Source organism: Vanessa cardui, chromosome 17, assembly GCF_905220365.1.
Source record: "Vanessa cardui chromosome 17, ilVanCard2.1, whole genome shotgun sequence".
In the NCBI taxonomy this organism is placed as follows: Eukaryota; Metazoa; Arthropoda; class Insecta; order Lepidoptera; family Nymphalidae; genus Vanessa; species Vanessa cardui.
The window spans coordinates 715391-964799 of record NC_061139.1 but is presented as its reverse complement, the minus strand read 5'-3'; the positions used below and the strand labels follow the sequence as shown (position 1 = coordinate 964799).

General features: G+C 34.9%; 10 protein-coding genes across 12 annotated transcripts; 5 read left to right on the top strand and 5 right to left on the bottom strand.

Moving 5' to 3' along the window:
• Positions 1-11350: 11350 nt before the first annotated feature.
• On the bottom strand, positions 11351-21108 carry LOC124536872 (toll-like receptor 2). Of its 2 annotated transcripts, none has more exons than XM_047113519.1 (3): positions 20807-21108; positions 16393-16657; positions 11351-13719 (listed from the first exon to the last, which is right to left on the bottom strand). In XM_047113519.1, exons 2-3 carry the CDS (start codon positions 16630-16632, stop codon positions 11383-11385), a joined length of 2577 nt encoding a protein of 858 aa, XP_046969475.1. In that variant the 5' UTR covers positions 16633-16657; positions 20807-21108; the 3' UTR covers positions 11351-11382. The 2 variants fall into 2 exon arrangements, with proteins under 2 accessions (XP_046969475.1, XP_046969474.1); XM_047113518.1 differs by having other exon boundaries at positions 20879-21107.
• A 4005-nt stretch (positions 21109-25113) lies between these two features.
• LOC124537101 (SET domain-containing protein SmydA-8) lies at positions 25114-34327 on the bottom strand. Its single transcript, XM_047113821.1, has 10 exons — positions 34208-34327; positions 33668-33918; positions 29687-29842; positions 29309-29563; positions 28761-28883; positions 28127-28314; positions 27503-27718; positions 26928-27115; positions 25674-25786; positions 25114-25280 (listed from the first exon to the last, which is right to left on the bottom strand). The coding sequence occupies exons 2-10, from the start codon at positions 33911-33913 to the stop codon at positions 25125-25127; spliced, it is 1641 nt and encodes a 546-aa protein (XP_046969777.1). The 5' UTR covers positions 33914-33918; positions 34208-34327; the 3' UTR covers positions 25114-25124.
• A 3890-nt stretch (positions 34328-38217) lies between these two features.
• On the bottom strand, positions 38218-62719 carry LOC124536640 (SET domain-containing protein SmydA-8). The gene is made up of 11 exons (XM_047113168.1): positions 62667-62719; positions 54265-54310; positions 43817-43971; positions 42924-43061; positions 42143-42304; positions 40736-40925; positions 40444-40644; positions 39885-40111; positions 39186-39445; positions 38727-38830; positions 38218-38465 (listed from the first exon to the last, which is right to left on the bottom strand). The coding sequence occupies exons 1-11, from the start codon at positions 62717-62719 to the stop codon at positions 38325-38327; spliced, it is 1677 nt and encodes a 558-aa protein (XP_046969124.1). The 3' UTR covers positions 38218-38324.
• A 2671-nt stretch (positions 62720-65390) lies between these two features.
• On the bottom strand, positions 65391-66799 carry LOC124536639 (protein aveugle). The gene is made up of 3 exons (XM_047113167.1): positions 66653-66799; positions 66438-66551; positions 65391-65803 (listed from the first exon to the last, which is right to left on the bottom strand). Exons 1-3 carry the CDS (start codon positions 66689-66691, stop codon positions 65621-65623), a joined length of 336 nt encoding a protein of 111 aa, XP_046969123.1. The 5' UTR covers positions 66692-66799; the 3' UTR covers positions 65391-65620.
• A 267-nt stretch (positions 66800-67066) lies between these two features.
• LOC124536638 (protein phosphatase inhibitor 2-like) lies at positions 67067-71254 on the top strand. Its single transcript, XM_047113166.1, has 3 exons — positions 67067-67555; positions 68510-68631; positions 69826-71254. Exons 1-2 carry the CDS (start codon positions 67157-67159, stop codon positions 68588-68590), a joined length of 480 nt encoding a protein of 159 aa, XP_046969122.1. The 5' UTR covers positions 67067-67156; the 3' UTR covers positions 68591-68631; positions 69826-71254.
• A 4166-nt stretch (positions 71255-75420) lies between these two features.
• Positions 75421-136140, top strand: LOC124537023 (pericentrin-like). The gene is made up of 36 exons (XM_047113732.1): positions 75421-75586; positions 75832-76893; positions 77571-78295; positions 78657-78786; positions 79346-79489; positions 79986-80078; positions 81686-81751; positions 91106-91201; positions 103195-103304; positions 103858-103992; positions 104858-105120; positions 105259-105371; positions 105500-105624; positions 105691-105826; positions 106425-106592; positions 108086-108445; positions 108530-108820; positions 121544-121708; positions 122307-122424; positions 122640-122819; positions 123148-124859; positions 125095-125291; positions 125440-125550; positions 125945-126041; positions 126205-126266; positions 126465-126605; positions 126680-126803; positions 126877-127038; positions 127312-127496; positions 127572-127698; positions 127900-128088; positions 130654-130820; positions 131386-131505; positions 132012-132112; positions 132470-132536; positions 134085-136140. The coding sequence occupies exons 1-36, from the start codon at positions 75542-75544 to the stop codon at positions 134179-134181; spliced, it is 8184 nt and encodes a 2727-aa protein (XP_046969688.1). The 5' UTR covers positions 75421-75541; the 3' UTR covers positions 134182-136140.
• LOC124537022 (trichohyalin-like) lies at positions 136138-151027 on the bottom strand. The gene is made up of 12 exons (XM_047113731.1): positions 150871-151027; positions 150107-150282; positions 147689-147892; positions 147143-147263; positions 140294-140464; positions 139538-139659; positions 139256-139399; positions 138884-138983; positions 138252-138428; positions 137741-137854; positions 137231-137320; positions 136138-136191 (listed from the first exon to the last, which is right to left on the bottom strand). The coding sequence occupies exons 1-12, from the start codon at positions 151024-151026 to the stop codon at positions 136138-136140; spliced, it is 1629 nt and encodes a 542-aa protein (XP_046969687.1). The 5' UTR covers position 151027.
• Positions 151028-152205: 1178 nt separating this feature from the next.
• Positions 152206-168498, top strand: LOC124536699 (protein transport protein Sec31A). 2 transcript variants are annotated; one of them, XM_047113260.1, is made up of 26 exons: positions 152206-152308; positions 152487-152714; positions 152895-153031; positions 154206-154375; positions 154548-154630; positions 154737-154853; positions 155577-155721; positions 155822-155968; positions 156218-156382; positions 156917-156991; positions 157075-157175; positions 157892-158004; positions 159189-159277; positions 159979-160035; positions 160362-160446; positions 160565-160675; positions 160769-160966; positions 161033-161238; positions 161357-161503; positions 161663-161780; positions 162003-162089; positions 162197-162675; positions 165954-166247; positions 166628-166753; positions 166991-167062; positions 167491-168498. In XM_047113260.1, exons 2-26 carry the CDS (start codon positions 152512-152514, stop codon positions 167683-167685), a joined length of 3720 nt encoding a protein of 1239 aa, XP_046969216.1. In that variant the 5' UTR covers positions 152206-152308; positions 152487-152511; the 3' UTR covers positions 167686-168498. The 2 variants fall into 2 exon arrangements, with proteins under 2 accessions (XP_046969216.1, XP_046969217.1); XM_047113261.1 differs by lacking the exon at positions 159979-160035.
• Positions 168499-191398: 22900 nt separating this feature from the next.
• LOC124537009 (calexcitin-2-like) lies at positions 191399-192215 on the top strand. Its single transcript, XM_047113715.1, has one exon. The coding sequence runs from the start codon at positions 191445-191447 to the stop codon at positions 191994-191996; it is 552 nt and encodes a 183-aa protein (XP_046969671.1). The 5' UTR covers positions 191399-191444; the 3' UTR covers positions 191997-192215.
• Positions 192216-194027: 1812 nt separating this feature from the next.
• Positions 194028-194719, top strand: LOC124536789 (calexcitin-2-like). The gene has a single exon (XM_047113389.1). It carries the CDS (start codon positions 194079-194081, stop codon positions 194628-194630), a length of 552 nt encoding a protein of 183 aa, XP_046969345.1. The 5' UTR covers positions 194028-194078; the 3' UTR covers positions 194631-194719.
• Positions 194720-249409: the final 54690 nt, after the last annotated feature.

Sequence of the window (249409 nt, the reverse complement as noted above, 5' to 3'; positions counted from 1 at the left end):
TTTGATCTTTCTATTATTGTTAATGTGTCTGCATGTTTATTAATAACCGCAATTACTTATGTCCGTGCCCGTACGTGTTAGTGATACGTCCGTGGATTTCATATCAACTATGGCTACGTTAAGGGGATAAAAAATAATTTGCAGTCTTATAATTCTGTCTAATTTTACTTGGTGGTAGGGCTTTGTGCCAGCCCGTCTGGGTAGGTACCAACCACTCATCAGTTATCCTACCGCCAAATAACAGTACTCAGTATTGTTGTGTTCCGGCTTGAAGGGTGAGTGAGTCAATGTAACTACAGGCACAAGGGACATAACATCTCACTTCCCAAGTTTGGTGGCACATTGACGATGTAAGGAATAGTTAATATTTCTTACAGCGTCATTGTCTGTGGGTGATGGTGAGCACTTAACATCAGGTGGCCCATATGCTCGTCCTTCAATCTATACCATAAAAAAAAATCCTAGCACATCGTAAATGATTGCACTTTATCTATGAATTTCCTGATAAAACTTTTTGTTTTGTGTTTAACAGGCCATATGTAGCTATTTCTGCTCGCCTCTTGAGTTTCTCTACCCTCATTTACTTTTAACATTATCATAAAAATATAAAAAATGTGTTTATCATTGGTACTATTTGCATTGATCTACTTAATTAATATAACCGACTGATATACATCGGATAGTCTAAAAGTAAAATAGTAAAAAGTAAATTAACAGCCTGTAAATTTCCCACTGCTGAGATAAGACCTCCTCTACCATTAAGGAGAGGGTTTGGAACATATTCCACCACGCTATTCCAATGCGGGTTGGTGGCACATGTGGCAGAATTTCGATGAAATTAGACACATATGCAGGTTTCCTCACGATGTTTTCCTTCACGAGATGAATTATAAGCACATCTATATATTATATACATAGTGGTGCTTGCCTGGATTTGAACCCGCAATCATCGGTTAAGATGCACGCGTTTTAACCACTGGGCCATCTCAGCTCATCAGATAGCCTAACTGGATAATATTGTGTACAGAAATTTCTTAAGGGAGGTACATGAGCATTAAGTGAGAAGTTTTTGAAATTCGATATTCCTGATGTAAGTCACATGAAAAGTGGTATTTAAGGCTATGTTAATACGTTAATGAAGCTAACCAATTATTGAAAATTCATTCGCTTCCCCAATTCTATCCAAGTGCATGAAATAGGGGTGATAAGACGTAAAGAAGTTCGTTTTGATGTTAAATTACAGATAAATATATATTATTTATATAGCATATTTCATCGGATACTCGACTACTAAAATTAATTAAATAATTTAAAGTTTTTAATTAACGTTGGATCAGCTTCATCTTTCATCTTCAACTTCATCATATAAAAAGAATAAATTTGTAATTATTGTAGAAATCAAATCAAATCAAAATAAACTTTATTCAAGTTACAGTATACAAGCACTTTTGAATCGTCATTTTACAATTAAGTGAAGATGCCACCGGTTCGGAAAGTAGATTCTACCGAGATAGAACTGGCAAGAAACTCAGTAGTTACTCTTTTTCAACATTTAAAAAATACATAGTAAAAATTTGAAAAACAAAGCGGAGCACAAGTCTTTATCATAAAGATCATTATGAAGCATGATCTATGGCAGTACGTATATTTATTACTTAAATAGTATATAGTTCTGCGATATATTACACAAACGGATCTCTAATGGATGTCTCACAGGAATATTTCTATCAGTTCAGAACCGAATAAACCGCATTGGGTACCGAGAAAATGCACAGTAATCACCTCTTTTACCCTTTCTAGCTCTCTAATTTTCTGACTTATTTACAATGACGACAGTCACTAAGACAGTAAAGTATCCCAATTTATGGTTTGCCTTGGGCTTGAAATCGATGCGATCTAAGATCAAGGCTTAGAAACATATCCATTGTACCTGTAATCACACTGGCTCACGTGTCATTAGTAATGCGGAGACAGGATACTGACGACAATGCTGACTGGAGCCATGAGTTGACCAGTGAAGTTCTCTGAGGAACGGTACAAGATAATAGAGGTAATTTTCAAGCAATATGATAAATGTAGTTAATGATATCTTATTATACACGTGACTTTTTCTTCACTTTTTAATAATTAAAACGTCAATTTTATATAATTGTGCGTAGTTCGTGAAGACTCAATACGATAAAATGTAGATAATACATTTTTCGAAAAAGTCATTCGGTGGAAAGAAAATGTGGGTTCGTTTTACAGAGTTCTCAGAGAGTCGCTTCACATCGTCGGTGAATTCGCACCTAACTTACATTGCTTTATTACGAACATTTCATATGCGCTGCGCGGGCGCCGGACTTGTTTCCGAGAAGGACGGCGAATACGTTTTAAATGATACAGAATATTAGTGACACTTGCAAGTATGAGCATATGATGTTGGACCTGATTTTATTTGGCCAATACAAGACAATACGAAAATAAGTCTTACATTAAAAGGTATTCCGATCTAGATCAAAAGATCACTAAAGTATACATATATGGCCAGTCAAAGCCGCAAAAGGGCGTCAATAAAAATCAACATTGGGTTTCCAAATCCAAATGTATTGCCCACTTGTTTAACACAGCTAAGATTAGATATATGTACGTTGCAATATAATTTTGGTTTTAAAATTTGTTTTTTTACGAAATTAAATTCGGTCCCGTCTGTTTTTATGTTTCATATTTTCTATAATTATCAGTATTTTTGGGAATCTTATATCTGTGATATCTACTATACATATAATAAAATTGAAGTGTCTGTTTGTAATATTAAAATAACCATATTTTATTAAATGCACATGCATACACGGTACGTATACCAATAGCAACATTTTTTTTTCTATTTTTGTCCATCTGTCTGTCTGTCTGTTTGTTCAGTGTGTCTGGAACGGCTGAAGCGATTTCGATTAGCTGATGTAATAAGGAGTAACATATGTGGGTTACAATAATAACAATTTGATAAAATCAAACGCATCCAAAATCAAGGACATAATTAGTTGTAAATAAATATATACTTATTGTTATTAATTTAATGTCGTTTCATACTTCTCAGGTTTAGAGGAAAGCTCGGCGGCGACTAAATGCCACGCTTCCTACACATTAGCAAACTGTCAGATCTGGATTAGAATAGCAAGCAGAAAACAATTCCGGGTAAACGCTAGGAAGCAAAAGTTACGGAATAATTGCGTTGTTAGCTTTGAATAAATTTACAGAACAAACACTCGTCTCAACTATAAAACATATTTAATTTTACATACACTTTACCACATTACGAACACGTGCATCTTAACCGATGATTGCGGGTTGAAAACCAGACAAGCACCACTGAATATTCGTGTACTTAATTTTTGTTTATAATTGATCTCTTGGCGGTGAAGGATAAAATCGTGAGGAAACCTGAATGTGACTAATTTCATAGAAATTCTGGCAGATGTCTATCCACTATGTCCACCAACCCGCCCAAAGGGAGAGGTGGTCTCAGCCCAGCAGTGGGAAATTTACAGGCTGTTGTTGTTGTTGTACCATAACTTTCTGTATGTTTTAATAATATATTGAAATCTCCAAATTCCCTTATAAGGAGGTTGTAGGTACTTTCACCACTTTCGTGTTATTGGTAATCATGACATTTGTTAGTAAGGTTTGGTTTAGAATATTTAAGGTAATCTTCGTTACAAAAGAAACTCTTCTAGAATAATAAAGAAACAATAGATCACATCACACCGGTATGATGTGATCGTTCTTTGACCATATACCTATTAGTTTTGAGTCAATGATATATCAACATTTATTGTGAAGCCATTGAAACAAGTAAAGGAAAACAGAATAAAAAAACAAGTGTAAAATCGATCAGATACTTAATACCCTAGCCTTTTTAAATAAAAATACCGATTGCTTGCGTCTATATTCCGATTTTCCGATTTGTAAGGTAAATGAGCCAGTCTAATTACACAAGGTATATAATATCTTCTGAGCGGAATAAAGAGTTGTCTGTAATTTTTGCAGTGTCAGTATAAATATGATAGAATACTTATAAAATAAATATATACTACATATAACGTACAATAACATTAAATGATTATGATATTTTATAATAAAATCTCATGTCGTTGTAAGTTCTGAACCTTTTCTAAATAATAAACATTCACTCCAACTTTCAAAATAAGATGTGCTATATAGTTTCTTCGATGCAATCACTAATATATCAAATAATAATAATTTCCTCATAAAAATTAACTCAGATTAAGCGTAAATTATGATCAATTCTAAATATATATTTATAACGATAATGATAATCTTGCCGTTTAATTTCGACTATTTCTTACAAAAAATAACTTGGGATTGTATTTTATTAAATTTATATAATATATAACAGAATTCAGTATTGTTGTGTTCCGGTTTGAAGGGTGAATGAGCCACTGTAACTACAGGCACAAGGGACACAACATCTTAGTTCCCAAGGTTGGTGGCACATTGACGATATAAGGAATAGTTAATATTTCTTACAGCGTTATTGTCTATGGGTGACCTGATGGTAAATGGTCACCCAATTACCATCAGGTGGCCCATATGCTCGTCTGCCAACCTATACTATAAAAAAAATTTACATCTAATACCTACACTATTATTTCGATTATATTTCGGTCTGTGTGTTAATAAAATAGGAAATCGGCTGAACGGCAGCCATATTTCGATTCGATAGCGAAAAAATATTAATGTGTTCGTAGAATTGAAGCTCCGGCATTATCATCGTCACAGCTAACAAATTAAACGAATGTCGTCATTAGATAACAATAAGAAAGTGTCGATCCTTGGGAGACTTAAATATTGAGTGAGAATGCATTAGCGGCGCTGTGCTCGGCGTCGACGCGAGCGCGACCACAGCTTTCTACTCGGGGAGACACTGCATCTCACAAGTGGGACGCGACGTGACCCACGTGCTAACAACTTCATTTTACCAATACCGATATCATAAAATTGCAATTATTTAAACAAACGCGTATACGGACTCGGTGAGCGATTGCTCGACGCGCGTTTTCTTTTTAATGGATCGTTTGTACACCGTTTTGATTTACTCTTGAGTCTCGATGTATTATTATATTAACAAAGTGCTATTAACAAGAACATTATTATAAATATGTACTTATTACGTATTTTTTTATGTTATACCTTAGCTAAAAAGAACTCTTACAACCAAAGAAATATTTTTACTCACTGAAAAAGAGCTTTAGCTACAAGAGCTTTGCGTTAGCCCATCTGGGTAGACACGACCATCATCATAATAAGACAATGGCATATATACACTTGTCCACCTTACTACCTTATATATATGAGATAACATCACATACATTACTCTGATCCCAATGTAAGTAGCTAAAGCACTTGTGTTATGGAAAATCAGAAGTAACGACGGTACCACAAATACCCAGACCTAAGACAACATAGAAAACTAATGATAATCTACCTTGACGTATGTGGCGTACCCATGAAAACCAGTGTACACACCACTCGACCACGGAGGTCGTCATTGTTATAAACATAATGATGTTGATAGGAATGCTTTTAATATCAATACAAGCTTAATTGTACAAATATCAACATAAATTCTGCTAATATTAAAAAGAGAAAAGTTTTATTAATAGGTTATCCGTAACTGTTTATACATAAAACTTTCGTAATTCGATTAACGCTTAAATGGAAATAGGATATGTTTATATATTATAAATTATATTGGAAATAGTTAATTATGCAAATGTTATAAAAGAGAAAATTGTGTAATCATACGGCGAACGCAGTTATTAATAATAAAAGCCGGGCAAGTGTGATGCGGACCTGCGCTCTGAGGGTCCCGTAGTACCAGACATTTTTTTTCAAATGTAATATTAGCTTTAGCTAAATTTCATGGATCTAGGTCAACAGAAGGCACTCTACATGTTTTATCTCCCCTTTGCTAAAATGAAAAGGCTATATTTATTTATTGCTTAATTAAATTATTTACATAATCTCAACATCATGTATTACTGAAATGTTCTCCTTAAAATTATATACAAAATATCCCATGACAGCCTATGTCTATCTTTTATGGTTGACACACAATAACACGTGACACTCCCAATAGCTTAGTAGTTCGAAGCTTTCTGATTATATTTGTCTATTCCTACGTTTATAACACTCTCAATCATCCCACATTAAAAAAGTTAACTGAAAGAACAGGAAAAACATGTGCTTACGCAAATCATAGGCTATCTATATATACAAAAGTGGATGTGTTTGTATTATGAAAATTGGTATGTATATCTACTGTTTTATGGAGAAAGTGATTATGACCCCATCGATGTAACTCACCACCAGGTGGCGCTGCGATATAAAAATTTCTACACCATTCAAAAGATTGTCATGAAAATAATGAACGTACAAGTATTTTTTTATGGAGAAAGTGATTATTTCATCCGTAACATTAAAAATAACCAACAGATGGCCCTTACTTGTATCACGATGCACTTCTATAATTATGAAAAGGATGATCAACGATTGAAATAGACTAAGTCAAGAACTAGAACTAATCTCAATAAATCAGCCTAAACTGCTGGTATGTGCTACTCCACTGGCAAAATGTATTTATCACAACTGGTTGAACCACCAGAATCTCTTCTTATCTACGTTATTGGAACTACTAAGGAGTCTCAATATTTCCTTCAGTATATTACAATTCATGCTTTCAAATGACATCATTTGGAGCAACAAATATTGTACAATACTATAATTTCGTGTCTACGTTTAAAGTTTATCATAGATTGGTTCATTTCTGCCAGTATCTAAATAAAATCCCCAGTTTCTGGACATTTATTTAATGGACAACGTAGAAAAAGATTGATCTTCGATGCATGTTCAGTACCACAACTAATCGAGAAATCATCGCTAAATTTAGGATTATGCTTTAAGAAAATAATTGTTTAGTTAAAGATTTTAAAACTGTTCTAGAAGGTGAAACAACAAATGATCATGATCATGAGTCATTATCAATGCAGAGAGAACGCCATTAAATGCAAAGCATGAAAGGCATTTTAATGCTCTTCTCATAGCCCCTGAACTCACAGTTGTAATTGTCGGTACAGAAACTACAAAACGAGGTAATGTTATCTCACTAACCGATACAAAAACAATCAAGGTGTCGCTGAAACACATCAATCGTATGACAATTATTACGATTATACAATTCTGTTTCTGCGAGCAGAAGATGGATATCATCTCGGACTGTATCAAAATAATCTCACGACAGGCTCTTCGTACAGATCTGCGTACAGTGGAAGTCCAAAACATATGCACGAATATGCTCAGGATGCTTTGACGTACGTTCGAAAGTATTGAGAAGGTGGTAAATGTACCGGATTAAAGAGGACGTGTTGGTGTGACGCAAACTTTTACAGACTATAGAAATTTAATTAAAATTTTCATCGTACCAACTTTACATCGAGATTATACCATCAAAAACATTTTCATAAATCATATCTGTTTCCGGATTCAACAAAAAGACGATCTGATCTTGACAAATAAGTTTATGGATGTTATGACCTCATGAATCTGCAGCCCATCGAGAACATCATTGAAGAAGATGAAATAGATGACGAATATTAAATGAATTAGATCTCGCATGTTTCTTGAGTTGTTTCTTTATTATTTGTTCATTGTTGATGATCAGTAATTAATTACGAAATTAAAAATTAAAAATGTATTTTTCTGCGACTAATGCCCAGCGAAGCGGGCGGGTATAGCTAGTTCTTGAATAAATTATAACACTATGTACATTGAAGACTAAAGAAAATATTATTCAAAAATAGAAATCTGAATACCTTAAAACTGTTCTTAGTTTAGGTAGTTAGATTTTTTTTACTTGTAAAAGCCCGTGTAGAGGGTAAAATATTTATAAGCTCAGATGTCAAAGATGAGTGAGCCAAATATTTATATATAGCCCATAACGTATACAAAAGTGTTAGCAAAACCTTTTACCTTAAGGTTAAGATGACCACGAATAGCCCGTGACCCATTTTTTTTATAGTATAGTATTGTATAGTTAGACAAGATTGTTGTACATGCTGTTGTTGTTGTCGTAAGCAAGATTGGCAAATGGCTCCCCTAATGGTAAGTGCTAAGATGTTCCTTAATAGCTGAAGTTACACTGATTCACTCATACCTCAAACCGGGTGAGAATAATGCTAAGTAATGCTGATTATTTGGAAAAAATATCTGTTGTTTGGGTGGTACCCTCACGGGCTAGCACAGTGCATTATCATCAAGACAACCACGTACTTTATTTGTCTACCAAAGTAAATAAAATATTGTTAAAGATTAAGCGAAACAGAAAGTACAATCATTAAAGATCTTGTAAATCGTTGAGATAAAATTAAACGTTGGAAAGATTCGATATTAAGCTACTTTCACATGTTTTCACTCGAGCAGTTTCTGTATTTAATATTATTGCAGTAATGCCATGATTACATTTGATTAGCTTTCAGAATTTCAACTGTGTTATTGGCTTTTACGAGTAATAATAAACTTAAATGAAGATTTGATTGGGAAAGTCGAGAATTGCGATTTTTTTTTTAAATAGTTGTTCATTTTTTTTTTCTTAAAAATCATTGCTATGAAAAGTCATTAGTAGTTCTGTTACAATTTGAATAACAATTAGACCATGATCTGTAAATAAAATCAACAAAATAAGAAAACCGTTGCTCAGCATATTCTAGGTAATTTGAAATCTCTTAATTTACATTTTTGAAACCAAGAAATGATAATATTTAATTGAACACACTTTTTAAACATACAAGTTTGGTGTATGTACTGGCATATAATATTTATTCTAAATATTATTGCAAAAAGGACTAAATCAGTAGAAAAACTAATTATAAAAACTCAGTTCAACGAGCAGTCTAAAATTCAGTTACAAAACCTTAAAGTCACATACTAACAGAATTTTAAAAAATGGTTTCGCTGAGTTTCTTTCGCTGGTCTTTTGGTTCTACTCAGATCTTAGGTCTATGTTTCCCATCTTATCTTAATGTTAAATAAAGATTTCTGACTTTAACAATGACGTTTGACTCATGTACCGTACAAGTAAATTAAAAAAAGTAAAATAACTAACTCGAGTGAACCAGCAACATCCGATAGAATGTTATTTGATAGCTTTTAATTTGCATATATGACCATAATTGTCCTTTAGTTGGCGTCTGGTGTCAAAAGTTTTAGGTCACATTTGTGTATAAATGGCTGACACAAACGGACTGCTTTGACAAGTTAGGATAATGCCCGACAGGCCTTTCATTTAAATGTTCCTGGTCGTGACACGTCTGAAGGCATTATTTATATGCACAATGAAGTTACAAACTTATATAAGGGTATTCTATTTCTAATAAAAATAAACCGTCTTATTGTCTCTATTGGAGATAGGAGTGCTGTTTTATTATTTATCTATGAAAAGAAATATATATTTGTATTTCTTATAACGAGATAAAATTATTTTTAATTTTCTTATAGTGTCTAAAAAGTTTATTTCTTCATGAGTCATATGCGTATAATTAAATTACAAATATTAACCAGTGTAATCGGAACAGTTTGTTATAAACGGACAAACAAACACAAGTGATTGTATTTTTTTTTCTAACCAATTTCATTAATGCAAAGTCACGGGTCTATTTTTATAAACAAAGTATAAATGTAAGCAAGCCTTATTGGGAATTTTTTAAATAAACGCTAAATAAATTAGCAATCAAGTGTGGTAACATTGGTTTAACTTGTCAAAACTCTAGAAATAGCTAAGTTTCAAATGCATTTAAACAAACGTCAACTACAGAGATTGAATTATTAAAAAAAAAAAACATTAATTTGTTGCTTTGTTTGTGTGTCCTAGCTGTGCTCGCGACTTCGTAAGTATTTTTGTAGTTTAAGTTATTCCTCATTACAACAGCTATCTGCCAATGAAAGTCCCATGATAATTGGTCCAGAGATTAGCCAGAACAAACAGACGGACAGGCAGACAGATAAAATTGTTAATTTGGTACATGTACAGAATATACATACATATGCATTTAGTAAAAAGCGGTTATTTTAATACTACAAACAGACAATCCAATTTTATTATATGTATACATATATTTATTTATTAATAAACAAGATTATGTGTAAGTACATTCAAAATTATCATTTAAATTTTTCCATCGCCAAATAAAATGTTTTCAAATAAACAAAATGGCAGTTGAAGATGTTTTAACAATTTAAAGTTACAGCGCACGTTTTCCATACGTCGTTGTTAATTTCCCTTAAGTTAATTATAAACACTAAGTACACTGCTTGCTTATTTACATTAAAACCGTTATAAAATACAATTTATATTACGTTAAACAATACAATATTAGTTTTGTATTAGGAAAACCCCAGGCTGTTTACACACAGGCCGGAGAACGCCCATGAGATTGAATACAGGCGTTTTATGAGACTTATCTTTTCGACTTTTTTGTTAAAAAAATCTTTCTATATATTACTTTACATGTTTTTCGTTTAAAGATAATTAAGCGTGTGTAAATTAGGCATAATTTTCTGTACTAAAATATTTATTTTGCCCGCTAATCTAACAAAATCAAAATAAACTTTATTCAAGTAGGCTTTTACAAGCACTTTTGAATCGTCATTTTACAATTAAGTGAAGCTACCTGTTCGGAAAGTAGATTCTACCGAGAAGAACCGACAAGAAACTCAAAGTAGTTACTTGCTCTTTTTTAACATTTGAAAAATACAAAGTCATGTTATTTAAAAAAAATTATTTAAATTAACATACCGTGCTTGGAAGACATCAGGTATTTATCATTTAACAGACTAAATTGTTCGTAGTGAGTGAAGTATTTTTTAGAATAGTCCTTGAGTTCTTAATTTTATACCTATAGTGATAATTAGAAATATGTATAAATTAAAATATAATATATATTTTTTGGATGTGTGATGTGATGTCGGCTTACAGCCTCCGTGTTAAATTTATTAACTTTACAAATATATCTTATATCTATTATTATATATATAATTCTAATAATTAAAACAAATATAACCACAACTTATATGTGAAATCAATTTAACCGATTAGTTACAGAGCGTGCCAAAGAATTATATACTTACACACGAAAATCTTTGCAGTCCTTAGGCAGTACTACTATTCCAAAGTACAGATAAAAAAATCATGTTTTTTTATGTGTTATAACCTCTTTGACGTTATATTATAACAGTAATATATCTAAATTACCAGTAGAATTCTTAATTATGGGTAAAGGTATTTAAAATAAATAAGTCATTTTATAAAACATTTATTATAAAAAAACATCAATTTTTGACGATCACGTTCCTTAATTTCATCCAAAATTCGTCCGATCGCCGCTCGTCCCATGACAAATATATCTTGGTCTTCAGTAAGAACTTTAACGTCGTCGTTAAATATTTACTCTCGACGTTGCCTATTCTTATTAGCACTAATGGATCGTACGAAGTGCCGTCCTCAAGAAACAACCTGTGATACTCAGCCAACTGTGTCTCCCATCGACACCATTGAGATTTTGCAAAATTATTACTAATAATTAAAATTATATATCTACTTTCTTTAATACTACCTAATATTGCTTCAGAGATGAACGAACCTATTTCAAAATCTCTTTCGTAAATACATAGCTTTAAGCAAGGAGGAGAGCGTTCTAATTGATTCACCATTTCTGAGACAAACTCCCTGTCTTCGCTACAATATGACACGAAAGCATCGTACTTAGGACAGATCCCCTGTAAGCCTTCGGTTTTAGAAGAATGCTTTAGAAATTTTCTTCCTAACGCTAGTTTTGCTAAAAATAACCAATATGTTATGTACAGTTTATATTTATATACACATACTACAACTAAAGCTAAAAATATAAGAGTTACTATTGATGGAGCAGTCCAAACCAACAACATCATACTTGAAATTTTCTCATACATCAAGCAACGCATATTCTTGATAGACGAGAAATAGTCCGCAACTCTTCTATCTTCCCATTGATCTGGACTGCTGCATAGGAAATTGGACTGCCTAAAGTATTCCTTCAACGCGGCAGACCCATTTACTTGCAGCCAGGCGTAGGATTGGTACATAGAAGCACAGTCACAAATAAATACGTTATCCAGTAGGTCTATTTCAATTGTAAAATTTCCTTTATTTTCAAATAGTAAATTCATGTCCTGAATCATGGCCAGAGTGAAATGCGAAATTTTATTATCGGTTAAATAAAGACTACGAGGTTTTAATTCTGTACCCACGAATAAAGGTTTCCACCAAGATATTAGAAGATTCTCACTCAAATCTAACACTTGTAAATTTTTTAATGGTTTCAATAATTCAGAAGTGATATAGTACATTTCGTTGTTCCTCAGTGTCAAATGTGTAAGATTCGGCATCATTTTGAAGATATTGTCCTCGACGTAAAAATGTTTTATACCACAGTTCTTTAATATTAATATTTTCAGTTCATTTAAACCTTCAAACATAGCACTCGTTAGATTCTCATTCGCAGTCAAAGGATTATTGGCTAAATTAAGGATCTCCAAATGCCTCATAGGCTTAAATGTTCCGTCGCCGATGTGAAATATTGTACCATTTTCTAGATTTAACATCTTTAACTTTTCTAATCCAACAAATGTATAGTCAAATATTGATTTCATCCTATTAAAAGCTAGATTAAGAACTCTCAATTCTCGACAATCTAAAAACGCTCCTCTGTCGATTTCAAAATACATAGGATTCAAAGTAGTACCTTTGTTTAGAGATAAATCTAATAGGACGAGTTGTTGATTCGATATATGCTTCCAATGTATTCCAGGTAAATTATTTGCACTTAACAAGAGAATTCGAAGATCTGGAAATTTTTTGGGTTCGAAAGCATTCGGTCCAATAGATAAAGCGCTAACACCACGCAATTCTAAAACCTTTATATTTGTCATAGTTGGAAATGTATCATCAGATATAATTTCAAATTGATTATAAGATAAAGTTAATCTTTTAATTGTTGTGTTCGCAATAATCTCCATTAAATGTCTTGGTGGGTGTTTTCGAAAACCCATACTGTTCAAATCAAGATGGGTGAGGTTTCTGTTATTTTTCTTTAAGCTCATTAGAAAATCTCCTATTATTGACGAATTTAAATCATTCTCACCTATACTTAGTTCTTGAAGCATCTCTAAGTGTAGGAAGCTATCAGGATGTATAAAGTCAAGGCGACATAAATTAATATCGAGTCTCCTCAATGGAGAACCTCTCATAGATTTAAATGCATTTTCTGGAATCATTTCAAATGAGTTCTCCGACAAATCCAACTTACGTAGTGACGGTAACTTCGTAGGTTGGAAAGCTGGAGTTACGCGTAGTATATTCGAGAAGCCATTGTTTACTAAGATCAACTCTCGAAGGTTCTTTAGGCCATCAAACGTGCCTTCGAGTATCACGTGAAGCGCAGTGTTGTATGATATAGAGAGTTGGTGTAATGTAGTAAGATTACGAAACAATCCTGGTTGTAAATACTTCAATTGATGATTCGCTTCAATCCGTAGTGCCTTCAAGTAGTACAGTGAATCTAACTCACCGACTCGTACTTCTGGTAAAACTGTGGTCCTGACAACGAGCATTTCGCTTTGTCTGTTTACCTGAAAATAAAATCATAAATTAATCATGGTACAAATTTTGTGGCATTAATATATTAAAAGTAATTTTTACATACTTTATAAACATAAAATAGGGTATGATAAATAAATTTACTCGTATTGTAGAATTTTCTATAGATATTATGATTACCTATAAAGCCTTTATACATTTATTATGTTGTTTTTATTGTTTTTAGTAAGTTAGTAAGTTTTTTTTTAGCTTTTGGACTGAAGAAAAACTCTCATCAGCAAGCTATGAACTTATAACTAAGACCGTGCTGAAAGTTTAAATAATTAAAATTTTCAAATTGTTTAAGGCTTCAAGACGAGAGGACATATATTGCCTTACAAAAAGTATAAACCACCAAGGAGTCTCAAATACAATAACTTGTATGCCTGTAGACACCAAGCGGTATTCAAATATATGCATAATATATGAGTATGGTGGCCACCCAGTTGGGCCCGCACAAAGCCCTATATTTACCCATTTAAATACGAATAATCCCACATCAATCCTACGTAAACGGTAAGACAAATAAACAAAACTTATCTAATATAGTAGTATAACTATTTATTATTATATCAAAATTCTAATTTTCTAGTCTACAAATTTCACTTATACCAACTTGTAAGCTGTAACGTGTGAGCTGAGCGTGCATCTTAACCGATGATTTCGGGTTCAAACCCAGGCAAGCACCACTATATATATTTTATATGCTTAATTTGCTCGTGCTCGGCGGTAAAGGAAAACATCATGAGGAAACCTGTATGTGTTTAATTTCATCGAAATTCTGCCACATGTGCATTCCACCAGCCCGAATTGGAACAGCTTGGTGTTATATGTTCCAAAACTCTCTCCTTAATGGGAGAGGAGGCCTTAGCCCAGCAGTGGGAAATTTACGGGCTGTTACTGTTACATCTTGTAAATAACCCTATTTACAAGATGTAATGTGTGTGTATAAATAACCTGAACAATTATGGACAACTTAACATACATGTACATACAATAAGAACTAAAAGTCACCCTTAGTTTTATGTTCAGCGATCTGAAAACACGCGTAGTTGATTAATAATATATGACGCAATATGTTTGTAAGATGATAATTCCGTCTCTCTATAACTAAGATAACATTAGATTCACGAAGTTACTACTAGCCATTGTGTGATAATAATAGAATTTTAAATTGTGATTTCGAGGAATTCCGCTGTAGAATTATGTGTGTTAAATTTACTTTATAGTTACATCATCTTTCTAAACCTCAAGCTGAGATTTAATTCAGTAACGTTATTTATCGTTAAAAAATGTTTCTCCAGATTTTGAATCGGAGTCGGTAGCCTCGAAAATATATGAAAAATGGCGGGTATAGCTAGTTATATATAATAAGTCTCGAGCAGTAACGGTTAGTTTTGTTAATTTAGTAGGTCGTGATAATAAATGGGTTGACATTGAAAACATCTTCTTAAGAAGGTGTCGAAATGCAGAGCATATTCATTTGGTTTCATACCCGTTCCATAATCTAATACCAAGGAGGTGTTACCTATGAAATAATACGAATAAAAGACAAGTAAAAGGAATATCAATTGTAGCCTGTAACAGTCACGGTATTAAATATGCCAGATCGTATCTTACGATACTTAAATTAACTGTATAATCAAAGTTAGTCTAACAAATATCAAGATTTGAAAATGTTTGCACAGAATGCACACAGTAAACTCATGAAAGCGAAAGTAATTACGTTAAGTAATAAAAGATTTTATTATCACAACAAGGATCAAGATCGTTCAGAATTTTCCATTACATCTATTATCTTGTGTGAAATATTTTGGGTCAGACAAGTTATTGTATGAAATTATGATAAAGTTTGTATTATTAGTAGCAATTATAACAATGGGGTATTTTTGGTGGTAAAAATTAATATATATCTAAAAATATACCTAAATATTTTGATTTTGAGTCATAAAAATGCAAAAGTGCAAAAACTGTCAATGTCATCTGGCACTTTGATAAACAATTTTTCTGGAGTTTTAATGCTAGTATTTTTACATGACATACCTATGGTAGCTGTTGTAATTGATTATGTTCCAAAAAACACCAAATATTCATAGCGTTTACTTTGAATGTGTCCCAGAGGTACATACATATTTTGCCGAAATATATATTTTTGTGGTTTTTATTACGAATCATTTTTTTATGGTATAGGTTGGCGGATGAGCATATGGGTCACCTGATGGTAAGTGGTCATCATCACCCATAGACAATGACGCTGTAAGAAATATTAACTATTCTTTACATCGTCAATGTGCCATCAACCTTGGGAAATAAGACGTTATGTCCCTTGTGCCTGTAGTTACACTGGCTCACTCACCCTTCAAACCGGAACACAACAATACTGAGTACTGTTATTTGGCGGCAGAATAACTGATGAGTGGGTGGCAGCTACCCAGACGGGCTTGCACAAAGCCCTACCACCAAGTAAATAAATAAATCATAATTTTGAATGGTCTATTAAAAAAATCCAGTATTTTTTATTATCCCTTACCGTACCCGTGGAGCAAGGGGATGAATGAGCATTACGCATATATTTTTTAATCTAATTAATAAAGAATATTTCGGTGCATAAATACTAACTCCTTATATTATAGAACCTGGTAATGACATAAAATTATTTTATTTACCTTTGGGAATTTCTTGCATTCGTAGTTCCCAAAACACACTATAACTTTACGGTTCTTGGTGCTTCTGCAGATGCACCCGGACGATCGGTCCTTTCCTAATTCTATGGGTAGAGCATTAGCTGTTATATCCTCTGGGGGATAGAGAATATTACGCGATATATCTTCGTATTCTTCTAGGATGTTGCACTTAATATATTGGACGTAACATAACAACAGCCATAGAGTATGACCTAACCACATCTCTTGACAGCTCGCGCAAAATAATCTGGAATAGAAAATTAAAATAATTATTATACTATTAGAATTCTAGATTTTAAGATTCAATAGTAAAGTAGTAAAGTAACAGCCTGTAAATTTCCCACTGCTGGCATAAGGCCTCCACTTCCATTAAGCAGAGGATATATTATATATTAATTTAATAATTGTATTAACTAACATGACTGTATTTTTTTAAATGTTGAAAAAGAGTAACTACTGAGTTTCTTGCCGGTTCTTCTCGGTAGAATCTACTTTCCGAACCGGTGGTAGCGTCACTTAATTGTTAAATGACGATTCAAAAGTGCTTGTAAAAGCCCACTTGAATAAAGTATACTTTGTTTTTTTTTGGAACATATTCCACCACGCTTTTCCAATGCGGGTTGGTGGAATGCACAGGTGGCAGAATTTCGATGAAATTAGACACATGCAGGTTTTCTCTAGATGTTTTCCTTCACCACCGAGCACAAGACGATTATAAAAACAAATTAAGCAATCATCTGTTAAGATGCACGCGTTCTAACCACTGGACCATCTCAGCATAATAATCATATAAATAATCATCTCAGCATCTTAGTATAATGTCCTACGGTATTATGCTTTGGGGTAACGCAGCCGCTATCCAAACTATATTTGTGCTGCAGAAGAGGGCTATTCGCGCAATCTATAACCTAGGAGCCAAGGAATCATTAAGGCATAGATTTAAAGAAATTAAGATATTGACTGTTGCTTCTCAATACATATTTTGTAATGTTTTGTATGTACGGAAAAATATTAATGTTTTTATGAGAAAATGTGATTCTCATAACATTGGTACAAGGAACAAACACAATCTTGTTACTCCTGTTACTCGACTGCATAGAGTCAGTAACTCTTTTGTGGGGCAATGTATACGCTTCTACAACAGGATCCCAGAAAGCGTTCAAAATGCTTCTGTTGCCAAATTTAAAAAAATTGTTAAGGAACGCTTGTGTGCAAAAGGTTACTATACAATTAGCGAGTTTATGTTTGATAGCACACCTTGGGAATGAAACGATCGCCTTCTGGCTATTTCTAATCATATACTACTATGTACCTTATAAATTTGACAAAAAAAAAAAAAAAAAAAAAACAAAAAAAAAAAGGCCCGCTGAGTTTCTTTCGCCGGTTCTTCTCAGGTCAGGGTGTTCCTTTTTCCGAACCGGTGGTAGTGTTTATTTGACTATCAATAAGTAAGTGTAATGCTTTTATATTGAATAAAGGAATTTGAGTTTGAGTTTGAGTTTCAGCTCAAGATTCAATAGGGTCAGTTTTATTTCGATGACCTACGAAGTGTTAAGCTCTGAATACCTAGTTGAATAATAGACGATCGTGTGATTTACAGAGAAATGTGTGATAGGAATACTTTTATAGTTGAGTGTATTTAAGTAGATCGAACTGGTTACACACATCCTGTGCTTAGTACAACCAGTTCAATCTTCTAAGGACCAGTCCACGCAGGTAAGATTGTATTTAACACATGTAATCGTGTGTGTACACTTAAAAATTTACTTTGACTAATGCGTTACATAAAAAAAACTGATATAAATATAATGTGATGCGAATTTGAATAGAAAAAATAAAAATTAAAGTGATTACCAATTGCGGCCTGGCCAAAACTAAAATAATAGTTGACAGGAATGGCAATATATCGCAATCTCTTTGTTTCTTGTAGTTTTAAAAAACATATTTGATTATTATAATTTACAATTTTCTTTAAGACTTTTTTTTAAATGTTGTGTATTTGTAAGGCCGTCTTGATTGTCCTCATTATATATTCCATCCCAGCAGTATGTACTAGTATTGGTGTACCATTTTAAAGTATGTGTGTCCTAGGGTAACACCATCGCAGTTCCCAATGCTATTGATGTAAGCAATTGTTAAAACACGTCGCGACTATCTTTACCAGTCCAGCACGTGGCTGATGACAAGTAAATTGAATGCCGATGTGCGTATCACATTCAATCTTAAACTTTAAAATATATTTCAGAGAACGGGAAAATCTTGTATGGATGAAGCTATTCTTATCAATTGTTGTGTTTGATACAAATTAATTGACTTACAAATAACCGAAATTCTAATGTCTTAAACATATTAAGGTACAATTAATCAATGGTTGGAAATGATCTTTTTGGTTTTACCGTTTATGTAACCGATTATTACCAAAAAAGTAATCATAACATTTAGAGCATGCTTGATGTTAGTCCGTACAGCGTGTCGTGTCCACGTGTTAAGCACTAAGACAAATATTTTGTTAGCAATTCCTATTCAAATAGCTGAAAAAGTATTTACGTCTTTACAACGATTATTCGAATCCAATGATGTCACTATATAATGATATAATTTATTATCTATAATAACATTTTGTTGTCTTCGTCATAATTCTTCTCAAACTAACTAGTAAACTCCCTTGAAGATTAGACTTAGCCATTGTATATCAATGTAGACATATTCTATTCATCGCAAGACCAACGGTTTTACGTGCTCCATAAGTACGAAAGTGTAACATTTCCTACACTGGCTACTGAGAATTCAGAGGGACATTACATTAGTTCCAATCTCAAGTAACTATTTTTGATAAAATAGCTATAGTCAGATATGAAAATCAGTCACATTATGGTTTATATGCTCATCAACTTGTAACCTGTTGCGTTGTAGGGAATACAACAGTAAAATAATGGCCTGTACATACATTCGCAAGGCTAAGGCGTCATCTCCCTATCAGGAGAAGTTTTGGACCGTATTGTACCACGATATTCCAATGCGGGTTTTGATACAAATGTGGATAACCAAGCAGTTTGGCTTCATTAATGTCTCAAGAGTTATATATATGGATGTAAATATATTAACAAATATTATGAAAAGATTTCCACCGACCCGTATTGGAACAGCGTGTTGGGATATGTTCCAAACCCTCTTCTTAATGGAAGAGAAGGCTTTGGCCCAGCAGTAGGAAATTTACAGGCTGTTACTTTACTATGAAAAGATTTGGGATTTGTTTCATTTAAATAACGCAAAATTAACGACCATTTATTTACTAAAACAACTCACGTGACTAGAGCAGTGGCGTAACTATCGTAGGGCAGGTGGTGCTGTGCACCAGGGCCCCGGAGTTCAGGGGGCCCTCTAAACTAAACCTTAAGCTTCTGAAGCTAGGAAAACACGACCCCGCGCAGAAGACTTCTTATTTGGTATCTATAATTTTAAAGGGTAATTATTCGTTAAAGGAGGATGGAGAAGAAGACCGGGGCCCGTATTCGCCTAGCTACGCTACTGGACTAGTGTATATAACGTCAAATACGTATGGATATTTATTTATTTATTTATTAAATCGATACACCACAGTATTTGGAATATAACACTTAAAACAAGAATACAGAAAAAAGACACATACAAGTTCAAACACTTAATAGGTATATACAGTAAATAAATATATATAAATATATAAATATATATATATATATATATATATGGATATGATATAATAATATTAAGATATGGTGAAATTGTCAATATACACAAACTTTTGGTTTTGGTATACCAGACCTTCAGCTCTGGAAATGTTTGCCACAAAATAGTCTCTCCTTTTGTCTCATGTCATAAAGTTCCTTTAATCGAATTTCTGCATATTCTGGATATATATCCACAGTCTTTTATTTCGATGGGAGGCAATAATATAACATAACAACAAAACAACACTAGAAATTATGGCTATAGATGGCTATCAAAAATCAGAATGAAGTATCTCATTAAATCTCGGATAGCTTAGACCTGTCTCAATAAATAAACAGTTTTCAGTTAACGTATATACATTTTCTAAATTAATATATAACTAGAATGAAATGGAAAAATTATTTCAAAAATGACGATTTGTGTCAATTAGAATAGAACTACGTAGCAAAAACCTCACATAGCTTATGTATTTTTAAATAGTTAGTTGTAAATCTACTGCTTTTTTGGTGTCTTTTTTTAGTCTAGGATATATTTTGTCGTTAAACATCAATACGTACATATTGCTTCATATCAGTTTAGGAGAGATTGAGAAAATGTAATTACAGGCACAATGGATATAGATTCCATAGCTAGAAACGCAATGATGGGGTAAAGTATTGTTTAAATTTCTTACAGTATAAGCAATTACCATGGGCTACCACTTCAGCATACGTTCGTCAACCACCGTAAAATACACACAAAAACTAGTTTTCCAACTAACCTCAAGTCAAAATCTTGTGAAAATTAAAATAGCACGAACATTCTCTGCAATGAAAACTATAACATCACTATATTTTCAATAACCAAGGAAACCCTTGAGCGTCTCTTACTGTGTAAACACGGTGTATAACTTAACCCATTTTTTATGTTTAACAATAATTCGCACGCGTCGCCGCGTGAGGTATACTTCTGATCTGACACTCGACTGTAATTTCATATAAACCTAAACGTGTCATTGGTCGTTCTCGTATTTACATGTGATAATTTCATTACGATAGAGCACTAACATCGTGATTTGGAAATCTTTTCATTCTCCCGCGTGAGATGCTTGTTCGGCTATGACGTTACTGCACATTTTTTTATCACCTATTATTGTATTTAACATAAGTTTTGACGGTATGCTATGACAACATATTTATTGATGACAACATTTTTTTAAATTTAACTGCGGAGAAAACCCTTTAAAACAGTAAATAAAACAAATGTGACGTCTGCAGTGACGCAATTAATTACGTTCTTGTAAATTTGGTCTGAATAAGAGTGCCTTGATTTAGATTACGATTACAATATAAACTACTACTTTTGATTTAATACTCAATTTAGTTTATTTTACTCATTTTGGATATTGACTGTAAGAGATGTAAAAATAAACGATTTGTAAGATTGGGATAAGGGCGATTGGTTCGTTAAAACTGGATACATCGAACACTCATATAGTTTATTATTAAAAAAAAATCAATTTGTTTGTCACAGTTATAATCTTAATATTACAAAAAAAATGACACAGGTATTTCGGCTTCACCATTTTTTTCGTGATTGTTTTCAGTCGCTATTCTTGACTTAAGCATTATTTTTGACAGCCCGTTGCGATCTGATAAGCATATTTCACAGAAATTACTTAAGTACTTTAATTTTGCAGAGGCATTCCAAATCTATATTAATATTAGAAATGTGAAAGTAGCTCTATCTGTCTGTTGCTCTTCCACGACGAAACCGCTGAATCGAATTTGATGAAATTTGGTTCGAAGCAAACTTGAACTCTAAGAAAGGACATAGACTACTTTTTTGCCTAAAACATGACAACCAACACCCTAAACGCGAGCTGAGTTGCGGGCGACCACTAGTAATCAAATAAAGAATCAATATAACTACTATACACCAGAACAAAAGCTGAGATCAGTCTTTAATTTCTTAAAATTCAATCAGTATAGGTACATATGTATGTATATTCGCAGTTCTTTCCTTGAAACAAAGTTTCTTCAGTCATATATTTTGGCTTTCGTGAGTGTACTAACAATTAATTGGGTTTTATTATTCACAATGAAATGAGTAAGATAATTATGAAATGAGTAACTTATATATCGCTATGAGTTAGTTCTTTTACTAAGTTTAGAAACAATTAACTTCATATACCTAATACAAAGTTATGTAATGAAAACCAACGGGAACTAAGATTGCGGAGTGAAAGACACAAAAACTTTGTCTTGTGAGTTTGTTTTTAATTCATTGATTCGACGTCATAGATGATTCATTAAGTTTATCTATTTTAATTATTTGTTAAACTTTTTTGTTCTTGAAATAAACGTTCCATTTACAACATTAAGATTTGGGATTACAATCTCCAGGTGCGCAAATATAAGAATTTATCAGATAACAGATTGTGAGGATCAGGATTTATAGAACTAATATAGAGAATAACTAGCAATACTATTTATAAGATTTATATAAATACAAAATTCGACTTATTACTATATAAACATGAATTAAAAATACTTACTATATAACTCTTAACCGCGTGGGATGGTGCAAGCATGCTCTTTTATATTTAAAAACTATGTATATACTTATTACTATATTTATATAATAATATATAACCTTAAAACCTTTGTTAAATGGTAACGGAAAGCTAATATCTCGTAATTTAATATTTACTTAAAATGAACGCTTCCATCCGATAAAAGATACCATCAGTAATTAAAGATAGTGCGGATATACGACCCCGAATCCTTAAAGCCTCAAACCAGTTGTCTTACGAGACAAGAATTGACGAGTGAGGGCATGTCGTAATTGGGCCAGAACTGATTCTCAGAAACAGACCAGTCGACCAGTTCCTTTACTAAGCTTCGATGCTCGACATTTCAATGTACAAATAGACGCAACGCACGTTTTTGATAAGTAAATTATTCGTTATCTTATAATGTAAGCATTAGCCCATATGTACAATACCCCCTAAAGTCTTAGAGATAACAGATTTTGACAAAAATGTCGGTAGGCTATCGTAGGGTAACAGGTAAGTTTTATATCTTCATCACTGTTTCACTAAAATGTTAATGTATTTTTCAGCAATAGAATAAATTATCAAATAATACCTAATATTATACATATAACTTTAGGAAGTGAATACTAAAATATCGCTGTCTCTTTCTATCGAATATCAAATCCATGTTGATAGAAAGAGATAAGTTATTGTTTATCTAAACAATGTTTATAGCTAAGCCGTAACAATTAGCGTGAAATAACAACTAATATAAAAGTCTTAATTGAATGAACTCATTATCATTTCATTATCATTTGATAATTGTTTACTTATAAAATGGTTTTTGTTTCATTTTTTGTAATCTACAATTTTTAACTGTTATGTATGAACTCTTGAACATGTTTGTTTATTTTTGAACAGTTACATAAGGTAAATAAAAATATAAATGATATAATTGTGATAGTAACAAAGCAACTGTTACTAAAAATCTGTGTTTTATATTTGCAGTCATGGAATTCGAAAAGTTTAATTTTTATAATATTTTCTTTTAGTAAGCATCACTGAATATATTATGTGCTTAATTTGTGTTTGTAATTCATCTCGTGCTCCGTGGTGAAGGAAAACATCGTGAGGAAACCTGCATGTACCTGATTTAAAAAAAAATCTGCCACATGTGTGTTTCACCAACCAGCATTCGAACAGCGTGGTGGAACATATTCCAAACCTTCTCCTCAAAGGGCGAGGAGGCCTTAGCCCAGAAGTGGGAAATTTACAAGCTGTAGTTATTGTTTCAATATGAAGATAAGCTGATACAATATGAAACTAAATTTTACAAATGAGGTTCATTACATTACTTACATTGAAATCATTTACCAATATTTGTTTTATGAGTGATTTAAGAAAATCAGTGTTTTCAAAACAATCTGATGCATTTTCACTAGAAGTATATGGAAGCTATAGAATTTATCTCTCGTCTCATAAACAAAAACAAGTTCTCACGTATATTTGTTAAGTATTAAGGACGCGTTTTATTGTGTTGTTTTGAAGTTACCGTGGAATAACAACATAATTAATCGATGCATTTCCTTTAAAACTTAAGCACTATATCAAACATGATTTGTTCAACTGTGTTTCCGTCTCTCTATCTGTGTGTGTATGTGTGTGTGTGTGTGTGTGTGTGGATGGAACTTCATTCTCGATGATCGGACATTAGGTTAATATTCCTAGTCACCCCTAAAATCATAACGTGAAGTTATATATACTGTAAGAAGTTTTCATGCAGCTGTAAGAAGTTTTCATGCATCTGTAAGAAGTTTCCATGCATCATCATTAAGTACCTGACGAAAACTAACTCAGAAGTAACATTTGCTTGTCATCTGTGGTTTGGTGCAGACGATGGTGACATGAGGAGTTGGTCACGACCCATTTTCATTTTACTGGAGATTATTTTACTATTGAAATTTTCAGTATTGTTTTGTGATATTCATTTGTGAGATATATATATGTATATATATATGTATGTGTATATATATATCTTCCTGGTTATCGGCTATAGCTATGTTCTTTTAAGGGGTTGGTTGGCAGGTTTTAGGAATGAAAGAGTAGCCAATGATCTTCTTTTGAGTTCAAGCTTGCTCATAAATTTCATCAAATTTGGTTTACTGGATTAGCCGTAAAAGACATAAAGAGAGTCAGACAAACGAATGTGATTTCGAATTTATTCGTATAATATTATTATAGATAAACGTCCTCATAGAAGACTATCTGCCGCATAAGGGTTCTCAAATTAGACAATCATTTACTTATACTAATCCGTTCAAACCTATACAGTCTCCAGTTTTGTTGTATTAGTATAGTATATTTAACAAATATATAAATGTCAGTTATTTTATTTCAAAACAATACTCTATCCAGTCAATACAGGCAGTACAAAAAAATACCTATATGATATATAAAATAAAACAACTTTATAAACGTCATCAAGTTTATTCTACAATGGCGAAGGGAGGGCAGCTGAAAGATTCTTGATGAGCTCATCCATTTGCAAGAGATTAATCTTTGCCTGGCGACCGAGTCGACCTTCGGGTAGCTCTGGCGGCTCGTGCGCCAAAAGTTCTGCCGACTCTTGAAGTATCTTTCGTGATTCCTGGAGTATTCAGAAAAATCTTATATACCTTTCATAGAATAAAGTTCAATCAAGAGAATTATTAATTTACATCGCTTGATATTCAGACAGTGTTTTAACTATTCTACACACCGACGATGCCCGGCCAACCTTGGCAACTAAGATGTTATGTCCCCGTGGCCTCTAGTTGCACTCAACTCTCTCACCATTCAAACTTGAACACAGTAATACTAAATATTGCTGTTTAGAGAAGTGTGTGTGTAGAATATGTGTTATAAGCGAGTGATATCCAAACGGGCTCCACAAAGTCTTACCACTAAGTGTCACAGTCGGACTTGGTAGGTATGTATTCAATCAGTTTGAGAACAAAAAATATTATCACAATTCTAAAGATACAAATTCAACCATAATTACCGTTACATATCCTAACATGACCATCGGTCCGTCGGTTAGAGATTTCCTGCGACCGGTCTCTGCGATGGCAGCGTGTAATTCAAATAGCAACGAACCGCGCAGGCGTGTTTCAGCTACAACATGAGTATACACATGAAGAAAACAACAGGATATAAAATTCTAAGCCTATTTTTGATTTTAACCAATAAGGCCAATATTATATTCTATCCACTGATTTACATCTGTACAATTATTGTCGCCATTATTATTTGGTTTTTGCGATTACTTATCGATATGGTTTATGAAATTACTAAAAACCACTAAAATTGTCTACGTCTAAAGTTTTAATCTCATAGTTTACTTTTATTAGTATTAAATTTATAGAATGTTGCTTAAAGACAGTACGTCGGATAAAAGGCTGTAACGTAGTCTATACTGAATTATATTCATTAATAACGTTATTTGTAAATGTTTAAATAATACTAGTAAATTAATAGCGATTGTAGAGTATAAGAAGCTGAGAACGATGATGATGGTGATGGCATCAATGATTGGCATCTAAGATAACCTTCACATAATGTTGTCTTAAATTTTCGCGATTATTACACATTTAAATAAAACTAATTATAACGGATGAATCGCGTATATTAATTATTTTTTTTTTTTTTGTTCTTCAAATAGACGAATGTCATCTTAGTCTACCCGTGACCACGAACACTGCAAAGTGCTCGAAACGTCGGGATGTTTAAAAAATAATTAATATACGCGATTCATCCGTTATAATTAGTTTTATTTAAATCTAAGATAACCATCAGCATCATTGACTCGGTACGACGAAATACTTGTACTTGCATAAAAGTTGTACTAAACTACGACACGTCTATACAATTTGACTATCTTTGAAATTATGTATTATTAACATATATTACGAGCCGAGATGGCCCAGTGGTTAGAACGCGTGTACATTAACCGATGATTGCAAGTGTTTATAATTCATCTCGTGCTTGGCGCTGAAGGAAAATATCGTGAGGAAACTTGCACGTGTATAATTTCATAGAAATTCTACTACGTGTGTATTCCACCAACCCGTTTTGGAATAGCGTGTTGGAATATGTTGCAAACCTTCTCTTCAAAGGGAGAGGAGGCCTTAAGCCAACGGTGGCAAATTTACAGGCTGTTGTTGTTGTTCTTGTAACATATATTAGCCGTATGATCTTAAAGTATATAAATGCAAAAGTTCATAAAAGACTTTAAAAGCAAACAATCTCAAAGTACCTGGCGCTAAGATTTCCAACAAATCCGTAATTTTCCGGGACAACTGTGTCTTTAGTAGCAGCCGGTCATCAGTGATACCCGCTAACCCCAGTCGGTCTTGCTGACCGATCATCTGCGCGAGCGCAAGGCTGATATCCGTCATGTAGTAATGTGATGGGTGCAAATAGTTACAGCAGTGGCTGATGAATCTGTTGACATAGAAAAAAGATTAAGTAATTACAGCGTATTAACATAAAGATGGAATTTGTATATGTTTTTGATGCTTCATTTTAATGTCTCATATGCTCCAACTGTTCATTTTATAATCTGAGGACAATGTTTAATCTTAAAATCCATATGACCACTTTTTTTACTTTGAAAAAAATTAAATATTAGATTAGTTGATTATGACATTTTAAAGAGCCGATTGATTCAAAATTAAAGTTCTCCAAGTTGTTGACGCTTGTAAGAAATTTAGTTTTCTTACTGTACCAATTATCTTTGCCAATGCCCTATCTACCTGTATAGATAAATAAAGATTTAAAAATATGATGGTCATTACAATTTGGTTTCTAAGGTTTTGAATAACATGTTACCTTTCACAAGCATCCGGATCCCCTTTGGGCATGGCGCTCAACTCTCTGCCGATGTCCTGCAGTAATTGCTGAATGATCGCGTCCGACACTTCATCCTTGCAAGCGTTGCATTTCCAAAACTTATTATCCAAGCCTCGGGTATTTGGATCGGGAGATTTCGTTTTATGCAGAATTGGAAGGACGAACGTATCCGGTAGTAAATAACCCTTACATCCCCTGAAAATTCAGAGGTATTATCAGATTGGTATGTATTAAGAAAATTCATAAAAATTCAAAATGTTATTAATTATACCGTAAACATTACTTATACCTACATTATTTATCGATAATTTCAACAAAACAAAATGCAATTAAATATTCTACTATATCATCCACCTACATTTTACCAGAAATTAGTAACAGAAAGATAATTAAATAACAATTAGCAATCTGCAAATCTCCAGATGAGGCTATCTACCAATAAGACATTTCTTGACGTGGACACTCTCACATATAATAAGAGCAATAGGGTAAGTAATACGGCCTAAGATGTCTATATAGGACATATTTTTTAGAATAAGAACTTTGAATCTGGATTGTACAAGTATTTGAATTTAGAAGCATAAAATATTTATGAAATCTTACTTCTTTTTACATTTAACAGCGCTGAACATGGTCCCAAATTCCGTGACGTCAGAGCACCGCTCACAAGAACACTCGAAGAACTTTGAATCAGACAAATGGTGACGACGAGCTTCGGTGCCCCACAGCGGGTCCGTGTAGCACACTGATATGTGTGACCCTGGTGTTATACTGACGCCTGCAGAGAGGATCTGTAAAATTATATCACGAGTTTCAAGTACACCAACTCAATAGTTTTATTTCACATTTATTTATGTACTTATATACAAGTAAGTTATCTCATTTCAAACCGACTTCAAAAAGGAGGAGGTTGTCAATTCGTCTGTATTTTTTTGTTAAATGTAATCGAAAGATGTATATTTTTTTTTAATATAAAATTATTACACGTAACATCAGATCAGAGACTCCAAAAACGGGGAAAATACAGCGGTAAAATATTTTTTTTTTCAAAATTGCTTTCTTCTCACTTTAAAAAAAAAATTTATGTAAAATAAGCCAATGGTAATTATTTCATTCCAAATAACTTCTATAATTTAAAATACTCTAGAACTAAAATGGGAAACTAGGCTAAGTTTGTCTCCCATAATATTCCTGTTTTGTACATACAGAATGTAAAAAAAGAAAAGCCGTATCTTACAATGTTCCCGTCAGATGTAAAACTCTTATTGCAGTTGGCACGACAATTGTGTTCTACCATCGATATCTTGTCAAACACCGCCACGTACTCCGGCTCCAGGAGAGGTACCTCGTGACCGTTGATCTGAAATTAATTCCTTAATTAATTTTACTTTATCATATGTCAAAAGAGGAAAATTTTTGTTGTTGTTGTTGTTGTACATGTTACCTTATTTTTTAATGTATATTTTATTCCAAATTTCTGAGTGTTATATGTATGTGTATTGGTTCACTAAGAAAAAAATTAATTTATCATAATAATCATTATCAATAAAAAAAAATGTTTTTATTCAATGGTAACATAATGATTTAAATGCATTTCAAATCTATTAAGTATGCATAAAAAGTCGAACTACACACGCGTAAATACGGTTTCCATTTTTATAAGCAAAACCTTTTTATTTACGTTGGCGGCCGAGTAAATGAGCCATATTATGGTAAGTGGTCACCATTTACCATGGTGGTGTAAAAAATATTAAACTTCAATGCAAAGTTAAAATAAATACATGCCTGCACTATGCCACAGCACTGCATGATTTCATCCTCGTTGAAGACTCCATCTAACTTAAAGAACTTCCAAATGAACTCCGCTACCAACTTCCTGTCGTTTTCCCATTTTTCCGTGCCCTTGCGGTCTTCGTTATGAGACTCCAGTGCCTGAAGCTTAGCCCATAGCTTCTGGTTATGATCCCGTTGATACAGGCACCGCAAGACGGTGATGCATTGGTAATTTGGATGTGGAATTCCATACGTAGATATTGACACCTGTAATCAGAAATTGTTAACATTACTTTATATTTTTAATTTTTCCTTTGTTGCCACGAATAATCGTTTCACTTTTTTCATGCCCTTTGAAATATCTATAAGCATATATTAATCTGTATTCACCTTTTCTCCTCTTTGCTGAGTATAGTAACATTCAGGTGTATGTACTGCGTTTTTTGTACAAGCTTCCGAACAGAAAGGCCAGCCACACTTCTGACAAGTTACAATTGCTCCTTCTTCCAACAATTGATAACATCCCAAGCAAACTGGTGGAGTTACCTGAAAAATATACTCATGATAAATTATTGCTTTCAATTCCTATCTAAAATCAACTTCTCCTTGTTTTGTCCACATGTTTTCTGGTGAATTCTTTTTAAAGTACATTTAAGGTATTTTCTTACGATAACTGAACGTCTTACGATACTATACGTGTGCATAGTATCTACTACAAAACTGAACGAGAACCATAAGTATTGATTAAGATTCAAAGAAAAATTACATCGGATATTATAACTAAGAAATTAAAGTTCTGCTTTTTGTCATTAAAATAATACACCCTTTTAACTGATTTTCTAATCAGCCCATCACTTCTGGAAAAGGCTACTAGTTTTCTCCAATATTTATTTACATTATTAAACAAAGTCTATATTGCGTTACCAGAGAAAATTATTTAAAAAATGTTTAAAAAATCTATATATATAAAAATGAATTGCTGTTCGTTAGTCTCGCTAAAACTCGAGAACGGCTGGACCGATTTGGCTAATTTTGGTCTTGAATTATTTGTGGAAGTCCAGGGAAGGTTTATAAGGTGATTAAGTATGATAAAAATGCTAGGAATATAATAAAAAAAAAACAAATTTGTTTTTCCTTAGAAATAGATTTATTAGAGAATTATCATTGATTTTCTATGATTATTGATGTTAGACAATAAAAAATTGATGTTTAAAAATAGATTTTGCATTATTTAAAACATCGTTACATCTATTTTTCGAATCTATATATATAAAAATAAGTGGTTTTTTTCGATGTGACTTTATAACTCAAGAACGGCCTCACCTATCCAAACCAAATTTTCAGGGTTTGTTCGGACTATTTAGTAGATGGTTTATGTGAAGTTTGCACAAAATCGGTCGAGTGGTTCTTCATTTATTACATTTTTTGTGACAAATGAATTCAATAAATGGAGGGTCATTTTGTTAATAGAGAATTTTTAGACGAGGAATCGTACTTTCAAATTAAAAGCAAGTATTAATTAAATAAGTACACTCATCCACCAGTTTCAATAGGCAATACGTCTTATTTTAATTTATTAATTCCAAAAAAACATTTAAAAGTACGTAAGTACGTACTTTAGACATACTTTACACACAGAAAAAAGTTAGTGCCATTAATTTTTATTCGTATCGAATGATGGTTCGTCCACAAGCACAAAATTATATCTCAAACTGGTAAACTACATCATCAGTACATCGTTGATATGTATGCCAAAATAGAAACTGATCTTCTTAATTTTTCACATTTCAACCAAGCAATATTAATATCCGAAGAATATATTCATTTGCAAGATGCGATAGCGAATGATGCTAATGTAAATGACATCGGGCGATTGACTATATTGCCATCTTCGTTTATTGGTTGCCCATCGCATATGAACGTATATGCACAAGACGCAATTTCTTATGTACGAAAATTGGTCGACCGGAATGGTCGATCTGTTCATTACATTTAAATGTAATCCTCAGTGAGATAATATTAAAAACAATTTATTCGAAGAACAGTCGACAACTGATCGCTATGTCATCACAGCACGTGTTTTTCGGCAAAAATTGAAAGCACTTATGGATTTAATTGTAGAATTATGTATATTTGGAGAGGTGCGTTGCCATATGTACTCCACTGAATGGCAAAAAAGTAGATTTCCGCATGCACATGTATTAATTTGACTGGTACATAAAATAACTCCGGAACAAATTGATAACGTTATATTAGCTGAAATTCCCGATCAAACTCTTGATCCAGAATCCAGAACGACAAAGTGAAATAATTCACGTTGTCACTAATATAACTCACAACAACAACAACAACAACAGCCTCTAAATTCCCACTGCTGGGTTAAAGGCCTCCTCTCCCTTAAAGGAGAAGGTTTGGAACATACGTATTCCACCACGCTGTTCCAATGCGGGTTGGTGGAATACACATGTGGCAGAATTTCTATGAAATTTGTCACATGCAGGTTTCCTCACGATGTTTTCCTTCACCGCTGAGCACGAGATGAATTATAAAGACAAATTAAGCACACGAATCAGCGGTGCTTGCCTGGGTTTGAACCCGCAATCATCGGTTAAGATGCACACGTTCTAACTACTGGGCCATCTCGATTCACTCTACATACGTATATATATAACTCACGTGAACTACATATGAGTTTGTTACATCTATTTCGCGATGTTTAGAACTCCATAAACATCAAGTATCAATGTTCGGTATTAATGTCATTATTAACGCCATAATCATGTTTTTGTAACATGGGTAATCCCTACTTTGTCAAATATTTGATGTTGCCCCCGTTATTCAGAAATCAAATTGAAAGAATAGTTATATCTTTATAACTACATATTATTTCACATGAGGTACAAAAAGAACCTTAATTTTAACTAACTTCAATTGTTTACTGTCTATCAGATCATTTTTATGTACATAGATTGTTTGATAAATCTTAGTCATCGATATAGCCCACCGGATTAGTAAGGCCTGGCCATATTCGTCGCAAAACCGATTACCGTTGGGTAAAAAGTGTTCTAGACTGGAGACCGCGTCTCGGCAATCGTAGTGTAGGACGTCCTCGGGCGCGGTGGAGTGACGGCTTACGCAAGACGACTGGCAGGAGCTGGATGTGAGTAGCCTAAGAACGATCACAGTGGCGTGCAATTGGAGAGGCCTATGTCCAGCAGTGGACGAAAATGGGCTGATTGATTGATTGAAGTTTTGTCACATATTACATTTATGAACGCAACCATAATATTTGACATTTTACAACCAATAAACAGATCAATCCTTTAACGGCTATCGATTCCTCTTAAGGCAAAGATTGCATCTTATTATCCCCCTAAACATTATTATACTCTTTGCTTCTATCTTTATGAGTTGACGGTTACGGATATTACAAGTTACTTTCTATTTTTTTATCTTTAGTTATAATGCCACTTTACCGAAAAAAGCGCGAGAATTTTCTTTACTTTGTTTACGATGCCGAGGAGAACACGACCTGACTAAGGTCGTCACAGCCAATCAAGTATGCGTAGAGCTACTTCACGTGCTAACCGCACTGATGACCAGAGAGAGACAGATCGAGAAATCGAGAAAATAGTTGTATTGCTATGTTACAATTGCGTTATTTAGTGAGTGACAATGAAATAGGCTTAGGCGAGCACATCGAATGCAACAAAAGCGAGCACGACTTAATTATATTGAGAGACCCCGCAGGCGCAGTGCTCCTGTGATCCTGGAACGGGCTACATTTTCACTATGATCCGGCAATAGATTATTGTGCCGACAAATCGGTAACAATTGGGGAAATGACAATAATTTGTAAATATCGTAAGGCGTTAAAATACAGTGGTGAAAATACTGGATTATGTTGTGCTAGAGGCAAAGTAAAATTACCGCAATTGCTCCCACCACCAGATCCCTTACGCTCTTTAGTTTCTGGGATGGGAAATGATTCTTAACATTTCTTGGCCAACATTAAAGAATAACACTTGTTTCCAGATGATATCATTTGGCGCAACACATATTGTTCAGGAAAATTTTATGCCCACTTTCAAGGTATTATACCACAATAGTTTTTTTTATTATGTTAAAGTTTGTAATGGAATATGTATCAGAAATATTTATTAAACAAATCTTTAAAAAAATCAGTTACAGTTTCGCTGCGTGCAATGGTTTCTATGCACATCACATTTGGACTAATTTAAGCATTTCGATTATGGCAGTACGGAGTTTGCCGGGTCAGCTAGTGTTTAAATAAATGTTTGTCACCATAATTTCTCCTAATTTACAAAACTAAAATTATTTAACATTTTCCAAACTCGCACTGTAACTCACCTGCGATGGGCCGGTTATGAGGGGCGCTTCCTTCATAATAACATCTCCAGCTTTAATACTCCTTGTTGCTTCGAGGTACCTTCCGTATTTTGCATCTTGCTTGATTCTGGCAGGAATGCACTCATATTTATGTTGTTTCCAGTGTTGCTTCTGGTGGTCCCTTGAGCAGTAGTGAACCACTTGGCAGCTTGAACATTTATGCTCAGTGGGAGTTGAGCAGACTATACACGGCTCTTGAGCTGTCATGGTTCCTGAAAAAGCCATTCTATAAAATGTAGTTTAAAAACTAAAACTAAATTTATTTTTTATCTTCTCAGATCACTCAAATAAGAAACTTCTCTAACAAAAATGTTGTAATAATTTTAAATAAAATTGTGTTTTTTTGTTGTTAAATGATCGATTATATGAAATAACATTATATTTAAATATAAAAAGACGCTCATGTGCCCTGTAAATCACTGAATATTAATCCAAAACTCTGTACAAACGCCGATAGCCTAAAAATATAAGTTTAAATGGCATTATTATTAAAACCCTTACCTTAAAAACACATAGGTTTATCCTAGTTTAAAAAAAAGTGATGAAATTTCACGATACTATTAAATTACATTTATATTCGTAAATACAAAAGACGAGGAACGAGGCGAGACTGCGCTCGCGCACACGGAATTGCGGTAAAAATAAACTGCTAGCGATCTGAAACATGAGGCGATGTATACATAGATATACCGTTCATCGTGCATTTCCGATAGCATACCGAAACATTTCTATATAAACCAATATAACATCAAAATCCCTTATAAAATAAATACTAGATCAGGCTCGAATAAAAATATTACTATTTTTAAATATATTATTTTTAGGGTTGTCAGGATTGAATTCTTGCCAATGTAGGTCGATAATCTTTTAATGCACATACATTACCAAGTTTCATTCAAGAATAAATAAGTTAGCTGAGTTTCTTTCGCCGGTTCTTCTCAGGTCAGGGTATTTTCTTTTCCGAACCGGTGGTAGTGTTTCAATTGACCATCCATAAGAAAGTGTAATGCTTCTACATTGAATAAAGTTATTTGAGTTTGAGTTAGGTTTTATCATTATTGTATAATTTAATTAGCTTCAATAATTAATAAATATAGAATAACATTATATTCATTGCTCTGATCTCAAATAAGTAGCTAAAGCACTTGTGTTATGAAGAATCAGAAGTACGATGGCACCACAAACACCCAGATCGAAGAAAACATAGAAAATTAATGAACTTTTTCTACATCGACTCGGTCAGGAATAGAACCCGGGAGTGGCGTATCCATGAAAACCGGTGTACACACTACTCGACCACGGAGGTCGTCAAAATTACTAACTATATTACCAAAAAAAAAATAGGCCCCGACGAATTGAGAACCTCCTCCTTTTTTTGAAGTCGGTTAAAAAGCAATGTGAATGTCGTAGTTTCGGTCTGAATCCCATTGTTTTTTGCCATATTCTCATTATAAGCTCCATGTATAATTTGAAGGCGAAATAAAGCTGGATTCAGAAAATATTTATCCGCTGAGAGCTCTATCCTGACACTCAAGCAGACTGTCAAGTGGTGCTTGGATAGAAATACATCAGTTTATACGGCTTTTCTGACATTTCCAAGGCTCTTGACCTTGTTCGCTATGAAATGTTATGATTGAGCAGCCTGTCACAAGAATTGATTAATACATATTCAGATAGTTAACGCAGGCGGCTTTCCTCACCTTGTCTTCAAGTATTTTGCATTAAAGTAGTAATGTGGTTAGATCGTGAAAGACTTTTGAATTTATAATTTTATAGAATATATTAATATTTATTTATTTATTTATTTAATAAGTACACTAACAATATACATATTAATTAATGGCTTACACAACATCCAAAAAAAGAAAAACAACTTCTGATATGTACATCGATTACAAATGTACATAACATTCATAGTATATCGTATATACAACAGGAATTTAACGCACTATTTAGCTAACAAAAAGTAATCGATAAGCTTTTTTTTAAAAGTAATGAAGCTATCATGAAAGATGTCAACGCCATGTATAACTTTTGTCAATTCATAATGTCGAGCACATATGCGCACTATCGGAGCCAGTTTTCCAAGACGAGTTTTCGTGATAGGAGTATGGAATATTTTTGTTATGTATCTTCGGGGATGTTTGCGAGGAACAGCAAGAGATATTCGATGTAAATGGTCGCAGCACTTAACCTTGTTGTGTATAATTTTATGCAAAAAACATTGATCGAGAATATCCCGCCTATTGCGAAGAGACATTAATTTATATTCAGCTAGTCGCTGATTGTATGGCTGCCTGTGTGAGAAACCGCTGGCTTGGAAGGCCAAATGTCGAGTAAATGCACGTTGTATTCCTTCAACGCGTTGAGAGTTTGAACTGTAAAAAGGATTCCAAATGACGCCGGCGAATTCAAGATGACTTCTTACGAAAGCTTTATATAAAATAATTTATTAAATTATTATTATAAATATTCATACAGTGAGTAGGTTCTATTCACTCTGATGCTCATAAATGCAGTTTCAAAATGTCAATTTCAATTTTCGCGCGTAAACAGATGTATATTTCGTATGACGTCACTGCTGTCTATCACTGATCCACTGATCGTACTTCTCCTCACAGGCGTTAATGCTAATACATTTTTTCTTGATGTTTGAGATACTTTTTAATAAAAAATTAAAACTTACAATCGATACTCCGAAAAAAAGTTTTGTAGACGTATGTTTTGTGCCGATGTTTTCACCTACATCAACAAAGTTTTCAAATAAACGCTCTTTGACTCTACATTCTGCTCATTGACACAAAACTAAGTCAAAAGAGGTTTTAAGCTGAAAAGAATAAATCTGGAGCTTTGACAAACCCAACTCCCATTTTAATTCGAAGAACGCAATTAATTTTCGTTTCAATGTTCACTTTTTTACAAGTATAACCTCAAATAAGTAGTCATAACAGAAATGACGTCATTGAACACTAATTAGTTTAACACTAATTGTTTCTCAATATGCTTACAATATTATGTTGGTACATTCACAATAATATAGGTAGATCGTTTAGAAAGAATCTGTGACAATCATTTTAGAGAAGCGTTGACGGAAAAGCACTTCGCAAAGTCCAAACACCTTACTTGCGGCACGTAGTATCATTTTTATCTGTAATAAGATTCTACGGTGATTTTTAACTTACTTAGTTTACTAAGAAAATTAAATATCATGTCAGAAAACCTTCTCAATACAAGATAAATCAATTTCAAAAAGCGTGGACATATTTGTTGATTTCAAGACATTATAAATATCTATTTGTTCTTTATTGATATACTCTGTCATTAAAATTATATTTAATTATAGATGAAAGGTAAAAGTAACTACCCAGTATCTTCCAGTTTCTCCTCGACAGACCTTTCTTTCCAAATTGGTAGTTAACCTTACATTAAATAAAAGTATAGAATGACGATCCCGAAGTGTTTTGATATTGATTTTAAGTAGAACTGGGCAAACAAGGCAGTTTGAAATTATAACATATTTTCAGCTACAATAGTTAGATCAGTCAGGACGCTGATCCAGGTCAAGGACATTTGTTTGACTCTGAGACCAGCTTCACCGTGTTTTAGTAAATATTTTAAATGATCAAGTCAACCAATGGTATGTTTTTGATTCTCTCGTAGGTCTAGCGGTTATGTTAGTTCAAACCCTAGGTCAGACCAATAAGTTATTGGGGTATTTTCTTCAAAATTCTCAGTAACAGTCTGGAACTTAATAAAACATGTAAATCATTGTACACGCAACATAGTACTCATAACATCACAGTAAGGGATTAAAATGTGTATGTGTGTTTGCAAATACTATAGTATATGCTGCGTAGTTAACCAGTTTCCCTCAATATTAGCTGCCGTGGCTGAAGACGGCCATGATGATAGCATTATGATGAGTTATTGATTATTGATAAACAATAAGTGTAATTGTTGAGTAAAGATTTGGAGTTTTGACCTCCATGTTAGTCAGTTATACGATTTTTTAAAAAGGAAAAATAGGTTACTATTTTGGATTTTAGGAAGTAGGTAGGTATAAATGCTTTCAACTATTCATTACAAAGATATTAAATTTTAACTTTATGTACAAAATAATGATAGCATTGAAGTCACACTGATACAATTGATTTCAGACCAATTCTTGCTCTTTTCGATTTGTGTGAACATTTTTGACATATCATTAAGGAATAATACATAAAAGCCTCAGATCTTGGTGGTAGGGCTTTCAGGCTGAGTAATAACTAATAATTAGTTCCGTTGTATGCCAATGCGAGAATAAGTAGGCTTTTGTTGTGTTACGTGGGAAGATTTAGTAAGAAACCTACAGCGCAAGGGTCATAGTATTTTAGTTTTCAATGTTGATGGCGAATGGGCCATTTAAAAACGAGTCAAAAGTTGAATATGGGCGGATGTGATAAATTAACATAAGGTGGCTAATTTGCTCGTCCGGATAGCTGTGTTAAAATAGGTATAAGAAAAAATTGTACAAATATTTAACGATTACAAAATGAACACCAATAAAAATATTAAAAATAGTGTTAAAAATATCTTTATTATAATCACAATAAATAAATATTATTCATTAGAGTAGTATTCATGATATCTTCCCAATGATGTGTTCCCATGTTTTGATCTTGCTGAGCGCATGTCTGGCCGCGCCCGCCATCAGCCCCTCAGGCGAGTGGCGCGGCTCGAAGCCCAAGATCAGAGCAGACTCTGTCAGGTAGCTCACGATCTGCAACATATGTACATGTTTTGAGTTTATTTATCAAATGGTAAACACTTTGACTTGGAACTTGGACTTTGGAATTGTAAGTAACAAATTTATGTATTCCAGAGTATAGGTAAATGGCAGTAAATTTAATGATGAGTCCCTGTCATGACGCCAAACTGATAGCTCTTGGTGTTGATAATAATAATATTTGATATTGACTCCTGAGTTAAGTATACCTGTTGAAAATTTTTATTTGACTTTAATATATTGGTTTATAGTTACCTCTTTTAATCGATTTCGTAAGTTTTCTTTTGTGATGGCTTTCCTTTCAAAGTCTCTTGTAGTCAGTACCATGAGTGGAGCGTGGAGTTCGTACAAAGTGATTCCTATAAATAAAACAAATTTAAGTTATGGTTAAAGAAAAGTTTAATTTACAGCTGAGCTGCCGCTCACGCTGTATTGCTAATTGACCACGATAGCATTGATTATACTTGAGGTTACTGATACTGATAGTGAAACCAGAGTTCAATTCTGCGAACAGATTGCAACGTTATCGTAATCGAAAATCGAAACCGAATCGTTGTTGTTTAGCTGTTTTCCATTTCTCCTAATACAACCATCTGGTTGCGAGAACCTTTTACCCAGTAGATATTGTCACCATAATAAATTAGTAGTATCGACCTCGAAATCTGTCAAACCAGTACAAATAAGAAATTACATTATTATTATATGTTCGCTCACCTCGTAATCTCGAGTACCCCGGCTCAATGACGTCGAAGACCTTCATCAAGTCCCTGCATATTTCGACCTTCCTGTTCAGCTGTTCCTCGGACATCTCGTGTATCATGAAGTCCGACACCTTTCCGTAGAGCTGGCTCAGCGAGTGCTTCGCCGAGAGGAACAGGTAGTGGCTGTCGTGGAGCACGTTCCTATATTTCGTGAGGAAGCTCTCGAAGCCTGCGACGTCGTTGGCATCAATCTGTTCATATTCGTCCGTTAATCTGAAACATTGTTTTCAATCATTTTATTAAAAATATATTTTTATTTATTTTATAAAGGCGGCTACTCGATAGTAAGTGCAGCATTCCGCACACATCACTCTACAAGAAGTATTCCGCTAATTTAATTAATATTCCATTTACAGCCGAGTGACATTAACTTTGGGAACTTAGATGTGACGTCCATTGTACATGATTGCTGCTCTTGCTGAATACTTCATATATGTGAGGTGGTCAGGAGCGTTATCACAAGCTATTTCACTAATTATTCAAATGTATACTACATAAAATACTTTAAACAATCTAATATACAAATTTTGCGTAAGCCTAGAAAAAGCGTTAAATTTTTGCTTATTTTTACACGCAATCTAACGTTCATGATAAGGTATTAAGTCATATACTTTTAGTCGAGCACTGGGTTAGTGTGCGTGCGGATGCTCACCGCTGCAGCAGCAGCACGACGGCGGCCGCCGGCATCTCGTAGTGACACTGTGCGCAGCGCCAGGGCGCGGGCGCGCGCAGCGGGTCGCAGGGCAGCACGCGCGCGCCGCAGCGCGGGCAGCGGAACGCGCTCGCCGCCGTGCCCAGCTCCGTGGGGTCCGCGCAGCGCAGGCACGAGCACTCGAAGAACTTGCTCAGGCGCAGGTGCTCGCGCCGCTTCAGCGTGCCCTGGGTAGACAATCGGTGTCGTTCATTGTTAAGATTGTAGCAGAATAAAATATTGTATTGTGTTATGCTTACATATTATATTATAAGCAAATACCACTGTCCATATTTGGCACCTAGAAACAGATCGATATTCGATTTATGCTATATACTAAGTTAATAAATCATTGAGTTCTGTAGATAATCTCCATCCAAGCTTCGCATTGTAATATCGTCGCAATAATTAAATACTGTCAAATTATAATACTGCAGTACATATGAACATCGTTACTTAATTGCCTATCATTTCATTGACAACAAATAAGAAACAGGCAAAGTGTGTTTTGCGACCGCACCTGGAGCGTATAGGCGTAGCACAGTGATATGATATCTCCCGCCTTGTGTGGTATGGAGGCTCGTACGGTGAGGGGTCGAGTGGCTTTGCCCTCGGCATCGGTGTGCGTGGTGGAGGGCGTGCAGTCGTGCGCGAGCAGGTAGGCCTCGTCGTACAGCGCGCGGGCATTGGCGCCACTTACGCCCACTTCGAACGCGTTTACCTAGAAAATCATCAAATATGTTTAATATGCGAAACTAATCCACTTATTTTATATTTGCTTCTGAGTCAAATTTTCGAACCGAGGAACTGACCTCTAATATGCCACAAACGGTGTGTATCTCCTCTTCGTCGTATTCCAAACCCCATTTCTTAAGTCGCTGCACGACGTTCCTGTCGTTCATCGGAAAGATGTCGCCCCTTGCACGACGAATGTCGTTGTGAGCCTCCATCGCAGAGAGAGCAGCCCATTTATCGGGATCTTCCTTTTTTAAAAGTAAACACCTGGAAAGTGAAATATGATATTAAGCAACAAGACAATACAGCGAATACCTTGAAAAAAAATCCATGACATAAAAACAAAGATATACGGATATCTTCACACCGAATCCCATCACCAAGATAGCTAGGGTTTCCGAAAGTATTCATGTAACTAAATAACATAGCATAGAAAAAGAATTTTATATTACTAAAAAAAAATTACGACGGAAGCAATACGTCTTAAATTTCCTATGATTTTGTGTATTTCAAAATAAATCTTACGGTGTTTATACATAAAATCCATTATTTGGAAATGGAGTAGATTTATTACTGTACACTTATATACAATTTAACGTCTTAAACAATATCCGCGATAATATAATGCTCCGTGTTAGTTAAACAGTATTTTTTTTAAACTTTATTCTGCGGGGAAAATATTTCATATTTAGCATAAAAATGTTATTCCGGAAAAGAAGTTTATAAACAGTAAACTCACAATGTACAACAATAAACTTGGAATGTGATTGATTAAGTTTTATTATAATCGAATACTTTTCTTACATTCAAAGTACTTCCTAAGGGTTAGAGTTAGCTTAGGTTAGAGTTCATTTAAAGTTAATTTCGACGCACTCCTTGAGAGAAAATGAAAAAAAAAAACTTTTCTTATTAAGTAACTTTATTCCAAAAGAGTATGTACAATTTCAAGTCAATTTGACCAATACTTTCGGAGATTTCGTAATGAAATAATTAATGGCGTTTCGCTTACATATTAAAGATTGGAAGACCTGATTAAAATAACCCAATGAATGAATCGAGATAACCCACTGGGTATTCTAACTGGGATCTTAACCGTAGAACGTGGGTTCAAACCCAGGCAAGCACCACTGGATATTCATGGGCTTAACTTACGTTTATATTACATCTCGAGCTCGGCGGTGAAAGAAAACATAGCGAGGAAACCTGCACGTGTCTAATTTCAACGATATTCTGTCAAATGTGAACCCAACAACCTCCATTGGAGCATCGTGGTGGTATATGCCACTAACCTTCTCAAAGGGAAAGGAGGCCTTTGCCCAGCCGTGAGAAATTTATAGGCTGTTAATATTATTATTTTAATAAATGAACTTGTATATCTTAATTAAAGGTAGCGAATTTAACTTGGTGATACTGAGATTTCATTTGCTCAAAATATTTCATATAATAAGTTTTATAAAGGTAAATGATAAATGAACATTAGTTACCTTAACGGTGCAAGAGCTTGATAGGAATCTTTCAAGTCTTCAATGTTGCTGTAGTCTGGTGTGACCGATTTCAAAGTTTCACATTCGTACGTCGAATGGCCGGTGTACCTCCCGAGACCCTTGCACGAGCTGCTGCAGACTGGCCATTTGCAGCCGACGCATCTTTACACGGAAATGCAATTGATATATTAGCTTTTTACGACTTCGCAGTGTTTAAGAATGAAATATATACTTTTGGTAGGAATTCAACGAAAATAATTGATAAAACGATATCCTTAAAATTTGTATTTCGTAATATGTATCACATATAATACCGCGAATGATAACAGTAAAACCGCATACAATATTATTTTAAGTTATAATTTAAAAACAACTTAAAATATTATTTTATGTTATAATTTAAACACAAATTGAAACTTAGAATAATATGCTTACTACTATATATTAAATACTTAGAATACTTAAATAGTTTTTATTTACATGGAAATAAATAATTACATTAATATTATAATTATAATTATTATAACCTACTTCATGAATTTTCTTCTTTTGTCATCACTACGATGATTAAAATTGAAACATTTTTAGCATGCAACTTCATCATGTATTTGTAAAAAGTTCCTCTTGGCACAAATAATAAAAAAATAACTTCTTCATTTATATAAATATAATACAAATAAAGTCGTATATGTTGTTTTTTTAAGTTGAGTCTTGGATCTACGATGTGGTTTAGTATTTTGTCAAATGCGCTACAAACATTTTAACCCTGTATTGTTCTTACTTTGTTAAACTAGTCTCATCTAATTCCCTGTAGCAGCCGAGGCAAATGAGCCCGCAGCCGGAACACGGCCCCACGACGACCGCCGGCGCTTCTATGATCACCTCGCCAGGTTTGATATCGCGAGTAGCGACCACGTATCTGAAAATTAAATAAATATGATAATAAAGGATGAAATTGCTTTGTTTAACATTACCGAAACAGTAATCCATTGAATTGAAAAACCTAAACAAACAAACAAACAAAACTAAACACACCAAAGGTCCATTAAAATCCAAAATAAAATGGTATAAAAAAAACTAAAAACTGTAAAAAATATACTTTAAATATTTATATTTCACTATTTTCAGTAGTTGACCAGTTATTTTTGGAGTCGGTGATAATATTCAAAAAGATTTGCTTTGCCTTGTTAACAACGACTCCAAAAATAGCTGATTAAGAATTACAAATAGATATTTATATACCGCCTGGGACCAAGTGGAATAAGATTTTTTTTATTCCCGATCATAACGCTTCCATTCCATTTAAACCTTCCAGGGACCACTCAAATACAGACAGACAATATCATCGAAATCGATACAACGGTAGTAAAAGTTCAGGTAAATGTACTGAAGATGTATTTAAATATAGATAATATTATAAAATTTATTTTTTTAGTGTACACTTGAATGGATGATATTAGAATGTGTTTTTAAGAAACTTACAATTACAGTTCTGTTGCATTAGACAATACTATCTAAATAGTACAAGCAGAAAAAAATGGCAGAATAGTTTAAAGACCTCTAGAAAAGTCATATGTTATGCGCTTGGAGGCAACGTAAGAACGTAAGAGTTCCACGAGGGAAATAGAATATATTCCATCTCAAGAAGTATTGCACAAGTATATATCGACTCACCTTCCCATAACATCTGAATGTTTGATCTCATAACACAACTCCTTAGGTTTGTCTCGTTCAATTTGAGGTTCCTTTGCATCTCCCTTTTTATTCGCAACATCTGCTTCGATAATGTTCTCCTTGTTCCTTCCATCGTTGCGATTCCGACGTTTCTGCTACAAAATAAAATATCAATTAATTACATAGAAATATAACGTTCATAAATAACTTTTTGAATTATCAGCGTTACATCTTACGCATATGATGCATCGTAACATTGGAGGCGAGTGAAAATAAGTCACGATTTATTTCAAATGTACGAATAATGTTATATATTTTTATGAATGGTTTCCACGTCTGCGAACCGTGAACTGTGACGTATAAGTGTTATGAATGAGTATTTGGTAGGCGATCTCTAGGTGTATTTCTGTTTGCCACTTGATTCTGCCGTGCCAATGGCTCCATGTAAAAATCAGTTTCGTAACCCTGCCAATGATTTATACGACCGTGAAGTGTAAACTAAAGCCCCGTTTACAGGGATTGAAAAGATTCTGCGACAGGAATTTATTTTCGGACTAAGCAATGAGCAAAACATGCATCTCAATTAAAATAGATGTACACCAGGAAACAGTAATTATGTGAAATTTTGAATTACTAAAAAAATATATATTTTATTTTTTATTTTAGGGAATTATTTGAAATCCCGTAAGTCTATTTAGAACTCCTATTTTTTATTATTGTCAGAAAGCAATAAGGTAAGGAAAATATAAATGATATTATATTAATTTCGTTTTTTTTTATTAAAATATTATTTAGTATTTAACAGTATTTGACATTTTTTTAACGCAGAGGCGTTCTTTACGAGAGGAAATAGACCTATTGTTAAAGTCATTTATACAGCATTTAAAAACAAGTTCTGCGGTTTATGCTTGTATCCGCAATTAAGTATCTCATATAGATCATTCTACATTATTATTTTTTTATTTATTAGGTTTACAAATATATTTTTAATGAATACTTAATATTATGTCTCTCTTTGATCGCAACTTTAGTTTGGCACGCAAGGGTTTTATTGATACTTGAGAAATATTAATATAACTTTACAGTTTAAAACTACCTAAAATATACATATATCAGCACATATACAGTGTACCTTTTTTAAATAGTTTTTTTGAAAAGTGGAAGAATCTAGATCCTTATACAAGTAAAATCGTCGGCATCCGTTATCCTAAAGCATTGTCTTTGATTAGTTATAATATTTGACAGCACAACATAAGACTTTGTCAGGGGTCTATGCCGAGAGACTCCATAGGAAAAGTCAGTATATAATGAAAATAGTAAATACATAAATACGACTCGGAACTCCAAATTGAAGACTATACACTATTTAATTTCGAATATATTAGACTGTGACAGTGTTTTACCGCAATTAACATTACAAGAAAAAATATCTGGTCTCGTAAATGCTAAGATGAAAATAAACTCATGGACTATTGTTATAACTGGGCATAATCTTATACGTACATTATAAGTTTATAATTGTCGCCAACAACTTCGCTCGAGTTTCAGAAAGAAGTCCTTAGGTGTTAGAAACAAAAGGTAGAATATGTCCATCTTCGGGATTCAAGTTTTCTTCATACCACATTCCATTTAATGGTTTAATTGTTAGACGTGAAAGTACAACATTCAAACAGAATAGTTAATTAGAGTTACTTTTTCATTACATAGACATGGAGGGTTTAAAAATCAGTGTGGAAATTCTGTCTTATCTTGTTGAACATCGGGCAGATGAAAATGAATTGTCCTGTAAATATTTAACTATCAAATTTCCACAGCTGTGTTGGTCGTCTATTGATAGCGCTAACATTTTTCTTGGCAATGGTTTAACAGATGTTTTTAAATGCGATGCGTGGCCATTGTTCACGTCGCGTCGTCAGTTCTTGGATTCAATTCAAAATGTTAATTTCATTAATTATTTATGATTACACGTATTAATTATTTTTAGTTTTGTATTCGTTTCTATTTTAAATTGAAAATACAGAATATACGAAACGAAATCTAAATTTCCATTACGCAAACCGCTTTTCACTTTATACAAAATTACAAAATGCTAAGCAAATGGGACCCTTGAATGAAAACCACATATATGATTACAAGTTAATAGGGATAAGGAGCCGAGTATCAGACAACGATTAATGTGAATGTGAAAACAGAGTGACAATACATTAAAGAAAATTTCAATATTCAGCTCGCGTTTTTTCTATAAAAATGTTGTTGAGGATTTAAGTTGTACACTTAATAATACGTGCCACTCAATGAAAAATATTAACTGCTTTCGAAAATATTAAACTTTCCTTACATTTCTAATACGCTGACAACCTTAGAATCTATGGAAACTATGATGTGGTACCTTGCGCCTGCCTTTACACTAGCTTGCTCAATATTCAATATTAAGTATTGTTGTATGCCATTAGAGTGAGCTGGTTATCATCAGATATCTACCAAGCTTACCCAGGTACCCAGCAAACACCAAGACCCTACCACCCAGTAAATGATGGTTGTCAAGGCTCTACTATGTAGACCATAGTCGCGTGTTGCTTTCTATACCCATAAAAATAGTATTTGAATAAACCGTCATGATTTAATCAATTTACAGTCCAGAGCATAGCAAACGAATACGCGCAATAAGAAGATAATTTTCTGTAGCCCAAACTGTGCCAGAAATTTTGTGCCAAGATTTTGTATGGAGATATCTTGGCATTGATTACTTAACACGTAACGAACTCTTATAGCACGATTTGATGTTGCCTAATAGGCTTACTGATAAACTAAAGTGATGTAAATATCACATAAATATATAATAAGAGAGATTGAACACGATGACGAGTACATAAATGATCTGTATAAAGTCTGAACCCTCGTGAATTTTTTTATTAAATAAGTTGCTTGTGACTTGTAAGGTAGTCTATTTTCCAATGTTAATTACAGCCAAAAAATGTGTAGAATTGTTGATACTGTTAATATTAATATAGAAATATCAAAATTCAAAGCATAACAGATTTTGGACATAATATATTTCCTTTGGCTCGTTCGTTCGGAAACGTACAAAATATAACGAGCATAGTCATAGCGTGCATGAATTTTTCCATGACAAAGACTAAAGTATGCAATGAACGATTTAAATTATCTGAGTAATATCGTAGAGTCATAAGTGGTAAAAATAATGAGGATTTTCTTTTACATGTACTCATCATAAAGATGACCCATTCGACCGCCCGCCTAGGACCGACCGATGGCGGATAGCCGGACGGTCTAATGGGTTATTTAATGGGAAGTGGTTACCACCATTAGATAACCAACCTTGTAAGTCAAAATGTAATATTCCTTGTGGCTGTGGACCACTGTATTTAATACCAAGCGTTGCTGTAGGGAATAGAATATCTAATTAGTGTGTTCCGCCATCCACCAATTAGCACTAAGACACATAAAATTCACAAAACAAATAGTTTCGGTGCTCATCATTGTTCTTTCGACATAATCAAACACTGCAAAGTTTTTTCATAAACAACTTCTAAATCCTTGCACTCGTTTATAAGTGGGGCGAGTTAAATCAGTAAAACTAATATTTCTATCTCCTCCGTATCGCAATGAATTCGAAAGAACAACATCTTTCTGTCTATTGAGACTTGTATATTGCACAAGCACATTTCGAAACGAAACGAGTGCGTGAAATCATAGAGAAGTCAGTGGCACCGAGTTAAATTAACGTACAAATATATTGCAATTCTCAAGATTGTTTGAAATTGTAACTGAAATAATTTCAATATGAGTATATGCATTGTACGTTTTATTCCTAGGATTTTATTTGTAAGTTAACCCCATCCAATATTTTTGATTGATTTTGATTGACATTGATTTGCATACACTTTTCATTCTCTTCACACCCTTAGTAAATAATCAGCTTTTATTTGGCTTGAGGGACAATCGATTGTCCAATATGCATTACTAGTAGTCGCCCGCAGATTCTCTCGCATTATAGGGCGTTGGTTGACATGTGTTAGGCTATGTCCTTTCTTGGAGTTCAAGTTTGCTTCATACCAAATATCATCAAAATCGCTTCAGCGGTTTGGTCGTGGAAGAGCGACAGAAAGTTACATTTATAATATTAATATAGATTGTTCATGAGAAAATTAACATAATAATAAAGATAGCAATAAAAATTACAAATTAAGTAATTACTTTTGTTTTAAAGTATTACGTGTCGTTTAACTATACCCCTGTTTGAACATAAGTTTGGAATTTTATCTTAGTAGAATCTACATTCCGAAACGGTGGTAAATTTACTTTTAATTCCAAAATGTGTCATGGTGTTTCAAAAATGTTTTTATGAGCTTTCTTTTATAAAGATTTTTTTAATACATTTTAATTATTATATGTCATGTAAGCGATCTAGTTATGTACACAAAGCTGGTTATGTGTTACTGTTCTAAATATAAAGCTCTATGACAGACTGACAGATGCTGGGTGTAAGATCAGTAATAGAATACGGAATCCAAATATTCACTATTAGGTCATGGAACACAAATATCGTCGGTTGGATGTTCTGATTGTCGCACAAATTCGATTCCATTCACTTATAATATCTTTTTTTCGTATTTTCAATTAGCATATTTGCTTTTTATTGCACTGATAAACAAACATAGACATTTTTAGCGTAATTTTTTCCATAGACAACATATCTCTGACTCGGATTTATGTTTTATCCGATTAATTTCCTTCGTGCCTTTTCCATCCCACATGAAATTGGCAAAATATATCTGTACCCGGTTGGCACTACCAAAATCCATCCATCTAAGAATGGATTAAAATTTTAAACTGTACACACGTTGGGGTAATAAATATTACGGAATTTAATAATAGGGCATCCAGCTATCCCTAAAAGTACTTCGGGCCATATTACCGATCATCTAAATAATAAAATTATAGATAAGTACCTATCAAGTGGCAATTGAGGAAGTACATGAATGTTTTTATGGTCTTGCTGAGATTCTTATGGCATTAGTGACACGTTGTTTGGTTTTTCGAATGAACTACGCGTCTTTAGGTAGCAGATACCAGATGTTTTACGGAGAACCCATTAATTTGTCATGAACTATAACGTAATTCACAAAACGAATAGTTCCCAATGAAGATAAATCCGAATGAAAATCAAGCCGTGAGAATAATCGGATTTTTTTTAATTAGCTCTCTAATGGAGTTGTATAAATGATTGTAAATCGAACGAATTGACTTTTAATACGAAACAATTTATTTATTTACTAAAAGTTACAATAAGATCTTACAGTTTATCTGATATTCATGAGTGTTGACTACTGACTTTCTTGCCGGTTCTTCTCGGTAGAATCTACTTTCCGAACCGGTGGTAGCTTCACTTAATTGATAAATGACGGTTCAAAAGTGCTTGTAAAAGCCTACTTGAATAAAGTTTATTTTGATTTATTGCTGGATAGCAGGAAATCAGTAAACATCCTCACTATTTGTGGCTCATATGAAAAAAAATTGTGTCTGTTTTCTGATAATAATATTGTATAAGTTTTGGTACCATTTGTAGTAATAAATTAAAACAGTTTAGTAGTTAGCTGTGTCACTTCAGATTTTAACAATAACAGACGTATACAATAGATTATTTATTAAATAGACGATGGTTTAATTCAATATAGGTACGTAACAGAAACAAAAAAAGTCTTTAAAGCCAATTTAAAAAATATTACTAATTAGAATTTAAAATTGAACTCCTTACATTAAGCAGCCTTTTCTGATATACAATTTATTTTTGTTAAAATTGTATTTTCATGGTCATAAGCCTCATCGTCATCATCATTACGATCTGGACGGAGGCCCCCCTCAAGGCGCGCCACTGAGCCCGATCTTCGGCCCTTATCATCCACATAAGTCTCATTCACACTTATTATTGCCCCAAAAAAACAAGTATCATGGTGACATTCCATGACGAGTGGAAATACGAATGCGAAATACTCGCTGAAAGTTTATTTTAAGGCCGTTAACAGATATCTTTACTGAAGTAATTTCTGTAAGATCTACAAACACATCCATCAGTACGTGACAAGGGCGATGACAGCCCGACGGGAAACTAGTTTAAACGTGACCCAATAACAGAAAGGGGTATAACTATGCGCACGAGGCTTATAAAACTAAACATTATTGACACGAAATGTCAAAATTCAAATACAATTGAAATAATATTTGATAGATAAAAACCGGATCTACTTAATAAAGTTTCAGAATTATTGCATAAACCGTGGAGTCTGACAGAATTAAATTTTGGACAAAGTTTCCTTATAGAATATAAGTGAGCACATAGAACGGGATTCTAACGGGATTAAATTGGGAATAAAGGTTTGGATAAAAATTTGCCCATTTGAGAGCAGAATAATAGTATATGTCATTAAGATTTTATTCATATGATTGATTACGTAGATAGAAAATACGTTATCTAGGAGGGTAAAATTGGGTATGCAAATTTTTATATGCAGGTTTTTCTTTCAATGTTTGTCATTATGCTTTTGTTTATGAGTAATAAAAAAATAAGCAGTGTTTTTCGTAATAAATCCTTTTCCGATGGGATATCAAAAACGGATAGACGGCTAGCCAATATTATACGAAAGGTCTGTCATTATCAAACACATATACAATCATTCCCTTAAAACTTTCCTGTAAGTAAAATAAATTTCAGCACACCCGCAGAAGAAGAAACATCTCTGTAGTTATGTGGTTCATAAATATTAAAATTAGATTTTGATTGAATTATTTTTCCATGTTTGTTTGTAAGTATATATGTAAGTACGAATAGGGTTGTTTATGTTTTATTTTCATACCTTGAATTGATATTGGCTCCAAACCAATTTCATTCGATGTACAATTGCATAATGGACTGATTCAGTTTCCCAATAATTCGATTTTAAAATTTAGTTTAAATTTAAATTTTAGCTAAATAAATAAATATTAATTATCTAGATAAATATGACATGTTAATAGTTTAGTTTAAAGATTAATACGGTACCGCCTTTGCCAGATTCTTCCAAGATAAATTCATTATTAGGTTTCAGCGTTTATTATATTTTTATTGGAAATTTTTGTACAGTTAAATACAAAGAGGTTTAATGCTTTTAAAAAAGTAACAAAATTGAAAAAATAATGGTTTGACTAGTAATAGGACTTTACAATTTTCTAGTAGTATACAGCTGGTTAACTGCACTAACGTTCCAAGGCATGCAGCAGCACCTACCATTAATCTGGCTAACTGTTCGAACGTATCTTGTTTATAAAACAAATATTATCAAAATTTAATGTTAGTCAAATAATGATTAACTCAGTGCCGAGCTGCTGCTGTTTGGGTGGTAATTAGACACGAGGAACATAACTTCTAGGTTTCCATGGTTGCACTCGCATTGACGATATTACGGATGGGTAATATTTCTTAAGAGTACTCAAGTACTCGCTAAACATCAGATGGATCAAAAATCCTCACGCCAATAATAATTATTTATTAAAATATATGGATTGTAACGACAAGCCTCTCAATAAATAATAATAGGTTAGTATAGTCGGATCCTTTGATCAATATGATCTTATTGCTTTATTTTCAAGAATATTGATGGTTCTATTTATAAGAGCGGGTTCATTAGATAATGGTATACGTGTACGAGTGTGGCAGGATTATTGGCGCGACTCCCGTTCGTCTGTGTAGGACATGACGTCGCGTCGATCGTCTGTCAGCGCGACAAATTGTCGACGCTTTGTCTCCATTATCAGAATTTTATAAGTTACCCACGTTTTCCGACTGATCAATCTTTTCTTCGACTTTTTAATGTTGCTTACATTCACATCAAATTGTAAATAAACATTAATATAATATGTACCCTCAATAACATTAAGCCGGGAGATTATAATTATATACTATCACAGTTAAAGATAACATAACAAAGTTGTACTTTTTTCTAATCTGTTTGTCAACCGATTTTCTTGTTCTAATTGGTATGAGTGTATGTGTTAGCACATAGTTATTAATATTGAATACTTCGTATTTGTAATAAATTAAATTTACTTTGTATTAACACTTTATACTGAACATTATTACAGATTTTCCCGGCATGGAACACTACTCTTATTTAGCCTTCTGCCTTTTGGCGTTCTATCAAATATTATATGTACAATTATATATACCATTCTAACAAACGATTTATACAAAGTAAATTTTACTAATATAATATATTCCTATCAACGAACTTTAGCTTTAATAATAAATATAGGAAGTACGCCAAGTTAATAGAAGTTCAAAATGTAAATTTACAATTGTTTTCCTTAAAATTTTTAATAACGGAAATTGCTTATTAATTTCATTGAGGTGAAATAACCGCTTAAATATTTGGACGTTTTCAAGTCGAAAATTTAGAGCAAGCACCGGCTTGACAATTAATTATAATTATCAGCAGTGTTAAACCAAAGGATCGTAAGGAAACCAACATCAATGCAAAAAAGTCGGTGTAAGAATTGTCGCACTTTACTTTAAACAGTGTTTCAGAACTCGATAGAGCGCCTTATATAAATCTTTACAGACTACCCGATTTAATTTTAAAGTATCTAATATAATTTCCATTGTAAAATCTTAAAATTTATAATGCATGAAAAATATATTAACAACATATATACAGTAGTAATTCTCTAATTAGGAATCATTAGGCAATTTTTAATGGTCATTGTAAAATCAATTTAATACTTTGGTCACTTTTGTAGCGTAATTTTACGCAAATTAAACGCGCTTTCGCGAATGCCAAAAACCTTGCCAACTAGAAATAGATGAACTTGCCATTTCAAATTCTCAATAATAACATGAAATATTACTGAAGTTCTAAATATTTAACAATAACAACATTTATAATATTTTTCAAACTCTGAGATTAGTGGGTTTTTCTAAGACAAATGGAATAAACATATTATGTGTATCATTCATCAGAACAATTTAATTTTACTCATAGAAAGTTCGTAAATAACTAAAATGTGAAGAATATTTCAATTCGATTTTTTATTAAAACGTTTGATTATAATACAGTCGGTAATAGTGGGGTAAATATTACAAGGGTAAGTTCTGAGTCTAATAAAAAAAGAAGATTCTGTCATATTTCTCGTACCTATACATTTAATAAATTTGTCAAAAAAAAAGATCCGCTGATTTTCTTTCACTGGTTCTTCTCAGATCAGGGTCTTTTTTGCGAACTGACAGTTTTATTTAATTTAACTATCGAAAAGTAAGTGATTACACTTACTTGACTTATGCTTCTATATTGAATAAATGAACTTCAGTGTGAGTATAATACTATTATATTAACATATTTGAAAGGTCATTGATGATTTTATATGGGAGGGTGTATAGAAACCAAACAGATTAGGGGGAACCTTTCATAGCTTTGAAATATCGCGGAAGGGAAAAAATATGCTCAAAAACGTTATATCGCAATTTTCTTATATTTTGTTGTGTTGTCGTGCAAATTAGTCATCTGATTAGGAATTGTCACAAGAAATTTGAAGCATTCCTTGCATGGCAACACGCCACCAGCTATTGGAACCAAGATAACGACAGTAAATATTGCTGTTATTGAAAAATTAATCGTAATGAAAAACAATACTTCTGCATAGCACTACAAAGCACGATATATATAAATAGATGTTAAAAAGTTGCACTGCGACCTCATTTGAAAGAAGGCAATCCAATCAATCAAGAATCGAAATAGTCCGCAGTGCCAACACAGTATGACGCCAGGAGGAGCCAACATGCCAGTAGTCGCTGGCACTTGAATCGCTTAAATCGTTACGGATGGATTATTTTAATTATCATGTTATTATTAAATAATTGCTTTCACTCACAGACGATGCATTTTTATTAGTTATCGTATACAAAACATCTGTCTTACCACATATGTTCAACTCAACCGCCATTTAAATTAACGTTGCTATTTTCTGCAGCCAGGAATCAATGTCGCGTAAAGAATTAATTACGTTAGATACCGTGGAACTCCCATGTTTTTAAAAATATATGTGTAAATAAATTATTATCACAAAAATCTGATTATATTTCGTCGATATTATTTATACATTTTGATGAATTTCCAAATGTCCTTTCTAAGCGCACCTACACTATCTACTTAGTGTGTTAAATATAGAACTTCCGCGCATAACTTCTCACATCTAGACCCAAGTCCTTAGACTGTTTTTGCCTATCTGTACATATATAAAAACAATTTCAATTCAGACCGACTAGCAATCATCTAACTTTAGCGTCAGTGGCGTTGCTTTTCAAATAAAGATAAAAAAATACTGAATTGTTAATACGATGCATCAAAGCATTCTGATATTCAGTTGGTTGACTTTTTTTCGTGTTTTCCGATACCAACCTTTTTTTTGTGGGACTTTTTGTTCATGACGTATTGCCGTTCGGACCTGAAACAAAACTCTATTTTAATCTAACTTCAAAGTGCAGAATACAAGGCGGCGCGTCTGTCCGCCACCAATACGACGTATAGCTCTACAATGTTTATCCTATCACAAACAATTACACAAACAACAAAATTAAAACCGATATTTTACTTGACAATATATCATACATTGAAATTGTAGTAAAACTTCAACTTTTTAACTTGTATCTGCGACTTTAAATGATAGCACATAATATGACTACGACACATACACATAATATAAACAAATACTCATCAAGAAACACTTGTTCATAGGTATATATTTTTTATTTCAACTAATAATTTCTAAACGATTGTCGAATTAGTAGTGACAGTAGTATTTAATGCTCCAATCAATTTTTCATTGAGTCATGGGCTATTTTTATTTTTATCACTTGTGTTTAAGTCACTATATTATTATTAAAATTGAAGGATACCTTCAATATCATTTTCTCCTTTGTATATTACAGTGATGTTAAAAATGAAAACGTACTTGTACGTTGTAAGTTTATGACAAGATTATTTATTTTTACATATTTATAATCCATGTCAACTTTTATTTGGTCAGACTTTGTTCAAGCTCGTTTGGATATCACGCAAGCATCAGATATTTTACCGCCAAACAGGAGCTCTCAGTATTGTTGTATTCCAGTTTCAAGGGTACACACCCTAAGCCAATGTAACGATAGGCACAAAGGACATAACATCTTAGTTCCCAAGTTTGCTGGTGTATTGGAGATGTAAGGAATTGTTAATATTTCAGGGAAATTGTCTAATGGCGATAACCTACCATCAGATAGGCCATTTGTTCGGCCGCCAACCTATAACATAAAAAACATATCTGAAAAAAACCTATTAGATAATACAACTAGATTAACCAGATCTTGTTTTCATTTAAATATTTTAATTTGTGTCGTTGGACCACTTTTCTTAGCTTCCACAATCCGTATCTCATCAAGAATTTTAATTAAACACGGCGCGTGCGTCGCTTTAAAAATCTGTGCCATCGTTTTTGAAACGTTGTGAAATACAGGAGATGAAGAATTGCGTTGTAAACAAATTTGTGTGAAACGCCCGTCTAATAATTTGTAGATCTAATTTTTCATCTTGAGCAAAACATGTTTTCTCTTGAAAATTTAACGCTGCGAAGTTTCTATATAATGATTACGGTAAAGATTTTTCATGATTATAATTAAAGAAGTATTCATATCACCTTTTTTACACATAAAACATTTTTTTAAACTAGATCTTAGAATAGTAGTGAAAAAAGTAAAAACTATAATATATACTTAAGACAATAGTGGGCATGCTCTGAAAAATAATAGGAAATTGTATAACAGTTACGAAAAAATTATAGTAAAAGAAAATTCGCAATTAAACTATTTTAAAATTTTGTAAATTGAAATCAAACTCTTTTATGATTTTTTTTTTTGTAATATAAGAGGCCTCTTTTAAAATTTCTTTATTATGTGTAGAAAAAAACAATAGAAAGCAAATATTAACTGTACTTCAAAATAGTTAAATCGTTCAGTTTTTGAAGCGATGTAACGCAGTCGTTCTAACCATCAATTGTTTTGACGTCTCCAAAATGGCCGCAGTTGTGCCATATTTTGGAACAGATCGGTTTATTTACATATTGGCAACTATTCAAAGCAGAATTTGATTTGAATTATCTGTGTTACTAAGCTACGATAACATATTCCTAAGATTACGCGAGATCTATTAAGATATTTGGAAATAGAACGAAGTGCTGAATTAATCCTGACTCTTCAATAGTCCACGTTTTCAGCAAACTCGATAATTTGCTGAAAACCTGCCTTAGCTTCGGCCTTGCAGCGGCTTGAAAGTAGAAAGATATATTACAGTAACGCGGATTCTTGTTTAAAACCATTGACAAACGATCCATTATTCGTGTGCTACATTGTTTTCATTTAAACTTATCATCTTGCATACAGCAATAAAAAGTAATGACCGCCCTGTGATTAGGATCATCACTGAATTTTGAAGTTCTTAATTGGTACTTATGATACATAAAAAATGTTGTACTTCGCGGTGAAAAAATGTGAGGATATGTCGAATGAAATTCTGCCACGATATACATATGTATATGCATTTCTAAAACATGGTGGACTAAGCTCACAACCTTCTACTTAAAGCAGAGGAAGCCTACGCAGGCAATGGAATGGTTGCATGCGCTTACCTTCGGCATGATTCTTTTTTAATTACTCACAAACACTATTAGAAAGTTTTATTACATAGTGACAATCATAAGTCTTGTATATATTGGATCACCCGTCATCATACACTGATATATGAGTAATATACATGAAAAAGCTATTATTAGAAGTTTTATATTGAAAACGTGGTGTTAAAATACGTCGTTACGACACCAAATTCAATTAAAGTGGGCGCAGTCTATCAATTATTTTGACTAAAACGAACGATGCGTCTCAAGTCCCGGATATGAGTATGTTTTGAAAAAATTCCATCTTTAAGAAGAACTTGCACGCTTTGCATTTTTCGGCGAATATTCCTGATTCATCCGCAGCTTTGGTAACATGAGCGTCACTCGATTAGGTGTTGGGAACAATGACGTCAAAATTGTAGTCGATTGAATTATTTTGTGCTATTCGATTTGTTTTCAGAAAAGATCTTAGTGAGATTTTATTTTAAGGCCTGTCTTATTCTAGGGTATAGGGCTGCAGAAGATGCTGATGGTGTCTAATTCTTGGTAAGGTGTGCCAGATATCTTAAAAAACCGAAACCATTTGAACCCACGCTTTTTTTGCTCAACACGGGGGTTGCTTACACGATTATCTTGTAATTTTAACGACATCGTTAATCTGCTTTATTTGCAGATTTTTAATTATTACTTTTATGCACAGTGTGACTAAATTTTCAAAGTTTAAATTGATTTCAACGTCTTCAATTAACCACGATGAGTTTGTATGATTATTTTGGTGTGTGTACAAGTAGGGAGTTGTATATAAATTGCATATGTTGATGTGGAATTTTTCGACATTATATGTTTAGATTATGCTGCGAAAAATATTAACCATTCATTACATCGCCAATCTTCCTTGGGAATCAAGATCTTATGTCCTTTGTTCCGCTGACTCACTCACCCTTCTAACCGGAATAGATCAATACTAAGTAGTACTGCTAGGCGATAGAATATCTTATTATTATTATTATATTCTTTAGTATTATTGTTTAGAAAACGATGAAGTCTGGAAAGGAAGGGATGATTTAAGTTGTAATATAGAGTTTCTACGTATCTTAAAAGATAAAGATAAAAAATAAAATCAGAAAAAGGACGAATAGACTGATGGTCATTTTGATTTTAAAGATAAAATGTAGCAATGGTTTTACATAGGATAGTCTTGATAGTGAAATTCTACACAAGTTGAACTAAAATGAAATATAATAGCTAACAAATTTATAATGTTATGTATATGTTGCTGTGAAAATGATTATCCGTCGATAGATTTATAACTTCGGAATAATACTGAGGTGTATGTAAAGTAAACAATTTTGCATTTTGTTAGTTTTACGATCTCGTAAAATATTACGCGTCCTCTGATGTTACTCGAAATTGTTTTAAATAAGTCTGAATATTTCGTTACAAGATAACGAGACAAGATAAAAAGAAACTTTGTATTATATTAAAATAGTATTATATCACGTATGAAGCCAGCACAAAAGCTATGAAGATACAGTCTATTATGAATTTTAAATTAAGTATACAAATACACTATTTTAAGGCTAAATTCAACAAAACTAAGCGTTGTACTTCGAACATTTTACACATGAAAAAGAACTAGTATATTTTTATTTAAGTATTGAACAACAATTGACAATTTTTGTAATACTATTAGTTATGCTTCAATTCTATGAAATATTTATATATAAAAATATGTAGAGTAATTTTTGTTATTAATTATAATGTAGTTTAGACCAATACAAGTGTGAAAGATAGAGATAGTGATGAGATACAAAAATCTAAGTGAGGATGGGCAAACAATTTACAACAATACAAAATATTGCTTTTTGTCGTTTTAATTAATTTAATTTACATTTGCTACTCATTCTCAAATCATGGCGATACAAAATGGGTGCTAGCTACAAAATATCTTGCATAAAGACCAATGAAATTATGTGGTTTATAATCTCTTTCAAAAGTGTCGTGAAAAATATTTGTTTTAATTAAATATTGATATGTTATAAGTATCTTCATAAACATAACTTAGTTCTTCTTAGTTTAATAGAACTTGAACTAATTAAAATTATTATTAAACAATTATTATAGTTATTATGCAAAATATAGTAAATTTGTATACTTGTACATTTTATATAAAAACTAAAATTATAATGATATGTTAATAACATGTTAAACGTTAACTAACAATTAAATAATTAACTTAATAAACTTTTAACAGTTAAATTATATATTCTTAGTAATGCAGTAATTTACAGTATCAAATGAAATGAATTATTCAAATCCGCCACAAGAGCTTTCTGGAGGGTCTGTGAGTCCGAAAGCGCGGCAATCTGTCACTCAAATAGAATAAACCAGTGTTTACACAAACGTTTGCACAGTACGCGTTTAACATGCAAATGTTTTCATCAACTAACAGATTAGCTAGCATAGAGTACCATCACTATTGAACCTATACTGAGAGTCTATTCAAACCAGAAGAGGACAAAAGCCAAATAAACATCATATTGAATTAATGCGATATCATGAGTCGAGAGCTTACTCTATTATTTATACATTATGGATTTTCTGTAGAGATATGTTTTAAAGCTGTATGTAACTGTTACCGGAATTTTGGAACTAAAATTAGTGGTTTAGTGGATAAAAGTACATTCAGTGTAATAGTGTTGTATTAAATAAATATATTGAAACTAGTTGTAGTCCACCGCTTTCTACGCGTTTTAAGGGGTCGTTTGTCATGTGTTCCTTGGAGTTCAAATTTACTTCACAACAAATTTCATCAAATTCGGTTCATTTGGAAGAAGATTTGTCTATCTTCATTATTTTCACTTGGAATACGCTGTACATATATATTTATAAGTATCATGTTATCTTTATGCATTGTCAGTTGGTCACAAAATTTTTAAAGTTGCCAACAAATAAATGTGCGAAACATATTCGAATGGAAACCTTATATATTTACTGCTATTTTTTATATCGTTACTTAGAAAATATAAGTAAGCGTAAAAACTTTTCATACCGTTTACCAAGGTGGCAGCTTTTCCTCGGCGTCAGTGGAAAACACTATACATATATTGTTAGAAAGACGAATAAGAAGAACTGATTTAGAGATCCATAAAATAGTATCTTGTTTTAAGCAAAACAGCACTTAAACTTTTAGTATCTTAAAGTCAAACTAGATATATATAGTAACTATACGTAATTATTGATTTAAAGTAGGTTTTATTTCTGTACTGCATTACATAGTCTGTTTCACTGAATGCACTGTTTCTATCCCCACTACACACTGACATAACAATGTTTGTTTTATTTATTCTCTATGTTGTCTTATGTACAGTCGGGGTAAAAGGTTCGTCACCTTAAGATCTATTTTCGCGTGCTCAGTATGAGCGATAATCTGCTTTACCGATCGAGAGTGACATATTGCGTCGCAATGATTCAATAGGTACTAAGAGTTTAAAGGAATTAATTTGAAAACTGACTAAGGTTTTGTTACTCTGACTGTACGTTCGACTGATCAGTGTTGTTGAAATCTGCACTCTAATGACACGATTCGACGATAATCATAAATCGCAAGGCATTCGACTGCGATGCAATCTCTTGGCAACAATAGCCTGTGCAGGGTACAGTCTACAAGAAAACATTTGCTTTATCTAATTTAATTAGATTGATGTTTTAATCGCGTATGGTTTGTTGTTGTAATCCCGGCTTTAGATACGAGTCGATGATCATAAATCGTAAGACATGCGTCCGATATGCACTCAACTGTCTGGACGAATGCCGTAGTTATGTACCGTTTGCAAAAGAAAACTTGTGAAATATTTTTATTTCTTTTAGTGACTGCGATGAGTGAGAGCACACTCGCCACCCACCCAACTTAACGCCTTACCGTTAAAAACTTTTTTGACAAACCCTAACCAAGATTGCTTTAATTTAGGTCAGGATAATTTTTTAATCATTAACAGAATTAATGGGAACTGAAAGTCAACGGAATGAAATGAATGAAATTGTTCATGTAAACAAACCACATTATTTTCGAAAAAGTATTAAAACCGTCTAATTACACTTAAAATGCTAAAGAAATCTTAAATCAAATTTAGAGTGTGTAAATGCCCCGAGTTAAGCGTTTGTTGCACGCATCATTCGTCAATAAATCACGAATGCGTCCAATCTGCAATCGACTTGGCATCTTCATGGCGTAACAGTTGAACGCGTTCAATACTACAATATGTATTAGAATGTATATTAATCACATATTAAAAAAAAAAACAAATTATTAGACATCAATTACAACTTATAATCATAAATAAACATTAATTTTATATCGTTATAAGTTTAATTATATAATAACCTACCAAATAAAAACTATTTTTAAAAGTTATTTAATAATCTTTCACTGTTGTATATTGATATAATTTTGCTGACTGTACTTTGCCACACAGCTGAAGCTGTCAATGCTATTTATGGTAGGTAATCAAAAAGTATTTTTATTATTTCAAACTACTCGTGGTCTCAAGATTTAAATCGATTAACTTAATTTACTTTTTTACGATGTATTTACAATCAGATCGAAAGACATTAAGAGCTACATTAAGTAATGTTTATTCTATCGTTTAATCGTCGGAAGTTAGGAAGTCGTAATGCTCGCTAACATCACATTTTATCTCATTTGACATGAAATTAATATAACTTTTTTAAATAGATTATGTCGTTTTCTATCTAAACATAATATTAGAGTAAATAAGCGTATTTATCCTTTAGTCCTCTATAATGTTACTGTGAAATAGTATCATATCTAATAATCACTTTTTTAAGTACATATATTTAAAATTACATATATTGACGTAAGTATCACGTTCATATGACAGTATTACTTTAATATATAACGAATTCCTTATTAAATAATGCAATAAATAATAAACAATAAAATAAAAAAGTTCACAGAACAAACCTTATTAAACTATTCACACGACCGATAAAGTAAAATCACTTTTATTAAAATCCTTATTAAAAGACAATTAAGACTTTTGGATGAAAAATAATTAAAAAAAAAAACACTAATGACAGCGAAAAGAAAGGCGGTATACTTTAAAAGATGGCGCGCACGACCGAATCGCGCGCACAACGGATAACTATGCCGAACTGGGGACTTGACACAATAAAGTTAAACATCCAAAAAGCTGGCCGACTCGTGCCGCGTAAATTTCATAATAACCATACGGGATTGCAATTTGCGAGACATTTCTTGGAGTTTGGCAACAGAAACATGCCAAATGGTTTAAAATTTAAATCCGCGAAGACATTTGCCGCTCATGCCTCTCAGTTCTTAGTACTCGTTATAATGCTGACGGAACGGTCATTTTCGATTTCCACTCTCAAATAATTGGTTGCTAAAATCATTAATCCTTAAAGTTGTAAATTTCTATAATTTATTACAAAACTTAAATTCAGTACTATTCTATGAGAACTCACGTCGTATCTTAGGCGTGAAACCTTAAAAACAAACTTATGTCGTATACGTATTTATGATAAGCTATTTTGATTCATATAATATTATTTAAATGTATTTTTATTCTTAATCACTCTCTGAAATTTCACGAACGTGGTCTGCGGTGAGTTTCGAGTTCTTATAGAATAGTTCCACTGTTTCAGTATTGGTAGAATGCGAATAAACAAGCATTAAATAATGGTACGGCAAACAAATCAGCTCCTGAACAGCAAATAATTTCGCGAAGGTGCAATTAACGTCTATTTAACGTGAAATATGGCAACAATTTATTAAATTATTATTTTAATCGCCCTACAGGTACTTCGTGGAAATAATCACACCTAATGAGATTGAAAATACATAAATCCAGCCTTCAATTTAGACCTAAAATTACATTTTCATCAGTTACTAAGTGACGATTAGTTAAAATTAGCTTTTAAATATGTACTGCTAATGGCTATAAGTTAAATAACAAATATTTATATTTTAATATATATTAGAGTAACACCAAATTATTGACTACCGTTCAGATATATTTTGTTGCTTAAAAAATTTTTTTTTTGTACTGTTGTCCTAATATCAAATGTCAAATTGATGTTAATGTTAAATTCGACGTAAAAATCTCCGTTATCTGACCTGACATTATATTTATCTCGACGTCCCGGTCGTCCCATAATAAACCCCTCCATCGGGCGGACGGCAGGAAGAATAATAAACAAAGGAGGGTCATTAAATGGCTATTTTGGATCGTCTGCTCAGCGCGACTAACTAGATATCCACTGGGTCTCATGGATGGCGCAATTCGAAAGAGAAATGCGCATTGATGCATACCACTATAGTTAAACTTCACTGATACACGCTTGCATACCGAATTTTAAAAAGCCGATCGAAACATTTTCCTTTATCTATACAAAATGTAGCAATGTATAATGTAAAACTAGTCTAAGCGCCGTTCCACAGGCTTCAAAATATTACTCAATAATAATAATAATTTTAAGCTTCTTGAGTTGGCATTTTGTTCGCAAGGAGATTCTGACATACCTGGGTCAAAGTTATATCAGTGATTGCCAATGTTATCGTTGACAGAAGTGGAAGCCAAAGACCTAAGTAGGTACAACTAAATTTTTTAAATATTTTTTCAATGTTTACATTAAATTTAGAATAACCCGGAACGTTTAGCTGAAGAATGACTAAAAATTAGAAATTATAATAATTCACGAAACGCTTTCAAGTTTTATTCACTTGTACCAAGACAAAACATTATTAGCACAACAATGAGATCGACGCATGCCACGTATCTAACAAAAAACAAAACAATTAACGGCAGTAAAATGGTCGTCAAACATTTATAGTTTCTACATTTTTATATCGAGTAATGAGTATAAATAAAGATTTAAAATTATTTGATAGCTGAATGTGAAACAAATCAATTAATTATATTTAATATATTTGACATCGTTTTCGGATATACTTATCATAAAATAATTGTAAATATCAAGAGAAGTGAACATTTTCAGCTTAAGAAAGAATTCTTCAATCTTCACATATCGCGTATGTTGTGTTTTTTTATATTTTCAGGTAGAAAATAATAATAACATAAAATAACTTTTTAAACGATTCTAGTGCACTTAAAAACCAGTAAGTAAATAAATTCTTACTTTACCGTCGTGTAAAATATTTATGGTTCCATAATGAAATAAAAATATTTTTTATAAATACCTACAACAAGTGAAGTGTTCCCCAATTTTCCTCATATAATACTGGGTTTTCAAACATAATTTATTGAACTCTATTCAATACATTATTTACATTCTCAATGCAAATTGCAATAAACCATTTGCCACATATAGAAAAAGAAATTGGCGGAGTTAATATCCTACATTTACTTCATCTTGAAGTTTAAAAATAGACAACACCGAATGTTCCCATTTTTATATATTTTAATATCAAATTTTAATATCAAAAATAGAATTCACCAGAACTTGATATCACACCCAAACCCTTGGTATAATACGGAATATTTATATCAAAATTAAATACCTGCAGCGTGTCAACTAATTAGTTAATTTTAATTTATTCACACTAATAAAATTAATGAAAATGTATTTTTTTTATAATTGATAATTACCTTCTGTTTTAAAAACTTAGTTATTTTAACTAGCACGCACCTCGGACTCCTCGTTTATAATTTACTTGTGATCTAATAGAACCAACAATTTCCGTGTAAGTGAATTATTGCATAGAAAAATAATGCTATATAAAGACAAGGAAAATGAAGCCCTATTAGTATCTTACATCAATGATTAGCTTAATCCTTTCAAGGCTAAGTAGAAAAATTACTCAAAGCCGGTACATTCTTCCAAGTTTAAGCACGATTACGTTGTGCAACTTATCAGTAAATGCGTAGTAAATAAGAACCAATATGCTTCAAGGCGGTGTTTCTTAGTTTGCGTGGAATTGGATCAACTCGCTCTTGTTGTAGAGATTTTCTGAACTTACGTATTTAAAGTGTGTTATATGAAGCCGATATACATAATATATTACATCATTTAAAAAGATTTATTATAGTTAACTTCGAAATTGCAAGGAAATATTTTAATGGTTCAATATTTGTGTATCACCACGAGCAGCTCCCGGTTTATTTGCATCCTTTAAGCAAAATAACGAGAAGGAAATGCGCTCAAGTATGCCACCCGGTCGGCGGACCGGGACGAGTAAGTCTCAACCGGGGCCATGAAGGCCCCGTGCCAGGGCCTAATGCCCTGTCCTACCCACTATAACCATCCTCGGGTTTCCACTATGCTGCCGAGTGGTGAAGTTAGGGCATGAAACCGCGAACCACCAGCGGCAGCCGCCGTAATGCAGCTGAATACATGGAAAGCGTGCCTAGTGCTCGCCTTACTCCTCATCCTCCATGTGCGAATGTGAGTACCTCCCCAGAGTCCACCACTGGAGGCTGACAGCTTCGCTGACGCCTTGCGGTGGATAAGATGGTCGGCTCTGCCGCTGTAAAACATTTGGAAACTCTGAGGCAATTCACACGGTCCATCCTAACACCAACCAAAGACGTACCAGGAGCAGCCACACGGCATCCCTCCCACTAGTCTTAGCCATGACCGACGAGCACCTGACGTGCACCCTGGACTAAGCTGCCTCTAACACTTGCTTATGCAATATATATTCATTCGTGAGGTATGTAATATATGTAAGGTTATATGGTTTAAATAAAGACCACTTAGCTAAAAGGATATGTTTCTATAATTTATTAATAAAAATAATACATACATTGTTTAAATTATTAAAAATATGCATTTTGACAAATATCTTTTTAAACTGAGTAAATAAAACAACATTTTAGTTATCTTTATACATATTTTGTGGATAATTGTATATTATTATATATCTCGCTTATAGTATATATATTTACTTTAATTATAACTAAATAATTAATAAAAAGCATTATTTTTAAAGGCACTAATTAACCATATCAGGATTGATACAAGTTACTTTTGAAGTATTAGTAAACTAATCTATCACTGAAATATTATGACTTAAGTTTATTTGTCAATTTTAGTAGTTATTTACTTTTGTCACAAATCATAGTTAAAGTAATAATGCCGTCTCTCCAAATCCCTTATTTCAACAATGTCAGTCTTCAGTCGTAGTTTCAGTATCTCCCTCCAAATAGCTTCCCTATGTTCTTTGTTAGTTATTCCCATTCTAAGTAATGTGTTGTCATTTATGCGGACCAATGCTCTGCCTGTTATATCATGCTGGAACAAAAAGTTTTTATTAAATTAGTATTTTGCAGAACCTAATTTAGCTGGCTTAGCACAAGGATTTTCCAAAAGTTCACACATAGAAGCTCACTAGACTAAATGTGTAATAGCACCAGTATCCTGATATCTGAACATTTTTTGTCAGTAATTTGTTTTGTTATTTTTTTTCCATGGTGTAACTTAAAATGTTGCATAATGAATGCCTAAGGTACTTTATAGTTTATGTTTTATTTTAGTAAGTTAAATCTTCTAAACATACTATCTACAATAAGGGCAATATACAGGATTGCTGTGCAATGCATTTGAAATTAGTTGCACTCACTATTGTCTCATCCTCATAAAGATAGGCAGGATAATACAATAGCATGGTGCAGGAACAACAGTCATGTTTTTTTCTATTTTACGACTACTTTCAAAACCAGACTTAGACTTTTCCGCTTACCAATACCGTCTGAGGTAGATCTTAGGGATTACAGTCTTGTAAGCTGTTCTCTACGCTGATTAAGCAGTCACAGATATGAGGGATACAAAAAAGTGAATATTTCATCCTAGCAAATTGGCAAAAATTGGCCATTTGACTACAGTACAATTTTTGTACCCAGAACATTTGTTATTAAATTGCTGTTACCTCATGAAATCTCTCCCAGTACAAATTATAGTAATCGCTACAGTGACGTCGTAACCACTTCTGTACGTCTGCTTCCGTCCACAAGTATACAGCTTTTGGACGAGTAGTTTTAGTCTAAAATTTTTAAATAGTGTTAAATATTTATACAAAGTAATATACAATGTATTTCAATGATAAAACTCATTAATACTGTGAATTGAAATTTGTGTTATAACCTTTGATTTATTGGAATTTAAACTGGAATCTTCAACCATTTTAAAACTTTTTAGGCTACATTAAGCAGATGAAGAAATAATACGATCATAAATTAATTCTAATATTATTTTGCTTTTATGTAAAATATTTAGTGTTTAATGGTGTTTAATGTTTATTTACAAGTTTAATGTCACATTTGAAAGATTACAGAAAGCACAGATTATATACTATAAAGATATGTAACTGAAAAATTACTATTTTAATAATAACCTAATTTCATATATATATTTTTAGTGGATGAATATAAAAAATATGTTTAAATTAAAATGTTCTTTCTGATTTTCTATCTGTAATTTCGTAACGACAGAATTATAGTCTGTTTTGCTTGCAGAGATGACGGCATCTGTCAAAATGGTAGAATTATAGAATCAGTGGGTGAATACTGAATTTGTCAGTTGTTAAAAATTGTTTTAAAAATTGTGTTGTTTAAGATTGTGCCAAAAATAATGTTTAATTAAATAAATATGGCTCAAAATTTGCAGAAGAAGCCCTCAAAGGGTATATTGAAAACATCTAGGAGTATTGACAATCAGGATGGGACGCCTTCAACTAGTAAACGAGCGAAGGAACAGAGATTTGATGAATTGAATATAATGGAAACATTTCATCCACCTAATAAGGATTACGGGCATATGAAAGTAGACGAACCAAAAACGCCTTACTCCGAACCCATAGATGGTGACTTAGAGCCAGTCGACGAGTTGGATGCGAATATTTTGGCAGCGAAATTAGCAGCGAGTATGAATAAGCCCCCTAAATGTGTAGAGGCATGTGACAGTGACGAAGAGGAAGAATCTGAGGAAGCACGGCAAAAACGGCTAGAATTTGAAAAGAAGAGAAAAATACATTATAATGAATTTCAGGTAATGTTTAATATTTTTATCTCTTTTCGAGCCTTACTTCGTGTGTCTAATTTGAATGGAAATTTGTAATGCTTGAATCGCAAATAAACTAATTTAAGAAGGGTAATATGTTGGTGTTGTATTGTTATACAAATACATATGAAAAGTAATTTTGCCTGTTAAAAGTATTAGCTTAATAAAATTGCACTTGTATGTTATCTATATTATTTATACACTTGAGTTTTATCAGATATTACGTTTCGATGTTTTATTAGTAATTACTGATTGCTGATTATTTAATAAATGATATAAGATGAGTTCTAGCTTGATAATATCAATATATTAAAAACCTAACAATATTGTATGGGTAAAATCCTACAGTTACCCTTTCCCTCATAAATAATACTAAATATTTAAGGTTGGTATTTACTTCTCTCATCAATGCTTAATAACAGTCTCCTTATTTTAAAAAGGCTACAAAAATAATGAGGCATATCACTCAACACGGGATAATATATAGGATAGAATTTAAAGGAGTTAGTATTTGTCCACTGTCAGGCAAAACATATTTAAATTTTTATTGCAATAACTTGGTAGAAAGTATAACTACTAATTTTCTTATTACTTAATTCTTCATATGTTTTATATACCTAATTCTTAATAATGATTTAAAGTTTTGTTATTTTGTATTATGACCATTGTTTTGTTTCTTTTGTATTACAACTGTTGTATTTTAATCTTTGACAAATTAAAAAATACACTAATAGAATAGTATAAATATGTTTAAAAAGAGCTACTTATACATCAGTTGGTAAGCAGTCTGTTGAATACCAAATTATTTGAAATAAAAAATATAATTTTTACCAAAAATTATTTGGAGTTGATTTAAAATAATATTTTATGGAATTGAAACATAAATATAGATTTGATGATAAAATATGTTTTGCATAAATAAATTTTGAAAATGTTTTTCAGGCCTTGCAGCTTGCTCGGCAATTAATGGCCCAGGAGGAGGAAGAGGAGGATGAAGACAAAGCTGAATCGACAGCCACTTGACTGCGTCAGCTGCTTCTATAAAACGCTAAGTGTTCCAGCTGGTTAGTTTTTAATGTTCTAAGTGTTCATTTATATACATTAATGTTAATTTATTTATAACAGATGTTTTGTGGTCAGTATATATTAATGTTAACCAAAGGTGTTTAATTTTTCTTCATGATTCTCATCTCATGCTCTGAAGGAAAACATTGTGAATAAATCTACATGTATTGAATGATAATCTGCCACAAACATATTCACCAGTCTATATTGGACTGCTGGTTTAAAGTACTCTCTTCAAAGATAAGAGAGAGGCACTCAGTACTGTAGCGCACAACTAAGGTTTTTTTTATTTTATTTTATTGTGGAATCATGTTATCATTTTGTTTTAATATTGAAATACACTAAATGATTCACTTCATTAATGTCCATAGTGATTAATGATTTGATTATAGATATAAACTATTTATATAACTGAAATAATGTATAGATTAAAATAAATTTTTATTTTTACATGAGTCTGAAATTAGATAAGTAAATGGCCATTGTAAAGTTAAATTTTATCTTTATCTTTCTTTTAATGGAAAATTAAAAAGTGTTATATTACTTAGCTTAGTAATAAAGTAATAGTTTATGTCATGGTGGTATAAATTAAAATTCTGTCAAATCTGTATCTAGAAATATGTAGTGGAATATTGTGTGAAAAATTTAAATTGGTTTCAAATAATCTTCAAATTATACCCTCGAAATGACACAATGTGCAGCTATCATCCCACAGTCACTGGGACAAAATCGTCTTACGCTATAAATATATAAGATAGCAGACATTTGGCTAGCAGCGGTACTCTTTCAATTGTTTTTTGTCTGTAATTTAGAGCAGTAAAACATCATACTGTAAAATAGCAATATGACTCATTCATATAAAGTTATATGGCAGTGTTAACTATTTAACTGGTCTAGTAACTAGCTTGCAGCTGTACTGCAGGAAATTGTCAGTTTTACTCTCCCCTAGCATGGGAAGAACATAGTTATTGGTGATTTCGATTTTTATTCCCATTTGTTTATCATACTGAGAAAACACGGTCAGTGCATATCTAATAGCGAGTATGCACTATAAAATATAATAAACTATCAATTGTTTTTAATAGATATGTGATATCCAAAGAGTTTTGCCTATAAATTGGCTGTAAAGGCAAAAAATCGCTAAGAAGAATTTACCTTATTAATATTAATGATAAACATAATTTCCTTTTCAGGGTTCGAGGGTATGACTTCCGGCTTAGCAGACAATATGATGGGACAAATTGTTAATTATTGCCCTAGGCATCCAGTGTTCCTGTACGGCTGTAACAAAATCATAAGTGCTTGCTATTTTATAGTTGATTATGAATATTTATGAAGATCAAGCCCACTAGCGTTTTATCCTTTTAAAAATCATATTTACTTTACCTTATCATTTAGTCAGATAAGTATGATTGCTATTGATATCTCATATTTTTATTAGAAGCTAGCTGTGTACCCTGGTTTTGGCCGCTTTAAATCTTCCAAATTATAGCAATAAGATTGAAAGATTGGGGTCATAGTGTATCAAATCAGTCAGACCATATAATTTAGTAATGCTTTTCATATTAGTTTGGTAAATCCTGAGGTCAGTGTGTTCAGCAATACAATTTCCAGCATAGAATATAGATTATAATAAACATTTATATCTGTTTGTAAATATGACAGTCTTCTCTCAAGATGGAGCTTGATCTTCATTTAATTTCATAGCATATTTTTTTACTATTGTGTATTGTAATTGAGTTAAATTAAATGAACACTAAGCATGAATAAAGTAACAAATAAATCAAAGTAAATTGGCAATAACCGTAATTTTAAATATTCAAGTTTTAATCGTGATCACAATTTATTTTGTTTTTTTTTTTATTGCCATTTAGCTGTCCCGTCGAGAGACGAAATCATCAGGTAATAAAAATAAAATGATCTCGGCTAAAATCCGAATGGAAGTTATAATAAATAAATATAGAGAAGTTTGAAGTAATTTTTTTTTTGTGATGAATTTTAAAAGTGAAATATCAAGTCGTAATGCATTCTTTAATACGTACATAAATTATATACAAGATGCGTCAGTCATTGTGTTCATACTTAGAGACTTGTAACATAATATTGTTAAAGAGACTTAGTATTGATATGCTCTTGCATAGTGTTGATTATATTCATAATTTATGTGTAGTATAACCTTGCTATGAAGTAATGGATGTGGGAATAACACAATCGTCTCTTAGTCACCATTCTCACGTTTACTAATGAATACCGATGTCATCGCGTGGTTGAGGATACTTCATATCGTTTTATTTTAACAATTGAATGCCATAAATATTTTTATTATTTACAAATATTTGTCTATGGTGTTTTGTCTATATAACAAAGGAAATAAAAATTTAATTCCTTCAACGTTTTATATTTCGAATACAATCACAATTCCTTGCTCAGATTATTCACATAGCATTAAAGTTAGGCAAAAAGCTAATTGTGTATGTAAAAAAATAATCTAATCTGAGAATAAAAAAAATATTGATAAAAAATTTCGATATAAATCTATATTAAGTAGAAAGAACTTTAGTCTTAACACTAGATACTACTAATTAACTCTAATACAATTTGTACGATATTAAATGAAACGTACGTGTATACGCATTCCATACGACGTGGAACCTTTTTTACGTCACACAAAAAATCGTCAATAATAACTATCCATTGAAATATTTTTCTGTTCATGTTCGTATTTCTGAAATTGTTCATAAAATCTATTTAAAAATAACATAGGCTTTAAACCTATGTGGGGTTGGTTGAAATCTACATTATTAATCTCCACTATATTCTTTGCATTGACATTTATATAACATCTTGGAACAAATTGTATTGGAGTTGTCTTTATGCTTAAAAGTTTCGAATTTATATTATAAAAAAATCTATCTTGGAAAATATTTTCTTATGCCATAAAACGCTATAAGTGTTTAGGAATAGTCGCAAAACGAATTGATGTTCTTTCTAGTATATTATAGATAATAGATTTGCTAGAATTATTAATGATTTTATTTGCTTTAATGCTGATAGGGTTCACGATTTTTTAATATAATAAAATTATAAATATGGCATTCATGTAGGCAACACCACTATAAAAATAAATTATTAAACTAACAAAATGTTAAATACGTTGAACTATATCGTCACTGTTTGTTTTTTTTAAATGGCAATATCTATACACTTTACATTTTTAGTAATATACTATGTGTTGGTCAGAAATAGGAGTCCTGATTAAGTTATTTTAAGTAAGTTATTTATTCGTTAAGCCCTTAAAAGCTTACATTCCTTCGCTTAAATTGCAATAAGCTTCCGACTTCTATAGTGTCACAGACTGAAACGAGGGCTTCGTTTTCTGACCAGAGACAAATTAGCAATATAGAGAAGTATTGAGTATCGATGTACAGACACCAAAAAACAGTTTTGCCCTAGAGTATTTTACACGAAATGCATTTTGGATTAGTCAGAGCTTAGAAAGGACTGTCAATTCTTTATATAGTATTAACCTTACTAATAAACAATGTATAAACATATACAATCTTTTACAGAATGTCTTTTGCATGCCAACGTCAAAGTACAGATGACAGAAAATTACTGTGCAACGTTTATTAGTAAGGTCGATTATAATAGATTATGTATAAAACAGTTATAACTAATATTACAGCACTTTATTTGTATTGAGACAATATTTTGAGTTTTGTAATACGATATAGAATAAGGACATAACATCGAGTCGTCTTATTTATTTGCGAGTGTGTTATTTTATTTTTCTATCGGTACCTTTTTTTAAATTTATTACTGTTTCTAGACAAAAATAAACAATATTAATGTTTCATTGTATTAATATATAATGAGACTAATTATAATTTGTTTATATTTTAAACTTCTTAGCGTGATACTTATATATAATGCCTTTTTATTCCCGATTTTTAACATTTCTTTCATATATATGTGTGAGTGAAAATTGTTTATTTTGTCTTGTCAACGTAGAGTGTAGATTGCTAATATTGGATTATTTTTGATACATAATTGTTATTGATCACTTAAGAGAGAGTATAAGAGACCTAAATTGTTAAATTAACATAGAATTATATTAAAAAATATATATTGTTGAAGTGCCAGATATGATTAATTATTATTATTATCGTAATAAAAACTATCATATTTATTATCACGCGTCGTCTTATTACAGAACTATTAAATAAAATATTTGACGCTTTATCTTTCTCGCTTCATTAACTGTTGTGTATATTTGATTTGTCAATATGTAGTCCATCGTCTACGAGGCCTGTTACATCAGGTATAATCTATTCAGCATACTATATTGAAACATTCTTAGATGAGATTCTGGAATCTAATCAACAGGCTCAGTCAGTCAGTTATTTGACAAATTGTAGGGCTTGCATTGCAGATAGTCTTAATATCACCTGATGTACATTCTATTAAGCCTTTGACATGGTATCTTGCTTTTATTTTTAACATTTAGATCATTAACATTTAAATAACTAAATTCACAATTGACCTTAAGCATAGTCTTCAAAGCGTTCAAAAGTTAAAAACATTGTAATGATCTTACGATACTCATTTCTCTTTTTCTATCATCATTGATTTTCCATTCATAAGAAGAAGACAGCATTGCTTAACTAAATGTCATGCAATATTTATATGTAAAGCTGATGTCGTTATTGATTGAGACTAATGCAAAAATTATAATGCCTTGGTAATTGGTTCAATTATAGGTACGCACAAATCTATGATAAACTATATAATTTAAATTTATGAAATGAAAAATCGGTAATTTATAAAGACATTACGAAGAAAAGGGTACATTTCAATTTGTTCATTTATTTTGTAAAACCTTACCACATAGCTGTATTAAAATTTGTTATTTTACTCAAATAAATTCTACTTTGAAATTGTGTTTACACGAAAGTGTAAAAAAGTTTTTCTTCAAATATGTGTATTTTGTAAATAGTAATAAAATTGTATGATACAGTGTTAGTTTATTTAAACCCCAAACTTCCCACAATGCGAACTGTATCGTACAGTCACATACTTTTTCTATGAAATTGTTGAGATATTGTAAACCTTATTTGCCGTGGCAATTCGTTGGTCCATTTCTGCTAGTGCTGTTTTGCGAAAGGAGCAACACTTGTAGGAAGTGTGATCAAGTGTGATTATAGTTGAAAAAATAAATATTTTTAAATTTGAAGGATATCAATATATTATTTAAATTGTGAAGTTTTGTTAGCCTATTGGTGTGGCTATGCCAATGTGGTCGCATGAGCGATAATCCAATGAAGCCGCGACGGACCACAGATATACATACCTACTCTTATTTCACAATACCTTTGGGAGGAGGGTTCTCATAAAATTTAAAAAACAAATGGAAGGGAAAGTTATCTTAGATTTTGGCACAAGTGTTTAAAACTGCATTATTTTTAAGGGGACCCAACGAATTTGGATCGCCCCTATGTTATCATTTCTGTCGAATGGTTAGAAGCTAAATTATTTTTATCTCTACCCGCTCTTGGTTCTTTCGTGAGAATGAAATGTCTAGAAGACCTTTGATTTCTTTTATGTCTCGTATGTATATACCTAGATTTAACATGCATTTTTTTATCTTTGTATGTGATATTTTCTTTGTTCTGATGTAAATATTATTTATTTTACTCAAGAAGTTAAGAATAGCCAGTAGTCATGCGAAAATGATTTAAACCTATGGCTCCTTTATTTTTTCACAAAGCCAAAATCAAAGCAATTATTTTTTAAATATTTTATCAATAAAGAGAGTAATCTAAAGGATCCACCTGTAGATAAATTTAAAAAGAAGTAAGCTGAAGCTTCTTTATAGTAATTCTTTATTTATTTTTACGACATATTATTGTAATCAGTGTATATTATGATTTTAAAAATGGTTATTTACTAACGAAACTTGAAAATAATACTTAATTTATTTATAAATCAATAAATAATAATGCATTTTTTCAAATGTTTCTCACGTGACATAAAACGCTCCTGATTGGCCGGGCTTATGATGAAGTCAGTTTCTTGTAAACCTTGCTTTTCTACTTTATATACCACATATTAAAATACCGAAAAGTGACGTCACCGACCCCATCGCAGCGCCTTATTGTCGAAGTACCGTTTACGGATTTACATAGGAATAGTGGCGTAGCTATCGTAGGGCAGGTGGCGCATTGGACCATGGCCCCGGAGTTCAGGGGGCCCTCTAAACTAAACCTTAAGCTTTGAAACCTAGAAAAACACGACCCTGCGCACAAGATTTCTTATTTGGTGTGTAAAAGAGTGACTAAAACCCTCACCCTCTTGGTGAGTATCAGGACTAACAGTCCAACACGTACTTTATATGATAAAGTAAGTAACATGTAATCTTTAAAGGGGTTAAGTGTTAAACGGGGACTAAAAAACAATATCGCTTTCTGTAATTTGTTTTTAATAAAGGGTTTCTAAATAATCCCCTTTTTTATTGTCTACCGTAATAATCTTGATCATATAACATCAACATTTTTTTCATTTCAATCACTATTAAAATTACTGCGCTTATGACGTCCCAGAATAGGATTTCAATAATTTATAAAATAATAAAAAAATATTAACATAGATTTGAAATAAAAAAAATAGAATTTATTTTTTCCTGTATATTAATGTCGATTTCAAAATATATTTTAAGAAAAACTAAGAATGCGTAAAAATATTTGGAAACAGTAAACTGTAAAGGAACGTTTACGTTTTTAAATGGCGGTGGCGCTTGTGTTGTTCTGTTGTGACTGTTGTATTTTGTTTGAAAAAACGTCGTCTTGACGACAGGTATACTGACTTTTATGAATTATTACAGTGTTGATTTTAATATGAATTTATTAAATTATGGATGAGAGTCAAAAAGATTTGTCGCAGTCGTCAGAATTCAAGGTAAGATAACATTTTTCTAGTCCTATGAAAGTTACGTCTAATAAGAGCGCGAATTATATTTTTACTGGAAAAGGAATCGCATTTAAAATTCTTTACGTATTTGAAACACAACTTTTAATCGCTTGTGTCGAGTATTTATAATTTAACATTAATCATTTAATTCAATTATACGCTTCTACTCTCTTCGAGTGTGTTTCGCAATACAGGAATTCTGTAGTTTTATTTATATTTTCGTATATTTTTAGAATGTCCTTCCGGATGTCGTTCATTCACAGCAAATCCCCACGCTAGAAACACTAGAAGACGTCGATGTAAACGAGACGACGCATGCGACGCAGGAAGAACAAAACACTCAAGATGCTGAGGATGTCAGTGGGACTGAGTCGATATCGGAACACATACCTTTTAAAGTGGAATACTCAATTACTGAGTCGGAACCTGGCCAGTCAGAATCTCATAACTTACTTAAAATCGAATCGAATAGTGAAAACATATCGAAACATAATTCTTTAAGCATTCCTTTATCAAACCACGAGATTTTAGCGAGCCCTAATCAGCAAGAAATTAGCCAACACAGTTCTTGGAATCTAGATGTAAACCAATCTGATATTCATATAAGTGAAGAAAGCCCAGTGATACTGGCTCTCTCCTCCGATACCTCTAAGGATGCACAAAAAAGTAAATCACCATTATCAGATAAACATGAAACACCCGAGGAATCTCCAAGAAGTGAGTATATTGATTCCCTAAATGATAATTCTAAAAACCAGTCAAGTGAAAGTAAAAATGACAGTAACAGAGAAAAATGTAATATATCCATTGATAATGAACCACAATCACTAGGACACAGCTCTGGATCGGAAGAGATAATAAAATTAGATATAAGGGGTCAAGCTGCCCCGAGATTCCCTTTACAATCTGCTAAAATAATTTTCGGACCACCACCTGATGGTAGTACAATTATTGGTCCAAATTTGGAGCCATTACCCATGTTTCACAACTTATTGTCTCCTTGTCTAGTTGTTGCAAATGACGAGGTTAAAGTTGAGGAAGTTTTCGAAGATAAACCACCATCGCCCAAGAAGGAAACTTTGGAATTATCTTTAACACCATCAGCGAGCTCTGCAAGTGATAAAATAGAGCAGGATGTTTTAGTTGAGGAATTAACAGTTGAAGATGAGGTTAAAGAACAGATTAAAGATGGAACAGGGACGGTCCCACCAAAATCTTTTGCTCCGGATGACACAATGTCTTTCAGTACACTGAGCACGGACTATAAGACAATTTGTGAAGAATATCACACAAAGGTATTAATTAGCTTCAGAGAGTTGGTGCCTGTGGCTAGTCGGAGTATTAATGGTTCTTTGCATGTTGTATGCCATTGATAATTGCATGTTATGTTCACAAATATTTCATGAATAAAATAAGAATAAATTGTTTATGTTAATTAATTCATAATATTATGAAAAAATATTTAAAATAAATGTTTTTAAAAGAGAATTTATGTTGTTTGCATGTCATCTGCATGTAGTCTGTGCATGTTTTGTATAATTTATAATAAATTATTTTATGGTAAATTCATCACTAATATTATTGCAATATATATAAACCAATACACACCTTTGCACTTTTGTTTTGTATTTATTATTAATCTACCTTACTGGCATGATAAAGTACCAATTGTTATTGGAATAAAATATGATTTTAATTAATTAAATTAATACTAACAAAATATGAATGAAACTGACACTAAAATTCATATCTTAGCCTCCTGAAATGTTTGAAAAAAAAAAACAAACTGTCATTAAAGTCATAAACATATTTGTGACAAGTTGTGACAATATTTCAATTTTTATATTTACTTTATTTCATATTATAATTCTTATCCAATGACGTCATTTGAATTAAAAGCAAGTTTATTATATGCTTTTTATTTCAGCTTTTTATGTGTACATACGTTTTATCAGCTTGTCTGTCCTTTCAGCTTGTGCACTTGGAAGAGGCTATATCCCACCGCGACCAACTAATCGAAGAACTAACGGTATCGTTGCAGCGATCACTTCGCGAGCGAGACGACCTCAAACACGACAATGAGCACCTCACGAATGAAGTACAAAACCTACAGCACCTCGCGGCCGAACGATCGCACTCTGACCATGACACTATAAAGGCACAGCTATCCGACTTCATGAAGTACCAAAACATGTTGAAAGACGACAGCACGAAGTTTTACTCAGCTCTCATGAGCGGAACGGCGTCCCTCCAAAGCTCCAACGGCGAGAAAGATATGGACCGGGAGGAGATCACAGTCAACTACTCGAAATCCGATCTGCGATCGTCGGGATCGTCGGAAGAATTTCAAACGGGCTTCGAGAATAAACTGACGCTGCTGTTGAATAAGTTCGAGGGATATATAGAAGAGAATTTGAGGAACAAACTACGCGAGAGTCTGATTCAAGTGCTCTGCGACGAAATCGGTAAAATGAGGGTCGAATACGATACAGATGTTAAAGAGGTGGAGACGCAAATCAAACGAGACAAGCTGGCTTACACGATAGAGACCCGTAAGCTCAGGGAGCTGCTGGCCTCCGTGAAGGCGGGCAACGTAGACATCGACGAATTGAGACTCGAACTAAATATTAAGCACGAAAAAGAAATGGAGAACCTGAGGACGTATTTCGAAAAGAAGTGCTCGGATATGGAACGGAGGTGAGTTGTATTTCGAATGTAAGAGATAAATAAATGGTCACTTAAAATGTAATGTATGTATGTAGTTTGTTACTAATATCTTTTCTTTTGTTACGCTGACCAGGAATAAAAGGTAAGTTGATGATTTAATTTTATTGGAATAGCAAAGCTACTCAATTGCTTGACTCTGGTCATATTAATAAATACCGCTTAATTTTTTAGTTGTAATGATAAACCATCTGATATAAGATGCTATATTCCATTTACCTTTACATGGCGGTAGAATCAAAATCATTGACGTGTGAGGTTCCCAGACCCACACATGGCATAGTTCTGTTAACAGCAGCCGCGGTGCGAGTAACTGACCTGATTGTTATGCTAGCTACTCGGAGGAGGTGTGGCGCGACCGCGCGTGCGCGTCGTGTTCCAGCTCGCCCGAGCCCGCGCCGGAGCCCCCCGCCGACGCCCCCGCCGACCCGGCCGCCGGCGACGCCGCACGCCCGCCCGTGCAGGTAGGCTCGACGTCGCGGAGACAACCATTAAGCACTATCCGAGAACAATCACTCACCAATTGGTCTTCCACTATCTTATGTTTTCGTCACGTTATAATCGACGATATATATTAAACTGTTATACTTAAGGAGGCATTTTTCCCGAGGTGGATGAGATTTATTTTACATATAACAGTTGTATCTGGATGCGCCAGCTGACTCGTTGAAGTAAGATATATAGGTTTGGATAAAATAAAAAGTAAAGTATTACAGATATATTATATGCATGAATCACTAAAATTTATAAATAATTTTCTTGAACGGTTTGACTCCATAGCCAAGATTTAACAACGTCAGTGCAGTCTTATTTTTAATCTACTGTATGTTGAAAATATGAGATCACCTAAAGCATCTCGTTTGTATCGTATATACTGGCTTACCGAAGGAACAAGTATATCTGCTATTAAAAATCTTTAGATAGATAGACGATGGTAAGCAAACAATTAACTGTATACAACGCCATCTATTAACAATATAATTATGTTAATTCATACTAATATGTTACATTATCCACCGACAGACAACGAATCTCGCGGAAAACACTTTGAAACAGGCGAACAAGAAGCTGGAAAAACAGCTGGAAGATATTAAAGCTGAACATATTACATACATAAACGAGCTGCACGCGAGACATAAGGAAACAATTGCTTCACTGGAAGAACAGGTACAGTTGCTACACAAATAACTTGTTTCTGAAATTATGAGAATAAAAAAAATTATATAGTTGATTCGAATGGTATTATCTATACATATAATAAAATTGTAGTGTCTATTTGTAATATTAAAATATACCAAAATAACATTTTTGTCTGTCTGTCTTTTTGTTCCGGCTATTCTCTGGAACGGCTGGACCGATTTTGACGGGAATTTCACTGGCAGATAACTGATATAAAATGGAGTAACAAGTAACAGTAGGCTACAATATATTTTTTTGCTAAATTCAAACGCGTACAAGGTCGCGGGCACAGCTAGTTTAACATTTAGTTTTTCTTAAACTCGGTTTAAAAAATATCCCAAACAATTACAATACTTATTAACCTTGGACGTTTATACAATCTGTCCAGAGATGTTTTAGGGAATAAGAGTATAATATTATTCTGGAAACAAAACACGGTGCATTACGAAAAATTGAAAAAAAATGTACCGACTTTTCTCTTCAGATAACAGAATTAAAAGCGCACATACAGACAGCGGAAAATACGGAGGGGAACGTTCCACTGTACCAGCAGGACATCGACCTTGAACTGGAAAAGGTCAGTAGCGCTTACAGTCTTGTCATGAGTGTGGTGACCCTGCATCTTACGGCACATTACGATTGTACACTCAACTGCAGAATATTGCTTAACTACTTTATAAACTACGAATTATTTGAATATAGCTGCATATATACATAGTTAGTAATTATTCTTCTGTTGACTGTACTAACGATTTCTTTGAAGGTACTTCCGATACTAAAATGTCTTCACTGTAAATATGTACAATATAATTTAACAAACTGTCCCACATGAAAGCTTATTCTAAATTCTTTGGTGTTAAATTCTATACAAATATATCTTCCCTTTCAGTAACGTCTGTACAAAGGTAAACAAAACGTATAAAAGGTACTTGAAATATTTAAAAAATGTATTTAAATCTTATTCGAGCGGTTCTCAAACTGTATTCAAAGAGAATATTCTGGAAAATTCAAGTATTTTTGTTTTGTTGATTAATCAAATCGCTTTTCAAAACGCTTAGTAAATATGTCATTGAAAGAGCTTTGAGAACCGCTGCGTTGTTCTATATACAAGTGACGTTTATAATGAATCAGTCATAACGAAGGTTAACAATTTATATTATATCTTATTTAATTATCTATATTTTTGTAAAAATATTATGTTGTTATCAAAAAATCCTGATAATCGAAAGTCATAATAGAATATGTTATTTTAAATTAAAGTTGTCGTTTCGAGAGTTAGTCGTCATCATAAAATACCCTTAGTGTTAATATCTCACAACTTGATGAGAGTTATGAAATAAAAAGAAAAATGTCATAAAATTATTTTAGGGAGTTGTAATTTTTTCTAAGGGACTCTAAATACATTCCAATTGAAAATAGATGTTTTTGTTTCGAAAAAATCAAAATGTTATTGTGTGTATATGTATTTATTATTTGAAGTCGTATTGTTCATCCTGTTGTTTGCTATAATTGAAGCTAACAACGACGATGTTCTACATAGGTCATTATAGTTACTAGTAATTGTTCCCTGAGGGGTTAGACAAAGTTCATTCGACGATTGTCGTAGTGATTATTCAATTTTTCAAACCTTGGAGATATTAACTATATTAATATTATTAATATGAAAGTAACTCTGTCTGTTTGTCTGTCGCTCTTTCTCGATCAAACCGCTGAACCGAATTTGATGAAATTTGCTGTGAAGCATAGGCTACTTTTTTGCCCCACACCCTAAAACGCGAGCGACTACTAGTATGTATATATAATTTCTAGGCATTATAGATACTTTGACAAACGACACCGACAATCGCCAAGTAACTCAGCAGTCTAGGCCCGCAGGACATTTGTCATTAGACTCATAAAATTATTAAAACTATATATATATTTTTGATTATACTTGACTTTCGCTACGACTGGTGTTTCGGATTAAAATCAGCATCGATGTTTTTAAGCTGTTTTGTTTACATTTGTACAGATTGTATTAAAACGAATTGTAAATAGTTTCATCTCCAACGAGCCGATCATAAACGTTACCGATGCGGTGCATTGCGCGTTCGGACGGCGCGGTCGTTTCTGGTGGGCTCGGCGGCGCGCGATGCATGTCGAATGCGACTAACGGCCCGTGTGTGACTAACGTGTGACGCGCAGGCGGCGGCGCGGCGCGACGAGCGCGTGCGGCGCGACGTGCTGCGACACATGCAGGACCAGCTGCAGGTAACGCGCACACACACGCGCTCACGCACACACCTCTATACACACACGCACACAAGCACACAGCTCTATACACACACACGCACACACATATCCTATAATCCCAATTGAACAAAGTGCCTTCGACTTGGAAATCATCTTCACGACAAACGGTAGATGTCCAACAAAACAAATTTAAATATTTCCTTAAAAATGAGCTTGTTTTTCTTGCTTTTTATGATTGTAGAATGTTATAAATGTGGTAGAGATTGCAAAATCTCCTAATATTTATTAATATTTTATATATATCTATAAAATTCTGTTTCTCCTTTATTAATCAATATGATAATGTCTTGGTTTAACCATATTCTTGCAATATGTAGCTAAACAACCAACTAGTGCGGAGTGGCATTGTTCACTCAATGTAAATATAATTTTAGTTTTAAGGTGTATGAAAGCATGCAAACTCTAAAACAAATTTTAAATATATTTATTTTTATTCAAAAAAAAAGGGCATTTTCGCACAAGCGAACATGCCGCCCTGGTTGAGAATTCTTAGGAGGTTACGAAAATAGAATATAATAAACTTAAAACTTAATTAAATCTTAATTAATCACAGGTCTATGACTTAATTAGAACAACCTTTTGCGATTTTTGACGTAGGATATGCCAGAATGACATTGCATTGTCCAACAGACTTTATATCTAAATGAAGTCTAGTTCTAACAGATTCGTTCTGAGCAAATTCCATCAATACGTGCGAAAAATCATCAGGTGCTTTACAGGGCACATACAATGCAAACTTATTGCATTGTATGTGCCCAGACCGAAGCCGCAGAATTAATTTCGTTTCATTAAAATTTATGTTACTATTCTCAATCCAAGGATATCTGCATGGATGAGGCTGGATCGTACCGTTTCCCTTCAAAACGTATAAATCTTTCGCCCTTTTTAAATTTTAAATATTATTTTAAAAAAATCTCATTAAATACGTAAAAGTCAGTAAAAGAATTAAGTAGGTATAAAAAATCGGATCAACGCGAACTAGCTGATAGCTCATAAATTTTACAGTCAATATATTAAAATTTAAGTGCAAAGTGATGACCGGCGTACCGATGTAGCGTAAACAGTACGAATTGGGGTGCCATCATATTTTGGTAATAAGTTTTCAGCACGAATTGGGATGCGAGAATTGCGCACGAGAGTCTTGACCCATTTCTTTTAAATTGTATGATAATATTCAATGAGGTCGAGTAAATATGGTGATCGTAGTGTTGTGTAAATCTTGTGTTGTATATCAGGTTAATATCGATAGGATTTGAAAATGATATTAAAAAAATCTTCTGTACTTACTGAATGCCTTTTAAATAGTTGAATTGATTTGCTTATATTTTTTCTGTTTAAGAGAGGTCTATCTCTATTTGTTTTCGATTGAACCCGGTAGGTGGCGTTTTGTATGAAGTTAGTATATAATTATATAAAGGGGAAGAGCTTTTTTTGTTCGCTCTGTGGAATATTCGAGATAGATTTTTTTAAAAAAAAAAAACGTTGCATAGTTTATTTGTTAAGATAGGTTTTTTAGTTTATAATCTGGATGTTTGTCATATTATTTTTGTAAAGGTCTTACTTTTCCATTATACATATATGAGGGATACATCTATAAGGTTTACCTATTCGACGCGTTACAGAGTCATTTGAACTATAATTCGATTCGATGTATCTTCAAACCACCGGTTCGTTCCACCCGGAACACTTAATGTTGCCAAGCGGATCGAGGCCGTGTAGCCTAATGTCGCTCGCTGACACCTAGGCAAGTGTTACGACGGATTACATTAAAACTAGCAAAATATTTACACACTGAGATCCATAATTGTCTGAAGCTAAATTGTTTTTCATTTCCCTTTAAAAGGCAGTTCATAGAAAAATAAGATTTACCTAAAATCGTGTTAAAAATTAATCTTGTTTTGTAAACTTAAACTTCCCATGACTACCCTTCGTCTCGTTTATATATACAAGTCCTATTGCTTCATTCCTTTACCGTTTGCATGGTCCCTATCGGCTTAGGTTTTGAAGGTTTCTGTTGACTTCCACGCAGGATATATTATTTTAAATAAATGTATTTAACTAACATGACTTTGTGTTTTTAAATGTTAAAAAAGAATAACTACTGAGTTTCTTGCCGGTTCTTATCGGTAGAATCTACTTTCCGAACCGGTGGTAGCTTCACTTAATTGTGAAATGACGATTTAAGAGTGCTTGTAAAAGCCTACTTGAATAAAGTTTATTCTGATTTGATTTGATTTGAGTATCACTATCTCGCTCTACTTATGGGAGCGTTAGCATAAAAATATTCGCGGTCACTTTTTACATGTGAAGTAAACTTGTATCACAATCACACATGACGGTGAATATTGATGCAATATACAGTCATTTTCAGATGATGCGTATTTTCTTGTCCTGAAGCTAATTTACTTATATAGATCGGAAATATACACCGGATGGGCGTTGGGCGCCTTTTTTGTTTGCATTTCCCTGGATCGCGCCGAAATTTTTATTACTTGTTAATGTCGTTACTAAATTTAATAGATCCGGTGTTAGAGTGATATATAATTATTATAAAATAACATCTTAATGCCCAAAACATAATATGGTATTAATGAGCTGATGATCAAATATATGCATGTAAATCACTTTGGTATAATGTTCCATGATTAAATATAATGTTAAGCTGTTACCGCTATAGAAATGAGATACTATTGAGAAGATTTGGAACCATTTTCTCTCTCGCTGGAATAACGCATTACGCGTTTCCCTTGAAGTGAGGAGATATGTGAGACTCGTCGGTGTTCATGACCGCTAGTGCGTTCTCGTACACCGGGGTACCAAATAAAATTCAATGGTAATCTTTCCTCCTTTGGTGGTCGCCACAAGGTCGTTTTCGCATGCTGCCGCAAAGCAGAATTTAAAAATCTAGGTACCCAAATGGAAAGAACAACAAAATTTGTCCATGTATATAAAAAAAACAAACCAATTTCATTAAAGTTCACAATTAATCGTTTTTGAAACCGGCATTATTTAAACATCACCACTGCTTCGAAAAGCAGCCTTCAGTGGTAGAAACGGCAAGACACTGGCATATCAACACTTAATATTTTTGTTTAGCTTACGTCCTTAATATCAAATATTTAATTTCATTCATCTCTTCTATGTTATGAATGAAAGTTTCCATTAATTTTATATAACGTCTAGTACTCAGTGATGACGTACGCTTCGGTGAGTGGATGGCGTACCTTAGTCTCGCCTTAAGCCTACGCTTGTAGTTTGGACAGGCGCCAGTGTCGAAAAAGTTCACCATTATTAAAATTGAGGTTCCCTTCGCCGTCCGATCGCTGAAATAGACCAAGGTCCGTTTTACTTTAGTTGTTGTGACGATTCCGTTTTGTATGTTTCATACACTTTCAAAGTCACGCTGTCTGAGATAAATACAGATTTTTTTTAAATATTGTGGATAATATTTGCCATATTTTATTGTTTATAAGTTTTGTGTTGTTCGTTATTGTGAGTGATTAAAATGTGATAAAGTTATGCCCGATAATAATCTTCATTCATATTCAAATCGAGTAAGACTTATTTTTTAGATTATCAACATTTTTAATGTGTACGCTAATGTGCTTTATGTATGTTCTAATATTGTTTGGTAATTAGTCATTAGTTAACAGAAGTTTAACATAACTAATTAAAAAATTAACAATTTTGTTTTCGTTTAAATATACTGTATGAGTCATATCTTTCGATTTTTCCCTATCGTTACTGATAGCAGTCAAATGCAAAATGCTACTCAAATCAATCAAACAATGTATAAAACTGTATGAATTATATATATTATATAGAAATAATATATATGATATAGAAATATTCTATATAACATTAAGATAAAATGACCTATTCTGTTATAGATAGTTAAAAGATGTGTAGTTAAAATTTTGAATATTAATTGGCATGTAGTCGAAATTTTTGGAACAGAATATTTTTTTTTTCTAGTGCATAATAACGGCATAGTACGTTTAGAACTGATCATTTCCCTCCTTTTGTAATCATGTTTTATCCAATGACTGCTGTCCCCGAGTTAATATATAGGTTAAATACTTATGTTCATTTCGTTCAATTATTTAGATACTCGAACGAATCGTTAGCGATTAAATTACATGAGCTGATTTTGAATGAATTGCACGTTTAATTCTCAGATTAAACATTATATATGTTTATCTCAACTTATATCTAATTTTAGTGCTGTTCCATTCGCTCATCGGCAAAGTGAACGCACTCGTTTTGAAATACAGTCGACATGAGCTGGCACTCTGCCAAAAACAAGTGACATTTTTCGCATGACTGACCTCGTTTTTGACCGCGCTGTCTCGAAACAATATTTTTTTCTAGGATAGACCTACTCTTGATAAGTTAATATATAATAAGTTCTTTTCTCTATCTTCTGTTTTCTTTTAATTCATATTCTATCTTGCTACTTCGCTTATGGACTTTTTAGTCTCATATAAGTCAATTATTTTATTTACAGTAAAATGAATGACAGTTTTTAAAATGGTCTTAATAAAATGCATCAGGATAATATGAAAAATAAGACAGTGTCTTCCTGAATTCATAAGGTAGATAATTATCAATAGGGCGAAGTATTTTTCATGTATTACGCGATATCTTTATATAATCACGTGGGAAAGCTTTGTCGAACAGCGCGTTTATTTATATAAATATATTAGGAAAATAATAAATAATATAAATTTGTACATTTATTTCTATTAATTCAGACATTCTGTTCAAGTATTAAAAATGTAATTAAAGTTTGTTTGACAAACTTAATTTACAATATACTTGGCGAAAATTATGTTAATTGCAATACCGAGCTAACCAAATTATTAAAAAAAAGTTTTTATTTATTCTCTTTATATTCATTTTTTCTCGAATCGATGTAAGATAAAACTGTACTATGAAAACCATACCAAGTAATCTAGGCGTTATAGTTAAGTACTTAAAAACTTTTCAAATATAAATCTTTCTATATAAACATAACATAACTTTATTAGGATGAGTTTTAAATGATTGAATATTATAAACAAGATGAATCCAAAATAGGTAGCTCACAAAATAAACACAGTCACTGATATTGTAGAATTAACAAGTTGAATCACGATCGTCGATGATCGACAGTCTATTAACATTCTATACACATGACTCTTGCGTATTTCAATACACGAAATAAACCTCCATATCAAACATCAATTTAGTTTTATATCACTTAGTGGCAAGGCTTTGTGCAAGCCCGCCTGGGTACGTACCACCCACTCATCAGATATTCTACCGCTAAACAACAACAGTACGCAGTATTGTTGTGTTCCGGTTGAGGGTGAGTGAGCCAGTTTAACTACAAGCACAAGGGACATAGCATCTTAGTTCCCAAGGTTGGTGGCGCATTGACGATACAAGGAATAGTTAATATTTCTTACAGCGTCATTGTCTATGGGTGATGGTGACCACTTACCGTCAGGTGGCCCATATGCCCTTCCGTCAACCTATTCCATGAAATATATATAATTCATAGTAAAACTCCCACTGATGTATTTAAGTAAGGCATATGTTATCATGCATATGAACAGCGTGGTTTTATAAGCTCTCAAGTCTTCAAAAGGAGTGTAGGATGTAGCCTCGTAGGAGGACATATGCAGGCTGTTACTTTACTTATTTTGAAATATGCATACACAACGTTAATCTATTAAATTAATAGAAAAGTTAAAAGATAGGGTTTTTACCATTACCTATAAAAACGGCAAAAAAATGATGTCCAATGTATTATGTATTATTTTTTCTGGTTTTAGTATTTGTTGTTATAGCGACAACAGAAATAAATAACCTGTAAAAAATCCAAGTAAATAATAATGACGATCTGTGAGATATAGCCTGGTGATATAATCAATTTACCATTTTCAAAATTTAAAAAGATTATTAAGACTAAAGTAATAAATAAATCATATTATTCATCCATCATAGGACACTAATTACAGTAAATAACAGCATTTTAAATCTGTTTATTTCGAAATAGCAACTATGCGAGTTTCTTGCCGTTCTTTGTCGCTAGAAGCTGCTTTCCGAAACGGTGGTAGTATTTAATTATTGACGATTCAAAAACGCTTTATTGTGAAGTTTCCTTGAATAAAATTGATTTGATTTGATTTGATTTGATTTGATGGACAGACAGATGTACGATCTGAAAATACTAAGTCTTAGTGATAGGGTTTTATCGTTTCAATTTGCTTACGGAACCCTAAAAAAAAGTACTTTCTCCAATATTTTCCAATTTGTCACGTTTCTATTAGAATGTTTTTATTTATAAACACGAATCAAAATAAACTCGTTAACAAATTAATATGTTAGCCAAAACTAATTTGTTAATTAGAACAAACATTAAAATTAAGTTCGTGTAATTAACGACTTCTTTATTTCTATGATCATAAGGTTCATTATTATTTATTATGAATTTGTTTGTTTTCATCACAATCGGCCGCTGATAATGGGTGGTGGGGGTCAAGCGATCTATACTAAGTTATATATTCCTTACACATTCAGTTGGATTGTATTTACATAAGTGACAATTATTTATTTTGTTGTAATAAGAAATTGAAGTTCTGTGAGTGAATAAGTGGATTTGATTGTGGAATGGCTGACATTATTGTAAGTACTGAAGCTTTGCTTATTTCTTGTGAATTAAACTGACTAAGCAGGATCGGATTAACTGTGTCAGGGCATCTAGTAAATGTCTCGAGACCTCTTGATCCTTAACTAACTTCCTCAAAGATACATATATTTCCTATCACAACACTAACGTTATATGTTATCACGATTATGATATTTTTGCTATATCAATTGGTAAGGTAAGGTAAATCAATTGGAGTAATCATGCCTTGCATGCCTTACATGATCATGCCTTACATGTTTACACAAATAGGGCACATATTTATCTATAACAATTTAATTAATGAATTTTAATTCCTAATAGTTTACTTTTTGGCCTGTCTTGAAACTTCTAGTCATTGCGGGGTTCCTAGGCAGTAGTGTAATGTAGGTAACATTGCCTGCTTAATAGATAATCCGGTCCCCTTTAAGTTTAATGCTATTGATAACCCTATTCATATACTGGATATTCTCACAGCTGTATATAATTACTTCGTTACTAGGCAGTCTGTGTTTATCTATATTTAACTTATATGTATCTGAAACAGACGTATATAATAATGTTAATATAGATTGAAGTGTAATTTGTTTTAATATACTTGATAAACTATAGAAGATATAAGTGTATGCAGTAATTTAAATATACATTGCATGTAATCTTTAATTTTCAAAAATAAAAACAAACATATGAGCCAAAATCGTTGATTAACTAAGCAAGATTTGTATTTTAAATGTTGAAAAACAGTAATTACTCAGTTACTTGTCGGATCTTCTAGGTAAGATCTATAATCCAAACCGGTGGTCGCTTCACTTACATGTTAAACTAGCGACCCGCCCCGGCTTCGCACGGGTGCAATACTCATACGAAATATACTACAGAATTTGTTTATTTACGACATCATATTAGAAACTTTTGAAAATATCAGTGTAACTATACAAAAACCTTCCTCTTGAATCACTCTATCTATTAAAAAGCCTCATCAAAATCCGTTGCTTAGTTTAAAAGATTTAAGCGTACAAAGGTATGTAGGGGCAGAAAAAGAGACTTTGTTTTATACCATGTAAAGATGACGATCAAAAGTGCTTGTGGCCTACTGAAATGATCTATATTTTTGTTTTGTTATCATTTTGTAAAGATTTCGCTTAACCATATGAATTCAAAATGTTTCTTATTATTATTGCAGGTATGGGAATACCTAGTCTTAATAAAATATTCTAGGTTATACCTACTCCAATTTATTCGGCTTTATAATCTAATTTAATGAAAATTTTCTACCCAAATATAATTGAACTATTAAAGAAAAAAATATGAGAAATATCTCATAAAATTGATTCAAACACAATTATTTTCTCATAAAATAATATAAATAAATAATAGTAAACATATAAACCCACGAACGTTTGATCTTCTTACAAATGGCTATAATCATAAACACCTTCCATGTATGCAATACAGTCCTTATATAACTATCGTTATTTTATACAGAGTGTACGTTATGCAGTTCTTTCCTAATGCTGTATCCAGTTTAATCTCGTATTTAGTTAAGTAATTTAAAAAACAGAATCAGGAGAATTCTACTAATAAATTGTCCCTATCACAATCGAATCGACTTCTCTTTGCCGATCAGTCGTTTATCTATTCTATTAACACAACGATTCAGTTTCGTTTCCGTCGAAATTGAGTCGGAATTTAATATGGATTGTATAGTACATTCTATATTCTTTATCTAAACAGCAACTTAGGATTGCAATATATCTACAGCCACATAGGATATACTTAGTTCCCAAGGTTGGTGGCGCATTGGAGATGGTTAAAATTTCCTTGGGCGATGGCTCAGGTGGCTCGCAAGCTTACCAATTTCATTATAAAAATACCAATATTAATCAGTAGAATTGGCCCTCGGCTACGATTACACTGAGGTGTATTTTTGCGAGTTTCGATTAGTTGTTCTTGGGTCGAAATAGAATAGAGAATTAAGCCCTCTTTTAATCATTGAACGTGCTTGAGTACATTTGTGATCGTTTGGGTGTATGCGTAAAATTAACTCACACTAACAGAACATTTACTCCAAAACACATACATACATACACTAGTTATGACACTGTGGACTATCAACGTAGACAATCCTTTACAAATATAGCCATGTTATATTTTTTGAGCATAAGCATATATTTTGCTTTTAAGTTCTGTTCAAACGATCGGTCACCCCGGCTCATGTGCCGGCCCTAATTGGTCTGTCATATCGTTTGTTTTCATTTGTTTCATCTTGAAAGTTAACACGTTATAATTATCATCAACATTTGGGTTCATCACATACAGACTCATCGGGATGGAAACTAACAATGGATGCTAAACAAATATTCAATTGCAACGAGTTTTGCTATATCAGACCGATAAATTCTAAGAGACAGGAATTTGTTAGTGTTTAACTCTTGTCTCGGAAAGCATGTGAAGTCGCTCAGACTGTGGTGGACTGATATCTTACAGATTGTAAAGGTGAGGGAATACAGATAACAGCTTACTTGCACACTTTTCTCTATAATATCTGTATAATAGTAACTTAATATAAGGTATTGTAACGACCAATGCTGTGCCTGTTTTATGTTAAAACAAAACGTTGATTGGTCGATATTCTCCAGGTATTGCTGTCGGACCCCGACGCGGAGCTGTCCAGTTGGCCGCTGGAGCTGGTGGCGCTCCGCGACCGCATATACGCCGAGAAGCCTCAGGATGAGGTATGTGAAACGTGATGCAATTAAATTACTGTACAGTGAATAAGTAACTCCTGATAAGCAGAAGACTATTTTGATTCAAATGTTTTATGTTTATTATCTTTCGCTGAATTATATATAAAACAGCCTGTAAATATCCCATTGCTGAACTAAGGTATTCTTTTCCTTTGATTAGACGGATTGCAACATATTCTACCACGCTTTTCCAACGCGGGTTGGCGGTATACACATGTAGTAGAATATCTATGAAATTAGGAACATGCAGGTTTCCTCACGATGTTTTCCTTCAACGCTTAGCACGAGATGAATTATAAACACAAAAGAAGTTACTGAGTATTCAGTGGTGCTTGCCTGGGTTTGAACCCGCAATCACCGGTTATGATGCACGTGTTCTAACCACTGGGACATTTCGGCTCCACTGGGTCGTCTCGGCTTCAATATAATGTATTTCTATACATTAACAAGTTTTAACTAGATAATACTAGCAAGTCATGCTCTGTGACAATAGTTTATGTTTTGCGGATCTCATATGTACTTTGTGTATTCTAGCACAGCCCAAATACCGTTGAGTGTAATAGTAATAAATTTATTTTCGTTGTGTCTCGACTTGATAATCCTGCGTGGCCTATATTCATATGATCACGAATCACTTCACATAGTAACCACATGTGACGGCGTTAACTAATTGTCTGGTAGATTCGATAAAAGTAGTAAAAGTAAACTAAAGTAACAGCCTGTACACTTCCCACTGCTGAGATAAGGCCTTCTCTTCCATTAAGGAGAGGCTTGGGAACATATTCCACCACGCTGTTCCAATGCGGGTTGGTGGAATGCACATGTGGCAGAATTTCGATGAAATTAGTCACATGCAGGTTTCTTCACGATGTTTTCCTTCACCGCCGAGCACGACGTGAATTATAAACACAAATTAAGCACGTATATATAGTGGTGCTTGCCTGGGTTTGAACCCGCAATCATCGGTTAAGATGCACGCGTTCTAACCACTGGTCCATCTCAGCTCTAGATTCGATAAAACATTACTAAACTAAATTCATTAAAAGTAAAACATTTAAAATGTCACAAGTGTGTTTACAAAACATATAGATATGTGTTAAATTCCGTTCACAAATCTGACACTCTGACCCAATCGTGTGACTTGATCAATCAAATGCGTCTCTAGCAATAAAACCCCGGCGACTCGTAAATACTGACGACTCAATTCACCGTCCGTTACTATAGATACGTGTGATAAATCTATGGCGTGCGTATAAATACCGCCACCCTCGCATTCCCCTTACATGAGTAAACCGTTAATCTAGATGGCGTCTGACGATGCTATGGATATTGATTTCTTGTTTTACCAAATAACTTTGTTTTATGGGTATTTATTACCGATTCAATTTTCAAATTCATTATAACGTTATAATGAATTTGTTTCTGAATATATTTTGTAAATTATGTTAGGTTTCATAACGTTATTGCCGTGCTATTTTCGATACAATAAATCACCTAGATGCACAATCTATTTCTATACTATAAAACTCGATTCTATGTTTCTCTCAAGAAGGACGAACGAATAAACGGTGTTTTCGATTAAAAACATATAGAAATATTGGCTGAGTAGCGAATTTGAAAATGTCCTTATATACATGTGATATTAATATTGATTTTAAGAGCATTTTTTTTAATAAGAATTTCAATTATTTTAAACTTTACTACCGTATGCGAAGACTATTAAAATATCTGCGAACAAATGTGTTTAGATAATAACCTCCCATATAATATACGATGTTCGCAAAATTTTGACGATTACTGGACCTATCACGGCGTAGACACAGAGCTGCGCCTGCGCGGGTTACTGAACTTGCGAGGCGTCTAATTATACGCTAGCATGTATTTACTACGCGTCGTCTAATCAAATGTCGCGATGCTGCGCCCGGTGCATTGAAATAATAGAGCTAATAACAGCATAGAAGTGGCAATGCGTTATGAAACTAATAATAAGTTGAAAACAAACCTGAAATGTTTTATTAATAAATATTATATATTTTATAACATAGAGTTTTAAAGGGAATTTTAGCAGGGTTATGAAAGTTAATATTAATTCATGCCATTTCTATTTTCTTTTGATATCTATGATGGGATTAAACCAACATCTGTCTAATGCTAGATCGTCTGGGTGGCCGGCATTACGCGCTACGTGATACGATTATATGTTTTAATTGAAGAAATAAGAACGGTAATACGTTTGATTTCGTTTTTTTTAACTCGATTTATTTAAAATGAACCTTTAGTATTAGAAAATATAGTATGTAATCTCGTGATACGTATTCTCGATAAAAATATATTTTATATAAATTGTCTCCTACGAGCACTTCTGCATCTTGATTTTAGAAATGCTATCAACATTTCGGATTATAGATTCAACTGAGAAGGAAATTCAGGTATTCTTTACTAATTAACCAATTAAATTACACAAATGTATTAATTCTGTACTATTACAATTTACACTGATAAGTTATCGAATCAAAAACATTAATTTATAAAAGCAGTACATCGTCTAATTCCATTATTAAAATTAACTAAAGCCGGATTACTAGGCATGCATATGCCTTTCCTTACGTAATTTATTTAATGTATCATAAGTGTATTCAAAAAATTAAAAAAAAAAAAACACATCTTTAGACGTTATCTGCCCTACCGTAGCCACGTGTTTACTCACATCGAAGGGATCCACGCATTAAGGCACTCCAGATAATGATTATAATTTTAAATTTATTCAATTGCAGTACATTCGGGTACAAAATTTATTTCGACTATAATATTGAGAAAACTAATACATTAAATTCTAATGATATAAGATATTGATTGATTCACATATTACCGATATAAAATATGTGTTCTTGTAATAATCATATATTGTACCGAAAATAACTGACTGGAACATATTAGTCGCCCATATCTTTCAAGTCAATAGCAGATGTACTTATGTAAAATGAATTTAAAAAGCCGACATAATTTCGTAGTTTATTTGGAAACAAAAATTGATATTGACTGGTAAATTAATATTGCATTAATTTAACAAATAATAATATATTTTGTAAAATGAATTTCTATTGACGACTGTATTACCTACTCGTCTTCTATTACGTGCGCATGACCTACTAATTGATATTTTATGCTCCGAATCGCATAGAATGGAGTGCTTTTAAGTATCGCTTTTAGTAAATCATAAGGAAACCAGAGCATTTTGTAATACTACTCGAGATCTAGGTTGAATACAATATTATTCAATATTCGTACAGTAGACCTCGCTCTCTTAAATTTGGAACGAAAAAAGCAGATTTCAATGTGTGGTATAGATTTTACGCGTCAAGTATTGTGTGCTTTTGCATTATAAAATACAGGACTATAGGTAAGTAAGCTGCCTTAGGTTTCTACTTTAATAATTTGGTAAACCAATCAAGATACTACGGTCAAATAATTTAGTGCGTCGTATGGGCGTTATTCCATAGATAAGCTGGCCATTTGTTTACCCAGATACATAAAAAGAACTGCTATCTATAAGTAAATTATATTGGTAGTAACTAATGTTAGACATCGCGATTTTAATTGTAAAAGTTCACGCTTGCCTATAAATATATTCTGTTTTGAACAGACGGACGTTTTCGTCGATAAAACATGAATACTGTATAAAATTTGTCGGTTTACAGCACGTTTAACGACGTTTACGCGTTTCTTCGAATCTTTCGACGCATTCCGTCCTCGTTGGATGCGCTTCCTAGTTACGCGAGTTAATGTATTAAAAGCTGTGCACGGATGATTTGTTAGATATTTGTGAAAGCAAAATTTAAAGGTTGAATCTCAGTGTCACACATATAACAGACATTTCTGCTATACAACATGAAACCCATATACACATATACAGATATTTTAACTTTTTTACAAATATTTAGACAGTTAGAATTGTTAGACAAAGCTTTTTATATGGTGTCCAAATGCCCAATAGGTTATTTTTATATGTACTTATATTCACGGAGTTTTATTTTTCCTCGTATTAAATAAATAACAGTTTAAGGGTGGCTATAGTGTATGTATATGTGGTTTTTTGAGAATACATATCGTATTAGTTAAATATTGTCAGAGGAATGTTTTTGTCCATACGCTTTCCAAGCGAACGATGTTAAGTTTTGGCGAAGTAGCAGACGTTCGTTTAGTAATAGATGCGTAAATATTTTGTATCTGATATTTGGAGTCAGTTAAATGAACACAAATATAAATCACAGTAATCAAAGTTACGTTTAAAGCAGGATGTACTCATTACATATAATCGTATAATAATATATCAAGTAATCGTTTGTGATATTTTTTATACATTTTTTTAACGACTTTCTATAGAAAATACTTTTTTTAGTTTTAAAGAGTCCTCCACAGCAGGATGTCGGAACAGCTCTCATCGTAGTTGCGACAATGGTTCTCACGTGACGCAGTGGAGAACACGTGTTCAGTCGTACACCCTTCGTCATAAACAGTGACGCTTCAATAGTCCTCGACTTAATTGTACTCTCGGCTTGAAACATGAATCTCGAGTAAAGTTGAATAAAATGAAAATTAAAAAGGTCTTTAAGCATATTTTCCAGGTCGTGTATTGATTTGTGTACTAGTGACCCGACCTGGCTTCGCACTGTTATAACTGTCAGTTTTTCACTACTATGTTGTGCATGTATTATAGATATAAACCTTCCTTGAATCAATCTATCTATTAAAAAAATCTAAGCATATATAGGGACAGACAGGCAGACAGCGGTGAGCGACTTTGTTTTATACTATGTAGTTAATTATCAGTAAAATCAAAATAGCATTGGTGGTAGGCACAGGTCAGGTCATTCGAACGTCAAAGGGAAATACAACATCTTTATTTTTTTCTATTACAACAGCCCTCTTCCGGTTAGAATACTTGGCATGATTACATACCCACGAGGGATTATAATTTCTTACAAAGTCGTAAGAAGTAGTTTATACGTCTAGCACTGCTAAAATCGAAGGTGACCACTTGCCGAATCTCACTTGGCAGTCTGCCTGTATAAATAAATTGCAATAATATGTAGAACTTTATTGTGAACTGTTTCGATTCGCATTCTAAATATATTGATCCGGCATAATACATATATTTTTAACGTTGTATAAATTTAGGTCAAGAACGTGAACACTTCGTTCAGTAATTAGTAAAGTGCAGTCTCAGACGTAGCGAATCGGTTATCCCTTACGACAGGATGTTCTTCGGTTATAATTAGACGCTAAACTTTTATGAAGCGTTCATCTTAAACCCTCTAAGATAACTTACGCTTTTTGCGGTTTAGAAGTTTATATTAGAACGAGATAATGTTTTTATGAATACATTTTTTAGTATAGGTATTATTAGTAATAATGAAATCGCGATATTTTTTTTTAAATAATAAAGTACATGTGTTTCACGAGAAGACTTCGTTATCATATATGTATTTTATATATTATACAATAGTTAGTGCGTCTGTAATCGTAACTCCACGACTCCGATTGAGGTCATATTCACATTATATATACGTCAATGTTTTGTCGCGACGATAGTTCATAGATAAGAATATATCGTCATCGATGCATAAATGGACCAAATTGTTTTAAATCCTATACCTAAAATATTTGATGTAAACTATAATCTTTAAATGTAACATATTTTGGTGGCAAAGGATGTAACGATACTCTGAGCCCAATTTAAAATAACCAAAGTGTATCGCCTACCCCCTTATAAATCAGAAGGAAGATGCGTAGATCCCTCCTCGCATTATTCCCTGTAAAATGGCAGACGACGTGTGTGTTCGTCTTTTTATAATGTGCCCGGATGTTTTGCTACGGCGAATCGAAAGTGTACGAAGAATTTCGTACAAAGGATTCGGACGCTGATTGACGAGTCTCGATTTTCAGAATGATATTCCTTTATAAGTTAAAAATAGTTAACAAAAGTAATCTTTTGAGACTTTAACACAACGTAACTGAATTATTTAGCGATTACATAAATCGTATAAAATGTATTGTTAAGTTTCAATTCAAACCCATATTCTAGTTGAAACGTCAATAATTTGTATTCAATACCAAATATGAAAATAACACCATTTTACTTAAAGAATCAACAGACTTACATTTGAGACTCCATATTTCATAGCGCCTGTTATCTTATCGACAACGTTGAACGACTGGCTTCGATTCAAACAAACAGCACTACATTTATTTGTAACTGCAAAACTTTATTTAGTTATCAACAATATAATTGTTCACTTCTTCGTTCTAGGTAAATATTCTATATGAGAATGGTCTATGCCACTCGAATGTTCCTAGTTTCATATTTCAGGTTCGCCAACGTCTCTGCGGCGAAAGCTACGACCGTTATCGTTTAACGTATATCCTTATTAACATTAATTCATCTTCCTTACGTAAATCAACTTGGATTACAACGGCGCTTATCTTTATTCTACATCCGATATGTTCTAAGTACAACCATTGTGCAGATTATGCTATAGCAATAACGGTTTTTTACCTCGTTCACCAACCAACGATCTTCTTAGGAGTGTACCCTTATCACGACATTTACACATTTCGATACAATGTAAGGATAATTATGTATCCTTTTTATTTATTTCATCATATAATTTGCGTCCACTTTCTGAGATTGTATTACGTTACGATTACAAAACTAATTTACACACTATTGTACACTGTTTAACTAAATAATTGATATGAGTTATTTCGGAAAAAGTGTTAAGGTAGTATTTTAGTCGTAGTATTTTAAAATTACCTATTCGTTGGCAGAATACGATTAAATAAGAGCTTTAGCACAGTTTTTATATGATTAAATTTTAGTGATTAGTTATCATTGATACGAAAACCACATGTCAGGCCCGAACGTATAACCATAGTAGGACTTATGACCTCACTATCTAAATTTTTATCAATGACTCTTTTATCGTACAAATGAGATTAAATAAAAATGTCTTATTTAAACAAAATCACATCTAAATATATGATAGATGCACTCATAAAAAGATAACATCGCTGCAACTTCTAACCGCCTAGGAGGATACAATTCCGTATTATAAACAAACAACTTCAGTTTGGCTCTGACCGTTGCTCGCGACGAACGCGTTACGAGCGCGTGACGTCACTGCGTGCACGAATACGAAACGACGCTAACTAGCCCATTGCATAGACCTATACATAAGGTCTAATTTGATATAACAGTTTAGTTATATTGTTTGATTATAGTGTTATAAGCAATAAAACAATCGGTGATAAGTGCTCATTAAGTTGAGAGGAGGCTGACCGTTATTCATTAACACTGTTATGATTAGTGCGGCGTCTAAAAATATTAGTGACTGTTAGTGACCACATGCGTTGTTTTACTTGTGTTTTGTTCAATGAAAGTCAGTGTTACAAAAAGTATCACTATATATAACAGTATTTAACTCCTTATGTGTTACACTAATTTATGAAATGTAGCAGAAAATGTGCGGATTGGCTAACTTGATGAGTGTAATATCGATATAATATAATATTTTGTAAAACAGATCTTTATCTTACTTAAAACAAGTAACCATTGCAAAAAATACAAATAAAAATACGTATTACGAACATAGAACTTGGCACCACTCATACGCGATTCCCTTTAAGCGGTCGCTGCTCCCAATCTCTGAAACTCTGGAAACAAAAAAAAAGTTTATTTTTAATTACAAAAGGGTCATTGAAATTATCTTTAGAATTTCGACTAATATACAAAGTTTCGCAAGAGAATTATTTCAATTTATTCAAACATAAAGCATGTCTCATCTCCCCATTATATTATTCTAAAGCGTCTGCATTTTGCATCCCATGAAGTCTGTACCCCTCGGGTGTTTATTGATTACGTATGGGGAAGAGGGGCTGAACTATCTAGAGCCGGATTTCAAATATCAAACAAATCAAATTGAGCTGTTTATATTTGAACACACGAAATACTGTTGTTGTTTGTAATTAATATTTTTAATAGTTACATATAAATTGAATAATTGCACTAAATAATTACGTTAGTAACCTACTTATAATATTGCAAAAACTACGTCCATTTATCTGTAATCTTATTGAAATTTTAGTTTGATAATCTTTCTATGCGTGTAGGATGTGTAGTCCATTCAAATCGAAGATATAATTGAAATAAACAAACCTTATATATACGTATCTCATGCAATTCTTTAATAACTCGGCTATATTGTGCACTACTGACTTCTTGATTAATATACCTTATTTTAAAAATACTGTTCTACTTAAATACTTGTATCTACTTTAATTTTCCAAAGCTTCGAAAACAGTTACGTCAACGTTCGTAACGCCATTTTTTCGCAGATGCATAGTACATGTCATAGATTATTCAAGGTCTCGATCAACGATTTTGCGTCAATTCGATGTCAAAATGTTTTTGTTTCGTTTTTGTCTTGTGGTCGGAATAGATTATATGCTTTTAGATAAACGTAACGTTTATGTCAAGCCAACTGTCTCCGTTCTTTTTTTAGAAAACATATTTTATTGATAAGGAGGAAATTACCGAGTTATAACTTTGGTAACGAAAATATATGTAATTTTTTGCATTTCATGTACATTTTGAGCTCGATATTTTGACTTGTTCTAGTCTATAATATTTTTTAAAAATCCATCTGAATATTTTATTAGGCATTCCTTTTTAATACGAGAGTCATTGATCTTCCATATTCAAAGAAAATTCCTCATTGTTTCATTACATTTATTTACACGTGTTTATTTTAAACACAAACCAAATCTCCTGTGATATAGCTATCATCGCTACGCTCTCCCCCTAAAGACACTGCAATCGAAAACAACCCTTAAAATTCCAGATATATGATCTAAAGTCGAACAATTGGATCAAAAAACAAGGGAAATGTCATGCGGGTACTATTTTAAACCTTATTGTTATTGGTAACAGAAAACTCGTAGATACATGCACATATGTTAACCCAAATTTGAAATCGTTTGCTAAAATTGTGCACATGATTTTATCGCTTATGTAATGGTGACAGATGCGTTATTAGCTTGAAGTAACAATGCGCCGTGGCACAGTTTATAGTACAGAGTGCATGACGGGCCACACATGGTATTTAGTTTTTTCCTCTGACTTTATTTCTGTTCGCAGCTGGATTTATTTTGTTACATGTTTATGTGTTTTAGTTTCCTGCTGGGTGAAGATAAAATGTTTGTACAAATTGCATTTAGCGTATAGTTATTTTATTGTGAACGACGTGATGGCAATTTATAGACATGAGAAATATAAGAAACAAAAATTAACCAATCATGCTCTTTGAAAATTTATATAGTATATTATATTTATATAGCCATTAAAACAAAGCTGTCTTAAATAACAAAAATCTGAATCGATGTAATGATATTCTTTACAGTTCACTGGCAACATGTGGGTCAACCACACGTACTGATAATGCGATATTCTATGGAAGTATTGAAATTGATTTATTCAGTAATAAAATAATATTAACGTAATATTAACTAAATTTAAAATAAAAATACATTATTATTTATAAAGGCATATTATTTTTAGTAGTAACATCAATTCTACTTTCATTGTCATTATAAATCTATAATCTGCGAATACCCTCACTTGATAAATTGTCAAAATCATAGTTCATTGCCTCTGTTATTATTTTTTTAAATATACGTAATAAAAGTCTATATATATTATTGGTAAGTGTACACAGTACCTAATCTGTCTTAATAGTACCTATAATTTGATAATCTTCTATATACATGTATACACATGTATATCAAAGATTATCAAATTATTACATCGGAATATTTGAACGTTAGGGTGCAAGTAATAAACACAAAATATAAGATTAAGATACCTATTTACTAATAATTCTTAACAATATTCTTTTAACGATTTACTCACATAGTGATTGAAACGGTGACTTGTATATTTGTACGTATTATTAAAGCTCGAACTAATAACTATAACTAAACAAAGTTAAACAAATATACCCTTACATAGCAGTACGATATTTAAATTTTTATATATAATAATTATAAATTTAAGTTCAATCTTATAAGAAAATTTTAATTGCTTCAAGTTATTGATTGAGTTATAGGGTCGGCATTAGAAATTCGCATCCCGAATTTGATGATAGTAGGGGTTGTTTCTTAAAGGGGTTGTTCCCCTCTCTCGAAATTTACCACTCCCAACCCGCGGAAATCCATAGTTTTTTTTTAATGTGCGTTTAAAGTTACGTGCAACGGATCGATATTTTACATTATAATTAACCTTAAATCATTATTTTTATGTTTATTAGCTTTTTCTGTATTATATTTTAACAAATACTATATTAATTTATAGTAAAAAAAACGTGTAAAAATTTAATTTAATTTTGTAGTAAAGCGATTCTTTTGTAAAGAAAATAATAATCACCCAGAAGATTTTACGAACATGATAATATAATACAATATAACATAAAATATAAAAAAGATCTATTTATCGCATTATTAAATTTAGTCAAGTATATATACAGATAAATGGTTCTTATAAATTTCTAAAATATACCTATTGTTGTTTCTATTTTTCACTCAAAATTAACAGCCCCCTCACAGGAGTGGCGAAGCCACTCCGGCAACAAAAATAGTAGATAGTTATAGTAGCTAAGGATAGGTTAGGTTAGGTTAGATTTTATGACCAAACGCTGCGCAAGCCGAGCGAGCGAAGCGAGCGTGCCGCGGCAGCGGCCGGCGCAGCGCCAGAAATCACATTGTATACCAATAATTGGAATTTTATATCTCTCCCCTTCTAAAATTTAACTAACAGTACGAATTTTGATGATTTTAGTATTGAAATTTAAAAATTGAAAAAAAAAAAAACTAATGATTTCCGCGCGGGGGGAGTGGTGGTGTAGGTACTACACCACGCCCCCTTACCCCCCACCCCTTCCCCAACCTTAAATTCGGGATGCGAATTTCTAATGCAATCCCGAGTTATATTATATTTTATAAGAATTTAAAACGTTTGATGATTTTTTTTAATTTATTTGAAAATGTTTCGTTAATCAAGTAAAGAAATATATGAATGTATTTGTTACGTATGTACATCAACGCTAGACTTAAACAAACATAATTTAAATTATTACAATTATATAACATATAACTTTGTATCTGAAAAGTTTTCCTCAAGTCTGTTCATTGCGGTTTTGCGTTGAATCATTTAATGGAATACTAGAACTAATTACTAAAATAATTCCAAGAGATATATATATATAAGTACTTATACTTATATATATATATATATGGAATGATTGTCAATTCGATATTTGTATCAATCGTCGATATCAGTTTGAATGATTTGAGTGAATTTAATTTGATAACCCGACGAGGATTTGAACTCATGACTTTCGTTGAGATAAAAATATTCTATATATACGATTTTCTATCGATTCCTTGTTGTAGTTTCGACTCATTACGAACAGACAGACTGGTTTTCCCGTAATCATCTTTGGTAAAAGTGCGCTTTATAAGATAGACTTAAAATTAAATGATTAATTTGGATGTAATAGTTATTACACTCATCAAGGGAGCCGGTTGCTCCAGTTTAAAGTACTTGACCTTGAGAGTGAAGTATTGAAAGCTTTATCTAATTATAACTATTAATTACGTATCACAGCTGATGTTTTCTATATAAATTTAAATCTTTTATCAAAGTTTTTGTAATTTGTATGATGACGATAGTGTGATGTTTAATCAGGACCAGGGTTAGTGAAGTGATGTTTTAATGATAGAATAAGTATCGTTTTCGATCATCGTCAAGATGTAAAGTGCAAAATGGTTATGTTGAGGAGGTTTTTGGTATGTTTTGTCTTGTATCGGTCGGTAAAGATTCTGAGTGTGTACGAATCCATGTAACAAAATGATATGATTGTTCACAGTTGCCGAGTGTCCGCGACGAGCTTTCGCCCGGCGAGGCGGACAAGCGGAGGCAAAGGCGGAACAACAGCTTTGATCAGAATAGACAGCTAGAAGAGGTCACTAAGGAAAGGTGTGTTACTCTCTATGTTTTATATTATATGTGTACTTAGCTAACGTTGTTAGGTTTCCTTTTAAATGCTATCTTCCAAAAAAAATTACACATAAATACTATACTTTTTCCATTCCATCAAACTTTGTCTGTAATAGATAAAGGATCGAAGACAGCACAATTATTCCTTTATACTTTTGTGTTAGTATTTTAATGTAACGTGCAATCTATACTATCTAATCTATTTATACTAATATTAATTTAAAATGTGAAAGTAACTCTGTCTGTCTGTCGCACTTACCAAACCAATTTTTATTCAATTCGTTAAATGCAATTGTCTAACCAAACCAATGATTCGAATTTGATGAAATTTGGTGTGAAGCAAATTTGAACTCCAACGAAAGGACATAGGCTACTTTTTTGCATAACACATGGTAGCCAAACCCTAAAACGCGAGCGAAGTCGCGGGCAACAACTAGTATAATATAATTAAGTAAATAAAATTACTATAATGGTAATTCAACTATCATGGATATTCCTCTTTGTGGATTTTGAAATGTATGAAATATTTCAGGGACGGTCTGAAACGCGTAGCCGTGACGCTGCAACGCGCTGTCACGCAACTGGTGGCGTACTGCGCCAGCGCAGAGGACGAACTCAACAAGACCGTGCTGGCGCATCTGCTGGGACAACTCTCTGTTCAGGACCAGTTAGTATACATTTATCCATACTTCCTAATATTACAAATTCGAATATAACTCTATCCATCTGTATGTCTCGTTTTCACGCCAAGACTACTGGACCGACTTAAATGAAATATGGTACACAAATAGTATTGAACCTGAAAAGGTATAGGCTACTTTTTAATTGGAAAAAAGTGTAACCAAAGTTACATCAATGTAACATTTTAGGTTAATTTGTGAATATATATGTATTTATATTATCAACGCGAGCAAAGCCGTAACAGCTAGTATATTAATAAGTTATTAAAAAACAAACGACTGAGTGTTGGATGTGTGTTTCAAATTAAGACTTCATTTGAAAACCGACACTAGTTCATTTATTTGTTAACTATAGACAGATACAGGTATATTTATTTTGGCAAATTATCCCTTCTATTAGCTTGTTATTGTTGAGCGCAGCGTAGAGTTGCACTTAATAACTCATTTCTGTATTTGGTTTGTTTTGATTTCAATACAAAACATCAGAGAGATTTATTGAAATGTAAATTAGTTGTCTTGCATCTTGACTCCTGTTATATCTCGCGCCGAGTTTCTAGGAAAGCCTGCATTATACGAGTTGCATAGGACTTGGCATGTAGCCAGTCTGACGGGTTATTAATTTTCTGCAACATCCTAACATGTAGATAGCATTAAGGAGACGAACGCGAATTCTATCTTTAGATGTCACCTACAAACACATTTAAAATTAATAATTTTGTGCGAATAACAGATGTGATGATGAGGCGAAACACTCAGACACAAACTCACACACCCACCCATACCTACACACACATACATACATACATACATTTTAATAAAGAAAAATTCTGATCAAATGATTCTATTTTCCAGAACATTGGATCTGGATTCTCGTGCGTCATCTCCGAACTTAACGGACTTGAACTCGAGCGTCGTGTCGCGCACTAAGCACGTGCACTTCGCGCCGGACTTGGACTCCATTCTCGTGTCTCTGGACGAGGAGGGCGTCGTCGGCTTCTTGCAGCAGCAGAGGGACCTCAGCGCGGACATCAAGAGGGAGCTCGAACACTCTCTGAAGAGGTTGAGGGATGAGGCGCACGAGCTGCTCGAGCTGTCCGCTCGATGTGCTACTGGTAGTGAGTTACGGTTTTTATGGATAAATTATAGGATATTGTTGAATTTACTTAAAAAAAACATCAAAGGAAGTCCCATTTCTGTTAAAACCTTGTATTGATAAAACAGAAAATTATATAAAATGAGTTGATCGATTGCAGGAGTTCGTCGAGAATCAAACATGCTGGAGTCAAGCGCGGTACAGATCACGGAGCTCGTGCAAGAGATGGATAACAATACGAAAACATGCGACAACTGCGAGCTGCAGAAAAAGGTTATTTTTCATTTTCCTTGCGATTTCAATACTTTACAATAACTGATTTTGACCGGTGGTGTATCGGTCGCTCCGTGAAAGATATAAAGGTCGACATCTAAAATATATCGTGCACGTTGTCACCGCAGATCCTGGAGGAGGCGCTGTCGGAGGGCTGCGAGCGCGAGGCCGCGCTGCGCGGCGAGCTCGAGAGCGCCGCCATGAGGCTCGCGCAGCTGCTGGCCGAGCGGCCGTCCGACGTCATCGCCGAGGGGTGAGTGCGTGCGAGGGCGTGGGGGGGGGGCACTGGCCGGCGCGTCCTCACGCAGCGCGTGCGCAGGTACGGCACGGGCGCGGGCACGCTGGCGGGCGCGTGCCGCTCGCTGGACGACGCCAGCTCGCCGCGCTCGCAGCTGGCGCGCGCGGCGCACGACCTGGACCTGGCGCTGCGCGAGCGCGACGACCTGCAGCAGCAGGTGACTGCCCATACTTGTTCTAGCATACGTTCGCTTTCTGCCGTTACATTGACTAGACTATCGGGGTTTCTGTCCTCGAAATGTAACTGCATTTATAATATCATCTCGTATGTCGCGATTAATATTACAGTATACGATCACCAAGCACCATAGTAGTTATATATATATAATAATAGTTCAGTGTATTATTATAATATATATTATTTCTGACACGCCTCACGCAGGATCGGGGAAATATATCCCCGTTGCACGGCGTTTGCTGTGAGAAGGTACATTAGGCTACTTAGGTTAATGTAATTAATATTCCTAGCTTGCTTTCATAATTTTATTTCGAATATAGACTTATATTTATGTATCATTTTGTATACAGTACTTAGTTTAGTAGCACCTACTCGTATTTTATTTTCTCCATGTTGTCACTCGATAACATGGCCGGAGCTCGTTAGTGGGTAATACTCGTTAGTTAAATAACGAGGCAGAATAAATAAGTCCGGACTCGGGAGGAGCGACTCGAACGAACCCGGAGGTACAGAGTACCTCTCTTGCGGGTCGAGTCGCGCCTCCCGCAGCCGGCCCGCACTGACCGGCGCGCCCGCAGCTGGAGGCGGCCAACCGGCAGCTGCGCGCCACGCGGCAGTTCGTGGAGGAGCAGGCGGGCGAGCGCGAGGCCGAGCGCGACGAGTTCGCGGCGCGCCTGCGCGCGCTGCGCGACGACAACGCGAGGCTCAGCGCGCGCCTGCTGGCCGGCGCGCGCGTGCTCTCTGAGGTGACGCCCCTCGTGCCCCGCTGGGACCTCTTAAACTAACTCAATTCAGCCGAATCGGTTCACTCGGTAGCCTACTGTGTTAAATGCAACATTTTCTTTAATTTTATTTTAAATATTATGTTATTACATATCCGTATCCGAGTGAGTTGATTTTGCTTCTTTGTACTTATTATTACTGAGTCACTAACGAAATATGTGCGAACGAAAATTTGACATTAACTAAAACTAGTAAGCGAATAATAGTGCTTTTAAATATCATGGGAGTATTCAACGACTAATTACTAGACGAGAAATAATGCTTTGATTAGCAAACAGTTGAAACTTCGTCAGCACATAGTACAATGGGAGTGGGTTGTGTCCAGATCCGCTGTTTGCGCCTTCCGCAATGCAACTGCCGAGAGCACAGTGCACATGTAAGTTCGCCTCGGTTCGCTCGCACCAGCTTCTCATGAAAATCTTTCATTAATAAAAATTGCTGTTTGAAACATTGTAATTAGTAAACATTTTTAATGTTAAAAAATTAGCGCTTGATTTTGTTCGTATACTATGCTTTACGCATCGATCATAAATTGTATCTTTGTAAATTTATCAGTAGCAGTTAGTAATCCCGCATCAGTAAGTTTAATCCGTCCGCGTTCAGAATGAAATGTAACCTTGTCAAAGGAAATTTAAAATGACAGTTCTAGAGTGCGGGAGCGTTAGCAAAGACAGTAAAGAATCATTATCCAACTTTGGCGAAGTAAAGTGGACATAATATAGGCAGATTTTTACGTGTAAACCTACGTAAGGTTTGTGTGAATGGTGTTTGTTTAACAGTCAAATCAAGTACGTTTAATTGACTTTTTAAAAGATTACTCTTCTCTTCTTAAGTCTTCTCTTCTTCTTTCTCTCGTTCTAATCACAAAAAAATCGCAGTCGCTACCAGGCGGACTATATGTTTATTATATCCAAAAGATTCCATCCCATTCTGAATGCGATCACTTTATAAAGTACCATTAATGTACTGTACGTGAGAGACGAGTCGTATAAAAATAATTTATAAAGGCAGTCATTGATCATTCACATTTCGCTGCTATCTTTGTTCCGACATTTGAGAAATTATGATCAGTACAGATTGTATCGTTAAGTAGAAAACGTATTACATGTAGAATTCTGATCTATAATGTTGTTAAGTAGTTTTGGATTACTGTTTTATTCGTACTATTAACACTTGTAACAAACTAATACTAAAAATATCTAAAATGCTAATCTTATATTGCAATTTGTATTAGTTTACGTAGTATGTAGATTTATAGATACATAGAGAGACCTTAGTACAATTTTATCAGCTAACATACCTCTGGTTATCTCACAGTGAGGATTTTCCGTTGTTGTTAAAGCCATTTGAATAAATATATTTCCTAAACACTTCAGTTTTTAGGTTGAAAACAAAAAGCTATTTGGAGAGGAAAGGTTTCTAGAACTTTTCGTTACTTGTCAATATTGCCACACAGGTGGAACAGCTAGAAGCACAAGCGCGCGATATGAATCAAATGATCGCGGACCTGGAGACGCGCAAAGCGGAGGCCGACGAGAGAGTCAAGGCGACCGAGGAGAAGGTATCGCTCCTGCGCGACATCATCGCCAACCTCGAGAGCCAGCTCGAGCAGAAGACGGCGCGCGAGGCCGACGTGCTGCAGCAGCTCGAGCAGATGCGCCGCGCCATCGACGAGCGCGACGGCAGCGTGCGCGCGCTGCTGCGCGAGCTCGACGAGCTGCGCGGCGAGCGGCGCGACCGCACGCCGCCGCTGTGCGAGCGCTGCGGCCAGGACCGGGAGCAGTACGCCGACCTGCTCGAGACGGTCAAGGAGCAGGTGCGCCTCCATTACTTACTATCGCGAATATGCCCGACGCGGGGCGCGGGGAGCGGTGGTACAATGTCGACGAGCTCCCGGCAGGCGCGGCTGCTGGAGGAGCGGCTGGCGCACCGCGCGCGGCGCCTGGAGCGCGCGTACGAGCGCGGCGCGGCGGGCGCGGAGGGCGCGGAGGGCGCGGGCGCGTCGGAGGACGTGTCGCTGCGCGAGCGGCTGGCGTCGCCGTGCAGCAGCCCCAGCCCGCGCGGCGGCGGCGCGGGTGCGCTGGGCGGCGCGTGGGAGCGCCTGCAGGCCGTGGTGCGCGCCGAGGACGCGGCGCTCAAGCGCATCGCCGACCTGGAGATGCAGCGCGCGCAGCTGGCCGACGTGGCGCAGGTACCGGCCCCTGGCCTATTTTTTTAGCTCGGGGACGATTTTTTTTTTTTTTTTTTTTTTTTTTTTTTTTATGGCATAGGTGGCAAACGAGCAGGAGGCTCACCTGATGGAAAGTGACTACCACCGCCCATGGACATCTGCAACACCCGGGGGCTTGCAGGTGCGTTGCCGGCCTTTGAGAAAGGAGTAGGCTCTTTTCTTGAAGGTTCCCATGTCGTATCGGTTCGGAAAAACCGCCGGCGAAAGCTGGTTCCACAAAGTGGTTGTGCGAGGCAGAAAATGTCTAAGAAATCGCGCTGTTGTGGATTTTCGGACATCAAGATGGTGCGGGTGAAACTTAGAATTTTGACGAGATGTCCGAAGGTGAAATTCAGCAGCCGGGATTAATCCGAACAATTCCTCGGAACATTCCCCGTGAAAAATTCGGTAGAAGATGCAGAGTGATCCGACATCTCTACGCAAAGCCAAAGGATCAAGGAGATCGGAAAGGGCTTGATCGTCGATAACTCGAGCCGCTCTACGTTGGATGTGGTCAAATGGAAGGAGCTGGTACTGGGGAGCACCCGCCCAGAGGTGAGAGCAGTACTCCATGTGAGGCCGAATTTGCGCCTTGTAAAGTTTTAGGCGATGGGCCGACGTGAAATACTGTCTCGCCTTGCTGAGCACGCCCAGCTTTTTTGAAGCCAATTTGGCTTTGCCTTCCAATTGACCGCGGAACTGAACGAGGCTCGAAATATCAACGCCAAGTATTCCGATACTACCTGTAGCGGCTATCGGAATGTTCTCAAATCGTGGAGATACGACAAATGGTGTTTTTTTAGCGGTTAACGCGCAAACTTGCGTCTTTTTGGGGTTGAAATGGACTAGATTTAGCCGGCCCCAATTCGAGACTTCGTTTAATGAAGACTCGATTTCAGACACAAGTTTGTTCCGGTTCTCTTCGACGTTTTCCCGAGAAATATTAGCGCGGCCGGTGTATAAGGTGTCAACGGTACTGTCGTCTGCATAGCAATGAATGTTCCCGATTTGCAACAAATCATTGATATGCAGAAGAAACAGAGTGGGTGATAGAACGCAGCCTTGTGGAACACCAGCATTGACGAATTGTAAGTCAGAGCATGCACCGTCGACAACGACCTTGATGCTCCGATCTGCCAAAAAGCTGGTAATCCAATTGCATAATTTCCCGGGAAGCCCATAGGAAGGAAGCTTCGAAAGAAGCGCTTTGTGCCATACGCGATCGAAGGCCTTCGCTATGTCCAAGCTGGCTGCTAATGCCTCCCCCTTGCTCTCAACTGCTTCAGCCCACCTATGAGTAAGGTAAACTAGAAGATCACCGGCTGAGCGACCCCGACGGAAACCGTACTGGCGGTCACTAATCAGCTGATTCTCCTCTAGGTACCGCAGGAGCTGGCAGTTAATAAGGGACTCCATTATCTTGGAGAGCAAGGAGGTGATGGCTATAGGCCTATAATTGGACGGGTCTGAGCGGTTGCCTTTTTTAGGGATCGGATGCACCAAAGCTGTCTTCCAGGAATTCGGGACGACGCCTAATGTGTAGGATTGCCGGAAAAGACGCGTTAAGACCGGTGCCAACTCGGGAGCACATGTCCGTAGCACGATTGGAGGGATACCATCGGGTCCGCTCGACTTATGAATGTCCAAGGAAAGAAGTGCTTTACGAACTGCACTTTGCCGGAATTTAACTTCCGGCATCGTGGTATCACACCGCGGAATTGTTGGTGGAGATTTTCCTTGGTCATCCAGAGTCGAGTTCGACGCGAAGAGAGAGCCTAAAAGATCAGCTTTCTCTTTCGCGGTATGGGCCAATGACTCACTGTCCCTGTGCAGAGATGGAAAAGAAGGCTGACAGAAATTCCCTAAGACAGCCTTAGCGAGAGACCAGAACGCTCGTGTTCCTGAAGGGAGACGGACCAGTCTCTCGCCAATTCTGCCAATGTACTCCGTCTTCGCCCTAGCAATCACGTTTTTGAGGGACCTAGAGGCAGAGTTATATTCCTTTTTGAATGCGCTGGTATTTACATCACGAGACGCAGATGCATTAGCCCAGGTTTGATAGCGTTCCCACTTTCGGCGTGATGCCGTTTTGCAGAAACGACCAAACCAAGGCTGGGACTTGCCACCGACGGGTACTGCAGAGTAAGGAATGAATAGTTCCATACCCTGAAGCACCACATCGGCAACAGAGTCAGCAGCAGCGTTCGGATCATCCGGCGAGAAACAAATCTGCCCCCATGGGTACGATGCAAAAAAAGACCGCATCCCATCCCAATCTGCTGACTTGTAGTGCCATACTCGGCGGCACCCAACAAAGCGAGGCCGTGAGTACCGCACAACCGGCACTGTACTCCGGACGAGACAGTGGTCAGACGAGCCCAGAGGGGGATCGACGATAACCTGATAGCCATCCGGATGCGAAGTCAGCAGAAGGTCCAACAGGGAAGGTGTATGATCCTCCACATCCGGTATTCGCGTTGGCGAGGTGACCAGTTGTGTCAGATCATATGCTAGAGCGAAGTCCAGAACAGATCTACCCGCATGATCGGTGGTGCGTGAGCCGAGCCATTCTGCGTGGTGAGCATTAAAGTCACCCAGAATAATGATCTCTGCGGATGGAATCTGCTGAAGCACGGAATCTGTAGCCATTTGGACGTGCTCAACCAGTCGGTCGGTTTCGGCATTACCGCTATGGGACCTATAAAGGCACGCATAGATTCGCGGATGATCATCGCAGTCTACACGTAGCCAGATAATCGATAGGTCCTGTCCTTCAAGGCTGCCGAGGCGTCGAGAACAGATATCATCTCTGACGTAAACGCATACCCCAGCTCGTGGTATAAAAGAATGTTCCAATTTGTACCCAGGGTACGAGAGAAAAGTTGTATCGGCAGGAGAAGATATCTGGGTCTCGGTTAGAAAGAGCAAGGCCGGCTTCGCCGTTTCCAGATGGTAGTGAACGGCGTTGAGGTTGGAGTTGAGTCCCCTTATGTTGCAGAAGTCCACAGCGAGGGTGGTAGGGGCTGCCTTATGATGCCTGCTCCGCTTGCCCCGAACAGTGGCGAGCGCAAAATTGCCCCCCCCAGAATTCGGAGGGCAGCCTGGGCATCCCTGCTCAGGCGGTGTATGTCCTGAGCATGGATGCCCAGAGAGGGATTCTCCACCGCTGTCGCTGATGGTACCCTCCTGGGGTAATTTAACCAAATTCTGCACAACCATCAAGTTTTGGGGGGGAGGGGGATTGGGCCTCCGGAACTCTCACTTACCGGACGAAACGCGGTAGCATAGCCACCACTTTACGCCGAAAGATGCATTGTTGTTGCATGTACGATGCATTTATTTCGCTGGTCCCTCCGAGATCCGAGCCGTATCTTCTTGATGCGGTGGTAGTCTAAACGATGCATTTATTTATTTCAAATCACTTAAAAATTCACCGAAATATGACGATTTTTTTAAACTTATTATTATTACTTCTCACGTAAAATAGAATTTTGTGCAGATCCTTGCACTTAGTGCAAAAACAAGTCAAAATGATAAAATCTAATATATAAATTTAGGACAAACGTCGCAGCCCCATATTAATGCCGATAAGTTGATTAAACGTTTATTTGGATGTTTCCATATACATTCTCAGATAAAAAAAAAAATTAGCTTTAAAAAAATACGGTTGAATTAACAACCTCCTTCTTTATTGAAGTCGGTTAAAAGTAAAATCACAACGCGACTAAAAAAATGAAACATGTCATATTTGAATAAAACATAATGCAGAAGGCAGTGGGCAGCGGCGCTCCAGCGACCTTGGCGGCGCTGGCAGCGCGCCAGCGCCGCCTGCCCGCGCGTAGACTCCGTCAGCTCCGCAAATACGCGGTCGTGTCGGAGCGTTTAATTCACTTCGGCGCCAGAGGGCCTGAAATAATTCGATGGAATTCTTCGCTTTTGTTTGTCGTTACGTTTTATTCTGGAGCACGACTTAAGTTATTTTGCGTCTATATTGGTCTGCTTCATAAATGGCAAAGTTTCTGTGAATACTTGAACTACTTAAGGGATTCGCTGGGATAGACATCGTATGCATAATATTAATACGGTAGTTAGTTATTTGTCTATTCCGGTAACGTTTTACGGGTTATAACTGGTAACTTAATTTAACTTTGTCAAATTTTTGATCAAATAATTTAAGGGGACATTTTGCCTAGTTTTTTTTTTTTTAATCAAACACAAATTCCTTTATTTAATGTAGAAGCATTACACTAACTATTGATGGTCAAATTAAACACCCACCGGTTCTGAAAAAGAAACATCCTTACCTACTAAAAAACTACTGCTCACAGTATAAACAATGCAGCAAGTACTACGCATACACTTAACCTGACCGTCACCAATTATTATAAGACTGAAGGTGTCGTGTCCTTTTTGCGTGTCATTAATCTCCCACTAGCCAGACAAGGCTTTGATGTTTAGCAGTAAAAACAAATGATAATACTTTGATAGCTACAATATATAAACGCATGCATGCGATTTTTTTTTTGGATGAAGATAAGGCTCTTTTATTGCAAACATTATTGGAATACTAATTCCAAACATCTTTCGCTTTATTTCTTGAAATTTTTTTTTTTGATGATTTTTGTCTATGCTATATTTTAAATCAATTAAAGTAAAGTGTGTTTTTGGTGACGCGATCGCTAACCTGATCTTCTAACATCAATTCATCTTAACTCGTGCCACAAATCCTATTAAGCAACTGACATTATTAGTTAACACGCAATACAATCAAACCAAACAATCCGTTTATAAAGTAGTTTAATGATCCCGATGGTTTTAACATTAACGTACAGTCTATTTAATTCAATGTACATACATTGAATAAAGTAATATGAAAAAATTATCGCGTTTATATTTAAAAAAATATAATGATGCGTAACTAAGTTTTTCAAAGTCAATGTATCTTTTTTGGGGCAAGAAATCGTCTATAATTAAACCCAGCTAACAATTTTAAGTTGTTTATATCTTACATTCAAAGTTCATAAAAAATTGTAAAAACATACTCCATAGCAATGTGAAATTTTGTCAAGTGTAAACTAGGCATCCAGTTTGTTGATAGCTTTCAGCAATCTTCGTGTCAGCCGTCGTAGAAATTGTATCAATTATCTTTTGCTTTGGAAGTATATAGAGTTGCTACAACTCTTTTTGTAATTGTAGTTGGAATCGAACTCGTTATAATAAACAGTAAACTATTAGGCTCTCATCAGGTGTGTGATGATAAGAGTAACTTAAGTCTTTCAAGGTTCAAACATGCGTTTCGTACTACATATTTAAGTAGATTCTGCTTAGTGGGTTGATTATACCAGGGTAACAGACAGAGTTCCTTTAGCATTTATAACATACACTTACAACACTATACGACATAAAAGCTTAATTATATTTGAAGAGCCAAGATGGCCCAGCGAACATTAAACAAAGATCTCACATAAACTTAGTTACAAATCATCACTGAAATTTCGCACGGTACATTTTTGTTTATGTTATAAATACGTCATAAAGAAAATGCACGTGCCATGTGCCATTCTCTCACATCTTTGTTCTCGAAGTCAGGAGACGGATTAAATTAGCGATATGGAATAATTTCTAACCGTCATTTAACGAGAAGATCCCTCAGTTAATTAGCATTGACGGGCGATTTTTTTTTATGTTGGCTCATAAAAGCCAATATAATAAATAAATAAAGACATATGAGACAACATCACATACATTACTCTGATCCCAATGTGAGTAGCTAAAGCACTTGTGTTATGGAAAATCAGAAGTAACGACGGTACCACAAACAACCAGACCCATACACACATAGAAAACTAATGATAATCTACATCGACTTGGCTGGGAATCAAACCCGGCATGTCGGAGTGGCGTACCCATGAAAACCGGTGTACACACCACTCGACCACGGTGGTCGTTAAATTACCTGAGTGATGCCTCTAAATTAATTGTTCCAAATTAATCCAAAGTCTTTTCATCCTTTAGCCCCCATTTAAAGAAGTGAAACAGTATCCATTATTATATAAACATCGAAACGTTATCATGAAACTTCGAGAGAAAATGTTCCGTCTATAAATAACTATTAATGTAGAAAGCTGTCCGCGAGAGACAGTTTTTCATGATATAGCGTCACTTACAAAATCGTCGATGATAAACATATTATTTTTGTTTTCATTCAAACGGATTGTCGACTAGGTTTCTGTTTCGCTAAGTTTTGTGAATTTAATTAATGGGACGTTCTTTAAACGGGATATTTGAGACGGTGTTTAAACTTTGACTAAGTTTGGTGGGACTAGTATATTCTAATTTTGCCTAGTATATACTTTTTATGTCATATAGGTAGGCGGACTGATAAATGGGCCACCTAGTGCGAATTAGTCATCACAGCCCATACAGATTGGTACTGTGAGAAAAAAATATTTCTCATATAACTAACGTGTCACCAACTTTAGGAACGAAATTTGTATTGTTCTTTGTGCCGGTAGTTACACTGACTTAACCTTTAAACCAAAACCACAACAATACTAAGTTAACTGTTTGGCGGTAGAATATGTGAAGGTATATCATCCCAGACAGCACTAAGCCATACCGAGAAAAGAAAAACATTATTTATTTATTACTAATATTACATTTCTGAAGATTTTGTTTTTTTGAAGAAACTAATATCAAGTTTACTAGTAACAAGTTTCAAGAAAATATTTTTGTGTTAGATAGCACATATAACTCACTGAAAAAGTCTAAAATTAAATAATAGTTTTGATGTTCATGATCTTGATAGCGGCTCGTGCTCGTGAGTCACTCCCGGCTCTCTGCTCGTATCATTTGGAGCGTTTTAGAGCGACCCTAATGCATTAACTCTCTCGCGCACTAGTTTTTATTACGTACTTCATTGCTCTGCGAACAGGGCTGGTGCACTTAATATATAATTACGTCGTTTTAACGAAGGACATTATATAAGAACTTCGAAATTTAAATTTACAACTGTTGCCGTTCTCGTGAACGGATTTTTTATTTATGTTTTCAAATACAACTGTCAAAACAAATTAATTGAGACATCAGCTGCTTTATTATAAACAACGTCGTAAAACAGCAGTAACCTATATACTCGTAACAAAGCGGGAAGAGCGTGCGCTTGCGCCGAAAACATCATCAGCCCTACACGTCGTATGACACGCACACATCCGTAATCGCACACGTGTATGAACGTTAATTTATGGATAGGGTATGTTATTTATTGTTGTATTTCTAGAGAAAACTTTACGTCGATCGCGAAGTGTTTTTTAAACAATGCCGAGAAAAACTAATCTATTTTAGTAGGATTTTAAGTGAGAATCGGATTCGTAAACATTACAATACGGAAATCGATATTTATGTATTCATTCATTTAAACATTCGTAGATACGGTTTATTTTTGATACGCACAGAATATTTAATTTAGATGAGAAATATTGCCCTTAGTGCATTAAAGTAATTAGTGAGTACTTTATTAAGATTTGTTTGGCTTGTTTATGTATATCTTACTAATATATGTATATATGAACGTAATAGCGGGCGCGCCCCGAATGCCGCATCAATCTTTCAAGCGTTCGCGCATCAGTATTTCCCGCGCCAACAGCTGTAGCGCGCGGCGCTTCAGTCGGCTCAGATGTTCCAAAGCGTGTTTTGCTGCAAGAAGGTTATTACCACTCGAACATAGAGAGATCTCCATTTCACCACCGCGCCACCCGACATCCATTCCATCGCATAACGATATTCACAATGTAACCATTTCTCTTAACGAGCCGTGATTAGTGTGGGCGTGATGTAGGCCTAGTCGGTGACCACAGCCACGAATGTGTGTGTGATGTTTGTGTGGTCTCAGTTTAGGAAGTACTTCACAATGGGCCTGCCGGATTTAACGGTGAGTTTAGATTTAGTATACACCTCAAATATACTCTAAATTTATGTTACGACTAGCGACCCTCCTCGGCTTCGCACAGGTGCAATTCTGATACTAAATATACTACAGAATTTGTTTACTTACGACATCACATTAGAAACTTCTAAAATTATAAGTGTATTTGTAATATATAAAAACCTTCCTCTCGAATCAGTCTATCTAATGAACAAACCGCATCAAAATCCGATGCGTAGTTTTAAAGATCTATACGTAGGGATATAGGGATAGAGAAAGCGACTTTGTTTCATACTACATAGTGATACTCAATTTAAAATATTCACCAAGCGTTCTCACCATAACACTTCGCACGCGACCTTCACACGCGAATTTTCCGATTGAAGGTTGCTGCTAAATTAAAATAAAATATCTTGTCATCTTCAAAACTACAAAATAGAAAAATGTCGGTGTTAACGATCTCGACGTTTGAAACGCTTCCGTGATGATGCGTGTTGCGATTCTCCGAAAAATCGTGCTAACGCTTATAGTTTTTGTTACAGTATCCGACGCATGTATTTGGAGAATTCGAATCTAAGTCGAACGAATTTATCTAAAATCACATTCTAGAAAAAGTTTCTAATATCAAAATGTATAATTTGACAAAATAATGAACTAAAATATCAGTAAGAGTACAAAGTTCTTGTGTTTGTTTGTCAACGTTACAGTATAAATAGTCGCTTCGGGAGTCTTTATTTATTTTATTTATATTTATAGATTTTCGAAACACCATCGGGATACTCACGAAATAATAAGAAAAATTAGGAAATAAATTCATGTATAGTGTGATACACCACTACGGCCGTTTACATTTTCTTCTTACAGTAAAAGTTTCGGACTGAATTTTCTATGAATTTAAATAAATCCCATTTAACTGTTTTACATTCGAATGGGAATAAATAGTGATATTACAATTCCAATGTTTTCAATATTTCAGTTTTCTAGATTAAAAGTTTAATACAACATAAACAATGCGTGGTCTGAACTACATGTTTGAACAGTTTAGCATTACAACGAAATGTCAATTTAAATAATTTTAGTGGGTGGTAAGGTTTTGTGTTGTTTATTAGATATTCAGCCCTCAAATAGCAATGCTTAAAATGCAACAGGGACAAGGGACCTAACATTACAGTACCCAAGGTTGGTGGCGCATGTTCTACAGCGCCATTGTCTATCTATTGTAGTGACCACTTATCAACAATGGTATATAAAATAATCTACGCACTAAACACCGATAACATGACATTTATACAAGTAAACGTAACTTTAAATATTCAAATTAATTAAAGAATATTATTTCGAAATGTTATTTCCTGTTTTATAAATTGTAATAAGTGTCGTGGTTGTCTCAACTCTCGTCGCCTGTGGCGTTATCTGTTTCCTTATTTATAAATGATAATATAAAAAGATCTTCTATATACATACATATATACTTAAATATTCTTGAAACACAATTTGAGATAAAAACAATTAAAATAGTAACGTAGCAATGAATGATTAATCACCATACCCAAGAAGAAGTACTAACGTAATTGTAATAAAAAGATTAAAATTACAAATCAAATCAAATCAGCCCGAAACCAAATTAAAATAATTAAAACAAATAAACTAGTCTGTGTTAGGTTTTTAAATCTAATTTTAGAAATCATATCAACCCACCCCACGGGTGTTGCACCCCACTATCTTTTTATGCTCTCTTTTTATGTATCATGTCTCTTCAGACAGAAGTGCATCGTATGAACTATTTTCGACGAGAATAAACCGTAAACAGAATCTTAGAGTACTCCATAACTTACGAGATAACTTTTGTTCACGTTGTTCATTCAAATTCTATTACTAAATAGATACCTACTTACTAGGTTTGTTTATATTATACAATTAAACATTGGTTTATATTATACAAACGAGATGTCGCCCGCGGCTTTTCTGATTTTTAGTGATTGGTCATCAGACTTTAAGCATGAAATGTATGTATGCCTTTACTGAGGGTTAAAACTTTTTTTTTATTAATCTTTAATTATACCTGGGAGTTTAGTCAACAGATTGACTATGTCACCCTGTACAGGTAAAACACAATATACAAACCAACTTAACATCTAATTAACTTAATATTACATCACTAATATAATAATATAATACATCAATAGTCTGTTTGGGTTAAAACTTACTTCATGCCAAATTTCATGACATTCAGTTCAGTTGTATCAAAAATCAAAATAAACTTTATTCAAGTAGGCTTTTACAAGTTACACTTTTGAATCGTCATTTTACAATTAAATGAAGCTACCACCGTTTCGGAAAGTAGATTCTACCGAGAAGAACCGGCAAGATACTCACTAGTTACTCTTTTTCAACATTTTGTCCGTGAAATAGCGGCAAGCAGACAGTCATCGTAACTTCCGTATCTACGAGTATAATACCAGTATAGTTATATCTCCCCGTAGTGTGAGCCTTTCAATATAAAAATATGACTGTTATTATATATTTTGAAAGTGATCATGAGTTACATAAAAATGGCTATTGAGATATGAAACTATAATTATTATATTTCGTTATATACGTTAAGAACGATGCTACTGTAATGTGTTTCTTTGTCAAAGACCTTTTTAAAAAAATATATTAATATAAACAAAATATAGATTAGAATTTAAACGACTGACGTTTATTTTGGATTGAGACTGACTGGTATGGATGCGTTATTATTTTCACTATGAATGATAAGGTAATGGATAAGTAGAAGCAGTTAAAAAACATTAGTGCATATCTATAACAGTAACACTACGTTTAGTTCAATATGGTGTAGTAACATGAGAAAATGTTATACTCATAACATTGGTACAACGAACAAACACAAACTTGTTACTCCTGTTACTCGACTGCATAGAGTCAGTAACTCGTTTGTGGGGCAATGTATACGGTTTTACAACAGGGTCCCAGAAAGCGTTCAAAATGCCTCTGTTGCCAAATTAAAAAAAAAATATTAAGGAACGCTTGTGTGCAAAAGGTATTAGCCAAGAGTATAATTATACAATTAATGATTTTATGATCGATAGCACACTTTGGGAATGAAAATAAATTGTTTATTTATATAATATATAAGACAAAAAAAAGCCCGCTGAGTTTCTTTCGCCGGTTATTCTCAGGTCAGGGTATTTTCTTTTCCGTACCGGTGGTATTGTTTCAATTGACCATCAATAAGAAAGTGTAATGCCTTTATATTGAATAAAGTTATTTGAATTTGAGTTAACGATACAAAGGTGCTTGGAAAATCCTGCCTAAATAAAATTACCATGAAACATTAGAGTCAGTTTCATACATACATGGATATTTATGTATTCTATGCATTGCTATACCATTCAAGCTATTGAGTCGTCGTTGGCACTTCCGTGAAGGTGTCTGAAAGAGTGCTCTTAATGTACAATGAGTTAGGGTAATTTACAATAAAGTTTAGATAAACAATGAATGACGAACGTTAGTGAGATATATATTTATTTATTATATAAATGACTAACAGAATGATACATACAAACACACACAGGCCTTTATCTGCTGCGGAAGTTAAATGAACTGTATTTTTACATACATATGTACGTTGTTAATAAATTCTGTCCTCTCTTATTCCAAGACTTTAGGAATGGAAATTTTGTTAAATAAGTGACAGCACAAAGTCGCGCTGATGTACGTATTTTATTAATTTACTTTTCGGCAGACAAAGATTCTATCATATTAATCTAAAAAAAATCATTGAAAGATTGGATATCGAAAATATAAACAAACGAACAGATATTTGCTTTCATGGACATAATAATAACTCAAAGTTCATATATTTATTCAGTACTTTCTAACCTTGGCTGACCTTTCATTTATTGGCAACATCTGCTCAATAAAAGAAACATATTGGATCATTTAAAGAGCACGGCATCGCGACAGAAACTTGCAATTCTCTATTGTGCGCTCGTTAAAGTATGACTTGTTAGTGTATTGAATGCACACACATGTATTGCCACTGTAGTCGACAGGAATCGCGTAATTTCTCCACTTGGCAAGTATTATGTTTATTCAACGGCTAAAAGATGGAAATAGCCTCAAAACATATGGTGACTAATCCCGAATTTGCTATTGTTAACGAGTTTAAACAAACACGCTATCGCAGATCTATTTTGAAAGTACGGATTAAACATTTATATATAATTCGATTAAATAGAAACAATTACAATATGTAAAAGGTTTAACTTTATAACGTTTTAAAAAAAAGCTATAAACATTTCATAAATTACTAAATCGCATATGATTACGCTATCATAATAATAATCGTGTAAATCGTGTTTGAACCATTGATCTAATAATCTCAGTAGAGTTTTCTTGTGAAAACTGGGCCGAGGTATATTTAGCTCGCCGGCTAACCGAGGTGGTTACTAGCAAGCGGATTAAAGACTTGTTTGTCTTACTGAGCGAGAAAACAGACGATTTTCCGCAGCCGCTACTGAAACTTAATTCACAAAACGCTTTACAATATACATATGGGTGACAAATATTAAATCGATAAACGTTTAAGTCACGGAAATAAAAGTTTAGTTTCGAAAACAAAGGCATTAATATTAGGGCTTCCAATTAAGAAGTGCATGATTGATCATTAAATCAGTACATTCTCGTACATAGACCACTTTGTCGTGTTATAACCAGCGTTGAAATGAATAAGTAGTTAGGGTAAGAAGTGTTGAACTGAGGGCGGTGGGTCCCAGGAGGTGCGCGCGGAGCGGGATGTGCTGCAGTCGCGCATGTCGGAGCAGGCGCTGCGCATCTCGTCGCTGTCGGCGCGCCTGCAGCAGCAGCGCAACGACGCCGAGGCGCTGGCGCACACCGCCGCCAGCGACCTCTCCGTGCAGCTGCACGACGCGCACGCTGAGGTGAGAGCCCACCTACACGATAGCACACGAGAGCTAAGCCAGCTGCTACACGCAAGTGTCACCGTATAATAATAAACATATAGCAACATATATGATGGACCATCTCGGTTCTTTTGTGTGAATTGGGAAACAAAAACATAACATATTTTAGGGCTGTTTTAGTAGTAAAACTAATAATTAAAAAAAAGTGTATTGTTCATAAAATAAATTATTTGTGTTTATGGCCATTACATATTTGAGTCAAAATAATACAAATTTCACAAACGAAAATGGACATAATTTAGTTTAAATGAACCCAAAGAGCGGATGTTGCAACGCCTTACGTCATTAAGCTGATTTACGACGGGTGCCAAGAGTTGCAAGAGCGGCAAATATTTCTCGTACGAAGACAAATCCTCAAATAAGTAACGTTTCTTGGCGTGACATTTTATTGCATAATTATGACTCTGCAAAATCACATTTCATTATCATTTGAGTAAATAAAAACAGAAGAAGCAACACTTGGCCTATTTACAATTTCTTTTACGGATTTGGTTACGTTTGTATTTTTTTTACCCTTTCATAGTGCAATATAATAATACAAGTATAATTCTTCTAGGTTCAACGGTTAAAGGAAGAATTGGAGTCAAAAGATAAACAGCTGATGCGATTAAGACAAAGTTCAGCGGAGAGAGAGAAGTTTGTTGACCAACAGCAATCGCTCTACGGAAATTCATGTGCGTATAATTTAAAGCTTACAATAAATTTGAGATTATTTCTTTGTAGTTGTAAGACAAAGAATACGATTTATCATTCAATCGTATTGTTAGTGTCAACTTTTTGTAATATATGATACTTTACTAATGAAGTTTTTATAAAGTATAACATTCCACAAATATTTCTTCTTCCATCAAGAAGTATTTATATGTTATTTGATTAATGTTATTTTTAGGTAACCCAAATGATAAAGTTGTAATATTAGAGAGGGAACTGTTAAATGCTCAGTCCAAAATCGCCCAACTCGAAGGTATCGTGGCAAGTCTGGAGATGGACAAAGACAAGCTGAAGTCTACGGTCAAAGAGTATGAAAGAGCACTGGCCGAAAAAGAGGACCAGTTCAACGACATCATGGGTGAGTAATTGCAACATTTGTTAACATTGTTCACATTGTCATATCATAGCTTAGTTGCATTCATTAGAATATTTTTACCATTAAACCGAATTATGAATATAAATATTTGTTAAATTTTGGGTCCCACTCGAATGTGGAATAAGTGAGTTTGATATATTTAAATCCTTTTAATGCGGTTTTGTATTTGTGTAAGTTTTAATGTTTATTTGGCTTGTATTTGCTTGGATCGTATCCAATTTTGTTGCATCTATTTAGGTTAACTACAGTTAGCACGACAGATCTGTCTAGACGGGGCTCAAGACTAATTCGTTTTATGATTCATTCACAGCGCTCAAACTCGAAGATGAGCAAAACCAGAACCAGAGGAGCGAAGTCGTAGAGGCTAAGACGTCGGCTCGCACGCTCAGCGACATCGTCTCCATATCGGAGTTCGACGAGCAAGACCTACAGATGCGGCGAGCGGAACTTAAAGCTCACAATCTGAGTTTGCACGGAATCGAGTGCAAAGACAAAATGAATCTCAATAGGACATTACCGCCCGAAGTTCAACGACCTTATATGAGCTCGCTAAATGTGGACTATGTTGATCATTTCGATGCAACAAATTTCACACCTCGCGCGGATTCGCTCCCAATACATCTGACATCGACTCAACTGAAAGACGCCTACAAAAGAAACGCTAACGAGACCACCTTATTCGGTATGATCGATAAATTGGGCGATAGTGTTAAACACTCGACTGCTCAAAACATACCCGACAATTGCTCGATGTATCCAAACAGAGATATAAGTGACAGTAAAAACCTCAGCGTCGAACCGAAAAAGATCAACTTTTCCTTGGAGGCTTCAGATAACAAAATGCAAGAAGATGAATTCACATCTCTACAGGAGCTAGGCATTACGTTAGATATCAAGCAAGAAAATTTCCCGGATATACTGACGCAACTAAAACATGAAATCAAGAAATCAAGACGCGAATTAGAAGCTTGCAAGTCTGATTTGAAAAATGCTGAAGAACAGCTTTGTGAGTTTCCAGCCTTGAAGGAAGAAGTAGAAGAATTAAAAGGTCTCTTAGAAAACACGATGGCGACTATGGAGAACGATAAAAAATTCTACGAAAACCAACTGGAGAATTTCTCTTCAAATAAGAAACTTCTCGAGCAAAGACTTGCGGAACTGACACAAGAGGCCGGTGAAAAAGCAAACGATTTGCATTTATTAAAGGAGGACATATTACGAAGAGAGAATATGATTCTCGAGCTCGCAAAAGAGAAGAGGAATCTTACAAACAAAATAACTGACTTAGAAACAAAAATAACTGAGCTCCAAACCAAGAACGCGGACATCGACAAATACGAAACCGAGAACAAACAGTTGCGCGAAAAAATAAATGAGTTACAGAAATTGGAACAACTAGTTTCCGAAAAGAATCAACAGATAGATAGTCTAAATCAGCATCTGGACCGATTGGACGACCTGCAGAGATGCCTCAACGACAAGAACGAAGAAATGGAGAACATAAAGGAAGCTTTGGAAGAGAAATCTAATGAACTATTCCAAATGCAGGACTCGGTCAAAAGTTTGAACAGCGACATCGCTAAAGTGATAGAAGAGAACGACCAGCTCAGTTACGATAATAAAGACCTCAAATTAAAATTAAGCAAACTTGAAAAAGAACAAGAGAACGCTTCAATGAAGCTGCAGAACAGTGAGACTGAGTTACAAAGGGTGAACTCTCTAAATAATGACCTAACGTCGAGAATAGAAGAATTAAAATTACTGAATGACAAACTAAAAGACAAGGAAACCGAAATAGAAATCCTACACGAGGACATAAATTCGTATCACAACGAAATAGCCTCGTTGAAGGAGCAACTGAAGATGGTATCCCGGAGCCCCTCGCCGGGGACCAAGAGCGAGGAGAAGAAGTCGCCGGACAGACAAGCGAGTAACGACAAGAAGCAGCTGGTGAAGATAAAGAAGCAGATCACGCTACTGCAGCACGAACTAGACTTTCATAAGAAGGAACTAAATGACAAGGTGAGATTTTTTCTATATTCAATTTAAATAACAATTTAAAAAAAAACACACATTTTAATAAATATATTTTATTGCTACTTTTCCTAGTTTTATCTTAAAATAGTCAATTTAGAATATTAAAAATATTAAACAAGTTAGAAATTAGTTTTTCAAGACGATATTGTAATGGTTATAACTCTTTATAATTGTCCTTTGGAAAAAATAATTCTTATTCGTCTCGTATCGTGTGTTCTAGGCCTTCGAACTAGCGAAAGCGAAGTTGGACTTAACAGAGGTCAGGACGAACATGAGTCAAGTCACCAAGCAGCTGTCGGACGAGCACGCCGAGAACACGGAGCTGCAGCGCCGCTCGCTCGCCTTGCAGCAGCAGCTCGAACAGCTCACCGACGAGAAGCAGCAGCTCAGTCAGCAGCTTGAGGTGGTCATAGCTAGGTCAGTTATGGCTTAATTATATATGAAAGTTTTTAGTTTTTGTTCTAATCATTGTGTTTTTTTTGTGTAATTTATTTTTATGGCTTATTTTTTAGGTAAAGTTAAGCGATTCTCTTGGATTTTTAAGAATTCATTATTTTTTTTTTAGAATGCGCGAAGAGTCAAACGTAAGCGAATTGAAAGAAAAACTGCGAGAGAAGGCCGAGAGGTGTCAGCAACTGGAAGCGGAGCTCGGGAACATGCGAGACATTTTTGATCGGTGAGAAATAGTCACTCGTTGAACCGATTTATACTCGTACTGTCGGCGCCTGATGCCTAAGTGTAGACTATGGCCGGCTATGGTGTTATTTTCATTCAAAATCAGAATAAAAATATATTTTTAACAACTATTTAAAATGCTATTATAAGTGAAGCTCTAAAATCTACTTTCCGAACCGATGGTACGGTTCGGAAAGTAGATTATACCGAGAAGAACCGGCGAAAAAGTCTTAACTAAAAATACAGTCATGCTAGTTGATTGCAATTATATATGTATGTAAAATGTTAAATTTATCTTGCCGGGAATTCAATAAGTAGCTATTAATTCGACGCTTGTTTATCGTCTGCATAGTGTTGTGTATATGCCCTAACGTGCCCCCCCCCCCCCCCCTTAGCAGCCGGCGCGCGCGCTCGCCGACGGCGGAGCTGGAGCGCGCGCTGCGCGACCAGCTCAACTACTCGCGCGCGCTCGACGAGCGCCTCGTCGACCAGGTGCGCGCTTTAAATACGTTTATTACTAGAACAGTCACAAGTCCTATCAAGATTAAAGACTGAAATGAATTGTGTTGTTTGGAATTAACTTTGTCACGCACACATATTTGCTGTCGCGCACGATATTAATATGAAATTTTGATATATTTTTACATTTTTCCAGATACTGTCTGCAAGCAGCGACGAACGCGAAGACGTGCCCCGACTCGCAATAAATACCTCCAAGTGAGTTTCAGTTTATATATTTTATCTTTCTTGTTTTTGCAAATCTAAATCAAACTAAATGTTAATTTAAAATTATAGTGTTGATAATATTATAGTCCCCGAGTTGACATAATATACCTAGTATACATACCAAAATTAAATACTCATAGTACAATGTCAAAGTACCATCACATAATGCAATGTTATCCCGCCGCTCAGTTGCTCAACGAGTTCGATCCAGTCGTCGTCATCGGAGCGCCTGCACCGCCTGCGCAGCGAGAACGAGAAGCTCGAGATGCAAGTCAACAACCTGCAGTGCCGCCTGCAGGACAAGGACGCGCTCATCGCCGAGCTCAACAGGTACGTGCGCGCCGGGCGCCCGGACGCCCGCAGCCGGTCACACCTGGCCAGCCTCTCACTCGCCGCGTGCGCAGGGTGCGCGACAAGCTGTCGCAGGAGAGCCAGTCGGCGCAGCTGCGCCTCGAGGCCGAGCGCGACAACTCCGCGCGCCTCGCGCTGCTGCTCGACGCGCAGAAGGACACGGCCGACACGCTGCACGTGAGTACCGGCAACCAGTAACTGCCTTCGCATACGCGTTCGCGACACCCTGTAAACTTTGCCATTTCCACAGAACCAAGACTCGAGCATGATCGAGATGCTAAAGCGACGATTGGAGGGCGCGATGAAATCCGAGCTAGAGGTGCAGGAGAGGGAGCAGGAGCTGCTGCAACGCCTGCACCGACTCGAGCGCGCTCAGCCGCCGGCGGAGCCCTCCGACCAGCAGAAACAGGACGTAAGAGTTGGCTGCTCCTCGATGCAAAATAACACATTTTGTAGTAGTATCAGTCATTACTCGTCAAAAAATCCTATATCAGTTTATAGACGTAATAGAATTTTAGAAAATAACCGACCATACACATTAGCACTGAAATAAATATTATCCCATCGCTATACTATTCCGATCTTCAAATACGAGAACCAAAATGACACGCCCCAGGCGACTCTAACCACTGATACTGCAAGCAATTACAAGCGTCGGCCGGTAACGAACCGTGTGGTGCGGCAGGAGGAGCGCGCGGCGCGGCTGCGCGGCGAGGTGTCGCTGCTGCGCAGCCAGCTGTCGCTGGAGCGGCGCCGCAACGACGAGCTGCAGAGCGCCGCCGCCGCCGCGCGCGCGCACGCGCAGCGCGACCGCGAGCACGCCGCGCGCGCCGCCGCCGACGCGCACGCGCGCCTCGCAGACCTGCGCAGGTGCGCTGCTCGCCACTCGCTACTCAATCGCTCTACACGTTTCCCTTCTCTTTACGCTTAAACTTATATTTATAGATTAAAGCACGAAACCGGTGTGGAGCTGGTGCGGACGAAGGAGATCCTGCACTCGCAGACCGCGACCATTGCGCAACTAGAGAAGAAGCTGGCCGCGGTAAACAAACACCGCAGTATCAACACATTTGTGAGTTCTCTTATTTAATTAGTATTCTTGATATACATGTCACAACATTACAAGTAACAAATTGCTATTGAATCATTAAGGCACTCGTAAATACCCTAAAAATGTTGGCTCAAAATGTAATAAAATTCAATAAATTGTTTCAAAGATAAAAAACTACTTTCAAACTGAATTGATCCAACGAAAGTTTTATTTCAAACTCAGACGGAAATCGAAAACGAAAAGAGTGAACTGGCGCGCGAGATGGCAACGCTGCGTCGCTGTCTCACGGAGGAGAGCCCCGAGCTGCTGCAGCTGCGAGCCGACAAGCAGCGCCTGCAGGAGCAGCTCGCGCAGCTCAGGGACGAGCTGGACGCCAGGAACAACCTCACCGGCGACGAGAAGGAGCAGGCCGTAAGTGTACTCGCGCTTTTGTACAGCTTGATTAATAGTTGATACATTCAATGGAACGGTAATATAAGATGAATATGTATATGTTTTAGCGTTTATACCTTCAAGTATCTGGTCCTTTTGTTTTTTATATTTAATATTGTTTTTTATAGATCTCTCTTTTTATATTCTTTGCATGTAATCCTTCGAGTGCTACCTATGTATTTTTTATTACACGAGTTGTAAACATCAATCATGATTCAGTAAACGATTATTATTGTTATAAAACTTCTCATGAAATAAAATTGATATCAAAAGAATCAACTTTATTGTATTATTTTAAAAGGAAGATTTAAAAAAAATGCAATATCGGTATTTTTATCTAGAATAAATATATTCAGTGACAGAACCACCGGAGCGTATAATACTATGGTTTCTCGACTTTACTCTGCATTTCAAAGTCGTCGATGTAGTCGGTGACTTTAGCGAGTTGTCCACTAGTGGATCCTTCGTCCGCCTCTGCCGCCAGTGGCTCCACCGCCCACCGCAGCAGAGCGTGCGTCGCCGACACGCAGCACAGCACGGCGTACAGCAGCACAGTCGCGCACGCAAGCAGCACAGGCCGCACGCGCTGCGTGCACTCCGCCCGCCAGCTCTCCTCCGTCAGCGTGCGGAAGTACTGGCACAGCTTGCTAGACCAATGCCTTCGGGTTAATATAGAGTGGCTGATCAGCCGCGTAACAGGGAGACGACACCAAGAGTGGCGGCTAGATTAAGACCGGTCGATTTGACTGAATACCAGATCAGTTTGAAGTCGTAACTTTCCAATTCGAACCGTACCGAATGAAATATAAAAAAGAGCGCAAAGTTGGGCGGGGTTACCGGAGCGCGGGAAGAGCGGCGCCCAGCGCGGCCGTCAGCGCGTGCAGAGTGTGCGCCGCGCACAGCACCAGCAGCCACGACACCACCAGGTACGGCGGCCAGCGGAAGCTGCACAGCGCCGCTGCAACGCACACGCCGTGAACGCCGCGCCCGCACGGCTCCCAAGACGATACGATACCGTAGGACGTATCGCTCGCGACGCGGGCAAAGCGCGGCGTACCCTGCACGGCCTCCCGGTTGGCGAGCGCGGCGCACACGGCGTCGAGCGAGCGCGCGGGCGGGCGCGCGGCGCGCAGCGCGTGCGCCGACGACGGGCGCGACGCGTCCGCCGGCCGCTCCGTCCGCGACGACTGCCGACGCACACTCCGTTGTTATTTGCCGCTTGGCCACTAAAGCTGAAACCGCACTTTAGAGGCGCGGAGCGGATAGGCGCGGCGTGGCGCGGCCTCGCCTAACCGCACTAGACTGCAGCGGAGCGGCGCGTTGCGGCTTTTTCACTAGTCAGTGCGTAGCTAGACGACATTGAAGATGGACGAAACTTTTGAAAAAGTGATCGCGGTGTCTTTACTATGTGAAGAGGCAGAAAAATTAGAAAAAAGGAAATGTATGAAATCTACATGGATACATGACATCCCACGTTCTCGCTACAAAGAGGGAGAATACCACAAACTTTTTCCACGACTCTTGAAAGACACCGTTCGTTTTCATACTAATTTGAGAATGTCAAAAGAAAAATTCATATCGATATCAATTTTTCCTCGTCCATCGTGCGTCATCTTGTATGGCAGCTACATAAATATAAATATATATAAAGTGCGGTATCAGCTTAAGGCTACGAGAGAGTTCACTGCTCTTACGGTGGGCGAGATCCTAGCGTAGGACATTGGTAGTTTTCTCTCCTTCGCTTCCACCGCTTTCTTCTCTTTTAGGTTGAGCTCCGTCTTAGTCATGGACGGGTGGTCACCGCACATGCTTAATGAACACAAAAGTTGCAATACTATGAGTATTATTTTATTAGTATTTAAATATGAATAACGTTAACACAAATTTCCCATCTATTTAGTTGTTCACAACTATCTTCGTTTTATGGCAATCAATTAATTGCGATGATTAAAAATACACGACAAATTTTAACCTCTAAACCCAATTCTAAAATGAAAACCATTTTACATATTTATTTAATATTCATTAAATACTACATATTGAAAATGACTTACACCATACTGGGTAATTTCGTTTCAGTTTTTAAGGGCTCCATATCCGGTTCGTTTTGTAAACTTTTAATATTTCATTATAAATTAAGTTTTGTGTAAATAAAATGTATAAAAAGTCACGCAGCCTAAAACTGACAACTTTGATTAGTAGACGTTAGTGACACGGGTGACAATTCCATGTTTGAAAATATGTTCAAGGGCAGTGTCACTGAACGATTGTGACAACTAAAATAACTCTTTACTAATTTAAAATTTTGTTCAATTGGTACTCGTATATTATTTGACGTAACACGATTTTCGCCCAACCTACGGACGAAAAAGAAGTTGCCAGCTGGATCTTGGATTTGTATGTTTTTTTCTGTATGGAAGTAACCATTGTTTGACGTCTGAATTTGATTTATCGTTTGTGATGATACAACAATTCCTAATGGAATGAAACTTACACTATATACTGCCATTTATGATGTTAACCGTTTTTGTTTTTTGTTATCAGATCCGGTACTTGCACGGTCGGTGGATTCGTCTGGAGAGCTGTCGCAAGGCGCTGGTGTGGCAGAAGCGCTACCTGCAACGCGTGGTGGCGGGCTACGCCGAGCTGGAGCGCCGTCTGCGTCTGCCGCCCACGCCCTCGCCCTACAGTCACGGCCTGCGCCGGTTCAAGTGAGCAAATATCCAATAGGCTATTTGACTGGTTTTTAAAATCCATTTTATGTTATTTAGTAGAGGTTAAGGAACCCAGTAAAAGTTATTTTTTTTTTTATTTCTAGTACATATTTACCGAAAAATATTATATTAAAAATTCTATACTTAAATAACGCGCGAAAACGCTACTTGGATAATATGGCGCTGCAATGGGGTCGGTGACGCCACTTTGCTGTATTTTAATCTGTGGTACATATAGTAGAAAAGCAAGGTTTACAAGAAAGTGACTTCATCATAAGCCCGCCCAATCAGGAGCGTTTTGTGTCACGTGACAAACGTTTGAAAAAATTCATTTTTATTTATTGTTTTTTGAATAAATTAAGTATTATTTTCAAGTTTCGTTAGTAAATAACCATTTTTAAACTCATAATATACACTGATTACAATAATTCACAATTTATTTTTCGCATTGTCAAATTGCCTATTATTTCATGTTGTCAAGTGTATGTCGGACAAAAGTATGCGTAAAGCTCCACTGGTGTGAGGTGGCAGGAGAGTCGTATTGGATGAGCGTCGGTTGCAGGTGCGCGGTGTGGGCGGTGGTGGCGGCGCGGCGCATGGCGTTCCTGGTGCGGCGCCGCGAGCACACGCGCGCGCTGGCGGCCGGCGCGCTGCTGCGAGCGCCCGACGCGCACAAGCCCGGGTAACGCTTCGAGCCGCTCAACGCACACTCCTTATTTAATTAAATATTGATTTAAATCCACTTTATGTGTTTATTTGTATGATATCGTTTTTTTATATTAATATTTTGACGACCTCCATGGTCGAGTGGTGTGTACACCGGTTTTCATGGGTACGCCACTCTGAGGTCCCGAGTTCGATTCCCGGCCGAGTCGATATAGATTTTATCATTAGTTTTCTATGTTGTCTTGGGTCTGGGTGTTTGTGGTACCTTCGTTACTTCTGATTTTCCACAACACAAGTGCTTTAGCTACTTATAGCTATATATATATATTACGAGAGATTTGTGAGAAACTCTATTTACATTTTGTTGTGAGGTCTAGTTATATTCACGATATAGTCGCTACGAGTAATAAAGTATCGTCCTCTAAATATAATGCTTAATATGTACTATTGAATGAATCCCACGAGTGCTGACCAAAGTAAGTGGTCGGTGGCATCGTGTGTGTAACGCGAGTGTGTCCGCAGCACGCCGTTCGCGTCGACGCCGTGCCGCGAGTCCATGGGCGGCAGCGCGCGCCGCTCGCTGCTGCGCGCGCGCCCGCTCAAGCCGACGTGCTCGCCCGCAGGTACCGAGATAGCTCGCTATTGCTCATTGCAGACATCAATACTTAGTATTTGTGTTCCGATTTGAAGACTAGGTGTAGCAAGTGAGCCACTGTAGCTACAGCCACAAGGAATATAAACTCTTAGCTCGCTAGGTAGATTAGCACGTTGGAGATGTGAGATTGGTTAATATATTTATTCTGTGAAAATTTCGATGGTAACCACTTACCATCAGGTGACAAATTTGCCCAAATTTATTTTATTTTATTAAATTTATTACAAAGAAACAACAAATTATCAGGAATATATAACAGTTTTACAAATATTTAAAATATGTGTGTGTCCGTCGGACTTACAATTCATAAGTGATTGGTTTTCAGTGCCGGAGTCGTTACAACGTTTCCAGTTCGGTGTTAACTCGCCGCACGACGAGCATCTCGTATTAAGGTTTATTAATCTTTTTAATTACTTAATTTACTAAAGAATATTCATAAAAACGGATATATGGTATCGATATAATTTATGAGCTAAATACAGTGTGGTCCATAAGTCCTTAGATATGAAAAAAAAATATTAAAATAAAACTAATTACATTATGAATAATATTTTTATTTGAAAATAAAGCTTGATAAACGGGAATTATTTTTTGAAAATGACATCATCTAAATGTAATCCGTTACGATCACGGCACTCTTGCAAACGACGTCTAAAATTGTCGATCACTGCTCGGCACGTCACTGCTGAAATGCTTGCCATTTCTCTGCGAATGTTTTCTTTTAGGGCATCAATTGACCGTGGGTTCGTGTCATACACTTTAGCCTTAAGGTAGCCCCACAAAAAAAAATCCATCGGGGTCATATCCGGACTGCGTGGTGGCCAGGAAATGTCTCCTCTCTTAGAGATCAATTTCCTAGGAAAATGTTGACGGATAACGGGCATAGCAATATTAGAAGTGTGGGAAGTTGCCCCATCCTGTTGGAACCATGTCCTGGAGTTAAAGCCTGAAAAGTTTTGCAATTCTGGTATGAAAAACTCTTCGATCATAGCCACATATCGCTCCGAAGTAACAGTTACCGCGCGCCCTCTGCTATCCTCAAAGAAGTAAGGCCCTACGATGCCATGGGCTGACATAGCGGCCCAAACTGTCACTTTAGGACTATGTAAGGGCTTCTGGTGTTTAAGTTTTGGATTAACGGGGCTCCAATAACGGCAATTTTGTTTACTTACATGCCCGTTCAGATGAAAATGAGCCTCGTCAGAGAACATTATGCTATTGAACGAAGTAAACCGATTTAACATTTCATTCGCAAAATTTTCTCTCTGAATGGCGTCAGTTTCTTTTAATTCTTGAACCAACTGAATTTTGTAAGGGTGCATAACCAAATCTTTCTTCAAAATTCGTTGTAACGATGTCCTAGATAAGTTTAATGCACTGGAACGTTTACGAGTTGACTGTGTCGGATTTTCACGAACTGATCGTGCAACTGCGTCGATATTTTGTTCCGTACGTGACGTCCTTGAGCGACCCAAGCGCGGTTTATCTAACGTCGAACCGGTCTCTTCGAACTTAGCAACCCAGTTTTTAATCGTTTGAACAGTTGGAGTGTCGTCAAAGTTGTGTAAACAAGAACACAAGTTCTCGAAATTTACGCCGCGCAACGGTTGCCGAATTGTTGTTTTGATAAAACTCGCGTACACAAAACGCACGGTCCGCTCCGGTAAAACGCTCCATTGCGACTAAATTCCCAGAAACCGAAGTAACTCCCCCCGCTTCCCCTGCATTGCTTACGCGCGCCCCGTTCGTTTTATTCAAATTTTACTTTTCAAAGGACTTACGGGCCACCCTGTACCACTGACCGACTTCAACACGAGATTTCTGAAACTATAGATTGAAAACGACTTCATTTTGTACGTAATATTTAATCAATGTCATAAAATTATTTTTTTATGATTGTTTTCGTAAAGTCATTAATAATAATTGTGCAATGTGTCCAGTTCCCCACGCGGAGATGCCTCCTACCAGCACAAGCTGGGCGCCGTCAGCCGCCGCCTCGCGTGCGCGACGCGGGACGCGCCGCGGGACACGCCCTGACCCCGCCCGCCGTCCCGCGCGCGCGCCCCGCGGGACCCGCCCTGACCCGCCGCGTCCCGCGCTTGCTCCCACTGAGTCGTCACGCGTGACGGACTGCGCACTCCGGAGTCAAGCTGTGCTAGTTGTGAACGAGTGGTGCCGAATCAGCAGAGTGCACTTTAAACGTTCTCTAAGCATAAACATTTATTTAAAATTTAATATTTGACGAGTCCTCGTATAGAAAATGCACAAGTAGCACTTAAAAACTTTTTTCGTTTGTGTAGTTTGTATGAAGACTTTCAAACAACGCATTTTTAAAGATTGAGTAAAGTAACTAAATCACTACAGAGATATACAAATTATATTTATTTGATAATAATTTATGGTATTTGTGACGCCTTTGGGTGCTCGTTGAGAGGCTCGCATTGTGCTCGCACGCGGGCACGCAACTTCCCGATGCATTTCCTCCCGTTAAACTAAGATAGAATAGTGCCAAATTGAGAAAGAATTAGTTTTATGTATTGTGTTACTTAATTTATTTATTACTTTTAGACTCGGTAGGATTGTACGTGTCGGGGACGAAAATTGTTGTTACCACTCCGCCTATTGTCTGTTTTGTTGTAGAGTGGGATATGAAAGAATTGTCTAGAACCTCACGTCCAATAATGCCTTAGCAAATATACTGTTTTATAATCTGTGAATAATGAAAAAAAAAATATTTTTTTTAGACTGTTAAGAAGGCATATTGATGTAAAGCTTATTTTGTGTGTTTATCAGATGTTAATTGTTGTCAAATCCAAGCGTTTCCAAATATTTTAATGCAATAGAGGGATGTTTAGACTGTTAACTGAATAGAGTAGATAAAAAGTTTTACATCAATATTCCTTCACAAGTGACGGATATATTTATTCATAAATACATACCTCGGAGAGCACAAAACCTTGCCATATCGTCTTTAAGTTCGTATGTTTGTTTGTAAATGTTTATATATATATTGTAGGCACGACAGTACAAGCTAGGATAAGTTAGGTTAAGACGAGACGAGACGGCGACCGAACATTCTCGAACGTTCCACGACATTCGGGGCCATTCGATTGCAAGCTTACGTTAAATAGGGACAGACGAATTATTTACGGTTTTTTTTTTTTAAATATATTTTAAGCTTTATTTTATGTTTTATAAATGGCTCCGATTTTGTTTTATATTTTAAGCAGGACTTTAATTTAGAATAATATTTTGTAAAACGATTGTTATTATTAACGATTTCATAAATATAATATATCAAAAGTACAGCAAATCATTAATCAAGAAGAAATATCCTCAATATAATATAAATAATTGATCATAAATTCGTTAATAGTAGCAAACGTTGTATTTTACGACGATAGACAGTACTCTGTAAGCCAAAGGTAACGAAAGTATTACGAACGCTGTGTTGCGATTGATTCCATTTTATTCGACAATTCTTGCGTTGACTTTAGAATCGATTTGACGTCAGTCACTCTTCCACCGCCCCATCATCTACACTCATGCGACCAAAGATTCGTATAAGCTAGATTTAGTTTAGTTCAAAATTATTTCTAAGTTAATTATAACAAGGCACGTCGCTGTAATCGTTCGGTAGTTAAATCGCTCAACGGGTTTGATAATAATACCTTGTAAATTGCATTTAATTTTTACATTAAATTTTTATCTAAGAAATAATGACTAATCAGCTGATGTTATATTCGTAGTATAAAAATAGTTTTTAAAAAAACTGTCGGCTCTGAGTGATTCAGTATCGGGCGATTAAACCGACGTGCGCGTATATAAGTGAAACACATCATCCCATCGATCTTCTGTATTCACGATAAAATTTCATCACATTGTTTCTAGTCACGAACATTGAAAACACAGGTGCCATATTGCTCTCTATATGAAATGAAAACAGACAAAACGTTCTAAAGTTGAGATGATAAATAAAATAATGATTATTTTCTACGCCGCGGTTTCATTTGTCCCCCCGCGCTGCGCCAGCGACGGCAGCGACACCTGCAACGCACACCGAGTATCAGCTTTTACAAATTTGTTTATAGTAACAACAACAACAGCCTATAAATTCCCACTGCTGGGCTAAAGGCCTCTTCTACCTTTGAGGTTTGGAACATATTCCACAACGCTGTTCCAACGCGGGTTGGTGGAATACACATGTGGCAGAATTTCTATGAAATTTGTCACATGCAGGTTTCTTCACGATGTTTTCCTTCACCGCTGAGCACGAGATGAATTATAAAGACAAATTAAGCACATGAATCAGCGGTGCTTGCCTGGGTTTGAACCCGCAATCGTCGGTTAAGATGCACGCGTTCTAACCACTGGGCCATCTCGACTCGTCGGTTATAGTAACATATCAACATAATCTGTGCGGGCGATAATAACAATAAATAATTTGGCTATATTATTATATATCTATACATATCAATTGGAGTGTCTGTTTGTAATACTAGAATTGCCCTTTTTTACTCAATTCATAGGCATGTATACATGGTAAATATACCAAAATAACATTTTTTTACAATTTTTGTCTGTCTGTCTATTTGTTCCGGCTAATCTCTGGAACGGTTGGACCGATTTTGACGGGACTTTTACTGGTAGATAACTGATATAATAAGGAGTAACTTAGGCCACAATAATATATTTTTTTGTTAAATTCAAAAGCGTACAAGGTCGCGGGCACAGCTAGCTTATGGTAAGTATGGTTGGTAAGTTGTCACCAAATGTAACAGCGACAGTTCGGCGCCAATCATCGAGTAGTGTTACATGATCTGTGTCTATTACTACAAGCAAGCACAACTCTGTATATATTTTTGGTGATAGAATACTACACTTGGTGCCCTGAGCCCGCCTTACTCACGGTATATATCACGGCCAATATTTGTTTCTAGTCGGCATTGGGATAACACAGGGTGACCTATCGTGCATAGAATTAATGACAAAAACGACAGTGATTGTGATTTTTATGGTAATGCCTAAACTGTTTCTTTGCGTCTTAAAATTAAAATGAAACGATATTTAATATAAAAAATATTACCTCTGTCTGGCGCGTCTGCAGACCATTAGCCGGACCCTTCCTCTTATAATCGTCGGCACCTTGTTCATTTTTGTCTTTGGATGAACTTGCCTGCAATATTGCAATATCTATTAACATTAGTACTATTAATGAATTCACTGCTATTTAAAGAAATATATTATGATTAGTAGTCGCTCGCGACTTGCGGCTCGCGTTTCATGGTAATGGTTGTCATGCGTACAAAAAAGTAGCCTATGTCTTTTCTTGGAGTTTAAGTTTGTTTCATACCAAATTTCAATGTTTTGGTCGTGATACAGCGACCGACATACAGACAGTTTCACATTTATAATATTAATATAGATTTTATTTATTGAAACCATTATCAGAAGTTTAACTATATCTAAACCATTAAATATACTGGATGTTCCTTATTAATTATTTACATAGTTAAGTAAAAGTGCGAACAATGTCCCACGGGTGGGTTTTTATTCATCGTCAACACATGTAATACAATCATAGTACTGCTCCGACCTTCTCGTGCGCCAGTCCGTCCCGGCGGTCCTCGGGCGCGTAGTGCGGGAAGTGCTCCTGCATGGAGGCCGGCAGGTCCGGCATCGCGTACAGACGGTACATCTTGCAGTAGCGCTGTTAATATTTATAAAACATGTATTTATCAAGTAAATGTTACATTTTAAAGTTATAAAACGCTGCCAGTCATATTGGTGACATCATATTGTAAAAAGCAAGAGTATCGTGTATGTGTGACCGACACATATTTAACGTTAACTGTTAGCTGTAAATAATTAGTGTTTTCAGGAAAATAATCAATTAAAATCATTGGTTTGTAGTACCTTGTTGTGCAAATACTAGTATAAAACCTTCAAAAAATATTCAACGTGCCAAATGATATTGAAATGGGGAAAATCAATCATCCGATACAAGGTTATCGGAAGTGTAGCTTTTGTGTCTATGAAGCATTCCTGAAGCTAGATGAACTCTGGCGCCCATGCATGTTGGGGTATATACTAGCGAATGTACGCACGTCGACGGCGCGCAGCAGCGGGCGCTCGGGGCGGGCGTGCGCGCGCGCCTCGTCGGCGAGTGCGTGCGCGTGCGCGAGCAGGCGCTGGTCGGCGGCGCGCAGCTCGCGCTCGGCGCGCGGCCCGTAGAAGTACCGCAGCTCCGCGCGCGCGCGCGCCTCGCGCTCGTCGCGCTCGTGCTGCAGTGCATTTGGCATTACACACGATATGTAAATCACATTACAATGTAGTAATCTTCACAAACATATTTTATTTCGATTTATATTTAACTTTTAAATTGATTAATTTACAACTGAGCAGATTCTGCTCTTAGAGAAAATTTGTGGCGCCCATTCTGGTGTTCATTGCAACAGTACGGATTACCTGTCGAAAAATTTTCTTCCGACGGGTTTTCTTCATAAATGAACAAAACATTAATTATTAAAAAAACGGATTTAAACCCGCATTCTTCATTTGTTACATATTTTAGTCACTTTTCGGTTACATAACTAAATTATTACTCGCCGGCGTTGTAATTCGGAACACAGAGAAATATATTTTTAATAATACTATTTGCTTTTTAGTTGTAACATACCTTTCCATTTAATATATTTATACGAAAAAGAGTTTTTATGGTATTTAAAAAATATCTTACCCATTGCTTAATAATATCCTCTCTATACTGCTGTACTTTACGCGCCTTCTCTTCTCGCAATTTCTCCTTGAAATCTTCATATAATTCTGCGTTTTTGAATCTAATGCAAAAGTAGCCGGGAAGTTAGCTTGCACTTTACTTAAAAAAAAATTGCTTATTTTCACCTGTATGCTTTGGGGTGAATGTTTGGAACTTTGACTATGGGGCAACTATTGATGATTTCTTGACTAGAAACTATAAAACCCATAGATAAAGAGGGCGTTATGATTTGTACTCTCACACACTTACCACCAAATTAAAGAGGCAATCACGACTAACGATACTATCTTATCAATGTATAATATAATTTATCACCATCACAACAAATGCTACCTGTTCATGATCTCCCATTGGCGCGTCGTGTTGAAGTCTTGGAGAGCTTTTTCTTGCTCTTTCAAAAATTGTTGCCTGGTCTCGATGCGCTGCTGCTTAAATTGCTTCTGTTTGCGGATGTCTGCTTCGCGACGAGCCTCTGCCCTATAATAAAAATACTATTTATACAATTTTCTTCGCCCATTCCGAGATATTTGTAGCCCTTTGGTCATTTGTATTTTCTGTCTTTTGACCTAACTGTTAGATCAACCACACTGTAACCGAATTAATAATGAGACTAACGCAGCCTCCTTCTCCCTCACGGCCGCCTCGAGTCTCCGTCGTTCTTCACTCTCGCGGGCCGCGTCACCACTCTCGAGCTTCTCGCTGATCTTCTGCAAAACCTGCAGCCTTTCTTCCTGGATCTGAGAGTTACATTTGGAAATTGAAAACAAAACGTAATAACAGTCTATGACATTTTTGGAATTATAAGAAAACATGTCTAAAAAGAAAACACGAGCTGTTTGATAACTAATTTTTTTTTGACAGAAAATCGTATTCGTTTATAATGTTTTACCAGTGTCGACAAACTATTTATTCTATGTCAAATAGAATAGTGAAGTCGCATATGACATCAAACAGACATTTTTAACTTTGCCGTTTCATAAATTTAAATCATATATAAAAAATACATTGGTAAAGAAGGCATATTATTCAGTCGGTACAAGATTATGCAGACGTTAAAAACGCGATAATTAACTAACATGACTGTATTTTTAAATGGTGAAAAGATTAACTACTGAGTTTCTTGCCGGTTCTTCTCGGTAGAATCAACTTTCCGAACCGGCGGTAGCTTCACTTAAAATAGTTGTGACGAAAAAAATGACGATTCAAAAGTGCTTATTAGCCTTTTTTATATTATAGGGGGCAAACGAGCAGGAGGCCTGATGGAAAGCGATTACCACCCATGGACATCTGCAACACTGGGGGGCTTGCAGGGGCGTTGGAAGCCTACTTGAATAAAGTATTATTTTAACAAGTTGCGTCGCGTCGCGTCACCTGCTTCTCGGTGAGGCGTCGGCGGCGGTCGGTGCGCGCGCGCGCGCGCGTCAGCACGTCGAGCAGGCGCCGGTCGAGGTCGTCGCGCGCGCGCCTCTCGCGCTGCCGCTGCTCCGCTTCGTTTTTCGAGCGCTGCATGTCCGACCAGATGCGAGCCTTCTCCGCTGCTTTCTGTAAACATCATAAAGCCAATATTTCGAGCAAAATTTCTTATTACTTATTACTTCACTTGGTGGTAGGGCTTTGTGCAAGTCCGTCTGGGTAGGTACCACCCACTCATCAGTTATTCTACCGCCAAATAACACTACTCAGTATTGTTATGTTCCGGTTTGAAGGGTGAGTGAGCCAGTGTAACTACAGGCACAAGGGACGTAACATCTTAGTTCCCAAGGTTGGTGGCACATTGAAGATGTAAGGAATAGTTAATATTTCTTACAGCGTCATTGTCTATGGGTGATGGTGACCACTTACCATCAGGTGGCCCATATGCTCGTCCGCCAATCTATACCATAAAAAAAACTACTAGCTTCCAGTTTAACCAGGGTAAAATAACTTGGGTTGTATAATTTTTAAACATGTGTCAATAGATGTCGCTGTTCAAAAAGTTTAATTTTCTAAATCGCGATATCCTTTGTCAAAGGAAAATATATAACACTGGAAAATACAAATTAATAAACTGTCTTTGTCTTGGAAACGAGTGGTGTTTTATTCATGGTCCTTCGAGCCGGATGAAGTGTCAATATAAAGATGGCAGTTAAGTGAATGTGATTGTGTCATAGAAGAACAAACTGTAAGTAACTAATAATAAAGTAGTGTACAACCAAGCAAGCTTAGTGAATTGGGACTTAGAAAAAATTGACTTATCGTGACGTCTGAAGAATCCATTTTAAATTTCGTCTAAGTCAATCTTTCAAACACTTACAATTATTTGTGAATATTGGACTTCGAAAAAACGTGAAAACTGAACTTAGAATAATTTATTAATTTTGGACTTAGAAAACGTGAAAATTGAACTTACAATAATTTGCTAATTTTAGACTTAGAAAAAACTAGAGAAATTTTATCTTAGTACATTTTAACTGTCAAAGAAATTTTCTTGAAAAAATAAAATGGATGCCTGGATCAGATTACAAAATGACATTATTCAAAAGATAGAAAGAAGCTACATAAACTTTAAGAAATCTCCAAAAGATAGAATTACAATGAGCTACATTGAAACAAGACTGGAATCTTTAGAAAAGCAATGGTTTTCATTTGAAGAAACACATCGTAAATTAATTGTTGAGTCTAAGAAGGAAGAGTACATGAAGTCGGAGTACAACACAAGTAATATGTATAGTAAGGGTGAAGATTTGTATACAGATTATAAAACAGCAATGAAGGATCATCTATACTATCATATCAATACAACCACTTCAGATTGTGTGAAAGCTGACGGAATTGCGTCAGAATTGCGTGAAGTTACCTAGAATCTCTATACCTACATTCTCTGGTCATTACTCTCAGTGGACTACCTTCCGAGATCTGTTCCTGTCTCTTGTACACAAGAATAATTCGTTGGAAGATGTACAGAAGCTCCATTATTTGAAGAGTTATCTAACAGGCGAAGCTGAGCAACTGTTGCGACATCTACCGGTTACCAGTGAAAACTATCTAACTTGTTGGAATACTTTAGAACATAGATTTAATAATAAGAAATTTATAACTGATTGTATTTTTAAAAGATTCTTTAGTCAAAAAACTGTAACAACTGAATCGTCTAACTGTTTAAAAGAGCTTTTTGATACCACTAACGAATGTCTTAATGGTTTAAAAAATGAAGGTGTTAATGTAGACAGTTGGGATCTCATTGTAATTTACATATTGTGTTCTAAATTAGATAATGAATCTCGCAAGCAGTGGGAAGCTAAGGTTTGTAGTTTTAATAATGAATTGCCAACATTAAAACAATTTTTAGAATTTATAGAGCACAGATTCAGGTCGCTTGAATTTTTATGTTGTAAATTTACAAAAAGTAATGTCACTAAGTCTCATCACGTTGTCAATAATGTCAGTAGAAATAAAATGTCATTATGTATTTATTGTTCTGACACAAATCACAAGCTCGGGACTTGTAAAGAGTTTGCCAATGAAAACTTGCCATCACGACGTATCTTCGTGCAAAAATCAGGTTTGTGTTTCAATTGCTTAGGAGCTAATCATTCTGTAACATCGTGTCGTTTGCCCACGCGTTGTAGAATTTGTAAACGGAAACATCATTCCTTGCTGCATGAAGCAACAATTGATAACACCAGTACCAATATGTTAGTTAACGAAGCACCAAAAGACGAGACCAAAATCAACAACATTACCACTTGTTTATCTAACACTAACTGTCAAGTTGTATTGGCAACACCTTTAGTGAACGCTGTATCTAGCAATGGGTCGCACTTTACATTAAGGTCTTTATTAGACCAGGGATCGCAGGCATCATTTATTACGGAGTCTGCAGCTCAGTTGCTTGGGCTTAAGAAAACACAATGTAATAGTGTTATCACTGGAGTGGGGGGTGAGGAAACTTCCTCACTTAATTCCAAATACGTAGTATTTATAAAGCTTCAATCGCTCCACGACCCTACTTTTACCATACAAGTTAAAGCACTTGTTCTAAGTAAACTAACTTCATTTCTCCCTGTAAGAAAACTCAAGGTCCAACTGTGGCCAACTTTACCAGTTTTGAAGTTTTAGCGGATCCAATGTTTAATATACCAAATAAAATCGATCTTTTACTTGGCGCTGAAGTCTACTGTCAGATTATAACTGAAGGATTGATGAGAGGCCCACCTGGAACACCAATTGCACAAAACACCAGACTGGGTTGGATTTTATCGGGACAAGCTAGTTGTGATAGTGAAACCAATACTTCCTGTACTATCGCAAGTTTACATACCAACATAACTAACGAAGAGTTTAACCTTAAACAATTTTGGGAACTAGAATCGGATAATTTCACGCTGGAGAAACAATTAACTCCGGATGAAAAAAGACGTGAAGAGATATTTCAAGAAACAACCAAACGCGATGATTTTGGCAGGTATATTGTCAAACTACCATTTAAGGAAGCTGATCCGAGCTGTAAATATGGAAATTCACGTGAGATTGCATTCAAAAGATTTCGAATGTTAGAAAGAAGATTTATTAAATCACCACATTTGAAGTCTGAATACACTCATGTCATTTCAGAATATTTACAACTCGGTCATATGGAAGAAGTACCTACAAAAGAAATAAAAAATCCCACAGCGGTTTACTTACCTTATCATGAAGTAGTTCGAGAAGATAAAAAAACTACTAAATTTCGAATCGTGTTTAATGCTTCAAATCGTGATAACAATGGTGTGTCCCTTAACAGCAATCTCCTTGTAGGTCCAACCTTACAATCGGATTTAAGGCACATCCTTATGAGGTGGACCATTCATCCCATTTGTTTAACAGCTGATATAGTCAAGATGTATAGACAAATAAAAGTGACAGAACAAGATGCAGACTATCAACGATTGCTGTGGAGAGAAAACAATACCCAGGAGATACGACATTTGCGTTTAGCCCGAGTCACGTTTGGAACCGCGTCAGCACCCTACTTAGCTGTGAGAACACTACATCAAGTAGCCTATGATGAAGGAAACCAATTCCAACTAGCAGCTTCAAGAGTATTTCATGATTTTTATATGGACGATTTACTTACCGGATGTCAAACTGTAGCCGAAGGAAAACAAATATTCCTAGAAATGAATAAACTATTAGAAAAAGGGGGTTTTGAATTACAAAAATGGTCAAGCAATAATGATGAACTACTTAATGAAATAAGCAAAGGGAATAAAGCAACAACAAGCAATATCGAATTAAAAAATGATGAAGTAGTAAAAATTTTAGGACTTACCTGGAACCGACGAACTGATAACTTTGAGTATTCGGTACAACTGCCGCCTATCAGTAAACCTGTGACAAAAAGAAAAATTATTTCAGATATTGGAAAACTGTTTGATCCTATGGGATGGCTATCACCAGCAATAATTAAAGCAAAAATAATTATTCAAAAGCTATGGTTAAGTGGAATAGATTGGGATGATGAATTACCATCTAAGCTTTTAAATGAATGGACACACTATCGGGAAGAACTCATTGAACTTACAAATTTTCGTATTCCACGATGGATTAATTTTAGCGAGACAAATAATACATCAGAACTACATGGATTCTGCGATGCATCCAATGAAGCGTATGCTGCTGTTGTTTATATGCGTACTGTAGATGATATTGGAAACGTTAATGTCCACTTGTTGACTGCAAAAACAAGAGTAGCACCCATTAAACAAATCTCAATTCCTAGGCTTGAATTGTGTGGAGCTGTTCTTTTGGCTAAATTATTACAGGAAGTTTCAGCAGTATTAAAAATATCAACAACTTGTATCCACGCATGGACAGACTCTACCGTAGTGCTAGCCTGGCTAAGCGACCATCCAAGTCGTTGGAAAACATTTGTAGCCAACCGAGTTTCAGAAATCCTTAACATCTTAAATAGAGATCAATGGTCACACGTATCATCTGGTGACAACCCAGCTGATTGTGCGTCGCGCGGGTTAAATCCATCTGAAGTAGCAGAATTTCAGCGATGGAAATCAGGTCCAGCATGGTTGAAAAATCGATCAATAAAATTTGATAGAACAAGTTCAATAGACACTAACTTAGAAGAAAAGGCTACTAGAGTTTACTGCGTAATAGAACAAAATCAATTAGAATTATGGACTAAATTTTCTTCTCTGCGCAAATTAGTTAGGGTTTTAGCATACTGCAGACGATTTATAAAGAAGATAAAATTATTGATTAGTCAATTTCCAGTATGGCTAACTAGTGATGAATTGAATGAGGCTCTGAATATTTGTATTAAGCAATGTCAAGCAGTGAACTTTCAGCGGGAATTAAAGGATATTAAAGATAACAATAAAGTATTCAAGAAGAGCAAACTTACCTCTTTGAATCCATTTCTAGATGAAGCAGGTATCTTGAGAGTTGGTGGGCGACTAGAACAAGCTGAAATAAAAACTGACACAAAACATCCAATAAAACTTCCTTCAAAATCTCATCTTACCAACCTAATTCTGGCAGAAACTCACATGAACACATTACACGGCGGACCACAATTAATGTTAAATTATCTTCGAAGTAAATACTGGGTTCTTGATGCAAAAAACCGCGTTAAAATGGTTGTTCGTAACTGTGTGGTCTGTGCACGACACGCTGCACTGACAAGGAATCAATTGATGGGGCAGTTACCACCGGTTCGTGTAACGCCAATTCGAGCATTTTATCGTAGTGGAGTGGATTACGCAGGGCCTATACAGATCAGAACGTCTAAAGGTAGAGGTATGAGGGCCTATAAAGGCTACATATGTTTATTTGTGTGCATGGCAACAAGAGCCATTCATTTGGAAGCTGTGAGTGATCTCACTTCACAAAGTTTCATTGCTGCGTTCAAACGTTTTGTTGCCAGACGCGGTCATTGTGCTGACTTATATAGCGACAACGGAACAAATTTTGTTGGTGCCGCACGGGAACTCAGAGTTCTGTTTGCTCAAGAGAAGTCGACATTGACAAAAGATATTGCTGAGGCTTTAACAAACAACGGTACAACATGGCACTTTATTCCACCGCATTCCCCGCACTTCGGCGGACTTTGGGAAGCTGGAATTAAATCTACTAAGCATCATCTTCGACGGGTAATAGGTAATGCGACATTAACCTTTGAGGAACTTACGACTTTGCTCTGTCAAATCGAAGCTTGCTTAAATTCCAGGCCTTTGTCACAAATAGGTTCAAATTCACAAGATCCCATACCTCTGACTCCAGCACATTTTTTGATAGGTGAACCGATAAAACTTGTTCCAGAGAAAAATTATGAATCATCATCTATTTCATCTTTAAAACGGTGGCAATTAACACAAAAAATGCTATAACATTTTTGGCGTAGGTGGTCGAGAGAATATCTTACTCAATTTCTACATCGTTACAAGTGGGCAAACAAAAATCCTGAACCTGAGATAGGTAATTTAGTTTTAGTTAAAGAGGATGATCTCCCGCCAGCTAAATGGCTTTTAGGTAGAATTATAGAAAAACATCCTGGTTTAGACGATATTACGAGGGTGGTTACGTTAAAATGTAAAGGTGTCTCGTTGAAGCGACCAGTAACTAAAATTTGTGTTTTGCCTATTACTCATTAAGATTATTTATTTGTTATAAATAATTGTTGTTTTGTTTTAGTACCATAATTTGGGTTAAGATTTTTAAGTTTTTGTTCTTAACCACCCTGAAAAAAACTACGATTATAACTTATACAGTCCATTCTTTCGAATAAAAAGTTGATCAAGGTGGGTGAGAGCAATGGACATTCTGTCCATGGTGGGCGGAATGTATAATTTTTAAACATGTGTCAATAGATGTCGCTGTTCAAAAAGTTTAATTTTCTAAATCGCGATATCCTTTGTCAAAGGAAAATATATAACACTGGAAAATACAAATTAATAAACTGTCTTTGTCTTGGAAACGAGTGGTGTTTTATTCATGGGTAATGTACCTTCAGTAAGCGTTTGTAAGGAAGGATAAACATATCAATAAAAAAAAAAGGTTTAGCGCAATCGGATTAATAGTTCAAAATTTTATCTCAAACATACATACATTCATTGTTATTTAATAAATAGAAGTAAATAATATTATATATAGTACGTACCTATATCTCTTGATTACATACACAAATGATAGGCAATTTTACCAGGCAAATGAAATAAAAAAAAAAAAAAACAAAGTAAATCTTACGAAATCCGCTTCAAACTGTCTGATAGCATCCATCTGTTCATCCGCCTTGATGTTGTCGATCTTTTGTAGGTTCAACTCCGATTCGTACTCTATGCGACTGCGTTCCGACACTTCATGAGCTCTAAAACAAGTAATCAATACAACAGAACAGAGCAGAGTTTGGTAAAATGTTATGTAAATTTTGAGAAAATTATATGATTTATTTATGACGGCTAGGTATACAACAAAAATTAAAAATGGAACGAATGAACATAATCCACGCGTTTTCATTTCGTGCATGTTCATTAAAAGTAAACAGTTGACATATTTGTAGTTAAAACTTTTTCGTTTCAAAAAAATTGAAGAAACCTTCCCATTCAGTGTTTAAACATTTTATGTTGAAATATATCAATCTAAAATAGTCTTTCAGGCCCAAGTCTATAATTCTTATGATGGAGCTAGTTAACCGAGCATCGTTAATGCTTATTTCAAAGACGGTACTGTTGTCTGTTCTTAACCTTCTATAGTGAAAAAGATTCGGGTTTTCAATAAAACTGAGTGTCTTACTGTTCTAATATCTCTGCCTGGTGCTGCTTATTCGCGTCGAATCGCCGCTTTTTACGGGTCGCCATCAGCTCGTGCCACTCTTTCGCTTTCCTAATGATTTCGTCGTCATCTCTTCTCTTCTGTTCTTCTTTCTGCTTCTGAAGTTCCTGTTTAAACTTTATTTGCTCTTGGCGTTCTTTTTGAATAACTGTTTCAATTACTGCACTGGAAACAAATTAGTAAATTAGTTTACCATTCATAATAATAATGTTAGTGTAAGTGAAAAGTACCTAATCACCGACCCTAAGCGACTTTATTAAATACATATTAATATGATATACAAGGCCCGAGAGAAGGAGCCGAGATGGCCCAGTGGTTAGAACGCGTGCATCTTAATCGATGACTTCGGGTTCAAATCCAGGCAAGCACCATATATATATATATATATATATATATATATATATATATATATATATATATATAAATATGTGTATAATTTGTGTTTATAATTCAACTTGTGCTCGGCGGTGAAAACATGTATACATTACAAAAAACGTTTACAATAAATGAAAAGAAAAAAATATACAGAAAAATATGAACAAGTTATGACAATGAAAAATAAAAATGAAATTATGAAATGGTGAAATGAGGAACTAAATAATGAATAAGAAAATAGATTTAATCACTATTATTAGTTGTTAATTGAAAATATTGAAACCAATTGTTTTCTAAATAGATGTAGGTTATTGTTGAAAATGTCAATACCGTCCGCGTATTTTTCGAGAAAAATTTTGTTACATGCGCGACACATACGACCGATAAGATTATGATATGATATGTTGTTTTTGTATACGTTCAGGGTAAATATTCTAGGGTGTCGGTATTTAAAGTTAATGTTTATGTTGATGGATCTTAAAAGCAAGGGTGAATCAATAACACCGTGTATTATTTTATGCAAATATACTAAGTTATTGCATTTACGACGCATGTCTAGTGTTTGCAATTTAAAATGACTAAGCCTGTCATTGTAGCATTCGAGTTTACGTCCGTACTGATAGCGAGAACTGAGTAATCGTAAAAAGCTTTTCTGTACGGTTTCTACCTTTTCACAGTGAGTGGCATAGTTAGGTGACCATATAACCGAGTTATATTCTAAAATACTGCGAACTATGGAACAGTAAAGATGTATAGTAGTTTTAGGCCTTTTAAAACTTTTAGTGCACCTGCTTATGAATCCACACAATCTGTTACTCTTGTTAATTATGTACTCGTAATGATCCCTAAAAGAGAATTTTTCATCAAATATTACTCCCAGGTCTTTTGCGGTGGATTTGCATGAAAGTATGTTTTCGTTTATAGTGTAATCAAAAAGTACTTTTTCGATCTATTCAGTGTAAAGCTTATTACAAAGCACTTTTCTATATTTAGCGTCATATGATTATTAGTGCACCATCTGGAAAGAGTATCTAAATCCTTTTGAAGAGATATAGCATCATTGACGTTTTTAATCGAAGAGAACCTTTTGAGATCATCGGCGTATAGTAAAAATTGACACGACAACTCTTTAGCTAGGTCATTAATAAATATTATGAAAAATAAAGGTCCAAGGTTCGACCCCTGTGGTACCCCAGATGTAATTGTTGCGGGGGAGGAAGTGTACCCTTTGATTGCAACTAATTGTGTTCTCCTGTCTAAGTATGATTCTACCCATCTTAATAAGGAGCCATGGATTCCGTCTGCTTTTAGCTTGCGACAGAGCAAAATGTGGTTTACCTTGTCAAACGCTTTTGAGAAGTCAGTATATATCGAGTCCGTTTGTCCACATTTCGCAAAAGTGTTACTAACTAACTAGCGGTATTTGTTAACTTGCTGAAAAATGTGGCCCCCACTAATGAGGAGGCCCCAGGGCAGTTGCCCCGGTTGCCCTCCCCTAAATATGGCCCTGCCTGCCCTTAATAGTCAACATGACGAAAAACATTAAATTATCTGAGTATGTTGAAGCGAATGAGATGTAACACGATGTTCATAATTAATTTTATGTAAAATTATCTATATAAAGGGCTACTAATAGTATCTTTCTTTTTATACACTTATCAGACATATGACCAAATGTACAATATTTATGATTCTTAGGATTGACAGCAACGTAATAGCAACTCCAGTGGCGTAACAATCGAAGGGTCAGGTGGTGCAGTGCAGGCCTTGGATTTCAGGGGCCCTCTAAACTAAACCTTAAGCTTGTAGCTAGAAAAATATGATCTTGCGCACTAGATTTCTTATTTGGTATCTATAATTTTAAAGAGTAATTATTGATTAAATAGGGATGGGAAAGAGGGGATGAGGGGCCGAGTCTTTTTTTTGTGCACCGGGGCCCTTCTTCACCTAGCTACGCCACTGAGCAACTCGAGTTATAAACACGATTGACAGCAGTATATTTACCTCAAGAGCAGTTTGGGCGCATCTTTATTTTTAAAGATGGTGTCTCTCGCGTTGTGTAATAATCTTTCTTGTTCTTCCTGCTTCCGCTTCACGTATCGTTTGTAGAACTTGCTGTTGGCGCGCTCGGCCGCTTCGATGCGTGCTCGCCGCAGCTCTTCGTTACGTTTGTTTACATTCTACACAAGCCGATATTATGTTTTTAGATGATGCTTCATTCTTATGAAAGTTACAGTTATATTAGTAACGGTTAGAGTTAGTTATTATTTATTAGTTTCAGGTATATTTATCTTGTAAAATGCTTAATATATATGCGTACATAGATTAGCCAAAAGCAACGTTCATCAACTTTTGAAATCGGGGTTGTTCCAATATTAGCGGCGGTAGTTTAACATTACTGGTAACTTTGCGTAAGGTCGCCTGTCATTCACACCTATCACCTAATTCTCCACCACATAATACTTTGTATTGCTCACTGCAGTTTGAAATGTAAGTTAATGCAATTATAATTGGACTATATTTCCAATGCCTATGTGTGGGGGATCACTTCCAATTGGCTAGCAAATGTCCCAAAAATTCGGTCCGCCTTAATTTGGTAGCAACAAAATAAGGTCCCGGGTAATGTAATATATTTAAAATCGCTAATAGAAATTAAATTGTCATTTTTACACATCCTTTATAAGTACTTGTATTCTGTTAAATTTGTAACGTCTTATTAAAATATAGATTTTTTTAGTACTAAAATAAGTCTTATCATAATTTCAAACCTCCAAAGAGTTCGGCCAGTTCCTAGTCATCTCCCGGCTGGTCTCGTTTAAGTACCGCACGTAATCTCGTCTGCGCGCTACCTCTTGTTCTTCTCTATTCCCTTCGGTCCATCGTTCAATTCTTGACCATTCATCTTTTGTCATTGCAATCGGCATTGTTACTGAGAATATTTAAAGACATTCAGTAATTGATTATACAGAAATTAATTATTTGAATTGTTAAGATAGCAAGGCATACAAAAAGAAGCATTATAACTTTTGTAACCAATATGCATTAAAATATAGTAAATTTTTAAAGCTTATTTTTGTGAAATTTATTGAGAGACAGGCAAAGGAAACTTTTATTTATTTTTAATATATATTAGCAAGAACTATTACTACTAGTATTTATTTCATATCGGCATACAATATTGATTTTATATATTTTTTATACATTTTACTATAATTACCTACTAATTGTTAATTAATGGGAAAGCTTAAAAAATAGTACAAAAAGATTGAATAGATACTACGAAAATTTTAAAGTAAATTGATTAAACAATCGCTAAGAAACAAACATAAATGTATTGATTGAAGTTAACGGCTTAGAATGTTGTCAGAGTGAATCAAGTCACCGCTTTTGTATATTAGCAAAAAGACTTTGACGTATTGTTTGTTTTAAAAAAACTTATATATTTAGAAAAAATATTTTAATAGTAATAATTAATAAATATTTAAGTCAAACCTCTAAAGAAAAATATTTTTAAGTAAATTTATGTTTGTTTCTACATTACTTATAATTATTATATAACTTTATTATTAAATTAATTAAAGGTGTTATAATTTTATCAAAAGTATCTATGTTCTATCATATGTATATAGTGTAGATTGTAGTCCAAAGAGTACGTATACTACCTTGTACTTTATTCTTACGACAGTATTACACACATAAACAGTACGTATACATTTTATTATTTAAACATATATTACATATACATCCTTAAATAATGTAATGGCCAATGGGTTCAAATTAAATTAATAGTTACCTTTTTTTTCAAAGCGCTTATAGCTGCTTTTGATATTTTATTGTAAATTGTTACAAAACTAGTCTCCATAAAAATCTTTGAATGACATTAATTTTATTCTTCCTCCTTCAATTCATTCTTTTTATTTTTCTTAACATTTTTGTCCTGCTTAAATTTTGCAAAATGTAAAGAGCTATTTGGCAAATTATAGGGTAAGAGAGTACAGTAATATTAATTATTTATATAATTTCAGAATTCATTATTTCGATAAAAAATTTTGTCATTTAAGAATATGATATAACACACATTTAATTTTTTAACAGTCTGTGTCATATGAAAAAAAAACAGTTGTCAATCAACGTCATTTAAATTTGCTGTCAAATCAGGAATATTTACGTCAGCCACGTTGGAAGTGCCAACTCGGTGTTTTTATGGTAAATAAAATAATTTACCGCTTAATCTTCTGAGTTTAATCCTTGAAAAAAATATTTCAAGCCTAATTAATCCTATAGTGATACAAACTTACTCGTTGTCCTTTTAGTTTTGCTCTCTTACGTGTTCAAAATAGTGTGACATAATTCAGTGTTTTTATTAGTTTGAACTGTTTAATAGTTTTTAGTGAGGCAGCTGCATCAAGATGAAGATCAAAGAGTTAAAAAGGACGGTGAATATGAGCTGGTCGCCAGCGGAGCATTACCCGACGATGCTCGTGACCGGCTCCGCAGCTCAGCAAGTTGATGCCTCTTTCAGCACGAATTCCTATTTGGAACTTCATTCTCTTAACTTGGGTGACTCAAGTCTTGACTTTGAAATGAAATCAAGTATACAAACAAAGCACAAGTGAGTTAACTGAAAAATATATCAAATTGCATATATTTCGATTTCTTATTTGTTTCATTCTAATTAATTCAAAATGTGTATAAAAATATGTTAAAATAGTCCTATTTTAAAAATCGAAATGTAAACTTCACAAAATAACAGCTGTTAAAACATGAATAAAATATATTATATTTCCTACAGGTTTCAAAAGTTAGTATGGTCAGGTGCTGGTATCATCGTGGGTGGCTGTGATGGAGGCTTGTTAGAATTTTATAGTGCAGAGAAATTACTTAATAATGCTAGCGACTCACTTATTGGTAGCAGTTCCAAACATAATGGTAAGTTTTTTTCAAAAAAATATAAATGATTATTACAAAACTGCTATTCAACATTATTTTTCAAAATGATTTCTCAATAAAAATTAAAATAAACTTTATTCAAGTAGGCCCTTACAAGCACTTTTGAATCGTCACTTTACAATTAACTTATTTATAAATGAAATAATGCAGTGCAATTGAATATAATTGTGAAATAATTCATATTTGATGTTAATATGTTAAACCAAACTATGGTAGTGAGACACCTTGCTTTACCAAATTGCATTCTATCTGTCTTGCTAAATGGCATATTGCATTATGACATTCTTATTATTTAAAAAAAAAAAAATTGTATTTTGAATAACATGTCTGCCTACTATAGTAATTTACATTATAAAGTTATGCATTTGTATTAATATGAGTGTTTTGACTGACTGACTGTATATGTGATAAGAGATGCTCATGCCTTATCTGAGTACTGAATAAAAACTTTAGCGTCAATTAATAAAACACACTATAGACAGCTGTCTTATCAATTTTTTGATATAACCCAGAGTGTCAGCATCATTTTTTTAGGAATTTTCTATATTTATAGTTATATATAGCATAGTTGGTTTATTTAAAAAAAAAAAAAAAATTTATCTATTTTTTTTTTAATATCTGATTATTATGGTTTATAGTAAGAAATTACATATTTATTACCATAGATAACATTATTATTTTGTCTAATATGCTATTAATATTCAATAAACTAAAGTGCACCAGTATTTTTGTGTTAATAATCATGTAATACTAATATGTCACTTGGAACATTTGTAATGGCATTTTTTAGAAAAAAGTAAAAATTGTTCTATGAATACTAGCATGAGTGTCCTAGAATGCATGAGGCGACTAAGAGTAAAGACAGCAAAAATATAAATTAGATTACATTTTGTCAGGTTTATTTAATTACAAAATTATTATTTTAATATTATTATCACACAAAGGTATGAGGATGTGTAGGGTATTTGCAATGTTAACTTTTGATAGCATGATAACTTATTTAATACAGCATACCTAAAATTAATGAATATAATAACATGATAAAAATGCAGTTTTTGAAAACATAAAATAATAGAAGTTCCTAATAATTCTATGTCATAATTTTTACATATTTCCTAATATTTATAAATTAATTTGCAATATTTCTCCTCAGGTCATGTGTCAGCGCTCGACGTTAATCCTTATCAGAAGAATCTCTTAGCTTCCGGTGCTTCAGACAGTGAAATCTTTATCTGGGATCTTAACAACACTAGTCAACCAATGGCACCCGGCAATCGAAGCCAACCTTACGACCATGTCCAGGGTCTAGCTTGGAATCAGCAGGTAATAAGAAATAGTATTTAATACTTATAATATGTCAATTATAGCAGAAAGGTTAAATTGAGATTTTTTTTCATTCATTTGAATGCATTGTTGCATTAATTAATGACTGAAATCTTTTCCATTATACTTTAGCAATAACTTTCTAGATTTTTTATTGTTTAATTTGTTTCAGGTTCAACATATTCTAGGATCCACATTTGCTACGAGGTGTTTAGTATGGGATCTTAGAAAAAATGAACCTATTATGAAATTGAGGTATGTTGATATTACACCCAAGTGTGTCTATAAAATGTAAATATGAATTTTCTTACTATTCCTTGAAGTATAATTTCGCTCACATGTTCTAACACTGTTCCCGCAGCGACTCGCAGTTCCGCACGCGCTGGCGCGCGCTGGCGTGGCACCCCGGCGTGGCCACGCAGCTGTGCGTCGCCTCCGAGGACGACCAGGCGCCCGTCGTGCAGCTCTGGGACCTCCGGTAGGCGATAGCTTATATATCGCTACACTTGTTCAACAACAACAACAGCCTGTAAATTCCCACTGCTGGGCCAAAGGCCTCCTCTCCCTATGAGGAGAAGGTTTGAAACATATTCCACCACGCTGTTCCAATGCGGGTTGGTGGAATACACATGTGGCAGAATTTCTATGAAATTTGTCACATGCAGGTTTCCTCACGATGTTTTCCTTCACCGCTGAGCACGAGATGAATTATAAAGACAAACTAAGCACATGAATCAGCGGTGCTTGCCTGGGTTTGAACCCGCAATCATCGGTTAAGATGCACGCGTTCTAACCACTGGGCCATCTCGACTCACTGGGCCATCTCGACTCTCGACACTTGTTCATTTGTGTGGATTTTGTACTGCGGTTCCATTCAACTAAGTCCACTGAACCGATTGATCATATAAATATAATGATTTTATTTAATAGACTTATTTGTTATAATAAATAAATATTGGACAACATCATATACATTACTCTGGTCTCAATGTAAGTAGTTATAGCACTTTAGTTATGGTAAATCAGAAGTAACGACGGTGCTACAAACACCCAGACCCAATACAACATTCAAAACTGAACCGGGAATTGAACCCGCAACCTCAGGGTGGCGTACTCATGAAATCTTGTGTACACACTACTTGATCACTGACGTCGTCATGATATAAAACAAGTTCATGTGTAATAATTAAATGTCTCCTAGGTTGGCTGCGTCCCCGCTGGCGACCCTGGAGGGCCACGAGAAGGGCGCGCTGGCGCTGTCCTGGAGCCGACACGACCACGACCTGCTGCTGTCGGCCGGCCGAGATGGCAGACTGCTCGCATGGAACCCCAACAACACTAAACCGGTGAGTGTTGTTTTACATCTGCGAGAATATTATTTTATATCAAAGTACGTCAAAGGATTGAATAAGCTATTATTAACTTAATTATCGTTTCATACACCAGGGCGGTGAGCTGGTAGTGGAAGTCAACCGTCAGTCGGCGTGGGTGTTCGACGTGGCGTGGGCGGCGCGCGAGCCCGGCCTGCTGGCCGCCGCCTCCTTCGACCACTCGCTGGCGCTGCACACGCTGTTCGCCACCAGCAGCGTCGCGGTAAGTATCGACCGTCGAAGACGCTGGTGTTATTCTAAATTCACATATTATGTTGTTGTGAGATCAAGCTTTGATTGGTGAGCGAGTCCGTGAAATTACAAAAGTGAGTGAAAATTAACTGTTGGGACATTATATTCTAAGTAGCAGTTATACTTTCCTATAGTAACCACGTCACTCACTAGTAGATAGGTAATTAATTATATCGTTAAAAAAACGACGTATAACCTTAAGTCGCGACTCTCCCCCCAGGGCGGCAGCAGCGCGAGCAACAACAACATAATGGACTCGTTCGGCGGCGCGGACTCGTTCGCGGCGCTGCCCGCCGTGCAGCTCAGCGCGCCGCCGCCCGCCGCGCCCGCGCAGCCGCCGCGCGCGCCGCGCTGGATGCGCCGCCCCGCCGCCGCCAAGTTCGCGGTACGCGTCGCTCAGAGCACTGCGCACTACACGACACACGCGCCACACGCGCACGTCGCACGTCGCACTACACGCTGTACACGCCACACGCGCACGTCGCACAGCGCACTACACGCTGCACACGCCACACGCGCACGTCGCACGTCGCACTACACGCTGTACACGCCACACGCGCACATCCCACAGCGCACTACACGCTGCACACGCCACACGCGCACGTCGCACTACACGCTGTACACGCCACACGCGCACATCACACTACACATTGTCCTCGTCACACGCCGCTCGTGGCACACTGTACAATCCATATCGAGCATAATCTCAAACATGTTATGTAACGCAAATACTCTAAATTCATTACAGTATAACACTATACAACATGTTAAACAATTAAACATATGCATTCATATTTCACTGTTGGATATTTATGACTGACACATTAGACATACATATAGACATACATTTTATGAGTTTTTATTCCATTTTAGAATTAAATATAGGTTGATTTATATTTTTATTATATCTGTATTCCAGTTCGGTGGAAAATTAGTGACATTCGAGAAATGCCCGCAAGAGACCGAGTCACGCAAGCTGGTGTACATAAGCCAGGTAATTACATATTTATCTTAAACTGATACATTATTTATATGTTACATTGCTATATATAAATTATATATTTTAATGATTCGTAGGTAGTAAGTGAACCGGAAATAGTCGAAAAGGCGTTCGAATTGGACACAGTGATCGGACTAACCCTCAGCCAGGAGCCCGGCGCTGCGGAGAAATTGGCTGAGTGAGTGTATTTTTATTTCTTTATGATCGACATGGTTCATCGTTGATTCTGAATTTAATCTCATATATTTTTTCAAATACGAGTACATAACATATGGAAAAATATTTTATCCGATGAAAAGGACCAAAATCGAAATATACTTATTCAATTAGGCTCTTACAAGGTCATTTGAATTTTTATATATATCCCCGAGATTAATGCCGCGAATAATTTTAAAGGCTACAATTTGACTCATTTGGAATCTTTAAGATTTACACCATTCACATATTTTTACAAAATAATCATTAATTTTCACTAAATTGGGAGATCATCAGCTTATAGATAATAGCAGGAAGAGATAAGAGTAGATAGAGAAAAAACAAAACAAAAAATTTTCTTGGTGGTAGGGCTTTGTGCAAGCCTGTTTGGGTAGGTACCACCCACTCATCAGTTATTCTACCGCCAAATAACAGTACTCAGTATTGTTGTGTTCCGGTTTGAAGGATGAATGAGCCAGTGTAACTACAGGCACAAGGGACATAAAATCTTAGTTCCCAAGGTTGGTGGCACATTGACGATTTAAGGAATAGTTAATATTTCTTACAGCGTCATTGTCTATGGGCGATGGTGACCACTTACCATTAGGTGGCCCATATTCTCGTCCGCCAAACTATACCATAAAAAAAAAGTAGTGACACTAGAATAACGAGGCATCCCTTATGTAATGTTTTTCCCAGGTACTGTCGAGCGAAGGGCGACGCAGCGACGGACCAGCATGAGCGCTACACGTGGTTCTTCCTGCGAGCCAACTTCCTCCCCACGTACCGCACCGAGATACTCAACTTGCTCGGTGAGATGATCAGTTTGTCTCTAAGTTTAGAGACATTATCTCTATACTCCAGCCACATTCGATCTGGAATTTTAGTAAACAAACCATGAGTCATCATAATCAGGGTTGATACACTCTTAATAAAAAATAATAATTATTATAATTACAACTATATTCATTATAACACAATTTCCTTTTTAAACACAAAAATTTTAATTTAATACAGAATCCAAAATAATTTTTTAGCCGGTCAATACATAATTTATATGAAAATTAGCTTAAAATAAAAGTTTAAAAATCTTTAATTACCACTATAATATTACTACAAAACTAATAACCCTATATTTTAATACTGACGTAAAGAAATCGCAGGTTTGTAACATTTGGAGTGTTTTTTAAGCAATTGGCAGATTTAGGAAGGCATATAATAGCGATACAGGCTCTACATAATTGGTGGTGTATATTTTTAGTCATATTATAATGGTAGTATAAGCACAACAGGTTAAGAATGTTAACATTACACACAACGTTTCATTACACACAGATTAAAAAAAAAAGACATCTTGTTTTGGCTAGCATAAATATAGCACTATAATCACCACATATATTTAGAATTTCTTCTAATATATAATTATCAGATAAAATTTAAGAAATTTTATTGCGGTTACATTTTAATTAATTTAAAAAAATATTTTTTTAACGCAAATAAAATAGAGGTATTATTTTTGAAATCTACATTATTCCAGATGATCATAAGTATTATAATTATAACCAAGAATGCGCTTAGTCCTTTGTCTTAAATATTTTATTATTAATCATCAATTTAAATTTTTATTAACATCAAAAATAATTGTTGTACATATTTCTAAAAATGTTTTAAGCATCTGCCTGACGTTGGTTGCTAAGCAACGCTTTGTTATTAAACATTCCACATCGAATTTGGCTGGAGTATAGATAAATTGTTATAGTCACGTCTGAATAAATGATGCCAAACTTGTTTTCTAGATTATTTAAAAAAAAAAACGAGCCTCAATGGTTGTCAATGTAACCTGACAGCTCATACAAAAATTGACATTGCATCCTCTCAGAATACTGTTGCGGTGCGCTCATTGGTCAAAAACGTTTCTTTATACATACTAACATATACTATCAAATAGGCTTCTGATTTAACATAAGTCATTAATTATTATATTTCACTTTATTAGGCTTCAAACAAGAAGAGATATCGTCGAAGTTCAAGAGTCAACAGAATAATGAACCACGCGCCCCACAGGACAACTTCGGACTCAGTAGAGTGAGTTTGTTTCGTACATATTCTCTTAGGGCTAAAGTTCCATTAATACTATGTATGGGTTCTTTTGATTTCATGTTTGAACACTCTCCTAAGCTATACCTTCCAACCACGATTTCTTTATATACATGTCATATGTAAATACAGATATACATGTGTGCTCAATACATTATTGATATTGACGTTTCTATACCAGTGTTGCTATATGTAATAATTTTATTAAACCAAAATAAATACCTTACATTTGTAAATTTACTAAACCTAATCTAATTAAAACAGATTGATTAATATAACATAACATTGTATGGGATATAAATTTCTAGACGCTAGTACAAAGTTATATCTTACTTCATACAAGCTGTCGAACGTATGACTAATTTTTTTCCTATACGAGTTTTTCATAATAGCTCGCACTAAGACTAATACGATTAAATAAAACTAGTTATAACGGATTTTAATCGCGTATATTAGTTATTTTGGACATCCCGACATTTCGAGCACAGCGTTCGTGGTCACGGGTAGACTAAGGTGGCATTTGTCTATTTGAAGAACAAAGGAAATATTATTTGCAACTACCGGCAACGATTTCTCAATTACCACGTGACCACGAACGCTTAATCACTCAAACATCTATGCTAAAACTTGTAGCTTGATCACGTAATCTTTCTGCACTAATTGTCAAACTTGTCACACTAACAACGCAGGGAGAGAGCACCGAGACGGAGGCGGAACTGTCCACGGACACAAGCACTGACCTCTCTGTAAGTTGGATTTTAAAATGTAAAAATAATTAGCCTTCATAGTTTGAGGATTCGATTTTTTTCATTCATTTAACTCATTCTCAATGTTCAATTCGACTCTTGGTACATTACGTACGTTTTAAATTTAGTCAGCAAAACATTGTTCCACAAGAGTTATTGAAGATTAAAATCAAAATATTATACCAAATCCAAGTAGCCCTTAGAAGTGTTTTTGAATCGTCGTTTATGAAACTATATTAGGTGAAGCTACCACCGGTTATTCCTTACCGGTGTTTTCTTAAAGACAATGATAATAGAAATATTTTAATGATATGTTTTGTGTGCAGGATGCTCAGACGTTGATCGAGAAGAAGCTCGCGAGTATAGACCTCGAACCGACGGTGACTAACGTCGTCATACCGAGCGGGGACGGTAAATTTATTTTTTAATAAAGTTTTTACATTGCCTCCTAATAAAGTGCAGTAACATTATCCGACGGCTACTGTTCGACACTTTTTTCTAAAAAATGTTTACAAGGATAATTGTACAGATTCTACGAGCCTCATCTGCCGCGCGCTCGTGTGCGGCAACATCGAGGAGGCCGTCGACCTGTGCCTCGAGGCGAAGAGGGTGTCCGATGCGCTCATCATCGCCTCGCTGGGTAATTATTTATGGATTTTTAAATGGCTCGGGCACTCACACGAGTCGACACCGAGGCCCCGGAGCGCCCCCTGTACCCCGTGTGTGTGCACAGGCAGCCCGGAGCTGCAGTACCGCGTGCAGCGCGTGCAGCTGAGCGCGCGCGCCGCCGACCCCGTGGCGCTCGTGACGGGCGCGCTGCTGCGCGGCGCCTGGGACGGCCTGCTGCGCGCCGTCGCGCCGCCCGCCTGGCGCCACGCGCTGGCCGCGCTCGCCGCGCACTGCGACCCGCACGCGCTGGCGCACTACTGCGGTGGGTGACGCCCCGGCCCGCCCCGCCCCGCCCGCGCGCCCCCGACTGTACCGTGTCCCTGTGCAGAGGTGCTGGGCGACAAGCTGGCGGCCGAGAGCGAGCCGGCGCTGCGCGACGCGGCCACGCTGTGCTACGTGTGCGGCGCGCACGGGGACGCGCTGGCCGCGCGCGCGCTGCGGGCCGCGCCGCCCTCCGCCGCCGAGCTGGCGCGCCAGGCCGAGCTGGCGCTGCTCACGCGCGCCGCCGCCGCCGTGCAGGGCCGCCCCGCGCAGGTCGGTAGTGACGTCCGTTTCCCAGGGGACGCCGATTCACGTTATTGCCGTGTAGTAGTTAAAGAAGCAAAAAAATATTGAACTGCGTCGATTAATAATGTCGCGGTCCGTGCGGCAGGAGGGCGGGCAGCTGGACGCGCTGCTGAGCCGCTACGCGGCGCGCGTGGCGGCGCAGGGCTGCCTGCACAGCGCGCTGGCGGCGCTGCGCGGCGCGCGCTCCGACCTGCGCGAGCGCCTGCACGCCGCACTCGCCGCAAGGGAACAGGTCGGCTCCGCTCTGTGTACTGTATTTAGGTTGCCGACGCACCGCGGGTCCCACGTGACCGCTGCTAATATGTACTGTATTATGACGCCGATCGCCATCGAATATTAGAGGTAACACTAACAAGTGCACCGATATTAAGCTTTAATTCGTGGTTATCAGAAGCAGCAGCAGCAACAGCAGCAGCAGTACCAGCCGCAGCACCAGCAGACGTCGACGCGTGCGCGTACAGTGAGCACTCACTCGAACTACAATGAAAACATTGGGGCGTACAAAATGCGTAAGTTGGTTAGATAATCTAAGGTGGAGTACCACATCTTTGGTACTACTAGGTCTAAACTAAATTAGAAACATTAAACACGCTACAAATATGTTTTTCAAGATTAAAACCTCTTATTTTTATAACGTCAAAACACGTTTAGAACTCAATATTTCTTTGAAAATGAACTAAAGACAAGAAAGACAGTTGCTTCATATTACATAATATGATTACTTGTTATAGAACCCCCCCCAGCAGCGACCCACGAGCCTCAGAGTTGGGCCGCAAGCTCTCACCCGCCGCGCCCCGCGAGCGTATCTTCACAGCCCGGTATGTAACATATAATACTTAAGGCAACAGCTATATCTTTTCATATGTGTATAACTCATAAAATCGACGATCACATTTGCAATGACGATACATTAAATTGTCTACAGGTGGAATCACAAGTCGTTCGAAATACAAAGTTGATCCCTCGGTTCAGTCCGCTCCTCTTTACAATCAATACAGCTTCAACAACCCACCCCAGGCCCCCTCCTACGGGTACAACAGCCCCATACCGGATCAGTACAGTGCGGCTAGCGTGCCGAGTCATAACTTCACACCTATCAACCAGCAACAGAATTATCCATCGAATCCTCCACCATTAATGAACCCATTAAATTCAGCACCGTTAAATCCAGCTCCGATGAATCCGATGAACCCATTAAATCCAGTGCCGTTAAATCCAATGAATCCGGTTAACCCGGCGCCGTTGAATCCCATGATTCCCTTAAACCCGTCGAACAATGCCACGTTGAACCCCATACACCCGCCGATGAACGGGAACTACTATCAGGCAGCGGAGGCCGCTCCCGCGCCGAAGCCGGCGGCGCCGGGCTGGAACGACCCCCCCATGCTGACATCGAGGCCCAAGGTCAGTTAGTTAGTTAGTTATATCCCTTATTCATTTCGTAACAAAATTTTTACCAAACAGACGGACGTTGTCTGTCTGTTATCAATATTTTTTATTATTTATGGTATAACTTTTTCGGTATGTAATGATCATACAGGTGGATGTTTCGAAATAAGGCGGGATCGGTATAGAAGCTCATTTTTAATGACGTTTCGATGGATAGTAAATTAAAAAATAAAACATATAAGGGAAAAAGATAATTCTATTAATTATATCTCGTGTAAAATGTCTATATTTAAGATAGATTTGTATTTGGTCGTACGATGTCGCAATAGCCCGTAGCGAGTGTATAGTGAGCGTTTGCGCCGCAGTGCTTTGGGCACGAGGACATGTCGGCGCTGCACGCCGGCACGCGCCGCTGGGGACTCATCATAGAGCACCGGCGGCTCTGCGAGGTAGCCTGCCGTGAGCCGCATGCTTGAGTGCCAATGACTTTTCGTCCCTTAACAGTGCTAATAAGACCCTTTACTCGATAAAATGTCGTATACAACAACAGCAGCCTGTAAATTCCCACTGCTGGGCTAAAGGCCTCCTCTCCCTTTGAGGAGAAGGTTTTTGGAACATATTCCACCTCGCTGTTCCAATGCGGGTTGATGGAATACACATGTGGCAGAATTTCTATGAAATTTGTCACATGCAGGTTTCCTCACGATGTTTTCCTTCACCGCTGAGCACGAGATGAATTATAAAGACAAATTAAGCACATGAATCAGCGGTGCTTGCCTGGGTTTGAACCCGCAATCATCGGTTAAGATGCACGCGTTCTAAGCACTGGGCCATCTCGACTCTTATACATGAAGAGTATTCGTTAATTATCATGCAGGTTCAATAATAATAATTAAATTTTACAACACATGTGTAATTTAATTGGTAAGATAGCAACTATTGTCTGTCGTTCGACACCGAATAGGCTAAGTGATTGCCGATTTCAAGTAAGAAGGAAAATTGGAAATTTTTGTTTAAAAATGTAACTTTATTAAATTAGAAATTGTCCGTTCTTGTCGATGATTTTTCGCCATTTTTCGGGGAGTGGAAAAAACCCACTTTCGTAAAATTTCTGATCTTTGCCATCAAAAAACTGAATTAAATGTGATCTAATGTTATCAGCGTTATTAAAGATTTTACCATTTAAGGAATTCTGCATGGAACGAAACAAATGGTAATCTGACGGAGCAAGATCAGGGCTATATGGTCGATGTGATAAAACATCCCAACCCAGTTCCAATAATTTTTGACGAGTAACCAAAGACATGTAGGGCCTTGCGTTATCATGGTGGAAAACAACAACCTTACGATTTGACAATGCCGGCCGCTTTTCTTGAACTGCATCGTTCAGTTTGGCAAGTTGTTGAACATACACTTTTGAATTGATCGTTTGGTTTGGTCGCATAAGTTCAAAGTACAAAATTTCTTAAATTTAATCTCACCAGTCTTACAGCATAAGCTCTTTTTGGTGAATATCTGCTTTTCATGTCGTTTGGGCAGGTTCACCTTGCACCACCCACGATCTTTTCTGATTAAATTTATTATAAAGTAACCACTTTTCGCCGTCAGTAATTAGTTTTTTTTCAGAAATGGATTAATTTCGTTACGTTTCACAAGCAAATCGCAAATGCTAATAAATTGCGTCAAATGAATTTCCTTGAGCTGGTGAGGGATCCATAAATCGAGTTTCTTGACATATTCAAACATTTTTAATGCATGTATGCGTTACATTGAGCTTCTCTGCAATATCTCGTGTTGTGCTATGACGATCTGGATCAATAACGCCCATGATATGGGTATAATCGTCTTCGACTGGGCGGCCAGATCTTTGAGCATTTTTCAATGAAAAATCACCAGAACGAAATCTGGCAAACCAATTTCGAAACTGTTTTTCTTTCAAGGCTTCATTTCCATATAAGGCATAACTTATTTTGTCCTTACGAGGCGTTTTTACCTTTTCGGAAGTAATACAATAAAATATGTCTGAAGTGCACGACCTGTTTTCCATTTTTTAATTGGCATGAAAACAAAACTAAATCACTAATTGGTATATATTTTTTACTAAATTAAAGTGAGAAGTCTAAACAATTAGAAACAGTGTAGTTTAGTAACTTCGACCACTTTCACAAAACAAAAGAAACTGTGAAGTCCACCTATCCACAAAATCGGCAATGACTTAGTTGCCAACCCGATAGTTTCTATTGACTACCATTGTTTTGATTTAGTACATAAAGTAATTATATTAAAGGTTATTACGTTTTTTAGTTGCGATGAAACTCAAATTTCAAAGTCGTGTTTAAATAGATACTATAGATTAATAGAGTAACTTGGTGGTTGGGCTTTGTGCAAGCCCGCCTGGGTAGGTACCTACCACTCATCAGATGGGTTCCGGTTTGTAGGGTGAGTGAGCCAGTGTCACTACAGGCACAAGTGACATAGCATCTTAGTTCACAAGGTTGGTGGCGCATTGACAATGTAAGAAATAGTTAATATTTCTTACAGCGTCATTGCCTATGGGTGATGGTGACCACTTACCATCAGGTGACCCATATTATGCTCGCCCGCCAACCTATTCCATAAAAAAGTATCATACTTATCTATAATCACATCTACATCTTCCCCTCCCTCAAGTGTACTGTTTTTTTCTTTTGTTTGCTATGTTTTATACTAATTTTGTTTTGTGTGTAAAACAGTGTGATAGAATATATGTAGAGTATTTATATCACAAATGTCAGTGGAATGGCGCAGTGGCTTCAGCTCATTGATGAAGAGATTTTATTTGAGTAGTGAAACCATTATCTATTTATTTTGGAACCCATCCAGTACCACATATGTTTTAGTTTTTGATTACTTATATCTCTAGATAGACTGTTAAAGCTAAGCGTAAAATATAAGTGTCAACAGTGGTCACAAGCACACTAGTAAAGTAGTATGATATACATTCACTACACACTCATACATTCGCCGAGTGTCAAAAGTAGCGTCAACAGAAAAGTTGGCTTGACTCTCTATATAGATATGTAAAGTCTAAGGTTTTATTTAGTGTTACATTAAAATGCTTATGAAAAGCAAAACATATGTTTTTTCGTATGTAATTAAACATAAATAAAATAATACCTGTAGCAACAAAAATGGTTTTTCCTTGGTTTTGTTTTGTTTTTATTGTTTATTTTAATCAAAACATATTACTAAAAGTTAAATCTCAAAATGACCTCAATAAAACGGCGTATTTGAATATTTTCATTTTGTTTCAGCCAAAGCAAGAGATCCAACAACAAGCTCCGATCACGCATCCCTTATTCGGCGTAGAGCCCCCTCAATACGTGCCATTAGTACCCACATCTCAATATCCCGGCCAGCAAGCTCAGTACCCCGGACAACAGACCCAATATCCAGGCCAGCCGGCTCCATACCCTGGCCAACAGCAACAGTATCCAGGTCAAATGGGTCAGTACCCTGCTGAGAACGCTCAGTACCCCGGACAGTACGCGGATCAACAGTATCAAGGGTCCTACCAGCAGGGAATGCAAACCGGATATCCTCAACAGGTGAGATTCCCATTGATTACCAATTCATTGTTTTAAATTACATTAATTCATAATATGATATGGTTCGTAATATAAGCCTAAAGCCTATTGATTTTAAATTTAATAAAAGTTAAAAGTCTTCGATGATATCACCAGACCGTTAAACCGTTTGGTCTGAAGCATGCCTCTGGGTAGATATCACCCACTTGCATATTTCTCCGACAGGCAGCAATACGTTGTATTATCGCGTTCTGTTTGAAAGTTGAGTGGGCCAGTGTAACTGTAGGGACTAAGGACGTGGTGACATTAAAGTTTCCAAGGTTGGTGGCGCATTGGTGATGGAAAGAATTATTAATATCTAATAGAATCTTCGAATCTCATAATACTGCCGTCGCCACCAGGTGGAGAGTCCCGCTCCCGCGGAGCCGGCGCCGGTGCAGAAGGGTCCTCTGCCGGCGGAATACGTCGACTTGCAAACTGTGTTTGATTCCCTCCGGAACGCTTGTTCCGAAAAGGCTACTAATCAGGTAACGTTAAAAAAAACTTAACATATTAATGTAAAATATTAATAACTATGGTGACTTCTTACCCTCAGGTGGTCTAGCAAATGTAGACCACCTTTGTTTAAAATAATAAAAAAAAAAAATTGACAGTTTAGGATATTTTCTCACAAAAATAGATTTATTGCCATGTAAGGCGGCATTGTCTAGTGCAAAATTGATATTTTGGGACAAATGGTATTTATGTTTATCGTTTATTTCCAGCAAATGAAGAGGAAACTAGAAGATGTCCAAAGAAGGCTCGAGACACTGTACGATATGCTGCGGGAACACAGGGTGAGTCATTGATAGATTATAGTAGTAGGACATTTCATTAAAATATAACGTACTAGGATAGCGAAACTACAACTGAGGATATTGACTGAAGGGTAAGCTAAGTGTCGAGTTTGACAGTCACCTTCTGCAAAGTATAGCGAAGGGAGCTTCACAACGCTAATTAGTCAATCGCGGATCTCTCGCACCGCGACGGCATTGCGCGGGTGTGGCTCTAACCTATTCTATTATATTCGGCTCTAACCTATATCTATTATATATATTAGACTAGATATTTTATAAAATACGAAGCATGTTGTGTTCTCCTATAATTGTGAGTGCATAGGTATAGGTTAAGTTTGTGAATGTATTAGTGTAAGTTTTTTGTGTACTAACGTTGGAGATCCTTATAAAATAAAATAAAATAAAATAACCCTGGGTGTGCGTGGCAGCTGTCGGAGGCGGCTCTGGCGCAGCTGCAGGAGGCGCGCGCGGCGGGCGCGGCGGGCGAGCACGCGCGCGCCGTGGCGGCCGTGGCGGCGCTGGCCACGGGGCCCGACTTCGCCGCCGCCGCCGCCTTCCTGCCCGGCCTCAAGATGCTGTTCCTGCTGGCCGCGCAGCTGCAGGCGCTACCACAACAGCGGTGAACGCCCCGCGCGCCGGCCCGGGCTGCTACTGTATCGAGACGTTCCTAACAAATCTAACTCCCCCCCCCCCCTAGCTGACCATTCATTCCTCTCAGACGATCCCATTGCCGAAGCGGCAGAATTTTATTTGTGGCCTGTTTACTAGATACCGCTTGAACTAGTATGTGTTTTGTACATATGTACATACATACATTTACACCTAACATATTAATCGAGCCTCCAGCAGTTTAGCCGATTAAAAACGTATTATATTAGTTAGCTATCGACGTAAAGTAAGTCGTTAAATGGATCGCATAGTAAATTTAAATTCGAATTGTAATCTAATTTTGCTTCTACCTCAAGAGCTCCATTTTCCCCTAGCCTCGTATACACTCGCTAGCAATATTATATAGGATCAAGTTCAGTAGAATTTGTACATTTTATAAACGAGGATTTTTTAAATGAGAATAAAAATATCCATAATATATAGATTGCTGAAATATCCTTGCTTAATTTACGTCGGGTAATTTTTATTGAAATCAAATATTTATACAGACATTTTAATAGTAAATTATTTCATATGTGTTATAATTAATATAGATGATTTTAGTAAATATTTAATTCGAAATGTTTATGATAACTCGAGTCTATTAAGGCGACACTACACTTGGTTCACAAATCATCGTTTAGACAATCGATTTGCAATCAAAGTAAAATTTAAATGGAATGTCATTGAAAGATTTTTCATTGTTCGATATTTGATAAAATCCATAAATGGACAGAAAAACGATATTTCTCAAGTTTGTTTTTTTTGTATCTGTGCAACCAAAGTTAAGTGAAGTGTTGCTATTATTGTGTTAAAATCAATGATTAATTTTAAAATCTTCTAGCACTTAGAAATTATAAATTAAATTATATAATTGATTTTAAAATGTTTAAATTTATTGTATTTATGTAAATATTTAATTACGATTTGAATGTGCTGTTCGCTAATGTGAGACGGACGTCGCTTAAGACATTCTTTGAGTTTGATTACTTAATCTATTTTATGACTAATGTTATATTTTTGTGTATCAAACGCATGTTTGTAATCGAATGATGTTGGCTAATGTACGTTTAAGTAATATTGTATTAAAGTTATAATAAAATATATTTTTAAAATAACATTTTTTACTTATTATTTCCAATAAATTAATACCCATTCACGCTTCTCTTTCTATTCTCATTTTGAATTTTTGCGTCATTTCGTACTATTAGGTTGGGGAAAAAGTCTTTTCGCATATAGTATGTATGAACTTGTAATAAAATATCTCTGGCTATACCATTTGTATCTGGCTGGTTTTGGTATCATTAAAAAGTTTTAATTTTAAAGAAGGCACTTCCAAATTCAAATTAGGAATTTGTGTGATTTTCATTTGTTTTTGTTGTTGTTAAAATGAGTGAATCTAAAGAAGAAATTCGATACATTTTAAAATTTTACTATAAAAAAGGTAAAAATGCAACTCAAGCCGCGAAAAAAAATTGTGATGTTTATGGACCTAATGCAGTATCTGTGAGAGTAGCGCAAGTTTGGTTTAAGCGTTTTCAAGCCGGAAATATTGATATCAAAGATGCATCTCGGTCTGGTCGCCCTGTTACAGACAAAATTGATGCCATTTTTGAAAAAGTGGAGCAAGATCGGCATATTAGTAGTTACGATGTAGCTGAAGAACTGGCAATTGACCACAAAACGGTTTTGAATCATTTGAATAAAGCTGGGTACACAAAAAAGCTCGATATATGGGTGCCTCATGAACTCACTGAAAGAAACCTAATGAACCGTGTACTCATTTGTGATTCTTTATTACGACGTAATGAAACCGAACCATTTTTGAAGAAGCTGATAACTGGTGATGAAAAGTGGATCACATACGACAAGAACGTGCGAAAAAGATCGTGGTCAAAGGCCGGTCAAGCTTCACAGACTGTGGCAAAACCCGGATTAACTCGCAACAAGGTAATGCTGTGTGTATGGTGGGATTGGAAGGGCATCATTCATTATGAGCTGTTACCGCCCGGCAGGACCCTCGATTCAGAAATGTATTGCAAACAATTGATGAGATTGAAGCAAAAAATTGAGAGAAATCGGTCAGAATTGATCAACAGAAGGGGTGTGGTTTTTCACCATGACAACGCTAGACCTTACACATCTTTAGCCACTCAACAAAAATTACGAGAGTTTGGCTGGGAGGTATTAAGGCATCCGCCGTATAGTCCTGACCTTGCACGTTCAGATTTTTATCTGTTTCGGTCTCTGCAGAATTCCTTAGGCAGTGTCAGGTTAACATCACGGGAGGACTGCCAAAACCACTTGCCGCAGTTTTTCGATCAGAAGCCCCAAAATTTTTACAGCAATGGGATCATGTCACTACCAACAAGATGTCAAAAAGTTATGGAACAAAACGGCACCTACATACTTTAGTCAAATGTAAATAAACTATAAAAAAAAACTTTTTGAATTTTCATATAAAATACGAAGAAACTTTTTCCCCAACCTATTATGTTTTTTTGGGGCAATATGACGTTATTTCAATAGGTTTTAATAGTTCATATGAGTCATTGAATCTGTTGTTTTATATCAAAATATACTTATTTCATTTGATTAACTGAAACATTATTCTTCAGGGTAGAATTTATGTTCCGAACCTCTGTCTGGTAGCTTTACTTTTAATTTAATCTTATAAATAATCTTGTAAAACGTCTTAAAACGTGCGTAAATTGATGTTTAAAGTTCGTTTAATTTTGTTGGTTTTGCCCTGAATACAATTCCCTAAATTGATTTGTTTGTGATGTTGATATTCAATAGACCAATGGATATACTTGGGAAAATAGATAAGTAGTAGTAAAAAGCTATAGTGATTATTTTTTTTTAGTAATAAATTTGACGCAATAAGTGTTTTCTTGATTACTATTATAAGAGTCAAGTCGAAGAATTCTATGAAAACTTTAAAAAATAATAAATAAATCTTAGTATTAATTTACGGAATACTTACAAAAAAAAAAACGCTTCGATTTATTTATTTATTTTATTTATTTATTTATTAGATCACCAACAAAATACACACTAAAAAAATTCCAAATACATGAATAAAAAATAAGACTAGTGGTATCTTACTTATAGGTGATAACAGCATGCACAAAATTAAAGTTAAGCGACAACAAATAGAAGGTAAAAAAAGCTAATTAAAGACTATTTACATAACAACAATAAATTAAAATAAAGATAACATAAGTAAACTATCTAAACTAAACAATTTTGAGTATTTACAATTAATATTTTATTTTTAAATTTTTTTATATTACCGAAAATATCTAAATCTTTGTCTCCGCTTATTGAGTTATAGGCTCTCATAATTCTATTGAGAGGGGAGTAATGACCCAAATTAGATTTAGACATATGCTCTGAAAAAATCGTGCGTTTGCTAGTGCGTAATGACTTGGAAGGTGCAGAAATATGTATCCGCGATAATAAGTCTGGACAATCCAAAGTGCCATTAATTAGTTTATAGATAAACATGTTGTCCAGTAAGCGTCTTCGATCGGCAAGGGTGTTCATTTTGGAAAAGGCTATTCGATCTTTGTAATTAGGGAGTTTTTTTGCTAAGCCGAATTTAAAGCAGAGATGCCTTAAGAAACGTTTTTGAATGCTTTCCAAACTTTTGACGTAAACATCGTAGTGCGGGTTCCAGACTACACTGCCATACTCAAGACCACTACGGACAAAAGCGTTGTACAATGTGATCAAAGTCGAAGGATTTTTCAGATCACTACAATTGCGTAAAATGAAACCAAGACTTTTAAATCCTTTTGAACAAATGGAATCAATATGAGTGTGAAAACGTAATTTTTTGTCAATAATGATGCCTAGATCACGAATCTCAGTCAATTCTCGTAAACAGATATTTTTAAGTATATATGATCTTTGTGGAGTGGATTTCAATGTGCTGAAACTGACCAGATGACGCTTGTTAACATTGAGACTCATTCCATTTATGTCACACCAGTTACTTAATCGATTTAAATCGCATTGGAGCAACTCAACGTCGTTGGAGGAGGAGATGATACGAAGAAATTTAAGATCGTCAGCAAATAAGAAATAATTAGAATTACAGAAACAGTCGCATACGTCGTTAATGAATATGTTAAATAATATAGGACCTAAATGAGACCCTTGTGGTACTCCAGAAAGTGTTTTAAATGGTTTAGATTCATATCCATTAACTACTATTACGGATTCCCTATTGTCAAGGTAGGATTTGAACCAGTCAAGCAAACGACCGAGGATACCATATTCGGATAACTTTTTGAGTAATATAGTATGAGGGACCTTATCGAATGCTTTACTAAAATCAGTGTAGATGACATCAACAAGCTGGCGTGAATCGACTGCAGTGGTAATAAGGTCGGTAAAAGATATTAAATTTGTCGACGTCGATCTACGACTGAAAAAACCGTGCTGAAATGGGGTAATTACCTGTTTGAAATGCCATTCTAAGACAGGATATACTATTTTATCAAAAATTTTTGCAAATGTAACGAGAATAGAAATCGGTCTATAATTGCAGATTGATTCAGCATTTCCATTTTTTAATAGTGGAACAATTAAAGACGACAATTAAAGACGAGACTTCCAGGCTGACGGAAAAGTGCCTGTAGATAAAGATTTGTTAAAAATGATGGAAAGAGGATATGCTAATACAGATGCGCATTTTTTAACAAATAATGCAGGTATACCATCTGCTCCTGCTCCTTTATGGGGATCCATTCTTTTTATAACATTGAGTACCATAATTGGAGTGACATAGATGTTACAAACGTTATTAACCGTTTTGTCGCCTGTCGAATTAGGCGAGTCGTGTGAGTGGGCATATTCCTCGCAGAAAACCGATTTGAAGTGTCTCACAAATAAGTTGCAAATATCAGGGCCATTGGAAGCAGTATCATCATTCAAAGTCATTTGAGCCGGGTACATACTATTACTACTTTTTTTCTTTTTATAAAAAGACCAGAAAAATTTTGGATTAGATCGTAAAAGAGACTCCAGGCGTGTTCTATATTCTTTATAACTAGACGACATTAAAATTGCACATCTCTTTTTTAATAGCGTAAAAGTTAATTGGTCTAAAGGATTATTGTTATAAGCGCGCAGTATGCAGCATTTAGGCTCGGGTTCCATCACAGGATACAATTTTTTTGTAAAAATAGCATTGTAAATCGGTTTATTTGAAAAGAGCAACCATGGGAGTTTCTTGCCGATTCATCTCACTGGAAGCTGCTTTTCGAAACGGTGGTAGTATTCAAATATTGACATTTCAAAAATACTTTGTAGTGAAGTTTACTTGAGTCGTGTAGTCAAGTATAGTACGACACAACTTAGATGTCGCATCGGCAAAATTCGTAAAACCGATCACATCCGAATTGAGTACGCTATACCAAATTATCAATATTAATTTCTCATAATTTATAACACCTCGCCTCATTCCCTCCACTGGCGACAGGAGGGCTGGTTCGTTTTTTGCCCAGAGGATCGGAATTGCGATTCAACGGGGAAATGCTGCTAGCATTCTTGCCACGATTCCACGCGGTCAAGATTTATACAGTAACTAGTTTTAGTTCATATTTTTATATATATATTTAAGCATTTAATGTTGTTAATTCTTATGTTAATAAATAATTTCTCATGCGAATATGATCTTTGCATAAACGTAATAACTTGTAATATCATATGACCTAATATATTCGTCAATTTGACGCATGAATTTAAATACACGTGCTTTCTTTGACGCGTTAATCTATATCGACGAATAGTGTCGAATGGCGCGATAGGGAGCTATTTCTATTGGTTGTGTAAATCGGCAGTAATCGGTTTTAATTTCATTCCATTGCATTTTCCGATGCTACATCTAATTTGTGTCCTACTGTAACTAACTAACTTTACTTGAGTCGAGATGGCCCAGTGGTTAGAACGCGTGCATCTTAACCGATGATTGCGGGTTCAAATCCAGGCAAGCACCGCTGATTCATGTGCTTAATTTGTCTTTATAATTCATCTCGTGCTCAGCGGTGAAGGAAAACATCGTGAGGAAACCTACATGTGACAAATTTCATAGAAATTCTGCCACATATGTATTCCACCAACCCGCATTGGAACAGCGTGGTGGAATATGTTCCAAACCTTCTCCTCAAAGGGAGAGGAGGCCTTTAGCCCAACAGTGGGAATTTATAGGCTGTTGTTGTTGTTGTTGTTTGTTGTTGAAGTAACATATGGTAACATCTTAATATCTTTGATTGGGTTATGACAGGAGACTATGTTCGTCTTGAGTCTATGTATAATAGTAAATAATTAATTAAAATAATAATGTAAGCCACCGTGGTCGAGAACTGTACACCGGTTTTCATGGGTACGCCACACTGAGGTGCCGGGTTCGATTCCCGGCCGAGTTGATGTAGAAAATCATTAGTTTTCTATGTTGACTCGGGTCTGGGTGTTTGCGCTATCAGAGAGCATTTATTTCCATATCTTAGCATAATATATTGTAACCTAAGATCGGACTTGGCGAGTTCTCATATACGAATTATATTGTAGCCTTCGCACGATCTAAACCTGTAAGTTGTCAGTTTTCATTTTATTATTTCGAAAATTTTGCTTGCCCATGGCAGTAATAATTCTTATATGAGAACTAGCCGAGTCAGACCTTAGGCTACAATATATTATCGTAAGATATGGAAATAAATGATGTTTTATGTAGTTTTTAATACATTCAGGACTGGCCATTGTACTTGGCACACATTTAGATCTCACTTCTTTTGTCGTTGAAGTCAACAACCAAGGCTTACATCTTAATATTGGACTTGGCTTGCATTTTACATTTATGTTTTTGATGGGATTTAATATACGCGACATATTAATAGATAGACGAGAAAGATAAGAAAGATAGACTTATTTTATTTATTTTTATTTTATTTTATAAGGATCTCCAACGTTAGTACACAAAAAACTTACACTAATACATTCACAAAACTTAACCTATACCTATGCACTCACAATTATAGGAGAACACAACATGCTTCATATTTTATAAAAATATCTTAAGACTAGACAGACATTATATTACAGATATTGAAGACATTTTTTAATAGTAATACTTATAAAAATAAAACTTAAGGATAATAAGTGGCACTAGAAATTATGGTTGTTTTTAAAATCTGCTTGGATCAGTAGTCAGCAGAAAGTTCAAGATATAAGGTGTGTAAAGGTACAACCTTTAGTATCTGGTATACAGATTGCCGTGAGACGTCGCAGTTCGTGAGGAAACTATATGAGTATGGTTTCTACCTTATACCGGTGTCTATGGCATTAAACATCTGTACCTTTCGAAGACATTGATACTAGAAATATAATGGTTATGCCATTAATTCGTGCGTGTTAACTAAACCTTGTGCCCTCGAGTCTAGAACACAGCAATACATATATTTTTTTGGCAGAATTTATAAACAAGTCTCTCAAAGCGATAATATTAGTTATTTTTTTATGTATTTTATCCACCACGGAAATAAACCATAAACAATACCGATTTTTATTGAAATAAAGTGAAACTCGACAAAGTAGTCGAGTCAATAAATTCAGAGAGCATTTGTTGTTTCGTCCATTATTCTCTGCGCACATTAAATACAGCAGCAATTATCAGAATGGTTGCTGCAATGATTACTCGAATAACGCTATGAATGCGTTCGTCAGATCGTCGGCTCGTTTAACTAATTAGGACACGATTGCGACACGATTTATTTTAATTATGAATATTATTATAATAATATAAGGGCTATGCTTGGCGTTTCTCTGCGGGATCGCATCAGGAATGAGGTGATCCGTCAAAGAACTAAAGTCATCGACATAGCACACCGGATTAGTAAGCTGAAGTGGCAGTGGGCTGGTCATATTTGTCGTAGAACCGATAACCGTTGGGGAAAACGTGTTCTAGAGTGGAGACCGCGTCTCGGCAAACGTAGTGTAGGACGTCCTCAGGCACGGTGGAGTGACGATTTACGCAAGGCGGCAGGCAGGAGCTGGATGCGATTAGCCGGAGAAAGACCACAGTGGCGTGCGCTTGGAGAGGCCTATGTCCAGCTATGACCAGGACAAAAACGGGTTGATGATGTGATGTGATGTGATTATTATAATTGTGTTTGAAATATATCACTTACAACTTATTATATAGTTTATTTATTTACTCTTCAAACATCATTCTGTACATTAAATTTATATGTTAAAGTTATACTGTTAAAATGAATTTAAGGGTAAAGTCGAAGTTATCTATCATTTATCACTTGGATAATCGCGCACCTGGTATTTTGTAAAATTAAATATCTAAAATATTGTTTTATTGATTAACGAGTCAATATAACAATGAATAATATATAATAGTATTAATGGTAATCGTATATATCTGCTGTAAAATATTTAAAATTAATAATGAATAAATATGAAACTTATGTAAAGCATATTTTTGTTTTATTTTCAAATTGCATAATTACACCTAACAATTATATTTAAATTATGTAGATAATAGTACGTACGATTTATTTAAAACATACTTGTGCTATATATACATATATTATTGTAAAATGAAACTTCCAATTAAAAAGAAACATACAGACTAATTGATAACCTCCTCCATTTTGAAGTCGTAAGTCCGCCAAATTAGCCCAATAGCCATTAGCCCCACCCACGTGTTGGAGGATTACCGGTATATAGGACTATGAGAGCAATGTATTCAGGCACGAGAACCTGATGGTATATTGTCATAATATTAACCAACAAAAAATTACCGATCACTTAAAATATAAAATAAATTAACTCCAAAACTAATAAACTAATAAATCTAACTATAAGTTGTTGTCCATTGTTAGTGATTTCAATAGTCTTCTATTGAAATCACTATCAATGGACAGCAGACAAAAGTTGATCATCAAGGAATAAATATCGTGCCTTTGTCGCGTTGGTGACGTGTCGTGGCGTCTAAAAAAACTGCTTAATAGTTTTTTAAGAGCAACAGCGGGACTAAGCGCTTCGCCGGTGCGGGTTCTGTTTTTAAATACTTTTATTTTTATTGAAAGTCTCGTAATTCTAAAGCATTGATGTAGCTTTAGTCGATGTCGAGACACGTAGGTTTTATGAAAGTTGTTGCTCACTATTGTACAAATCGTAATATATTCTGAATATGCTTTGCTTTCGGTGGCCCCTCGCTGGGAGCACGGGGCTGTATTGTGCTCCTAATTTGTTGAAGTTAATTGAGTGAGAGTAACCTGTAATTTTACAGTCTGTAATATTACATCATGTGAGATAAGATTCGAGCACTACAGTGTGATAACGACTGACGAAGGCTATAATTAGACGCAGACAAATCATCAACATTGAATCTTAGAATGTTCACTGCTTTTTGTGCTCCTTTATCTCTCGCCTATTTGGTAATTTTAAATGTGTTTAAAAAGATGTTTAAAATCGTTGAGGTATTTGATTTATATAATTTATTGAAAAAAAACTTTGCGGTTGGAACATATGAATCTTAATCTACATCTATAACATATGAATCAATCCATAATAGTATGTTCAAATTCAAGTAGCCTCTGCTCTGCTGTCTTGAATTTGAGCATTTGCTCGTGTTCATGGAGAGCACCGGGAGGAAACCTGGTTTAATCTGCATTGTTTTCGAGCAGCGTATTGAAATAAAAAGGAAATGGGTATTAGTCCAGTTTTGGAACATTTACATGTTTGCTATATTTATTGTCTTTACTTTACTGAGTTCCTTGTCGATTCTTCTCTTTCAGTAAAATACAATAAAATGGCAGTTCTAAAGTACTTGTATTGTTTATATCGTGTCTTAGTCAACAATAAACAGAAGATCCTTCAAATAAACATTGATTATTAATAAAAAAATAATGACAAGTTCAACTAATCTATATGATAAGTTGATGTCCTTCTGGTTAATTTCAAAAGTCATTCATAAAGAAGATAAGACCAATCAACCGCTTTACGTGCTTTCCGAGGCACGAGAGAATGTTAGATTTAAGGCTTCAGGGATGGCTGTTTCGAAACAGGCAAACTTATGATATAAATAGACTAGAAAATAACATGTACAGTCATGAATCATTATAATTCATTGCTTAATATTACCAGCTGTTAGGTCTGTGATTATCTGGTCTTCCACTAAATCGTCAGATGCTTTGGCAATACTGGCAACTTTATTGTGTTTTAGTTTGAAGGATGAGTTAGCCAGTGTAACTACAGACGCAAGGGCAATAACATCTTTGTTCCAAAGGTTGGTGGTACAGTGTCGATTTGAGAAATGGTTAATATTTTTTGCGGCGCCAATGTCGATGTGCAGTAGTAACCGTTTACCATAAGTTGGTCCATTTGCCTATCTATCTACGAATACTGCTTATATTTATATATCTATTATTAAAATTATTATCGTTGTGGTATTGGGGTTTTTTCCAAACACACTGAACTGAAAAGAGCTCCGTTTAGTTTAGTGGGCTTGGTAGAAACGCGTTTATTTATTAAATACTAGCTATACCCGCCCGCTTCGCTGGGCATTAGTCGCAGAAAAATAATTTTTAATTTTTCATTTTGTAATTAATTACTGATCATCAACAATGTACAAATAATAAAGAAACAAATAAAGAAACATTCGAGATCTAAAAATTTCTAAAAAAATATTATTATTTAATATTCGTTATCTATTTCATCTTTTTCAATGATGTTCTCGATAGGTTGCAGATTAGTCATAACACCCATACTTATACGATGTTATATAGGCACGATAATTTTTTTAATTAAATTTCTATAGTCTGTAAAAGTTTGCATTAAACCAACACGTCCTCTTTTACCCGCTTCTATCGAATATCGATGTTATTACATTTACAACCTTGTCAATACTTGCGAACGTACGTCAAAGCATCCTGAGTATATTCGTTCATATGTCTTGGACTTCCACTGTACGAAGATCTTTGTCCAATATCAGCAGATACTATATCATTCGATATTGTTTCTCTTAAATAAATGTACTCTTTGGTTCAGAGCTTTGATTGGTTGTATCGAATGGAGCTTAATCGTTCGTTCTCGACCATAGCGCACATGTCAATGAATTGTTAAAACAGTTGACGACACTTCAGAATATGGTTAGATTGATTATCTCTAATCATTATACGATACGCAAAAAAATCCATACAACTAACTCTTCGATATCACAGAGCCTGTTGTGAGAATATTTTGATACAGTCTGAGATGATATCCATCTGTAATTGGATAATCGTAATAATTGTCATACGATCAGTGTGTTTCAGCGACACCTTAATTTTTTTTTGTCGCTTAGTGATAACAATGCCTCGTTTTGTAATTTATGTACCTACAATTACAGCTGTGACTTCAGGAGCTACGGCAGCATTAAAATGCCTTTCATGATCTGCATTCAATGGTATTCTATCTGCATTGATAATGACTTTGAATCATTTGTTGTTTCACCTTCTAGAGCAGTTTTAGAATCTTTAACTAAACATTTATTTTCATAAAGCATACCTAATCCTAAATGATTTCTCGATTAGTTTTGGTACTGAACATGTATTGAAGATCAATCTTTTTCTACGTTGTCCATGGAATATTTAGATACTGGAAGAAGTGAACCAATCATATGATACACTTTAAACGTAGACGCGAAGTTATTAAATTGTACAATATTTGTTGCTCCAAATTATGTCATTTCAAAGCAAGAATTGTAATTTCTAATAGGCTTAAGGAAATAATCAGACTCCTCAGTAGTTCCCGTAACGTAGATAAGAAGAGGTTCTGGTGGTTCAACCAGTTGTGGTAAATACATTTTGCCAGTGGAGTAGCACTTTACCAGCAGTTAATTTTAAACATTATAGCGTGACAATATGGGCATACTATATTCATGGAACCAATGATCACACCGGGATTTAATGAGATTGGTTCTAGTTCTTAACTTAGTCTATTTTAATCGTTGATCATCCAGTCGTTGGGCTTGCTCGTCAGGTTTTTCAGTATCTCTTGATGAAGATGCTTGTTGAAGATCTGGAACTTGATCATTACGTTGACTAACTGTTTTACTCTCAAAATAGAAATTCGGATTCTATTTATTTCTAAACGTAAACGTATTTCTTGTTGGTATGTTGTTGCCGTAGCTCTTTTGAATAACGCTGTGACAATATATGCGATATTGTTGATGTTCCCATCTTTTGTTTCTTCAATGGCATGGTGGTTTCTATATATATAAATTATTTGATTCAATGATGATCAATGATTTTCATTTTTTATTTCATGTTTTATACTTCGAGGTTGATCGGCATAGAAATGCATCGTGATACTCGTACGAGCCATCTGTTGGTTATTTATAATGATACGGATGAAATAATCACCTTCTCCGTGAAAAAATACTTGTACGTACTCGTTTTCGTGACAATCGGTTGAATGGTGTAGATATATGTATATAGCAGCGCTACCTGGTGGTGAGTTACATCAATGGGGATAGCATAATCTCTTTATTCATTTAATCTTAATGATCGATCAAATAGTTTCTGAGACATCCACACATGATTTGCGCAAGCACAGCGTGATGAAAAGTATACTATAACCAGCTCAGGAGTATGAAAAATAATTGTACCAAGTTTCGTTAAAATCCGTCGAGTAGTTTTTGTTTCTATAACGGTTATATGGACAGACAGACAGACAGACAAAAATTTTACTGATTGCATTTTTGCCATCAGTATCGACCCCTTTTCAATCTCTGATAGTTATTTTGGAAAAATATTTCATGTACAGAATTGACCTCCCTACAGATTTATTATAAGTATAGACATATATAAACTTAAAGGTAAAACCTGACAAATCCTTCGATAACATATTCTTTAGGTAACAGTTACCGAAATACATGAAAAATAAATATAAAGTTATGTAAGAATTGCTCATTTCATATCATAAGATTTACGGCAACTATTCAATTAACAGAAACGATATATATTTAAAAGCAATAGACACACTTAACAAATTTAAGAATTTCATTTTTTATAATTTTAGTTCGTAAAAATTTTAAAATGCACGAAGTTACATAATTATTAGTAAGTCTTATCAGTGCGATACATAATCTTTGAAAGCTAATATTGATAACGGTATATCAAAAAATCACGTTACGTGAAATCATTAACAGATTTAATACTTATTAAAAGATATTAAATTATATGTAGTTTAATTTTCAGCGATCTGTTCCGACTAATGAATGACTTGTTTAGTTACTGACGTTGTTTCATTTATAAATGATTTTGCTTAATATTTTTACGTAAGAATCTAAAGGAATTAAGTTTGGTTTATTTTACTGTTTATTTTTCAAAGAATCTAGTTTTTGAAAAGTTTATTAGTAAGGTCAAAGGTTTTAAAGGTACGTACCGAGTCATTAACCTCTATTAACTATTTTTATAAAATTTAGACCCATAAAAAAGATATATTCAGATATTAAATTATTTGGTGGTAGGGCTTTGTGCAAGCCCGCCTGGGTTGGTACCACCCACTCATCAGATATTCTACCACTAAACAACAGTACGCAGTATTGTTGTGTTCCCGTTTGAAGAGTGAGTGAGCCAGTGTAACTACAGGCACAAGGGACATAGCATCTTAGTTCCCAAGGTTGGTCGCGCATTGACGATGTAAGGAATAGTTAATATTTTTTACAGCGTACATTGTCTATGGGTGAATAAAAAAAAATTACCTACTCCTGATTGTTTCTAAATGGCTTTGAATTTATTTGTTCTTTCTGAACAATTGCAATTACCGAAATTGCAAACAATGGAAACGCACCATACTTATATAAATATCTATTTCATTGTTTGTATATGAGTTAAAACTGTTTTCATAATACTAACCAAGCTTGATCTAGGCAATGGAAACAGACAAAGTGCACCGGCCGGTTCCGGATTAGCCGCGTGTAACGAGGTCGTCTTACGGCGGGAGCGGGCCTTGCATTGTGCGGTATTAAAAATAATATATACCTTGAATTAAATTTACTAGAAGAGGCATGTATGAATTTCTACACGTGCAACCTGTGGGCCAAGTATTCGCAAATGTCGTACAACGCTATTCGTGTTCAATATAATAATGCTTTCAGGGTGCTGATGAGGCTGCCCCGATTTTGTCACTTCTTGTCACTTGTCGATGTTTCTCACATATCTTGGATGTATATATTTTTTTAAGATAGCCTTAGGTTCAGTACTAACATAGACTTAAGTTTTTTTGTATTACTAACAAAATGAGTCGATGATACTTGAAATAAACATTATTACATATTATTATTATATTTAAGTTCAATATAAAATCTTATACATGAGTCAAAAAACAATAGTATGACAATACTCACGAAATAGAATGATGTCATGAAATTAAGCTGGGATTGCGAAGCTGTGTACTTTATTCATTTTAGACATGACATACAAACTTGTATATAAAATTACTATTTTGATAGTTTCATGTAGAAAACGAAAGTCTCAAATGTAGAATCAAAACTCGATTTAATGTTACAAACCTTGTAACAGCTCTACGGTTTCTGAAATAGTGTGATAGCCGTTGTAATAGAAAAATAAAAAAAAAGCCTGTTTAAATATATTTTAGGAGAAAACCAGTGTCAAACATAATTTTTCTTTGTTTCTTTAATTATCATTTAGTTTTAAAAATGCTCAAATTTTATCATGGGCCTTAATGATAATGAAATCGTAGCGTGATAAAGAACCTGCGTTGATGAATAGGACGCCATCTTGTTTCTAGATTATTCGTTTATTTCCTGTCACTAAATTACTTATCGTAAAGATGATACAGTTGACACAGATTATAAATTATCGTAGTTATGATTACTATACCTTAATCTATTGTTAGTTACTGTGATATTTTAAACTACTTTTTAACGATATGATTACTAATATCATGAAATCGAATAGGTAGTAGGTATTTGTTTTGTTTTGTTTTTTTTTTTTTTTTTTTTTTTTTTTATTTTAACATTATATTTTAAAGTCTTAGAAATGTTCATAAGAAAATATACTATTTAATAATAAATAAAACACTCCTATGGACAAGGGCTATGTAAAAACTATTTTGACGTACCATACTTATGAGCTGAGATGGCCCAGTGGTTACAACGCGTGCATCTTAATCGATAATTGCGGGTTCAAACCCAGGTAAGAACCACTATATATATGTGCTTAATTTGTGTTTATAATTCATCTCGTGCTCGGTGGTGAAGGAAAACATCGTGAGGAAACCTGCATGCGTCTAATTTCATCGAAATTCTGCCACTTGTGTATTCTACGAACCCGCAATGAAAAAGCGTGGTGGAATATGTTCCAAACCTTCACCTCAATGGAAGAGGAGGCCTTATCCCAGCAGTGGAAAATTTACAGGCTGTTACTTTACTTTATTTAACTAGACTTACGTCGTCAAAAAATGGAACCTTAGTTGTTTTTTTTTCGTACTATCTTGTTATTTAAACGACGAAAATTGAGCAGCCACTTACCCAAACCGTAACATAACAGTACAATAATAATGGTGAATAAATGATTAGAGGGAGTTATACGCACGAGTCTCCATTCCATCTGAGGTGTAAGAACATTACCTGAAAACAAATAAGAGTATTTTCCATGTATTTCCAATTATATCACTATTTCGTTTGTTCGGTTCAGTATAACAGTATCAATATAAATATATATATATGTCAATAGTCTTTAAATTAAACATTTAAGACCCCGTCTTACTGTCTTCCACAGTGACATATTTGTTTTGGCTTAGATTCGGAATTATATTTCAATGAAGGAATTATTTTTAATCCTTATTAAGTTCTCGATGTCAATAATAAATTATTATAAGGCCGATCAGGGAGCATTCGACTGTATTGTAACGGCTCGATTCGAGAACTATATAATGAATAGAAAATAATCTAAAATGACACGTAACTTAAGTTGAATGTCCCAAATATGTCTCAAATATCATATCCTGTATTCATCTATTTTATTAAGTAATTGTTTTATTTTTCCTACATAAATATCAGAATTGATCAACGTTACTGCGTTCAAAATGACAACTCAAAACAACTGCTTGCAAATGCTCAAAATCGAATCTTAGATTATCAAATTATCGTGTAAGCATAGTCAGTTGGTAACACACTACTGTGACGAAAAGCTTAAAATCTAATCTCAGTGTCTTACATTGCAGGTGAATGTTGAAGCGAAGGGCTGTTGTAAGGGTAACGTTGTTATTATAATACTTGTAGCCGCATCTAGTTTTGTTAGATCTGTATCAAGAAAAATATCAAATGCAAGCTTATTCTGAGGTTTTGTTATATTTACAATATCGAGGCATGCTTGTCTCCACTTGTATGGGTTTACATGAGTTGTACGACGTGAGGTTTCATTTAGTTTTTACATTTAGTGTTCAGTCTTGTGCGACTCAGCTCTGCATGTTGCCATTTTGCCGAGCTCATCTTTATATTATATTCAAAACATCTTTATTTCTATACGAACTATTAGTAAAGGTATTTTTTATACTAGCAATAATATTTTACTGTAAAAGTTTAGTTATCTGATCCAGCATCAATTTGTATTGTTTATCTTATATGAATAGGCTATAGGTCTATAAGACCCGTCCTGGCTTCGCGCGGGTAGACATAGGTATTTTTATATTTTTACTACTATATTTTTTTGTAGGTTTTTTGCGACATGATAAACAATTGGCGTTCTATTTCAACTTATTTACACGATAACCTTAATAAATTATTAAACTTAAATATATTTTTTAATTTAAACTTAATTATTAACCTTGTTTATGAATCTCTAATTATCTCTCTGTCTGTTAGTGAAAACCCCATGAAAATCCGTTCAGTAGTTTTGGAGCTTATTGCGAACATACAGACAGACAGACGCGGTCGAGGGACTTTGTTTTAAAATATGTAGTGATATTTGATGTTGAGGATTATGTAATATAAGTATATCTCATGTTATATCTATGTTCTCTTTACTTGGTACAAAATATTCTACCGCCAAATAGTAATATTTAGTGTTGTTATATATAGTTGGACACAGCTCGTCCTGAGTGAGCTAGAGTATCCAAAAGGACATAACATCTTAGCTCCCGAGATTAGGGGCGCATGACGATGCATGAATGATTAGTGTGTCTTACAAGGTTGATCCATTTGCTAGTCATCTACTTAAGCTTAGTGGAATTTAAACCAAATACGTTTCGACTTAAGCATGTTAAAGTAAAAAGTATAATAACAGCCGGTTCTGTCACTTAAGTGGGGTTACTTTTCCTAGTGGGAATACTCACTGTTGCGTCGCAATATATTTACAACAATATTATGTATATTCATAGTAACATTGATCAATTTGATAAAATCAGTGATAATCATTGTATATGCACTAGGAGTAAGGATTATAACGCCAAGTTTCCGACTCCGCAAAGTCAATAAATCCTTCTTGGGGCAAGGTATCCGTTTCTATAATAAAATTCCGCAGACATTTTTAACTTTGCCGTTTTGTAAATTGAAATCGTTTAGAAAAAATACATTGGTAAAAAGGCGTATTACCTGTTGACTTCCACGCAGGATATATTAATTTAAATAATTGTGTTAACTAACTTTCTTAGGTCCTTCTCGGTAAAATCTACTTTCCGAACCGGTGGTAGCTTCATTAAATTGTTAAATGACGATTCAAAAGTGCTGGTAAAAGCCCACTTGAATAAAGTTTATTTTGATTTTTTTTGTTTGCTAAATCTTAGTTTGAAAAGTTGGTGACATTGACGGCCCTTGGCATTGCAATGTAAGGAATTATAAGAGTTGTCTACTGTTGTCTATTTACTATTAGCTGGTCCACGTAAGTATATTTAAAAAAATGTATTCTAGGCCGACTAGCTATTGTATTTAGGGCATTCTCAATCAGCTGGTATAACAATAAATTAAATATTATATGAGTTTTACGAGAAGACTCAAGTGAACTCTCTCTCCTATATCTCAAAATCAGATGAGATAAAAAACCGGTACAAGTTGAATTTAGGCTCGGGATCAATAAATAGCTTTAAGTGTTAGGCGCGAGGGTGTTAATTGTGTTAATATTAATAATATTTTCTTGACACATAATCAATGCCATTTAAAATGAGAAAATATAAATTCTCATATTGATAAAAATCACAAAACGTCATATGTAATATGCAAAGGCGTAAATGTTCTCTGTGTACGCTTAGATAAGACTGATTCATGGCTCAAATTTAGGAGCTGTGATATCATCGTGTACACGTGTGCGGAAAACAATTAAAACAAACACGGCACTCTCAATTCTTTTATGGATAAAATAAAAGAAAATATAATAAAAAGAAAGAAAGAAAGGTTTATTTACAAAAGCCCACACTGCAGACAAATTTTTAATATACGCTTATAAAATCTTTGTAAATCAATTAGACTAACACGCGATGGTTGCTAATGATATTTGGTGTAGAAGATAATTATCTAGTGGTATAGAATAAAGAATACTTTTTATTTTATTTTAACAACTAACAACAACAACAGTCTGTATATTTTCCACTTCTGTGCTAGGGCCTCCTCTCCCTTTGAGAAGGTTCAGAACATATTCCACCACGCTGTTTCAATGCGGGTTGATGAAATGCACTGGCAGAATTTCTATGAACTTAGACACGTGCAGATTTCCTCGATGTTTTCCTTCACTACCGAGTAGGTGATGAATTATAAACACAAATTAAGCACATGAATATTCAGTGGTGCTTGCCTGGGATTGAACCCGCAATCATCGGATAAGATGCACGCGTTCTAACCATTGGGCCATCTCATCTCAATTTATTTTTATCTTACTGATATTATAATAGCAAAGGGTGAATGTTATGCAATCCGCCAAAACGGCTAAGCGGATCTGAATGATATTTGGCAGAGATAGATTAGTCTGGAATGGCATACTGGTTACTTTTTATTTTGGAAAAAGTTAGTCATTTTTCGCAAGTATTTTATTTCATGTTTCAGGGATTTCGAAATTCAGGAAAATTTCTTCCACCAATTTGATGATATTTATTTAAAAAGTTCAGAGTTAATTTCGTTTTAACTATTATCATTGCAGGGTATACTAGTAATATATATTTAGGCTAATACTATATTTATTTCGTGAAATAACAAGAGATAAATACTAAAAAAGGTGCAAAAATTAACCGAAATTTATTTTTTGTTCAAATAGAACTCTGATGCTTTTTTCTCATGAGTAAAAAATAAAACACTTTCTCTCATTCGCTATTAGGTTAAATAAAATTGATATAAGGTAGTTATTTTATGCACAGCACTTTAATAAAGGAGTAAATAACAAGAAATGTAAAAGCTATGGTGCCTAATGACGTAATAACAACACGTCATAAGCCACATGTAACGATCACCGGTTTATGGCGAATTTAATGGTGGACTTAGTTTAATATTACGCAGTAGGAGATTTCTCCTTATTAAAGAAAGTAATATGTACTTTGTGTTTATTTCAAATGATATTGTGTACGTCATTGTAGTGTAATTATATTTGGTCTACCACTTGGTGGTAAGTCTGTGTCGGTACTGTATCATCATCGTACTTAGTAATGTTTGAAGGTGAGTGAGCTATTGTGATAATAATAAATAACAAATAAATCTTAGTTCAAAACCGATAGTGCATTGGTAAGGAATAGTTATTTCTTACAGTGCCAAAATCTATGAGCGATGGTGACCACTTAAAATTAAACAGCCTCTCATGCTACAGTACTAAAAGGTTTTTGTTATATACAAGATTTAAGAAATAAACAAATTAAATTAACATTTCTTTATTAATTACAAAAATATAATCATTTTGATTGTGCTTCTGGATATATAAGACGCAAAATACCGCGAAATAATAATACTTTTAATGTATTAGTATCTTACTTCAAAGATGTCCGAGCCCACGGCTTAGTAATACATCAACGCACAGACGGACGGGGGAAGGAAACAAAAACCGCCTTAGAAGCCCTAAGGCGAGGAATTACTGCGCAGTTTACGTGTGTATGTTTTTAATTTAAGCTCTTTCTTTTTGCACATTGTGAGAACAATTAATCATATGAATACGCAGTGTGTTACTGTTCTGCCTTATTGCTGTATAATGTACCTATTATACTATGTATATTATATTATACACGTACAGTCAGGGTAAGAACCGAGATGGCCCAGTGGTTAGAACTCGTGCATCTTAACCGATGATTTCGGGTTCAAACCCAGGCAAGCACCACTGTATGTATGTGCTTAATTTGTGTTTATAATTCATCTCGTGTTCAGCGGTGAAGGAAAACATCGTGAGGAAACCTGCATGTGTCTAATTTTATTGAAATTCTGACACATGTGCATTCCACCAACCCGCATTGGAACAGCGTGGTGGAATATGTTCCAAGCCCTCTCCTAAATGAGAGAGGAAGCCATTAGCCCAGCAGTGGGAAATTTACAGGCTGTTACTTTACTTTACTACTACTAAGTTTCGTCACTAAAGATCTATTTTCGTGTGCTCACTATAAGCAATAATCTGCTTTACCGATCTAGAATGACATATGGCGTCGCAATGATTTGATGTTTAGATTCAAAAGGTACTAAGAGTTTAAGACTTGATAAAGGAAAGAATTTGGAAATGACGAAGGTTTTCTTACTCTGAATGTGCATATTGCGGTAAGTCTAGCTGGGCAACATTTAGCAGTTCCATATTTGGCAGATTATCATCCAATATGGAATTTTATTAGATGTATTTTTGAGTATATGTGTTGTTAAAATGTGGTAGTGTGTACGTCCCGTGCAACGAAAAGCAAATAAATCTGTTAGGCCTGTGCCTGACCTCTGTCCGGTCGTGCCGACCCATTCGGATTATCTGTAAGGGTATCCGTAGATACTGTGCCTGTGTTGGCATACACACTTGTAATCGGTAATAACAAAAAAAAAACGACTTACAAACAGTACACAATTTCAAAGCAAATGAATATGCACTAAAAATAATATTCAAGATTATACAGACGTTAAAAATTCGTGGAATTAATACTTGTTGACTTCTAGACAGGATATACGTATTACATACATTTATAATTGTAATTAACTAACATGACTGTATTCTTAAATGTTGAAAAAGAGTAACTACTGAGTTTCTTGCCCGTTCTTCTTGGTAGAATCTACTTTCCAAACTAGTGGTAGCTTCACTTATTATTACTTGAATAAAGTATATTTTAAGTTCATTTGATTTGGGTATCAACCAGCAAACTACGTAGGACATAAAATCAAAATATCCTGCCTGAAAGTCAACAAGTAATAATTCCACGCTTTTTTAATCGTCTTTATAATTTCGTATCGTATAATATATATACAAGAAGTTGTATATATATTTTAACAAATGATTAAAATTTATGAAACGGCATTAGTGACTTTGCGAAGACGGAAATTGAACATCGTTGCTGAAATCGATTAAGACGACATCGATTATTAAAAACACAAATTGAGCACTTAAACAGTAATCGGACTTCCATATCTCCATTGAAATGGGGTTTTTCTATGCGATAGTAGTTCGGGTCTTGGCAATAACGACTTTAAAAATAACTGATTAGATAAAGTATCTATTTTTAACTACTAGTTTACTAAAAAAGCAATTTTAAGGGCAGACCAATTCTAAATTTATTTCCAGACCGTAATAGTTTGATTTTTATTGTTGAATATTTATAATAAATAAAAACAGATTAATTACAAAAACTGTAAAATCGTTATATACAATACGAAACAGGTGACCTCAATCAATTAGACGTGGCGTTATCTTAAAGATAACTGTGTCTAGATAAATTTGTTTTAACTATGTTTAGAGCAAAATTATATAATTAGGTTAAAAATAAAATCTGAAAAAGGAATGCGTTTATGTCTTTGTTCATGATTAAAACAATTTAAATAATATGAAATCGTCCTATCTAACGATTACGTTACACAAGGGATGTAAAGAACGGTAAATATTTTTACAGACTTTTTTTAATTCTAAAGAAAGGAATTTTTAAAATTCTTTTTTGCATTCGCTAACAGGCTGCTCCAGTTGAGGATTAATAATGAGGATACATAAAATTGCATTGCTCAACATACTTAGAATTCAAATAAAGTCTAATTGATTCATTCGGAGCACATTCCAGTAATATGTGCTAGAGATCACCAGGTACATTACATGTTAGCAGTTCGGAAACCAGCTCAGATCTCCCACAGGACAAACGTCACTCTCGAGCCTGAAAGAGCTCAAACTTCAAGGCTGAGTCCAGTACTTGCTCCAACGCCCAACCGTAAAGGTCATTAGGGCAAACAGCACAACTGAACAGACACAAAAAAGGATCGGAGATGTTGTTTTTCCGCATCAGAAATGTAAACTTATTGTCTATGATCGGTGGTAACAACATACCATCAGTTTACTCTATTGCCATTCTGTTTATCTATTATACAGGGTTATTGGGAACTCGGCATATATCCGGTAGAAGGTGATAGGGGAGACTATTTGCAATAATTTTAACCCCCATATGTATAAACCAAAAGTTACCCATTTTTGAGTTATTACGTTATTTAGCTTTTTTTCAAAATTTGTCAAAAATGCAACTTCAAAAATTTATTTAAAAAAAGTATTAATTAAAATCTATTTTTTTCTTTTGTTTTATAAAAACGATTAAACACTGGATATTTCTCAATATTTAAACAATAATAATCGGTTCAAATTTAAAAATGCGAGACGGAAAACGAAATTATTTTTTGGATTATGCATATGGGGGTTAAAATTATTGCAAATAGTCACCCCTATCACCTCCTAACGGATATACGTCGAGTTACCAATAATCCTGTATATAAAAAAGATCACAATCAAGTCGAATTCATAGGTTTTCTTAACATGAGTTGCGTCTGTGTGTGTTTCGTTGAGACAAAAGAAACACATACCTTTGTGTACATACTGCCGAACGTATACTTTATTCTAAAAACATTTGTCAAAATATTAACTTCGAAATATTTGGTCAATTACATTAATTTCCAACTCAGAAGTTGAAAAATACCTAATCTATATTTAAATTTCTTGACAAAGGTTAAAATAGATATTTAAATCTCGTGGACGAAATAAAACTTGAGCATTCGTAAAAATTTTGAAATTATTCAAATGTTCTTTGTCTCTGTGAGCGTAGTTAATGCCTATTTATAACAATAATACAATATCAAATATTGGACATTACAGATTAAATAAAACAGAGTTATCTGATAAACGATTAAATTTAAAAGAAAACTGTTTGTTAAGAAAATACGTCACTATTATTCTAGTAATTTGACTTATTTGCCAACCTACTCATAAAATCTTTATTTTATAGGAAAATATTTATAATATTTCTTTAAAATTCTTCTATAAACACTTGAAATGATTGGTTGATATTTATCACACATCGTGTTTTAGTTCTGTTGTTTAATTACTCTGTATGACTTAATTAATAAGAAAACAAACGCTGCAATGCAGACAGATAGGGAAATGATAAAAGTGATGAACGTCATCCCTGTCCCTCGCGGGCTTATAGAAGATAAAAATTATCTCCAACTGCAGTGAGTATTGCTATAAAAGAGACCGCGGACTCATCTCAGATACTTTGTGTACAGAATCACATCTCACCCGCTACAAAGATGGTGTCCGACTTCAGAAAGAAGAAGCTCCTTCATGTCTTCAACTCTTTCTTCGACAGGAACGCCAGCGGATCCATTGACAAGAAGGACTTCGACCTAGCTATTGAAAACATCACCAAGTTGCGAGGCTGGCCCGCAGGTGACGCTAAGTACAAGGAAGTCCAGACTGCCCTACTGAAGATCTGGGAAGGACTTCAGGGTCGTGCTGACGCTGATAACGATGGCCAAGTATCCACCGATGAATGGATTTCAATGTGGGACGAATACGCCAAAAACCCTGCGTCCCCTCTCGAGTGGCAGAACCTATACTGTAAATTCATCTTCCAGCTTGAAGATGCCAGTGGCGATGGAGCCATTGATGGCGAAGAGTTCTCTTCGGTCTACGCCTCTTTTGGACTAAACAAGGATGACGCCCTAGCTGCCTTCAGGAGCATGTCTAAGGGAAAAGCCAATGTCTCTTGGACTGAATTCCAGGACTTGTGGAAGGAATACTTCACCACGGAAGACCCTAACGCTCCAGGAAACTTCATTTTCGGAAAATCGAGCTTCTAGTTGAACTAGTGAAATCGCTTGTAGAACGCTTTTCTTGATTTGTTGCGTACGATGTGGACGATATGGAAGTGTAATTAAGGCTGTGTGGATTTTAATTTATAACGCATTCGGCATTAGTTCTAAGAAATTAGAAAAAAATACATCGATCCAGTGAAGTGCACTTTTTCTTTTATGTTCCGTTACATTTATTGCAATAAAATGCTAGCATTTACATAAATATTCTGCTTGTTATTTATTTATTTACATTATTATAGTATTTAGTTATTTTACTGTCAAAGATTTGTTGTTGTGTTCCGGTTTGAAGTGTAAGTGAGCCAGTTAACTACAAGCACGAGGGACATAATATCTTAGTTCCTGAGGTTGGTGGCGCATTGGTGATGTAAGGAATAGTTTATCTTTCTTGCATCACCATGGCTGTAGTGACCACGTACTATGAGGTCATCCAATTGCTTTATCGCCTACTCATACCTTAAAAATATATAGCACTCTCTTCTATTTTACAATAATATGTATTTATTATCTTAAAATACTGCTTAGTATATATGAAAATAATTTTCAATAGTTATTGTTACTACAATATTTAATATATCGAATGATTTAATTTATAATACAGAACATCATACGATATAATTTCCTTTGTTTTAAATCATCATCAGTTCTAGTAAATCTTAATCTGTTTCTCTACTTAATCGCACGCAGACAAAACACAGGAACCAGTAAAATTAGAAACATATTATCTTGGATTTAAGTGCTCTATTGCTGCCATTAAATGCAGGCAGGCTTCATGATTTTATAGAGTGGTCGCAAAATGCATTAGGGCCAATGCAGAGAGCGATAAAAAATTCTATAATCCCAGACAATTTGGCAAATGAGTGGCGTGCCGTCTTCCCTCCCTCTATAGCCATAGCCATTAGAACACTCTTTTATCGCATTAGTCTTGACTATAGATGTGAGAAACTTGTCCTATTACGAATTTACGCAATGTGACTAAGATTACTATAAATATTAACATTTATAAAATAAATTTTTGGTTTTTTAAGATTAAATTGTATTGTTAATAGTATAAAGTATTGTGTAATATTCGCCTTCTCAAAATCAAAGTCAAAAATCATTATTCAAAATAGAAGTGATTACACTTTCTTATTAATAGTCAAAAATCTTACAACTCAGACCTGAGAAGAACCGGCGAAAGAAACTCAGCGGGATCAATTTTTTTCTTTTCATATCACAAAATATTATTTGAAACAGCCTGGACTATTATTTGAGCGATATATTCATTCTTCGTACAACATCGTACAATATACATCAATTGTAACGCTTTTAGCTACATTGTTATACCTTAAAAGTATTTTAGTTTTGTTTCTTTGTATCGATTGAGTCTTATCATTTAGTTGCGGCATGCCATATCCATGTTGGGTTTGTAATTCGGTGGTGCCGTGGGCGTGGAAGCGACCATGACGGATGCGCTCTATCTGTCAGGACGCTCGCTCGAGACACCGCGTATGGGTGCTTACCGCTTATGGATTCTATTACGCGATACCGATTTAACGCTTTTCAGAAGCCCCTGTATAAAATCTCTGTACGAAACTCGCCATAAGTTGTACTAAAAGTAATGTAGAATTTGCTTGTCGTGTCGTATCGTTTTAGTTCGGGCCTAAGATTGAAAATTTTCATTTTAATCATCATGGAAATACCATGCTGTATATTTTCATTTGTTTTAGTTTCATTATTGTTTCAACTTGTTTGACTAGTTTTTAAAATGATTATAATAAAAGATTAATTTCAACTCGTTTACACGACTACACTTTATGAATTAAGAAACATATAAATATTTAATTTGTATCTCATATACATATATATAAAATATAAAATTATCTTTACTAAAATTAACCTTTTTTTTAATTAAAAAAAATAAAATTATTATTTGCACTGCATATATTTATTTCGATAAAGACGTGTATCGAAATGCGCTTTAATAGATTACAATTATCTTTAATCAGAGTCGTTTAATCGCTATAAATACCACATTGAAGCATCGGACTCGTCAGTATAGTTTGCTCAAAATCAAGGAATATAATTAAAATGGTGTCCGAATTCAGAAAGAAGAAACTTTTGTATCTCTTCAAGATCTTCTTCGACGCTGACGGCAGTGGCACAATCACGAAGAAGGACTTTGACCTGACGATTGAAAGGATCGCCAAAGCGAAAGGATGGGCCCCTGGCGATGAAAAATACAAACAGGCCGAAAAGGCCATGCTTGAAATTTGGCAGGGAATGCAATACAAGGCTGACACGAACAGAGATGGTGAGATCACCGCCGACGAGTGGGTGAAACTCTGGGAAGATTACTCCAACGACGCCTCCTCTCCCGTCGATTGGCAGGCGTACTACTGCAAAGCGATCTTCCACATCCAGGACTCAACAGGTGACGGCAAAATCGACCGTGACGAATTCGTCTCAGTACACGGCTCTTTCGGTTTACCGAAGGAAGACACAAACGTAGCCTTTGACAAGCTCTCCAATGGTAAGGAAAGTCTCTCATGGGAAGACTTCCAACAGCGCTGGAAGGAGTTCTTCACCTCCGAAGATCCCAATGCCCCTGGAAACTTTATATTTGGTAATCTTAGCTTCTAATTATCGTTTTATTGTACATAAGATATTATGAGTTGTGTTTATTTATTGTCTTTAAAAGATTTTTTATAAATAAATATATCGTTTAAGTATTTGTAGTGTTATTTTTAAAGCGATAACAAAGTGTTGCTATCTGCTTAAACGTGAGATAAACAATTTTACAGAATAATGATATTGACTTAGACTTATGACTACCATCATACAAGCAAATAATGGGGTTTTTAACAGTTCTATAATATAACATTACGTAATTAGATACAATCCAATAAAATCAACGCCAAATATAGTACAAAATGTATTCAAAATTTGGACATCTTGGGATTACGACTTTCATCATCATTCTCTTCATCATGATCTTAATTGAATCCGAAGATGTTTACTTACAATACGTACCAGTATACGGATAAATCGTTTTAGGTATCTAATGTGAAAATACTATTTAAATATCATAAATGTAAACTGAGATATTATTAGCCCAAGCAAATAAAAAACGTGAAAATTTTTCAGCACGCCCCCGTATAATTTATTTGGGCCTTTAAAATTACCCTTATTTTACAAATTTCGCAACCATGGAAAGGCCATGACCCAAGACAGATTCCTGTTAAGATTAAAACGGTCGGTTATAAATAAAGAATAATTTTGTGGAAAGCGGTATAAAAAGTGGACATTTTTGTTGAATACGACGAGTACTAATTATGAAGTGAATTATCGTTTTGAATTTGTTGCACGAAATTTTTCGACTAAGTCATAAGTGACGCGCGATTCGCCTATAACTATGTAATGGTATAGTTCTGGCACACATGCAGCCTCTCTAAGAGATAATCGCACAACCTTCAAGAAAAGAGCGTACTCCTTCCTTAAAGGCCGGCAACGCACCTGCAAGCCCCCTGGTGTTGCAGATGTCCATGGGCGGTGGTAATCACTTTCCATCAGGTGAGCCTCCTGCTCGTTTGCCACCTATGTCATAAAAAAAAGATAATTTAAGATTTAAAATGTCATGTAATTTCTAGATATAAGTTTGTATTTATATTGTATTCGATAAGGCAAGTTGTAAGAGAAAAATGGGACTGACATATTTGAATAAATAAAAGTCCCTTACTTGAATAAAGGAATAAAAAAAAGTGACAAAGTGAGTGTATGTATATAACAAAACTTATTTAGAATTCGAATTTCCTCTATTTTACGAGATTTACTTTTGAATTATAACCGATACGACCGATTTATATACATATGACGTGATGTTTATAAATTATTTTTTACTCAGTCTTGAAAAGAACATAACATTGAGCTTATGAATCATAATTATATATACTTAAAATGTATTCTAAGCTTCAATTCTAAATTAAATTATACATATGAAATTATATGAACACTGTTGATTATTTTATAAGCAAAAATAGTGATGCAATCAAATCAGTTGTGATAAAAGGCGATTTAAAGTATGCTTGTCTTACGTCAAATAATAATTGGATTAAAATAAAATTTTTACAATGATTAGATATCGCGTTGATTTTAAATAAAATAAATTCATGGAAATTATATCTTTATTTGATCATATAGTAGAGTTCGCAATAGCTCACGAACAGTTGATATTAATATTATCAATATCCTTAAACGTTTTGATAAAAAAAATTGATCATATAATTACCAAATTATATTTATCTCGTCGTCGAATCTTTTTTAGATTTATGATACATTTAGTACAATTGTACATAACTACGGTCGCTCGTTAATAGAAGGTCGTGAAGTCTTTGTTACGTGTATTTAATTTTATTTATATAAGAGATTAACTAAATTGATTAGAGAAAACTAATCAGTGCTATATGTTATACTTAATCAAGCATCTATTAGCTGTAACAAAAAATATTACATTACGTTTCGAAGATTTCTGTTTATTTCATAACACTATTAAAAAGATTACGAGGATTGTTTTATTAAAAAAAAACTCATTTACATAATTACGGAAGTATATGTTCCACAGTTGGGCTTATTCCTACGTTATTCCAATGTTACGATACACCTATGAAGGCAGAAGTTCAATTATGATATGCAGATTTATTGACGGTTTTGTTTAAGTACGAGATCATATATAAATATATGTTAAGGACATAATAAGCATCTAATAATAATCATTTGAGAGTCGAGATGGCCCAGTGGTTAGAACGCGTGCATCTTAACCGATGATTGCGGGTTCAAACCCAGGCAAGCACCGCTGATTCATGTGCTTAATTTGTCTTTATAATTCATCTCGTGCTCAGCGGTGAAGGAAAACATCGTGAGGATACCATTGTATTCCACCAACCCGCATTGGAACAGCGTGGTGGAATATGTTCCAAACCTTCTCCTCGAAGGGAGAGGAGGCCTTTAGCCCAGCAGTGGAAATTTACAGGCTGTTGTTGTAATAAGCATTTGAATGACATGCAAGTAAGTAAACAAAATTTGCAGATAAATTCGCTTTTAGCTTCACCCTTGTGCCAGTTCCCTGTCGGTGTAGGTTCAGGGGCTACCTGAAGTGGCTTCACGATATTTATAACCGTGTTATTACGCGTAATCGTTGTTAAATCTCCCTGTTTATTATGTGATCTTTGGGACAATTTATTTCTTCGGATCCTCTTGTTAATAGACTTCTATTCAAGTGGGCTCTCATTGCGATTAATTCATTTCAACAACATAAACGATACCGAAATTTTATGCTTATATTTGCGTCCAAATATACACGTCATATGTGTGTATTGTAAAAGGGACAGTAGATTTATTTATAATTGTATAATATAACCGACTTGATATAGATATAATTCGGGCGTGGAAAGATTTCAAAAACCAAAATCAAAATATACTTTATTCAAGTGGGCTTTTTCAAGCACTTTTGAATCCTCATCTAACAATTAAGTGAAGCTACCACCGATTCGGAAAGTAGATTCTACCGAGAAGAACCGGCAAGAAACTCAGTAGTTACTCTTTTTCAACATTTAAAAAAAATACAGTCATGTTAGTTAATACAATTATTTAAATTAATATATCCTGCCTGGTAGTCAACAGGTATTAATAATCTTTAATTAATTTTAATAATCTTAAAAGTAATGTATTTTGTTATTTAATCAAAGAAAAAAGTACATTTGGAAAAACATGTCTAGCAGTGTAACGAAAACTATAAATGGTTTTTCTGTGTACTGTTGATTGTGAAACAGTATCAAATGATTAATTGCTTAAAACTTTAATCAATTAGATTTTTAGTATAAATATATAATGTATGAAAATATTCATACATTTTTTTTATTATTCTTTGTTTAAAATTAATTTCAAGCGGCCATTGCGTTCGCACTGTACAGATTGATTAAGAAAGTTTTTTGGCAGACTATTAATTAGAAAAGGAATAACATATTCAAGAAATCGTTTTTGAACTCAAATTACAAAAATATCAGGACATAAGTTTTTTTATTTTAAATGACATGTTTAATAAATGGAATATAAAGGGGGTAAAGTACAAGATCGTATTTATTGTTACTTTAAAAATTGTAAAAAACGGAATCTCTTTTCGATAGTTTGACATATTGTTTAGGTCGTCGCCCACTGGCCCTGTCCCGGCTGTCACACGAGCGATAAATCTTAGCGATATCTGACACATGTGTCAACGGATGAAGCATAGTGGCGTTACATTTTTTGAATTTTAGAGATCCTTTAAATTATCCTACTAGCCTATTTTTATATCTATTTTTGTTACATATATTTATTTATTATTAAATTTGTGTCTATAGATACATATCTATAGACACAAATTATAAAAAAAGTTTATACCAAACGCATGGATGTCCATGTTTTTATTTTTTTTATTGTATTGGTTGGCGGACGAGCATATGGGCCACCTGATGGAAAGTGGTCACCATCACCCATAGACAATGACGCTGTACGATATATTACCTTACATCGTCAATGTGCCACCGACCTTCGGAACTAAGATGTTATGTCCCTTGTGCCTGTAGTTACACTGGCTCACTCACCCTTCAAACCGGAACATAACAATACTAAGTACTGTTATTTGGCGGTAGAATAACTGATGAGTGGGTGGTACCTACCCAGACGGGCTTGCACAAAGCCCTACCACCAAGTAAGTATATATAAACATCAAATGTGAAATTTTAGTCTAGTTATTTGGGTGTATATTTTATGCTTTACATTTAAAACCGATACTTTTAAGGCTTGTAGTAGATTGAAAAATATTTGTTCATTCTCTTATGCGATATCAGTTGAATCGAATTCAACAAATATTAAATTTATATTCGTCATTACTGTACGAGTATGTTTGAACGTTAAATGTTTTCAAAAGATACAGTATACCGTCCACAATTTGACGTTTTATCAACATAGTTACTTTTTTGACTTTAGATGTATTTTATATTTATAGTGTGTGTATGTAACTAAGTTTTTTACTAACTATACATCAAATCAAACTTTGGTTTACAACACGTAATTAAATAGTAGTGGCATTCAAATCAAATCAAAATATACTTTGTTCAAGTAGTCTTATACAATCACTTTTGAATCGTCATTTAATAACAATATTAAGTGCAATTACTACCAGTTCGGCATGCAGATTCTACCGAGAAGGATCAGCAAGAAACTCAGTTACTCTTTTTCAGCATTTAAAAATACAAAGTCAAGTTAGTTAAGCACAATTATGTATGTATGTAATATGTCCTGCCTGGAAATCAACAAGTATTAGCTGCACACTTCTTTATTATATATATAATGTTGTATTGAATAATATGTCTTCTTTACTAAGGTATTTTTTATAAATAATTTAATTTTATGAATCGGTAAAGTTAAAAATATCTGCGGATACTGTTTGGGTTTTACATATTGGAGGCAATATCGTAGTCCACAATAGATAAAATCTTTGGAATCGAATATTGGTGGCTAATAATCAAAGGTACAATATCCGATAAGTGCAGGCGTTTGGAACGAAATGCCTAAGGCTATTTAAATATATAAATATAAATCTTTTGTACGTGTGTAACTGAATAACGGTTCGATCAATTTAGATGATCTTTTTTGTATTCGACCGGTAGGTGGCACCGTGATCGGAAAGTAAATAAAATAATTATCCCGGGTGAAGTCGGGATAGGCTGCCAGTAAAGATATAAATCAAACCATTGCGAACACAATTGAGCTAAATTTTATTTCTCTAGTTCTTCTTCAGTTTGACGTATTCCATTCCAGATTATTGGTAAATTTTTTGAATATCAAGAAGCTAGAATAATGTTTCTGTATTTTAATATTTTTAATTTGAATCGACTCCACTGACTTATCTAAATTTATGCAAAAAGTTTGCATCAATTTTTTGATACATTATATATATTTTTTTAACGAAACACGCTGTGTCGTCGTACAGGTACATGTGTATAGGTGTAATATATATGTGCCGTGGTTTCGCCGGCATTCGTGCGATTTGAGACAAAGTGTGAGGTTTTCGTTAACACGAGTTGCATTAAAGTGCGGAACCCTCGTCACGGCGCGCGCCGCACTCGATTACACCTAACCACTGCATCGTTGCGCGCACCCAGGTGTGAATGGATGTGGCATTTTTAAATTCATTTTACTTTGACTACATAAAACAAATAGTTTTATAAGCTATATTCTTTCTTAAATTGTCTGGAATAATGTTACATGCTTTTATATTTTAGTTTACAACATCCGCAGGCTCGCAAATACCCGAGCCTTTTTTTACATTTTATATTAAATATGGCGTTTTATATTATATATTGTTACTAAAAATCAGCAGATCTTAGCTGGATTTCATTCTCGTCTCATGTGGCTATTACGGACATTTTTTTTTCTTTTTTATATTTTAAATAATATATATAATGATTTTGTAGTTGATATGACATAAACATTAATATTATCGTCTCTGATGGTTTTGTCATGTAATTGCGTATTTGCAGAGGATGTTTAATATTATATATTTTTATTTCTTCGATCTTTACAGATTATGGTTTTGGCGAAGGTGATATAATAGACAGCTTCAGGGTTTTTCGCATATATATTATTTCAATCTAGAATCTCTTATTCATTAACCTACGCAGAAAATAAACGCGGGATTATTATTTGTTAATGTACATCGAACAGCCAGTGTATCATATTTTAACAATATGTTACAATTAATATAATAAATTTATTGAAACATAAGCAGTCAAGATATTAACTGATTAACATCTATTATATATTCTGTTATGTATTCTATGTACGAAAAAAAACTGTTTTTGAGAGAAAATATAATACTTTTAACTTTAATACAAGGAAGAAACGCGAACTAATTAATTCTGTTTTTATTTGCCCTACTTGTAGGTTTAACAAAACGACCCGGAAAGCGTTTAAAATGCCTCTGTTACCAAAGAAATGAATGTAAAAATAAATAATTGTAAAGGTTGTGTGCAAAAGGTCATTGTAAAATTAGTTGGTTCATAGTTAGTAGTCTTCGGATTGAAACAGTCGCCCCTGAGTATTTCTTTGTTACATTTAAGATATTTTATGAAAAAAATGACATGCAAACAAAAAGTTAACCCGAAAGGTTGCCGGTTGGTATCGGTTTTTCTCAAGTGAGGACATTTTCTTTTTCGAACTTGCTTGCTTATTTTAATTTGTATTAATAAGTAAATCAGACTACGTTGGTTATTGTAATGTTCACATACATGATTGTAAGTTCGATTTACAAGTTACATATGGAAAAAATATATTTAATATTCACTCACCATGCACACACACCGTCTTCACCCGCGCCCATATCAAATATTTTATATTCATAATTTATTACCTCATCCGACCCGTGGCGCGTATTCCTCCTTGACAATGCAGGCAATCTGGTGCTGTCACACGGGCTCGAATGGTTAGAGGTTATACGGTCAAAAAGTATCACAAGATAGATGAACAAAACACAGCGAGTCGGACGCGAGAAGAATTGAAATTTTAAAAGTATAGCATGGCGGTCAATCGCTTTGTGTAACGAGAAATAGACGGATGTTTTTGTTGAAAAAAAAATCGGATATGTACATAAATATTATACATTTTAACTAGTGTAATTTCAGTAGATCGGGATGGCAATATAAAATTACGTTTTACAATGATGCTCCAATCTCCGAAGTCATCCAATTGTTGTCTAATGACAGCTCAATCATTTGTTTTTAAAATAAATAGTGTTGTATGTCAGTATTAAATGCTATGCCATATAAAATAATATTAATTCCAGCTGAACAAATTTTTGATCAATTGCTTACAATAATAATTTATATTATAGTTATAGTGCATAGTTTCTGTTATATTCATAATAAGTAATCATAATGTAATTAATATAGAATCAAATGGCATCACACCGTATTGGAGGATAGGGTTATTCTCTAACACTTGTTAAAGTTTTGAATATATTTAATAGTGATTTTAAATACATATATTTTTCTAACGAACATAATCGTAGCGTGCCCTGACGAGGCACCGTATAAAAAATGTTTGGGGGCCCTTAGGAAGGATAAAGAGTTCTTACAAAAATAATTGCATAAAATTTAATGAAATATTTGTTCATTATAGTTATATCTATCTGTCATAATCATAATAAGTCTGTCATCTGTGTTTTGTGTACGTGTGTTGGGCTACCGCCGTATCTGCTATATCTACTATGCGGTAGCTACGCCCCAGCTAACTAATAATAATTTTCACCTCTTATTTCTTCTTAACCTTAAAAATGGAAGAGGTCACTGTTTTAGAAACAAGGCCGCTTCTTGTACAACTTTCTTTAATATGTCTTATGTATGTTTGTTGTTGTACGATGAAAAGTATTTTTATTTCATTTAGATGGTATTTTCGTGGCTACAGTAACTGTACATAAGATAACTAGAGATCTAGAAATTTTCGAATGGCAATACCTAATCTTAAGAGATAATCGCGAGTTCAAAACATCGTCGAATTTACATGTAATGCATTTGGTTTTACATTTCATTTCGTATTCGGCGTTGAAGGAAAACATCGTGAGGAAAGCTGCACGAGTCGGTAGAAACATCTGCGACATTTATTCGAATGTCTTGTTTGTGTACTTGAACTTGCATTTTGACATTTTTCTTTACAAATATTGTAACAGACTCGTACAATGGTAATTTCCTTTGCCCATAGAAATATTAACTATTCTTTATAGCTAAAATGTTATATATCTATGTAAATCCACTGGTACGCTAACTCTTTAGCACGTTCAATGCGGAGCGAGGTCTACTAGGCCTCATATGTGAGACACATATGAGGCCTAGTAGACCTCGTGGTGTGGCTAAGAAAAACATAGACTTCTCTGTCGTAGTAACAGCCTGCACATTTCCCACTGCTAAAATAAGGCCATCTTCCATTAAGGAGAGGGTTTGGAACATATTCTACCACGCTGTTCCAATGCGGGTTGGTGGAATGCACATATGGCCGAATTTCGATGAAATTAGACACATGCAGGTTTCCTCACGATGTTTTCCTTCACCGCCGAGCAAGAGATGAATTATAAACACAAATTAAGCACATACATATAGTGGTGCTTGCCTGGGTTTGAACCCGCAATTATCGGTTAAGATGCACGCGTTCTAACCACTGGGCCATCTCAGCTCTTTAGGCTCTCTCAGGCTCTTCTCTGTTGTGCGGAGACCGTAACGTCTACTCGATATATTGCAGGAAAGAGATAAATATATATCTATATATTCAGCCTACTAAATCAGAATGTTATGTTGCATCTACTTCTATACGGGGTCTCTCTTTGACCACCTATCACACTGAAGAAATAAATTTCAATCACATCACATCGAGTTTTATTTTCAGAAACGGGGTCTAATAAGCTCCGTTTCGGTATTATGACAGTTTTCATACAAGGTCCTAAACGCCCTGAACCACAGGAATAGCAAAAAATAAATTTGTTAAACTGGCGCTGAACAGTAATTATGTATTATGGCTTGTTGTCGGAGAAACCACAGAGTATATAAATACCACCAAGTAGTTTTTTTATGGTATAGGTTGGCGGACGAGCATATGTGGCACCTGATAGTAAGTGGTCACCATTACGCATAAACAATGACGCTGTAAGAAATATTAACTATTCCTTAAATCGTCAATGCACCACTATCCGTGGGAACTAAGATGTTATGTGCCTGTAGTTATACTGGCTCACTCACTCTTCAAACCGGAACACGACAATACTGAGTACTGTTACTTGGCGGTAGATTAACTGATGAGTGGGTGGTACCTACCCAGACGGGCTTGCACAAAGCCCTACCACCAAAACTACTTCTACTACTACTAATTGTTCTTTGGCAATTATTTTATTACCAGTCTTTCTATAAAGATACTAACTATGTATATACGTTCCAATAGAATCGAGTTGAAACAAAAGTTATAAAGTTAATATCTCGAATCAGATTATATTGTCTTTGTAAGTTTATTTGTTACAACTCGAACTGCTTTCGAAACACCTGAACACACGACGAGGAGAAGTTTCTAAGTACTACACTATTGAGCTGTTGCTATCTATTGGTTTTTTAACAGCTCTTAAGTCTTTAGCCTTAAGATTCAATATTTCATGTATGTCATTCAAAGCACAAAATTAAAAAAATAAAGAGTAATCTATACTAATATTATAAATACGAAATTGACTCCATCTGTCTGTTTGTCTCGCTTTCAAGATAAAACTACTGGACCGATTTTAATAAAATTTGGTGTACAAATAGTCTAGAGCCTAAGAAATGGCATAGGCTACTTTTTTATTTGAAAAAAGTGTTGAAAACAAAGAGGTCTTACATTAATGTAATATTTTAGTTTTATTTGTAAATATTGTTTACACCATCAAAGCTGCGGGGCGGGTAACAGCAGTTGAATATTTTTTTTCGATTTAAGTTGAAGGCACTAAAAGTTTTGAGAAGATATGAATATAACACCAAACGCCAACATGTGTATAGTAGCCAAGTTTGATGAAATATCGTGAACTGTGGAATGTTTAATATTTCTTGGTGGTGGAGGTGAATAATGACTATCAGGTCGGTAGGTCAGGTATTTATTCTTCCGCTTATCAATATATTCATTCAAACGATGAGCGCAATCAGAAATGTTTGTTACGTTGCTCTCCTAATGTGATGATGAGAAACAGTTTAATATAAAACCAACGTGGACTTCAAGTGGAGTCGAGATGGCCCAGTGGTTAGAACGCGTGCATCTTAACCGATGATTGCGGGTTCAAACCCAGGCAAGCACCGCTGATTCATGTGCTTAATTTGTCTTTATAATTCATCTCATGCTCAGCGGTGAAGGAAAACATCGTGAGTAAACCTGCATGTGACAAATTTCATAGAAATTCTGCCACATGTGTATTCCACCAACCCGCATTGGGACAGCGTGGTGGAATATGTTCCAAACCTTCTCCTCAAAGGGAGAGGAGGCCTGTAGCCCAGCAGTGAGAAATTTACAGGCTGTCGTTGTTGTGGAGTTCAAGATATATTGGAAACTTCAAAGCTTCAGGTTACTACTAAAATTTGAATGAAATGATAAGCACTGGGCTCAACAACTATTTACTAGCACGACTAGGGATTTTAACCCAGGATCTAAAGATATATAACCTAATAGACCAATGTAACCAGTTCAAAACACTATGAAAACTTTCAACTTTGATTTTCCTACCAACGAGTTTCCCTAGAGGGCGAGATAAGGGAAGTCTAAGAAATGGACCTTTTAAAGAAATTGATAATTTATAAATTGAAAATTTTAAACAAGTTTCGATTAGTTTCGAAGGAATAAAATCGTGTTGTCATAATAAGCTGAGATGGCTTAGTGGTTAGAACGCGTGCATCTTAACCGACGATTGCGGGTTCAAACTAAGGTAATCACTACTGAATATTCATGTCCATAGTTTGTGATTATCGTACAAACATCTCGTACTCGGTGGTGAAGAAAAACATCGGTAGTAAACCTACATATGTCTAATTTCATAGAAATTCTGCCACATGTGTTTTCCACCAACCCGCATTTGATATTCCAACACGCTGTCGTGTCGTGCAAAGGGCGAGGAGGCCTTAGCCCAGCAGTGGGAAAACAGGCTGATGTTTTTGTTGTTGCCATAATCACGTAAAAGTATTTCCTAAATTCTGGAGATGTTTGGAGCCAAAGCTTGGCAATCCGTGCTCCTAACTTTAAAATTCAGATAAAGGAATGTGTTTTGTTTTGTTTCATACAAATGTTATAGCGTAATACCCTTGTGGGTAAGAAACGCGCGAGAAGCGAATAAAACTAATAAAAACATTGATATCAAATGGTTTGAAAAGACCGCTGCACTCAAGATTGAGAAGTTTTTTTTACCAAATACATTATCTTAACTTTCAACTTTACTAAATGTCGCGAATTGGGGCGTTTATTACAATTTTCATTGTTTCATAATTGCACTATCATTTAGTAATCATAGCATCATTTAGTAAGTTTTTGTCATAAGTAGTTTTTTTATTAGAATAAAGTGTTTTTATTATTTAAATAAATAAATATGAGACACCATCACATACATTACTCTGATCCAATGTAAGTAGCTAAAGCACTTGTGTTATGGAAAATCAGAAGTAACGATGGTACCTCAAACACCCAACAAGACAACATAGATATCTAATTGATAATCTACACCGTCTCGGCCGGGAATCGAACCCGGAACCGTGGAGTGGCGTGACCATGAGAACCGGTGTACACACCACTCGACCACGGAGGTCGTCGTGTATTTATCTCATTATAATCTTTTTTGCTATGATACCACATAAATTAAAACATGTCAAAAATTCGTGTTATAAGGAATTACTAATATTCCTTTTTATCAATTAAGTTGTGTTAGGAATGGGACCATAGCACAGGTCAGGATCTAGCCGCGACTTTTTACATAGCTGGGCGGTTCTTAGGTCATTGCTCTAATGACGTTTGAGAATTAGTTATTACATGAAAAAATCACATTACACTTTATCCGAGCAGCTCAATTCACTTACAAGTGCTTTGGAATCATTATGTGATAAGATTGAGTTAATAGAGAGAAGTAGGCCCTCATGAGGTCCTCCACCTCACAATATCTTATCAACTGATGAATTTAGAAGTTTGTAGATGATAAAAAAGCGTGGTATTAATAACTGTTGACTTCCAGGCAGAATATATTAATTTAAATAATTGTATTAACTAACATGACTTTATTTTTTTTAAATGTTGAAAAAGAGTAACTACTGAGTTCTTCTCGGTAGAATCTACTTTCCGAACCGGTGGTAGCTACATTTAATTGTTAAATGACGATTCAAAAGTGCTTGTAAAAGCCCACTTGAATAAAGTATATTTTGATTTTGATTTTGATTTTGAAATCTTAGAGCTATCAGAAAGGAATCAAGTTTATCCTGTATCGAATATAGAAATAGCTTTGATCTAATACATTATCATAGGCCAGTCATGTTTTATTATTGATACTAAGATATCTAAGATATTTGAAACCGAGGCTACATTGGCGTTATAAGAGAAACGAACCGTTGGTATGCTGTCAATCATGAGGATTATATTGTCATGACTCTATTGCCCTTGAGAACAGACCTTTCACTTAAACAGTATTATTGTTGCTTGGGGAATAACAAGTTAGTAAGTGGTATTATAATTACAAATCTATAGTACAGATGTTGGATGATGCGCTAATAAATAGACTGGCCAAACACCATACAAACCGGCCGAAGAATGTAAAACCCCACGAAGATATTTGTCTTCGACAAAATCCCTTCAAGGAAACTTCCGAAACAATGAAGATTTTGTCTAAAATTTGTGACATTTTTGCAAATATACATTTATATGGCACATCTAAACCTACATATATTGATGATAATGTTCTAAAACATAAACTGCCTCGTAATAAAAATAAGCAAGCACATTTAAGGAAAAAATAAAAAAAAACGAATGAAGATATGAAACACAAATGGGTTGGATCACACGTATATAGAGTTACAACTACTATAATACAAGCACAAGGGACTAACTTCTTAGATCTGGGTGAGCGCATACATCTTAACCGATGATTGCGGTTCAAATCCCAGGCCACCACTGCACCACAAGCGCCACTGAATTTTCATGTGCTTAATATTTGTTTCTCTCTTCTCGAGCTCGGCGGTGAAGGAAAACATCGCGAGGAAACCTGCATATGTCTAATTTCCATAAAAATCTGTTACATGTGAATCCACAAGCCACCATGTTGGAACCTGGTGGAATATTCCAATTCCAAGGAATTGAGTAATAAATTCCAGGCCGTGAGTATTACTATTATGGCTTAAATATTTCTTGGATTTGTATGACATGCTTTCCTCCGTTTCTCGTGGTCCCCCAATATTCATGGTGCATATGAATATTATAAGGATCGCAACTTCGCCGGGATCACTTCCGCTGTCAGTTCATGTCACGTCAATCTCATTAATATACACGCGTTTCATGTCTGCCGTCTATTCGAGTCATAATAATTCTATATTACTATTTAAATTATGTATAACGGGTAAAAAATGGTTGGAAAGATTCTGAAATTTAAATAACGAATTAAAGATTTTTTTTTATTGTATCTTGTGTTTTCAATATGAAAGTCAATGTTGACTTTTCTCAGTTCTCACAGAACCTTTGATAACGGAAACTTTTACCTCATTTGTATTTTTTTACAATATATATATTAGCGATTACAACGTTTGACAATACAAAAGTACTTGCAAAAATGCTTTGTATAAAAAGGTACGTAATATGTATTTGAATACAAATAGATATTCTGAAATAATTTGAAGAAGTATTCTGCCAGAAAGTTTAAGACCTTTAAATAATAAGTTTTTAAAGTTTTTATTACAAATTATCATATTTCTTAAATATCTCAGCGTTCGTTATGTCATGCATATGACTGATGATGCCTGAGCTGGATCTCCGCTTCATATACTTCAGAACATATTTTGGCCAAATATGTCTTGTATGAGAGGACATTGTAGATTTTCAGTTTGGTCTTCAATGATAGGGGACTATACACAGACGTGAAGAGATTAGGTAATATGTACAAACAGGCCCCGAAGGGTGACTTGTGTAGAGGCCACTGGTTACAGTTAACATGACTGTCGTTTAACTATCCAGATACTTTGGATTGCGTTAAGTCTTATTGAATCGATACTTGCCTATAAATTGCAAGTAAACGTGTTCGATAAATTTTTTGGAATAGAAATGAAACAACGGACACGAATGCCGTTCATCTAATATTAGATATGATATCATAGCTTATGACAACGAGGTGTAAAATGTATATATATTTCTACAAAACCAGTATTTAACATTCGACTAAGAGGATAGTTTATGTCCGTGTGTGACGGACGGATCGACCGGCGGACAAAGATTTATGATGGCGCTGCCACTGACAACATTGACCATTACTTTTATGACTACCATTTCATATTCATATGGAGAATTTATGAGACCTGTACATCCAATAAAAGGGTCTGGAATACAAAAAGAAAAAAAAATCCAATAAAAATACTGAAACGCCCTCAAAGCCTCTTATTTACCTGCCCTATATGTATATACCTATACGTATATTATATATGCTATACTAGTAGTCGCCCTTTCTTAACTCGCGTTTTGGAGTGTTAGTTGACACATGTCGGCAAAAAAGTAGCCTATAGTAAGTAGTATAAAAGAAGCTTTCTTGGAGTTCAAGTTTGCTTCATACCAAATTTCATCTATTCGGTTCAGCGGTTTGGTCGTGAAAAAGCGACAGACAGACGGACAGACAAAGCTACTTTCACATTTATAATATTAATATAAAAAAATCGCCTATAGCTGGTGAAAAAATAAATGAACTGACTTAAGAAATAAACAATATATTAATCAATTACATTTTAATATCGGTGTCAGGCAAAAACGTTAACTATGTTCAATCAACAATCAAAATAATATCATAACCTGATAATTATGCAAACAAATGAAATAAATTTAAAATACTTCAAGTTTAAGTATAGTTTGACATTGTTTTAGAATAGTTTGTAGAGTAGTTCGCGAATAACCAGTACTGTAAAAAATAAATACTGAATTTTTAAGCGGTATTTCTCAATAGTATTTACATTTCCATCCGAGGAGCTTTATGTTTTATTGATAAATATTGAGTCGAGATGACCTAGTCGTTAGAACCCGTGCATCTTAACCGATGATTGCGGGTTCAAACCCAGGCAAGCACCGCTGATTCATGTGCTTAATTTGTCTTTATAATTCATCTCGTGCTCAGCGGTGAAGGAAAACATCGTGAGGAAACCTGCATGTGACAAATTTCATAGAAATTCTGCCACATGTGTATTCCACCAACCCGCATTGGAACAGCGTGGTGGAATATGTTCCAAACCTTCTCCTCAAAGGGAGAGGAGGCCTTTTGCCCAGCAGTGGGAATTTACAGGCTGTTGTAATGTTGTTGTTGTTGTTGATAAATATTGAACAAACAGCATTCAAAGATTTGTAAACATAATATTTAGATTTTCTTTTGAACACACTGGGCAATGCCTAATCCGTGTGTATCTGCCGTTACGTTGTTTCATATATTACTTGGATCTGTTTATATTGTCATATTTTCTAGTAAAAATAGAGATGTAGGAAAATTAGTATCATATCATATAAAAAAAACTACCATACTCCGTATTAACATCTGACCTTTTTATTTCTTTACTCGATTTAATTTACCGTCGAGTTGATACGTAGAAAAGCAGTCTAGCAAATTAATTTTATTACTTTATCTTCTATATAATAAAATTGGAGTGTCCGTTTGTAATATTAAAATAAACGCTATTTAATAAATACATATTCGTGTATATATATGGTGTTTTTACCAAAATGTCATTTTTTTGTTTTGCGTTAGCGATTATTATTAGATATCCTTAATATAATTTACAATTAGTTATATTATTAAAGCTCATTAGTTAGGGTTAGCATAATTAAAGTTTGCTACTAACAAATAATATGAAATAAAAATTGTCACTACTTACAGCCTTTAGTCTAGAGGCAATTTGTACTAGTAATTTGTATAAGTATAAAACAGTAATTACGTCTTCTTTACTAGTGAGAGATGAGCAACCGAGGCATGGTCATGTGGTCAGAGAACGTGAATCTTAATTGAAATTCAGAGGATTCAAGCTCTCAAATACACAATACAGTAATTGCTTAATTTGTTTTCGTGCTTGGAACCTGCAAAAGTGCAATACTACCAGAATGAGATTCAATCTTCAGAAAATCAGAGGAATTGGTTACCCAATAATGAGATATTTATAGATTGTCTTTAATTCAAGACAAGCGGAATGCTGCTTAGAATTCATTTCGATTATTAACATGAAATCGCAAAACAAGAAAAAAACATTCATATTATACGTGATTTTATGTAAATTTCTTAGATATTATTTTGGTACGTAAACCGACACTAAAAGCTGGTGCACTAAGTATTTGGTTTAATTTCCTAATTGCCTCACTTTTAGTTCGTTCTCGAAACGTCCCGCACGAGTGAATCCGGCGTATTTATAGTCTAGTCCCGACAATATCACTTTTATTACCTGAATCAATAGAGATAAACGGATTTTAATCGTGATCTTACCGCTTTTATTTAGTTCAATAATTTGCCAGAGCTCCACATATATTTGTCACTAGCTAACTGAAAGTTCCACGCGTTCTCTGACGTCTAATTGATTTTTCTTCGATGATAATGAAGATGTTGGCCAATATATTAATTAACAACAACAACAGCCTGTCGGTATTCCACAGCTGAGCTAAGGCCTCCTCTTCCTTTGAGGCGATGGTTCGGAACATATTCTACCACACAGTTCCAATGCGGGTTGGTGGGAAACAAATGTGGCAGAATTTCTATGAAATTAGACAGATGCAGATTTCCTCGCGATGTTAGGATCACCGCCGAGCAGAGATGAATCAAATCAATATATATCAATCATAGTACATGAAAAGTAAGTTATGCTTGATCGGATGTGAATCAACTCTCTTTCCTTATAATTCACGTGTTTCAGCCATTGTATCATTTCTGCATATTCAGGGTCCTGTAAATTAAATTTGACAGTCTATAGATAAGTCTCAAAGCACCTACGTAGAGGATCTACATAGGTGCAGTGTTTACAATACGGAGCGCGAATGAAAAAAGCACTTTGCCGAATGGAGTTTAAATGCTTATACTGATAACGGTTCTGTGGATGCGATTTTAATGGAAATATTCGGGGAATTCTCTCAAAAGAAGAATTCATTTTCACGAAGAGAAAATGCATTAAAGGCTTGATTTAATAAATCTTTTCATACTAAATATAATTATGTTTTTTTTTTGTAAACTCTACGTTTGGGAAATTTTTAAACATCATTCTACGAAATACATTACAGCTTGATATATGTACATAGATTATGTTAATGATTTTAAATATTAGAAGTGTTTTATATGATGTGAATTGATAAAGTATTTCACGAATATACTTTTATTGAATTCTCTAAATATGAAAAAAATACTTGAAAGTATGTACATAAAACAAATCACTCATTATCATACGTCACAATTTAAAATTATTTACATCTACGATCAATTGTTGAGACGCTGGTCAAGAGCTTATCTCGAGTGCTACAACCATGTTATGGTAACAGTTAGAATGAGCTATCACAATTGAATGGGTATGAAATCTCAAATCAAATTCAACCAAAATATTCTTCATTACAGTAGCGTCTTCAATACATTTCGAATGTTGGAAACCACTGTTTTTGAAAGTAGATGATATCGAGAAGAATCGGCAAGAAACCCTGCAGTAACTCCTTGTCACATTATTTTACAGAATCAGTAAAGTGCAATTAAATTCCTATATATCCTATGCAGAAACCAAATACTAAGTCAACGCTTTTTTATCTATAATATATATATTTATTGAGAATACTCCTTCTTAATCAATGTTTTGTTTTCACATGAGCTTTGAATTTTTATACAAAATTTAATGTATGTACTGTTAACCTTTGAGGATGTCCTTCTTTTGGAGCCAATTCTGGGCATGGAGATGGGTTTAAGCAGAATTATTCATAGCTATAATGTCAACCGTATCTAAAAAGTAAACCTTTAATTAATAAAAATGATCCGAATACAATAGTAAATAGTCCGCATTCCTGTATTCTCGTTGGCAAAATCTCACCCTAAGCACACGTTTGTAATTGGCGAGTGATTCCTTTGATCGCAACGTAGCGAGATCAAAGTCGGCTGATTACGCGCCGAATAACTATCCGGCTCTGGTGGACTCACACACGAGGGGCTAATGAGGATAAGAATGTGCTTATTAGTAATCACTGTATACGCACTTAATACTGATTATCAATTTAATTTTTGATTTCTTGTGATTACCAATAGGACTTATTGTTATAGATCTCATATCTGGGCTTCACGTACCAAAGTTTTCCATTGAGAATTTCTCATTAACAGCCCTGTGTCTGAAAATTGGTAGTATTTACACTCTGTGTCGCAAAATGTCTGTCTGTCTATCGTTCTTTCACGACCAAACCGCTGAACCGAATTTGATGAAATTTGATATGAAGCAAAGTTGGTCTCCAAGGAAGGACGTAGGCTACTTTTTTACCTAACACATGAAACCTACACCGCAAAGCAGTGGGTGACTACTAGTTATGCATGGTTTAAGTACATAGTATAATTCTTATCCTAACTGATAGATGGTACCTGCACTTCAAACATACTTGACGACATTTTTTCGTCCTCAAATTTTTGTACAGTCGGGGTAAGAAAAGGTTCGTCACATTAAGATCTATTTTCGTTTGCTCAGTATGAGCGATAATCTGCTTCACCGCAATGATTTGACGTTTAGATTCAAAATGTATTAAGAGTTTAAGATTTGATAAAGGAATGAATTTGAAAACTGACGAAGGTTTTCTTACTCTGACTGTACATAACTCTTCTCCTCCAGTTAGTGTGAGATGCGCATGATGCAAATTGCTTGCGTCTACTTAGTTGAAGCGCGATGCTAATGTTAGTTAAAGCGCCATAACTATCGCTCGACGATCCAATCTTACCATTAATGTCTGTCAAGCAAGTCTGCATTCGATTTGATTAGGTGTGAACTTTCCCAACTCGAAGAACCGCGCTTAGTTTGAGTTTCTTAAAACATTCGTCGATAAGATTTATAATGCTCTTCAATAATTTTATGTTATTCTATACTGGCAATGCATTTTCTGTAAACTAATAGTATTACATCAATCATGGCATAGATATTATATATGACAGGAGGGCTGGTTCGTTTTTTGCTCAGAGGATCGGAATTACGATTCAACGTGGAAATGCTGCTAGCATTACCATCATTTCACGTATTTTACTTGGTGGTAGGGCTTTGTGCAAGCCCGTCTGGGTAGGTACCACCCACTCATCAGCTATTCTACTGCCAAACAACAGTACTTAGTATTGTTGTGTTCCGGTTTGAAGGTTGAGTGAGCCAGTGTAACTACAGGCACAAGGGACATAATATCTTAGTTCCCAAGGTTAGTTAGAGCATTGACTATTTAAGGAGTAGTTTATGTTTCTTACAGCTTCATTGTCTTTGGGTAATGGTGATCACTTAACAGCAGGTGGCCGTATGTTCGTCCGCCAACCTATACAATAAAAAAAAGTGGTCAAGATTTATACGGTAACTATTTTTAATTCATATTTGTATATACTTTAGCATTTAATGTTATTAATTCTTATGTTAATTCTACATATCGTACAAGTTGAGTTATGATATGTTTGAGAATACAGTGCAATAAAAATTGGGGTATGCAGCTAGGTGTACGAGATAGAGATCGCTTGGTTCAATATTGATTATTATTTACATCTAAACATGCAAATAAATATCAAAAATATCGGTTTACTCTGCAGCCTAACCCCAAAACTTCCCGCTATTTTTGATCTCAAAGCGCGAAAATCTCGTTTTGGAAATGAGTTATTTGATGATTTTTTATCTACTTTCAACAATGTTGTATTCAATGATGTTGATTGTATTGAAAACACGTAAAATAAACTCTACGAAATCGAAGAAATGAGACTTAAGTATCTCAGTCTGTTGATTCGTTTGTGACGACGACGTTAAAAAAAAAACATACACCTCCAGATGTCAATAGTCAGAATAGCAGTCACTGTTTCTATGCAATAAGGATTAATAAAAAATCATTAGTGTAATAAAAATTAGGTGGACTTATTTAGGCCTAAATGAATCAGGAATACGTGTCCGCTGTGATCCAATACGTATATTTTGGTATCATTTTGGATCTAATATAAGTATCATATTATTTTCATAGGCAACTCGAATTTATTCTTGTTAGCTTTTGTGAAAGTCTAATACCAAAAGTATCGTTTTCGAAATGGAATGTTAATAGGAGTTGCCATTTCGTTAAAACGTCTCAGCTGAGGAAGTGGTGCTTCTTCTTTTATGGTGAGCAATATATTCGGTGCTTTGAAGCTGTTGTCTATTAAGTTGCTCTCGTGTTTAAGTCTTATAAGATCAAGTTTATGTAGTTTTTATATTGGTGACATGTTAAATTTTCTTATCCTTTGTTTGCTACATCAAGATGTCCAATACATCACTTGATTGGTAAGTACTGGTTCATCATTACATACTCCGCCGCCAAATAGCACTAATCAGTGTTATTCTGTTCTGGTTTGAAGGTCGAGTTAGTCAGTGTAACAATCGGCACAAACGGTATACACCATTTGCCCTTTAAACTGGAACAGAATATTAACAGAAAAGTCAATAGAAATGGGAAAACAGCTTCAATTTATAAATAAAAAACTAATAAAATTGAAAAAAGCACAAAGGAGACCCGCAGCGAGCGTATTATTAAAACAAGCATTATCGGTATAATCTTATGAAAGAGCCGCGTGTTCGGGAGGATATAAAAATAATCGGGTAGACGTCATTTGCACACGGCAGGAGCGAAGTTAGACCCGCCAACGGATATTGAATACGATGGACTTGTTGGATTTTTGTAGGACGCTGTCCAAGAGCACAGGATAATGCGACTGGACATTTTATAATTGTCAAGTACGGCTCAGGACATCCCGAGACAAATCCTGGTAAGCATGTACTGAATTTAGTCCGGCAACAGCCTATATATTATTAATGGTCTAAGACCTTTCCCTCTTCGAGGAGAAGATTTGGGTTATTCCATCACGGTAGATATGCATGTGGCAGAATTGTATTTCCTCATGACCTTTTCCACTACAGACGAGTACGAAATGAATTGTAAAGACATAGTGAGTACATGAAATTTCAATGGTGCTTCTCGGACCTTGAATCGTCGAAACATTTTTTTTTGATAGAAGAAGTGGCCCAGGTATGGATCAGTTGCGGGATGTTTACTCATCTTTTACGAGATAAAAGGCCTACATTAAATTAAACTCTTATTATGTATCAGATTTTGTTATTGTTACATTAAAGTCTTGAAATTTTCCATTGATATACTATATTCGTCACGTCAGTTTCAATTCATGGAAAATAATAATTGAAGTTTAAATTTTGATATCAGGTTATCGCGAACTCAACTACTGACGTCAATAATGATAATTGAGTTTATAAAAAACGTATTGCTTTATAAATATATGAAATACAACAGCAGCCTGTAAATTTCTTACTGCTGGGCTAAAGCGTCCCATTGTCTTCCTTTGAGAAGAAGGTTTGGAACATGTTACACCGCGCTGTTCAAATGCGGTTTGGTAGAAAACACATGTGGCAGAATTTCTATGAAATTAGACACGATGTTTTCCTAACGAAATAATTATATACTTAATAATTATTGTAATGTTTTAATAAATAACTAAAAGTTTTTTTTTTTCTACAATTTGCAGCGTTATTGGTATGAGGCAGAATCAATCGAGCGGCTAATCACGTGTTTAGATACTTCAAAGGAAAGGCTCGATAACGCTGTGATAAATAAAGATAGGTTGTGATATTCTCACCTATTTTTTTTTAATATTAATTTTGGACAATGAATGGACATCTTTGGCTATACACATTGACAACGTCCTGCCAACGTGATATTCTATAGTCTAGCTAGTACTCATAGTGATCCACAATGAAACTGGTCAATTCAACGTTTAGTAGAAACACAAAACAACTAGATATGACCACTGAAAATCAGTGTAGAAGCAATTATGTTTTTATTTTTCACTAAATGGATCTCCTTTTGGCTAAATAAAACTGCTGCACACTATTTATTGTTTAATATTATTTCAATTATTACTCTCAAAACTTGTTCTGTTGTACTTATATTTTTAGTTATTATTATTTTTTTTCTTGTTTGATGTAATTTAGGATAAGTGACACTTTGTTATGTTTCGTTCTTTATGTTGTGTGAAAGTAGTGTAATTTGCTCAATAAATGTTTATTATTATTATTGTTTATTATATATATAAAAAAACAACTTTGAAGGTTTGAAATTAGAACGGATCTCGGGGTTCGAACTCACTGGTTTAGGTATTTTCTGGTGCGCTTATGAAAGAATGCCAATATTTTGAACTTGGGCCACACGATTCCAACTGCCGATTATTTATTGAATTTGCCCAACACCGACGTAGTGAACATTCGCTTTGATGCCACGAAAAAGGATTATCTTATTTTTTCCTTTCGCCTCTCGACCGAGCTTCGGAAATGTTTAATTTTATAAATGTCATGAATACGGTGTCGGAAAAACAATTTTATGATAGGTTTCATGTCGGATATTCATATCTTTTGAAGCAACTATAAATCGAAGCGTTTCTTTTAGTAAATATTTAACAGATTAAATATAAAGTTTGGTAGAGGTCACTGTTTTAATAATAAGACAAGAGGTCTTATTTTACTATTTTTCTATATTTAATATATTGCGGTACAGAATCTCTTTGAAATTAATTTTTGGTTAACAATAGCTTATTCGATATTGTTTTTTATATTTTTTATACATATTTTAATTTTAAATATAAATCTGTCACTGTGTATATAAATGTCTTTAATGTCAGCTTTAAAAGTGTGGGTTTAAAGGCGGTGAAAGTAACGTACTTTGCGGCTGTTGCTTGCATAGATTGATGATTCCATAGCTGTTGGAATATACCACAATACCATAAATACTAGCAACATTAATAAAAGCGACTTGGGTCTGTCAGTTATGAATGTCAGATGTTTTTCAATATTGTCATTTGCTTTTTAATAAAAGAACTAGCTTGAGTCTGTTTAATTTAATAAAAATAAAAAGTAAGTTTGACAAAGAAGAATTATAAGTTTGTTTGATTTGGTTATTTATTTATGTGATATTAAGTCACCGAGTACCTACAATAAAATAACAACACTCAGGTTCCGTATATTTTTATTAGTTCGCCCCTGTTTCAGCCGCGTTTTAGGGATAAATCGACAAGTGTTAGGATAAAAAAGTAGCTTATACAAAATTTCATCAAATTCGGTTCAGTGATTTGACCGTGAAATAGAAACACACAGACAGCGTAACTTTCGCATTTACAATATTAGGATAGCTTTTTTAATTAACCTGTTATAAACAATAATAGGAAATTTACGAACATTACATTTAGGATAGTATTCGTTACAAGGTTACAAGTTAGTATGCGTTGAAAGTAAATAAAATTTAAATGCTAGCAAATAAAACTATACTTTGAGTCCTTATAACATATATAAGAATCCATTGAAACCAATCCATTGAGCTACGTCGAACAAAAATTACAAGCGAGTTCGTATCGGCGTACTTGTTAAGCCTTATTAATTTCGCTCAATGCGATGTACACATACCATCGTGTCGTGATCGTAGCCTTTATATCAAGCGTAATAGGGTGCAAATTCCTGCAATTTTATTGACTCGCAGTTTTCAGTCGGCGCTGGACCGCGAACAAATGAAACCAACCACTAATTGAATAGTGACAATTAAGAGCCCTGATTGTGGACTTATTTGTGGTTTTAGTTATCAATGTAAGTTCGACTTTAAATCATATTTGTATAAAGTTGATTATTAATTGACACTGTTATGTATCGTGTTTACTTCCGAATGAAATATTGGAATTAGTTTCTATTTGTGATTTAAAGTTTTGACGCTTATGCATACTCTATAGCTCATGATGTAATTATTGATGCGAATAATGCTTCTATTGTGCCATATGTTTAATGCATCTGCGCCATAATATTACTGTTATATTGAATAAAAGCTGAGGTCAATTTATATTTGCTTAAAACATTACAATTAAAGTGTACTAGCTGGTCTGCTGCGATAATTCGCATTTATTCAAAACCATTGGAGTTTGGCGAAAATAATTTTCTAGCATTTTTTTTTCGATCTATAATAGTACATCTCTGTTAAATCACAATAATTTAGTAAAATACAATTAAGAATCTTTATTATTTTTTTGACATCAAACACTAAAGCTATCTTGACATAACCGATTTTTTACGTGCTGCTTTCGTCCCTTAATTACTTACGGCAAAATCGGCTTACCCTTTTGATACATCGGATGTCAATTACAGTGGATGACCTTTTGTATACCATAAGTGAAATCATTCAATCATAATATATTTAACAACAACAACCTGTAAATTTACTTAAGGTTAAGGTGTCTTCTTTCTTTTGAGGAGAAGGTTTGGAACATATTCCAAAACGCTGTTCTAATTCGGGTTGGTGGAATACACATGTGGCCGAATTTCTTTGAAAATAGACACATAGTTATGAACATTTACACCTCATTAACAGAAATGTTTCACTGAGAGTCCACTTCCAATTCTTACTCTCCTCAAACTCACGAACTCTCCCTTGAATTCATAACATATAATCCAAATGTTACATATTTAAACGTTTCATTTCTAATTGATCTTACTCTCATAGTTTTAATTAAATAATCAATGGCAGACTTTTTTAATATAATACGAAATATAAGGCGAATACCTCGCCCCAGAAAGGATACATTAACTGCCGAGTCGGAAACTTTGTCTTAAATGTTTATAAGACGAAGTACTGCTTCTCATTTTATATATTGATTCTCGCTTTCTCCATTAAAATTATCATTATCATTTTATATGTGATAAAACTATTAGTATTCCTGCTATTAAAAACAATCCGGATATACAAAGTCACTAATAATTTGAATATTTTTTTTGGTAAAAATCTCGGTATAACAATTTTTCTACTCTTACTTTGCGATGCTGTGTTTTATTAAAGTCGCACAGCTTTTACAGGAGAAGAAAGTCTTGTCCAGTAGTGGGCAATTTACAAGCTGTTCCTAATTATATTAATAATACAATTCAAAGTATACTCGTCACTTGTCAAGCCTGTGGTGGATTCACAAATTTGCCGCTAGTAGTCTATTCAATTTTTGCCGCCCCTACTGACTTTTGAAATTCAATACGTTAGTTTAGTTCATAATAATGTTGATTACATTTATTCTGAAATTGCAACTTTACATCGACTTTTTCCCGTTATAAGTACGATTATGAACTAGGTGATATTTCTGCGAGTTAGTAGATTATTTTACGCGATTGTCGAGTATACGGATTACAGACGTAATGTGTATACATATCATTATAATTCTTTTTTTATATCTGTATGATAACACGAAGTTTGGGCTTAATTTGCTGCTCCTCTAAATCTGTCGCCCTAGGCTCCAGCCTACTTAGCCTATTGGTAAATCCGCCACTGTGTCAAGCGCAAAGGTTCAAAGCGAAAGCAATTACAGAATCACATGTTGTTTCGCCACAAAAATAGTAATACGTATACATGTTAAAGAGACATAATATAGCTAAAGCAGTTCTAGTAGTTTTAGCGTATTCTAAAAATAGTAGTATTTTACATTAATTATTTATTTATACTGCTCTACTGTTTTCTATCAATTTTTATTAGTTTAAGCAGCAATCCCCGTCAGTAAAGTATTGTATTTCGGTATCAAATGTCGCTGTCAACTCAATCTTGCACACATTAAATTAAATATGCCCCCGTAGACGTCCGTGAGCCGCGCGTGACGAATTATGACTGACGTGTGATGTGTCGAATGGGCGATGAGTGCATACGGGGCATATAAGAAAAAATAAAAATAATTTACTACTGTATAAGCTTTTTATATTTCACTTTTAAGGTTTCATTGATGTATAAGTTGTCTGGGAAGGTCAGATAAATTTCACCGTTAAGCCGAGATGGCCCAGTGGTTAGAACACTTGCATCTTACCGATGATTACAGTGTCAAGGTAAGCACTGAGTTTTCATTTACTTAATTTGTGTCTGTAATTCATCTCGTGTTCGGCGGCGAAGGAAAACATCGTGACAGAACCTGCATGTGACTAACTTTAACGAAATTTCTCTTCAAAAGAAGAGAAGTCCTTAGTCCAATAGTGAGCCAGGCTGTTGTTTGATGAAGCAGTGATTCTTAGTATTGCTATTTTCTGGTTTGAAGAGTGAGTCAGCCAGTGTTAATAGGCATAAGGAAATGACTCCGTAGTTAGCAGTAATGTAAGGAATTGTTAAGATATCTTACAGTAGACCTAGGATATAGTAAATTGTGAAATAAACGACCGTATTCTTTGATTGCCTACTCTGATGATTGGTTTTTGAAGAAACCGATGATTAGATCGTATTTAGTATTCATTTCAATTTTATATATTTATGCAATCCTGAGGGGAATCTAAAGGGGTCTTCGGAGACAGACAGACAGACATCAAGCCGGAAAATGAAGTGAAGTTTTATAAGGGTTCCTTTTTTTAGAGATAAGGAACCCAAAAATCGTCTTAAATTTTCGCGATTATTACACATTTAAATAATAGTTTTACTTAAATGTGTATTTTTTATAATATTTAAATAAAACTAGTTATAACGGATTTTAATCGCGTATATTAATTATTTTGGACATCCCGACGTTTCGAGCACTTTACTTTACTTTAAAATTTTGAATGTTTTAATAAGTATTATATAGTAGTATAAGAAAATCATTAAAAATTTAGAATGTTTTAAAAAGTATTAAAAATGATGTCTATTACCTGACATAATATTTAAAAGCTGAATATTGCCTTCTCCGATTTAAAACTTTATTTAATAGTAACGTTTCATCTCGGTATATTTCGTTTGTATACTACGCCTACATCATCTATCACGCCAGCTGTTCGTCAATTTAAACCAGAGCCGTTTTCCCGCGTTAATATTAAAGGATCAAAAGTGTCACACGGCTAAATGGATACACGCACTATACCGCACTTATAAACGGATTAATAGAACATAATCGATTTATTCGTTATTCGATTTTAGTCCTAATCGACTTTAGCTTCGATTATGAATTAATGGCTAAGTAATACCTGTGCGATTCCTACGAAGCTTTAAATCCGAATTTACAGTCAGCGTTTATTCCTTTATGATTACAATGTATCCATTTGAACACATGTTGGCCAAGGGAATCTTAAATAGCAGATAACTGCGTTGTTTATGAGTTCAGACGAATTTTCGTCGGGCGAGGTCTATCGTCAAATACCGCCAGGTCGGACTAAGAAAATGTAACTGTTTTTTTTTATTCTCACTTTTCATTAATCTGATCTCACGATCGGCAGCCGTATAAGTTAGTCATTGTTTCCAGCTACAATGGAAATCTTCGCGAGATAATCGTCTGGGGAGAATCGAGTTAAATAGGATTCCAAACCACTTAAATCTCTTCGATACGTGACAGATATGTAAAACAATTATATTTAATGGATTTATAAATATAGTTATAATTTACTAGTAGTCGTTCGCGGCTTTGCTCGCGTTTTAGGGTGTTGGTTGTTTTGTGTAAGGCAAAAAGTAGCCTATGTTCAAGTTTAGTCCATACCAAATTTCATCAAATTCGGTTCAGCGGTTTGGTGTAAGAGCGAAAAAACAAATACACACAGAGTTACTTTCACGTTTATAATATTAAAATAGATTATTTGGATAGTTTTAATTAAGATTCGAAAGCAATTGGTATATAAAGTACTTATATAAAAAATAAATAATACGATTTTTTTTTATTTTACGTAGGACGTAGCACGTTCGCGGCATGAACAAGGGATAAGGGAGTACAATGTATTGCAAAGCTATTTCAAACAATATCCGTTTCCTTATTATTTCTAATATCGGCGAGTAAGTGTTCAATAATACCTCTCTAGACCACAGCTAGGAAAAAGGTTAAGGGAGCGGGTGGATGATGGAAACTAAGCGATACTTACCCGGTACGAACCGGGATCTGTCATTAAGACCCGGATTCTATCGACTGGTTCTACACGACTATGCATGTCAAGAACAACAGCCTGTAAATTTACCACTCCTGGGCTAAAGCCTCCTCTCCCTTTAAGGAGAAGGTTTGGAATATATTCCACCACGCTGTTCCAATGCAGATTGGTGGAATACACACGTGTCAGAATTTCTATGAAATTAGATACATGTAGGTTTTCTCACGATGTGTTCCTTCACCGCCGAGCACGAGATGGATATAAACACAAATTAAGCACGTGGACAATCAGAGGTGCTTACCTGGGTTTGAACCCGCAAACATCGGTTAAGATGCACGCGTTCTAACCACTGTGCCATTTCGGATCTTACAATTCGAGTATACCTGTAATTATATACAAATCTTGTTTAAAGATATCTTAGTAAACTTCCCCCTTCCCCCCTTTTACAGAAGTGTAATATCGCGGTTTTAAAATGTCTTCCTTTCGACTGACGTTGCGTAATTAAATATATTAATGTACATGTAATTAAATGTTACTTAACAATTCCCTCGCGGTGGCGTTTTTAATTCGTTTGTTATTCAAAGCACTCACGAAAAATATTGTAAATCTAATAACGACATATGTACATCTAGGCTGCATACACTAAGATCTACGTATATATAAATACAGTAAAAATAAATTAATCAATATAAGATTGTTTGAAATTGGAACTGTAAATTTCGAAAATTAAATAACTGATTTAACTCTAACGGCATATTTATAATATCCTTTATGTATTTTAAAAAAACAATAACAGATTATATAACATATTTATATAGTTTCAATTTTCATAATCGAATTTGGTAAAATGGAAGTCTATTTTTATAATAAATAAAATTGAAAGAAACCACATTGTATATATATATATCAAATCTTAAAAAAAATCTTAATACGTAATTACGTGGAGTTTAAATAATTATTAAAATAATTTATAGCAAACTGTATGCAAATATAACACTACTGTTGATTGGATGCTATAGACTTCATCCCGATGTGTGCCTCATATGCCGGTTTCAAACAATTGTAAATACAGTAGTATACATATACTATATCGCCGTCGGTTTTTCCGAACCGATACGACATGGGAACCTTCAAGAAAAGAGCGTAGTCCTTCCTCAAAGGCCGGCAACGCACCTGCCAGCCCCCTGGTGTTGCAAATGTCCATGGGCAGAGGTAGTCACTTTCCATCAGGTGATCACCTCCTGCTCGTTTGCCACCTATCAAAAAAAGAAATAACTATATATACATACACGTCTACATTGAATCCATCCTACTTGTGGTATATACTAAAACATTATTAAAACATTGGTAGTAGTAGGTTCATTTATATTATTAAATGGCATCAATAATGTAATAACTAATAACAATGTGATAAATACTTCAAATAAATTTACCCCTCGAGGGGTGAAATTAAAAAAGTAATTGATGTTCTTTCCCGGGACTCTAACTATCTCTATCAAAAATCAAAATCAAAATAAACTTTATTCAAGTAGGCTTTTATAAGCACTTTTGAATCGTCATTTTACAATTAAGTGAAGCTACCACCGGTTCGGAAAGTAGATTCTACCGAGAAGAACCGGCAAGAAACTCAGTAGTTACTCTTTTTTAACATTTAAAAAATACAGCGTCATGTTAATTAAATACAATTATTTCAATTAATGTATCCTGCTTGGAAGTCAACAGGTATTAACTCCACGCTTTTTTGTCATCTACAAAATCTTGTATCGAATAGTATGCTTTTTCTACCAATGTATTTTTAATAAACGATTTGAATTTACTAAACGGCAAAGTTAAAAATTTCTGCGGAATTTTATTATAGAAACGGATACCTTGCCCCAAGAAGGATCCATTGACTTTGCGGAGTCGGAAACTTGGCGTTATAAGTTTATCCTTACTTCTAGTGCATATACAATGATTATCACTGATTTTATCAAAGTGAGATTATTACTTAATTATATCGCTTTCGCATTTATGCTATTAGTATAGATGATAGCGGTTTTGAAAATATGTTTTAGAATTGAATGAATATTATCTGTGAAAAATTACGATTAATTTCAAAATCTAATAATTTAATTACTTTAAAAAAATAATTTGCTCGTGTAACATGGAGTGGGGTCGCTAGTGTTCTATAAAAGTTATAATTGTTTTACAAAACTAGTTACTCCTAGACTAGGAGGCGGCGCGAGGTGGTCTCATGACTAATGTCGCTACAGGGTGCTCCTACGTAATTCGTTTTTAACCGCCGCACGTCAGCGGCCGGCTATAGCGTAGCTGAATACAGGGTGCTGTTATAAATGCTCTCATTTATGTCATACATTTTTTTTACGTTTCTATAGCCGAAATTTAATTTAAGGGAAACGTTTTTAAAGATTAAATTAAATTTAACGGATTATTTAATTAACATATTATATTATGTACTTATATTGAATTTGTTATCAAAATATATTTTATTCATTTTAAAGTAAGTTTTTTGTTTTTGTTTAAAGTGTATGCAAGTTATACATTTTGACATTATACATGGTGTTTCAGTATAATTCGTTTTTAACCATCGCACGTCAGCGGTTGGCTACAGCTTAGCCGTGCTGGGTAATTACAGCTTAATGTGATGCGGTTAGGCTAGCTTTATTTAGGGGTATTATTCATACTCTGTTTTGTAATTCAAAAATTTTAAGTTAAAAATTGTATTTAATATGAGATTTATAACTTGGATGCAATTTAATTATACATTTCTTTAGTGTCATACTTTTTTTTACCACGTATTTCTTTAAAAAAATAATACGTACTTGGTAACTTTTAGTATACAGAAGGTAGTAGGAAGGAAAATGAAGTTTCTTTGACGTTTAAACACTGATTGTATTTATATAATCATCATCGATTGTGTCGATCTTTATAATAAGCAACATATTAGTTTCATTACCTAACTAATTTACTTGATGGTAGAGTCTGGGCACAACCCTCATCATATATTACACAATGGCACAGCAATACTTATCATAGTTGTGTTCCGGTTTGAAGGATGAGTGTACCAGTGTAACTACAGGCACATGGACCATAATATATCCCAAGGCGGCACATGGTGATGTGAGGGATGTATGTATAATATTGCATACTAAGCTAATCCATGCAAGTCCATGGGTGACCACATACCATCTGAAGGCTCATTTGCCATTTCACCTACCTGTAAAAATAATCTTATGTAATTAAATGTAAACGTTTATTATTTTAGACAAAGTCGGACGTAATAATTGTGTATCATATTTATATTAAAAAGGCGTGCTATATACAGAAGCCTCAGGTTGATTATGAGCAACGGACCGTGGACACGCGATTGCTTCATTTACTTGACCGAGATGTAGGAGAGAGATAGTTGAGCGAGCGGGACGGATGCATGATAAACATGCCTTCCTATTTCGTAAATTTCTGACGAATGTATAGAAAAGACTGCAAATGACAAACTTTTGATTTGAATGAAGAATGTTAAATGTTCTGAAGATTATTTCACACGTGTAACAGAGTTTGATGTTTAGGTTTTCCTTCACTGCAAAGAAAAGGATGAATTACAAACAAAAATGAAGGCCTTTAAGCCTATTTAAAATCCACTAAGATTCACATAATCATTCATTTGGCTTGAGATTTATGTATTTTTGTAATTAAAGTCAATTTTTGACAAAGCTTGAAGGATAGCGAAAGAGCTATAGATGCATTTGCTGAGAGATTTATTATGGTAAAAGCTTTGCTTGCTGAGAGCTCTGGCTATTTATCAACAACTTGTCTATTAATCTGATGTCAAAATTGTATTGCAATGTATAAAAGTTGAGTAGCAAGAATAAAGAATAAGTCGCTTTGAAATTTGACATTCCATGTTTAAATTTCAAAGCATTCACTCATTGTTGATTATTGAAGTATCGAATTATTAAGTTAAAAGTATAATGTGTGAAGCCGAATTATTTGATATCTTTTTTTCTATGTAAATATAAAAAAACAATGATCACAATAGGATGTCTAGAAATACTAAGAGTTATACTCCTAATTGATGCCTAAAACGATACTCAAAAAACTAAACAGATTAAATATATTAATCGTGTGTCAATATTATAAGATACACTGTAAACCTGGTTTTATCGTTATTGGTATGTCTACATAATTATTTGAACACGTAAATACTTGAGAGACCGAATCTTTTGATCCAGATTACATTTTCCAAATCGACCAAAGGCGGAAGAGAATATGGCATCGCACTACCGTACGCACTAGCCATATATAACTATTAGTTTGGGTCAAAACGCTTCTTGCCTCTAGGCTGAGTGAACCTGTGTAACTACAGGCATAAGAGACATAGTAGGTATCTTAACTTCGAAAATTAGTGCCCTATTGGATAAGGATTGGTTCATATTTCTGACAGCTCGAATGTCTATGGGCACTGGTGACTACTAACTATTCAGTACATTTGTTAGTCCATCCACAAATTTAAAATAGCAACAAAAATATAGGTATCTGTCAAGACAATTGTAAAGTGCAATTAGATTTAAATACTTTAACGAAGAAAAATGTATAAATTCGAAGAAAAGTCTACTTAAGGCTGGGTATAAAAACTAGACCGTAAACATATTGTGAAAAAAAAGTTTCTTTACTGATTAAAAAATAAGACAAATTCTGAAAACTTGAAGAATACATCTTTGAAAAGGGTTTTGAGTTTATACCAAGAGGATGTTTCAGTGTGGGTTGGTAGATGGTGATAGTCCTCCACCATCGATCATGTGATTTGCTAAGTCCATTACGTCACAAACTTTTTCTGATTCATAATAATAAACATTTCCGAGACTCATTAGTCTTAACAAAATTATAATATTATCAATAATCATTCTGAGCGGAATTTGATTTGTGGCAACGAATTTATAGCACCTTTGATTTTTATTCTATATTTTTCTCATATGCTTATATTCTGACAGAATATTTTCAAAATAATACTACGAAACCAGGCGTAGGTTACACGTCAGTAGTTTATCTTCGAGGCACGCGAATGTAACTCAGCCAATTAAAAGTTGGCTGTGTTACCTGAATCTGGTATTTATTCTTATCTGGAACGGAATTCAAGCTAGCTAATATACCAAAGAGAAAGCTTATAAAATGACATTTAATATTTCATTGCTTTAAATAGCATATAGTATGAGAATGTAACGTCTCACTGTTAGCTATTATTTCATATAACTTCCCAAGCTAACAAGTGTGCCTGACTTTAACATAAGGAACAACTTACACGCTCTCCGTCGCAAGCATTGAGTGTCTGCTCACTGTTTGCGGTCACCCTTAGTAGGTGCGCGTTTGAGAATTCAAAGCATAAGATTTCTCAGCTTAGCCGAAGTTTCGACGGCAGCTGTCTAAACGCGGTATAAAGTAACTCTTCTTATTTCAAACAAAACAAAGATTATTTGTCTGGCGTCGCGGGGAGAATTCTTTGTTTAGAAACTTTTTAAAACCCTGTCTTTGCTGTTGACTTGTTATTATTTTTATTTCGAAAGAACTCGCCGAAGGGATCGAGTCTGAAGGGACGGCGTTATTAATACAATTTTCTTGGCTTTTGACGAGTTAAATACGAGTAACGTTTTTCAGACTTTTCCACCTAGAACTTGTTTGAATATTCATTTCGAATATTATTATGATTGATGATGTTATACAATTAATCTAAAAGGCGATTTGATGACTATTCGTTGACTTGCATGTTGACAATCGACTGTATCATTGTGAGAACCTAACAGACGATATAAAATTTATGATTGAATCTAGCAGTATTATTATGTTATTATTGCAGATCCAGAAATCCCGGGCACCAATTACGGGCAATGACAAAAAAACTGTAATAATAAATATAGCAAAACTCACGCCTAATATTATATTACTTCTACAGCTAGGTAAAGGCGTTTTTTTTTAAGAAAGAGTTTTTAGAGCATATATAATCATGCTTTTCTATTTTCATTCATATCATACAAGGAAGGAGAAAATTTGGAACATATTCCACCACGCTGTTCCAATGCGGGTTGTTGGAATGTGTCGAGATGGCCCAGTGGTTAGAACGCGTGCATCTTTACCGATGATTGCGGGTTCAAACCCAGACAAGCACCGCTGTTTCATGTGCTTAATTTGTCTTTATAATTCATCTCGTGCTCAGTGGTGAAGGAAAACATCGTGAGGAAACCTGCATGTGACGAATTTCAAAAAAATTCTGCCACATGTGCATAGTGACTTAATTCATTGATTGTTTCATATATTATTCGAAGACATCAATTTCTGATCTTCTGACTGTGTGTGCAACATATATTAAGCACATGAAAAATTATTGGCATTTTAATCCGCAATCATTGGATTAACGTGTTTTAACCACTGTGTCATAACGGATCAGTGTTAAATTAAGACTGTTCGTAGAACTATTATGGATTTCAACCTATTGTAGCCTTCACTTAATATAGTTTGTTAAATGACGATTCAAAAGTGCTTGTGCCCTTGTGATTTTGTAATAGTATTTATTCGGTGTAAAGATCCAAAGTTGGTTGATAGTATCAGCCTACTTTTACGTGGTGGTAGGGCTTTGTGCAAGCCCGCCTGGGAAGGTACCACCCACTCATCATATATTCTACTGCTAAACAGCAGTACGCAGTATTGTTGTGTTTCGGTTTGAAGGGTGAGTGAGCCAGAGTAATTACAGGCACAAGGGACATAGCATCTTAGTTCCCAAGGTTGGTGGCGCATTGACGGTGTAAGGAATAGTTAATATTTCATACAGCGTCATTGTCTATGGGTGATGGTGACCACTTACCATCAAGTGGCCTATATGTTCGTCCGCCAAACTATTCCATAAAAAAAACCTTTAAACTTCTAACTGCAAGGCTAAAGGCTCCTCTCCTTTAGACGAGAAGGTTAGGAGCATATTGAATTCCGCAGCTCCAATGCGGGACGTGGGTTGGTGGGTTCACATGCAGGTGTTTCACGATGTTTTTCTTCGACGAACTCGAGATGAATTATAACCACAAATTGAGCATAAATGAAAATCCAGTGGTACTCGCCCAGGTTTGAACCCTCAATCATCAGTTTAGATATGCACGTAAAGTTGGTTTATAATAATAATAAATATTGGACAACATCACATACATTACTCTGATCCCAATGTAAGTAGTTAAAGAACTTGTGTTATGGAAATCTGAAATAACGACGGTATCACAAACACCCAGACCCAAGACAAAATAGAAAACTAATGAACTTTTTCTACATCGATCGGCCGGGAATCGAATTCGGAACCTAGGAGTGGCGTATCCATGAAAACCGGTGTACACACTAATCGATCACGGAGATTGTCATAGTTAACATTTTAATAGTTCGTAAATTTTAAGTCTAAAATACGCTCGTAGGGACCTACTTAGGATCGTATTTTAACAAGATTAAATTAAACGTAAACCTGTACCGCCCGTCCCAAATGTAGATTTAGAGAAACCGACAATGTAAACAGTTGTTACTCAATTTATGAGTGATATAGGCACCAGGGACATAACATATTAAGGCAAGGTCGGTGGCGTATTGGGGAAGTGAGGGTTGGTTTATATCTGTTGCATTTCCAATGTCTGTGGTCAGTGATGACTATTTGCCACTATGTAGCTCATTTTATAGGTTATCTATTGGGTAATGATCAATTCAAAACTAATTTTTAAATTTTGCATTAAAATTATGGAACTAACCTTACGTAACTCTTTTTTTAATAATTTGTTAGGTGTTTAGCTTCCAGTGAGTCGAGATCGCCCAGTGGTTAGAGCGCGTGCATCTCATCCGATGATTGCGGGTTCAAACCCAGGCAAGCACCGCTGATTCATGTGCTTAATTTGTCTTTATAAATCATCTCGTGCTCAGCGGTGAAGGAAAACATCGTGAGGAAACCTGCATGTGACCAATTTCATAGAAATTGGTACAGCGTAGTGGAATATGTTCCAAACCTTCTCCTTAAAGGAAGAGGAGGCCTTTATTTAGCCCAGCAGTGGGAATTTACAGGCTGTCGTTGTTGTTGTTATCTTCCAGATTTATTTCTATAATGCCGTAGTTTATTAATTTAGTAGCTGCTCGACATAGTTTAGTAGAAGAAAAAGGGAAATGACGCCTACAGTGAGGATATCTGCCAGTTCAGTCAATTGAGCGTAAAAAAAATTGGTTTAAAAAAATATCATTGTCTATTATAGTATTATTTCTTTAACATTGGTCCATTAGTCGTGATGAACAAATAATACTATACAAAATAAAACGCCTTTTTAGCCGACTTCTAAAAAAAATAAGCTTATCAGTTCGACAGGTATGTATATAATATTGTTAGAATTGAATTATATTTAGGTATGATGATCCATTCAGGATTCCAAACACCTGAGCTTAATTTCGTATATGTATGTGTGTTCACGAATTTCTCGAAAACAGTTGTATCGAGATGATCATTTTTGTCTAAGTTAGGTACGCTTTAATTTAGGGAATAGGGTAAGTTTCATTAAAATCGGTCAAATAGTTTCATGGATATATATTTAGTTCACTAGCTTCTAATTTTGAAGTCGGTTTAATTTTTCTTATAAATTGTTTTCCATTAATACTGTCATTGCCAGTATGTTCAAGTTTGCAGGTCATTTGATAATTATCTGAATTATAAGCGTGAATATGATATTTATTCGCGCGGCTTTTGGCTTCGCCCGCATAGCGTTATCGCGGACTGAAGCTTTGTCGCAACTACACGATCTGAATTTATGAAAATTATACTTAACCAGAGAACACGTAATTAACGCTTACATTTTTATTAAAGTGTAATATAATGTTTTGCATTTATTTATGAGAAATGAGCGGAGATGGCCCATTTATTAAAACGCGTGCGTCTTAACCGATGATTGCGGGTTCAAACCCAGGCAAGCACCACTATATATATATGTGCTTAATTTATGTTTATAATTCATCTCGTGCTCGGTGAAGGAAAACCTCGTTAGGAAATCTACATATGTCTAATTTCATAGAAATTTAGCCATTTGTGTATTCCAACAACCCCCACTGGAATAGCGTGGTGGAATATGTTCCGAACATTCTCCTCAAACGGAGAGGAGGCTTTAATCCAGCAGTGGGAAATTTACAGGCTATTGTTGTTAATGGTAAGAATTAGAGATTAATTTGTTATGCATCATTGCGGGTTGATACACACACATTGCAAACTAGCAGTCGCCCGTCGTCTTCACTTGCGTTTTAGAGTATTGGTTGTCAGGTGTAAGGCAAAAAAAGTTGCCTATTCTGTCTTGGAGTTCAAGTTTGCTTCATGCCAAATTTCATCAAAATCGGTTCAGCGGTTTGGTCGTGAAAAGCGACAGATAGATAGAGTTACTTTCAAATTTATAATATTAATATATTTTCATCCGATATGTAGGTTACCTCACGATGTGTTCTTTAACCGCAGACCACGAGATTTACAAACATATTATTTAAGTTAGTGGTGCAATGTTCGTTTTAGGTCTTCTTGTTATATGTTAGGTTTAAAATTTAATTCATTGTTTTAATAGTATTTACTAAATGCACATATTTAGTAGAACTTCAGAGTATGCTATTAAGTTCATTTTCAACATTAATATTTACATTCCCCTTTTGTTTTAAAACTTTACTAATACTATAAATGCGAAAGCTATTGTTATGTCTTCATGGTTAAACCGCTGAACCGATTTTGATGAAATTTAGCATCTTCATAGTTCCGACGACAGGCTGATTGAGGTGAGATGGCCCAGTGGTTAGAACGCGTGCACCGATGATTACGGGTTCAAACCCAGGCAAGCACTAGCATATATGTGCTTAATTTGTATTTATAATTCATCTCGTGCTCGGCGGTGAAGGAAAACATCGTAAGGAAACTTGTGCATGTGTCTAATTTCATTGAAACTCTGCCACATTTGCATTCCACCAACCCGCATTGGAACAGCGTGGTGGAACATGTTTGAAACCCTCTCCTTAATGGGAGATGAGGCCTTAGCCCAGCAGTGGGAAATTTACAGGCTGTTACTTTACTTTTTACTTTACTTTATAGTTCCGACGAAGGGTATAGTCAGCTTTTCAAAATTTGGGATTGAAAGTTTGTGCTATGTATTTTTTTTGAGATTTCTTGTGAGGAAAGGTGAGGGTCCAGCTATTATATAACACAACTCGAATACCAAAATAACTTCACAACTATTTTGAAAATATTCTCTGTTTAATAGATGATTATTATAAAAATACTATTATTTATTTTTGACTGCGGAACCCTTACCTTCCCACACCAATCACGACCACACCTTATTACCAGCACCAATGCGCCGTGAAACTGAAAATAAATCCCTTGAAAACACCCCACGGGTCGGCTCAAGTATAATAGTTCGTAATAGGGTCACTGGATTGCTGTAGGGACGGAACGCTTCGGCGATCAAAGGTTCATCTTATCCTTTAAAATCCTCAATCTATACTTGATTGGTGGCTGTTACGACTTTTTTTTTATCAAACGAATCCGTCTTGATTTTTTACTTAGACTGCGATTTTATCAGAATCTGATGTAAAGGTTCGAATCCAATTGTTAATTTGTTAGCAAGATTTTCAAATTCTTCGCTGAAAGAAATAAAATTTTATACTACAATTTTTTTTACAAGAATTTTTAAGGACATTTCCTTGTTAATACTTGAATTTAGCATTGTTTTCTAAGAGCAATTAATATAGGGGTTTGTAGACATATTGTTGGTTCTACATTTTTGTAGACTGGCTATTTCATATGTTGCCAAAGCCAAGCCAAGTGTGGGAAAAGCTATATATTAAGATATATGACTTTTCCCACTTGGTTTTATTAATTTAGAAATATACGAAATGTTTTTCGCATATTACTGTTGTAATTGCTGTAAGAACGTAAAACAATTTTTTTGGCTTATGAAAATCATGAAAAAATATGAAATTAATTTCATGTTAAATTAATATTATATTTATGTAAATATGATTTTAAATTGTATTGATAATACCATTTTCATATTTTTAAAATAATGTCGTTTTATAAAAAAGAATGTGTCAAAACTTTCCATTCGTTATAAATAATTATAAAATCGTTTGCGTTCATTCAATTATTTTTTTTACTTTAATTTGCAGGGTTGTCTATGAAAAAGAAAAGCTCATCACACTATGGCAATGACCGTAGCATTGCAATTGACCGCATCGCGCCGTGCCACGTGGGAGACGTAACTACAACTTCCTATACCCTTCCTTGTCTCACCTATAAATTTTCCTGTTCACCCACACCACCCTTCTCTGTCTGACGTGGAAAACTAAGGGCTGCTTCCGATCCTTCCTCAGTTTTCGTCGCGATCTCGTGGCGGGTAGATGTGTTATCTGTGAGGGCACTCACTTCGTATTTAAAACGTAGATATACGTAGTTAAGTTTGCGAAACTTCCCTGTGTCTTTGGTATATTCACGCATGGTTTAAAAAGGTGATTTATTTTTTTGTTTTTGAATAGTGTGAACTCGGAGTTTGTTGATACTTGTGTTTTGATAGTTAATAGTTTGTGTCAGTGTATTGTTTGTGAACAATCATAATATTGTTTGGTGAGTAAATATACTTTTCATAACAAAAAACAAAATACTATCACAGTGCGTTTGGTATATAGGGTCTATTTTAATTATTGAAGTGTTGTTTTTGAATATTTAATTAAAAATTGCGTAGAGTCGTTTAACTTTGTGTTATGTTCGTTGTCCGAATACTGAAATGATTTTGGTAATATTTTATGTAGTGTTAATTTGTTATATTTAAATAAACTAACAATATTAGATTTAAGGCATTTATTTTATTTTATTCATCATATGTTTATCAAGTTTGTGGAGAAAAACTACCTAATTTTTACTTGATTTGGAACGGTTTACAAAAAAAAATTAAGTATATACCTAATTAAGTTTTTGAATTTATAATTGAATTGCTATTAAGATGCATTTCTATTTGTCTTGTTCTCAGTTGGTAATTTGGAGTCGTTTAAAAATAGCGATTTGCAAACAGTATAAGTTAAACAGTATTGAAGTGTCATAATTGATCACTAACAGTTATTGAAATATATACCAAATATTAGCTGTATAACATAAAAGACAAGTTTATAAAAAACATTGAAAGACATCAATTACAAAGAAAAAAACGCTTTTGTTATTTTTTTAATAAAAAAATTAAAAAAATATGTATTCGAAGTTTATTATGTATAGAATTATAGTTAACAGTATATTACGAATGAAGTATTATAAGTGAAGTTCATTTATTATCAATCATCATAGTATATTTTTTATCTGTTAAATTTGATTAGGGAAAAGGCTTTTCATATATTTTACATGTAATATTTACATTATAATGTATTTTAAAGTGCATTTTTCTTTCTTTAATACATTCACATGAATATTAACTTATATATATGAACTACTTTGTTTCATAATAGTTTATAGTCTTTATTAAGAAATATATTGTTATTATTACGATTAAAAAGTCATCCCTAGCAAAACATAAAACTGAACTCTTAGTCTTACATTCGCATAGATGTTATTATTTAAACTATAATTTCAATCATTTTTCATACTGTTTGATAAAAATATTTCTTATAACGTAACTCGTGTACCTTAGTGAAGTATGATGAGTAGATTAGAATAAATATTTATTTAGCAGATCTAAATGTATCTCCAAGTCTAACGCTACATCACGGATTATACCAAAGTTTCTCGTGTCAAACTTATCAAGTTAGCAATTAGGTGCTTAGCCCGGAATCGATCCGCGACAGCAAATGCCTTTGCAATCTGATATAGAAGCCGTATGCCACCGTCTGTGCGTTGCGTAAATCACATGAAACGTAATGTTTGTAACGGAGCTGTATCTGCGGATAAGACGTGTTATTATGTGTAAGCGACTAGCCTTGCACGCATGTTATACTAGTAAACGTCTATGGATTAACTATTTCTAAGTTTTCCTTTAGACTCCTTCATTCCAAGATATAACTAACTTTTAATAGACACGCAAATCCCCCAATAGAGTCTCCTTTCCCTTTGAGGAGAAGGATTGAAACATATTCCACTACGTTGTTCCAATGCGGATTGGTGGAATGCACATGTGGCAGAATTTCTATGAAATTAGACATACGTAGATTTCCTAACGATATTTTCCTTCACCGCTGAGCACGAGATGAATTATAAACACAAATTAAGCACATTATCAATCAGTGATGCTTGCCTGGGTTTGAACTCGCAATCGTCGGTTGATATGCACGCGTTCTAACCACTGGGTCATTTCGATTCGGATATCGTAATTACTACTCAATGATCGTATGTTAAAAACTAGGTATACTCGATCTAAAAAATAACGGAAATAACTTATGTAGTATTTAATAAGGACATCATCATTAGTGTATAACTCAGAAAACTAGATAGTACACACACATTCACAGATAATAGGTGTATATAAATACATCAATACAATATATTCGATGCGTTGAATCGTTTCTAAACGAAAACAAAAAAGAAATAAAAAACACTTTCAAATTTAGAATATAATTAGTAAAACTAATCAGGATGTCTAATTATTTATTGTGTTTTACAAAATGTACTCCGTCGTTTACGAAATTGTATTAAAAACCCACTAGCTGCCGTTAGGATTGGGAGATTTCCAATTTGGTCCGTTTACACTTTTTTATTTGGACACAAGTCACTTCAATCTCGTTCGAGTCGGTCTTTTTACTCTAAAGCTTTTAGAGACTTGGATTAAATTAATTACTATTAAATCTCGTATCTCTATCATAATATAAATATATATCTATAGTACAGACTTTTGATTCAATGGGTTCGGAATATCGATCGATATTTGAAATTCGAATTTTAGCTAATTTAAAAACATTTAAATAACCTATACAGCATGATTGAATAAAAAAGGTTTTATTGTAAATTTTTTTGGACTCGCGCGAAAAATAGATGTTGACTTCAAACTAATAATTTCCAACATTTAATTGCATGGGGACCAAAATGTGCGATACAGTTAAAATGCAATTAGTATTTTATTTATTAGAACCACACATTTTATTTTACTTATGTTTTCTATTAAGGTATAACCATCGCAATATGTGGTTGTTTCCGACGTGACAATGAGGTATATTCCACAAAAGCGTTACTGAAACGTGATTATTAATATTTTTACTTTTGCCTTATATTATTTCTAGTTGTTGCCCGCGGCTTCGCTCGTGTTTTAGTTTGTTGTGTGTTAGGCAAAAAAGTAGCCTATCCTTTCCTGGAATTAAAGTTATCTTCATACTAAATCTCATCAAATTCGGTTCAGTGGTTTGGTCATGAAAGAGCGACAGATAGAAAAACAGTTAACTTAAACATTTCTAATTTTAGAATATAATTATATAACTTTTTAATTTAAAGAATATTGCAAATGGGATCTAGTTGTCAGTGGTCACTACTGCCCATACTGGCCAGGTAATTATTTATTTACATTCCCATTGTTTTATACATACATATGAAAGTCCTTTCGTTGTTTTACTATCTTCGATTAATGTATTCAATCCACTGATACCAAACCCGCTGTATAATATTTGTATTACCACATAAGAAAGTATAAAAAACAGTCATGTTCTCATCATTTCAAGTGTTCAAGCACAATGCGAAGCTGTGTAATTAAACAATGTAATTAATACATAATATAATGTAAATAAACAGTAAGCAATTCTAAAGTGTAGACAATGTTGTTTTCATTACAAACACAATATGATAAATGTAGCTTTGGTTTACAAGACCCAATAAAATAACATACAGACACGCCCATTACAGTTTTATTATACGTAGAAGTCGATTCCCTTGCCATAAGGGGTAAGTAACACGCATGTTGCATCTTAGAATCGATTATCAGCACGCATTCAATTCACTGAATATCGATTTTATATAAAACAGTGTTTTTGTCGAACGTTTTGAATTAAGCTAACCCGATTTCACGCTACTATGCTAGCGGTGATTTTATACACTTTGGCATAGATTTAGGCAGACCAATACAACAATATTATGTGTGTATTTATTTATAACAGTTCATTATACCTATGACGACCTCCGTGGTCGAGTAGTGTGTACACCGGTTTTCATGGGTACGCTACGAAGTCCCAGGTTCGATTCCCGGCCGAGTCGATATAGACAAATTTATTAGTTTTCTATGTTGTTTTGTGTTTGAGTATTTGTGGTACCGTCGGTACTTTTGATTTTCCATTACATAAGTGCTTTAGCTATTTACATTGGGATCAGAGTAATGTTTGTGATGTTGTTCAATATTTATTTATTTATATTATTTATACTCTACAGACAAAACACTTCGTATGTAAAAAAAAACAGCAAAAATAACTTTATTTTAAAGCTTTATTTGGTGGTAGGGCTTTGTGCAAGGCTCTGGGTGCCAACTTATAACATTCACTGTCGCCAAGTAAAGGCTGAATTTTGAATAGTGAGCCAGTTCAATTTTAAGAACGAGGGACATAGCATCTAAGTTCCCAAGGTTGGTACATTGACTTACTAAGGGACGTTTAATTATATTTCTTACACTGCCTTTGTCTTTGGGCCGTGATGACCACTCACCATCAGGTAACCAGTCCTCCGACTATTTTGAAATTAAAAAGGTATATCGAGTCCCTGTAGAAATGTATTGGAAACCCATTGTCTTCTAAGGCTTCGTTTACGTTTTAGGTTTTGATCAGGTCTAAGGTATTAAAAGTACCATAATTTGTATATGTATGTGTATATGTCTAATATGTTTCTAAGTTCTTCGAGATTTTAACTATAACATGACCAATTACTTGAAAATAGACAAAATCTAAATCTCACAAAAGCTCTCTTGAAACGACATATAAAAAAAATATTTATTAAATTTTAAGCCACCATCATCTATACTATTAATTCAGAATGTATATTCTACTGAATATACCAACAAGGAACTCAGCAGTTACTATATTCCACTATTTATTAACAGTTTGCATTAATCAAATTCAAATAAAGTATTAGCTTGTCTTGCTTGGAAAACTGTAAAATTACCAAATACTAAGTCCACCTCCATTGAGTATCTCACTATTTGAAAATGTTTTAAAAGGTAAGTTAAACTGCGGAATCTTATTAGAAACGAAAAATTCAAATATCATATTTCATGACAATTGTGTAATCAAGGTTGGTCGCGCATCGGCGATGGTGACCATAATCACAAAAACAGGAGTAATATGCCATAATAAGCAAGGTGCAATATATCCTATGATTTTAATTAAGCTTTGCAAAGTTATCTTTTCTATAACAATAGTACTTTTTTGCACAATATTGAAAACGGATTATATGAATAATATTCTTGTAAATATAGGCACATATCTGTGAATATCAAAAACAACCCGTGTCTGGAATTCCAAGGCTGTAAATAGATATAAGTTTTTAATAGAATTAAAATACAGATCATCACAACATTTTTGATCCTCTAAAGACAATAAAATGAAAGTAACCAAATTATACTAATCGAACAGTATCAACATCAGTTAGTTGTCTAACTTTTCTAACCGCGTCAGCTGCGGGGCTGAGTCTCCCTGTCAGGGACAATAAATGAGGATTCCACTGAAGTTTTGAGTGTAAACAGATTCCTAAAATAATGTGCTATCAGATCTCTATTGTTCAAATATAGCTTTATTTTTTATAGTGGGTAAAACAAATAGCTATGAAACAGTTTATTCTTTGGTCTTTTGATATTTATTAGCAAAGCGGCTTGTACGAGCGTTAGTATATTGTATGCATTAGTATATTATCCATCGTTTTCAACCACTTTGCTTTTATTAACGAAAATGTCCTTGGTTAACCTAGCTTACTTTATACTTCCACTACCAAAATGAATAGAAAGTTAGATATTACAAAAAAAGACTACGAATTATTTAGAAAAAAAATATCGTGTTTATTTCAGAATTGTATAAATACTATGTGTAAAATACACACACATATGGGATATTAATATGTTTTGATATCGTTTAACCAATTCCAAAGAAATTTTACAAATAAGTATTTTCTCCTTGGCAAAAGCCGCCATTGGATGGCGCTGCGATTGACAATTACCAGCTTTCACCGTACACAGCATTTGCTTGTTGTAATATACAAACAATAAACACATGTAATTGTTTACAGGAGCCCAAATCATTAGCTGATTGAACATTGGAATACTGGTAAAGGATAATTTATGAGTGGGTCATACATGCGTTTTTGTTATGAATCATCTAATGCGGATAGACAATCAGACCTTATACGTCGCAAGGCTGTACGATGGTATGAAGTTCAATACGGAAATGTGACATGTCGCCATGAGCATGTAACTATGCGACTCTCTCTCTAATCATTTTAATGGATATAATCTGCTGGGCGACCCGTAATGGTTCATTTTTAATTACAGAGTATTTATATTCGAGGTCGTTGTTATCAATGTTATCATTACAAATATAAATAATTTATTTTAAAATCATATTTTATACTATAAATAACATAGTAAATAATTCTGCTTTTATTTCAAAATGTTACGATACGATTACAAAATAATAAATAAATAAATTGGTTTCGTTTCACAATATCTTTCAATAATAAATACGCCAACATTGGAACCAATATTAACCAATGTATGATATTGAAGGGTGATATCATTTTTGATTACGAGTGATGCCTACGCCTACTGATATAAAAAAAGTTATAATTTTATATTGCATAATAAAATATTAGAACCAAAGGATTTGGATCACATGCGGAGAAAATATATTATTCGAGATATGAAATTTCATATACCTATATTTTTTCTTTTTCCAATGAATATTAATACTAGCTGAGCCTGCAGCTTTCAAAGCCCGTTTTACCGCCTTAGGGAGTTTTGGAAAATCCGTTCTTATCGGATTTTTACGCCCTATAAGGAACCTACCTGTCAAATGTCAAGTTTATAGGTGGTGGTGGTCAGCTAGTGGTATTTAAAATCAAAATAAACTTTATTCAAGTGGGCTTTTACAAGCACTTTTGAATCGTCAATTACCAATTAAGTGAAGCTACCACCGGTTCGAAAAGTAGATTCTACCGAGAAGAACCGGCAAGAAACTAAGTAGTTACTCTTTTTCACTTACAAATGGTTCGTAGATCTTGATCCACGCCCTTGGTCATTTTTTTGTTTACATATCATCATGTGCTTGATGATAAGTAAGATTGAAAGGAAACCTGCATTATGTCAGATGAATTTTTACCACACGAGTATTCACTAATCCACATTGGAGAACCATGGTAGAATAAGCCGTTGCTTACTTTCTTCCATTCTAAAATATATACACGATGATAATAATAATAAAGATTGAGGGAGAGGAGGAAAGCAGTTACGAAACTTGGCCTTATCGCTTAAGAACGTACAGACTATGATCTAGTGATAACATACACCACCTACAGCAAAGTATACAATTTCCTCGAGATTCTGTACCAGATTTAGGTATGGAAATACACACACACACACATACGCACAAACACAAACATATTACATATAAAAACCAACTTCAAAACTCGTAACGTCTGCGGGTATACGTTTCATGTACATATGACTAGTAGTCAACCGCGGCTTCGATTGCGTTTTAGGGTGTTGGTAGTCATGTATTAGGCAAAAAAGTAGCCTATGACCTTTATTGGAGTTTAAGTTTCCTTCATACCAACTTACGTCCTCCACACACACTCGTCTAATTTGACGACCTCCATGGTCGAGTGGTGTGTACACCGGTTTTCATGGGTACGCCACTCCGAGATCCCGGGTTCGATTCCTGGCCGAGTCGATGTAGATTACCATTAGTTTTCTATATTGTCTTGGGTCTGGGTGTTTGTGGTACCGTCGTTACTTCTGATTTCCATAACACAAGTGCTTTAGGTACTTACATTGGGATCAGAGTAATGTATGTGATGTTGTCTCATATTTATTTATTGTTTTAATTAAATCCTTAACGAAAGAATTAACAACATTAAATGCTTAAATATATATATACAAATATGAACAAAACTAGTTACTGTATAAATCTTGATCGCGTGGAATGGTGGCAAGAATGCTAGCAGCATTTCCCCGTTGAATCGCAATTCCGATCCTCTGGGCAAAAAACGAACCAGCCCTCCTGTCACCAGTGGAGGCAATGAGGCGAGGTGTTATACTTTTGATGAAGCTTTTTGCACCACTACTCCAAGGGCCAAGCGTTTCGACAGCAAATGGAACAAAAAAGTAATTAGATATAATACACGAATATTTAGTTCTTTTTTTGGCTTCAGCTTTTTCCGCAGCGGCACCGGCTGCAAATAAATAATAAATTTATTTATTTATTTACGTCAAATTCCGATCAGTGGTTCGGTCGTGAAAAGGCGACTGACAGAGTTACTTTCACATTTATAATATTAATATAGATAATAAATATTCAAAGAGTCCTCCAAACCAAAATGTGTAAATAGATAAAAGAAACAAAGAGACAATGCTGTCGAACAAGTGTGACGCTAATGTCCACACGTTAATTTTCGCTCAAAATGTTCTTTTTGCGAGGTTAGTCGCTTCGTTAGAGCGACCGATTTATGCGGGTCTAATTAAACCTCCTTTGTACTGTGGTTTCATGTGAACAGTACCGAAATATAATTTCAAATAACTGCCTCGTTTGTGTAGTGGGTAATTTATATGGTTTCGGACTCGAAAGTCGTGGATTTAATTCTTGGTTGAGACATGAAAGGTTTTCTTTCAAGAAATTTCATATTAGAAGACAGGGTTGTAGATTTTGGTGGTGTTTATTCTTAGGTGTATTAGAGGGTATGTGAAGAAGCCGTTGGTCCTTAATCTGACCTTCACTAATGGTGTATCATATATCTGGTAGAATATAGTATAATGTATGTGAGGTAAAGTAAAGTAATAACAGCCTGTAAATTACCCACTGCTGGGCTAAGTCCTCCTCTCCCATTAGGGAGAGGGTTTGGAACATATTTCAACTCGCAGTTCCAATGCGGGTTGGTGGAATGCACATGTGGCAGAATTTTGATAAAATTAGAAACATGCAGGTTTACTCACGATGTTTTTCTTCACCGCCGAGTAAGCACATGAAAATTTAGTGGTGCTTGCCTGAGTTTGAACCCGAAACATCGATTAAGATGCACGCTTTCTAACCTCTGGGCCATCTCGGCTCTCGCTATGTCAGGTAGTTACCACGTATTTATCATATATCATATACGCCTTATAGTGTACTTAGTATTGTTGTGTTCTGGTTAGAAGACATAAGGGACATAACATTTTTGTAAACAAATAAGGTCGCGTTTTGGTGACCATATTACAAATGAAATAAGTAATATTAAATCTTTGCCTACGTTTGCACGGACCCTGGGATATTTCTCTTATCTTATAAGACTCATCTATTCTATAATAACGGTAATTTCTTTTGCACAACATCGGAAATAGATTAAACGTAAATCAATTGGTCATTTTTGTCCGTACTTTAGTCGAACCTAATGGATTGTGAAGGATTAATTAGGAACGTTTCAATTAAGTGTCACGTAATAGGTTATTGTGGGGTGGGCAGTGGTTTGGAAGAAATCGTAATAACTCTGCTCGTCGGACCGGAACTATTGCTACATGTGGCGTCGTCTTTAACCGACACCGTATAAATTATCCTTGATAAGATTTGGAATAATGCCCCGAAGCTCTCTCATCTGCTATGACCTCACCTGCTATGACATGCGACATGAAAATGTTCGCAGTTAGTGAACAGTGAGAGTGTTCCACAAATGTCACTCCCCGTTCACGACAGGGTTTTGTGGGTAATATTACAGAAATTAGCCTATCTGGAGAATAACAGGAGTACCGATAGTTTGTTTGGTTTGCAGTGGAAATGTCAGAAAGCCGGTTACGTATATCGAAAAATCGTTACCAGAGGAATAGAGATCGTGGATCAGCAAACGCAGCGTAGGCAGTCCCCAGTAAGGTGGGTCATTGACCTGCACACAGGATATGGAAAGTGAAGCAGCAGTGCATCTTGGAAATACGTCTTTGCCCAGTAGTAGATTGTGTTTGTCTGAAGATGTACATACATCGCTATAATTAATGTTGAAAATTCGGAGAACTGCTTTAGCGCACTTTGTATGAGCTCATTATCCAGCATTAGATTGTGTTTTGCTGATGATGTACATAAGTCTCTATAATGAATATCCAAAATTAAATGGGAACATGTATGTATAATGTATATCCTTCGCTAGTTTAAACTTAAACTAAAATAAATGGTATGGCATTACGTCGGCCTAACTCGGCGCAACCCTGTCATTAGTTATTCTACCGTTAAAGACCAATACCCTGCATTCCTGCGTTCCGATTTGAATGATAGCTGAGTCTGTGTAAATACAGAAACAAACTGAATTACTCCTGAAAGCTTCTGATATAGGATATATATAATTGACAGCTAATAAAATGACGGCCACAGAGAAACCGTGTCTTGAAAATTACGGCACATGAACATTTCCACGTTCAAGGATATCCACTAACAACTAGGCAAATTATATATTTCATCATAATCATCATCATATTACGTCAATAATTTAAGTTAAATATCCTCAGAAATTGCGAAATTTAGTTGCTAGTAAAACCTTCTTCGAAACGCGCACAAACTTTTGGTATCAGTTTTTCAGGTAGTACAAAAATATGTCTTATAATTATTAGTGTAGATTATCATGTAAATATTATTATAGTAAGGTTTAGATGGTTGTGCCATCTGGCTCGTAAATGTTTATCTGCAGCGTCATAAATTAAAAAAGCCAGCAATCCAAAAAGTTCATAGACGTTCGCTACGTTTGCTCTTGTTACAAAAAGAAAAAACGCCACGATATCGTTAAAATTATTATAAAAGCAAAAAAAAGGAAAAATTACGCATAACGATTTGTTTTGACAGCTTGCGTTTATTATTTTTAATCTGACCCGTTCGGTGACGGAACTAAAGCGGGTATATTAACAAAAAAATAATACTTTCGACCAGTGGACGAACGCACCTGCGATGTTTTAGTTAACTAAAACTAACAACGGTAGCAAAACCTGGGATGAAAAAGAACGAGTGTATGATGAGACAGGGTTGTTCATGCAATATTATAAATTTATGAATTAACTAGCCACCACCCTTCTTCAAGGGAGGTTAGCAGGTGCTAGATACCCAATGATCTTTTCAGTTTCCCTGTCAATTTGTATGCAAAAATTCATGATCTCCATTGAATAGTTAAACATATATTCAGTTTTAGGCGAACATTGAAAACAATAACAATCTTTTATTAATGAAATTGCTTTTGAAGGCGATGTACGTAATGCTCGTGCATCATGTGTCGTATGTCCATTATTCATTAATTGATGTATTTATTTACCTGGAAACAATTACAACAGTTGTAGCATTTCTTTTATTGTATCGATTTTTATAAATACACATTAGAAAGGGTCAAACGACAACCCTACAAAATCCGAGTAAAAGTCGATATGTGGTCTGGAGTTTTGGTTTTTTTCTGTCATTCATTCGTTAACTCGCTTAATCATTCATCCCTGAATTGGTAATTTACCCTTTTTAAACATACAGTTTAATTTGTCTTGTAATTCTTTTCGACGCCCACGAGCGCTGAGATTCTAAATTCAAATCCCAGAGCGGATTTATAATGAAGTTATTGAAATTATCTGACGAGAAACGCTTCATATCCGCCCGTCTGGTCAGGATGGAAGTCTTCATGAGTCGGAAAACGTATTCAGCCTGCACCTGAACTCCGACTTTTGGGTCGAATTGTGATAATAAGGGAATAGAGGTGCACTTACGTTAACCCTTCACACTTGTGCGATATAATGACCCGTGCAGATAATAGTGTCCCTTGAGAATGGCTTCAGTGACTGAATACTGTAAGCTTACTTGTATATATTATGAATATTAATCAACATAGCAAACACAAGTGAAAACTATATTAAATTAGGTATTACTCATAGCATTCTGGACTTTCCTTTCACATATTATATATATATATATATATATATATATATATATATATATATATATATATATATATATATATATATATATATATATATATATAATTCTCAATTTATTCTTTGCAAATGCACTGATCCACTGCTGGTAAAGGCCCTTATTTGTCATATTATCTGACATATTTTTTATTCTATTATTTGTGGATGAGCATTGGCCACTTGATGATAAGTGGTCACCACCGGCCATAGATCAATACCTATATATATATAGTGCTGTTAGGAATATTAACCATTCCTTACATCGCCACTGCACCACCAACCTTGGGACCTAAGATATGTCCCTTGTGCCTGTTGTTACATTGGCTCACTTACCCTTCAAACCGGAACACAACAGTAATCCACTGTAACTCAGTAATGATCTACCCGAATTTGAACCCTGGATCACATTTCATTCATTCGCTAGACGCTCTGGCTCGATTAAGTAACCATAACAATAACTTTAATTTTATTTGATATCGTCCGATGCAATTAATATGATTATTCGGTTTCCTGATTCAAAAACAAAACCTCCTCCCCTCTGTCCTCTAACTTTTATCACGATCTTCATTGAAAACTTAAAATCAATTACAAGTAAATCAAAAGATATGATCGCTTCGGGTTCGATTTCAATTCTAAATTGGTAACTGGACCTCAGTCCCGAACATGAATACGAATATTTGGTGGCCTTAAATTGTTATCCGCAATGCTTGCTTAATACAAAGTGCAAACAATCCGAACGGACAAACAATCGAACTATTAATTATATCAAGCTGTATTGATGACACTTTACGGTCGTATGCAAATAGACTTGCAAATACACACGCTAAATGATATTTTGGTGATTTATGAAGTCAATACACTGAAGTTTTAGTTGTTTCAAGTTTCAAAATTGTAATTATTGGTCGTTACAATAAAGTTACATTATTTATATTATGATAACATCACTTGATATTTCGATTCATTTATTTATAAAAATAAGTTATGTTAATTAGACTTTAAGCAAGGATGGTAGTTCTCTATTTAAGCAATGATTCATATTATAACTATTATCATTTATATATGTTTTTTTAGTTTATAATAAAGTATGTTTTGTCGAAAAATTTAAATCAAAATATACTTTATTCAACAAGGCTTTTACGGGAATACACTTTTGAATCTTCATTTAACAGCTATGTTAAGTTATGAATAAAAACATGCTGAATATGTGACGTGCATGTGAAATATAAATAATACGTCTGCATTACAAGCTGATATTACTTATGGTATATTCAATGTTTCGACTCGTGTTCTCGAAGGTATTTTACTTGTCTTCGGAAAATTTGGGACCTCTTAATCAATCTTAAGGTTTGGACCATTTATAATCAAGATTCTCTTCCACAGTTGCCATTATTGTCCTCTTCATGAGTGATCGCAATGGCCTTCGTTATCGACGGTATAATAGGAAGCTTTTCGCGTGACCCGATAACGCAACCACTGCACGGGATGCGCTTTGTGCAATTGTAGTTATAAATTTTAAATTTAGAACACTAGAACGTTCTATTTAAGTGTGAGATGTCACCGCGTTTAACCAATATACGTGTGGAGCGTATCTAATTTGAATGTGTCAGTTATCCACATAAGCTCATGAAACTATTTTAGCCTCCATTACGTCTAACTATGCTTAGTGTTAATTCCCCTATTCCAAGACTAAGACCATCAATTATATCGCGATTGTTGATATTTTTCCGATTCATTATTTAAGTTATGTAATTGGTGAAGTTTTTGCGTTTAATAACATTTATTACAACATACATATATACAACTTTTAATGTTTTATATAATTTTATCTTCTCAGCAAAGCAAATAAATTAGAGATGAAATTTGGTATGTCAAAAATAGTTGAAGCAAGTAAAACGGCAGAAAGTAAGCAAAGTAATATAAAAAGTTGTGACCAAGTTATCTAATGGAGAGCTATTGATAGATTTAATAGAATAAAATAGTTACATTTAAATAATTATTTAGATCACGATCATAGCGTGGAAATAACTCATACTTATTTCACTTACTATTTTTCGGGAAGAGCCTGTTTATCTATCAATACTAATAATACAAATGTGAAAATAACTTTGTCTGTATGTCTGTCTGTTGCTATTTCACTACAAGTTACTTCAATTTGCTTTACAGAAAATTTCACCAAAATCGGTTCATTAATTTGGTCTTGAATGAGCGACAGACAGACAGAGATACTTTCTCATTTATAATATTAGTATAGAAGTATTGATTAGATAAATCGATGACAGTTATACATTGGTATTTGAAGATATATTAACCATCCCTTATATCTTCAACAACAGCCTGTAAATTCCCACTGCTGGGCTTAAGGCCTCCTCTCTCTTTGAGGAGAAGGTTTGGAACATATTCCACCACGCTGTTCCAATGCGGGTTGGTGGAATACACATGTGGCAGAATTTCTTTGAAGTTTGTCACATGCAGGTTTCCTTACGATGTTTTCCTTCACCGCCGAGCACGAGATGAATTTTAAACACAAATTAAGCACATATATATAGTGGTGCTTGCCTGGGTATGAACCCGCAATCATCGGTTAAGATGCACGCGTTAGTTAAGACGCACGTTCTAACCACTGGGCCATCTCAGTTCCATAAAAGCAATAGAATACTGTAAGTGTATGAATACTGTGAGTAATAGTTCATGCTTTAATTAGAAATGAAGAACATTAGATACAGTGGAGTGAGATCCTTAACAAGCTTAATACCAGAGTTAACAAAAGGACATTGTTAATCAAGAAGTTGACTTGTTGCTTACTTCAAGACACGAGTAATTAGGTAACAAGCAAATAGTTTGGTTTAATGTATGAACAACGTACTCGGCTAAATTTAATATTTTTGTATGGTTTTTATTTAGCGCTATTTAACTAGTAGAGATGGTCTCTTAGTGATTGTTATTTTGCGTTAAAAGTATGTTCGATATATTACAATAGACATGTAAGATTATTTATGAAATTGGATGATATTTGGTTATATTTTTTTATTTTTTTACTATGGAATAACACCTGACGGTATGTGGTCACCATCCCCCCAAAGACAATGACACTGTAAGAAATATTAACTATTCCTTACATCGTCAATGCGCCAACAACCTTGGGAACTAAGATGCCATGTCCCTTGTACCTGTAGTTTCATTGGCTCACTCACCCTTGAAACCAGAACACAACAATACTGCGTACTATTGTTTAGCGGTAGAATATCTAATGAGTGGAGTACCTACCCAGGCGGGTTTGCACAAAGCCCTACCACCAAGTAAATTATAAGGAATATTAAAAAAAATCTATTGATAATTTGATATAAATTATTTATATCGAAATATCGAAATTATTGATTTTAAATAACTTTAAAATTAAATTAAATATTGAAATCCTGGT

Coding starts and splice junctions, on each gene's coding strand:
- LOC124536872 (XM_047113519.1), bottom strand. CDS start 16,632: ATGTGGTTAGGTCATACTCTATGGCTGTTGTTATGTTACGTCCAATAT. Junction 13,720..16,392: donor AATGCAAGAAATTCCCAAAG/GTAAATAAAATA, acceptor TTTTATTTTCAG/GTAAACAGACAAAGCGAAAT.
- LOC124537101 (XM_047113821.1), bottom strand. CDS start 33,913: ATGACAGCTCAAGAGCCGTGTATAGTCTGCTCAACTCCCACTGAGCAT. Junction 28,315..28,760: donor TTACATCTGACGGGAACATT/GTAAGATACGGC, acceptor ATAATTTTACAG/ATCCTCTCTGCAGGCGTCAG. Junction 25,281..25,673: donor TCATGTTAGGATATGTAACG/GTAATTATGGTT, acceptor TGAATACTCCAG/GAATCACGAAAGATACTTCA.
- LOC124536640 (XM_047113168.1), bottom strand. CDS start 62,719: ATGGAGGGGTTTATTATGGGACGACCGGGACGTCGAGATAAATATAAT. Junction 40,926..42,142: donor CAAGCTCTTGCACCGTTAAG/GTAACTAATGTT, acceptor TTCACTTTCCAG/GTGTTTACTTTTAAAAAAGG. Junction 38,831..39,185: donor GGGGTACTCGAGATTACGAG/GTGAGCGAACAT, acceptor TTTTATTTATAG/GAATCACTTTGTACGAACTC.
- LOC124536639 (XM_047113167.1), bottom strand. CDS start 66,691: ATGGTTGAAGATTCCAGTTTAAATTCCAATAAATCAAAG. Junction 66,552..66,652: donor TAAATTCCAATAAATCAAAG/GTTATAACACAA, acceptor TAAAAATTTTAG/ACTAAAACTACTCGTCCAAA. Junction 65,804..66,437: donor ACTGGGAGAGATTTCATGAG/GTAACAGCAATT, acceptor TTTTTGTTCCAG/CATGATATAACAGGCAGAGC.
- LOC124536638 (XM_047113166.1), top strand. CDS start 67,157: ATGGCTCAAAATTTGCAGAAGAAGCCCTCAAAGGGTATATTGAAAACA. Junction 67,556..68,509: donor TACATTATAATGAATTTCAG/GTAATGTTTAAT, acceptor AATGTTTTTCAG/GCCTTGCAGCTTGCTCGGCA.
- LOC124537023 (XM_047113732.1), top strand. CDS start 75,542: ATGGATGAGAGTCAAAAAGATTTGTCGCAGTCGTCAGAATTCAAG. Junction 127,699..127,899: donor ACCGCAGTATCAACACATTT/GTGAGTTCTCTT, acceptor TTTCAAACTCAG/ACGGAAATCGAAAACGAAAA. Junction 132,113..132,469: donor GCCGACGTGCTCGCCCGCAG/GTACCGAGATAG, acceptor ATTGGTTTTCAG/TGCCGGAGTCGTTACAACGT.
- LOC124537022 (XM_047113731.1), bottom strand. CDS start 151,026: ATGCCGATTGCAATGACAAAAGATGAATGGTCAAGAATTGAACGATGG. Junction 138,984..139,255: donor CAATGGGAGATCATGAACAG/GTAGCATTTGTT, acceptor CTTTTGCATTAG/ATTCAAAAACGCAGAATTAT. Junction 136,192..137,230: donor TGCAGACGCGCCAGACAGAG/GTAATATTTTTT, acceptor TGTGCGTTGCAG/GTGTCGCTGCCGTCGCTGGC.
- LOC124536699 (XM_047113260.1), top strand. CDS start 152,512: ATGAAGATCAAAGAGTTAAAAAGGACGGTGAATATGAGCTGGTCGCCA. Junction 153,032..154,205: donor TAGCAGTTCCAAACATAATG/GTAAGTTTTTTT, acceptor ATTTCTCCTCAG/GTCATGTGTCAGCGCTCGAC. Junction 155,969..156,217: donor TCGCCACCAGCAGCGTCGCG/GTAAGTATCGAC, acceptor CTCTCCCCCCAG/GGCGGCAGCAGCGCGAGCAA.
- LOC124537009 (XM_047113715.1), top strand. CDS start 191,445: ATGGTGTCCGACTTCAGAAAGAAGAAGCTCCTTCATGTCTTCAACTCT.
- LOC124536789 (XM_047113389.1), top strand. CDS start 194,079: ATGGTGTCCGAATTCAGAAAGAAGAAACTTTTGTATCTCTTCAAGATC.